The 288,358-nt window shown below is 44.1% G+C and overlaps 1 protein-coding gene and 1 pseudogene across 2 annotated transcripts; both read left to right on the top strand.

Moving 5' to 3' along the window:
• Positions 1 to 13,839: 13,839 nt before the first annotated feature.
• On the top strand, positions 13,840 to 152,135 carry NEK7 (NIMA related kinase 7). 2 transcript variants are annotated; one of them, XM_027565789.1, is made up of 10 exons: positions 13,840 to 14,137; positions 69,845 to 69,929; positions 85,736 to 85,876; positions 92,366 to 92,428; positions 93,866 to 93,976; positions 114,941 to 115,049; positions 115,932 to 116,039; positions 131,532 to 131,626; positions 135,651 to 135,764; positions 149,245 to 151,627. In XM_027565789.1, exons 2-10 carry the CDS (start codon positions 69,873 to 69,875, stop codon positions 149,353 to 149,355), a joined length of 909 nt encoding a protein of 302 aa, XP_027421590.1. In that variant the 5' UTR covers positions 13,840 to 14,137; positions 69,845 to 69,872; the 3' UTR covers positions 149,356 to 151,627. The 2 variants fall into 2 exon arrangements, with proteins under 2 accessions (XP_027421590.1, XP_027421591.1); XM_027565790.1 differs by lacking the exon at positions 85,736 to 85,876 and having other exon boundaries at positions 14,057 to 14,137; positions 149,245 to 152,135.
• A 14,722-nt stretch (positions 152,136 to 166,857) lies between these two features.
• LOC113906255 lies at positions 166,858 to 168,164 on the top strand (annotated as a pseudogene).
• The last annotated feature ends 120,194 nt before the right edge of the window (positions 168,165 to 288,358 follow it).

Below are 288,358 nucleotides of genomic sequence, written 5' to 3' on the forward strand. Positions count from 1 at the left end.
GGAATTGACTGGAAGGGGGCAGGAAGGAACTTTCTGAGGTGATGAAGGGTATACTTTGATTACACACTTCAGTTATATTTGTCAAAAATTATCAGTGTGTACGATGGGCATGAGTTTGAGTAAGCTCCGGGAGTTGGTGATGGACAGGAGGCCTGGCATGCTGTAGTCCATGGGGTCAATAAGAGTTGGACCTGACTGAGCAACTGAACTGAACTGAACTGATCAATTCATATTTTATCTTTTATTCTATATAATCATACCTCAATATTGACTGTTAAAAAGGAAATATTACATAAATTAGTTCATAACTATTTCTTAAAGTAGAAAGTGATAATATCCAATATTTTATTTATTTAATTGACATGTAGTTAATTTACAATATGTTAGTTTCACTATGGCAGCATAGTGATTTGGTTTTATATTTATATATAGTCTTTTAAAGATTCTTTCCTTGGACTTCACTGGCGATCCAGTGGCTAAGACTGTGCTACCAGTGCAGGGGGGTGGGGTTCACTTCCTGGTCAGGGAACCAGATCCCACATGCTGCAGCAAGGAGCTCGAATGCCAGTGAAGTCTGAAGATCCTGTATGCCACAACGAGACCTTGTGCAGCCAAATAAATAAATACAAAAAACAAAAATTCTTTCCTTTACAGGAAATTACAAAACATTGAGTGTAGTTCTCTGTTCTATACATGTAGGTCCTGGGAATCTCCATGATTTTAAAATAGGAGAAAACCAGGCACGTATATTTTCCCTATTAGTATAACAATAATATAAACCGGGCTTTACCTCATTCAGTACACCTAACAGCTAGGAGCTTCCCTGGTAGCTCAGTCATTAAAGAATTTGCCTGCAGTGCAGGAGACCCAGGTTCAATCCCTGGGGTCAGGAAGATCCCCTGGAGAAGGGCATGGCAACCCACTCCAGTATTCTTGCCTGGAGAATCCCATGGACAGGAGACTGGCAGGCTATAGTCCATAGGGTCGCAAAGAGTCAGACACAACTGAAGTGACTGAACACACACACACACACACCCTCCATAAATAGTGATGAGGGGGCTAAGACCTGGAATGTGCTGCATGTGGCTGTGAATTGTTTACAGAGAATGAGACACAGAACCCCTGATTCCCTGGTCCTGGTATTCAGCAGTGGAGGGAAGTCAATGCAGTCAATGCAACCCTTGAGGAAGAATCTGAATGTATGCAAACATCCAGGCTAACTTTCTGCTTGGGTCTGCTGCCCAGGACAGGTGTGAGGTCTCTCTGTAGGGCTGTAGGTTCCTCTATGGTTTCTGGATTTCAGGAGGGCTTCACTATGGTCTTCGACTCCCCAGGTCTTATTACCAAGGGTTTAAGTCTTAGAGCTGATTTCAGCTTATCCGGAGTGCCTGGAGAAGGAGCAGCGGCTCCATTCCTCCTGAACCCACCTGTTCCCATCAGCATGGACCCCTGTGCTCTGAAAGCAGAGGTGGACACGAGGGGCTGCAAAGGGGTGCACGTGGCACAGACTGCTGCCTGCGGCTCCTCTGTCACTTTCCTCTCTTTCAAGCAAGGGGGTTTTCATGACCTAGGCGTCAGTCTTCCAGGGATGGATTGATGACATGATACATCAATACAACCATTGATGGTTCGCTGGTGTTTCAGGGGTAAAGAGTTTGCCTGCCAATACAGGAGGCCTGGGTTTGATCCCTGGGTCGGGAAGATCCCCTGGAGAAGGGAATGGCAACTCCCCTCCAATATTCTTGCCCAGAGAATCCCATGAACAGAGGAGCCTGGTGGGCTACAGTCCATGGGGTTGCAAAGAGTTGGACGTGACTGAGAACGCATGGAATGCAATGCAATACAACCATGATTAGGGCTCCTTAGATTACAGGGATAGGAACTTTATTCAGACCAGCAAAGCTGAAAACCAGTGTACTGACCTGTGAAATGGAGAGACACACTGAAGCTGATGTCGGGCATGGCTGAGTCAAGGTCAGGGACCTGACTTCCTCTGCTTCCCAGCTCTGCTTCCCCACCTATCGCCTTCTAGATCAGGCAGGTTCCCCTGGACCCAGGGCTGAGAGGCACCTGAGAGCTGGGAGTTGGTTTTATTCTTAAGGGTTTGAGCCAAAGTCCAGGGGTCCACATCCATTTAACTTGCTGGAGTCACAAGTATTTTGTACCCTCATCTGTTCTGGGCATTTATTATTATTTTTTTCTTTTTCTAATTTTATTTTATTTTTAAACTCTACATAAATGTATTAGTTTTGCCAAATATCAAAATGAATCCGCCACAGGTATACATGTGTTCTCCATCCCGAACCCTCCTCCCTCCTCCCTCCCCATACCATCCCTCTGGGCCGTCCCAGTGCACCAGCCCCAAGCATCCAGCATCGTGCATCGAACCTGGACTGGCAACTCGTTTCCTACATGATATTTTACATGTTTCAATGCCATTCTCCCAAATCTTCCCACCCTCTCCCTCTCCCACAGAGTCCATAAGATTGTTCTATACATCAGTGTCTCTTTTGCTGTCTCGTACACCGGGTTATTGTTACCATCTTTCTAAATTCCATATATATGCGTTAGTATACTGTATTTATGTTTTTCCTTCTGGCTTACTTCACTCTGTATAATAGGCTCCAGTTTCATCCACCTCATTAGAACTGATTCAAATGTATTCTTTTTAATGGCTGAGTAATACTCCATGGGCATTTATTTTTCTTTCTCAGCTCCTCTTTGGAAATGTGGAGTTGTAATCAGTATTGGTATGTAAGTCTATTTGCTATCATCTAGAAGAATCTCTTTCTTTTTAAACTCCTTCCTGCAATTAAGTTACAAAGCCACTTGGTGGTGATAGATACTTTACTCATAACAGCCAATTACCAAATGAGATTTTTGAGGTCTAGTCAAAAGGGCTTTCCCATGATTTTCAGATTTCTAAAATTAAAAAATGAAAATCACAAACATTAAGTTTAGTAAAGTAAATTTAGTAAAGTAAATAATGCTAAATAGAACTTGAAATGGAATAAGTAGAAAAATTTGGTTTGGTAATTTCTCCCCTAATTCTCGTATATAATTTACTTTTAATTTGCATTCTGTACTCAGATTTTGATGAGACTATTTGTGTTTTTAAAAACAGAGATTTATCATTCGGCACCTTTATATCATAGCTCATTGATTCTTTTTTGGCTGTTGTTCAGTCGCCATGTTCGAACCTTTGCGACCGCATGGACTGCAGCATGCCAGGCTTCCCTCTTCTTGACTTTCTGCATTCAGTGGGGTGTATCTTTCTTTTTCTCCTTTGCCTTTCATTTCTATTCTTTTCTCTACTATTTGTAAGGCCTCCCCAGACAATCACTTTGGCTTCTTGCATTTCCTTTTCTTCAGGATGGTCTTGGTCACCACCTTCTATACAGTGTTATGAACCTCCATCCACAGTTCTTCAGGTACTCTGTCTACCAGATCTAATCCCTTGAATCTATTCATCACCTCCACTGTATAATCATAAGGGGTTTGATTTAGGTCACGCCTAAGTGGTCTAGTGGTTAGACATCACGAAATATGAGAAACATTCCAACTTCACAGACGTTAAATGTTAAAAAAGAAAAAAGAAGTGTCTTAGGAGCAATGAAATGCTGTATTTGCTGATTGCAAAAGAGTCTTAGTTCATGGGAGGCACTCAGTAAATATGTCTGTGGAAGAAAAGAAGGAGGGAATAAGAAAGAAAGAAGGGAAGGAGGAAAGAAGATTGAGGGGAAGGGAGACAAGGAGAGGAAGAAAAGCAAGAAAAAGGGCAGAAAAGAAAATGACATAGTTTTCCCAAAGGATGGACATGATTCTGAGGCTTTCTTGATGAGAAATATTTCCAGTTTTCCTTTTCATGGCTGGAAATTTGATGCATTACATCAACAGTGATTGGACATTTCTGAGTTAGTAAAAATGAAGCCACTGGGTTGTGATCCCAGGCCCACGAGCTTCTGCATTCCTTTCTTCCACGTGGAAGGAGGGAAACCAGATGTGGCTGCCTCTGGACCTTGGTGCAGGGGCTGTGCCTTGCTGCCTCCTCCTGTCCAGATCTCACTTTACGTCACTTCCTCCGAGAAGCACTCCTGGGCTGACCGCCCACAGTAACGTGATTCCTTCTCAGAGTTTCTTATCTTTGGTTCCCTCCAGACTGTCTTTTCGTCCCCACAGGGGGCTCATTAACTAAGCTTCATGTATAACTCACATCCAGAAGCATGGATACTTTGACAGTGATATCAAAGATCAAAAACCATCTAGAAATCAAAGGCATGCAAGCCTACATATTAATTACAAGTTTCAGATTGAAAAAAAAAACACAGTGGCATGCAGTAACATGGAATAATCTTAAACCTATGAAACTCAACAATTTATAGTTAATCCATGAAGATAAAGACTTCCCAGGTGGCTCAGTGGGTAAAGAATCCGCCTGCAATGCAGGAGACTCAGGAGATGGAGACACGGGTTCAACCCCTGGTTTGGGAAGATCCCTAGAGGAGGAAATGGCAACCCACTCCAGTATTCTTGCCTGGAGAATCCCATGGACAGAGGAGCCTGGCAGGCTACAGTCCATGGGGTTGCAAACAATTGGACACGACTGAAGTGAATGAAGCACACACACACACACACACACACACACGATGATAAACAGGACCAAGCTCTGTCCTAAGGCCAATGAGAATGAAGGAAGGATAAACTTGACTTACTCCCACATTTTCCTGGAGCTGGCCTGCTAATGGGCTTGTGTGCAAGCTTTCTGTGGCTTATGTGAGCTAATAGGTAAGCTTTTGTGATCCTAGCCCATCTTTCTGCTTTTGGACAAGCCAGAAAGGAGAGATTAGTTCCATTTTTAAATTTCACTGCTGCTGCTGCTAAGTCACTTCAGTCGTGTCCGACTCTGTGTGACCCCATAGACGGCAGCCACCTAGAGAAGGATATTTGTGAGTCGACTTTGTAAGTTTATGAACTCTTTTCCTGCAGTGAGTTTTAGGCCATATCTTTCGCAAATTTCTCATGTTTTACTTTAAGACACCGTTACGACTCAGCTTTACTGGTGAAGGAGAACAGTGAGCCTGTTAGTGCATGATGGTCCGCCTCCTTTTGCGACCCTGGGATATGATGACTGGGAAACCTCCACGTGCTTTGTTACAGGTGACACCTCTGTTCTCCACCCCAGCCCCACCATCTACTCCTTCACCTTACATCACACTCCATCAACCCGGGTAGAAACATCTCAGGGACAAAACATGGATGAAATTCTATCCCAAAGCTGCACTGGTCTCAGGACTGGTCCATGAGCTGATGCTCCATCACAAGTGTGACGATCTCTTAGTACCACAGCCGATTATTCTCAGTATAGTCAAGAAACAGGAGGGCATTGGTTTTGATTTTTGTATAGTTTTGTACACATAGCTTCAAAGGATCATGAAACAGGAAAATACATAGGTTATCCATAAAAAAATTAAAATATGAGATTCTGAAAGTAATAAAAGTAGATTCTAGCCTTCAAGGGCTAGAAAATCAGAAAGAAAGGTTTGGAAAATAGATTTTAGTGACTTAATATAATCTCTCTGCCTATTTAGATTTCAAGATGGTATAATTGTCCATAATCTCACTAGCTAGGTATTAGTAATAAAAGTTTGGTAATGTAGTAACCACAGGAATGTCTATTTAAAATTTTATATAGGGAATTAACACCAATCACTGACATGACATGATTAATTTTCATATTTTGTTCCAGTCATGTCTGGTTTATATTCTGACAGCTCTACAAACTTCCTATTGTAAAACAGTAAAACATACCTAACTATTTAGATGGGAGTTACATGACACAGGCTTGATGGAAGTATTAACTTCACATATTTTAGAACATGAATAAGTAACATTTTTATTATTTCTTTACCTTGAGAAAAAAGTGATTGCTTTTACCTTTCAACCTGATTGAGGGAAAGACAAATAAAAACAAAACAGAATTTTAAAAACTTGCATATTTTGGTTGTCCAAACTACAAATTGTGTGTATATGTATATATTCTTAAATAACTTTTAAGTTACTAATATGTAAGTAACTTGAAAAGTAATTTATATTTTAAAAAATAATAATATAAAATAAGTAGATATTTATACAAACAATTTAAAGTTCTGCCAATTAAATAAATTTATCAGTTATATACGATAAATAACGCTCATGGGCAAATGTAACAAAATTGTCCAATTAGGACTGTTTGAGGTTTCCATGGGCGATAGTCTGCCATTTGTCTTCTACTCTTTCAAAGATCGAATTATCCCATAAGCTTATGGATAGATAGTGGCTTGCCTCCCCCAGTCCCTGAATGCTTATGCATTTAAAGTTTCTAGCCTTGAATTTTGGAGAAGGCAATGGCACCCCACTCCAGTACTCTTGCCTGGAAAATCCCATGGACGGAGGAGCCTGGAAGGCTGCAGTCCATGGGGTCGAGAAGAGTCGGACACGACTGAGCGACTTCACTTTCACTTTTCACCTTCCTGCATTGGAGAAGGAAATGGCAACCCACTCCAGTGTTCTTGCCTGGAGAATCCCAGGGACGGGGGAGCCTGGTGGGCTGCCGTCTCTGGGGTCGCACAGAGTCGGACACGACTGAAGCGACTTAGCAGCAGCAGCAGCAGCCTTGAATTTTAAGGACCAGAACTTCAGCAAGTTTCTAAACATTACTTTTGATTTTTGCACCCAACACTCAAGCTTTGGAAATAATTGTTTTGTTCTGGGAAGTGGTATCCCAGGTGCCTCTTACCCAACAAAATGCTAACTTTTACACAGAAAACCTGATTTCACAGTGTGATTAAAGAAATAAATTGCATTATTTGAATTTTTCACGACAGGTGATTTTTAATGGCAGAATTATGGAGGGTGTTGAGGGTGTTTATGATTAACTGATCTCATTGTCATAAAGACAAGCAGAGCCTGCTTTCAATGTATCTTTGAGTTTGATGTGGCATGATTCCAAATCTGGCTTTACTCACATCCTGTATTTCCAAATAGATGGAACACTAACCATGCAGTTGAACTGCTGCAGAAGTCATCACCGAGGTATTTTTAAATGTACTTCCGCTCTTAAGTAGAACAGCTGAAAAGAGATGTATATTTTAAGCAAAGGCTTGAGTGTAAGCAGAGATTAGAAAGAGGAGAACAACACTGGATGTGGCTTTTCACCTTTCCTATTGACTTTGTTAGGAATGCACTTGAAGACTCCTAGTCCAACGGCAGCCACTCCATTTATCTATGTGAAATACTAAAAGTAAGACAAAAGACGTCATTTCCCATTTCTTTCCTGCGTAAGGAAGAGACAACTGCTTCAACTGTTCAGACCTGAAAGAATCTGGTGCATCGCAAGGCAGAAGCGAGAGCACAGGCAGGTTCAAGGTGACAGAAATTAGAGAGGACTCTTCGAGATCTTCCCGTCCAGCTCTGTGAGGTCACAGGGTACTTGTAGCATCCCCCTTGCAGGGTAGATACACACACACAGAATAGTCCAGAGAAACCGACATGCTTCAAATTCATCTTTGGGATTTGATTACTGTATCGCCAGGGCTCCCGGTCAGCATAGGTCTGCGGAACTGCCACCAGTGTGGAGGAAAGTGTATCCTGGGAAGTGGCCTCAGCTTGGCCCCACACCAAGAGTGGAGTGTACAAGTGTGAAAAGGGAAATCACGCCTGAGTGTATTTCCTTCATTGCTTTGACTCACTGCCCACTGCATATTGGCCGTCGGGCTTTTGTGCTGTGCTGTGCTTAGCTGCTAAGTCATTTGAAACTTCACGATCCCATGGACTGTAGCCCAAGAGGCTCCTCTGTCCATGGGGTGTTTTTTGGCAAGAATACTGGAGTGATTTGCTAATTCCTTCTCCAGGGGATCTTCCTGATCCAGGGATCAAACCCACATCTCCTGTGTCTCCTGCACTTTAGGCAGATTCTTTACCAGCCAACCAGGAAAGAGTAAAAAAAGCAGAGATTCAGTTAAATTCTGTTGGCCAGAGGCAATCACGATATAAACTGCTAGTTGTGCTGCTCCTTTCCTGTTTTGCAACCAATATAAAATATTACATTTCCCTACATTCAGTTCAGTTCACTTCAGTTGCTCAGTTGTGTCCGACTCTTTGCAACCCCATGAACCGCAGCACGCCAGGCCTCCCTATCCATCACCAACTCCTGGAGCCCACCCAAACCCATGTCCATTGAGTCAGTGATGCCATCCAACCATCTCATCCTCTGTCGTCCCCTTCTCCTCCTGCCCTCAATGTTTCCCAGCATCAGAGTCTTTTGCAATGAGTCAGTTCTTCACATCAGGTGGCCAAAGTATTGGAGTTTCAGCTTCATGATCAGTCCTTCCAATGAACACTCAGGACTGATTTCCTTTAGAATGGACTGATTGGATCTCCTTACAGTCCAAGGGACTCTCAAGAGTCTTCTCCAACACCACAGTTCAAAAGCATCAATTCTTTGGCACTCAGCTTTCTTTGTAGTTCAACTCTCACATCTACACATGACCACTGGAAAAACCATAGTCTTGACTAGCCGGACGTTTGTTGACAAAGTGATGTCTCTGCTTTTTAATATGCTGTCTAAGTTGGTCACAGCTTTTCTTCCAGGGAGCAAGTGTCTTTTTAATTTCATTGCTGCAGTCACCACCTGCAGTGATTTTGGAGCCCAAAAAATAGTCTCTCACTGTCTTCACTGTTTCCCCATCTATTTGCCATGAAGTGATGGGACCGGATGCCATGATCTTCATTTTCTGAATGTTGAGCTTTAAGCCAACTTTTTCAGTCTCCTCTTTCACTTTCATCAAGAGGCTCTTTAGTTCTTCTTCACTTTCTGTCATAAGGGTGGTATCATCTGCCTATCTGAGGTTATTGATATTTCTCCTGGCAATCTTGATTCCAGCTTGTGCTTCATCTTTACATTAAATATATATACATACATTTAAATGGAGTTTCCCCTGTGGCTCAGATGGTAAAGAATCTGCCTGCAATGAGGGAGACCCAGGTTCAATTCCTGGCTCAGGAAGCTCCCCTGGAGAAGGGAATAGCAACCCACTCCAGTATTCCTGCCTGGGGAATTCCATGGGACAGAGAAGCCTGGCGGGTTTCAGTCCGTGGAAACACACAGAGTAAGATACAACTGAGCCACTTTCACTTCACTTCACATATATGTATATATGTGTACACACACACACACACACACAAGATGTTGAAATGCTTCCTCAGTCTTAAAACTACTACAAAAATAGCCAGGAAAAGGCCACCGTCAGTATGCTGCTATTTTTAACCAGGAACTGTATTCTCCAAATACAGAACTGGATAACTGGGGCAGAGCAGAGTTGTCTTTCCATGACTTTGAATTCCAGGGGTTTGATGAGAGGATGAAATGAAGGCAGACTTTACTGTTTGAAAGGGTAGTTCATCTGCATGATCTGTTAATAATTCAATGCAAGAGGTCCTGAGAGTGGAAAAGCAGCTTTCAGACGTTTTTTCTGAGCATTCTCACAGTTTGGGAGAGAGAGGTTTTGTGTTACTGTACCGTGACCGCGGCCAGGCTCAGGGGAAAGGGATCTCCCTGGGGTTGTCTGCAGGCTGCACTTTGACCTCCTCCTCTTGGCCCAGGTTAGTCCAGACATTTCATCAGCTTGACTAAGCCTTGTCACCATTCCGCTGCCAGATTCAGTGGCTGCCAGGATCACTGGCAGCTTTGTACGCACACCTGTTGCCAGGGCTATGTATGAGTCAGGAAGGCTAAACCTTTCTGGTCTATCCCAGTGGCTAGGATCTCTTTCAAAGGAGAATTCTTTTTAATATGACTTCATCATCCTTCATCAGGAAAACATTTTTTTCTAGCAAGCTTCTCTCCTTACAGAGATGTTACATGGACTCTGAACCCGATATGGGACTGCAGATCTGGGTTAACCTACAGGTTAAAAAGAAAATGGTTCTGATAATCAATACGGTCTCTACTTTTTTATTCTTAATTGTGTTGGGCCAGCAGAACTATGGGTTTCCCAGCTGGCTCAGTGGTGAAGAATCCACCTGTCAGTGCAGGAGGCACAGGAGACACTCGTGGTTCTGTTCCTGGGTCAGGAAGATGCCCTGGAGGAGGAAATGGCAACCCACTGCAGTATTTCTTGCTTAGAAAAACCCACGGACAGAGCAGCCTGGTGGTCCACAGTCCATGGGGTCGCAAAGAGTCAGACACGATTGAGCATGCGTGCGTGGCAGAGCTACATTAACAACAAAACATACAGACTGGGTGTTAACTGAAAGGTTTTAAGTGTCATAATCAAATATCATTTACAGAAAAGTCAATCTGCTAGTTAATGGTATGTATTGCCTGGTAGTTAGGACTAAACACTAAGTAACACATATATAAAGGACAGTAATTACTGCATTTCATGGAGTCAGGCAAGCATTTTTGAACCAAGCTTGGTGGGAAACTTGGTGGGAGCCTGGGGGGAGGGGACAAGCAGTTAAAGCTGGACTCTGCTCTGATGATTCCTGGGACCAGAGGAGCCTCTTTGGCCAGAACTCTGCCTGCAATGCAGGAGACCCCAGTTCAATTCCTGGGTCGGGAAGATCCCCTGGAGAAGGGAAAGGCTACCCACTCCAGTATCCTGGCCTGAAGAATTCCATAGACTGTACAGTCCATGGGGTCGCAAAGAGTCAGATACGACTGAGCGACTTGTACTTTCACTATTTTTCTCTGCTTTTCCATGAGCATCTGCTCCAGGCCAGGGGCCTAGGGCAGGGGCACAGACCTCTCTACCAGCAAAGAGGTGATGAAAAGTCATGAAGAGAAAGTGCATTGTATCTAGACAGTCTTCACAACTTCTGAAGCACTGTACACTATTTAGCTGTAGCTTTGTATCACTGCAGATGGTGACTGCAGCCATGAAATTAAAAGACGCTTACTCCTTGGAAGGAAAGTTATGACCAACCTAGATAGCATATTGAAAAGCAGAGACATTACTTTGCCAACAAAGGTCTGTCTAGTGAAGGCTATGGTTTTTCCAGTGGTCATGTATGTTGGACTGTCAAGAAAGCTGAGTGCCTAAGAATTGATGCTTTTGAACTGTGGTGTTGGAGAAGACTCTTGAGAGTCCCTTGGACTGCAAGGAGATCCAACCAGTCCATTCTGAAGGAGATCAGTCTGGGTGTTCATTAGAAGGACTGATGCTAAAGCTGAAACTCCAATATTTTGGCCACCTCAGGTGAAGAGTTGACTCATTGGAAAAGACTCTGATGCTGGGAGGGATTGGGGGCAGGAGGAGAAGGGGACGACAGAGGATGAGATGGCTGGATGGCATCACCAACTCGATGGACATGAGTTTGGGTGAACTCCAGGAGTTGGTGATGGACAGGGAGGCCTGGTGTGCTGCAATTCATGGGATTGCAAAGAGTCGGACACAACTGAGCGACTGAAGTGAACTCAAGGTGAAGATGATGATGTCAACATTCTGGGCACCAGTAGAGCCATGATAGGAATCTTCCAGGGCTTCATGGGCTCATTTTGATCCATTTCCCTGTTAGTGTTCATAAGAAATACGTATTTTCCTTATATCAATGAAGTATCTAGTCTGTACACCAGAATGTGTACTTTAATTAGGGCTGTTTTATTATCTATCTATGGACATTTCTAAAAGGTGTTACAAAAGACAGTTTTTGAAAACCTTAACCAGGGTGAAATATCTTCACCCTGGGAATACCCCATTATTTTTCCCGCCAGGTGTGTATAACTGTGTATAACTCAAGTGACACTGTTCTTATTTGACCGAGTTTGGTTTGGTGTGACTTGACAGAGCAATCTGGTTCAAATGCTGACTTCACTGGCTTCATTCTTGTGTACTTAGTTTTTTTTAAAAAGTATTTATTTGGCTACACCAGGTCTCAGTTGTGGAACACGGGACCGTCTATCTCTGTTGTGGCATGTGGATCCTTTTAGTTGAAGCAAGCGGGATCCAGTTCCCTGTCCAGGGACAGAAGCCGGGCCCTTTGCATTGGAAGCATGGAGTCTTAGCCACTGGACAACCAGGGAAGCCCAACCAGGGAAGTCCCCTGCCTACCTTCTTACCCCACGTTCAATTCATCTGTAAATCTTGTTGGCTGCACCATAACAACATATCTGGACCTGACCATTCTTAACACCTCCACTGTAGCACAATGCTCTAAGTCATCGATATCTTCTACCTGATCCTTATAATAATCTTTTAACCATTTTAGTATTTCCAGCCCTGAAGTCTGTTCTCCATAGCAGAGCTATTTTCTGCAAACCCAAATGGATTTGGTCACCCCTCCAATGACTCTTCACATCCTGCTTTATTTTTGAATGAATCACCATTTGACACTGCATGCATTTATTGGCTTATTGTATTATTATTGTCTTTTTTCTACAATGTAAAGGCCATGATATCAGGGACTTTGTGTCTTGGTAACTGCTTTACTTCTTAGAACAGTGCTTAGCAGATTTAGCCATACTTTATTAGCCATTGAAATAAAAGTCTTCTACTGAGATCTTGAATTATTTTCTCTCTAAAAATAAACTTTCTAAATGTTAATTCCATAGGTTTAACATTTCAAGCATTTGAGCTATAATCTACTCATTCTTGGCTCAAATCCATTGGTTGGGGAGCCAAACTAGTGAACAGGCCCTAGGAGTAATAGCAGCTACTCAATGAACACTTCTTCTATGCCAGGCTCTTGTGCTTAAGCATTTTGCTGTATGTCATTGAATTCTAGTGTAGCCCTAGTGCTGTGTTTAGTGGCTCAGTCTTGTCTGACTCTTTGTGACCCCAAGGACTGTAGCTCGCCAGGGTCCTCTGTCCTGGATTCTCCAGGGAAGAATACTGGAGTGGGTTGCCATGCCCTCCTCCAGGGGATCTTCCCCATCAAGGCATCAAACCGGGGTCTCCTGCATTGCAGGAGGATTCTTTACCAGCTGAGTTATCAGGGAAGCCCTAGAGATAGGTATTATTACCACTGTCCTCTTACAGAGTGTGACTCCAGGAGAGGTGAAATAACTTGTCCTGCCAGGTCAGAGTTAACCTCCCAGGTGGCTCTAGTGGTAAAGAACTCGCCTTTCAATGTAGGTGACGTTAAGCGGTGCAGGTTCGATCCCTGGGTGGGGAAGATCTGGTGGAAGGCATGATTGGCAACCCATTTCAATATTTTTGCCTGGAGAATCCCATGGAGAGAGGGGCATGGCAGGATACAGTCCAGAGGGTTGCAAAGAGTCGGACACGACTGAAGAGACTAAGCAAGCTCACGCACCACCTGAGATTCAAATCAAGGTGAGGTTGACCCTTTCTAGCCGTGTCCGCCGGTTACCGAAGTAGGGAAGCGGCTGGATTCACAGCATTCCTTTTGCAGTTCCATGTTCTAGGGTTCTGGGATGTAATACATACCCCTCCACCCACCACCAAATACTCCTAGGACCAAGCCAGGTACTTCACTTCTTAGAAATGTCCTAAAGGCCACTGTCCTCTAGGCTGGGATAAAAAACTCGATGATCCAGAAGAAAGCGACGTACCAATTCGGCTGACCGCTTGAACATTGGGTATTTAAAGTTCTCAAAAGGCAGCTGACCCCCGATTTGGAGGGAAGGAGGCCGGAAAGAGGGGACTAGGGCTGGGCCTGACCACAGGAAGGTTCCCCAAGACCTGCCTGGGCGCCAGCGGGGGACGTTGGGGCTCTGACGCTGAGGTCTGAGGGTATCAGCCAAGCATCTCGATCCTAGCCCGGCTTGGGGGCGGGGCCTGCGGCGCGGGGCGGGGCCGGCGCCCTCGTGGGCGGGGCCGGCCCCAGCCCCCGCCCCCTCCTCGGGGATGCCGGGATGTTTACACTCCTGACAGCCGCAGCCGGGGGAGGAGGCGCGGGAGTCGTGGGAGGATGGGCCGCAGCTAGGCTCTGGCTCCGGACGCGCCTCGCCGTGCGCAGGGTGGGTGCCCGCGCCTGCAGCGTCCGCCGGAGCGGCGCGGCGGGAGGTGGCCAGCGCTCCGGGCCTCGCTGCCACAGCCCCGGGCCCAGCGGGCCTGTCCGCGGCGCCGCCTGGCTGAGCCGCCCGCCCGCGCCGGGTCCTGCGCGGGCCGGAGGACGCAAACCTCTCCGCTTCCTGGTGAGTCGCTGCCGCTGGGGTCTTGGGCACGCGGGCCGGGGGCCCGCCGGGTGGGGCTGCCCGCGGAGCCAGGCGGGGAGGGGAGGTCGGGCCCGCGCGCGGCGGCCTGGGGATCACGCCGTGGGTGGGTCGAGGAAGGGAGGCCGGTGCGGGGACGCGCGCGGCCGGGGGACTTCGGGCCACTCGTGGGCCGTGGGGAGAGCCTCGTGCCCCGCGCGGCTCGGGCGCCCGAGCCCGCCGCCGTAACTAAGAAACTCCGGCGGCCACGGCGGCGGCGCAACAGGTCTGGGTTTGGGGACCCGAGGAACTTGGCGAAGTCCCGCCTTCCGGCGCACGCTCATTGGCTGCGCCTCTTATTTATTCCTCGCAGATTGGCTGGGTCCGGCTGTCAATCGGCCACCGCGGGACTGGGCTGAACGAACTTCCAGGGAGAAGTGGGTGGTGGGAGCTTTGCAGACTGGCTTGCTGGAGTGCGGGGAGGATGACCGACCTTTTGGAGAATGTGCTTTACTGGGGCTCTGTCAGGACTAGGAGACGTCAGAGAGAATGATTGCAAGGCAAATAGCGAATGGTGGTAGTGCTAGTGGCAAAAGAAGAGAAATAAAGTCATTGAACATTGAGGCCAAAAATCAGAGACGAAAGGGAGCTCAAAGGGGAAAAGGAGAAAAAGTGATAAGACTACACTGTCCCGTGTCAGGAAGGGAACACAACCTAGGGAAGGATGCTGCCGTGAGATTTAAGAGCTCCTGTCACCTCTTCCCTGTAAACTAGGCCTTGGGAGATGATGTTTCAAACAGATGAGTCTTGTTCTCGCCCAGCTGTACTTAGGGACGGATACTAAAAATAGTTATTTACAGTAAGATATGTTTCCATCCTTGAGCGTTGTTGGTGACAATTGAAAGAAACATTGCAGAAACGAAATGATTTTTCCTCTGCTTTGAGGCTACTGATCATAAGGATGCAGTTGAAACAAATACCCATAGTTTGTAGAGCACTGAGTGCCCGCCATAATTAGAACCACTGTTGGTAATTCCTCCTCCAAGGAATTTGCAGTTTATAGAAGTATGCATATTCCCTTCAGGCTACAGCTGCGCGTCTCGCCAGGTTGCGTTACAGAATAAAGTGAAGAATGTGTGCGTGATCATTCTGTAAGGGAGCGTGAGCTCTTGAGGGTGTGGTCGGAGAAGGGCTTAGCACTTTCCCTCAAAAATTTATAGTACCTTTGGGACATTCTGACTGAAAAGGGTGAATAGTTAAACGAGATACAGTTAACTCTGTAATGCTTGCGGTGACTCCTGGTAAATGGACGCCGAGTATTCTTGGCCGGAACCCTTGATGAAGGCCCGTGCAGCCAAAACAGGTTAACAGAAGACGTAAGGAATTTCATTTCCAGAGATCCAGTCCACAGCTTGCTTCACTCCTAAAACCGCAGCATCCTCAACTTGGCCCTGGACTGGGTGAGAGCTTTGAAAAAGTTTTAAACTGCATGGGGCCGACGGGAGGAGGGCGGCGAAATTAAAAGGCGAAGGTACCCCTAGTGGAAGCTGGTCGCTCTCTCTCTGGGGGGGTCGGGGGCTGCCCCGGACCTTTCTTGGAGGCGCGGGCGGCCCCGCCCCCTTCAGACGGACGGCCTCCGCAGCCAATGGGCGGCGAGGACGGCGCGGCTCCGGCTGTGGGGGGCGGGCACTTCCTCCGGCGCTCGGGGCCAGTGGGAGGGGGGCGGAGGTTTTCATTGGGGGGCGGGGCTTGCGGAGTAAACACTCAAGATTAGGGAGAGGAGGGGACAGTTGTGAGATAAATCCGAAAATGAGGATGGGGGGAGCTGGTCAGTTAAACACATAAAGTGGGGGGGACGGCGGCAGGTCCCTGGGATTCCCGTCCCCCCCCCCCGTCCCCCCCCCCCGGTGCTCGTCGCCTTTCAAGGTTCAGCTGTACCTTGGGCTCCCCAGTTGGTGTGACTGATGTTTGTGGGGGTGCGGGGGGGGGGGGTTGTTCTTTGAAATCGTGTGAAAATGCAAACCGAGAACTCTTAAGACTCCAAATCCTTCAGCGTTTTTACAGTTAATTTGGAGCGCTTTCCATAAACAAAAAGTGGTTTGCAGTCTCCAAAGTGAAGACGACCCCCCGGGTGCAGACTCATTTGCTAATCCGCACTGCTGTTCTGCTGGGGTCCACTGATCCTGATCGCACCTGCTGCCCTCCACGCCTCTCCACCACTCACAGCTTCTGGCTGGACCATCTCGAGAGCCCTTTTCCAGCCCAGTAAAGCAGCACTTACTGCAAGAATGAGGAAGGCACGCCTGGTATGATGGCTGCGTTCTAGTGGAGGAGGGGAGACTGGGGTCCTCGGTGTTAACGTCCCCGAATAATAGAACTCAGTTTTGCAGTTTCACACGACCAGGATGTGGGCTTGAGTATCTCACCTCTTACTCCCCTCCCTCTGTGTTTCTGGTGGTTGCAGGTGGCAGTTTGAGGCACTGATTTTTTCGGAATATTCACGTGTTTTCTTCTTGACCATTGTGTATGTACTGAAATGTAGATTTCTCTTTTTCATTTAAATAAGTGGTCTGAGATGCTAGTCACTACAGTGAGACTTCTGCAGGCTTTTACATTTACAGTGAGCTTGTTCCTGGAACCAAAGCTGTTTTTTCTAGAAACTGTCTGATGTTTTAAAATGTATCTCTCTAGTATTACAAACGAAGCCACCCTTTAAGGGCATCTAGAGGGGACAGAAATGTTTACTTACTGCAGTTTTGGAAAAGAAGTTGCTTAATTAGATAGTAAGTCCCCAGAAATTCCTTTTAGGTTTTGTTTCATTTGATTTTTTTTTTCTTTTTAAATAGGCTTTGGTATTTAAAAAAATGTGAAGTGTAGATGCACAAAGTGATACTCTGTCTGCATAACTAGTTTCACTCAAATTAAAATATTTGTTCCTTCAAATATTTGCTCAAGAGTTGTGTGGGTAGGTATTCTAGTACATCATATATAAAATATGGCAACAAAGTTAGTAATATACTGTTTTGGAAATGGCAATTATAATATTGTTTGCTTTGGCTTGCCTTATCAGCAGTTATTTTTCAGCATTTTTATAAATATATAGTAAGACGTTTTAAGTGTTTTTTCATGCTTTTGAAAGTTTCAACTTAATTCCTTCTCCCTTCAGTTTTAAAGGGAATTTATATAATAGTAATCAAATTTATTGGCAGGATACAACAGTTGATAATTTTTAAACTTATACATAGAACTAACGTAGGACCGTTCATTCTTAGAGTTCTAAAACCTGTAGACTGCTCATTTTCTTTTGGTGATTAAATAGTTTGACTATCTCTGTGTATTATATATCTTCCGTTTTAAGGAAAACAGAATATATTTCATTGTTTTCAGTGAGCAGTGGGAATGAGGAGAACAGATAGGTGGCCTTGAAGCATTTATTCATGTTTTCAAGCAGGATAGCTTCTTTTTTTAACCTTTGTTAAAATACTAGCTCTGGCACAGTATTTATATAATGAACTGATACAACCAGCTGTTTGGCAATAGCTGTCCAGAGTGTGTTCATCAGAATAGTGTGCAAATGAACGGAACACAAAATTGGTATTTAATTGGTCTATCGAGTTTTAGAAATGTACGTGTTTTCTATTATTTAGTGGAAACAGCCCTTTCTGTGAATCTTGCTGGTGGCCTTCTATTGATAATCACTGTGAGTCATTGAAGGAACTTTTTCATTCCAGGTTGCTTTCATATAGAACAGGGGCTTGTAGACTTTGTCTCAGAAGGGTGAGAGAGTAAATATTTTTGGCTTTGTGAACCTTGTGGTCTCTGCAGCTACTGCCACCGCACCCACTGGCATACCTGAACAGGTGGGTGTGGCTCTTCCGGTAAAACTTGAGAGTCAGGCTGGAGGCCCCCTCCTGCCCTGGAAGGTAACACACAGATCTAAACCTGAGTCTAGGATTGGTGTTTGGGCTGGTAGGGATTTTCCAGGGCGGCATTTTAGTCTTTCCTGGTCCTTTGATCCCTGTGACAATCTCTTGATCTTCCCCAATCCTCTTAGAATAATGCTCAGTTATTCATTGCCAGATCTTGTGTATAATCTCAGAGACCTCATAACATTTCAACCTCTGTTAGACTTTTAGGGATTTCTGCTGTTCTTGCCTCGGGGGACCCCCTCACCCATCCTGCGATGTGCCAGCTCTCAGCTTCTTTCTTGATGCTAAGCCAAGATGGACCCTGATGTCAGACATTTATCTTTGCTTAACCGACAGATAAGACTGGAAGGAATGTCTTTTGGTGTGTTTCTTTAGCAGTTTTTGTTCTAAGTCTTCTGGAATGGCTGCCTTTGCTGCCTTTAGAAAGAATTTCTGGCATGAGTAAGAGTATGCACAGATTTTTGTCTTTTTAGAAAAACTGACTTAGTATTTTTTTATAAAAGACTTTTTTCCAGTTTTTAAAAAAAAAACCAAACTTCTAAAAAGGGCCTGCATTGTAAGGAGAGGCTGCCATCTCGGTGTTTGGGACCTGGGGTGTGCTTGGGGGTTGCCTAACTCTTTCCTTGGCATTCAGTAGAGTTAGCTGCCACTGACCTGGGTGTAGATAATGGAAAGAGCTTGAATGCAATGGAAAAGGCAAGAGCTGTGAGCTTACACACGCTTTCCCAGCCCAGCCCCAGTAAGTTCAGGGTGGGCAGAAATAGTGACCCCTCAGGGTGGGGCCTGGGGCTTCAGGGCTTACTGCCACCAGCTGCCACAAGCCTCCTCTCTTTGTGTGACCTCGCTGCACAAATACAATTTTCTGTGTTTACCCGATGTGAAAAAGACGGAGGCCCAGGTTTCTCTTCTCTGCTGTGACCTTGGCTGAGCTACTCGATTTGTTCAGACCATAGTCTTCCCAGCTCGGGTCCCATCATTGCTTGGAGGAGTAAGTGACCGCATATTTTTAGAAGTAGGGTAGGAGGCTCCGTAGTGTTAATTTCGTTTCACCTTTTTCTCTAAGGACGTTTGGTGGTGGAAACCCGCTTCTTCTCTGTTTCTTCTGCCAGGAGACCTCACTGCCTACCCTCTCCTGGCCCAGCTGTATTGGAACAGGTTCCTTCTGGCTCTGCTGCCATTTCTGTCTTCTCTGCCTTAATTGTTCTTCCCTTTTGCCCTGTGTTGTTCATATTTATAATTTAATTGTTCCCAATAGGAGTTAATTTTTTACTATATTTTCGGGGGATGGGGCAGTAAACCTTAGTTCCTCAGGAAAAAACCACAAGAGGCTTGGGGGTTATATTTTGGACCAAAAAAAAAAAGATGAGAGCTGCAAAAAGATACTTAAATACTAATTGAAAAATGGAAAAAGTTAGAATATTCTTTCTAGTATATTTCTATTATGCTTCCAATTCTTTTTTTTTTTATTTGTTGTTTTTCTCATATTCCCATGTTTACCTGGAAAATTACTCTAATTTCTTTCTGATCATAACCATAACAAAGCCACATATCATATATTATATTATTATTGGGAAAACAAAACATGTAGACATGTTTATGAAAAACTGTCATACCTCTGAAATGTAAGGAGTTGCGACTCTTCCATTGCCTTGTCTGTCTAACTGCTGGGCCCTATAATAAAATAATGTGATACGTTTGCATACTGTCGTAAAGATACCCAGAACCAGACAGTAGGTAATTTATTTCAGGCAAATAGCACGTCCTTATTTTAAATAGTCATGTTTAGGCATGTTTTGCTACTTAACAAATACAAGTAAATTGAAAAACATTGTACAAAGAGAATGCTTCCTGGTGGATTGTTTTATAGCAGTAAATTGATGTTTCATTCTCAATGTCACATGGTAACCTATAGATTCACTTCTTTTTTTTTTAACAGTCTTTGACATTAAGACACGTTTAGAAGAGCATGGTAATGGGAAGTATTCAGTGAAAACGGCATTTTTTAAAAACATTTTTTGTCTACATCTGAAAGTTTTAGTAAAGTTTCTCCAGTTGATAAGTATTTTGATGGTTGAATGGCATACTCTTTTCAGCTTCACTTTGTCATCTTGAGCCCCAGAGTGTTCAGGGCATCAGCCATGGATGATGAGTTGCATTGTATCAGGTGGTTCTCCCCCTAGTCTTCTCGTCATTCTGATCTCTCTGTCTCTCTCTCTTGTCGGAAGGCATGTATTACACCGTGCTCAGTGGTATTGGGTGGGTAGGTGGGAGGGAGTCTGAGCTTCTGGCAGTTTCCCAGCACCCAGCCCCCAGGGAGTGGCTGCTGCCTCTTCCATGAGCAGCAAGCCCAGGGCTGGGACTGCCGGTGCTGCCCTCCCGGGGATCCAGGACCAGACCTGGCTGCTGGGGTCAGGCCCCAGCAGCTCCAGGTCCTGGGCTCCAGCACGTAGCACCTCCTGTGTTAGTTTCCTAGGGTGGCCCCAGCGAGTTAACTGGATGGCTGCAGACAGCAGAGGTTTACACGCGCTGTTCTGAAGGTCAGAAGTCGGGTTGTCCACCGGGCCGTGCTCCTCGTAAGGGCTCCCGGGAGCGTGTGCCCTTGGCTCTCAGCCCACATGTTGGTGGCCCTTCTGGGCCCTGCGTGATGGGTGGCCATCCCCGTCTCTGACCTGCCTCATGGCCACCTTCCTGTGTCTCCTCCTATCCTCAAAAGGACTCCAGTCTTACTGGATTAGGGTCGTCTGATGACCTCATCTTTGCTTCTGATCACTTACGCTTAAAATTTAACAAGCATGATCTAAATACTTTTTGTTTTTTTCTTCCAGTTTCTTTACCACACCAAAGATTTTTAGATTTCTGGTCTTTGTGTTCTGAGCAGAGTATTTAAGGTTGTATAGGGATTGTATTGTATCAGCACTAGAGGGACGCGGGCACCCAGGCCGTCCTGTACGTACGTCATCTGCAGCTTGTATCTTACTGCTCCCCCAGAACAGCTGTTCCAGAATCAAGTTTCCACTCACCCTTATTTTGTGGTTTCCCTTAGGAGACCTTAAGTGCGTAATTCACTGAATCAGATACTTTCAGAGCTGGAAGGAAACCTAAAAAGTCGTCTAAACTGACCTTTTCGTTTAATGTGAGAATAAACTGAAGCCCAAGGATGTGAATTTGCTAGTGCACATTCCTCCACATTCCACTGCATTCCCTAATAGTCCACACTGCCTCGTGTACCTCTCTGTCAGGCTCTTGGTGGTAGGCATGGTGTTTTGTTTTTTTACTTCTGTTGGGTTAGCAGTCCTGCGTTCTTCAGGCAACAAGAAGAAATGCCACATGGTCTTTTTAGAAAAGAGTTGCTAATTTAAAGCTTTATTTATTTATGATGGGAGTCCAGCCCTGCTGCTCCCATCATTCCGCTCCGGGGGTGGGCAGCTCTTGGGGCAGTTTATGCTTAAGAATCAGCCCCTCCTAGCAAGCACAGACAGCCTCTCAGCTCAGCTGCTGGCCAGGTACTATCGACGTCACTGTTTATCATCAGTGAAAATAAATGAGGTAAGTACATATAAGTCTAGAGATTTCCCTGTAGCTCAAACAGTAAAGAATCTGCCTGCGAGGCAGGAAGCCAGGGTTCGATCCCTGGATTGGGAAATTCCTCTGGAGGAGGGAATGGCAATCCACTCCAGTATTCTTGCCTGGAGAATCCCATGGACAGAGGAGCCCGGCGGGCTATAGTCCATGGAGTCGCAAAGAGTCAGACATGACTGAGAAACTAACACACACACAACTCTGCATAAGAATTGAGTAAAAACCGAAGAGGAAATTCGGCTTCAGACCAGTGGAAGAGGATAGTATCCCTAAGTGTTAGTGTTAGTTCTGTCCCAACCCAGTGGTCCCTGTGAGTGTGCTGCTTTGTTGGTCTCACATTTGGGGCATGTTCAGGGTGTTCTTCTTAGTGTGAAAACTCACTGCTGCCCCCGCCCTGCCACAGTTTGCTCTGCTTCAGGCCACAGCCCGGGGCCCCCGCAGAGACTTCGCTCTGCCCGCCCCTCCTGCAGCCCACGCTCACCCCGGGGCTTGCCACACCAGGCTTTCCTGTCTCTTGGATCTGGCCAAGCTGGCCCGCATTCAGGAAAAGTGCCATGACTCATCTGTTCCTCTTTCCATGACCCTCCTATTTCCATTGATAACACGGGCTGACTCCCTCCTTGTCCCTCAGAGCAGCCTTTGCGTGTGAGTGATGTTCTTAACCTGAGAGAGTGTGCATGGCCGTTTTAAAACTACTGTATCAGTAATTTTTTTTAAAAAAGGCTCTTATTTATTTGGGCCACACCACATGGCGTGTGGGATCCTGGTTCCCTGACCAGGGATTGAACCCATGCCCCCTGCCCTGGAGGCACGGAGTCCCAACCACTGAACCACCAGGGAAGTCCTTCTCTCAGTGGTTTTTTTGTTTATCTTTTTCTTTAATTTGGAGCTTACCAATAAATCCAGGTCCCTTTTCCCACCATGTCTACTCCCCCCACCTTAAAAATATATATATACATATATACGTGTGTGTATCATAAATAGTACCAGAAGAGGCAGCTTGACAAAGTGAGTTTTGAAGTCCTGGACTGAGTCTGGGTTCATTTTTGTATGCTTTGAGATGGCAAGCGCAGGGTCTCAGGGTGAACTGGGTTAAAATGCACAGGACGTGGCCTAGGAGTCAAGTGTCTGGCTGCGGAGGGAGAGCTGGGCGTGTGATTAGTGGTTCAGTTAATGGGAAGGCACCTGGGCCGCAGAGATGCACTCAGGGTGCAGGGCGCCCTGACCCCCTGGGCGTGGTGCTGGGTGGGCACGCTGCCGTCCGAGGCCCCTTCTGTTCACAAGGTGGGCTGTCAACCTCGGAATGTCAGTGTTTCCAGACTCAGCCCTGGACACCAGTTTTTCTTCATTGTGAAGTCTGGGGGGATATTTGCATATGCATTGCGAGATAGTTGGAAAGAGGATCCAATTGGCTGCCCAGCCCTTGACATTAAGCTTTCTCTGGACTGGGAAGGCACAGCCGCCTGCAGGCCTCGCCTCGGCCGTTGGCTCTCCAGGGATCTGCAGCAGCTGAAGGGTGATCCGGGGCTTCTGTCCACGCTGGGACCCTCCTTTCTCCAGTGTTCCCCTTCACTGTTCGCCCCACTTCCCCCCTGGGTCCCACCACTTCACAGGTTGAAGACAGAGATTTGAGGGTATCGGTAAGTAGCTCAAAGTGAGTAGACGGATCGTCTAAACACAGGTCTATCTTTGTGCCTGAAAACTCTCTCGGTTTTGATGAATTGCAGAAGATGGGAGACAGGCGTGAGCTGTAGTTTGTATCATCTCGCCTGGCTCACCTGTGCCTCCAGTCAGGACCCTGACTCACCTTTCCAGATTCGCTTCTTTACTCTCCCCTAAATGTTAGTTTCATCTGACAGCTCAACTCTTCATTTTTTGGTAAATTCTGTATCCTTTCCCTGTATCCTTTGCTCTCTGCTTTGTGATTTTCTCACTATTTTTATGCCTGTTTTTTTTTTTTTTTTAATCAGTTGTTAAATCTCTGTGGTTAAAGATCATCTTTATCCTTTAAGGCTCTGCTCACATGTTGTACAAAAAACACAAAGACCTCTTCCTTCTTTAGGCCTTCGGTGCTTATCCACTGGCCCCGTGGTTGTGCTTGTCTCAGCGTCCTTCCTGGAATGTGTGCTTCTGGAAGGTGTGAATCACGCCCCGTGCACGTCTGTGTTTCCTGCAGGGCCTGGGACCTTTCTTGTCCGGACCAGCAGTTCAGGGAAGGCAGGTGATGGCGCCCAAGCGCCTGTGTGAGTCCGAAGGCCCCGGGGCAGATCCCTGCGTCGGGCGGAGGTCCTGGAGGGCTGAGTGGTGGACTGCAGGCCCCGAGGGGGCAGGGCAGATCCAGGGCCTCGGGTGAGGGGGGTTTACTCTGCGAAAGGGCGAAGGTCTGACCTCCAGGTGCTCACTGTCAGCCGGGGGTCTGGGCCTGGTGTCTGAACTCTGCATTGTAAAATTTGAAAGATTTCAGAGTGGGATGAGGTGAGAGCCAGGACTGGGAGAAACTGGAGCACGCCAGGCAGGAAGTTGGTGGCAACCGGAGGGCTGTGGAGTCAAGACGGAGACCAGTTGGGCGGTTAGGTACGAATTAGAGGCTGGGCAGCCAGAACAAAGAAACAACTGAATTCCTCTAATTAGGAAGGACAGTAAACCAGGAAGAGGAGTCAGATGAAATTGATTTGAATCTGATTTGCTAAGCTGTTCACTCGGTATCCTTATGTTTGCCTTCCTTAGAGGCTGGCCTATTCCTAGTTCAAGGGAAGCAATTTGGCTTTCTGTAAAGGGAAAGGAACCTCTCTCTATCCATGAAAGGTGCTTTTATGTATATATTTGCTAAATTAATTCCATTATGATGTTCTGACAATCCCCCTCCTGGGAAAATGTTGAACTAAGTTAATAAAGAAATTACTAGCTTAATACTTGAAATTATTCCCTTCTTAGGAATAATTCGTGTTGTGCTTAGTCTGACTCTTTGCAACCTTTTGCAACTCTTTGGACTGTAACCAACCAGGCTCCTCTGTTTATGGGGTTCTCCAGGGGATCTTCCTGATCCAGGGATCAAACCTGGATTCTTTACCTGCTGCTGAGCCATCAGGGAATCCCCTTCAAATTGATGGAAAATTATCATTTGATTAGTGGTCATCAGATGCTGACATAGTAAAAACTTGTTCCACTTCCACACAGATACGTTTTATTTAGTTATCTTCATATTTTTCATTGCTGAAAGTTTGAGAGGATACTCAAAATGTCAGTAAGTATTTAAAAAAAACATTTAAGGTATTTATAAAACACCAGGCCACGTGGACCAGCGGTACATTTGTATATTCATGAATATATTCAGGAAGAAGCACATAGGAAATTAACCTGGGAAAACACCCAGAGATGATGGTGTATGAAAGGCCTTGAACATTGCTCGGAAGGTTGGCCCTTCCCTCTCCTGTGATGTGATGGTAGAGTGTTACTTGTACCTTGATGTTTTCAAGTTATGTTTTTAATAGCAGTGAAAGCTGTAGTGCTTTGGTACCTCTTTATTTGGTTCTTAGTTAATGGCAGGTCAGGAACTAGCATCAGAATAGAAGCAAGATTGTTGTAGAGGGAATTTGTTAAAAAAAATTTGTTAAAAAAATGTCTTAAGCTTAGTTTGGCTTATGAGATGTGTGAAGAAGTTTAGTTTATATTTGAAAATCCAGACTTCAGTGATACTATAGTATACTTTAAAGTTACCAAGAAAAAGTAAAATTACCAAGAAGAGGGGCTGTTTTTTCTTTTTTTAAACAAATTCCCCTTTAGTATCCTCTGACTTTCTCCCCTTTTAAAATTTAGGATTGCATTAGATTTATTTATCTGTCTACCTGTTGATTCATTCAAGACCTTCTCCCCATTTGTAGGTAGGGTTTTCCCCTCGTTTCAAGTCCTCCAACTACTGTCTGTAGAATACCTTCTGATCCCTTAGTCTCCTGCGTGTGTGTGTTAGTTGCTTAGTCCTGTACGACTCTCTGCAACCTCATAGACTGTAGCCCGCCAGGCCCTTCGTGGGGTTCTCCAGGCGAGAGCACTGGAGTGGGTTGCCATTTCCTTCTCCAAAAGGAACTATAGAAAGAAGGAAAGTGAAGTCGCCCAGTCGTGTCCGACCCTTCGTGACCCCCTGCAGCCCGCCAGGCCCCTCGTCTGTGGGGTTCTCCAGGTGAGAGCTGGAGTGGCTGCCATCGCCTTCTCCACTTAGTCTCCTACCCGCGGTTCGGGCGTCGGTGCCTGCTCCGCCGCAGCTGGCTCGCGCCCTCCTGCCCCGCGGCGGTGGCCTCGCTGTCCCCACCCGTCCTCTGCTCTGGGTCGGCTCTCCCACTGCCCTTCGAGTCGACTCGGTGAGGCCGGCCGCCGCCTGCGTGGACCCCCTGTCAGCTCTGCTCCCGTCAGTCCCTGCCCGGCGTCTGGTGGAATCCTGGTTTCCTGATGTTGTGAAGTCTGTGTCTCCCCTGCGAATAACCTGAGAGGTCGCGATTGCCTCCCTTTTTGTGCATTTCGCGTTCTCAGCAGCAGTCGTAGACACAGTGACTGTGCCCACAGCGGCAGGACGAGCTGCGGAGGACCAGAAAGTAGGAGAACCGGGTGTCCAGGGAGGCCCTGCGTCTGCGCTGCAGGTCCGGCACTTTGTTCTCGGCCTCCCTGCCCCCATCTCTGAGTAGCTGTGGCTCTTCCTTGAAATGGGGTGAAATAAAGCACTGAGAGACTTCACTTTCTTGCAGACTCTTAGGACGGTTTATGTGTCCTGGTGTATGCTTCCTTGTTGAAGGCAGGGGAGTGCATGTCTTTGATTGTAAAGGGGTTTATTCACCTCTGCATTTATTGGAGCATCTAGTTTTTTTGCGGCTGTGGCTTTGTCCTCCTTCATAAACATGGGGGTGATCATGGGGTTACAGGAGGAACAGACTTTGTCCCGCATGGTGTCGGAGGCATCTCACAGCTCTGTGCAGTCCCCTTGCCACTGGTCTTTTCGTGCCATCATGGTGCTGAGGTGTTCACCCACGCTGAGCACCATCAAATCAAAATGAGTGTCAGAGTGGTGTGAAATCCTCCAGTTGGCTGGGGAAAGGAGAGTTGAAATGCTCTGTTTCAAGGCAGAGGAGACAGTCTGGGGTAAAGTTCTCATAGTGCCTGACAGTGGGGAACCAGGGAGAAGGAATACTAGCCATATCAGCGTCGAGTACAAGCCTGCTGTCTGCACAGAGCGCAGGGCGGCGTCCTGTGTTCTCATGGAGTCTCCTTTCATCACAGCGACCCGAGTTCAGGACAAACCCGCCTCTGTCCCGGGCGGGGAGTGACACCCCGCTCAAGTCCTAGTTTGGTTGCCTGGGGGACTCCTGGTGTCACTCTCCGGGGGCAGCTGGTCACCTGTGGCTCAAACACCGCAGCGGGGTCTGGCGAGGGGGCAGCTCCGGGGTCACTGGTGTGGAAAGGGGAGCGGGGTAGCCTCTCTGGGAGGGCACGTCCACGGCTCCTCACCTTTGCTCGTGTACAAGGGCTGCTGGTGCTGCTGCTAAGTCGCTTCAGTCATGTCTGACTCTGTGCGACCCCACAGACGGCAGCCCACCAGGCTCCCCCGTCCCTGAGATTCTCTAGGCAAGAACGCTGGAGTGGGTTGCCATTTCCTTCTCCAATGCATGAAAGTGAAAAGTGAAAGTGAAGTTGCTCAGCCGTGTCCGACTCTTGGCGACCCCACGTACTGTATGCGACCCCATGGACTGTAACCTTCCAGGCTCCTCCGTCCATGGGATTTTCCAGGCAAGAACACTGGAGTGAGCTGCCATTGCCTTCTCCAGTGTACAAGGGCAGTTTCACTAAAAGGTAGGTCAGTACTCCATGAATCGTGGGAGAAACTAAAGGTTAACTTGTGTGTTGCTATCTGACTTGAGCTGTAAGTATAGCATGTAAGGTATTTTCTTGTGAAGACCTGAATAATGCAGTTTCCATCCTTTATATACCTGTGCTTTTTTTCAAAATCAATTTATTTTAATTGGAGGATAATTACTTTACAGTGTTGTGGTGGTTTTTTGCCATGCATTGACATGAATCAGTCATGAGTGCACGTGTCCCCTAGCCTGAACAACCCCCGCCCACCTCCCTCCCCACCCCATCCCTCTGGGTTGTCCCAGAGTACCGGCTTTGGGTGTCCTGCTTCATGCATCGAACTTGCACTGGTCATCTATTTTACATATAGTAATAACCTGTGCTTTCAAAGTCTCTTACTGTCTGCCAGCTTGCTAAAATTTTTATCATTTCTTTAGTCAGAGGAGTGGATTTCTGCAGAGTCAGAAGGTTTCTGAAAACAAAACTTAAGTAGCTGTCAATCATATAGTTCCATTTTGAGTGTGCATCTGGCATCACTGTTAATCAGATCTTCAAACTTTTGTGAGTCCTTTATGTTTAAAGTCTCGGTAGCTTCCTCAGCATCACGTGCTTGTCATTCCTGCTGTTGATTTAAAATAGTCATCTTTACTCTTTGGATAGTATCTTCCTAAAGTCATAGTGTCACACGACACGTGTGCCAGAGAAAGTAGATTTGTTTCAACTGAATGTAGAAGTTTGGTGTGATTGTGGTCTGGGTGCAGAAGAGCAGGAGGGGCTTCTGGGTGCAGGGCAGGGCTTCAGGGCAGGAGGCTGCAGCATGGGAGGGGGTGGGGGGCACAGGGCAGGGCTGCAGGGCGGGGCAGCAGGAGCCACAGGGTTTGGCAGAGTTTCCTGAGGATGTCTGCCCAGCAACTGCCTCACGGAATTGCTTCAAAGCCTGGTTGGGTTCTGTGACATCGAGGAGAATGTGACTGTAGTATCCCACTGCGCACACGGACCACGCCTCCTTTACTGCCCGTCTGCCCGTGGGCGTCTGGGCCGTTTCCATGCCCTGGCTCTTGTGAATACTGCTGCAGTGAACACTGGGGTGCAGTGTCTTTTTGAATTGTAGTTTTGTCTGGATATAACCAGAATATGCCCTTTGCCCATTCCACTCTTTAGGTTGTCCTTTTCTTACAAATTTGTAGGAGTTTTATTTTTATGTATTCTGGGTAGTAATTGTTTGCCTACTCTATAGTAACTGTTTTCTCCTTTGCTCACGGTGCCCTTTCCAGTGATCAGATTTAGTTTCTCAGTAGGTAAACCTTAAAATACACAATTTAACCATGACTTACTTGATAAGTAAGCGCATCGAGAAGCCTTAGTAGAAGCTGGGGCAGCTCCGTGTAACTGTGGACCCACTGGCCTTTCCTACCTGCTTTGCTCCCTCTTTTCTTAATTTTCTGTTAATTTTAATTTGCTGTCAAAGTGCGCACGGTAAAAAGGAGGTCAGGTGACCCAGAGGTCTGATTATTCTGCCTCTTTTTCTGAGGGGCGAGGGTGGGCAGGAAGGGGGCAAGGCAGCAGTTCTCATGGACATCGAGGGACACATTTGATCTGTTTTACTGGACACTAACTGTGTCCGTCTCACCTGATTTTCCATTGGGAATATCTGTTGTTATGACTGACGCAGGTCTCGGGAGAGTGGTGGGGCCTGGGTGCGGGTCAGTGGAGAAGTTTCTTGGCGGGGATGCGGGGAGACCTGGTGGGCGACCTGGCTTCCCCCCTGGGCTCCAGGGCTCCTCTCCTTGCCTGGTGTTGCAGAGTGTCAGAGGGAGGGGGTGAGAAGAAGGCTTTTAAAGCCACTTTGTAGTTTACCGCAAACTAGTCTGGGCAGATGGAGAAGGCAGTGGCACCCCACTCCAGCACTCTTGCCTGGAAAATCCCATGGATGGAGGAGCCTGGTGGGCCACAGTCCATGGGGTCACTAAGAGTCAGACACGACTGAGCGACTTCACTTTCACTTTTTCACTTTCATGCATTGGAGAAGGAAATGGCAACCCACTCCAGTGTTCTTGCCTGGAGAATCCCAGGGACGGGGGAGCCTGGTGGGCTGCCGTCTATGGGGTCGCACAGAGTCGGACACGACTCAAGTGACTTAGCAGCAGCAGTCTGGGCAGAAAGGAGGACCTTAGAGGTTCAGGAATAGTATGTAGAACCGTGTGTCGCAGCGGACATGTGCCAAACAGATGAATAAGCAGCAGTTAATAAGTATTTTTTTTTTAATAATAAGGATAAAATATAAAATCATGAGTTAATTCAGGAAGATCTATTGAATTTTTCCTTTATTTAAATGAGCAGTGTTTTTCATTTTTTTTGTGATGATTGTTTGGTTAGGGAGTGCTTGTTACAGACAAAAGACTGTTAGAACAGATGACCTTACAATACATAATTCATACTCATTAAAGTGTTTCCAAGTCCTCGCTTGTATTCCATGGGGCCTTATCAGCTTTGTTATGATAGAATTCACTACTATGAATTATTTAGTATTCTATTATAGTATACTGTTCAAAAGCAGATGATCATGTGAATTTGAACTTGTTAGGTCCTGATTGTTTGACCTGTGTTCCATGTAACTTCTTGTTTTATAAATCTGGTTATTTAACAAGTGTGTTTATAGGACTTTCCTGTGTATTGGAGGTGAAAAAAAAATGAAGCGATCGAGTCTGCTCTTAAATAGGAGTTGCTGAAGGCAATGACACCCCACTCCAGTACTCTTGCCTGGAAAATCCCATGGATGGAGGAGCCTGGTGGGCTGCAGTCCATGGGGTCGCTAAGAGTCGTACTCGACTGAGTGACTTCACTTTCACTTTTCACTTTCATGCATTGGAGAGGGAAATGGCAACCCGCTCCAGTGTTCTTGCCTGGGGAATCCCAGGGACGGGGGAGCCTGGCGGGCTGCCGTCTGTGGGGTCGCACAGAGTCGGACACGACTGAAGCGACTCAGCAGCAGCAATATTGTCTTTGGACCTGGAGGTATTGGACCCCAGATGCTTAGAGGACTGCTTCATTAAAATGCCCAGGGACAGGTTACTTAGAGGGGTGTTTCATAAAGGGTCACCTGAGTGTGAAGCAGGGTCGCCAGGCAGGTTAGCTGGGAAGCGAGTTTCAGCCAGGACGGCTCTGTGTCCGAGGCACACAGGCGTGGAGGAGCCTGGCATTTGGGAGACGTGACGATGGTTCATTAAGGCCAGAGGGGAGGACGTGTATGCGAGCCAGTAAGGAGCACGGCTGAGAAGAGAGCTTCATTCCTCAAAGGGTTTTAGGCGGGATTGTGACACATCATGTTTTTGTTTTAGATTGATCATGACAGTGGGTGTGTAGAGTAGGAAGTACGTTACCCAAGAACATTTCATAGATTGTAATAGTCGCAAGGGCTTGGGAGAAGCCGAGGGGGGTCTGGGAGGTAGACTGAATGGGCGGTGGGGACTCGTGGAGGTGAGGGGGTCGAAGGTCTGGTGTGGCCAGGGAACTGTATGCCCGGGCGACAGGCAGTGCCATTCCCTGAGAAGGGAATCCGATTCAGAGTAGGCTGGATTTGAGGGGGTTGGGATCATAGGCATTTCTGCTTTGGCTCATCAGGCAGAGGTAGGGTGGGAAATGAGATTCCAGAGCTACTAGCTCATAAATCATCAGTATGTAGGAGGCAGGTTCTGTGCCAGCTGAAAATGCATCCTTATTGATTTAAATAATCAAGGGACTTGCCATTAAAGGAAACCTGAGCAAGCAAATCAGCAGAATTGCTCATTGATCATAGAGCAAAAGATGTATTTTGCGTGGAAATGAAATAATTTCCTTATCACGCCCTTATGGTGGTGACTCAGGTTGCTAGCTTGATTTATTTCAGGCAGATGCTAGATTAAGTAGTAGAAAATAGAGTAGCCAATAATTGATAAAAGTAAGTCCCTGGAACTTGGGTCCTCATCCAAGAAATTGGAAGAAATCAATGTTCTCTTTAGTGTCACAGAATACTGGAGGTAATGGCCAACTACTGCAGAGAACAAAACCCAGTGTTGTGGCCAAAACAGTGTGTACACAGCAAATTACTGTTCACGTGTGAAAAGGGAGTGATGGTTTAGGTTTCAGTGATTAGAGAAAATGTGTTGCATGTGTGTCCTTTAGAAAAAAAAATACTTAGAGATGTACTATAGGAGTAAAATAAAATTAAAAAAAAAACCTAAGTTTGGGAGGGGGCCATCTTTGTACAAAAGCGCTGGGAATGATCATGGGAGCAAATTATATGTAAAAGCAAGACTAAACAGGAGTTATTCAGGATTCGAAATAGTAAGAATGCCAGGAATAACTTAGGTGGGCTATGGCTATAGAACCTGTAATCTAAGAGTTTGGGGATGGGGTGAGCATTAGAGGGGAAAGTAATGGCATTGTCAGTCCTTGGCTGCCCTGGATTGGATTGTATGTCACAAGGTGGATTTCATTTCTCCTTTGATGCTCAACCAGAAACTGGTCAATGGAGAACTTAGAAAACCTTGAAAGTCACCGTTAGCAGAATTTAAAACAGAGTGGGATATATGTTTGTTTTCTTGGGGTTCCCTGGTGGCTTAGATTTGAAAGAATCTGCCTGCAGTGCAGGAGACCTGGGTTGGATCCTTGGTTGGGAAGATCCTCTGGAGGAGGGCATGGCAACTCACTACAGTATTCTTGCTTGGAGAATCCCATGGACAGAGAAGCCTGGTGGGCTATAGTCTATGGGGTTGCAAATAGTTGTACGTGACTGAGCAACACACATACACACACACACATGTTTATTTTCTGAGTAGTTGGATAGGATTAAGGGCATGGTCCCGCATGGCAAGAGATGAAAAAAAATAAACATAAAGGAAACAATAAGACTATAAAAGACAAATATTAGTAAACCAATTTACATTAAATGTATTTAATATATTAAACATGTTAAATTTCTGTTTTAAAAGATGGACTCAACCTAAAAAATAATCCTTAACTACATCCTGTTTTCAGAAGATACCTTAGAGCAAAGAAACCCAGAAAGGTTAAAAAGGGAGGTCAAGATTTATAAGGAATACACAACAGAAAAGACAGAAGGTTAACAGTAAGAATTTCAAAGTAGAATTGAGTGAAGAAGCACCAGGTACAGCGAAGGGCAGGCTTCCACAGTTGACTCACTGCAATCAGCAGAGCCGTAACTGCAGAACGGGAGGTGCACGAGTTGCCTTCACAGCAGACTTTTCGGCCCAGTTTTTATATGTTTCATAAGATTAAATGAATGGGAATCTTTCTATTCATGCCCTTGAGTTAATATATTTTTAACACGAAAAATGGGACCAGAAGAGAACATTTAAATACAATATCAACCAAACTGTGTTCTACAGATTACCAGAGTCCTCCAAGATATTCATAGAAGTTCTGTGGAAGGAATTAGTGCCTAGACAATTCTAGAAAAATCTGTAGGGTGCCACCTTGGAGAGCCACAGTGCGCTCTTTAGCATATTAGGGTCTCCAGGAAGCTGAGCCCAGCATTAGTTTAGCCCAGTATTTGGTAGACACCTTTATGATCCGTCTCCTCTTTCTCTCAACTTAAGGGGATCTGGTGTTTTAAGGAACAGTTGGGAAAACACTGGTGAATACTGGTGTACACTCTGTAATCAAATGAAGACTTAAGGAGCAGTTGAAGAGCCTTTGATTAATCACAGAAGGTTTATCTGACCAAGAAAGGTTTATCTGAGCATATGAAGATGGCCTGATAGGAGAGATCTAGTTATGCAATTCATTACCTTGTTTGGTTCAGTGAGAAAACTTGATAAGCTTGCTAGAGCAGAAAAGCATTTAATGTCATTTGGTACCTCCCCCCCTTTTTTTTTTACATTAAAAAAAAGCCTCTTAGAAAATTGGGAATATTGTTTGATATGGAATATAGTCATTATCATAATCTGTTGCAATTTCATAGAAGTTCGTCTTTATTGTTTCTTATCTGCTATATTTTAGGCTCTTTGAGAGAAGGAAAGTTAATTTTTACATTTTATTGTCACCCATTCTAATATAGGACCTTGTATTTTATGTATTGTATAGCAATTTGTCAAATAAGAACATTATTTGAAAGTGTATCCTTATGTAAATTTTAGATTAAAAATGGATTATAGTAAAAATGATTTTCCTTTATATAAAATCTTTTTAAAGTGTGAAATATACGACTTCTCAAAACTGTTACAGACACTCTTCAGGATGGGCCCCCATGCTTACTTTATTCATTGTCCAGCAAACCTTGACACTCTGGGATTTAAATCTTGTCTAACTGTCAAGTAACAGGGGCATTTATAGACATTCTTGAGCAGTAAAGGGGTATTTACAAGTACTGTTTTTAAAAAGGATTATCCTGGCCAGAAGGATTCTTCTTGGTAAAGCAGGATGCCTGAGAGGAAGACTCTTGTAATGGTGCAAGGTTCATTTAGGAAATCAGGGGATTTGGGGACCCAAGGCTGGCTCAGAACTCCCCAGGATGTGGTTGGCTTTTGAGATAATTTCTCTATGGTCTTGAGGACTGCATTCCAGCCCATGAAACCCTAGCTCCGAACTGTGGCTTTACAGAGCTAGAGAAAATGTTCACATGCAGATTTCTGCAGTCTTTAGGAAGAAGCTGCAGTTACTGAGGCTATGTGTGCGGGTGTGTGTGTGTGTGTGTGTGTGTGGGACCAGGCACAGACAGGATGAGCTTTATATTGATTTATAGGAGTCAGGAAACCTGGAGTTCCATTCTTTTCTTCTGTGGCAATCTTGGATAAGTCATGTAACTTCTGTCTTTGGAGTTTTCTCACCTGTAACCTGGAAGTTATTCCTCCCTGCACTGTGATGTTTTGAGAAGTCGCCTGTGATAACATTTTAAAATTCCCAGACTCTGGGTATAAGAGGTCACTGAAGCATGTTGGTACTTATTTTACTGGAAGAGGACATATGAACATAGAATTTGGAAACCCTAAAAATCATGGGATTAAGAAAACATGAAGATCTTTTTTCCTTTTTCTTTTGGGTTTTCAGGTAAAAATTAAGCATGTAGTTTTAACTTAAAAATTTAAAGTTTTAAATTTAAAAGACTTTGTATTACAGAGAAAATTAATAGTAAAGTTGTGTCATGATTCAGAATCAGTATTTACATTGCTAACATTTTGTTAGTTATTCTATTCAGTATTTACACAAAAATCTGCTGTTTTAACTGTGTAGTAAAGAGTAAAGTGTCCATGAGATCCTGCAGGCAAGAATACTGGAGTGGGTTGCCAGGCTCTTGTCTGGGGGATTTCCCCAGCCCAGGGCTCGAGCCCAGGTCTCCGGCACTGCAGGCAGACTGTACCCATCTGAGCCACCAGGACTGTGTAGCTCGGTGCAAACGTGACAGAAGAGGTTTGGACCAGGTTTCTTCTCTCTGTAGCAATTTTCTGGAAGAATGGGGAGGTTTTTCCTCACCTGACAGATGGTAAAGGAAAGACATTGAGAAGGCAGCTGGACTTCCAGGCTTGTTTTTGCTGGATGGTGACAGAGTCTTAGCTGGAATTCATAATTTTTGTTGTTACCACATTTCCCATTTGAGCACAGCATCTTTTGCTGATGATTATGACTTTGTAATATTTCATAGTTGTAATAGTCTTTTAGGAAGATAGTCAAATGGTGTTTGGCTTTTTTTTATTGGTTTGAAGAATCACAATACAAAGCCACAAGGATTATTTTCTGTAAGAGGACATATGTTTTTTTCCTTTGAGAAAACAAATTCTCAGGCTTATTAAATAAATATGTTCATATAGTCATTTACTAGAAATAGAAGTGTGAATAAGTAATGGGCTTATAGCTCACACATTTTTCCATGTTGATTTATAATAGGAAAAACTGTATATAAAGTGTTTCATGAAATGATCCTCTAAATATGCATTCATAAAGTGATTGACCTCTCTTTTAATATAGGAGAAATATCTATATGGAAAAGGTTAAAAGGGAATAAGTTATGAAACTGAGGATGTCACCCATTTTATATGGTTTGCCGCATTAACTTTATACATGTGTTCCCATGTTACCTTGATGAGATAATTATAAATCAGAATCTTAGAGCATCACATCATCTTTAAATAGTTCAGTAGAGAATAGCAAACCCAGTAGTATTAACTTGATTTTTTTTTGGGGGGGGGTGGTGAGGTCAAGCCTGTAGTTGAAATGTCTTAAGAGCAAAGCAAAAACTATTCCTTCTTAGTATTTCAGATTTCAGATTAATCGGTCAGGGTTTGTTTTTCAGTAGGGTTTTCCTCCATGAAGACTCTGATGGAGGGCCTTTAGGAATGGCTTCCTCGGGCTTCCTCTCAAGGCTGGGACTGAACTACAGCAGCCCAGGCTCCCAGCTTGGAGCTGCTCCGCTTGAATCAGAATGTCAGGAAGCTCTGCGTTTGTGCAGCGCGACTTAACTTATTTCAGAGGAAATCAGAATTTGGCGGATGTTTGAGACTGGAAGGGACTTTGGAATTCAGGCCATCCAATACTTCATTCGATACTTGAGGTGACTGAGGCTCAGAGCCTTCAGTCGGACATTACACACAAGGTTGCTGGTAAAAGTGGGTTGAGTTGTATTCTCTGTGTCGTATTCAAATGCTCTTCTCCCATGGTTGTTACTTATGTTTGTGAGCGTCTCCTTAATAACATCACCCAAGAAGTAAACAGGAGCAGTAAAGTTCTGAAGAGGTAGGTTATAGGACTCTTAGATTTCATTCAGGGCTGTAACAGAGGAAATGATTATTTGAGAAATTTCTCCTCGGTGGTAGGCTAATCCACAAATTGTATTTAAAATATGATTTGTTAACGTTTAACAAAATGCTGTAAAGCAAATCAATTTCTGCATGAAAGGGGCTGTGCTTGAAGACCTCATTAAGCTTTGACAATGAATGAAGTAACTACATTTGTTAGTACATTGGGTTTTATGTTAATACACTTACCTTTGACACATTAAACAGAAGCGTCAAGTTCCACATAGTCAACTGTAATGGACATTTTTGATATCAAAACTAAAAGTCCGGGGTGTCCCTGCTGGTCCACGGGCTCCGTGCTCCCAGTCAGGGGCCTGGGTTTGATCCCTGGTCAGGGCGCTAGATCCTGCGTGCTGCAGCTCGGTGTTCACAGGCCACAACCAGAGATCCCGCATGTCCCAGCAGTGCTTGCGTGCCGCAGATAGGACCTGGTGCAGCCAAGTGAGGAAAACAGTCTTTAAGAAAGACTGTAAATCCCTTAAGACGTAGAGATGTGCGTAATCTGACAGCCAGCTTTCAGTTCGGAGGCTGTTCTTGGACATGATAGTGGTTTTGCCACTCTTGAGTTTTCTCTTTTGTTTAAGTCATGTATTAAATAATAAGTAGGTCTGTTTGGCCTCTGTTTCCAAGTGGGCAAGGCTGCTTTAATCTCTGCAGCTTTGAGCTGGAGAGAGGACAGTGGTGAGTAAGGGGGAGTGTGGGAGAGAGAAAGGCTGCCTGGTGTCAGCCCGCCTCCTCCTCACAGCCCACGGTTCTGGTCCTGGGCTATGACTTGCTCGGTTTTCTGGTTGGTGTGGCCTGCGATTTTGGTTTCTGTAGGTGTTACACATAGTTAAGTCATATGAAAAAGTCCTGCAGGGATTTTAGGTTTATTTTTTTGGAAATATTACTTCTGGTTTTAGATTTTAGAAACTGTTACTTTTCAGCCCTCTATCCTTTGTTCCATGATATCTACTCGGGGGCTTAACCACACTTGACTGTTTCAGGGAAGCGTAATCCAGCTAATCAGCAGCCGTCAGGCCCTGCAGCTCGTGAAGGCACCTCGTGCAGGGAGACTGAGAGCCGTCTGTGATCACGGATTTGGTAGCCCTGAGCGATGGTGTCACTGACAGCATGGTGAGGCCCTCGGCGCCTGGGAGGGACCGTAGAGGGGGCGCATCCTCCTGGCTCCAGGGGATGCGGCGGGGCAGGGGGCCCCGGCTGCTGGGCTTTGCCTGGAAGCCCTGGCGATAGGTGAAGTTAGGACTTCTGCAGCTCAAAAACGGGCCAGTTTGGCAAAAAGCGTGGGGCAGGAGGCTCTGATTCATTGTCTGTGTGGCTGCCAAAGTGGAATTTGTGAAATGGAAAACTAGGTCTGACGCCCCGTCTGAGAACCAGCCAGTCTTCCGAGGCTGCGTGCAGTAGCAGGAAACCCGAGCCTGCCCTTGACTTTCCATGGGCTGCGTCTCCTCTGAAGCCTCTTCTGGGCTCGGAGCTCTTCCAGGGAAGGCTCCCTTTGTTGTTCGTCTTTTATCCTTGGTACCCGCCAGCTCCACAGAAGGGAGTCAGTACCTTTCTTTAGGATAAATGGAACTGTAATTCCAGCCTAAGGAATTTGTACTTAATTTTAAAAATGGTGGAGAACAATTAGACATTTTTAAGCACAAGAATGATATGGTGAAGGTATTCTAGGATCTTTACCAACAATAGATTATTATGATGCAAGCCTTCTAAATATTATGCTCTGAAACGCCTCAGACTTAGAGTAAATACACATTTGTAGTCTCAGATATTTGGGTAAGTTAACTGATGGAGCCGCTCCTTGCTGCTCTTGTTCAGTCACTAAGTCTCATCCTCTGTCGTCCCCTTCTCCTGCTCTCAATCTTCCCAGCATCAGGGTCTTTTCCAATGACTCGGCTCTTTGCAAAAGGTAGCCAAAGTATTGGAGTTCAGCTTCAGCATCAGTCCTTCCAATGAATACTCAGGGTTGATTTCCTTTAGGATAGACTGGTTGGATCTCCTTGCTGTCCAAGAGACTCTCAAGGGTCTTTTCCAGCTGCTCTTCTTAATTTTACCTGAAGTAGCATCTAGAGTCAGTTTTAACCACTGCTTTTTAAGTTCACCGAGACGGAGCAGGATTAGGTAGCCTTTATTTTTTCATTCCTTTGGTGGATATTTGAATGTCTCCTCTGTGCCTGCCACATTCGAAGCTTTGGCAGACACGGCGGTAATGGGACACAGAGCGTGTGACTGCAAGAAGCATTTTTAATGCTTGAATGACTGAGAACCCTAGAGGGGCTCAAAAATCATGTGAAGAGAACATGTCAATAAAGAAACATTTTCCTTTGCGCTCTTCATATGTTTCTGAGGGACATCGCTAGTGGAAGTCTGGGAGAGTAGGGGCCTCCTCTGGCGGTCCTCAGACACTGTGAGCATTGGTGGTACCCGGACCGTTTAACAGTTTGGTATTTAATTAGCGTTAACTTTCAAGTGATTTAGTAGCAAGATACGCCCTCGCCAGATTTCAGTTCTTAGGAGCGCGTGTCAGTGTTATGGGTGCTTCGTGCTCCCGGCTATTCACAATATACTGGGTACCCCAGCAGAGCGCAGGGCTGGGACTTTGTTCATTGGGCGGTTTTCACAAATGGTGAATACGTTATAAATAAGTGTGCGTAGTACTTCACTTCCTTAGACACTGGAGTTCTTCATAGTAATAAATCTATGGTTTTGCCTCAGCGCCATTTTCTGAAGGAGCCTATTAATAAGCACCATGGAGCTTGGAGCTTTGTTTCTTCAGTTGACAGGCTTGACTGACTTCTTGTCAACCTATTTGAGAGTTTTTAAATGGCTTTATTGGAAAATTTGGAATATATTTTCAATTTTAAATAGTCAAACTGCTTATATATTCAGAGGACTTTCATTATCTCTCTAGATCATTCAAAAATGTGTAATATTTGTGACTAACGGTTGACCCGAGGATTCTTAAACGAAATGGGTTTGTGTTTGCAGTGGCTTTACCAATTCCGGAACACACCCACACACAGCAGACACGATGGTGGCAGTGCCAGCAAGACTGCCCTTAGGCTCAGGACGTCACGACACAGTGCTCTAAGCCAGAGGAGAGCGCTGCTGGTCCTTCTGGGAAAGGCTGGTGACAGTGCCCTTTGGAAAGCTACTAGGGAAATCCGTATTAAAAACAGTGCCTTCACTCTGCTCTTTTCAAAACACAAACAAGCTCGCCTGTGAAGAGTGAGGGCACGAGTGTGGCCGCCTGCCTCTCCTGCTCAGCACGTACTGTACCATCCTGTATTTTTGCTTTTCTCAGAAGAGAACCATTTTGCTTAGTGATTCTGTTTTTGACCTAAACCCTGTATCCCCCGGTGGCTCAATGGTAAAGAATTCTCCTTCCAATGCAGGAGACCTGGGCTCGATCCCTGGGTCGGAAAGACCCCCTGGGGGAGGGCATTGCAACCCAGTCCAGTATTCCTGCCTGGAGAATCCCATGGACAAAGGAGCCTGGCGGGCTGCAGTCCATGGGGTCGCAGAGAGTGGGACACGACTGAGCACCGCGCTGGACTCATCTGTGTTTGAACTTGGTTCTGTCATGAACGGGAACTGTGTCCTCAGCTGAGATCAGCAAGGTTTTCTGGTGGGTGTTTTGCTTTACAGAAGTGTCTTCAGTGGCTGCCCCCTGTTATGTGTGGGTCAGCCTCGTGAAACTACCTGAGATGTAGAACTTCCACTTTGCACTCCTCTGGGAGGGAGGAAATGAGTTCCCCCAATTTAGAATGCGCCCCAGCAAAGCTTTCTTGATAGCTCTTTTAAAGTCTTGTTCTACTTGCAGAACTCAGAATCTCATTTCTTGAACTATAGTGCTCTGATGTAAGAACAGTTGAAGTTCCAGAAATACCATGTCTTGACGTAGAAGGACACAGCCTCCCCTGGCCATCCGTGAAGTGGATCCTCTCTGTGTGTGAGAACAGCCCCAACACCCCATCTGGTGGCGGGGGCCGCTGCTGAGAGGAGTCCCGCCTGCCCTGTTTCTTCCTCTTGTCTGCCTCCTCCCCAAGTGAACCCCCCTCCCCTGACCCTTGAGACTTCAGTGGGAGGATTCCTGGGCACCCCACCCCTTCCCCCAGACTGTTACATGCCCCTTATCACTTGGCCTTTTTCACGTGTCAGGTGGACCATGTTTACTGGCCCCCACGGGGAGCTTTGCCGACCAGGTTGCAGACGCCCCGAGGGGGCGGCCCTGTCACTTTTGTGCAGGCTGGATGCCCTGTGCCTAGGACGTGTCTGCTTATCATAGGCCCTGATAAATAGTGTCTGTGTGCTGACCAAGGAGACAGGAAAGCCATCAGAAACACTTAATCTGTGTCCGTGAGCATCAGTGTTCATGAAATTGGGTGAAACACAAGTCAATCTGAGAATGAAGAAGAGAAAGTTGGTATGATACGGGAATTGCCGAAAATCCTGAAAGTCACATTATGCCAGAAGATTAGATTTATAATCATGCTGACTGGCTTCCCATTGTGGATTTGAACGAACCTGAAAATAAATTCCCCAGGGCCTTCCTCCCAATCAGCTGCTTGGCTTTTATTTCTGTCCTGACTGTGCAGCTGTCCATGCATCAGCTGTGCGCACTGACAGCACCGCCATCTCCCCTGCAGCCCGCCGTGCGTCTGCCCAGCCTTACTGATCAGGTTCTCCTCAGAAGTTCACCGTGGTATCTGATTTCGGTGTTTCCTTTCTTGGAAAACGTGGCTCTCCTTCTCCCTGCCCAGGGTCTCATGGATTTGGAAACTATTTTTGTGATTGTTTACTGCCTGGCGTGGTGACCTTCTGATAGCTGCTGAGTTGTGGAAATAGGTTTGATGGTGGAGATATAAGAGGACAGGCTCTCAAAGAGGTTTTTTTCCTCTGTTTTTAAAATGTTCTTAATCATGCCCAAACTGATTTAAACATTAAAAACAGTTATTCTGAACTTTTCTCACACTAATGAGAGTTCTGGATGGAGCACAGAACATACGTGTGAGCAACACACTGAAAGTGAAAGTCACTCAGTCGTGTCTGACTCTTTGCAACCCCATGGACTACACAGTCCATGGAATTCTCCAGGCCAGAATACTGGAGGGGGTAGCTGTTCCCATCTCTAGGGGATCTTCCCAACCCAGGTCTCCCACATTGCAGGCGGACTCTTTACCAGCTGAGCCACATGGAAGCCCAAGAAGACTGGAGCGGGTAGCCTGTCCCTTCTCCAGCGGATCTTCCTGACCCGGAATTGAGCCGGCGTCTCCTGCACTGCAGGCGCTTCTTTACCAGCTGAGCTATCAGTAGAAGTTAATTTACATGTACATTTGCTGTTGTAATCTTAAGCTTTCTTGTTAGCTGTGAGGTGTCACCCAGGGAACTGGCTTCAGAAAGCTGCAAATTATTGAATTTGCTAAAGAAACAGATCTTTTTCACGTCGTCTGCATGTGGCGGTGGTTCTGTGCATCGTATTAATATGATGGTTGCTTAAGGCTTACCTACAAATTGGTGCAGGAACAACAGCTGATGAAAGGGACCAGAGTGGGGAGAGAGGTAGTGTTGTTACTTGTTTCACTGGAAACAATGTTGGTATAAAAAGTTATGTATAAATATACAGAGCTGGGTTTTATTAAAAAAAAGGATTTGTTCAGTTTGATTGATGATTGGTTGCTGGTCGTCTTCCAGGTAACCTGTCATTTCTATTTCAATTTCCTGAGGCCATACCGTTGGGTGCATGCAGAAATACTGAGTGTGAAAATGAAAATCTGTAAATCATTTTCTCTGTTAAAACATGAACCCAGAATCTTGGCCCTCGAAGATACCTTATCTCAAAGGAGTTATGCGTTGCAGAGAAGAGAGAACTTACGCTGCGCTTCTTCAACGAGCCAGAAGAGTTATGTCACCAGATCACCTTTCTAATGGTCGTTTTATTTAAACTTACGGTCAGTAAGTTTAGAACAGTAAACTGACTCATGGAAATTATTTTTACCTACGAAAGGATGTATTTGAGATTATTTTCATAGCTATTGAAATGCTATCTTACTTCTTAGTTTCGGTTTAGTAATGAACTCAGCTATGAAGGAGTCTTGGTTGTGTGTTTGATGAAACAGAACACTAAATTCATTGAAGTAAATATTCTGATTTGTTGAACTTCCTCTTGCCTTTACAGTTGCCTTTAAAGGTTTGAAATGCCAGGGTACTGTGTGAAGAACAGGTGGTTGTCGTTTTATCTTGTTTTTTCAGTTCAGTTCAGTCGCTCAGTCGTGTCAGACTCTTTGCAGCCCCATGGACTGCAGCATGCCAGGCCTCCCTGTCCATCACCAACTCCCAGAGTTTATTCAGACTCATGCCCCTTGAGTCGGTGATGCCATCCAACATCTCATCCTCTGTTGTCCCCTTCTCCTCCCGCCTTCAATATTTCCCAGCATCAGGGTCTTTTCCAGTGACTCAGTTCTCCACATCAGATGGCCAAAGGATTGGAGTTTCAGCTTCAGCATCAGTTCTTCCAGTGAACATTCAGGACTGATTTCCTTTAGGATGGACTGGTTGGATCTCCTTGCAGTCCAAGGGACTTTCAAGAGTCTTCTCCAACACCACAGTTCAAAAGCATCAATTCTTAGGCACTCAGCTTTCTTTAGAGTCCAACTCTCACACCCATACATGACCACTGGAAAAACCATAGCCTTGACTAGATGGACCTTTGTTGGCAAAGTAATGTCTCTCTTTTTTTAATATGCTGTCTAGGTTGGTCATAACTTTTCTTCCAAGGAGTAAGCGTCTTTTAATTTCATGGCTGCAGTCACCATCTGCAGTGATTTTGGAGCCCCCCAAAATAAAGTCTGACACTGTTTCCACTGTTTCCCCATCTATTTGCCGTGAAGTGATGGGACCGGATGCCATGATCTTAGTTTTCTGAATGTTGAGCTTTAAGCCAACTTTTTCACTCTCCTCTTTCACTTTCATCAAGAGGCTCTTTAGTTCCTCTTCACTTTCTGCCATAAGGGTGGTGTCTTCTGCATATCTGAGGTTACTGATATTTCTCCCGGCAATCTTGATTCCAGCTTGTGCTTCCTCGAGCCCAGCGTTTCTCATGATGTACTTTGCATATAAGTTAAATAAGTGGGGTGACAATATACAGCCTTGATGTACTCCTTTTCCTATTTGGAACCAGTCTGTTGTTCCATGTCCAGTTCTAACTGTTGCTTCCTGACTTGCATATAGGTTTCTCAGGAGGAGGGCAGGTGGTCTGGTATTCCCATCTCTTTCAGAATTTTCCACAGTTTGTTGTTATCCACACAGTCAAAGGCTTTGGCATAGTCAATAAAGCAGAAATAGATGTTTTTCTGGAACTCTCTGGCTTTTTCCATGACCCAGCAGATGTTGGCAATTTGATCTCTGGTTCCTCTGCCTTTTCTAAAACCAGCTTGAACATCTGGAAGTTCACAGTTCACGTATTGCTGAAGCCTGGCTTGGAGAATTTTGAGCATTACTTTACTAGCATGTGAAATGAGTGCAATTGTGTGGTAGTTTGAGCATTCTTTGGCATTGCTTTTGTTTGGTATTAGAATGAAAACTGACCTTTTCCAGTCCTGTGGCCACTTGCTGACTTTTCCAAATTTGCTGGCATATTGAGTGAAGCACTTTCACAGCATCATCTTTCAGGATTTGAAATAGCTCAACTGGAATTCCATCACCTCCACTAGCTTTGTTCATAGTGATGCTTCCTAAGGCCCACTTGACTTCACATTCCAGGATGTCTGGCTCTAGGTCAGTGATCACACCATCATGGTTATGTGGGTCATTAAGATCTTTTTTGTACAGTTCTTCTGTATATTCTTGCCACCTCTTCTTAATATCTTCTGCTTCTGTTAGGTCCATACCATTTCTGTTCTTTATTGAGCTCATCCTTGCATGAAATGTTCCCTTGGTATCTCTGATTTTCTTGAATAGATCTCTAGTCTTCCCCATTTCTGTTGTTTTCCTCTATTTCTTTGCATTGATCACTGAGGAAGGCTTTCTTATCTCTCCTTGCTATTCTTTGGAATCTGCATTCACATGGGTATATCCTTCCTTTTCTCCTCTGCTTTTTTCTTCTCTTCTTTTCACAACTATTTGTAAGGCCTCCGAAGACAGCCATTTTGCTTTTTTGCCTTTCTTTTCCATGGGGATGGTCTTGCTCCCTGTCTCCTGTACAATGTCACGTGCCTCCGTCCATAGTTCATCAGGCACTCTTTCTATCAGATCTAATCCCTTAAATCTATTTCTCACTTCCAGTGTATAATTGTAATGGATTTGATTTAGGTCATACCTGAATGGTGGTGTGGTTTTCCTTAACTTTCTTCAATTTAAGTCTGAATTTGGCAATAAGGAGTTCATGATCTGAGCCACAGTCAGCTCCTGGTCTTGTTTTTACTGACTGTATAGAGCTTCCTCATTTTTGGCTGCAAAGAATATAATCAGTCTGATTGATTGATACATCTATCTGATATCTGATATAATCAATCACCACTGCAACACCGCGCAGCTGCCGCTCTGTCTTATTTTTAGTGTTGTTATTTGGTGGCTGTCTTGCAGGCTGGAAAGGAATCAACACTGAGATTCGAAAGTTAAGCGGCAGAGCGACCCCCTGGACTGTGCAGTCCATGGAAAGTGATCAGGTTGGCCTGAGCTGCGCCAAGGGTGCTGAAGGCGGGCGGGGAGACTCAGAGATGGAGGCAGCGCTGAGGAGGCAGCAGCCCAGCAGCATCTGTCCTCCTGTCGCGGTCCTGCCCCAGAGCGGCGTGGGACCTGGATGGCCCCTGTGCTTGCTTTGAGTTGGGTCGGAGCTCCTGAACCCAGGGCTGTCATTGGAAACAGGCATTTGAGAATCTTGCTGCCTTCGGTTAATCATAACGTAATTGGTCGTTGATGTATAAACCAGTGTCTTATTCTTTGATTAGTTATGTTGCAAGCACAACTGAGGGAAAAAGAAGACACTTGCATATTTGCAGTGAGATGGACTAAGCGTCCCTCTGAACCCGGAGTGAGCAGGCCCAGGACACCGCTGCTTAGAGCGTCGCAGGGTCAGCTGACGTTAGGTCGGACTTTCCATTGTTAATCCTGCTTTTGGTTTTTATAACCTCTGGTTAAACATTCTTTCCAGGGAACAATTTGTATACAGATCTTCAGTGTGGGAACACATATCCTATGACCCACTTACAGTCCTCTTTAAACAGTCAGATGAACGTTAAGGGCTTTTAAGATGAAGTCAGATTTTATGTTTTAAGATATTTCACAATATTTATTCTCTGGGGATCAGCAACTGAAAATTATTTTATTCATTCCTGGAGGGGCTGCATCATTTTTAGTACTATGCTCAGAATAGCTACTAAGCTCTGAGATACACTTTAAAAAAATAGAAAATGTAATGACTCGGTTAAACGGCTTTGAATATGTTTTAAGAAGTTGTTAGAATGAATAAAGAATTTGTATCATTTAAAAGTTAAACTTTAGATTCCACTGATTTAAGAAAAAGAAGGGGTGGGTGTTGTCGTTTTGTGTTTACTTAAATTACTTGATCCATATTGCCGTTGCAGTACAAACAGACGTCTTAATTTGTTAATTTAAGAGCACAGTGCTGTATTAGTCCGGGTTCTCCAGAGAAACCGAACCAAGAGGATATGTATATAAACACGCACTCAAGTTACACCTCTCTCTGTACATGTGGTTGGTTACCTTAATATGTAGCCTGCCATGTATCTAGCTCTGTACACACTCACACACACACACACACACACACACACAGATGCACATGTGTAGAGAGATCTGTCATGAGGAATCGGCTCACGTGGTCACGGAGGCTTGGGTGCCCCAGGTCTGCCATCTGCAAGCTAGAGACCCGGAGGAGCTGGTGGTGGTGTCGTGTCCGAGGCCGGAAGCTCCTGAACCAGCAGCTTGGGTGCTGTGAGTGGGCGGGCGAGTCTGCAGCCCTGAGGACCCGCGTGCGGCGGGGCGGTGCCGGCCGGGGCAGGGCGGAGGCTCTGCAGCTCCGGGAGGCTCTCCTCTACCCGCCCGTCTGTCCTCGGTGAGCCTTGAAGGGTGGGCCGATGCTCCCCCGCACTGGGGGCCGGTGTGCGTGTTGGGGGGCAGGTGGCTTAACTCCGCGCTCCGATTCCAGCCTCCGCTGGAAACTCTCTCCCAGATGTTCAGAAATCACGTTCAACCCAAGACCTGGCAGCCGTGACCCAGTCAACCTGACACAAAATGCACCATTCCCAGCACCACCAGTGATTCTTTCCTACGGGCTCAGTCATGCTATTTCCGAAAGTGCTTGTCCCCTGCCTGACTCAGATGAATCCAGAAGACAGTGTTCTGATGAGAATATTACTGTAGCACCAAGTTTTCTTCTCCTGGAGATGCATACAAGATACTCAGCGACGCCCTCGCCCACCCCCAGTGCTGAGGACTGCCGTCCAAATCCACGTGCGACCAGGAAAGGAGCGGGTGCCAGGCGGTCTCTGGAGGTTTCCGTCCACTGGCGCAGACGTGGCAGATTCACAAGACCCATCCGAGTTTCAGCGTGCCTCCATCTTCCTAAGTCCACTCACTGATACTTTCTCACAAGGCAAGCAAGCCCACTTCAACTATCAGAGATGAGGAGTTTTTATGCAATTAGTTTTCTTTAAGGCTTTTTGAATGACTTAGGCTTTAATAAAACTTGTGTTTATTGAATATGCTGTTTTCTGGAACGCTAGAATTAAACTAACAGTTTTTCTAAATGAATAATTATCACTATAATTATACTTTTAGAGATTAAGCATTTTTTTTTTCCTGGAAATGTTTTGTTTTCCTTCTTCCTACCATTTATTAGAAGATTGGCCCAAGAAGAGAAGAATTTTTTTTTTTTTTAACTTTGTTTTCTTTCCAGCAAGTGGGAGTTGTCAGAATATTGACTTTTCTAAATCAGTAGAAAGTTTTTGCTGTGTTTTCTGTTTAGGTAAACAGTAAAGGGATAGTCATGAATTTTTTTTTTTTTAAACTATATTTACTTGGTTGCCCTGGCTCAGTTTCGGCAGACAGGATCTTTGCTCTTCATTGTGGCATGCGGAATCTTTAGTTGTGGCCTGTGAAGTCTTAGTTGCGGCATGTGGGATCTTGTTCCTCAACCAGGGGTTGAACCTGGGCCCTTCATTTGGGAGCGGGAAGTCTTAGCCCTGGATCACCAGGGAAGTCCCAGTCATAAATTTTATGTAGTATTTTGTTTTGGGCTTCCCTGGTGGCTCAGATGGGAAAGAATCTGCCTGCACTGCAGGAGACTCGGGTTCAATCCCTGGGTTGGGAAGATCCCCTGGAGGAGGACATGGCTGTCCACTCCAGTATTCTTGCCTGGAGAATCCCATGGACAGAGGAGCCTGGCAGGCTACAGTCCCTGGGGTTGCAGAGTCAGATATGACTGAGCGACTGACATGCATGCATACAGTGCTTTTTGGACTTTGAAGGGTGTGGTGCCTTTGATATTATTTTATTTGGTGTGTCCCTTAGTATCTTTTATATTTTTAAGGTGTTTAGAAACAAGTTCTAACAGACATCAAGTTTAACAGAGATCACTTCTGTTTTAACTCGGTGGATTAGGACCCCTCAAACTGGGAAACTGGCACATGGAGGGGGCGTAGGCTGTCATTCCCCTGGGAGGGGGCATTTGGCAGAAGTGGAATTCCCTGCAGTGTGTAGCCCTGAGAGAGACACACCCCTTCTCGTGTGTGTCTTTTGTCTTGTATTGCACATAGGGAGGTGCATTGGGAGCCTTAGGGGCACTGGCCTCCCAATATTCCACCTACTATATGTGAGAATTCCAGTTGCTCCATATCTCAGTTTTATTTTGCCAGAATTCAAAACTTTTAGCCTGTCTGATGCATATGAAAGTGTCCTTTTAGTTTAATTTGCCTATCCCTGATTTTAAAGAGCTGATACTGAATATTTTTTCAGATACTTTTCTGGAAATTACTTGTTCATATCTTTTGCCAGTAGCAAAAATCGGCTTGACTTGTTTATCAAGCTCTGCACAAATCCTGGATGTTAGTTCTGGGTTGGTACATGTGTTACGAGTATTTTTCACGGTCTGTGACTTTTCTGCATTTTTCAGTTGTGCCCCTTGATGAACAGAGATCACTGAACTTTCTCAGTATTTCCTGGTTCTTCTTTTTATCCTGAAGTACATCTCCTTCTACTTTGAGATCATAAAGATACGGGTCTGTTTTTCCCATTTAGCCCTCTGGCCCGCCGTGTGTCGTGGAGGGCGGTGGTCCCCTCCTCACGTATGTGCACGTGTGAGCGTGTGCGATGTTGCAGCGCCCGGGACCGGCCACCTCGGCACCGCTCAGCCACGCACCTGCGCACCTTCCGCTCGCCCCTCGTGCCTCTTCCGTCGCCGCGGGCACTTTTCGTGCAGGAGAAGTTCCGTTTCCGGCCTCTGTTTCTGCTCCCCTGGTCTTCGCTTTTTCCTGCCACAGTTACCTTTTCAGTATATCTTCAACTCTGTCTGCGCTTTGCCTTGTTGGTGTTTTTCGAAACTTTCTTGGCTATTTTTGACTCCCTTTTCTTGCATATTTTAGAATTAGTTTCATAGACATACAAACACACACTTTTTTTCAGAAGTTTGTCCATCTCATCTAAGGTTTTAGATTTACTGATGAAAAATGTTCCTTTTTGTATTCTCTCTCTTCTCTCCCCCGCCCCCCCCCCCCCCCACATTTCTTGCTCTGCTGAATTTGTAGTTATCCTTATTATTTTTCTCTGCAGTCTGCTTTTTTCCTCAATCAGTCTTGCCATGCGTTTGTCAGTTTTTATTATTTTTTTTTAAAGGAGCCAGCTTTTGGTTTTGTGGAATTTTACTGTCTTTACTTTCCATGTCATTTATTCTCACTCTTTTCTTTTTAATGTATTGGTATGACTTGGAAATTGAGTGGATGTGGGGAAACAGGGCTGAATTTCTCTGCCAAGGTTTCCATTGCGAGGGTCAGGTGGATGGTGGTGTTTAACAGCTGAAGTGCAAATAGTTGGAAGCAGTTTGGGGGAAGTTGTTAAGTTCACTTTTGGAGAGCAAGCTGGACCTGAGGTCTTGGTTTTGGTATTTGCTGTTGATAGAGATAGTAGAGGGCGGTGGGGAGAGGGAAAGCCAGAACGCCTGTAGGTCAGGGAGAGCCGTCCTGACCCAGCAATACCGCCACCATCCCTGTTTCCATTTAATTAAAAAAACCTCTGTACTTCCCAGCCAGCCCAAATGATCAAAGAATCCACCTGCCAGTGCTGGATACGCAAGAAATACAGGTTTGATCTCTGGGTTGGAAGATCCTCTGGAGGAGGAAATGGCAGCCCATTCCAGTATTCTTGCCTGAAAGGTCCGTGGAGCGAGGAGCCTGGTGGGCTGCAGTGTGTGTGGTCGCCGAGAACTGGACACGACCGAGTGCACGAGCACCTCCACACGGTGCTCCCAGGCGGTTGTGCGTCTGTTTGTAGTAACGGACACATTTGTATGTTCCAGTCGAGAAACAGGACAAGGAATCGTCTCCTCCTCCGAGGCCCCAGGGAGTCAAAGCATTCGATACCCGTTTGTGGACTCGGTCCCACTGACTGCCTCTGAGTTTTCTGAGGCACACATGATGTAAGAGAAAAGCTCATCCTAGAGTCTGATTCTCGAAAATTACCTGTTTCAGCCAGTAAACATATTCCCCTGTTGCACTGAATTTTCTATTTTAATGTAAAGAGAGGGCAAAGATTGACTTTTTAAAACTTGATTTTAGTTTATGTTTAACATTTAAGCTGAGTATGAGCTGGTGTTTTTCCCTTGAAGCAGACATTTATTGATCTGTCATATTTAAGGAAGAAAAGTAACTGTCTTAAAACTGTCTGAGGTGCTTGCTTTAATGTCACCCCTGCTATAGCTTCTGTTTCCAGAGGCATTTATCTTTACATTTTTCTTACTGTGAAGATTAAAAGGTAATAATTTGCTAATTAAAAGTAATTCAGACCTTTAGGGACCCCTGTATACTAGGAAAATGGTAAAGAGTTTAATGTTACTAGTTCTGAAGCTGAATTCTTCTGAGCCACTCAAAGGACATTCTTGTTTACAGATTAGTGTGTAAAAGCGGTGTTTAAGGTAAGGAGAAGGTCAGACGGGATCATTGCAAGCTTATTTAGTGTAGCCATCAAGTGGAAAGCGGCAGGAGAACAGAATTCTTGAACAACTTCTTGATTTTGTCCAAATTTTAGCTGCCTAGCTTTGAAATAATAAGCGTATGTGGGAAATGATAAATTCACAGTTTGGAGTAAACGTCCCAAGAATAGCTGTGCAGTTTGATTTCGGAGGTGGACCTTACTGACCCTGGGTTCCCTCACTCACTGGCCGTGACAGATCTGTTAGGGACGCAGGTAGTGTCAAAGGACAGCGGTGGCACAAACATACAGGGCTTTGTTTTTCTCCCGTGATAGCGAAGCTGGACGCAGAAAGCTGCTGGCTGTGGTGTCCTGCCCAGTGGCTTCGGGCCGGGGTTTCCCAAGGAGAAACATGGCCGCTCCCGTTGGCGATGCGGCATCCCCTTTGTGGGCGGGAGGCACGCGGTCGGGGGTGGGGGGTGGGAAGCAGCTTTCCCTGGGGCAAGAGATTCTTGCTGGTGTTTGCACACCCAGGTCCCGTGGTCGGTCGGTCGGTCGGTCGTCCTCGCCGAAAGGCGGGCTGGGAGATGAATCATTGGTGAAAATCTGGTCTGATCAGTTCCGTCTTACAGTTGGAGCTAATAATTCATTCATTTACTTTTAGTGCCATTACTGAAATATTTGGATTTGAGCCTGTCATCTTAGTATTTATTTTCCTCTATTCCAGCTGGTCTTTGCTGCTGTTTGCCTCCTCTCTTGTGCCTTTGTCAGTCATTCCATTGTTGGTGTTGCTGTTTCAGCCCTGCCCCCGTCACCTTGCTAATTATACACTCTTTCCGTGTTCTTTTGAGAGAGTGCCTGCCTGCCTGGGAGATTTCCGTGCTTCCCTGGCCTGTTAGAGCCAGCGTCAGGTTAGGACTCTATCACTTCATGGGCAGTGCATTGTCTCTTTTATAGATCTCAGTTTTCTGTGGAATTTCTCTGTTTTCAACTAATTTATAGAAATAGTAATCCTTATTTTAAGGTTTTGTTTTTGATGATTCTAAGATCCGGTTCACTTTTGAGACCGTCTCTGTTGTCCACTCCCCCGTCCCCCAGTGGTTCCCCCAGCTCCTGAGCTTGCCTGTCTGGTCTCTTGGCCAGCCTGGTGACTGTTCCTGCACAGCAGACACTGTGTATGAACACTCACAGAGGCCCTGAGTGATGTCACCTTCTCCAGGGAGGGTCAGTTTTCGGGAAGACGCGTCCCCTTTCACCTGGACCGGTGGAAGCTGGTCATCCTGGGTCTCGACTGCCGCGTGGGTGTTCGCCCAGACCTCCGCCCCCAGGCGGTCTCTGAACTCCTGCTGTCCGCCCAGCACCGGGATTCTGCTGGGACCTCTGTGTTACTTCTTGTCCTGTCTGCAGTGACTTTCTCTCTGGTTTTAGGTTGTCATCCTGGATTTACTCTTACTGGCTGCCTTCCCTCAATTTTGTCCTTGTTCATGTTGAGTTGTTGCGATTCCTAGTGTTTAGATAGTAACTCCTGTGGTCTGTGATGTACAGACTATGGTTTATTGTATGATTTTATTAATCTGTGGGCTTTTAGCGGCAGAGGGTTGTGTCTGCATGCGTTGCGGTAGAGAGGGAGTAGTGGAAGTGAGTCCTGCCAGAATGAACCCTGTAGGGCAGCCACACAATAGTTCAGTCTCTGGTGGTGGTGTTCAGTTGCTTACTTGTATCCGACTCTTTGTGACCCCATGGACTGTAGCCTGCCAGGCTCCTCTGTCCATGGGATTCTCCAGGCAAGGATACTGGAATGGGTTGCCATTTCCTTCTCCAGGGGATCTTCCCAACCCAGAGATTGAACCCATGTCTCCTGCATTGGCAGGTGGGTTCTTTATCACTGAGCCACCAGGGAAGTTCAGTTTTAACTTTAGTATAAATGTAATAGGTCTGTATCTTGCTTTATCTCATTGATTCACTTTATTCCTTTGATAAACCCAGAGTATGTAGCGGAGTACTTAGTGGAGTGGGCAGGCTCCAAGGTTAGCAGAGAGGGTTTCAGATTAAAAGGGCAAATGTAGTATTTCCCAAGTACTGGATGTTCACTGGGCCAAAGTGTGACAGACATGTGCTTTAGCTCAGGGGTGGGCAGACTATGGCCTGTGGCCACATGTGGCCCCAGCTGGTTGTCCTGAATGAGGTTACACGAGAACACAGCCCCCTCTTTCTTGGTGGATGGTCCATGGCGGCTTTGCCATCAGGGTTCAGTGACTGATACCAGCTTGTGACCCTGGAAATGTTTGCTCTCTGGCCCTTCACTGAACAAGGGTGCCAGTCCCTGCTTTAGATCATCAGACTTAAGTAACTGAATTCCTTCATAGAACCCTTCATTAATATGCTATGAAATGCTTTAGATCATTAGACTTAAGTAACTGAATTCCTTCATAGAACCCTTCATTAATACGCTATGAAACTGGCCGCCACTGAAAAACAAAAGCCTCTATCTTTCTTGTTCAGTTCAGGTCGTCACTCAGTCGTGCCCGACTCTTTGTGACCCCATGGACTGCAGCACGCCAGGCCTCCCCGTCCATCACCAACTCCAGGAGTTAACTCAAACTCATGTCCATCCGTCCTCTGTCGTCCCCTTCTCCCGCCTTCGGTTTTTGGGTGCTGCTTTTTTGTGCTTCTGTCTCTCCTGTGTCTGAATCTCACCCTGCTGATACTCTGCTGGGAGAGGGCGAGTGGCCCTGGTAGGCAGGGTGTCTGCCTGGGGCTGTGTGAGCCTTGAGGAAGTAGCAGGACTAGGCGGTGTGCCTGCCCTCCCGGGCCACAGACAGGAACCGTGGGAAGGTCGCCCTGAAGCTTCGTTTCAGAGTGCAGCAGAGACTAGACTGGTGTGAGGCCCTGCCGGTTGGGAGCCGTCAGCCTGGGGGAGCCTTTTGTTCGGCAGGGCTTTTAATAACGCGCGTGGCAGTGCAGAGAACAGCGTGGTTTAGATTCAGCCCCGAGCTGAAATGGCACGTCTGAGGACACCTGATTACAGTCATCCGTCTCGGGCCTCCGGGCTGCTGACTCTCCCTGGCTGTGCATGGAAAGTCAGAGGTACTTGCGCCAGGTGTCTTTCCAGACCAGAAAGAGCTCAGGCGTGGCCTCAGCAGCGCTGAGGTCCGCGTTGGCTGCCCCGGCGCACGCAGGAGCTGGTGTTCACACGCATCAGGCTCAGGCGTGGCCTCAGCAGCGCTGAGGTCCGCGTTGGCCACCCCGGTGCACGCAGGAGCCGGTGTTCACACGATCAGTTGTCCTGTTCAGGTTCAGGTGTCCTCGGGAGCACAAACCAACACGGCCTCCACCTCTGTTCACTCGAAGGGCTGCCTGGGCACCCCGGGAGCCCGGCGTTCCCCTGCCAGTCTTGGGGAAGGTGCCGAAATCCATGTGGAGGCTCCATGCTCGGCAAGGTGTGATCTTGGGCTGGAAGCCGATGATGGTCGCAGCTCTGGAGTGCGGTGTGCACTCCTTTGCCCCCCCCCGCCCCGGCTTCCCTGGCACCCGCTCACTGGGGGTCTCACCGGAACAGCCTCCCAGGTAGTCTCCGCTGGGATGGTCTTGCGGGAATGGCCCCACCGGGCTGGTCTGGCCGGGAGTCTTGGCCTGGCTGGTGGAGGGGAGCAGCGTCCTCCCCAGTCTCCCTCTTAGCTAATGTCACTCTCACGTGGGGAAGGAAGAGGGTGAAGGAAAATACCAGAAACAAAAATTTGTTGTGAAAAAAATCTTGCGGCTGCTTCTGGTTTTGAGCTAGACTCGGCACATTTGAACCATAAGTGCTTTTAGAATAAAATAATATGAAGTTTGCATGCATTCACACATTGCGTTTATAATCATTCTCTCCCCGCCATTGATTTCCAAAGTTCATTTAGGCTCTCAGAGATGGTAATCCTTGTGTGAAATTGAAGGGGGCTGCAATAGATGGCGTGGTGCGCGCCCACATCCACGCTGGGGCGCACCCGCGGAGCCGGGGCCTCAGGTTATTGTGGTTCACGTTCGTCCGGGGCCCCGCCTCGCGAGCCTGGTTTCTGGAGCCATCATCCTGGGGCGTCCGTTGCTCTCATGGGTTATTTTGGGGGGCACATGTGTTGAGTGATACAAAAGAGAGTAAAAGCTTGGCACCTTCTAACAGAAACTGTTGACTGGGAGCGAAGGTCTCCCCGACGTGACCCGAGTCCAGCTCCTCCCGTGTTGGAGGAGGTTGGAGAAGCCTCATAGGACACCCCAGCACTCGGGGACCTCGCTGCCCGGGGGCAGCAGGAGTGTGTGCCATGGGGCCTTCCATCTCCGCTGAGAACGGGGTTCCTGTTCGCTCGGCCACTCTTGCTGCCGTTCTGAGCCTGAGAGCCCTGTCCGGGGAGTGGGGACCGCCGTGAGGGGCGCTGAGGACTGCGGCCCCCGTTCCCGGAACACTTCCCCACCAGGACAGGCCTGCGGCTGAGAGGTTGGGAGGACCGCCCGTGCCCCGCCCCTGTGTCCGGAGCAGGCTGCCAGTGATGAGAGCTCGGGAAAAGCAGCATTGGTGCCACCCAGACCCGGCCTTGCTGCCTCACCGGCTCCCGTCGGCCTCCCTCCTTCCCGCGCCTCCCTCCTCCTTGCTTTTCCCTCTCTCCTGGTTTCCTTCCTCAAGCCTTTCTTTCTCAGAGGTCGTCTCCGGGAGCGCAGTGGTGGGTGCACCCTGGTGACCCATCGAGGGCTCAGAGAAGAGCGCACGTCTTAGCCCTGATCGGTCGCCGTGCTAAACTGGCAGAAAGGAAGATGCTTGATGGCTCTTAGGCTCAACAGCTTAGACCTACCTACTTGTTACTTTAAAAATCAAACTCAGATGTTTCATTTGTAAGTATGGTCTGACATGACTCTTCCAAACATTGTAATTTAGGGAATTAGATCATACATGTTTTTGAAACCAATGGATGATCCTCTTAGACCTGTTTTAAACAAGGAGGGGGGAGACATTCAAAAGAGACTTCTGTGTGTGCTGAGAGGTCTTTATGTTCCTTCTAATTTTACTTAAAAAAAAAAACCTTCAACAATAACATGTTAACAACAGAAATCCACCCTAGAGTCTGGAGCTCCTACTGGGGTCGCTCCCGCTGCGCCTCCCCAGATCACTGCTCAGTGTCCTGGAATAACTGCACCCCAGCCCCCCGCCCCCGCCCGCGCACCCAGCCCGGTTTCTTTTTGTTTGAGTCCAATTTAGACTCACACAGAGGAGCGTCTGAAGCAGGCCGGGTGGTGGGCCCGGCCTGTGGGGCAGGTTTGGTGGCCAGAGTGCTGGTCACCCCCGCTGCAGTGATGCCCTGGACACCAGGGCAAAGCGGGACACAGCCTGTTAAGTTCCAACGCCGTGTAGTTTGCAAACCAAGTCGTGCACCGTCCTCCTCTGTGTACCTCTTATGTATATGTTCTTCAGCGGAGAGATGCAGGTCCCACTCCAGACTGATCAGCTGGAATCAGGGCCCGGGAATCAGGGCATCGGGCCAGACAGCTAAACAGCAGCAACAGCACAGGGGACCTGGTAGCCAACCGTAGCTGAGAACTGCTGATTCACAGGCTACATTCAGGACTGATTTTGTTCAGAATGGTCTGTTAGAAAGTAAGTCTCATTTAGGTTTAGGCAACTCTTTGCTGCATGCGAATCAATGCATAATTAAGAAGTGAAGGAAATGTGTTTACTCACAACCTACACTGCACATTTTCTGACCTCTTATGTATCCTTGAGCACTGTCTTGGGTTTGAATTAATCCGGCCTCTACTGAGTGGTGGTGTGTGGAGCCTGTTGCTTATTAGATTTGCTGAACTGGGAAAAAGTAGCAAGTAAAAAGATGACTTACTGGAGTATTTCTTTTTCTTTAGAGACATTACATTTTTTTTTTTTAATGTTAGCAGTATGAAACAGCAAAGATCCTAGGAAGAAGAAAGTTTATTTTTTTCAGGTTTGATATATTTATTCAGAGGGTGAGTCAACTGGAATGAAGCATTTTTTAGCATTATGAAATTCAGTGTTAGAAAATCTTTTTCCTTGCAGTTCTGTTACAGTTGTATAATCCTAATGAGTTTCTTTCATCTGGAGTTGTTCACGCACTCAGGCATTTTGAATGATCTCTGATGTAATCGGCAGTAAAGACTGCGGTGCAGTGGTAGCTGTGATCAGAAACCTCTGACATCACATTTTATAATGGATTTAGGAGAGAGGAGGAGGAACGGAAGAGGGTAAAAAGTGAGGACTTACTTAGTAAGGGATGTGTGTTATTTTATTTGACAAAGACACAGTTTTGGATTTGCTGAAAACAAACCAGAAAATTATCCTGGATAATATATTTGAAGACATTTACTTTTTGGCATTTTTGAATTCTAATAGCATGCTCTATTGTCTTTTGCAGTTGACGGTTAAAAATGTAACTTTAGTATCAGAATTAAATAATAAGGTAGAATCAAAGTATTAGGTCACAGACAGCTTGTGTTCATTAAATTCATTGGGAAGTGACTTCTAGTAAACCCAATAACACTGATTTCAGTAACTCAGTGGCTGTGAGAAGTGATTAGTTGGCCCACGTGTGCTCATTATGTTTTTGGTTCATAGGTCCCTTGATTAATCTCAGGATTCTGTTTCATGTGCTACAGAGTTTTGTATATAAAATGCTTCTGTCTCACACATGAGTGTATATTAGGGACGAAGATAAGATCAAACCGGCAGGTGTCACAAGAACCATAGTGAAAACATTGGCCCTGATTGTCTCAACCTTTATTTTGTTACTTTTCAGTGATTCTTTAACATAAAACGTGTTAAAATGATTTTTCAGTGGATACTTCTCTGCTTTCTCGTGTCAAACCCTTCTTTTCAGATGTTTTAGGGAGCATGTTTGAAGTGTAGCAGTGGCTCTAAAAAGATTTAGTTCAGAGAAGGACATGTTTACTGAGTGTACTGAACTTTCCTTCTTTTCACTTTCTTGGAAAAAAGTTTACTGTGAATTACTCCATATCCAGAAAGTTTATATTTAACTACTTAAACGTATCTCTGGCTGGCTGTGTTCTACTTTTTTCCATATTTCACTCCTGTTGACTAGTCAGCAAGCATATGCATTTTATAGGAGTAAGGAATAGGAATTCATAAACAAACTGTCCTCATACTGGGCTTAATTGTTCAGTTTTAAAATTCAGCACTTGCATTCTTATTATCTATTTTATGTTAGGCCATTTCTGAGTCACTGAATAATCACGGGACGGTAATGTCTGCCTTTCCAGAAAAGCAAAAGGTTCAACACATTTCTGTTTGCCATAATTTTTATTAGAAATTCTCTCTCTTATTTCCTTGTTTCTCACATGATGACTTGACAGAAATACAAATGCTGTAGGCAAATCCAATCCCCTGTCTTTTATGATGATCTTACTAGAGTAACAAAGAAAGAACGAGGAAGGAGCAGCTTCTTGAGACCACAGGGAGCTGTATGGAAGGCAGACTGACAGCAGGTACTGTTCGTTTTCTTCTCAGCATACCAAATAAAGACCTGTTTTGCAAGCAGCTTTATTAAAATCTTAACGTTACCCAGGTAATTTCTTTGCTAGATATTTACCTGTGTGAAGTGAAAACTTAAATGTGAACCAGTACGCAGATGTTTACAATGGCTTTATTTGTAACTGCCCAGAACTGGAAAACAAGACAAGTGTCCTTTAGTTAGAGAATGGATAAGCAAACAGTAAGAATGAGCAGACTGTGTGCAGCAACACAGATGCGTCTCAGGTACACTGGGCTGAGCGAAGGAGGCCCAGCTCAGAGGACTGTGTTCCGTGTGGCTCCATCTACACGCTCTCCTGGTAAAGGGAGGATGAAGGGACGGAAGACAGAGGAGCGGTTGCCAGGAATTGGGGCGCATTTGACTGTAAAGGGACACAGAGAATTGCATGGGCCAACAGACCTTCTCATTTTGATTCTGGTGGCAGTTACAAGGCTAACTTTGTCAAAACCTATGAAAATCACACAGGAAAATGGAAATTTTCCTGTATATAAATTATACTATAATAAAAAAGCGCTAAAATAAGTTTTAGACAAGATATATAGACTGGCAAGGTAAAGATAGTGTTAATTTGTCCCTTTGGCTTTCCCAGACATCATAAGAGGAACCTTAGAGCGCTCTATCTCCACGCAGCCTCTGTCTCTGTAGTGGTCTCCACGTGCTCGGCCCTGCTGCCACTCTTATCTGTTGGTTCATGCCGATAACACTTACTTAAATGTCTGCCAGATGTCTGCCGTCGCATTTATGATTCCTTCCTGCGTCTTCTGCCTTCCCTCCGAGAGCGTTTTCATCCTGTCTGTCCCGTGCTGGTTTTTGTTTGTGTAGTCTTGTTTGCTAGAGTGCCTGATTATTTTTGGTTACCTGTCTGAAATTATATGTTTAGGATTGATAGTAGAAGTGATGTGAAGCCTGAGATAATCTCTTTCTCCAGGGTATGTTTCCATGTGTTTCTGCCAGGTGCCTGGGGGTTTAGCTCTGTGTGTATGCCTGCGTGCTCTTTGCAACCCCATGGACTGTGGCCCACCAGGCTCCTCTGTCCATGGGATTCTCCAGGCAAGAATACTGGAGTGGGTGGCCATTCCCTCCTCCAGGGGATCTTCCCAACCCTGGGATTGAACCCCTATCTCCCAAATTACAGGCGGATTCTTTACCCCTGAGCCACCTGGGAAGCCCATTAGCTCTCAGAAATGACCTCAGTCCAATTTCGGGGGATGTAATGCCCTGAAGGTTGTCCCAGCCCAACTGGCGGGGTTGTCGCCAAGCCCTGGTGGTGAGCTGTGGACTGCACTGTTTCTCTAGTCTGCAGGGGTGGGGAGTGCCCTGCAGCCCCCCACAGCCAGTCTGTGCTCAGTGGGGAGTGCCCAGATAGTAGACCCCCGTCTCTGGGTTTTCCTCTACCCCTCAGGTACTGGTCCCTTAACTCTTCCCTGTTTCCAAACTGTGATGCTTTAAAGCAGATTAAAAAACATTTGTATAACTAACTGTCCTCCTGGGGGTAGGGGGTTGTCTGAATTGTCCTTTTGCCATTATGGAAGTGGAGTTTGCCTGTATTATTTTTTATACCCATACATGTAATTCAAATGTGCTTTAAAAAAGAGAACAACAACTGTAACTTGCTATTTTTGATTTAATATATTATGAATTAATATTAGAATTATAGATGACTATATATTTACTGTATGTTTAATTCCGTGCCAGGTGTCGAGGGGGTGCAGTGATGTATAGAACAGACAATTTCCTACCCTTATCTGGCTGATATTTTGGCAAGATAGGTAGCTTAAACAAGGGCGTAATTATCTAATTGTTAGTTATAAAAACAGTGTACTTTGAGTACATCTAACTTGGAAATTGTCTCTGAATCTTGCTTTTTCGTTTCACGTTGTACTGGGTACATCTTTAACTACCATTGCAATTTTTATAAGCGTTTGGTCAGCCTAGGGTTCCATTTTCTGTATTTACTATAATTTCTTGAGACATTTTCATATGGTTGGACCATTATGTTGTTCATAGTTTTCCTTTCTGATAAATGTCTTTTAATATACATTCTTGTATGTAATCCAGAATTCAGTCACTGATTTATTTCTTTAGGATTGAGTTGTGGGATTAAGAGTACTGAGTAAGAGGGGATGAATGATTATTAATGTTTGTTTCTGTATTGCTTTCTAGAAAGGTTATTACATATATATAAGGATTACATGTAATTTAAAAATATGTGTCATTTTGAAAGGTTATCAATTGCATACTTTGTCATTGTTTAAATTTGTATTTCTTTATCAGTGATATTCAACATGTTTTATATTTATTTCTAATGTACATTTCTTTGTGCCTATAAACTATACACAGTGTTAAGACAGGACATTCTGCTTTATGAATGAAACTGTGGTATTAGATTTAAAACTAGAATTAGACCTTCTACTTTTTTCCCTAGTGCTATAATTTTTTTATTTATACTTGGATTGCCATTTTAACTTGCCTTTGTTGAGAGTACTTTTGTAAAAGTTCTGTAATGAGTAGCAGGAAGTAACTTCTGAAGTCTTTAATAAAATGAAAAGTATATGTTAGTTAGAGAAGGAACCATATAATTGATCATTGTTTATCTTAAATCTCTCTTCAGATTGCTGCTACATAGTTTAATATTTAGGATTTTGTACTAGGTCCACACTAGTTGCAGAGAACCTGGGTAGTATGATGAAACTGTCAAAATATATGTGTGGAAACAGAAGGAGAAAGATTTTTAATAAACAGAACCTATACATATCCATTATTATGATTTGTATTTACTAAAGCTTTAAGTTAGAAATTGAAAGATTGCAAGATTGACTGGCCTTTATGTCTTCATTGTTAGGTAATTTTTGTTGCAGAATGAAGGAAATATTTTTCTTTAGCTCAGCATTTTTTACCTATAATTACCTTTTTAAAATTTAATGGCTAGTTATGTTTTTTGACCAACATCATGATCACAAATAAAATTCAATAATTATTTTCTTACAAATATGTATTTAAGTCTCTTCTTTTTATATTCTATTACATACGTTTCAGTACCATATTTTACAGTTGGCAAAAAGTCAGGTTTGTGTTTTGAAATGTATGATTTTTAAGTCAGTTTCTGTAAAAATTAAAAAATTTTAAAGGTGAAATTCATTGAGGATGTCTGCAGACACAATAAAGATTCTCATTTTGTTGAAGATTTTGTCTAAGGTGAATATATTAACTGAAGTTATTCATTTTAAGTATTATGCGGAAAAAAGTATATAGTTAGCATGATTTAATTTCCTTTTAACTGTCTCAGGGCTTTGTATTTTATACTTTTATTAAAATATGGGAACTAAGAAAGATATTGTTTTCACTTAGGGAATGGTGCCATATTTCAGCGTTTAAATTAAGATGGCCATATCATACTGTGTCCCTGAGGGCTGTATTATTTATTATATATATAGTATTTTGACTTTTAATAATTTTCTTACCAGGGTCATGTGAATTATGAAATTTCAGTTCACTGGCAGACACAACTGTGTAAAAATAGTTTGTTACTCAGCTTTTATATCTTGATATTCAGATTCCTAATTTTTGTAGTTTTCTTTTCTACAAAATATGTGACTACACACAAGATTTTGGGAAGATTGTTTTACTTTAATGTGTACTGAGGTTGTGAATCTACATGAAAATATTTGTAGTATTTAAACATCTATTTATGATAGAAACTCTCAACAAAGTTGGTACAGAGGAAATACACCTCAACATAATAAAAGCCATAATGACAACCCGAAGCTTACTTCACACTCAGTGATGAAAAGCTGAAAGCTTTTCCTCTAAGATCAGGGATAAGATAATGCCCACTCTTCCCACTTCTATTTAGCATAATATTGGAAATCCTAGGCACTGCCATCAGACCAGGAAAAGAAATACAAGCACCCAGACTGGAAGGGAAGAAGCAGTACTGCCCCTGTGTATAGGTTACATGATATTGTATATAAAAACCCCAAAGTTCTCCACCCCAAAATTATTAGAACTAATAAATTCAATAAAGTTGCAGGATACAAGATTAATATACAAAAGTCTATTGCATTTCTATACACTAATAAGGAAACTATCTTTAGAAAGAGAAATCTTGAAAATCCGTGTACAACTGCATCAAAAAGAATAAAATACTTAGGAATAAATTTAAGCAGGTGAGAGACCTATACTTTGAAAAGTATAAAATATTGATGAAAAAAATGGAAGATGATACAAATAGATGGGAAGATATACCATATTCATGAGTTGGAAGAATTAATATTGTTAAAATGTCCATACTACCCAAAGCAATATAGAGATCTAATTCAATTCCTATTCAGAATACCCATGACACTTCTCACAGAATTAGAACAAATAATTTTAAAATTAGTGTGGAACCACAAAAAAATGGGATAAATAAAACAGACATTAATGCTGTTAAAACAAGATTTGGTATTGCTATACTACCTAAAGTTGGCTTCCCTGGTTAATCAGACTGCAGAGCATCTGCCTGCCAATGCAGGAGACCCAGGTTTGATCCTTGGGTCTGGAAGATCCCCCTGGAGAAGGGAATGGCAACCCACTCCAGTGTACTTGCCTGGAGAATCCCATGGGCAGAGAAGCCTGGCAGGCTACAGTCCATGGGGTCACAAAGAGTTGGACATGACTGAGTGACTAACACTTTCACACAAAAGACCCCCAAATAGCCAAAGCATTCTTGAGAAAAAAGCACAAAGCTGGAAGTATCATGCTGTCTGATTTCAGACTATGCTGTAAAGTTACAGTAATCAAAACAGTATGGAACTGGGACAGAAATATACACATAAATCAGTGGGCTAGAATACGGAGCCCAGAAATAAACCTGAGTCCCTTGGACTGCAAGGAGGTCCAACCAGTCCATTCTGAAGGAGATCAGCCCTGGGATGTCTTGGAAGGAATGATGCTGAAGCTGAAACTCCAATACTTTGGCTACCTCATGCGAAGAGTTGACTCATTGGAAAAGACTCTGATGCTGGGAGGGATTGGGGGCAGGAGGAGAAGGGGACGACAGAGGATGAGATGGCTGGATGGCATCACTGAGTCGATGGATGTGAGTCTGGGTGAACTCCGGGAGTCGGTGATGGACAGGGAGGCCTGGCGTGCTGCGATTCATGGGGTCGCAAAGAGTTGGACACGACTGAGCGACTGAACTGAACTGAACTATATGGTCAGTTAATCTATAACAAAGGAGACGAGAATGTACAGTGAGGGAGGGACAGTCTCTTTTAGTATATGGTGTTGCAAACACTGGTAAGCTATATGTAAATGAATGATATTAGAAAATTTTTTTATACAATATACAAAAATAAAGACCTCAATGTAAGGCCTGAAACCATAAAACTCTTAGAAGGAAGCAGAGGCAGTGTGTTCTTTGACACTGATCTTAGCAATATAGTTTTTGATCTATCTCCTCCAGTGAGAGAAACAAAAGCAAAAATAAATAAATGGGCCCTAAACAAATTTAAAAGCTTTTGCACAGAGAATGAAATCAAAATGAAAAGAGCCTACTGAATGGGAGAAAATATTTGCAAATGACATGTCTGATAAGGGGTTAATCTCCAAAAATATATAAGGAACTCATACAACTCAGTATAAATTTTAAAAATGAGCAAAAGACCTGAATAGAGTGATGATGTGAAAGGTAAGTGGGCTGGGGGAGGTCTGGTCCTACTTTGGAGAGGATTTTTAGCATGGATACAGGGAGCACAGAGGCCCTGAAGCCAGGGAGGACGCCAGTGGTTTCAGGGACAGAAGAGGGGTTCGTGTTGATGGAAGGGAGTCAGCGAGAGAGACTGGGATGACCTGCTGTGGGAGAGGTGGCTGGAGATGACTTACAGGGAGGGCCCTGCAGTATTTGGCAAGCACTTGGGATTTTAACCCAAGAGCAATGGGAGCATCATGAGTTGATTTGTGTTTTTCAAATATCAGTGCGAAGAGAATAGTGGAGAAAGAGAGGCCACTTCATAGGATATGAGAGTAATCCCTGGCAGAGATACAGAGATACCTTGTAGGGTTGTATTAGTGGCGCTAGAAGAGCATGGAAAATTTTCAGAAATGGTATTTCCTGATGTGTTGGAGTGGGGAGCAGAGAGATGATGGAAGGGGACAGTCAGGATGAACTCTAGGTTTTGACTAGACCAGAGCTTCTGAAAGTGTGGTCTGTCCGCTTTGATGGACCATGGGGGTTAGGAGTTGGGTGGGGTCCTTGAGGTTCATTCTTGTGGTCTGCACAAAGGATTTTGTAATACTAAGACGTTTTTGATACAAAGAGCCGACTCATTGGAAAAGACTGGGAAAGGTTGAGGGCAGGTAGAGAAGGGGGTGACAAAGGATGGGATGTTGGATGGCATCAGTGAGTCAATGGACATGAGTTGAGGAAACTCTGGGAGATAGTGAAGGACAGGGAAGCCTGGCGTGCTGCAGTCCATGGGGTTGCAAAGAGTTGGACATGACTTAGTGCCTGAACAGCAAGTTTGTAAAAGCACGGATGCCTTAGCTTAAATTGGTGCAGTGGTACCAAACTAGTAGTCTTTGTCTTATCTACGTGTATAAAAAAGACGAGTTTCCTTTTAACTTGTATTTGATGAAGCAGTTAAAGAGTATTATTTTTGATCGCATTTTGACCTTTGAGCACAAGTCCTTGAATCTGCGTGATGCAGCGGGAGGTCGACATGAAGCCCCATGGCAGCAGATGGGCTTGTGTCGAGGAGGCACGTCTCTGCAGTTGTTGGAGGAGCCGCCTGGCCGGCTCATGTTTTCACCGGACACTGTTTTTACTTGAAACAAAAACCGACACTCAAACTTGGGACTTCTGTAGACGTTTGCCTGTCATTTAAGGGAAAACAAGTGCCATTATTTGTTCCTCATGGTGAAATTTGAACTTCTAAAGTGAAGGTTGGAGTTTTGGAAAAATTATATTCATCACTCTGACCTTGACATCTTCCTGGTACTTGAAGATTTCTGATGAGATGAGTGGTGACACTATTGAGTGTGTTTATGAATGTTGTATAATGAAATGGTCAACATTCAGTGGATCTGTGTAACTCACGGAGCTAAAGTTTTCCAGGTGACATGCACAGGTGTTATAAGATCGTGCATGAATAGAGGATCTATTTAGAGGGCAAGAGAGCCCATTAGACTTTCACATCAGAGTACAAAAGTTCATTGATAAGTTTTGAGAGTCCATGTTGCAGTTAACCTTTACAAATCTACCACTTGTAAAGCTTGCTGTAGTGCTAAAGAAGAATATCCACAGTGGGTATTCCAGCTGTGTATCTGTAAGACCACATTTTTAAAAATACACCTCAGCCAAGACAACATATCTCAACAACTTGAATGTAGAAGCTGCTGCTTTTCTGAAGATAGACATTAAAGAAATTAACAAAATGCAAAACAGTGCTTCTCTTCTAGCTAGTATTTGCAAAGTTAGCTATTTTTCATAAAAATATGTTATAGTCATTAATTTATTGCTCTTATTTGTAAAAGAATTAGTATGTATTTTAAGCATTGCTCTATTTTGATTTCTAATATGAGAAATAGGGATATTTATGACCCGTGTGAGCAAAAAAAAGGGGTCTTTGGGATTCTCAGATAAAGAGGTCCTGAGATGCAGAAATTTGAGAGGTTTGGGCTGGATCAGCTGAGTAGGTGGTGATAATGTAAGGAGAGAAAGATGATTAAAGAACTTAGCAACTTTTTTTTTTTTTTTTAGAAATGGCAGATGGAATCTTCTGTTCAAAAACTGTGACGATTCTAGGTGGTCATTTGGATATTTGTGTTTGTGGTTCAGAACTCAGAACAGATGAGATAAATTTCAGAGTAATCGTAGATGGATAGTAATCAAGTCATGGGAGTGGAAAGGATGACCTGAAAGAATGTAGGTTTAAAAAGCAAAAAGAAGATTCATACCGTACAGCACTTGGACATAAATGTTAGATTGAAAAAGGAACTCAGAAAAAGGAGTTATTATATGAGAGTACATGGGGCACAGAACATTTCCAGAAAGGGAGAGAGTTGTGTTGGCTGCTGGCTGAGGTCAAATCGGAGGACCTTGGTGAGGGCCCTTACCACCTCTTGTCTGGATTGTTACTGTCGCCTCTTGACAGGTCTGTCTTGCGGTTGTGAGCCCCTGTCCTCTGTCATACGGCAGGAAAGATTGTATTTCTGAAAGGGCACTTCCGTCCCTCGGCTGCTTGAAACACGGCACTAGCTCTCTGATAGCAGTTGAATAAAGGGGATATCATAAAAGTTAGCCTGACTCCCCCCAGCTATCTCTCACCACTTGCCAATTTTAATTTTACTTACATGATGTTGTGCTCTGCTTTTGGATATTTTGATGTGTTCTTTCCTTTCCCCAGATTTCCTGTTTTCCTTGCCTTATCTAACCTGTGAGAGTATCTCCTTCTCATTTAAAACCCGGCTCAGGTAGCACCTTCTTTGGGCAGCCTTTTTTGATGGAAGACTGGTTGCCAAATTTGTTGAATTTGATCATAATTTTACTCACCATTGATTTTAGACTTATTAAACTGTAGCAGTTATTACTTGATGTTTTGATAGAGATACATTCATTCATTTATTCCGTAAATATTCGCTCAGCACTCATGCTGTGCCAAGCATTGGCCTAAGCTGGGAGCAGAGCTGTGGACAGCAAACACAGGTCCCTGCAGCCTGGGACTCACGATCCAGAAGACCGAATGTATGTCTAACACTTATGCATTAAACGTCTTTATTTACGAGGGGCTTACCTGAAAGATAATATATAAGCATATATGGCCTTTGAAAATATGATAATATCAGATCAGCATGTAAACACTGATATTTTCTTTTTCAACAGAAGCAGTTAGAATCAAGTGACACCTGGAGCCATGTTAGATATTATGCAAAGCACATTTTTTGCTCCTTGTTCATTGTGTTACCAAGCCCATGTGCAGTGTGAGAGGCCCACTCAGGCTCCTTTACTGAGCGGGGCTGTTTGGGATGCTGTAGCAGTGACGCAGACTGCTAGTCACTTCTGAGATGTCTTTGAATTTTATGTTTCTTTTTTTTTTCATTTTGCCTTCTTTTCTTTATAATTTTATTTGCTTAGGCATTGCACACATCAAGAGGTATGATGAAACCCACTTTGTTATAATCTAGCTCATTTCTCGTAGCGTCTTCTTACAGTTAGCTGAGCTGTGGGCTATTAGAATATGCTGCACAAAGAAAGCGTTCTGTGACTAAGTAAGTTGAATGTGAGTGAAGTTTTTTGTTTGCTTTTGTAGCTGCAGGCCCGCCTGGACCCTTTGGTGTGCTAGTACTCACTGTGGCCCTCTAAGACCGCTTCTTACAGCAAGGAGTGTTTCATAGAGGTTTCGGACCAGGAGGCCTTTTCTTTTTCCTGTGTTGTCTCATGTAAACTGTATGGGGCACTAGATGTCAAATACTGGTTTTAATGATATCAATTTATTTTTTTTTAAGTCTTTATTGTGATGTCACCTTGCTTTGAAAAATGACAGTTTCTTGATGTCCTGAAGTGTGCAGTTTTGAGCAGTAATCTGTCCTGCATTAGAATTATAGCAGCAAGTTGTAAGACACCATCTTGGATGTGTTGTTGGCTTGTAACAGTTTTTCTTTTCCTAAGCTGGAGATACTGTTTAATTTATAGTACCTTTTGCAAAAGTGTCCTTGTTGCTTATACACATTTTAAATAATCAGTGTAGCCTTAAGTCATTGTTTCTTGATTGTTTAATGATTCAGATTTCACACTAAAAGGTATTCTAATTCATTACCGGGATTCTCATTCTCCTTCCTTCTTCTCTCTCCCTGAATCCAACACTATATAAAGTTGAATTGAACAATACATAAACATGATTATATATCATGACTAAATGGGAGTTCATTCCAGAAATACTGGCTAAACATTTGCCAAAATAAATGTTCAAAATTCAAAATAAAAGAGCCACCAAAATTCATCATTTTAAGAAAGTGTTTAATCAGCTCAGACACAGAAGAATTTGATGAAAACCTAACATCTATTCTTTATAAAATCTTCCAGCAAAGTGAAAATAGAAGGGCACTATCTCATCCTGATAAATTAGGGCATTTATGAAAAATGTCCATCTTACATCATACTTAATGGTGAATGACTGAATGCCTTCGTCCTCAGATAGGAAAAAGAAAAGGATGTCTTTGATTCTGTTCATTGTACTGGAGGTTCTAGCCTTTGCAATAAGACAAGAACCTACAAAAAAAATCTACTTGAACCATTAAGTGAGCTTAGCAGGTTTGTAAGATAAAGGGTCAATATACAGAAATTATTTGTATTTCTGTACACTATCAGAAAATTGAGATAAAAATACTTAATAGTATCGAGATATATTTAGGAAATAACCTGAAAAAAAGATGTGAAAGACCAGTTTGGAAAGTGAAAGCCATTCTTGAAAGAAATTAAACCTATTAATAAGATACCCTATGTTTATGGGTTTGAAGACCCAATATTATTAAAATGAAAGGTCTCTCTGCAGATTGATCTATAGAGTTCTTGTAATCCTAATCAAAATCCCAGTAGTTCTTTTTTTTTTTTTTTTAAAGTAGAAACAAACAGGCTGGTTCTAAACTTTATATTAAAATCAGAGATATGATTAGGCATATATCTAGACTTTATAATAAAGCTACACCAGACATTAGTATAGTATATATATGTGCAGTCATTTGATAATATGTTGAGGCTGGTATAGTAGCACTGTAGTGAGATATGGGAGGATAAAGGATAATCTTTGCAGTAAATGATTTGAAGTCAGTTGGATAGCCATGTGGAAAAACTAGCTGAATATTGACTTCACCTTACATTGTACAAAACTTTAATTCCAGGCCAATTGCAGATAGGAATATGAAAGGTAGAGCAATAAAGCTTATGTTGGAAGATAATGTGTGCGAATTTACAACAGGAAAATAATTCCTAAATATTTAAGGATTTTGTATACGAAAGCATTAACCGTAAAGGAAAAGATTGGTTAATTAGAACTTGTTAAATTTCAAAAGTTAACAAGTTAATTAAAAGATGCCATTGGGAAGGTTTTTAAAAGACAAGTCACAGGATGGGAAAAATATTTGCAATACAAATGACCCATGTCTAGGACCTTTTTACAGGTTTTTAAAGGGCATAATGAAGTGGAAGTGTGTTTTAGTTTCTCTATCTCTTGGTCCTAACGGACCCTAGTTTTTTAACCCACAGATTTTAGTTATGAAATTACACTTAGGAAGAGCCTAGAGACACTTGGTGGTGTGTAGAGTCAGGAGTGGACACGGGTGTTTGCTGTGCTGGGTTCATAGCCCAGCTCTTAAGCTTGTGCAGGACTTGGCGTATGGTCTTCAGCTTGTGTTTACTGAATTAACGGATGGACACCTTATAATTGCAAGGAACGTCTGCATAAGTCCTCATAGGAGGACTGGCCTTTTAAACATAGGCCTGGAAATCACAGGAAGCAGTTCAGTTGGACCTGAAGAGTACAAGTGCTCACGTGTGTGGAGTGTGAGATGAGGTCGATTGGGGAATCTGAAGCACTGCTCATGACTGCAGGAAGCTTTCCATGGTGCTTGTCTTCTCATGCTGGGGAGGGAGTGGGGGAGCCTCTGTGATCTATGGAGAAGAGAGGATTTCATCGCACAAAACAGGATTTTCTAAGCAGGAAATGCTGCTTTTGAGAAAATGAGTTGAGACAATGACTGTTTGTGTTAGCCAAACAGAGCTTGGATTTACCAAATGGAAGGTGAGAGCAGGGAATGTCTTAATGGCCATTTTTGAAGCATTGGGCTCATCTCAAGTGTGGACCCTGCCGTGGTAATGATTGCATTATTTAAATTTTGGCTTGACCTTTTTTGCAGAGTTCAGAAGTTCCTGTTGCTTCAGACAATGGATGAGCAATCACAAGGAATGCAAGGGCCACCTGTTCCTCAGTTCCAGCCACAGGTAACTTGTTCTAATAAACGCTGCCTTGAGACTGTGTGTGTGTGTGTGTGTGTGTGCATGTGCACGCGCGCTCACAAGCGGATACAGGTACAGTGAGGAAGGAAGCCGAACCTGTACATTCCTTAGAAATAAGGTGCTGAACGTACTGATTATGAGCTTCCAAGCTTAAATCAGAATTGTTTCCAATATAAAATACTGTTTTAGAATATTAGTTCTCATGGACATATATTAAAAAAAAAAATGGAGGCAGCTTTGCTTTTGACTTGAATGACCTGCAGGTTTGGGAGCTCCTGCTGGGCTCAGGGAGGAACGGAGGCGAGGTGGTGCCTGTGTTCAGTCTGCCTCCGCTTCAGCCTGGGGTTCCGCATTGCCCACAGCGCCGTCCGTTACCGTGGCTTCTCTCGTCCTCTCTGACCAGCAGTGTGTTTCTCCTGTTATGTATTAGCTCGTTCTTTTGTACCATAGGGTGAAGCTAAAGGAAGGTTTCAGCAGAAGGTGTACACACACTATTGAATTACTTACTGTGCTGATTCCCTGTGGACGCTCACCCTGAAGCCCCAGCGTACGATGACGTGTCTGAAATCACGTTCACCCCTGCACAGCTGTCATTCATAAATTCTGTTTCTCAGTTCGGTGTTGGAGGCATTGTACAGTGTCCCAGGTTTACTCCGCTAGGCTTTTCCAGTTCTGCTTGATAGTCATTCTGGAAATGAAGAATCCATAGGTGTTCTTTCGTCGTCTCTTGGTATTGGTATGAGGGTGAAGGTGGCCTCATAGAGTTTGGAAGTGTTCCTCCCTCTACAGATTTTTGGAATAGTTTCAGGTGTTAACTCTTCTCCAAATATTTGGTAGAATTTGCTTGCAAGGTCACCTGGTCCTGGACTTTTGATCGCTGGGAGTTTTAAAATCACAGATTCAGTTTCAGTACTTGTGATTGGTCTTTTACAGATGTGCTTTGCAGTGAGTGAGATGCGTTTAGGAGGCTTGGGTTTGCACAGCTGCTTCCTCAGAGAGGTGCGCACTGTGAATTTCCAGGCAGGGTTAGTGTTTTCCAAACTTATTTGACTGTGCACTGTTTTGTAAGCACATCTATTGGCTTCTCTCAGAATCCGTGTCTGTGAGGCACAGCCCAGGAAATACTGCCATCTTTTCTGTGAAGAATGGATGCTTTTGAACTGTGGTGTTGGAGAAGACTCTTGAGAGTCCCTTGGACTGCAAGGAGATCCAACTAATCCATCCTAAAAGAGGTCAGTCCTGGGTGTTCATTGGAAGGACTGATGCTGAAGCTGAAACTCCAATACTTTGGCCACCTGATGCGAAGAGCTGACTCATTGGAAAAGACCCTGATGCTGGGAAAGATTGAGGGCAGGAGGAGAAGGGGACAACAAAGGATGAGATGGCTGGATGGCATCACCGACTCAATGGACATGGGTTTGGGTGGACTCCGGGAGTTGGTGATGGACAGGGAGGCCTGGCGTGCTGTGGTCCATGGGGTCGCAGAGAGTCCAACACGCCTGAGCGCCTGAGCTGAACTCTCTGCCTGTGTGACTACTTACCTTGCCTGACCCCTCTTCTCCCTCTCCAGAGTTTGAAATCTACCCACCCTTCAAGGACCGTCTAAAATGCTGTCTCCACTGTGAAGCTTTTTCTGATTTTGTGAATGTCATACTTTTTCTTGGAGCCCTGACGGTGCACCCTTGGTAACATCTTTTCTGGTGTTTCTGAGCCCTGTGTCACTTCACATGGACATAAAACTTCATCTTTCCCATCGGGTTAGGATAGGAAACCTCTCTCCAAACCTTGAGGGTTTGTGCTCTGTCTTGCTCTTTCTCGGTGCATTGTGACGCTGCAGGTCCCTCATCGCAGCAGGGGCTCGGGAAGGATCCCCGACTGAGCCCACCAGGGTGCCTGTGGCGAGCGTGTGTCTGCATAGCTGAATTTTACGTTGTCTCCTCTGTCACACTTGTCTGAATTATCTGGACTGTCTTCACAAAAGAGACCCTTAAGAGCTTAAGTAAGGCCAGTATTTTAATTTCAAGAGGATTGTTTTTTCAAATCTACCATCTGTATTTTATATTATGGTCATAAAATACCCAAGATTATGGTATGCAGTTTCTCCTAGATGCAGACATGTCTACGTGCCAGTTGCACACACACACACACGGATATTAGTGTTTTGTATATTGTTTCTGTGCAGACGGTAAAAGCAGCACTACTAAAATTAGGTAGTTATGTCATGATTTTGAAATTCTGTTTTGAGCAGCTCCAAATTCCAAAGGAAAGGAAAAGCAGCACTTTGATTTTTGCTGCTGCTGACTCACCAGCCAGGAGGCACAGTTTCCTGGGACCCACGGCTGCCACGCAGCACGAGTCTAAAGCTGCGTCCGTGGCTCTGTGTCTCTTTGACACGGTTGCCTTCGTGCGGCCTCTGCCCCGCAGTGGGCAGAGGTACCCCACTGTCCTGGGAAATAGGCCGGTGTCGCCCATGCAGGCGGGGGGCGGCGGGAGGACCCCTGTCTCTGCATCCAGACTGATGGTGGGAGATTACCTGACAAGAGTTCACAAGCGTTACTGCTGATTAAGTCTTTGAAAAATGTTACCGCTCTCAGGAGCAGGATTTTAAAAAGCTGGCAAAGGACAGCTTCCACTCCAGGTTGACAACCTTCTTTTGTTTTGTTCCACACCATTGGCCCGAACAACGGGGTGATGAGGCAGCATACGGTTAGCTGAGCGACTCCTTCCGCTGCTGTGATGCTGATACGTGTCTGCACACAAACAGGAAACCGAGGAAGTCAGGCTTCTCAGTGTCAGATCCCCACTCTCTGTGTAATGACACGTGGTGTCTGTTCTCAGTGTGTCTGTCTTTTTCTTGTTCTGAGGTGAATACTCTAACCCTGCCATGCGTCCTGTGTGGTCTCATTTTTAGTGCCGTATGAGTTTCTCTATTAATTTTTGTTGTTGTTGTCATTCATTGAACTTAGGGAATTTTTTTTTTTTCTATCACCTTCCATTTCCTTCCTGTTTTCCTTCTTTGACTCCTTCCACTAAAGTCTCAAAAGTACTGACGGGATATTTTGACTAGATTTGCACGCTGTTATGTTCACGTTGCTTTTGGACTCTCGTTTTTGGAACAACGAATTTATTATAGCTTAATTTTAAAAAATGCAGACTGTATCATTGATGGTGACACAGAAATGGTAAGATATTTACATTTTAGTATGAGGCTAATTTTAAATGATGGAAGTCTGCAGCTAACATTTTATGACTATTTTGATTTCTGATCATTAAAGAGCACTCTGCTGCCTTCACTTTTTATCATAAAGTTAAATATGAAACAGTTATAATCAGAGCACAATTTTAAGAATTCCTGGGTGTGTCTAGAGGGTGGATTTATTTTAATTATGATCATCACCAGGACTTAGGTCATACCTACTGTTTGTAAACTTGAAGCTGTTACTGTTTGTAACCCTTTGGCTCCCTGTGAAGGCGGGAAAGCATCCCAGGGGTACAGGCAGGAAGAGGGGCCTTCCTCGTTCTGGTTGCTGGGAAGGTACGAGCGTCTTGTCAGGGAGTAGCCAGTAAGCGGTGAGGTTGGTTAAAGCGGCCATCCCTTTAAGCTTCCCAGCTGGAACAGACCTCTTTGCCCCAAGGCTGTTGTTTCCCGGCATCCTTTCCCGTGGAGGCTGCTGGTTCTCTGGTGATTTTAATAATAAGCTGCGCACATGAGAGTTGGGGGTCAGGGCGCCACCTCTCCATCCACAGAGCCTCTTCCAGCCCGTTAATCCTCCTTGTTTTTGGGGTGACGGGGGTAAGACCTGCTTCCTCGAGGCTCTGCCTCCTGAAGGAAGGGCGCTCACCTTCCTTGTCGCTGTTGTCTCCCCGCCTCCTCGTGAGCCCTCACACTAGCTGGATGCTTGACCCCCAGCCCCCACCTTCCTTCTCAGCATCCTCTGGCTTTTGTCCAGGGCAGAAGCCCTGCTGCTGAGGGAGTTCTTCCAAGAGCACCCACCCTGCGCTGAACACCGTGAACATGTGTTTCAGCTACAGTAAGTCCCCGACACACAAACGAGTTCTGTTCCAAGGGTGTGTTCGTAAGTCCAACAAAGTTAGCCTGGGTACCCAACTAACAGTCACCCATATAGTACTGCACTCTACTGGGTTTATAATGCTTTTCAGGCAAATAATGCATAAAAGCCAAACACAGAAAGTAAGGGAAACAATTTTAACTTGACAGTATAGAAGTGCAGCACAGCAGCCGGCCCAGCAGCTGGCATCCAGTGGACAGGCAGGGAGAAGTCACTGATGGAGGAGGGAGGGGGTGGGAGGCGGGAGAGCCGGAGGGCCATCATCGACGGGCGACCGTGGGCAGGCTGCGATGCCGCTCACGCCTGGCGTCCACGGCACAGGTTCTGCTTCCTCGCTGGAACTAGAGGCAGGTTCTCATCTTGGAAAGTTTGCAACTTGAAGTTCATGTGTAGGGGCCTTGCTGTATTCCTGACACAGGCTGCTGACTTTACTCCTTAAGTAGCTCTGGAATCTGCTAGTTCTCTGCATCCCGACTGTGCCTCCTGTTAGATTTCTGCCACCTTTTGCCTGGATTATTGTGGAACCTTCTGAACCAGTCTCTTTTCCTCTCATTTTCCTATTTCTAGTTCAGTCTTCACACTATAGCAAGAGTCATCTTTCCAAAGTGTATATTTTATCATTATTTGTTGTTGTTGCTTAGTCACTGAGTCATGTCTGACTCTTTGCAGCCCCTTGGACTGTAGCCCGCCAGGCTTCCTCTGTCCATGGGATTTCCCAGGCAAGAATACTGGAGTGGGTTGCCATTTCCTTCTCCAGGAGATCTTCTCGACCCAGAGACTGAACCCGCCTCTCCTGTGTTGCAGGTGGGTTCTTTACCGCTGAGCCACACTTCTGAGAGACGTTGATTTCTGGGCGTGAGGATGGGTTCTGCATGTTCTTGTGCGATGCAGAGGGTCTTACGTCACAGGGCTCCTTTTTCTTCTCCAGCCGCATGTTGTGTCTTTCCCTATTTTGGATGCAGATTCAGTCATATCTTGCTTATACTGAGCTCTCTTTCAACTCCATATTTCAGTTACTTTGATCACAGTCTCAGGAGCTGCTCAAGGAGATTTAGTCCCTAATGGACTGTAATCAGCATAAAGGCTCATCATAATGTATGTGAGCTACATGGCAAACGTCATAAGAAAAGTGTTATCCTAGAGGAAGCATGTAATTTGGAAGACAGCAGAAAGATTACTCTCAGAAAAATAATGACTACTGGGTAGTTTCACGCTGATATGCTTCTAATAAATAAGAATATACTATACCACAGTGCAGTGTTCACGTCTGTAGACTGTACTTTATATGAATGAGTACTAGGTCATGGGTATCCAGGTATTTGTTGGATGAATGAATTAATCTCTAAATGAAAGCTTAATTTTGATTGCCTAATTATCTTAATATTGTATGGATTTTAGTTATTGAAAGTTACTTTAGGAAAAGGCTTGGTAATGTAGACTAAAAAGAACTCTGAAATGAGAAGTGACATCAGAATATTTAAAGCTTGATTGAGTTTTGAATTTAGATTGGTTGTTCGTACTTAACGTATTTAGGGCTAGATGTTTCTCAGCTTTGAAAGGAAATCCTTGAGAAATTTAGATGATTTTTAAAAGAATGGGAATACAGTAAGGGTTCTCTCATCTGCTGTCTTGGACATTTCTGTTTGAATAGTCTGATGTGTTCAAAGATGGTGTTGTTGTTGTTTGGTTGCTAAGTCGTGTCTGACTCTTTGTGACTCCATGGACTGCAGCACACCAGGCTCCTCTATCTTCCACTATCTCCCAGAGTTTACTTAAATTCATGGCTATTGAATCAGTGGTGCTGTCTAGCTATCTCATCCTTTGCTGCCCTCTTCTCCTCCTGCCCTCAGTCTTCCCCAGCATCAGGGTCTTTTCCAGTGAATCAGCTCTTTGCATCAGGTGTCCAAAGTATTGGAGCTTCAGCATCAGTCCTTCTAATAAATGTTCAGGATTGATTTCCTTCAGTATTGACTGGTTCAAAGATGAGGTTTCAGTTCAGTTCAGTTCAGTCCAGTTGCTCAGTCATGTCTGACTCTTTGTGACCCCATGAATCACAGCATGCCAGGCCTCCCTGTCCATCACCAACTCCCAGAGTTCACTCAAACTTATGTCCATCGAGTCGGTGATGCCATCTAGCCATCTCATCCTTGTCCCCTTCTCTTCCTGCCCCCAATCCCTCCCAGCATCAGAGTCTTTTCCAGTGAGTCAACTCTTCGCATGAGGTGGCCAAAGTATTGGAGTTTCAGCTTCAGCATCAGTCCTTCCAATGAACACCCAGGACTGATTTCCTTTAGAATGGACTGGTTCGATCTCCTTACAGTCCAAGGGACTCTCAAGAGTCTTATCCAACACCACAGTTCAAAAGCATCAATTCTTCGGTGCTCAGCTTTCTTTACAGTCCAACTCTTATATCCATACATGGCCACTGGAAAAACCATAGCCTTGACTAGATGGACCTTTGTTAGCAAAGTAATATCTCTGCTCTTGAATATGCTATCTAGGTTGGTCATAACTTTCCTTCCAAGGAGTAAGCGTCTTTTAATTTCATGGCTGCAATCACCATCTGCAATGATTTTGGAGCCCAAAAAAATAAAGTCTGACACTGTTTCCACTGTTTCCCCATCTATTTCCCATGAAGTGGTGGGACCAGATGAGGTATACATTAATCAAAATAGCTTGCCAGTTCTATTTGGAACTGCATTCAGAGCCTGAAATGTAGTTTTAATAAATTCAGTGATGAAAATGATTCCATTTTTGAGGATGAATTTGATATTTGGAATATTTAGAAATCCTTTGGAGCCAAGTTTGTACTTGGCGGAAAAAGTAAATTGTCTTGGTATTCTTCTTTCGATCAAAAGATGATCTCTTCTTAGGTGAGACTAGTGGTTTTTATGATTCACAAACTGATTACAATCCAAGGAGGGATTTCAAATGGATTTTCAGTATCAGAAGCCTTTCTGGAAATAAGTCCACATGCTCCCATTGTGCCTGTTTGAAGGGCAACGTTGAATGTGTAGAATCTAGTATGTTTGTTAGGAATCAGTTGTATCATTTTACAATTAGGATTCCTTTACACTTTGTCTCCCTTTATACCGTTATTATGGAATGTTGTGACTTTCTCGCGTACCTGTGGGTATGCTTCACACAGCTCTTTCATGAAGTGTTCATGAAACAGATGTTCAACCTGATTTTGAAGTTTTGCTGAATACTTCTTTTTCCAGGAATGCTTGTATGCACTGCATTTAATTATGCCTTCTTTTCCTCCCTTGACCGGATCTCGTTCAGTGCAGAAGAGGGAGGTGGAAGGGGAGGACTTCCTAGGAGAGTTCTGATGGGGCACCCAGTAGGGGGTCGGGGGGCACACGGGGTCAGTGAAAGCCCACCCCAGCTCCCAGCGCCGGCCGAGGGGGAGCAGGACGCAGGGCTGCATGGGCCTGTGATGAGCGCAGCGAGCAAAGAGGGCTGAGCTTGGCTGCCGCGCGGGCCCCAGCGTTTACGGGGATCCCGTCTGAGGGACCAGGAGGACACAGGAGAGCTGGACGTTTAGTGGGGTGGCTTAGGGCCTGAGCCCTGACTTTGCACTGCCCCGTGTAAGTGCTTGGATTCCCCCACTTGCTGGCTGCGTGCTGGAGGGAAGGTACTGAACACCTACCTGTGCCTTGCTCTTCCGCCCTGTAGGTTAAGGGAGCACTAGTTTGGAGAAGGCAATGGCACCCCACTCCAGTACTCTTGCCTGGAAAATCCCATGAACGGAGGAGCCTGGTAGGCTGCAGTCCATGGGGTCGCTAAGAGTCGGACACTACTGAGCGACTTCTCTTTCACTTTTTACTTTCCTGCATTGGGGAAGGAAATAGCAACCCACTCCAGTGTTCTTGCCTGGAGAATCCCAGGGACAGGGGAGCCTCATGGGCTGCCATCTCTGGGGTCGCACAGAGTCAGACACGACTGAAGCGACTTGGCAGCAGCAGCAGCAGTTTTTATGGAGCCCCGGCTGTGGAGCCTGCAGGTGCTGTGCCCGGCACGTGGACGGCGCTCAGAGGCCGGGACGAGATGCTGGCTCTCAGTGGTGAGGACGCGTGCAGCAGAGACGACGCAGCGCTCTCGGTGCACAGGTCTCTCTGCCGTGCCTGTTTCTGTGTCGTGTTCCATCCTTTGTCACACCTCTGTTACCAACACACCCCCGTCAGCGGCTTCCCTCTCCCGTCGATGTGCTCAAGCCCCGAGCCCACGAGCCGTCCTTGGCGTCCCTCTCCCCTCGCCCTCGTTCAGTTCCCGCAGTCCGAGTCCTCGGGGTCCACCTGAGGGTCGCGTCCCGGCCGCACACTGCGCGCGCCTCGCTGTCGCCGTCAGGTCCGGCCAGGCCAGGCCTTCCGTGCTCTCCCCGCTCTCCCCATCTCTGGCTCTCCTCCTCTCCCTGCCTTTCTCCGCGCAGGGTTAGGGTCATGAGTTCAGAGCCTCTCTGTTGGAGACCCACAGCCCACACCCATGCTCTCAGCGTGCTCACCTCTGACCCCGGCCCTTACCCGAAGTGTTCTCCACCCTCCAGCCAGTGTTCTTCAGACACACCTAGCTCCTTCCTCCCTGAAGACCTTTCCCCCAGGGCTGCTTTCCGGCACTTTCTTTTCCTTCTGGTCTTTTAATCTTTTAACCAAAATGTCACCCCCTCCGCGGGGTCATCCCAGTAACACCCAATCCAAAATAACCATCGTTCATTTCCTATTATATCACTCTATTTTATTTCTCTGCATAGTACCTAAATATTAGATATTAATCTTGCTGCTGCTGCTGCTAAGTCGGTTCGGTCGTGTCTCACCCTTTGTGGGGCATAGACGGCAGCCCACCAGGCTCCTCTGTCCCTGGGATTCTCCAGGCAAGAATACTGGAGTGGGTTGTCATTTCCTTCTCCCAGATACTAATATTGCTTATTGCCTTTTTACTGTTTTTGGATTACATGTTTGTTTAAGCCTGTCGTCTATTAATAACTGTGGAATAAATGAATAAATTGAAGAAAACGTCTTCCACTTGTCTCTGTCGCAGTGAAAGGCTTCTGCTCGCGGTGTGAATTTGACCAGCTCCAGCTGCTGGAGCTCACGGGGCTGGTGGCAGGGTCTCTGTCATTACCCTGGTCCTGAAATGCCAGGACAGGTAACCGGTATTTTTGCTTACATAATTTGTATATAGTAATTATCATGCTAGGTAGTATAACTAATGATGGTTAAATGATACAAATACCAAGATCTTATAAATGTTTAAATAATTGGTTGAATTTGATCACTCATTTTTCTTATGCTGTAGTGAATTCTCTCCATTGTTTGATAAAAAGCCAGTTATAGTGATTAATGGTATATCATTCCAGCTGACTTAAATCTGACTTTTAGTGTCTTTAGGAATAGGGTACTTTTCAAATAGCTTAAGAAATTTTAGGGAGATGATTTTTCAAATGGGAAGAAGAATGACTAATTAGATTGCTGGCACATGTGATGTTTTTGTTTTAACATGTTTTTTAAATTTCTGGTGAGGTTTATATAGAAAGTAGTGTGTAAGAGCTCTGTGTGAGATATTGTCAAAAGGGCATTCCAGTTTGTGTAGTTGGGAGCTGAGTAATGTCTCTTTAAAGATCATCCATAGAATGAGCTTCATTGCCAAATAAAATTGAAGGGCATTTTTAAGTTTCGTTACTTTCAGATTTTGGAGAAATTTAATACTATTAACTTAAAGTATAGTATTTGTTAGATTACAGAGTTGGTAAGATGAAAATCACCAGCAAGAGACGAGTTTGCAGTAACAGTGAAAACCTTATTAATGGTGTTAAGTATTGTTAATCCTGGCTTGTACATTAGATCGCTGATAACAGTACCTCCAGGAATTGTCAGGACAGGATTTTCTCCCTGGAGAGTCTGTTGAGTCCATGGCGGGGCCCCTCTAATTTCCCCAGAGAGAACTATTATCATCATGTTACCCTGAATTATCTTACTGCTCATTAAACGTTCTTGCCTTCAAATTTAAAAGAAATTAGAGAAATTAATTTAGTCCTGGGAAATTGTTGTTTAACAAGTTTGCACCTGTGAGAGTATGAGTCGGGGGACAACAGACTGCGTTTTACTTTGAAATGAAAAGTATTTATGTGCAGGAGGGGACTGACACGTAGAAGTTAATCCCAATTAGTTAGCATGATCTGGTGGTTGGTAATTACAGCGCATTCAGATCAACAGGAGTTTCCTTAATGAGAATGCCGGACATTTAAGGGGTTACATTAAGCCTCCTTCACTCTCAGGTTTGATTTTTTAGTCGTCATATGTGATTTTGAGTATTTATTTTGCTTTTCTGAGATTTTAGGATTCTTTTAACTTGTGGATTCACACATCTCAGGAGATTAAGTACAACTCACCACAAAAATGTACCGCACATGCTTCCAGCCCCTGGATAGGAAGATCCCCTGGAGAAGGGAATGGCAACTCATTCCAGTATTCTTGCCTGGAAAGCCCCATGGACAGAGGAGCCTGGTGGGCTACAGTGTGTGGGGTCGCAAACAGGTCTTACATGACTTAGTGACTAAAGCACCATCACTGGGTCAGGCCTCAGACGGCAGCGTTCAGGGCCTCGCATGTCACCCCAGCGGGGACAGCGGCTTAGCACTCAGGGCTCCTGACTGGCGGGGTGCAAGGCAAGTCTCGTCTCACCCGGTGGAAGCTGTTAAGGGCAGAGGGACTTCTTTCAGCTGTGTTCACCTATAAGTAGATACTTCCTGTCTGTTTCACGTCACGCCACCTTCGTGGCATCTGGGCACAAGCTTGGTTTCTGCCTTTGAGAAGCTGTGCTTGGAGGGAGAAATAGACACATGTAAACAAATAATTAAAAGCCAGTGAGATCCGGAACCCAGCCCTGTGCCTGAGCTTGCACAGCTGTCTGCAGAGTTGACTGCTGCTGAAGACTGCGGGCCCAGGGCAGGGGCCCCTGAGAAGGGCCATCAGATGGGTCTCCACGGTGAGCAGAGGTGGGCCACATGTGCAGAGCGCAGGTCCCCAGAAGGCCGGGTCACTTGGACGCTGTGTGTGAGGGGTGAGCTGCTGCTGGACTTGGAGGCAGACGGGAAGGATGGTGGGGAGGCCGGGGCAGGTGTGGGGTGTCTGTGAGACCCCCCACCTCCGGTGTAGGTGGGTTCAGTGTGTGATGGAAGAGACAGAGTGGTGTGTAACTTTCATAAAAGCTGAAAATCCTTTAAATGACTCACATTATTCCAGAAGTCATTTCGTGGGGCTCAAGACACATAGCCTGGTGGTGAAGGGGCTGCAGGGCCTGAGACCCATTTGTGCACTGCATGGAGAGCAGGGCAAGGCGGTCGCAGTGATCTCACTGGCTTTATTTTGTATCCAATTTGCATCTCAGTATTTTGCTGAGTTATTTTATTCTCCAGCATAACTCAGGTGCTAAGTTAAAAAATATGGGGAATTGGACCACATCAAAAAAAAAAAAAGAAAATACAGCTCTTCCCTAAAAATAGTTCTTTACTTGCATGGGCACTGGCCTGATGATGTCATCTCTTTTATTTTAAGCACCTCATACAGTGCTGTTTACCTGGGACATAACTCATCCACGTGCAGCAGGGCACCGGCCACAGCGTCCGAGAATCACCGGCCAGGTGTGTGTCACCTGCCTGGCCAGGTCTTAAAGGAGACCACCTTGCACCCAGGCTGATCTTTCTGCAGATCGCCACAGTGTGCCCGAGCCTCGGGGTGGGGGTGCCGGGATGTGCAGCCCCGCTCCGTCTCACGTCTGCTCCTCGCGTCTAGGCCTGGCAACAGGACACGGGAGTAGATAAGACAGGCTGTCAGTCAGCTGCGCTGCCCTTTGAAGAAAGGCCACGGGGGAAAGGGTGCCGCAAATGGGCTGTGAAGCTTACATACACTGCCCACTGCTAAACAGATTACGTCTAATGAAGTGTCTAATGCCCAGGCCGCATCAGCCTAATCCTGGGTGGCAGCTCATCCCTCCGCTGCCAAAAAAACGCCGCCCTCTGGCCCTCACTCGCCACTCCGGTGGCCACGCGCAGGGAGGCGCACGGCCTTAATAAACCCAGACAGTGTGTGATCTGACATGCAAATGTAGGTCATTGCATATGTAAATGTGTGATTAAGCGCCTGCATGCCAAAACACATTAGCCGTCCTCCGCGCTCAGCATGCGGTCGTCACAGCGCCTCAGCAGCCCCCGCGCACGTTTGTCAGTTACCGCGCGGACAGGGGACGGGGGTCCCTGGCAGGCCTGAAGTGCGTGCAGGGGTTGCGTGGTAGCGTTCCCAATGAGGAAGCCGAGTGTCACCCTGGAGACCGACACCTTTTCATCTGGAGAAGGAGCGCTCTAGGTGTTTGGAAGAGAGGAAGGAAACCCACCTCTTCCATGTTGCAGTCTGTCCTAGTGTGTAAATTAAACAAAAACAAAAACATTTGGTAGAAAAACTTGGACAATTGAAAGTCTCTCATTAAGTGAAATGAAGTTACGAAAGCTAGAAGTTGCTAACATCCACTGACTATATCTAAAAAGTGAGACTTCGTAAGTTTCCTTTGTTAAGTAGGTGACAGTTCCTAGATGGATCAGTTGGTAAAGAATCCGCCTGCAATGCAGAAAACGCAGGTTCAATTCCTGGGTCAGGAAGATCCCCTGGAGAAGGGATAGGCTACCTGCTCCAGTGTTCTTGGGCTTCCCCGGTGGCTTAGCTGGTAAAGAATCTGCCTGCAATGAGGGAGACCTGGGTTTGATCACTGGGTTGGGATGATCCCCTGGAGAAGGGAAAGGCCACTCACTCCAGTATTTTGGCCTGGAGAATTCCATGGACTCTATAGTCCATGGGGTCACAAAGAGTCGGAGAGGACTGAGTAACTTTCACCTCACTTTACAGTGACAGTTGTAAATTCATCTCAGTGACCACAAAAAGAAATCTTATACTTGAACAGCGTGGCACGTAGTCTCCCTTTATTTTATGATTTCATTCCTACTTTTTATTTTCATTTTTGGTATGTGTGTTTCTAGTCCCATTTCTGTTTTATTCATCAAAAGGCCTAAAATTGAAAATGCTGTGGATTATCGCATAGGGTACCATAATATTTATTACACTGTAGGTGGCTGTTTAGTAACCCCAGAGGATGGCTAACCCTGTGTTGGGAACTGGGGCTTGGGCATCAGCTAGCTATAGATCCTGGTGTGATAACATCTACCTGATAGGATCATCACGAGAATTGAATTAAATAGCATAAAAGTACTAATTTATAGGACCAGTTACATTATAGGTGCCAAAATGGGACCTTTTTTATTGTAGTCGTGTTATTATTCTATTCTGGCAGTTATTTATGGTTTATATTCACATAACGAATTTGTGAAATTTGTATTCTGATTGTTTTGCATGTCTTAAAGGAAGAGTGGTATTTTTCTTATTTTGGACTTTTCAGAAGAAAGAGAAGCTATGCACAGTAACAAGTTATTGTTACTTTTCCCCTCTTTTTTGATAAACGTTGCATTTGAATGGCAGTGAAAGTCCAGCAGAATTTTACAGTTTTTTTTTGCTAGCGTGATAGATACAGTGACATGAACAAGGTTGTATGTATTAGGGGTTAATGTAATGCCCATATATATGTCAAAACAGCCCTTTGCATACGTCATGGGGTCATCAGCCCTAACTACGGTTTATTTGAGGACCGTTGATTTGAGTTCAAGCTGCCTTGGCACGTTTAGGAACCCGTGCGCCCTTTGTTTGCACCAATAGGTGTTTAATGTTCGGCCTTAATCAGGCCCCACAAGAATGTCATGTTTACTTTGAGTCGGCCCAGAGTAGAGAAGGTCCATTTGGATATGAGCAGAGTGGTACCAGGCCAAGAAGGGTCTACTTATCAGGAATCCTGGGATCTGGAAGAGGCCCACGAGTGTTTGGCCAAAAAAAGGGAGGATGGAAAAGCGCATATGATGGCTGAGCCGCTTCGTTATGTTTCAGTAGACTGAGATGCTGCATGTAGAGCGGGAGTGGCTTGAGGCACTGCAGAGGCAGCCTTCCCGGGGCGTGTGTAGTGGCCTCCGCGCTGGACAGCGATCGACCCCGTGGGTGTGCAGCTCATGTCTGTCCTGTGGCCGGGTGATGGATGATTGAGTCCGTAAGCAAGGAACAGAAGAATTACAACAGTGGATAGAACACATCCACCCCCAGAGGGGCCCACAGTGATGCCTCCTCCCAGCCCCGTGATCCGCTCAGCACAATTGAGGCCCCTTTTTGTGTCCACATGGGCTCTTTCCGAGCAGAAACACTTCTTAGGATACATCTGCTTCCCTGGGGGCTAGTCCAGTGCCTGCCATCTGATGAGTACTAAAAAGTGTGAGTTTCAAAAAGAAATGTCTTTTCCCATGAACAGCAAAAAATATATTGTTTAAAAGGTATTTATGTTTTAAGTGACAGAAAGAAAGAAAGACCGTGAAGTTGCTCAGTTTTGTCTGACTCTTTGCGACCCTATGGACTGTAGCCTACCAGGCTCCTTCATCCATGGGATTTTTCCAGGCAAGAATACTGGAGTGGGTTGCCATTCCTTCTCCACGTGACAGAGGCCGATCTGAAAGGCTACACGCTGTATGACTCTAACTATGTAATATTCTGGAAAAAGCAGAACTATGGGTCCAGTGAAAAGATCGGTGGCTGCTAGGTGTTGGTGGGGAGCGAGGGGTGAACAGGCAGAGAACAGACGGTTTTTTGGGCAGGGAAAATATACTATGATGCTAAAATTCTGGGGAGCTTCCCAGGTGGCTCAGGGGTAGAAGAATCCACCTGCCAATGCAGGAGATGCGGGTTCAGTCCCGGGGTTGAGAAAACCCCCGGGAGAAGGGAATGACACCCCACTCCAAGCCTATGGGCAGAGGAGCCTGGCAGACTCTAGTCCACGGGGCCTCAAAGAGCTGGACACGACTAAGCGACTGAGCGTGCGCACGGACATGACTAAGCGACTGAGCGTGCGCACAGGCACTCTGATTATGGATATAGGTCGTTATCCCTTTGTCCACGCCCATAGAATGTTCTGGGAAAGACTGAAGGGGGAGGAGAAGGGGAGGACAGATGAGATGGTTGGATGCTATCACCGACTCAGTGGACGTGGGTTTGAGTAGGCTCTGGGAGTTGGTGATGGACAGGGAAGCCTGGTGTGCTGCAGTCCATGGGTCGCGAAGAGTCAGACACAACTGAGCGACTGAACTGAACGGAGAATGTCCAGCAGTAAGGGTGAACCCCAGTGTTAACCGTAGGCTTTGGGTGGTAGTGACTTGTCAGTGTAGGTTCCTCAGTGGTGACCAGGGTCCGGCTCTGACGGGGTGTTGATAACAAGAAAAGCAGTGCCCGGGTCGGGGCGGGGGTGTGTACCAGGAACCTCTCTACTTTCCTCTTAATATTCTGCTTTTAAAAACTTAGGTCTTAAAAAAAATGTAATGATAAGGTGGTGCACTTGCTGCCCCTGGAACTGTTCTTTGCAGAAGTTAAATATCATCAGGAAGTTTAGAAGGTTTTCATGTGCTAGTTGGCAGGGTGACTGTGTGTGTGTGTGTGTGTGTGTTTATATAATATGAATAGTTTGATAAATACCTGTCAAACAAATGACTGTCTGCAGGTTTACCATAGAAATCACCTACTTAAGTGAAGACAATTGACAATTGTGTGCATACTGTGTGATTGAAAACTTTCCTGACTTTTTTAATTACAGAAGGCCTTACGACCGGATATGGGCTATAATACATTAGCCAACTTTCGAATAGAGAAGAAAATTGGTCGCGGGCAATTTAGCGAAGTTTATAGGGCAGCCTGTCTCTTGGATGGAGTACCAGTAGCTTTAAAAAAAGTGCAGGTAAGATGACTTTAATTCTATAAATCCATGTAAAATTATATTCTGTGAATAGTAAATAGAGAAAAGTATGTCCTGAACGATTAGGTCATGACAGTCTCGAGTTGAGAATGATGGGAAAGAATAAAAATTGTCCTGTAAACACTTGCATTAAGTGCTGTGTATGGTGGAAATCACTTTTTAGTTGTAATGCTACTTTTAAAATCGAGCTGGCTCTGTTCACCCGGATTCAGTCATGACTAGAATGATCTTAGAAAAGCTTTCACAGCTCTCGGTTTTAAGAGGCAGATTGGAGTTGTCACCATGGCTCCTAGCTGGGCATGTGGCTACACGTCGTAGCCTCAGCTACAGGCCTCGAGCACGGAAACCCGGCTCGCGGAATGCACTTCCTGAAGCCAGGACTTGGCGGGCATGCTCCGGGGCAGGTCTCCGTGCTCAGGGAGAACCAGCCTGGCAGTAAAAGACAGAAAACCAAGGTGAACTTTATTTACCGGAGAAGAAAAAGTGAGACAGGTGAACGCAGGGGATCGCTGTCCTGCTTACCATGCCCACGCTGCGTTGGCATCGGCCCTGGCCTCCTGCCCTGGCTGTGCGGGGCTCCTCAGGCATCTGGGTCTGCCCAGCTCCCCTGGCCCGGCCCTGCCCTTCTGCCCTGCCTGTGCGGGCTCCTCAGGTGCCCGGGTCTGCCCAGCTCCCCTGGCCTGGCCCGGCCCTGCCGTCCTGCCCTGCCTGTGTGCGGGCTCCTCAGGCGCCCGGGTCTGCCCAGCTCCCCTGGCCCGGCCCTGTGCTCCTGCCCTGCCTGTGTGCGGGCTCCTCAGGTGCCCAGGTCTGCCCAGCTCCCCTGGCCCGGCCCTTCTGTCCTGCCTGTGCGGGCTCCTCAGGCGCCCGGGTCTGCCCAGCTCCCCTGGCCGGCCCTGCCCCGACGGGCCCACTGCCTCCCCTCTGGAACGCTCTCGCCTTTCTGCCTCAGAGTGTTCGACGTCCTGCAGTACAACTTCTCTTTTTAGAGAGAAGGTCGCTTTTGTCGACACTCGCCTGTAGACTTCCTGTTTTATCCTGCTACCTGGTGTCGTTTTCTCTGTCGAGTCCTGTGAAACCTCGGTGTGCTCCTCCTCTTACTATTTAATTTCATGAAGGATCAGTGTCCTTGCAGCAGCCTTCACCAGCAGAGGGGAACAGTTTTCCCTTGTACAGTAAATGTTTATGAAAGCGTTTACAGGACACACGTGTCAGAGGTCAAGACTGGAACAGGTGCCCTCATACCCACCACGTGGCTCAGATACAGCCGTCACTCCCTTGCCTCGCAGGTCACCACGTCCTGAGTTTTGTGTGTATCATTCCTTTTCTTTTCTCTAGACTTTTCTCCATATCAGTATAAATTCTGAATGAATCTGTTTGCTTCTGCATTTTTGAATTTACATAAATATTGTCACGTGTTGGTGTGTGGCTACGCTTTAATCTTTATACGTACAGTATTCGGTGTGTGGACATGCATGTATGTGTGTGGTATTGCCTGTCGTGTGTGTGGTATCCGTTCTTGCGTGCTGCTAGTTTCGGGTGTGTGCAGTTGTGTGCTGTTGCAGTATTTCTGTCGTGTTCATGTCAGATGCTGTGTGTCTCCTGGCGCACACATGTGGGACTCTGCCTTTTGTATGTGCCTGAGATGGAAGTAGTGAGCCTTCCTCTCTGCTTTGTTGTGTTGCAGTTGGGACCTCTTCTAGTTTAAGCACAACTCCCTCTACACATAAGAGAGGAATGATGCTGCGAAGATATTCTTAGCTTATGTAATTAGGGAACAGTTATCTTAAACCTTTACAAGAAGATATTTGCATTTCAGACATGTTGATTTTTGTGATATATTGCACTTGTGCTGAAAAAGAGAGACCAGGGTTCTTCCTTTTTAATAAGCCACCTCTGCAGCTTAGTATGAAAATGTTTTAAAATACCATTGACCAGACTCCTTTCCTGTCTGAAGAATCCTAGCCTCTCTTCAGAAACTTCACCAGGAAGCAGACACTGGATTTCCTTCTGCAGTTTGTTATTTTAAGGCTTCTTACTGGTCTGAAGGGCTGCGCCACTGTTTCCAGCTAGCCCAGGACCCTTCCTGGAGGAGGCCCTCTGTTGAAAGTTGCATCTATAATTCGTTGCTCTGCTCACAGATATTTCATGAGACCCTGCAGGAGCAGTGTCCAGACTCCTCCACGTGGTTCTCTGGGCGCTTCTGTGCTTTGTCCGCGTGTCAGGTTTCAGTTTGCCGTGACCGGCTTGCTGGAAGCCCCGGTGACTTTCCTGGATGTCTGCCTGGTACCTGCGTGTGCAAGGGAGGGAGTGTGTGCTGAGTGCCCTTTCCTTCTCGAGATCATACAGGGATCGGGAGCCTGCAGTGGTGACAGGACTATCGGTCTTTTGGAGAATTCACCCCATCCCGTCATGGTTTGTTCTCCACCGTTATGGTGCTCCTTAACTGGGGGGCACGGGCAGGCCTTGCTGCCCTATCCCAGCCTCCCTTCCTGCTGCTCCTCCAGTGGGAGCGGGCGTATGGTGTTCAGTGGTTAGTGCCGAAGGCTTTGAGAACCAAGATGAACAAAATAACAGGACTCAGGGATCCCAGTGCAAGTGCAGCCAAGACACGTCTGAAACAGTGAGAGAGGAACCACACGGGAGCAGCCTTGAGGAGCCCAGAGTGAGAGGGAGGTTGAAAAAGTCTTCCCAGGGCACTTGGCTTGGGTCTCAGAACTGCAGTTGTATCGGAAGACTAGCAGCCAGCTGTTTTGATCTGGTCCATGCAATGTCTAGTTATACTCAGCTCTTCCATCGTTTGGTCGTTAATTCTTGTCTGCCTCTTTGCAACCCTGTGGACTATAGCCCACCAGGTTCCTCTTGTCCATGGGATTCTCTAGGCAAGAATACTGGAGTGACTTTCCATGCCCTTCTCCAGGGGATCTTCCCAACCCAGGCATCAACCTGGGTCTCCTGCATTGCAGGCAGATTCTTTACCATCTGAACCACCAGGGATGCCCCATATTTGCTTATATTTAATAGCTATTTTAAAGCATTCATCAAGAAAATCAGTTGCAAGTCAAATTTTCCATAATTCAAGCTTTTAAAAAACTATCCCCCTTTAAAGCACATTAATGCTTTTTTACCTGTGTTAATTTTCGATTCTACATTCTGCGTATTTTGCATGCAGTCCTGATTGCAATTAGGATTTTTATGCATTTAAAAATTTATGGATAGTAGTTTCTTTTGTAATGGATGCAGTGATTTTAATATATGTCTAACCCTTTATGGCCATATATGCAGTCTCTTTTTCAGAGTTCACTGTGATTATGGAATTCATCCCAGTTAAATATTTGGCTCCATCTTTGTCCCTAGTCTTCCAGTCTGCAGGGCCTTTTTTCTTTTTTCTTTTTACAGTGTGTTCTCGGCGCCTTGCTCTTATTTTCCTGTGCTGCTCCCAGCACCGCGTTGTCTCTGCCGAGACCAGGAATCCTGGTTTCTCCCCAGGCCAGCCAGCGGCACCTGGTGGGTCTGCTCTCAGTGGCGTCCGGGCCCTCACTGCGCTCCGGGGCTTCTGTCTCCGCCGGCCACATCCCCTCTCCTGTCTCCCTCATGCTGTCTTCCCACCGGACCTTGTCTCACTTCATCCTGACCACGGCACACTGGCCCACATCCCCTAGACCTCTTACTTCAGGTCTGACCTCAGTTGTCTGGTTATGTTACTTGGACCTTGGTCAGCTATGAGAGCAACGTGGATGCTTCCGTTTCAGAATCGCCCCGTCTTGCTCAGCCCTGGGCAGGGTTTCTCTTCGCCAGTGTTTCTTCATTTCTGCTTTCACCGGGAGTCCCTGTTCCACGCCCACAGCCCCGAGGGGCACTGCTCGCCTCTCTCTGGAGATGCACTCTCCTGCACGTCCTACTTGGATGTGTTTTAGCCACAGGATAAGCAGAACCCAAACCAGCAGGCCTGCCTGACTACAGTGCTGGCGGTGGAAGTGCGTTGGCCGGCCCTGTGCTCAGGCGCAGCGGAAAGTGCCCAGGAAAGTGCCCACCCTGCTACGTGCTTTCCATCTTGGCCGCCCTCACTCCCCTTCCCCCGCCTGTGCTCCAGGGGGGCCCTTTCTCCTCTGTCGCCCGGTTCCCTCCTCCCTGCAGTCTCACGCCTTGCTGTCCTCACGATGTCCCCGTGGCCACTGCTGCTCCAGCACCCACCGAGTCTCCCTGCACAGGCTCGGGTCCCGCTCTGCCTGGGGTCCCCTTCTCCTTCCTTCCATGGCGCCTCCTCCCCCGTGCCTTTCGGGGCAGGTCTCACCCTCAGGGTTTGGCTCAGTTGTTGCCTTTCCCTGACATGAAGCCCTGACTAAACTTGGCTGAGCGTCAAGCTCTCGGGAAGTCAGAACAAAGCATGGATTTCCGGTGGTACCTCTCCCAGGCTTTCTGGTTTTAAGGACGTGGGGCTTCTGGTGCCCCAGGAGGCAGATCACTGTAGGTAGGCTGAGCAAGTTAGAAGGCGTCCCCGTGGAAACAGGGGTTTCTTTTTTTTAATAAATGACGCAGTCAGGTATCCAGTTCCTTGCCGTCCTTTGCCGGGACCTTGGAAGCCCACGAGGAAGCATTGAGGCCTGTCTCTGATGTGCCCTTGGGACGTGCAGGCGCCTGCAGAGAGGGGCCGAGGGCCCTGGGGAGCCCCTGCGCCCGCCGGCCCGCCAGCCCCGCAGCCCTGGGGCCTGTGTGTGGAGCGCGGATTCTCCTTTCTGTCCAAGCGGCCGCAGCCCTTCCCCGAGGGTTTCCTCCTCCCGCGCTGTCTTCCGCCCTTCAGACAAGGGGTCGGTCTCCCTGCCCTCGGCGAGCGCGGGCCCGCAGTTGGCGGCCGACGGCCGAGGTTCTCCCCGCGGCAGAGGAGAGGCCGCCCCCTCGGTCAGCCAGGCCGGGACGGGCGGAGGAGAGGGGCCTGGACCCTACTGCCGGCCGGGGCTGCGAGGACGAACCCGGGCGGGAGGGGGACCATGCGGGCGAGGGCGGCTGGCGGGTGGGGGACCCCAGAACAGGACTCGCCGCGAGCCATTCATCCAGGCTCCAGTGGGCTCGGACTCCTGACTAGGATTCCATTTATGCAAGATAACTTAGAGTAAGATAGGACACTTTGTCAGACTCCCTTAGTGTTATTTTTAAGTACTTTCTTTACTACATTCTAAGTGTTTTTTCTTTTGCTAGATGCCCTTTCAAGGACATTTGTGTTAAGTCACTTGAAGGCCTTTTTCTTCCTGAAGATATAGGTGTTACCATTTCTGTTTCATCAGTTGTGAATGATTCTGGCTAAACTTAAAGATGACAAAAGAAAACTTTTAAAATGATCCAGAGATTACCAAGAGCTTATCAGCCAGTCACTTACCCTAAACACTGCTTTGCCCTTCTCAAATGTAAATTAAAAAACCCGCAGAAATTTGGATAGAGCCGTGAAGATGCTTTCTAGAGACAACCCTGTAAATAGTTTATGAAAATCCAGATTTTGTTTTTCCCCATATCTGTTGTCTTTTCCTGCTCATGGAATCAGGTTTGAATCTATGTCTGGAAATGATTTAAGCTAAAGATACAGGTTTTATTTTTGTCTTGAAATGCTGCCTAAGAGAAAAAGGAAGATAAAATTCTTTTGAATTTCCAGTGAAATGTATCTATGGCTCGGAGTTTAGTTTTGCCTTAAATGTGCCAGCAGTACTTCATTCCTCACTGTTTGGAAATCACTTTTGGTACTGAGAATTCAGTTAAAGATAGTTTAATTTGTAGTTCTAAATTAGTTTAATTATAAGTATTTTTAAAAATATGTAACCATGTAAAGCTTTTTTATTGCAGTGTGGTTGTTTTATAATGTTGTGTTAGTCTCTGCTGTACAGCACAGAGGCTCGGCCTCATGCATGTCGCTCCCCGTGGATTCCCTTCCCGTCTAGGCCCCTGCGGAGCACTGGGTAGAGCTCCCGTGTGCAGTGGGTCCTCGTTGTCTGTTGTACACGTGGTGGTGTGTACGTGTCAGTTCCAGTTCATCCCACCCTCCCTCTTTCCGGCTTGGTGTCCGTGCGTTTGTTCTCTACATCTCTGTCTCTATTTCTGGTATAAGATCGTCTATACCAGTTTTTTCAGATTCCACGTAGATGTGTTAACATACGATGCTTGTTTTTGCAGTTAATTTTCCACATGCTTGGAACATTGAAAGATTTCTTTGATTGTATATTTTAAAGCACTTTGTATTATTTATGAAATATATAGCTGTTCTCTTTTCCCATTTTTAATACTGACTGCCTCTGGAGGGAAAAACGTATACTCTCTAGTAGTAACGTGAGATAAATTACCTGTCGATCTCCATAGCTCCTAAATGCTAATTGGAAAGTGCACTTCTAAATGTGTGTGTAATTATGTGTAGAGCATTACAATGGACTTACATGGTAGTTTGAACCATGGATTACTGTTTTATTGAGTAATACTGAATTTTATTTTTAGATATTTGATTTAATGGATGCCAAAGCACGTGCTGATTGTATCAAAGAAATAGATCTCCTTAAGGTAAATAACAAATGAACTGTTGACTGTTTTGAACATAACTGAGTGGGTTGATAAAAGTGATTTATTAAGATTTCACACTTACAAGGAAAACAGTTCTTGAGATGTAGCTATGCCACACTGAATTCAGATAATGTATAAATTGGAAATCAGTATATTGCCTTTTGGATTCATTGTACACTAATTAATTGGAATGTTTGGTAGGATTAACTCCCTCCCCCATTTCAAACTAGAAATAGACATAAACATAAAACGTGGAAGAAATTTTTTTCTTGATCATCCCAATTAGACATATTCTAAATGTTAGATAATGCAAATGCATATTTGGTGTGATATATTGAGAATGTGAGCTGATCCAAGGGGTTCACATTATAAAAATAGTATTTCCATATCTTTTTTCCAGATTTAGAAAGGGTGGTGTAAAGAGTATGTCAGCTTCTCGCCCACTCAGAGAACAGGTCTGAGGTTTGAGTGCCTTCGCACTGCATTTGTTACAGTGAAGTTTCTGTTGAGGAATGCTGTGGCTTATGATGTGTTTTTAACTTTTGGATAAAGCTTGGATGATATTTATGCTGTCCATTTTTGTTTGTGCCCAAAATGAATCAGATTTATTAAAAAAGATAAAAAGTAAGCTCAAAATAAGCCATGCTTCCCACTGTCGACTTATTGTAGTTATTTCCTGGGACGAGAAGAAATAATGTATCATCACAGAGAATGTGGGAGGAAACCTATCTTCTATAAGTAGGAAGAAGAGAAGAAAAACCTGTGTATACTCAGGGATAATTCATGAATAATTTTCTTTGAGAAATGATTTGTCTTACGTTACCTTGGTTAAAGATTGAATGAAAAGATTGTTAGAAAAGATTGTAAATATGTGTAGACTAATGCGTATATTTCTACAAGGTGATTTTTTTAAAGATAATTTAATAATCAGCCCCACAGATAGGTTCAGAGTATTCGTAGTATTTGATATAAAGGCAATATTTAGATATAGTAGATGTCAGAGTTTTATCACTGGCTGAAGTTATACTAGGATCAGCCTTCAAAATAGTAAAAAGGGAAAGTGCACTTACCATTGAGTGCCTTTAAGTGATAGTTACCATTTAGAAGGATATAGTTTTTAACAATCGGCTATTTAATTTGGTCATTCATTTATATGCACAGTTTATATATTTGTTGGGCACAGCGGTACTTTTAAAAATTTTAGGTGTATAATGTACTCTATGATTTCTAAGAATATTACTAAAAAATAATTGTTGTATAGTTTAAATGATTATAAAACTTATTTCAAAATTTACTAGATGAAAGAAGAATACAGTCATGTTACGATTTCTGTAACTTAAAAATGAAATGCAGTCACTAATTTTATTCTTGTTACAAAACTGTAAGTGACTCGGGAATTTACAGTAAGAAGACTTTTTGATGCCTTTTTTTCCTCAGCAACTCAACCATCCAAATGTAATTAAATATTATGCATCATTCATTGAAGATAATGAACTGAACATAGTTTTGGAATTAGCCGATGCTGGTGATCTATCCAGAATGATAAAGGTAAGGTTTTTTGTTTGTTTGTTTTTTAAAAAAAAAACTAAAGATTTACTTTTTTTTGAGAGTTGTATGTTGCACGTACAGGCACATCGGATGCTTTAAAGACCTCACCACGATGCTTGACATTTGGTAGCCATGTAATCAACGGTAGGCCATGGTGGTGGTTGTGATTATGAAGCTAGGTACCTGGGGAAGTGGTCCCCTTGGATGCATGAACACTCCAGACCCAACTTGGAAATAGACCGAGGGTGTGTTGTGTATCAGCTGAAGGTACAGCTCTGCAGCTCAGCTTCTCCACGCTGGTCACCCTCCGTCCCACATGTCTGGGCGTCGGGCCGAGGGGCTGGCAGGGCCTGTGGAGCAGCCTGGCCGGGCCGCCCCTGCTCGTGGGAGGGACGCGCCGAGAGGAGAACGGGCCTCGCGCGCAGTCTTGGGTGTCACACCCTGATTTGACGCCTTAGAAGTCATTTAACTTTCTTTTCTGGAAGTTTAAGTGTTGGTCGCTCAGTCGTGCCTGACTCTTGCGACCCTGTGGGCTACAGCCCACCAGGCTCCTCTGTCCATGGAATTCTCCTGGCAAAGATACTGGAGTGGGTTGCCATTTCCTTCTCCAGGGTATTTTCCCGACCCAGGGGTCGAACCTGGGTTTCCTGCATTGCAGGTGGATTCTTTACTGTTTGAGCCCCTGGGTTGAATTTCACTGACAAGTTACAGAAACTGCCTAATGACAGTAGCCTAAGAACTGGTTATCCTTGGCCTTGGCCTAACTTAACGTCTTCTATGTGCCACCTTTCCCCCAAAACAGACTGACGCTAGAACCGACTTCATGGGGTCATTTTAAATGATCAGTTAATTTATACACACACACACACACATATATTTATATGTATGTATGTATGCACATATACACTCACAGCAGAACTCCGAAGAGTGCCCCCCATAGGAACACGATGTCAGAGGGCCATTGCTGTGTTATGTGTTGTTACGTGTATTTCTCCGTTGTATAAAATCCTGGGACTGACGTGGCAGCTGTGACTTCAGGTTCTCAGGCCTGAGACGTGAGGGGAGACAGGCACTCGGTGGCTGTGTTTGTGGGCACGTCACTGGATGCCCGCTGCCACCCCGTGTCTTCCGCTTCACGCCGTGGTCGGAGTGGCGTCTTAGGAACACGTGCAGGTGTGGGGAGGCTGGCCTGCGTGCTCTTCATTTGGCCGTCCCTGTGCGAGCTAACCTCCTCTTACTCTGCAAGCGGAGCCAAACAGTGCAGAAATGAGCCAAGACCAGCGGAATGAGAAAGCCAGTGCTGTGAGCTCTGAGCCTGCCCCAGCAGAGGACCCCCTCCCTCACCAGCATGTGGCAAGGTTCCTGGGCAAGGGGAGGGGGAGAATTCCTCACAGTGGACAAGCAGTGGAGCTCGGGTGTGCCCCGATGGGTGGCCGTGGCATGCTGAAGCCGCCACTGAGCCCACTGCAGTCGGGCATCTTTGGTGACTGGCTCACGTGTGTATTTGGCTTCCTCTGGTTGGTCCCAAGTTGGAGGCAGGGACAGAAAGTGGGGAAGCTGTCAGTTACTGAGTCCTGGCCGTCTGGGGCTAATTGTTAACAGGAGTTATTGTTTAGCTTCCTGGATTGTCACGAGAGAGAGCAGGGTGACCTCCTGCAAGTCGAACGGAGCAGGCTGGCTTCTCGGGCTGCTTGCTAGAGTGGAAGGGTTGGCTTCCTGACCAGGTTGCTGCGGATTGTGGTTCGAAGGTCTGTTTTTACATGTGCTCTGCCCGTTGTCTGTCTGTATATCCAGTCTCTCAGCAGATACTTGAGCACAACCGGTAGTCTGCCACGTGGCATTCTCGTAAGGGGGTTTTAGAAACAGTGTTAGGTGCTTTGCATGCATTATCTGTTTACTCTTTACAGTGGTTTCGGGAGGTAATTTTGACACCTAGAGAAGAGAAGTATCATTACTAGTAAATAGAAGAACTCTGAAATTAGGTTTGTCTGATGCAAAAATCCATGTGTTTTCCTTGAGAGGCCCTTAAGAATTTTTGTATCACAAAACTCCTTTGAAAAAATCAGATGAAAACCTTTGACCGTCTCTACCTGGAAAATGCTGATGCATACGCAGTTTGCATTCCATTCCAAGCCTCCGCAGATGTTCTGATCAAGGTGTTTGTGGATTTGCTAGCAGCGACCCTGCTTCCCAGTGTGAATTTAGCATCGGCCACTTAAACACTGTCCTATCAGTAAACTTCTTTTAGGCCCAGTTTCTTCATCTGTAAGATGGAGAGAGTTTTACAATTTCTAAATATAAAAAGTCTACATAAAAGGAAGGTAGTGTTCTCATTATCACAGAACACTATCAAGCTGACTGTCCCATGGTAGGATGACTCACTGCTCGTCAGCTTTCTGTTTTAGGGACTTCCCACCACTACCACAGAGAGCTAACCACCAACAAAAATGTGTCTTTGCAATTTAATTAACAAAGAAAGAAATGCAAATACACAAAAGAAAAATCTTAGAAAAACAGCAGTCTATCAAGATGAGACATATAAAAGCAGCTGTAAATGATCCCTCCCAGAGGACAGGGACCACAGGGAGGGCCCTGTGTGGACGTGGGGTGTCGCAGGCCCCCAGGACTCAGACAGAGACCCACGCTGAAGATAAGAAACTGGACCAACAGGAGTCCAGAGATAACGGGTCCACAGGCATGAACCAGATCAACCGGGAACGGAGGGCAGAATTCTTTGCTTGACCCTTTAGGAGTAAGAGTTACTTAATTACTTACAGGGAAGGAAAGTGGGCAAGTCCCTATTGGGCAAATGCCTGCTGAAGCAGATAAAAGAGACCATTTCAGTTGTAGAGTCTCACCCTAGACTGAGTGCTTGATGACTGAGGGGTTTGATGTTAGAGTTTGCTTTCTTGTTTAGTCTGCTTTTCTTCTTTCACACTTAAAGGCTGCCGTTCCTGGCCTGGGGCCAAGGCGTGCCTGCGCCTATAGCATTTACCTTGGGAGAATACTCCTGTCCTGCGACCACTGCAGAAAAGCAACTCTAGACCAGAGCACCTTACAGAAGCCCTGTTAACCTCTGTTGTCAGCAGACTCAGGTTTCTCTGGCCAGGTGAAGAAGGAAAAATTTGTCAGTGTGAACTTACATTTTTTGTGGTGATGAACTCAGCTCCGTGTTTAAACAAATTTGTCATAAGTTGACATTACCAAGGAAAGTTTTAAGCAACTGACTCAGTGGATCTAGTAAGACAGATTGAGAACAGAATTCTGTTTGTTAATGAGTAGTAAGTTAACCATTTATAGAATTGACAGCTGTACCCTTAAAGCTTCCATCCTGTGCATCCATGCATCGTGTAGAAGATGTGCATGTGCATCGTGTAGAAGATGATATGGGAAACTTTTTTAAAAGAAAAAAAAACTTAAAAAAAAACCTTGTTAGAAAGCATCAACTGATTCCTAGTGAGACGCTTGCAGAGCCACTCAGCGTGCTTTGGTGGAAGACGGAAGCGGCTCTTCAGAGGGTTAGCAGCGTCGTCCCTGAGGCCCCCCCACGGGCTCTTCTGTCAGCCTGTCCTGGTCTTGTCCTTCACCAGAGCGGCCACCAGTTCGCCTCTCAAGATAGACGACACTCTGGTTCTGGTTTTCCAGGTCCTTGGAGCGCTTCTCAAGGCTGAAAGTCGGATTATCAAATCTGTAGAGCTGATGGTACTCTCAGCACAGTGACTATAACAGAAAGCTTGCGCAGTGTGCAGAACGGAAAGTTTGACTCTGCAGTTTCACATGAGTGGAATGTCTTCACATCCTGATTATAGTCCTGGGAGTCTTTTGCAGGATGATATTTCAGACCTGATCAAATGCCTAGTTGTATTGGGAAGGAGTAATTTATTCACTTGGGAGAATCTGACCTGTGGAATCTCCCCAGGTCCTTCAGCAAATAAAACCACTCTGACTGTGGATTGCTGCATTTCAGTTGAACACCGAGTTGTGACTTTTCTTTTCATTTGACTTAGTAAGCCTGCTGCTGCTGCTAAGTCACTTCAGTCGTGTCCGACTCCGTGTGATCCCATAGACGGCAGCCCACCAGGCTCCCCTGTCCCTGGGATTCTCCAGGCAAGAACACGAGTGGGTTGCCATTTCCTTCTCCAATGCGTAAAAGTGCAGTTGCTCAGTTGTGTCTGACTTAGCGACCCCATGGACTACAGCCTACCAGGCTCCTCCATCCATGGGATTTTCCAGGCAAGAGTACTGGAGTGGGGTGCCACTGCCTTCTCCGCTTAGTAAGCCTAGAGTTTACTTATTATTTTTTTTAATATATAATGTCTCTCATTAGTTTTCTCAAGTGGTGAATATCCTTAACTTTCCTCTCTATGTTCTTATCTCCCAGATTAAGCACTGACTTTTACGTGCATAAAGCCTTTCCAACTTTACAGTCTGTCTTTACAGTTCAGTTCCGTTGCTCAGTCGTGTCTGACTCTCTGCGACCCCATGGACTGCAGCGCGCCAGGCTTCCCTATCCATCACCAACTCCTGAAGCTTGCTCAAACTTATGTCCATCGAGTCGGTGATGCCATCCAACCAACTCATCCTCTGTCTTCCCCTTTTCCTTCTCCCTTCAATCTTTCCCAGGACCAGGATCTTTTCCAATGAGTCATTCTTTGCATCAGATGGCCAAAGTATTGGAGTTTCCGCTTCAACATCAGTCCTTCCAATGAACATTTAGGACTGATTTCTTTTAGGATGGGCTAGTTGGATCTCTTTGCAGTCCAAGGGACTCTCAAGAGTCTTCTCCAACACCACGGTTCAAAAGCATCAATTCTTCAGCGCTTAGCTTTCTTTATAGTCCAACTCTCACATCCATACATGACTACTGGAAAAATCATAGCTTTGACTAGACAACCTTTGTTAGCAAAGTAATGTCTCTGCTTTTTAATATGCTGTCTAGGTTGGTCATAACTTTTCTTCCAAGGAGCAAGCATCTTTTAATTTCATGGCTGTAGTCACCATCTGCAGTGATTTTGGAGCCCTCCAAAAAATAAAGTCTCTCACTGTTTCCACTGTTTCCCCATCTATTTCCCATGAAGTGATGGGACCGGATGCCATGATCTTAGTTTTTTGAATGAGCTTTAAGGCAACTTTTTCACTCTCCTCTTTCACTTTCATCAAGAGACTCTTCAGTTGTTCTTCACTTTCTGCCATAAGGGTGGTGTCATCTGCATATCTGAAGTTATTGACATTTCTCCCAGCAATCTTGATTTCAGCTTGTGCTTCATCCAGCCCAGCATTTCGCATGATGTACTCTGCATATAAGTTAAATAAGCAGGGTGACAATATACAGCCTTGACGTACTCCTTTCCTGATTTGGAACCAGTCTGTTGTTCCATGTCCAGCTCTAACTGTTGCTTCCTGACCTGCATACAGATTTCTCAGAAGGCAGGTCAGGTGGTCTAGTATTCCTATCTCTTTCAGAATTTTCCACAGTTTGTTGTGATCCACACAGTCAAAGGCTTTGGCATAGTCAATGAAGCAGAAGTAGATGTTTTTCTGGAACTCTCTTGCTTTTTTGATATCTGACAGTATATATAGAAAAATACATACTGATACATGTATTCTTTTTCAGAAACATATCACAGTGCATTTTATTATTGCTTCATTGATAAACAGTTGGACTATTTCCATTGTTTAATTTGTTCAAGGAAAGCTCTACTACAAAACCTTGTGTATTTTAATACAACAGTCTCATACACAATTTAACAGACAATTACAGATGCTTCTATAAAATAGCTGAGTAATAACATATGTATTTTAAATCATAACAAATACTGCCAAATTGTTTTCTCAAATAGTTATACCAATTTGTAACCTTTAAAAATATGCTCTTTAATTCTGTATTTACCGGACATTGACTGTGTGCTGTCTTCCTGTTATATGCCTTCTTGGAATTCATTGTCTAGGAGAGAGAGGCATTTGTCTGATGCTCAGAGAACTGTACAACCAAAGTTGTAAGTTTTATAAGGTTGTAGGATAAATTAGAGTGGTAGTTTACAACAGAGAGCCTAATCTAGACAGGGAGCTTCTGAGGGCGAGAGGAGAACTTGAAGCACTGGTGTTACATGACTGTGATGTAGGTGCTTAGTCTTAGTGAGCTCCAGTCTCCTTATCTGTGAAATTGGGTTAATAATTATCTGCCTTACTGTGTCCTTATAAGGGCTTAATTGTATACATATGTATATATAACTGTGCCATTGGAGGAGACTCTTGAGAGTCCTTTGGACTGCTAGGAAATCAAACCAGTCAGTCCTGAAGGAAATCAACCCTGATATTCAATGGAAGGACTGATGCTGAAGCTCCAATACTTTGGCCACCTGATGCGAAGAACTGACTCACTGGAAAAGACCCTGATGCTGGGAAGGATTGAGGGCAGGAGGAGACATGGGTGGCAGAAGATGAGATGATTTGATAGCATCACTGACTCAGTGGACATGAATTTGAGGAAACTGTGGGAGATAGTGGAGGACGGAAGAGCCTGGTGTGCCACAGTCCGTGGGGTCACAAAGAGTGCACACGACTTAGAGACTGAGGAACAATGGTGTATACATGTATTTGTTTTTGTAGGTATATGTACAAGTATGGCACCCCACTCCAGTACTCTTGCCTGGAAAATCCCATGGACGGAGGAGCCTGGTGGGCTGCAGTCCATGGGGTCGCTAAGAGTCAGACACGACTGAGCGACTTCACTTTCACTTTTCACTCTCATGCGTTGGAGGAGGAAATGGCAACCCACTCCAGTGTTCTTGCCTGGAGAATCCCAGGGATGGGGGAGCCTGGTAGGCTGCCGTCTATGGGGTCGCACAGAGTCGGACACGACTGAAGCAACTTAGCAGCAGCAGCATGTACGAGTATATGCACATACTTATAGTTACCTGTGCTGTCTGAATATGTGACAGCTATTCGATAGGTATTACTGGAATGTGCGTTACTCTGTTTAAATGCTCTGGGTATCACTTCTCCCCTTTCTTTTCATCACTCTTCACAGATGACAGCCTGCCTCCTCTTCACAGGGAATGGGCATCCTCAGTCAGGGATGCCTTGCCCTTCCCAAGGCCTCACTGCCGGACCACCCTGGCCCTGTTGCCGCTTTCCCTGCTGGGCAGGAGGCGCTCCTGTGTATCCCCCCACGTGGGTTCTTTGTCCTGTCTCTGCCACGGGTATCAGAAACCTCAATCGTGTATTCTCGGACCTGAGTGCATCTTCCTGTGCTGGCATTGAGCACACTCATGTCCACATGCACACATGTCCCTCTTCACGCATTCACTGATGCATCTGAGAACCCTGTTTCTAGCGGGAAGACAGAAGGACAGGCGAGCTGATGTGCAGGATGTCCAACGTCAGTCAGCACCGCGAGGAGGACGAGGTCGGGTTCAGAGAGGGCGCTGCTGTCCAGACAGGTGACTAGGGCGGCCCTGCGCCTTCAGTCCTGGCGTTCCTGCTGCCACCAGGCTTCTGCTTCCAGCCGCCCATGTCCTGTGTCTCCCCACCATTGGCCGCTCCCTGCTGACCCGGTCTCAGACACCCCCGGGGCCCGCATGTATGGGCTCTGCTCCTCTGCCTGAGCCCTGGCCCCATCCTTCCTCCTGGCCCCCCCACTGCCCAGAGTCCCCCAGCGCCTCAGTTTTCTCCCCGCCTCTCTGGACACTCCTGATTCTTCTTGACTGTCGTTCTCTTCCTCCCGGTCTTTTCTGGCTGAGCTTTCAGAGCTTCAGTCCAGGGCTTTCGCGGTTTGCTTTTCCCTCCTTTCTGGGCTGGCCTTGCTCGTTCCTGTGCATCACTGACTCCCTAGGCTCCCGGGAATCCGGTTCTTGTCTCTAGCGTGGAGCTCTGTCTGCACCCTGAGCGCATCATCGGAGCCCCCGCGTCCGCCCAGACTGCGGTGCTCCCCAGGGAGACCCTCTGGAGCTGGCCCACACTCAGAGTTGTTTCCCTCCTTCCGAATGCTGCTCCGCTTTCTCCATCAGCTCCATGTCCACCCTCTCCCCGAGGGAAGGACCGGCACCTGTCCCCTGGAACGCGACATCCGCTTCTCCGTCAGTCTCTAAGAGAGGTGAAGAGAAACAGAGAAGAAAGGCCTCTGCCCCAGACCGCCCTGGCGCCCCCGGTGAGCCCGGGAGCCGCGGGGTCCAGAAGAGACCCTGGGGAAGGCGGCCTGTGGCCTCCGCACAGTCGGCGCTCCGCGGACACCTACTGCGCTCGGCCCCGCCCCGGGCGCTCTGTCCCCGGGCTGGGCGTGTGTCCGTCAGTCCTGCCGCTCCCCGCTCATTCACCACTTCCTCAGGAATGGTCTCTTAGACCAGGACCAGGGATGGTGTCTCAGGACTCCTTACACCGTCGTGCACTTGCTTGTGGGGCGGTTTTCCTGTCTGGATTTCCCGTGTCACCTTGTTGAGTGTGGGGACTGCCTGCTTTGCTCCCTGGGCTGCTTTCATTTTCTAGGGAGCGCCTGGCTGATGGCAGCAACTCAGGAAATGTCTGGGGACGGTGTGTGTGAGACCCGAAGCCCTCTCCTCTGTCCGCCCCTCTGTTCCAGGGGCCCGTCGGGAAACGTGGCTGGTGGCTCCTGCCGTTTCACACTTCAGTCCCACGAGGACTTGCTCACATCCAAGTGGAATGTGGCAGGGGAGGAGACAGCGTTCTGATACAGGAAGGGGCTTTTTGGCCCTAAGAAATGCTAATGTTGTTTCCTCAATCCTCTAATTTGTGCTCTATGCCATTCTTTATATAAGACTACATTACCAAAAAATAAAAAATGATAGGGACTTCGTTTATGAAGGAGTGTGGCAGTGACTTGAGCTTTGCAAAGGATAGCAATAGATCCGATCCGAGGAGCGTGTTCATTTCTTGATGGTACGTGATACGTAAATCACTGTGCATCACAGTACCCCACTGTATCAACGCTCCCGCTTAATTGGGGTGGAAGTGGAAAGATCGCTCCTGGTCTGTATTCCAGGAAGGAACCTCTGGATAGCATTGCATCAAAGATTTTTACAAGTAAATAATTAATTGGTTTAGAGCAGGCTGACAAATATAATTAAGCAATTTACAGCTGAAATATTCAGTATTTCTCTAATTAGTGACAGAGGAGTACCTGAGGCTGTGGTCAGATGAAATACTTCCCAGATGAGTTGTAAGATGAAAGGAAATCCAAAATTTTTCATCATGTATTTCTTTATCATCAGTAATCAGAATTTTAAAGGAAAAGATTCTTACAGAGTGGCGATTGGGTTACAGTTTATCCAGTTGTGATATATATGCTGTACATTTTCTTTACTGTATCCTAAATTTAACCAGTACATGTTCCACTTTGTAGTATGCCTTATTAATACTATATATTTCACTTTTCTGTTGCTTAGAAACATATTTGGTGATGGAGACTTAGTATAGAGGAGATGAGAGACTAATCTCAGAACTATATAAACACGAGCTTTGTTCATTTCACTTTGTCAGTAGAAATAGTCTTAAAATGTATTTAAAATTTTTGTAGTCCATTTTTCCAAAATATATTATTTGAACTATTTATAAGTTCCTATATTTATAATTGCTTTTTAGAAAGTCAGATTGAGTCAGAAGAGAATATAAGTTTATATAGTTCACATATTTTTTTAAAGCTATATTTTACTAAAATATCAGTAAAACAAAATATAACCCAGTATAATAAATCCCTTGAAGGGAAACTCAGAAGTTTTTTAATCTGCCAAAAAATTGTCATACCGCACCTCACTGGCTAAGAGGAAAGTGAATATTATTGTTACAGATGTTTTTTAGTGACACACGCAATACAGATAATTTAAATTGAACTCTGTTCTGTGCCAAGAGTTTGGCACAATTTAAGATAATTACTTAAGGTTATCTCTTCCCCCCACCCAATTTTGTTGAGCTGTAATTGAAATACGTGACAGGGTAGGTTTAAGGTGTGCAGCATAATGGTTTGACTTACCTGTATGATACTGTGACATGAATATTGCAGTAAGTTTAGTGAACATTCACCATCTCATCGAGGTACACTGAAAAGCTAGAATGTTTCACTCTCAAACCCACCTGAGAAAACACTTTGGGTGCTGATTTTCTCTTCATTACAGTCAGTTCGTGGTGCAAGCAAGTGACTTTTCTGAAGGAAACACTGCTTGGATCTCCTTCCCAGCTGCTTATCTAATAGAACACCCAGGTTCATAATGTGCTGTGTGGGTATGCCTCTCACAACACACAGAACGGCCAGTTCACACAGCTGCCTTTTTTGGAAGATTCAGTTAGCCCGAGTGCATTTTCAGTGCTGGGACACTGCAGGGAGATGTGCTGGGTGTGAACCAGCCAGTTGTATCTGCCTGCAAAAACACTTCTCACCCAGGAAGAGCTAGAATGTTTCACTCTCAAACCCTCCTAAGAAAACACTTTGGGTGCTGATTCTCTATTTGCTGGTCAGTTCTTGGCGCAAGCAAGTCACTTTTCTGAAGGAAACACTGTGCTTGAGTCTCTTACTCTGAGCTCGTCTAATAAAGTCCCTAGGTTGATAATGCATTGTATGGGTATGCCACTCACCACCCAGAGAACCACCAGTTCACACAACTTCCTTTATGGAAAGGTTCCGTTTTTCTCAAGTGTGTATTCAGTGCTAGACAATGCTGGGTGTGAACGTGCTAATTTGGGTCCACTGGCCAAAACAGTATTCTCACCCTCTAAATGCCGAAGTGTTTCACTCTCAAATTCACCCAAGAAAACAGTGTGGGTGCTGATTCTCTCTTTACTAGAGTCAGTTCTTGGGAAACAAGTGACCTCTGCAGGAAAATACTTGATCCCCTTACTAGGAACTCATCTAATAGAACACCTAGGCTCATAATGAGTGACTTCTCTGCAGGAAAATACTTGATCCCCTTACTAGGAACTCATCTAATAGAACACCTAGGCTAATAATGAGTTGTACAGTTGTGCCACTCACCCCCAGAAAACAACCAATTCATACAGCTTCTTTCTTGAAAAGGTTTAGTTTGTCCAGATTGTGTATTTTCAGTCTGGGACATTGCAGGGTAATATGCTGGGTGGGCGGAGCAGGCAGTGGCATCCCACTCCAGTACTCTTGCCTGGAAAATCCCATGGACGGAGGAGCCTGGTGGGCTGCAGTCCTTGGGGTTGCTAAGAGTCGGACACAACTGAGCAACTTCACTTTCACGCATTGGAGAAGGAAATGGCAACCCACTCCAGTGTTCTTGCCTGGAGAGTTCCAGAGATGGGGGAGCCTGGTGGGCTGCCGTCTATGGGGTCGCACAGAGTCGGACACGACTGAAGCGACTTAGCAGCAGCAGCAGCATGCTGGGTGGGAATCTATCAGTCGGGGTCTATTGGGACATACAGTGTGCTCACCCTGGGAAAGCTAGAATGTTCACCCTCAGAGTCACCAAGGAAATCACTTTGGGTGCTGATTGTTCAGTGCAGTCAATTCTTGGTGCAAACTAACAACTTTTCTGAAGGAAACACTTTTCTTGGATCTCCTTACTAGCAGCTCATCTAATAGAACACCTAGCGTCCTAGTTCCTAGCAAAAAAGGAAAACTTTTGTTTTTCTTTTGATGAGAACCCTTAGGCTTTACTCTCCCAGCAGCTGTGCTGTATCAGACAGCAGTGTTGTCTGGAGCATCATGCTGTGCATCGCACCCCTGGTACATACTTACCTTAGAGCTGGAAGTTTGTACCTCCTGACCCCCTTCATCCAGTTCCCCCGTCACTTAACCCCTTGCCTCAGGCGACCACAAATCTGATCTTTTTTTTTTATGAGATTGTGTGTGTGTTTGCGCATTTAGGTTTCATGTGTACGTGACATCATGCAGTATTTATCTTTCTCTGTCTGACTTATTTCACTTAGCACAGTGCCTTCAGGGTTTGTCTGTGATTTTGCACATGACAGGATATCCTCGTTTTTTATGACTTTATAATACTCCATTGTATACATACGGCAACTGCTTTATTGGCCAATCAGTTCAGTTCAGTTGCTCATTTGTGTCTGACTCTTTGCAACTCCATGGACTGCAGCACGCCAGGCTTCCCTGTCCATCTCCAACTCCCAGAGCTTGCTCAAACTCAAGTCTGTTGAGTCAGTGATTCCATCCAACCACCTCATCCTCTGTTGTCCGCTTCTGCTCCTGCCTTCAATCTTTCCCAGCCTCAGGGTCTTTTCCAGTGCTGCGCACTTAGTTTGTTACCATGTCTTGGCTGCTGTAAATGATGCAGCAATAAACGTGGGGGTGCAGGTATCTTTTCACGATAGTGTTTTCGTTTCCTTTGGATATGTTCCCAGAAGTGGAACTGCTGGATCATATGGTAGTCTTACTTTTAACTTTTCAAGGATCCTCCATACTGTTTTCCATGGTGGCCGCACCAGTTTGCCAGCCCAACAACTGTGCACAAGGGTCTCTTCCCCACATTCTCACCGTGTTTGTTGCCTGTTGTCTTTTTTTGGTGGCCATTTTAACATGCATGAAATGGTATCTCATTGCAATTTTGATTTGCATTTCTATAATGACGAGTGATGTTGAGCATCTTTTCATGTTCTTACTGGCCATTGTTTTATCTTCTTTGGAAAAACGTCTACTCAGGTCTTTTGCTTGTTTGTTAACTGACTTATTATTTTTAGTTTGGTTATTTTTTGCTATTGAGTTGTGTGGGTTCTTTCTATATTTTGGATAGTAACCCCTCATCAGATACATTTGCAAATATGTTTTCCCATTCTGTAGGTTGCCTTTTTGCTTTTTGATTGTTTCTTTGCTGTGCAGAAGCCCTTTAGTTTGATGTCACCGTACTTGCTTGTTATTTTGCTGCTTATGCTCTAGGTTGTCATATCGAAAAAATCATCGTCAAGGAGCTCTTCTGTGTTTTCTTCTAGGAGTTTCAGTTTCAGGTCTCACATGTAAGTCTTTAATTTGTTTAGAGTTAATTTTTGTGAGTGGTGAAAATTAAGGTTTCAGTTTTATTCTTTTACATGTAGATGTCCAATTTTCCCAGCACTGTTTATTGAAGAGACTGTCATTTTTATATTGAGTATTTTTGGCTCCCTTGTCAAATATTAGTTACCTGTAAATGCTTAGGCTTATTTTTGGGCTCTCAGTTCTTTTCCATTGGTCTGTGTGTTTGTTTTAAGCCAGCACCATCCTGTTTTGATTTCTGTAAGTTCATAATGTGGGTCTGTCAGGAATTGTGACACCTCCCACTTTGCTCATCTTTCTCTGTATTGCTTTGGCTTTGGGGGTGTTTTGTGGCTCCACATAAATTTTTGAATTGTTTTGTCTACTTCTGTGATAAACTCCATTGGAATCTTAATGTGGATTCTGTTGAATCTATAGATGGCTTTTGGTAGTATTGACATTTTGATAATATTAATTATTCTGTTTATGAACATGGGATTCTTTTCCATTTATTTGTGTCTTTGATTTGTTTCTTCATCTTGTAGTTTTATGAGTAGAGGCTGTTTACCTCCTTAGTTTTAAGCTTACTCCTAAATATCTTATTGTAAATGGAATACATTTAATTTTTTCAGATAATTCACTACCACTGTATAGAAACACTACTGCTTTTTGTATGTTAATTTGTTTATCCTGTGACTTCACTGAATTTGTTGATTAGAACTGCTTTTTTGATAGAGTCTTTAGAATTTTGTTTACCTATAAAATGATGTCATCTTCAAACAGAGACAGTTTTACTTCTTCCTGCTCAGTTCTGATGCATGTTATGTGTTTGTTTTCTTGTCTGATTGCTCTGACCGGTTCTTCCAGGGCTGTGCTGAATACAGGTAGAGAGAGTGAGATCCCGCATCCTGTTCCTGAGTTAGGCCCTCTCTTCTTAGTCATAACATATTTAGATACAGATTTATTCTTAAATCGTCAACTTTATATTTTCTATGGTTACCACTTGTGTGGCATTTCCTTTAACTTTGGTAGGAGCGTTAAGACTCTTTTCCTTTATAAAACATAAACTTAAAAAAAATAAAATAAAATAAAACATAAACTTAATTTTTTGTATTGATTTTTTTTTTGCTGTCTGTAGAAATGCACTTTTTATTTGTTTTTAATTGCTAATTATCACAAACTAGCCGCTTAAAAGACAAACATGTTATCTCACAATTTGGGGGGTTAGTGAGTTCACATCCTGCTTTATGGATTCTCTGCCCAGGACGCTAGAAACTGAAATCAAGGCGCCAGCTGGGGCCACGATCTCACCTGAGGTTTAGGGTTCTCCTCCTCGTTGACTGGATTGTTGGGAGAATTCAGTTCCTTGTGGCTGTGTGACTGATGTCCCTGCTCGCCTCGAGTGTCAGCTGGGAGCCATCCGCGAGGCCGCCTGTCCATCTCTGCAGCTAGCAGTTTGCTCCCTTATGGCCAGCAGGAGAGTCTCTGGCTTTGAATTTCTCTGAGTTCTTTGAAGAGCTTACCCAATCAGATCAAGTTCACCCAGGATAATCTCCCCAATGATTAACTCAAAAACTGCTGATTAGAGCCGTCATTACATCTGCAGAATCCTTTCTGTCACATAAGATAACCTAATACGGAGGGGACAGTTCATCACGCTCATAACCCAGCTCACACTCGAGGGGAGAGGTGGGTACACCACAGACTTTGATAAATTACTGAAAACATCAACAAATCTTGGAGATAATTATTATCTTTAATTGTTACAACTTGTAAATCTTGTTCACCTTCTTAGTGTGGTTGTTTGTTTTACATCTGCAGACATATTCTTATCTGTTCTTATCCAAATTTAAATGCTGTACTGGAAAGAAAAGCACTTAGAAATGTCTTCTACACTCTTGACCTTTGGATCCTTAAAGCAGTAAAGTCTCCCCAGCAGTGCCATCTATCTTTGTTGATGGTGATTTATGGCTTGGAGGGTACAGACATGTCCATTTCAGCATCTGGCCTAAAGTGTGCCGCCCGAGCCAGACCACAGGGAGAATGGCCAGTTCTCCCAAGCACAGCCTGTTTCCTGCGGGGTCTCTTACATAAGGTTGCCACCTATCTTATGTTATCTTATGTCTTCAAAATTATTCAGATGTCTTAAGGTTGCAAATTAGTGGCACTGTCTGGAAAAAGCTATGCAGAACTGAATATTCTATACATAGGTACCTACACATCATGCATGTACACCTGTGTGTGTGTGTGTAACCAAAAAGGCTTATGTCTGTGTGGTATGCATGTGTAGGTATGTTTTACAGCAGTATTTTCATAGAAGCAGTATTGCTGATAAAATTGCCCTTGGGTTTTCTTTGAAACCTAAGACACTTGGTGATGAAATAATATTGAACTTTCAATGTATTAAAATTGAAAATTACGTGCCATAATGTAAGCACAGTGAAAAGGGGGGTAAGTTTTAGAACTGTGTGTAAGTTTTGAACTGTGTTTACGTAGGAAAAAATTAGAAGGGAACTCTTTGCTCCTACTTGAAGGTAATGCTGGTGGAAAGTTGCCTTTGTGAATTTTATGCACACAGACAGCGGTGCTGGTAGGTGAAGACGAGTAAGGGAGAAGGGGCTCAGACTTCTGGTTCATTTTCTTTCGTTCATATTTCTACTGAGAGACTTTTACTGGCTCCTTATTGTCCCACTGTTTTCCTTGTCCATTAAGAATATATTTCCGTATTCTCTCTTCACTGTTGTCTGGTTTAATATAACCAGAAAGACGTCATCAGAGAGACAGGCGCTCTCGTTTGCCTTTGTAGCCTTCCACGTCACCCTAAAGATGGACTTGCCGCTTTTTCGTCTCACCGTCCGTCTCTAGTCTTCTAATGCAATAGAGGCAACGTGTTAAGCATTTTCAGATATTTATTTCCCCATCAGCTTTAGGCGCTTGGAAGCTTCCATGTTATCCACACGGCAGCAATGCAGTATGATTCCTCCTAGTAATTCTGATATATTCCTACCTTTTTTCATTGATTTTTAAGAACTATTCCAAGCTTCCTTGATACTGATACACCAACATTTAGAAGGAAACTTTTTGGGGTTAGGGGAAGAACATTGTGACTTTATAGGAGCTCATTTTTCTTGTTTGGTAAATAAGGTTTTCTCTTTTTTTACCCCCAAGGCTCAATTACTCAGGAAAAAAAAATCTTATATGTTTCACATTTTCTACCATAAGATAAAATATGTTTTCCACTTCTATTGTTAACCTGTATGATTTTGACTTTGGGGAATGGATGGATTACATTGATAGTCTATTAAATTATAATTAGAAGTAGCTGAGTACACTTAGCTTTCTGACATTTATAGGAAAGGAAAAAGAGAATAGAGCTTGGGTGGGAAGTATTTTATCAACGAGGATAAAATTAGATGCAGGTGTTGTTTTTTTGTTTTTTGTTTTGTTTTGTTTTGTTTTTTAGTGCTCCCCGATTGCCAGGCCCATTCTACTAGCATCTTCTAAAGCAACTTAGGATACCTGAATTCTATTCAGAGTGCCAAGGGAGAAAATGTTCACACATTGTAGATTAGTATCACATACCAAAATTCTACATAACTATTTTACCCGTTTATACCCAATGGCAAGTACATGTACACTTCATGAGACCTTCTTATGCCCTTGGAAGAAAAATGTTTCCGTAGAAAGATTGATATATAATAGAAATCACACTTAGAACTGCCAGTTAATACTTTCAGAAGCATCCTGCCTTTTCCATCATCTAGTCTCTCTGCATTTAAATCTTTGAAAGAAGCACTGTGAAATATGTAGTCTTATAAAAATGCAATATAATTACAGAGATGTTTGGGAACATAATATTGCTTCTGTTGGTAAAGGTTTGATCTAATTACCTTGTAATTACCTTATTATAAAAATCTGACCTGTCATCTCATGTGAAGACCATTCAGAGGATTAACTGGACCTCTGGGGATCTCAGAGGTCGTATGATTGTTATTTTTGCTTTGTTGTTATTAGCTGAAGATTTTAAGGACCGGACATACTAAAATTTGTTATTTTTCAGTGTGAAAATGTGCCAATCAGGCATTTGTTTTTTGTGTTTTATTCGTAACTGAGATATTTTAGAGGCAGCAGGAGCAACTTAACTCTGTTCATTTCCAAAACGGTTTAATATAGTGAGGAAACCAAGCCCCAGCAAGGTTAAGTGGCTTCTTCAAGGTCACACAACCATTACTGCCAAGCCTCATCATCAGGTCTGTTATGAAAGGTGCATATGGATTATGTGAGTGGCACATTAGACGTTTGACGACACTCTCGAGCAGGAAGTAGTTCCTAATATTGAACATAAATCCCCTACTTCCTCGTGTTAGATACTTGGAAGAGATGGAAACCGGCTGGTGCCTGCAACGCCAGTTCTCATATAGCTTCATTATTTCTTACTATTTAATTACCGTTTCTCCTAATCCTCTTCAAGAACGACTTGCCTCCCAGGATTGTGTGTGTTGTTCTTTGGTTTTGTTTTTTAACTACAGCAGTACGTTGTTTCCCAAGGGTGTTGGTTATGTGCTTCCTGGGACCAGCTGACACCGTCCCGCGTCCCCGTGGAACAAGTGACCAGGAATCTCTAGCTGGTGAAATAGCGCTACACTCAGGGCAGGGCCTGTGTGACCGTGCGGGCCGCACACTCACGAAGCAGACCCTGCGGATCTGGGTGTTTTGTCTGAAACGTCCTTCTTTATACATGAACATACCAAACTGTAGGGTTAGATGTTTTGATACACTACAGAAATCAGCTTGTTTTTTTGATCCAACAAGATAATTTTCTGTTCTTTCTCTGTTGATGAGTTTATACTGTGTAATAGTGATAAAAATTTTTCCCAAGATTTCCCAAGGAGGAATGCTGGAATTGCAGAACGTAGAAATAAGAAATGTATGTTCTGCTTGGAGTGGGAGTGTCCAGACTGAGGAGTGATTCCTCCCCAAAACTGGTACTTGATAAGCAGTGTCTGCTGTATAATTTGGTTTTGGGGCCTTTAGTTTGTAAGAGAATGTTTGACAGTGAAAAAAAAAAGCTGTGCCGATTTTCCAAAACACCTTTGCGTGGAGGCAGGCTGCATCAGCTAGCCTCACCTTAGTGACATTGCGTGTTTTACCAAGGATGCTGAATTCCACCTAGGTGAGATGTTGGTCATCTTGTTACACATAAGTGAGAGAACAGTATAATCTGATGTTTGCATATGCGTTTACAAATACACTGGTTAGCTTTTTGTTACATCTGGTTTTCTTTTTCTGATATGAATACTGTTCAGTGTTTGTTTGAATGTTGAAGGAGGTAGAAAATATGCTCTTAAAATAAACAGTATTTTAAGCTTTGCATAAAAAAAGATGAACCCACTTTAAAAATAAAAAAAAGACAATAAAAATTCTGTCCAAATGATCAGGTATATCTGAGTGCTCATTTCTGTCTTTCATGACTTTTTAGATATTTTATTTTCAGATATAAGAGGTTAAAATTCTGTTTTATAACATAGTAAAAGTGACTTATCTTTTAAATTTTTTTCATAGAAATCTTTGTTAATAGTAACCCTTTAAAATGATTTAGCTTTATTAAAAACATACCACATGACAAATAAATGTACGTTTTTATTCCTATATATTGGTATTACATTTACTTCCCCCAAATCTGAAGCTGAATTGTCTTTTTTCAGAGAAAGATAGGATTTTTGAACAATAATGCTATTTGACTAGATAATTACTTTAAAAAGATATGTATATTTTAGAATAAGTAAAGAAAAGGTTGTTTTTTAAAAATATATTGGCATTATGTGAGTTCTTGTTTTATAGTGCTAATATAAATTTTACCAGAATTCAAATTTTTATTGCCTTTTTTCTATTCATCCTCTTAAGAGATAGCCAACAGTGCCACCATCAGAACAGACAGGCTCTTCTCATCATAGGTATTGGTTTTTCTGGGGAGGAAAAAAAAAAAATTTTTTTTTTTTTTTTACTCAAGGCTGGTTGAAAAACTGTATGTTTAAATAGACATGGAAAAAATATTGGGAGATAACCAATGACATGTTAAAACTGCTTTTATTTTATGATTGATTGAATCAAATTCATAAAATTACCCTTCAAAAACATTTTACTAGTTTGGATACTTACATTTGGCCAAGTCATTCTGTCTAGCTAGCATTATATTGATGCCAGTTCATTGTTAAAATCTTTTAACTTGTTGAAAGAAACAGTCCTTGGCCTGATCACATCTTCCATTTTGAGGGCAGTTTTCTCATTGTGCCCTGTTTTTAATATACAATTTATTTTTTAATAACAGAACTTTAAAGGTAAACTGTCAGGTTAATTATAATTATGATGATTTCAGAATCTATATTGAAGCATAAAATTATTCTTTCATGGTCTGATACTTACATGATATGGTATATTTATTTTTGAATGAAAAGAAGCCTGTTCCCCATCTTCCTGTTGACATCAAACGGTCTTCTGATATGCTAATCCAGCGTCAGGGAGAGCACATAGACAGGCTTTATTTGGACTCATTCCAAGTCGGAAAGAAAATTATGTGTCTAAAACTGATTTTGCAGTGTTGCCCTCATAGACTGAAAACCGATGCTGATGCAGGCTGCCGTTAATAAGATTTAACACTGAAACATGATCTGGGAGGTTTTTTCCATTTTAGTAATAACCCTGATCTGCTTTTTACCTGGTCATTTGATTGTTACTTATTTTTTGTTTTTTTGCTACTGAGGTAGTAGTCATTGAAGTTGCTAATAAGTTCGTTTCTGTAGTACGAGTTACGATAAAGATTACCCTGAAGTGATTTGCTTTTCCTTGAAGAGCTCTCCTTTGGTGCGCTGAGTGCACGTGAGTCAGTAGACCTGATCCTGTGCTGAGCGCGAGGTAGGCACGCTGGCAGCTCTCTTTCCCTGTCTTGTTTTTCCTTTCAACCCGCCCTCACCTGCTCACAGGGGCAGGGACTGACAGAGTGTGTTGTGTTGGGATCATCTGAAATACCATTTCTCCATATTCAGTTACAAAAAAAATCAAAACAGTTGAACTTTCTAAAATGTCACGTCATCAGATAAAGTGCATTAAAGCACATGTTTAAATGTTGATGTCTATGTAAACATTAAAAAGTTAAAATTGTCTGAAAATTTGTTTAAATGCAATACTTTTTCATGTTGGTCATTTACAAATTTTGCTAAGAAACCAGTTGCATTTTTGGTTTTGAAAAATAATTTTTATGTAAAGAATCCTTACAAATCCTATGAAATGAAACTAAGGACTTTGTTCTTGAATTAGCATATTATTAGTATATTCTTCCAGCACATATAATGCAGAAAAATGGGCACACATATGTCCCTTGGGTTTTGCAGTTACTCCGTTACGGCCCCTCTACGCATGATGGTGCGGTCTTTCCGGACTAGGCTGCTCACGCTCAGCTTGCTGCCCTGGTCTTCCTCTCATGTTTTGCTCCCATGTTTAGTTTTATTTGTTCAAAGCAAAGTGCAGGTTTGACTTGGAATATGCAGTGGAAATATTCATGAAAGTTTTCATGCAATTCCCTCTTATTTATTTAATTTTTAATAAATTAAGTGATATTTCAAATCACCAAGGGTGGTTCAGTATTTAAAAGGAATTCTACTTCACTACCTTCTGTCAAGAGAAGCCCTGTCTTGTAATGAACATAATTACCTCCAGGTCTCTAGACTTTCTTACTCTGGCTATTCTTAAATTTGACATCCTTCTTTTTGATAAGAAATCACCTTATATGGATGTTAAAATTTTGAAACAGGTGGACATCACAGAGATGTAGCCTGATACGGCCTATGCTGACTTTAGATACAGTCGGGAGAAATTTAAGGTAGGATATCAGGTACAAATCCTGGTATCATTTCACTATGAAAAATCATTTGTTTTTTAGCTTCTAATAGATGAGAATAGGTGTTTTTCTGACTTAAGTCAGAATCTAGTTTGAAATTTTTTTTTAATCTTCTTTTTAATTTTTTAAACAGCATTTTAAGAAACAAAAGAGGCTAATTCCTGAAAGGACCGTTTGGAAATACTTTGTGCAGCTGTGCAGTGCGTTGGAGCACATGCATTCTCGACGAGTCATGCACCGGGGTGAGTCCAGGCTTGTGAAGCTTTTCATGTTGTTGTAAAGGTCACAGGGCACTGGGCAGTTTACGAATAAATTCCTTCCAGCCATTGTGTTATCATGCTTTCCTAGGTGATTTATTTCCAAATTATAATCTTATTAATACTAGAATGATAAGCCTTTAAGTAAAGCCGTACTTGGTTTTAAATAAGAATGAGAATTAGTTATTTTTCTATTTAACTTTTTTTTACTGATTATGTTGGTAAAAGTTAAAAAATAAAATAGATGCAGGAAAGCAGTTGAATATGCATAAGTAAGAGTTGTTTTTTCCTTTTTAGTGAACAGTATACCTTATAGCTACTTAGATTTTTAATGTTCAGCATTCTCTGGTAATGTATTCATGATTCTCAGTCAAATGGTCAGACCAAATGTATGAAGGTTACATCACTGAGGCATGAATCCCTTCATTTTGGGATGTAAAAAATTTCAGTACAGTTGACATAAGCAATTAAAATAACATCATCTAAGTAATTATCTGCATCTGTTTTGATTTTATATTTTATGTAAACATGTCAATAAATTACTATTTAGTAGGATGTTTAAAACTGATAGAAGGGCACGCATTTATTTTGTGCTTTGAATTTCACAGAAATTCATTTGAAAATGAAAAAAATGCATTTTAAATGAAAATTAATAGTGCTTATCATCCTGTATTGATGATTGTCTATCAAAGGACCGAGAACTCAGAAATACTAGGATATGTGAACGTTACTCAAAATAAATAACTGGTTCAGAATTCAAACTGACTTTTTAACTGATATTTAAAGTTCTACAATGAGAAGTATTTTTAATCCCTTGAATATACTTCCACTGACATCATTTTTCACCCAGTGCCTTTTAATCCACAGATATAAAACCAGCTAATGTGTTCATTACGGCCACTGGGGTGGTCAAGCTTGGAGACCTTGGGCTTGGCCGTTTTTTCAGCTCCAAAACCACAGCTGCACATTCTTTAGGTAAGAGACACAATATAATTTCAGTTATCTATCTGCTTCCCTCCACCCCACCCACGTGATTAAAATATAAGGGACATACGAATTATATGCCAGCTCTTACCATCTAAATACTAATCAACATTTTAAAAATCCTCAGGTCCTGAGCTGAAACCTATCAGGTAAAATGCGTCCATTCATGTGACACTTGGACACTTCTCTTTGACCATCAGGCAGTCACTTAGTAAAAGAAAATGCCAGTGAACAAATCTAGTTTTAACTGTTGGCATGGACCCTCCCTTTTATTTTATGTTTGATAATATTAAGACAGTATGAAGAATAAACCATATCTTAAAGACCTCACCTGACCATTTAAAAATGTTAGAGTAGTTTGCAGATTTATTAAAGTAGCGTTCATGGTTGTGATTACTCGGGGGAGACCTACAGATGATTTGTGGCTCAGGAGGAAATACTCCCCTAAAGTGTAAAAGTACAAGTAGAAGACACTTGTAATTTACTGATTCTAGAGCGGATAACATACCAGTGTCCTTTGTACCTAAAACAGAACTGAAGGTAGCTAGTCCAACTTTACCTTGATGTAAACTGGTTTTCCATTAACATAGCAATTACTGGGAAGAAATAATTTTTAGATTGAATAACTTAAAGGGAATGATAGAGTTTCTCCTAAAAGTTTTCAAATCATAGTTTCCTTGTAACATAAGACAAAATGGTAACCATCAAATAAGAATTAAGATAAAAATAATTTGGCTTTAATTTAATGATACCTCATCTTTGGTGTCATAATTTCATTGAAAACAATTGATTTTTTAAAATTAAGTTACTGGTTTTAAGTGAGAAATAAAAATTAAATGGTCTAATGAGGAATGAGTTTCACTAAATGACAAAATAATAAAACGAGCCAAATTAAGTGACTGGACATTTTTAAAGCTTTCTGACTTTTGTCGCTGAGGCTCTTTGAGGCCTTGAACCTGTCGCTTGATTCTCCTGCGTCCAGGATGGCCCTTAGGAAAGATAACCCACGTTGACTTTGTCACTCACCTGAACGGAATGTTCTAACAGCACTCTGTCAGTAATCTCTTATACTTAAAAACGCTGGGTCATCATTACACACACACACGCACGCACGCATGCACAACTGCACGTGCCCTTAGCTCCTGCACAGGCATGTGTACTGTGTACATGCTGCTCTGCAGGCTGTCGCTCTGCACACACGTGTGTGTGTTCCTGCACACGCGTGTGTACTGTACATGCTGTTTTGCGGCTGTCACTCTGCACGTGCTGTAGTTGCCTGACCCTGAAGATCCAGCATTATTACGTGAAACCAGTTTTGGTTTCACAGACCTTACAGTTTTGGAAGTGTACTCCTTTAGCTTGCCCGCCACTGCTGCTTACAGGTGTTCTCAATGGGTTTACAAATGCATATGCATCTCTAGGTTTAGGTGACGTATTATTCCAAAGTATGTCATTATAGGGAGCAAAATTTTAATAGAAGAATTAAGAATTGCTAATGTCAGTTTTTATCTAAACCAGTTAACTTAGGGTCATGTAGTTGTATGTAGTTCATACGTGTGTGCATGTGCACACACACACGCACATGAATTGGGGATGCCCATCATCATAAAACACTCTGAGGCACACCTGAGGCACAGCCAGTGAGGAAGTAGCAATGAGACTGATTACTTTGACAAATGAATCAATAGGAAAATAATTTCTTTCCCAAGTATTTTTGTTTTCCATGTTATTTTGAGAAAAGTATTCTTAACATAAGAAAACATCTTGTGTTTCTGCCTGTCTTTTCTGTGAAGTAGAAATTTTGATGGTTTGAAACTGAAGTTCACTAAGCAAAGTATGTTGAATATCAAGAATTAAAGTTTGAACTCTAGCCCAACAAGGTGTTTGGACCCAATAAAAATCTTATGTAGAAGGATCAGGAAAAATTCTTCGCTAACAAAGAATATGTATAAAATAACAAGGATAGAAATTATGACACAGACTTAGACAAGTTGACCTTAATTTTTGCTTTTAAAAAATTATTGTCCTCCTGTGTTACTGACTTATACTTTTGTTTTTAAGAGCAAATTTGAAAGATTGTTTTAAAAATAAATACTAAGGATATATGATACAGCACAGGAAAATTTAGCCATTATTTTGTAATAACTTTAGGTAGAGTATAATCTATAAAAATACTGAATCACTATGTTGTACACCCGTTATAAATCAACTGTACTTCCGTTTAAAAAACTAAAAATAAAAGATTGCTTTTAAGAATTGGTTCCAAAAAGTACTTGAAAATGTGGTCACCTATATAAATTTATTTTGCTCACAGAAAATTTGATAAACTCTATACTTTATGTTGATTTTTTTTTTCTGCTTTTGCTGAGGATTAAATCTGTAGGGCATGATTTATTCACAGTTCAGGTCTAAATATTATGAAACTACAAATAAAAGAGATCTGTATGTTCATAAAAGAAAATTCCAGTAAGTTTAGTTTGAATGAATTCTATTCTGGAGCTAAATTTCATTTAATTTTGTAAAGGAGATTTTTTCCAGGAATTTAAGTCCATAGGACAGAAATACCAAGGATTTCTAGAAACATCTTATAATTATGCATTTATATTTTGTTTATTCCAAAATGTCTTTTTTTCCAAAAATCAAATTATTTTCACTTATTTTGACTTAATCATTATAAGGAACACTTACAAAGTTTTTTGTATTTAACAATCCTTAAGAGATTATCAAGTCTTTGAATTTTTTAGTTGTCTCTCCAGTTTCTATCTCTAATATGTATCATTTAATTCCATAACATGTCAACCTGCAGTATAATCTCTGGTTCTGTCACATTTTCTGTAGCAGATAAGGTTGTATAGACAGTCATGTTTCCAGCCAGTTTTCAGAACCAAGTTTTTAACTTAAAAGTACGTCAACATGGAGCAATAATAATTCCTTAAATTTGGGATTAAAAATTACATATCAAAGATAATGTTGCTGGATGTTCAGATCATGTCCAGATCTTCAAAACTGGAGGGAAAAAAAAAATCTCAGAAGCCTTTAGTTTTATTTCTGCCCCCACCATACACACTGTCTCCCAGCCTCTCCACTTTCTTTTCTGTCCTCCTCAAACTGTAAGCACTTCCTCTTTGGACTAGGAAAGGATCCTTCTGTGTTTGTAATATTCCTTTTTAATCCATTATGGTTACCATATTCCCAGCAGAGAAAAATCCTTCTTTAAACACATTATCTGATTATCTTACTTCCTGCAAATCTTCACCTGTTCTCTGTGGCCTAAGGACTGTCATGAAAAGTCCTTGGCTCGGCATTTGGGGTCGTCTTGGGGGGTGTCCTCTGGCCCGCTCCCTCCTTGGCTGCACGCCTTTGTCCATGGTGTCCGCCATACTTTTCTTCTTGCCTTGTTGTGAGTGTGGGACAGAAGGACGTTTGTAGAGGATGGTGGATTTCTGGATTGACCTGCCCGCTGTGCTGTAGGACCTTGGTCAGGCCATTTATTCACTTTTCTCTGGTTCAGTTTCCAGGTTTCTACGAGTAGAAATGTGGGTAGTAACCGTGCTGTGTTCACCAGCCCCTAGCCTAGTCATGAAATGAAGGTAAACGTGTTTTCTGAGCACTGTGGTGTGCTGCATAAATGCCGAGTTGCCTTTGTGACCGTGATGGTGGTGTGGAGGAGACAGAAAAAGAAAGGGGAAGCAGAGAGGGAGGCTATGAGCAATTTATTTCTGCTCTTGAAACAGCTGCACCGATTCATTCAGAAAAAAAAGGTGCCATTCCAGGGTCTGGGTACGTAGGCAAGTCCTCCTCTTGATGGTTCTCACCTTGTGGTGGAAGGAAATAGATGAATAACACGAAGAACTAACAGGGTTTGTTAGCCTGCACATGGAGTGACCAGCAGGGGGAGTATTTTAGAAATGGCACAGCCCCTGCCAGGAGGTGGCATCTGAACGGGGGTGAGAGGGTACAGAGAGGCCCAGGGAGCGACATCCCAGGCTGACCGGGGCGGGCCAGACGAGGGGCTGAAGCAGGGTGGGCGCTTCTGCAGGAGGTTTGCGGGACAGGGGCCTCAGCCACACGTGGGGGTGGCTCGCCCCTTCCCCAAAGCTCAGGGGCCAACCCTTCAGCACTGGCGTGAGGACCCAGCCGTGACCTTCCCCTGTCCTCGGGGTCAGCACGCCCAGTGTGGTCTACTCTCCTCGGGGGCTCCCCTGTGCTGGCCGCTTCTTCTGTGGCTCTTCGACGGCCCCTTAGCATGTGCTTCACAGAGCTGAGCAAAATCTTAACGTCTTTGTGCTTGCCAGCCGAGCACGTGCCACGTTTATCCCTGTGGGTGGTCTGAGCTCTCGTCCCCTTTCCTTTTCTCCGTGGACTCAGTTAAGTCAGATCGTCATTTAGTGCTTGTGTATGCAATTGGACAGAGGGTGTGGCTGGGAGACTCCGAGTTGGAATATACATGTCCCGATGTATAAACTTCACTCTATTCTTTCCTGTTGTTTACCAACCGCACAGATGTAAGACTTGTTGGAAAATGAGTTGTGTGTGTGTGTGTGTGTATCTCTGATTTTATGAGGAGGGCACGTCTCCCCCTTGAGTCAAGCTCTCTCGATAAGGGGCTCCCAGACTTCCCGATAGTGCGCCCCTGCCCCCACGCCCCAGCTGTACCATGACCCCATGGGAATCTCACTGCACAAAACTGAAGTGGAAAGTCCCTGTTACAACCATGGTTCCTCCTGATACTGTCTCTTCTATTTTGTGTTACTAAAAATAACGCTATTTGCAATGCAGTAAATTGATTTCACAACTCATTAATGGCTTATAACCCGCAATTTGGAAAACATTAGTCTGTGTTTACAGTACTTCCGTGCTGTTCCATTTACTTAAGGACTGAGCCCTGTTTTTCTGCCTCCTGTTAGGCAGTCTGCTGGCCGGGCCAGTTCGGGTGGTCAGACAGGACTCAGTCATTCACGGAGCTGCCGGTGCTTATGAGGGCGGGACTCACATATGTGACTGTCCTGCTCACTTCGCAGTCTTTGGGCTCCCTGAGGCCTGGGGGTGGGTGCGAGCTGTGGCTGCAGATTCTTCGCCTTCCAGAGTCCAGGAGCCCGAGGCCCAGGGGTGGGCGGGCTTGCATGCGGGAGGCAGTGAGGTGCTCCTCCGCCCGGCCTGTGGGCACGCTGCATTGGGGCCTGGTGGCATGGTCCCAACGCCACCAGGTCCCCGATTTGCCCCTCACCTCCACCTGGGGTCACCATGTCCCACTCCGCACGCAGCTGAGGAACCTGGGGGGAAGCGCCATTTGTGCCTGCCCTGCACTTGCCTGTTCTCCGTGCCCAAGCCTCAGAAGTGAGCAGGATCCGGAGGTCTTTCTTCATAACCCTCCTGTCGACCCGCAGCTGGGGCTGACATTTCCGGGGAAACGCCCCTTCGAAACTGGAAACTAAAACCTGTGAAGTAGGAACATGGCCGTCAAGGTGTGCGTTTCCTGTTGTCACCTTGGATTATTTTAAAATAATCCAAGTGTATGATTTTTAAAACAAATATATGATTGTTATTCAAGCCATATCAAACTGCCCGTCTTTCCTGTGATACTGACCCAGAGGAATCCTCTCTTGCTCCTCAGTACCAGCAGCCATTGTGGCAGTGAAGATGGGCACAGCAGTTTGATATTTGCAAGCAGTTTGAAGGCACCTTTTCTCCTCTGTCCCGTCACGTTGTGTGGGGGTCGGGTGGTGATCCCTGAGCTCACTCTATTTAATAATGAATCTGCTGCCCCTGACACACCTCCCCTAGAATTCCTGATCCTTATCGTGTTTTTGTTTTTTCCTGTTTTTCTTCGACTTCTTACCTTGGAACACGCTGTGTGACTCACTTACTATGCCTAGTCCTTTGCTTCTCCCTCCCTCACCACATGTATCTTCACAAGGACCGGGGTCTCCGTGGTTTGGGTTCGTACCTCCTGTATCCCCAGTGTATAGTAGAGGACATAGAGTAGATGCTCAGTACCTCCTGAGTGAATGAATTAGAGGCAGGCTGGGCATCAGAGTGTGGATTTAACTAAATCCGTCACAAAACACAGGTTAGAGCACGCTGCAGGAAGCAACAGCAGTCAGCACCGAAGCATATTATTTCTGTGGTTATCCAGAGTCCACTGTGGGCCCAGGTGGCCACCCTGCCTCCACATGGTCACTTGGCATTTCAGGGGCTTCCGTCTCGTGTGATCTTCACAAGGGGAAAAGATCATGGAGAATTCACTTACTGGCTCTCAGTTAAATCTTTCTGCTTGAATGTAACACAGGTTGATTCCCATTCATGTTTTATTGGCTAAAACAAGTCTCGTGTCCATGCCCATCTTAAAGGAGTGGACATAGTAATTCCCCCGTGCGTCCAGGAAGAGGAGAACCAGAAGCAGCGAGGACCATGAGCTGGAGGGAAACGCCTGGGTTTTTTTTTTTTTTGTATGATTTGTCCTCTTTCTCTCCTTGTTTATTTTTGTGACATATTTTGTAGCTATTGCACCTGAAGAGTACTTAGCTCTCTTGATGGGATTGTATGGTGGTAGGGGAGGAGGAGGGAACCATACATGGCTTTGGGGCGTGTCCATCATTCTGAATTCGGTGATTCTGAGCAGAGGGATTATTTTTAAATCCAGAATAATTCATGAGGGATGCTAGAGTCTTGATCCCTGGTGAGTTTTCTCTTTATCAATAAATCTATGATTTTCCCTCCTGGACATACACATGATCAGTTCAGTCGCTCAGTCGTGTCCGACTGTTTGCAACCCCATGGACTGCAGGCCTCCCTGTCCATCACCAACTCCTGGAGTTTACTCAAACTCATGTCCACTGAGTTGGTGATGCCATCCAACCATCTCATTCTCTGTCATCCCCTTCTCCTCCCACCTTCAATCTTTCCCAGCATCAGAGTCTTTTCCAGTGAGTCAGTTCTTTGCATCAGGTGGCCAAAGTATTGAAGTTTCAGCTTTAGCATCAGTCCTTCCAATGAATATTCAGGACTGATTTCCTTTAGGATGGACTGGTTGGATCTCCTTGTTATCCAAAGGACTCTCAAAGAGTCTTCTCCCACACACCAGTTCAAAAGCATCAATTCTTTGGCGCTCAGCTTTCTTTGCCCAACTCACATCCATACATGACTACTGGAAAAACCATAGCTTTGACTAGATGGACCTTTATTGGCAAAGTAATATGCTGTCTAGGTTGGTCATAACTTTTATTCCAAAGAACAAGCATCTTTTCATTTCATGGCTGCAGGCACCATCTGCAGTGATTTTGGAGCCCAAAGAAATAAAGTCTGTCACTGTTTCTACTGTTTCCCCATCTATTTGCCATGAAGTGATGGGACCAGATGCCATGATCTTCATTTTCTGAATTTTGAGTTTTAAGCCAGCGTTTTCACTCTCCTCTTTGATCAAGAGACTCTTTAGTCCTTCTTCACTTTCTGCCATAAGGGTGGCGTCATCTGCATATCTGAGGGTATTGATATTTCTCCCAGCAATCTTGATTCCAGCTTGTGCTTCATACACATGATGAGAACCTTATTTTGGCAAATTTAAAACATTTATAAGAAAAATTTTTACCAAGCTTCAAACATCAACTGTGAACTGAGTGCCATGTAGCATGTGACCTGCTTTCTCTTCTCTGTCCCTAATTTGAGTCTTTAAAGCGGTTGTGATTACCTGGTTTAGGGTCCTTAGCAGTCAGTGAACAACCAGTGTGCTTTTAAATTATACAAGATCATCATTTTATCCTTTCATTTGTCTTACTGTAAATATACTGGCTTCTCCCTCCACCCCGCCCCCCCCCAAAAAAAAAACCCTCAAAGACTGAACTGATCCCATCCCCAGACTGTCCAGTGAACTTGCAGAGGTCATGGATGCTTCAGGTCACAAGCTTTTCCGTCTCTTGGCCTGCAGCTGACTCAGCACGTGGACTTGGCCCAGGCGGTGTGTGAATCGTTAGCGCATTCATGTCAGATTCCTATTGCTGCCCTAACAAATTCCCACAAATGTAGTGGCTTAACACAACAGAGATGTACGGCTTTTACAGCTCTGTGGGTCAGGATTCCAGCATTGCTCTCCCTAGACTGCCATCAAGGCGTCTTTGGAATTGCTCTTTTCTGGAGTTTCAAGAGGAGACTTCTCCAGGTTGTAGCGAAGCCAGGTCTTTGGTCTTGCAGGACCAAGGACCCTGTCCCTTTGCCGTGTCACCTGAGTATGCGTGTCAGCTCCTAGAAGCAGCTCCTTGTGGGCATGACCTCCACCTCCTTGCTCCGTCTTCACAGCCAGCGTGGCAGGTGTAGACCCTTGCACATGGCATAGACAGTCCTGGGTGGTCTCCCTGTTTTCAGGTCCATCACCTTCCACCTGCAAAGTTCTTTTGCCATGTAACATGACGCACATGGGTGTAACCCCAGGGATGAAGATCTGCCTGCTCCCTGGTTTAGTCCACTTGACAGTCTTAGCCCTAAAACCGGATGAGGTGATATGGTTTTGGTCAGAGGTTTCGATTGATATTTATATTACTGAAATTCAGTGCTTTCTTTTTTAGGCACATGTTTTAGCATTAAAATTTCACCTTTTTTTAAATTATACACCTTTATTGGTGATCAGATCAGATCAGATCAGTCGCTCAGTCGTGTCCGACTCTTTGCGACCCCCATGAATTGCAGCACGCCAGGCCTCCCTGTCCATCACCAACTCCCAGAGTTCACTCAGACTCATGTCCATCGAGTCAGTGATGCCATCCAGCCATCTCATCCTCTGTTGTCCCCTTCTCCTCCTGCCCCCAGTCCCTCCCAGCATCAGAGTCTTTTCCAATGAGTCAACTCTTCGCATGAGGTGGCCAAAGGACTGGAGTTTCAGCTTTAGCATCATTCCTTCCAAAGAAATCCCAGGGCTGATCTCCTTCAGAATGGACTGGTTGGATCTCCTTGCAGCCCAAGGGACTCTCAAGAGTCTTCTCCAACACCACAGTTCAAAAGCATCAATTCTTCGGCGCTCAGCCTTCTTCACAGTCCAACTCTCACATCCATACATGACCACAGGAAAAACCGTAGCCTTGATTAGACGAACCTTTGTTGGCAAAGTAATGTCTCTGCTTTTGAATATACTATCTAGGTTGGTCCTAACTTTCCTTCCAAGGAGTAAGCGTCTTTTAATTTCATGGCTGCAGTCACCATCTGTAGTGATTTTGGAGCCCAGAAAAATAAAGTCTGACACTGTTTCCACTGTTTCCCCATCTATTTCCCATGAAGTGATGGGACCAGATGCCATGATCTTTGTTTTCTGAATGTTGAGCTTTAAGCCAACTTTTTCACTCTCCACTTTCACTTTCATCAAGAGGCTTTTTAGTTCCTCTTCACTGTCTGCCATAAGGGTGGTGTCATCTGCATATCTGAGGTTATTGATATTTCTCCCGGCAATCTTGATTCCAGCTTGTGTTTCTTCCAGTCCAGCGTTTCTTATGATGTACTCTGCATATAAGTTAAATAAACAGGGTGACAATATACAGCCTTGACGAACTCCTTTTCCTATTTGGAACCAGTCTGTTGTTCCATGTCCAGTTCTAACTGTTGCTTCCTGACCTGCATACAAATTTCTCAAGAGGCAGATCAGGTGGTCTGGTATTCCCATCTCTTGAAGAATTTTCCACAGTTTATTGTGATCCACACAGTCAAAAGCTTTGGCATAGTCAATAAAGCAGAAATAGATGTTTTTCTGGAACTCTCTTGCTTTTTCCATGATCCAGCAGATGTTGGCAATTTGATCTCTGGTTCCTCTTACCTTTTCTAAAACCAGCTTGAACATCAGGAAGTTCACGGTTCACGTATTGCTGAAGCCTGGCTTGGAGAATTTGGAGCATTACTTTACTAGCATGTGAGATGAGTGCAATTGTGCAGTAGTTTGAGCATTCTTTGGCATTGCCTTTCTTTGGGATTGGAATGAAAACTGACCTTTTCCAGTCCTGTAGCTACTGCTGAGTTTTCCCAATTTGCTGGCATGTTGAGTGATACATGTTTACTTTTCAAGGGAGAAAATATCACACTTGTCATAATCAAAGTTTCTAGCAAGAAAGTTGTTTTCTAGCATTACTATTAATTTATTAGCAGTTCTGTTTTTCTAAATTATTTACAAATGCTTATTTAATTCTCAGGGGGTGTCTCTCTTTTGTGCTTTTGAGTACATCATGGACAGGAATATAAGAGATAGTAATTTTAACAAAACTTAGAGAAACCACCATGAAATATAACATTATGTACTCCAAAGGTGTATATAATTAAGAGTAGTTATCTGTTATTCAGGCAAATCCATTTGCACCAAAGTTGCATTTATTGTATACAGTGAAGTGTTTCCTGTCTCACTGCTTGTTCTAGTGAAAAGAAAGGGAAAAAAAAAAAACGCTTCATCATGTTCTAATGCGGCATTTTACTTGCTTTCTTAATGTCTCCCAGAAGAGCAAAGATGGAGAATTTTCTTTTTGCGTGTACATGTGTGATTTAGTTATTACATATGCTTGCTGCACTGCCTGAGGATGGAAGGGGTTTTTACAAAGCACTGGCTACAGTGCTCTGAGACTGGTCCTCCTGCTGGACAAATATTTGAAACCCCTTGGGGGCAATTGTGATGTCGTTGTTGTTTGTGTTACAGGATTATTTGAACTCCTCTTTGCTATTCAGAATGAGACAATGGTTCTCTGATTTTGTGATGCTGCCAGCAGGGTAAACGCATGGCCGCCGTTCAGCCAGCCTCAGAATTTTCACACTGGGGTCTCTTGAGTGTACAATTCATGTTCCCCACACTATTTCCGAGTGTGATACATCCTCTGATTGCAACTTAGAAAATTAGTGTTCTTGAACCAGGCATGAAAGCAGTTTGATTTCTGGTGCCAAGTGCCACCTGTGGTCACTCGCCTGTTGTTCCCGCACCTTCCCTAGCACCTCTCTGTGGGCTCTCCTTGGCTGGTCTCCCTTCAGTTCAGTGTGGATGGAGCCGTAAAGACAGCATATGCTTGGTCAGTATTGAAGGCTACTTGCACTGGTTTATTTTTAACTTTCAGTCCTTTCTTGACTTAAATCATCACGCTGGGAGGAAGCTGTTATCTAATTGTAAACTGTGCATGGTTAACCTCTCAACTACCATCACAAGTATTTATTTGAAGCAGAGGAGCTGCAGAGAAGCACTGATCTCTGACCCTCACCCGTGGCCTTTCGTGTGTACATGCTGAGACTTGTAGAAGAGTTCTCTGCTTCTTAATTTGGAAAGATTCAGATTTTTTTTTCCCAGTCATGTTTCACAGTGGTCACTTTTAACAAAATAACTGTTAAAGTGCAATGGACAGGATGACTTGGCTGGATTCTAGGTCCATACCTTACTGGCTTTGTCACCTTTGGCAGATGACCTGACTTCCTTATGCATCCTCTCTACAACAAGATAATAGTGGGAATATCTCATGAAATGGCCCCCATTTCTCTAGCCAGTGAGCCCCATGAGGGGCTTAGCCTTTTCTGTCTCGCCAGCACTTTGAACAGTGCAGGGGGACCTGATAAACATTGTTGAAAGCTCAGCAAGATAATACACGTGCTCCATTTAACACAATGCCTGGACAGAGAAACAGTAACTGTAAAATTATCTGGGTTTTAAATGTTATCAGTTACACTGGAAAGAAGAAAAATTTATTTAATAAATGTCTCTCATAGAAGAAATATTAATCTACTTCTGAGACATTCTGTACTGACCTGAGATAATACTCCTTACAATTAAGTAAATTTGGCCTCTCTCCATGAAGTCTGCCAACATAATTTCTGGGTTGACATACGAGTATGAAGGAAAAAATGAAAGTTAATTCCTATTCCCTGAAGTTGTGTGGGGGGTGGTGCGCACACATGTTTAAATCAAATTGATGTTTAAGATGAGTTGTGTCCTTTCAGTTTTCCCAACAAGGAATGTTCCAAGCTTTCTTTTCTGCAGTTTATTCTAAGAAGCAACATTTCTAAACTGACTTGTTTGTACCCTAGTCAGCTGTCCTAGGTGATAGTTTAAAATAGGAATATATTACTTTTCTCCACTTCACTTTTCCTATGGGCATTTGTACAATTTTTAAGAGGGCTACCAAATTTAGAGCAAAGGGATCTCAGAAATGAGCTCATCTTCCTCATCACTGCATCTTACAGATGAGGTGAGTGAGTAGAAAGAGAACTTTAGAGGTCCTGGCTAGCTCATGGCAAAGGTAAGATGTGAAACATATTTCCTGACCTCTGACTGGTTTTTCCTTCCCTCCCTTAAACCAAACAGAAAAATTAGCAGCCCAGATCTAACCATATAAAAAGACATTTCAGTGGTTCCATCATTTTTTCTCGTTCAAGTCTTTGCAGCAATGGCAGTGCTAAATGTTTAGCTTAGCTAAACTATTGGGAAAATTCTGTATGTAACTTATTCTGATGAAATGTAAGTTATTAACTATTTTAGTCACATATTCTGTAATAGCAGTTTAGCAGAATTCTTTGGCTCTCTTAACATATTGTAGAACTTGTGAACATCAGTCTTCATTTGTACAGGGGTACATTTTCGAACGTATTTATTGTTAATAGAGTGCTTTCCGTGTAAAACTCTTCTATATAGCTAGAATAAGTCAATTAACGTAATGAAAAGTTTTAAAAAATATATATTTGAATGACTGTCTTACTATGTTTTAAAAAAAGGTCAGATAGCATTTTCATTTCTTTAACCATTTTTGTCTGGTCTCGGCCTTTCTGCTTTTTGTGGCGTTTTCATCCATTCCTCGCTTCTCCTGTCGGGAGGTTGAAATGACCCAAGTTCTTGCTGTGGTGAATTCCGTTCCCGTCGTGCGGGCCCGCGGTGGAAGGGCGAGCGCGCCGCGCGTCCCGCCCTCTGAGGCTCCTCGCGCTCAGGGTGTCGCGTGGTCCCTGTAAGGTCTCCTCACGTCCCTGCGCACCTCCGCCTTGTACCGCTGTTAGGGAGTCTCCACATGCTGGAGGCAGCACAGCTGTCAGGATTTTGTTTTTTAAGAAGCGTTTTTAGGAAATAATCATATATTCATTAAGTTTGAAACATGGAGATGCAACGCATCTCACCTTCTCCTAGTGCTTGAAATTCTGCGGGCTGCCTGTCAGGTGGAGGGGGCGAGGGTGGGTCCTTGCTGGGCAGGGACCCCGCCTGTGCTCAGGTCGGTGTCCAGGACAGGGCGCCCGGTGGAGAGCAGCGCCCCACTCGGCGCTGGGCGCGGCCCCGTGGCACCTTCCTCCTCACTGCCGACGACGCAGTGTCGTTACCTGAGGTGTCACCCAGCAAGGCGAGTCGCCCGCTCAGATTTCCACTCTGAGATGGGAGCAGGACACACAGAACGGAAGGAGGAGGCATTCTGGGCTAAGTGCGGTTCTACTGGTCGCTTATAGGCCGAGTTGGCTCCAGAGAACCAGCGTCGAGTGGAAGCCGCGGCTCGGGCTGCAGGTGCAACGGTTGCCCGTGACCCCCCGCAGCGCCCCGGAAGCGACTCCTCTGTGCCTTGAGCGCTTTCCCCGTCTCAGATGCAGTGTCCTGTAGCCCCTACCGTCATCCGGCCTCCCTGCCCCTGGGCTTGAGAGCCGGCGGCAGCGGCGGCGGTGGGCGGCACGTGGGCCCTGTGCAGCGGCCCAGGTGTGATGCCAGGGCAAACGCGAGCGTTTCTTCATCCATCTTGCACATTCACCTCAGAGCCCTGAGGTATAAGCAGGTTTCCCTGAGCTAATCACCTTCGCTTCTGGTAAACCCTGAACCTTCACGCCTCAGTGTTTTCCGTCGCCTCCCCCCGTGGATTCCGGGGAGCCCCTCTCTGCGGGTCACGGCTCTCCGCCCCGGGCCCTGGACCGGGAGCTGAGGCACAGCCGCTTGTCACCCGAGCCGCACCCGCCGCCTCCGTCAACCGCGTGCGTCCAGTCAGCCCACCGTCGGTGTCGCCGCTGAAGACGGGCGAGAGGGCAGCCGCGGAGCGAGTGTGTGTCCGACTCTGGGATAGTGCACGTTCTTCACACCTAGCCGTTTCCACAGGTTGTCTGGCTTTTCTCCTCCCGACGGGAATCGGCAAATTTACTCGTCTTCGCGGGAAATGCTGCAGTTAAATCATTGATGTCTCGTCTGCCTCTGATAGCATCCGAACGTGTCATACTTTATTTCATTGCCTTTTATCCTCCTGTTTGCACACTCCTTTTTTCATTTCCTCATTTTTATGAATACCTCCCCTTCCATCCATTCTGATTAGGGCCATCCATTAGTAGGAAGAAGGGGTTCCAGTGTCTCTAGGATTTCCTGCGCAGGGATGGTTCCGTGGAGTTTTCCCCTTTTAGCCCAGTGTCGGCTCGGCTCACAGCGTGTGTAACGCCGTCCTTGGGGAGGAGGATGTGCTTGCGCACGGCGCCATGACTTTGTCGGGTCCACCCTTGTTCCCTCTGCCCGAACACCCCTGTTGAGCATCCTGAGTTACACTCTCACGAGACCTACTGTGAACTCCTAGGGAGTTCTTGGGAGAAGAGGGAGAAAGAGCTTTTCTCTGTGAGTAGCAGCACAGTTTGGTAGCTGTTGCCTCAAGCAAGTAAGCTTTCTAAATTTTGTCTCAAACTTCGATTTTCTATTTGGCAAAAAGCCTTAGGCAAAATGAGGGTGAAATAATAGCCATCTAAGTTTGAGATTTAAGATTCTCCCTTCAAAAGTTACTTAAAAGTTTCTGCCCTTGAAAATATAATGTGAATGTCTTATTTAAGACATTTAATAAATATTAAATATATTAAAAAGAAAGCGTATTCAAAACAAGCTAACATCGAAACAAACCCCAAATTATCCAGGGCACCTTGTGTCTATAAAGGTCTCAGTAGTAACAGCCTGAGACGTTCTTCCAGAGATGTCATTGGCCTTTCACATATGTTATTATATAGCCCTTTGATATACAAAATTCTGTTTTATTCTTTCTAAAGTGGGAGTTAAGTAAGGTACTGACGGTTGGTGATTATATTTGTAATTTTAAGAATCACAATAGTATTCTAAGGTATGTTTCTGTAAAAGTTGATAGGTATGCTTTATACACACTCCACCAATTGTTATGTGTTACTATGTATTTTAAAATCACTATATTGTCATGCTTATTTGGGACATACAAGCCATGTTAAAAATTAAGAATGAAACAAGTGTGAGCCACTTAGTAGATTTTGTTAGAATTCTTTCTGTACTCCTTAGACTCTACCTGAATTAAAGAAAGCAAGTGGCACTCACCACCTCCGTTTTAATGTGGGACAGATGTAAGTGTGCTATTCAGGATCAAGGAGAAAAGAGGACATTTAAAGGTTCTGGAGTATGCCCAGAACAGTGTTCTAATCTTAATCAATTTTTTTGATGCCATTTTAATCTAAAATTTTGGATGTAATTTCTTATCACAGCTGCATCTTCATTTTTGTCCTCCTCTTGTTCCGTCTGCTTTCTTTCTGCAGTGGGTACACCTTATTACATGTCTCCAGAGAGAATACACGAAAACGGGTACAACTTCAAGTCTGACATCTGGTCCCTTGGCTGTCTACTGTATGAGGTAGGCAATGCTGGTAAATTCCGTACACTGACGTGCTTTTACTTACTGGAGTGTGTTTCCCCTGTCCTTTTAGTATATAGTTATTTTTTTTCCTAGGTGGTGTTTAAGAATTAGCTTTTTAATTATGAGGAAGTTAATTCATTGACTTAGTAACTGGTTTTATAATGTAGTTTAGTAACTACACATTTATTTTCTCCAATATAATTTTAAATTGTTTCCTTTTGATCAGAGTTTAATTTCTTAAATGTTTTTTATGTTAATATAATGTTGCTTCATAATCTTACTATAAAAATATACATTTGAACATCTATTAAAAACCAACTTGCCCATGCATGGCTGGAGAGATAACAATGGAATGGATTTAAAATATGAAAGCATGGTAAATATCTTTATCAATTTTTTTAAAACTTTTATGTAGAGTAATTCAGCTTTCAGGATAGTTTATAGAGAGATAATTCTTCTAGGTTATTCTTCTAGTTTAGTTTCTGTGAGTAACACTTTGTATTGGTAAAGCTCGGTGAAATTCTCTCAACTGTTCTGCTGGTGATAATTTATCAAAGAAAGATGGAATTATGTAGACAGGTCCTCTAGCAAGTATTGCAGTGTGACAGTTTGGGTGAATAGAAGAAAGCATGCTCTGAGCACGTTTGATACTCGTTATAGAGTAATGGTGTAAGAGAAGGCTCAAGCCAGGGACTTCTTTAATTGAATGGTAATTTTCTTCGGAATGTGGGCTTCTAGTCAGTGCTGTTCACTAAACATTAGCCTACATCTACTCTTTTAATAAAATAAAATGAAGGAAAATAATACATGGAATCCTTTTCATATTTTAAGACATAGAAAGGAAGTCTAAAGTGGATAGATAGAAACCAGTGTATTTGTTACTATTTTCTGTCTCCTGTCTTTCGGCTTAAATAAAATATGATGAGATCATGTATTTTAATTGTTCCACCTTTACTTGGAAGTAGAGCATCAGAAGGTTTTTTAAAATGTGTGTCATAATCTTTAATTATTGTTTACAGATTGAAGGTCAGACTTCCTTAATGTAAGGAACCTGAGATTATTGTGTTCTTCCTACTAAAATAACAACCACTTAGGAGCTTTTAAATGTTCTTAAAGAACATCCCTGGGATAATTTTTTTAAGAAAAGTTATGAATTAGTGATAGAATAAAATACATGTTTGTTTGTATTCACTGTTCACATGAGATTAAAAGAGGTTTATGCTCAGTAATATTATATTCTGTTAATAATTTGGTACAGTGTTGCACTGATTTGACTATGTTGTTATTACAAAGTTTAAAAGGCACTTTGTACATTTTAAAATATTTTATACCTACTTAGGCAACCTTAGATTCTTTCAGGCCATAGTCTAATAAATTATCAAAGCAACATTTTCCCTTTATATACCTCAAAGTAAACTGCAAATTGGTTTCCACTAAGGACAGTAAATTTAGCAATGAAAAAGAAAAAGTTCTGTTGTTATTTGAGAAGTCTGCATAATTCTTTTAGAACCAGGAGATTCCCATATCAAAACTGAAATAATCCTTCACATTATGAATTTGCCTTTGAGAGGCAGCATCCCATTTTTATGTATACTTTAAATGATAACCAAAATAAAAATTATTTCTTTGGATGCTCCTACATTCATGCGTATTATGTGTTGGGAATGATTTTGAGTGAAAGCATTTAATGTGTTAACATTAGTTTTCAGCTCAGAGCATCTTCCCAATTGTTCCATGCAAGTCATTGGGAAGAACTAGAATTTTTTCTAAGGATTTAATTTACTTTGATATTGTATCTCTTTCTAATATAATGTTAATAAAAATGCCCAGAAGTTTATCTTTAAGAAAACTGGTCATAGCATTTCCTAGACATTTTCTATTGTATCCCACTAAGAATTTACCATTCACAACGAAGGAGTGGGAATCCTTTTTTGAAAATGTAATTTAAACTCAGCAAATTAGACTTTCAAATATTTCTGAAACCTCACACACACACACAAAACTGGCAGTACAGTTTTAATTGATATGCAACAAAGTAGACTTTACTAATTAAAATCAAGATGCTGTGCTTTGGCTACACGGACCTTTACATGGAAAAGTAGGTTTTACACATTTCCTTTATTGTTCAGTGCAGCAATCGCATCCTTCCAGGGTTGTAGGTTGGTGGCTTACAGTTCAAAAAAAAGAGAGAGCTGCCACCAGCCCCGAAGACAGACAGTGGGCTCTCGTCCCTCCGACACCCCTAGAATACTAATCAGGGAAGTCGGACCCTGGAGGTCAGGGAGCAAGTCAATCATTCTAGCGATCGTCTCAGTGTGGAGGATCAAATTAGCCTGAAAAATTCAGCTGCTGGGAGGAGAGGGCGAGCAGCTGTCAGGGGCAGCATCGAGATGCACTAATGAACCAGATGAATAGTGCAAAAGCTTGAAAATAAAAACAGGACAGTTGACATTTTTCATCTGTCAAAGCAGGAGATGCATGAAAATATACTATTCCTGTTTAACTCCTTAGGGGACGTTCAGATTTTTTTTTTTTTTAACACTGCAGTATTGAGACAAAAGTACCGTAATGAGCTCCTGGCACATGATAACGAACACACGTACGTTTACTTAGGGTTTTTGCAAACACAAGGAGACAACAGTTTACACACAGTGTTTTTTTTTTAAGGGGGCATCTTAAAAGATTCTGTTTTATCACAGAGTGTCCTCGTATCTTAACAGAAGACGTAATTATTATCGTAACCGCTCTTCTGGAAATGTCCTCTCGGATGGAGCATTTTACACGTTTAGGGACACACACCTGGTTTGGGGATCTCTCGTCATGGGGAACACCTCTTCTGAAGGTGGTTTGGCAGGAGTTGCAGTGAAGAGCTGGTGGGCAGCTCTGCAGGCCCATATCCCCCAGCCCCGCGGTCCAGGCCGGGAAGGAGTTAAGCTCTGCCGCAGCCCCGACAGATGAGAGCCATTTTCAGCTCATCCCATCCCTGCTGACGCCCACCGAGGAGCCCTGCTCGGCCCAGCATGTTGCACGCACGCCTGGCCTGTCTGGGGAATGTACACATTGTCCTTCCAAAATCAAACTTATTAGCACATGTAGAAAAGGGTGACTGACTTGGGGGCAGCCTTGCACTCCGTGTTGTAGTCGCGCTGCTGCGGTTCAGAGATTTAGGAGGTTTGAACAGGAGGCGAACATCCTCAATTGAATCTTGAGTTTGTAACCCCGCTTACTGCAGTCCTTGCTCGCACTTGAAATGTCAGGTTAGAACCTGGTCTTAAAGTTAAATTTGATAATGTCTTTTTTAAAGTCCTTCATTCTTCGAGTGTTCCCCCCCGACCCCGCATAAAAATCCATTTGGATGCCTTGAATTAGTGGCCATGACTCCTAGGGCTTTTAAGCACGTTTAGTGTTTCTGAGACATTGTCACAAAAGGAAAGGAGTTCTGATTCACTGTGAACTAGTTTGAGTATCAGAACATTCAGATTGAGAAGACATTTTTTTATTTCAGAATAGCCTTTTCCTGCAGAGACTGTCGTGAGAGATAAAATGCTGTGTGTACCGGTCCCTAAACCATTCCTGGATTATACTGCAGTTTTGCCTCGTTTCATGTTTGTTGTATTTTAACCACTGAATGGTTGATGTTACACCATTCACGTCTGTTTGGTCATGAGATACACTAGTTGTTCCTATTGCACTGTATTTACAAAGAGTCCTAAGTTATATTATTTTTGTAATACTGTTAATGCTGCATAAGTGTGTGCGGGTGTATATGTAATTCTATGCTAACCATTTCTCCCTTCTAGGAAAGTTTAAATGTTAAAAATAATAACCAAAAATTGAAGTAAGACATTTTAGGACTTATGAACTAATTCTCTGAAAAGGATGTTCATGAAACGCCAAATGCCTGGAGAACTTTATTTAAAATGTTTGTAATTATCCCCTCCCCTCCAGTGTCATATGCTCGATGAAACCTCCTTTAAAGTTAACGTGTAAGTGTATCAGTTTCATTGGGAGCGTTTTGCAGATGGCAGCGTTACAGAGTCCTTTCTATGGTGACAAGATGAACCTGTACTCGCTGTGTAAGAAGATAGAGCAGTGTGACTACCCGCCTCTCCCGTCAGACCACTATTCAGAGGAAGTAAGTCATCTTTCAGTTCGTGTGTCCACGTTGTTCGTTTTGGTAATGCTTGCATTTTATTTGGGGCCCTTCTCTATCCCATGATGCACATGCTGAGTGTAGGTGGCAGAGAGAACACCTTCATTCCACTTTCGTTCTCTCGGAGGCTTGGCTGTTAAAGAGCTGCCCACAGTTCATCCATCACATGGAGAGGAACCCCACACCTCATGCAGTGTCACAGTGGGTGTAATGGGAACAGTGGCTGACTTCACCGCCTCCTGGACACGGCGCCCAGGCTCTGGGTGACCAGCACGTCCAGTGTCCCTCCCCATGCCCACGGTCTCAGAGCAGCTATGACCTCCTCTTCTGGCATAACCTCCCTCCTGCCTTTGTTTTCCCAGAATGGAAGCAAACATCTCTCAGCCGCATCTCTCTCAGCCCTGTTCCTTCAGCTTTATCCGTGCTCTTTTCATTCTCACCAGGCCAGTCCCATCACCACCTCCCCACTGCAGTCAGATTTCTATGGGAAACGTTTGAGGTCATCACTGTAGACGTGGTAGCAAAGTGCCTTGGTAGGAACTGAAAGTGTTAGCAGACGTTGCCCAGTGAATATCGGAGTGTGGGTCCCTGCTTGCTTTGGGAACCCATTGAAATGAGTTGTTTGGCCTCCACCTGACATCCGGTGTTCTCCTGAACAAAACATCTCCCATTTTTGCCTAATGCATCATGATTTTTACCAGTATTTGAGGAGATACTGCAGAATAGCAGTGTCTCAGGTTAACTAATGTGTTCACATAACTCTTTGGACAGCTCACTGGGGACCCACCCAGAGAAACTACGGTGTCAGGGACCTGCTCATGGGCAGCAGGAGTTCTGCCCAAGGAAAATGGAAAGGGGCAAAGGGAAAAAAAGGAAGCAATTACAATGTTCACCTTTCAGTTGGTCTTATCACTCTATTTCAAAATGAATGCGGTTGGTTCTAGTTTTATATAAGGAAGATTGAGTCCATGTAACTTGAATAATGAAATCTCTATAAAGAATTTTTAGCATATGGAAAAAGCGCTCATGGTCCTAGTATGTTGAAAGTACTTTTTTCCCCCGATCGTTTGACACTGATAATCAGTGACGCTTGGATGTTTTTGTTTCGCAGCGCTTGTGTTCAGGCGCTTAGAGTAAACTCTTACAAGACAGTGCTGGTCATTTCAGAAGCGTTATCTTTATTTGATGTTAATGCTATTATTATGTTGGCCATTTTTAATTACTATTTTGGGTGTGGAATATAAATACGGCATTTCACAAAACCGGCTCCAGCACTCTGCCCACAATCGAGGGAGGGTGTGAACAGTTGTGCAGGATGATGGCGAGGGTGTCAGGGGCCGCTCTTTGTTGTGTCATTCACGCTGTCTCCTCTCTTCCACGAAGCGCATGAATATTTCACGTATCTGCATCCTCATCCGCTATTCCTCTTGACTAATTTTCAGACCGTCTGCATTTGCATTTCACATGGTAGCTGATGAGGAGATGCCCGCGCAGCAGCGGAGCCTCAGCAGGCGGTTACCATGGCGACCTCCAGCCGGATTTTAATGATGATGCCGCTGGTGGTGGTTGAAGTCGGCCTGCCTGCAGGGCTACTTCACTGCAGCTAAGTGTGAAGTTGGATTCGCGGGTTCTCAGCCAAGGGGCACGTATCAAAGTCTGGCCCAGACAGAAGAAGGTCTCACAGTTGGGAAAGGAAAAGAGAGTCCACTTTTTACTTCCCTCCATATAGTTTACCAGTCTTGAAACGAGGTATAAAGCAAAACGCATTATATGATGTACTTACCAAAAGAAGCTAGTATGGTCCTTCAGATTGGTAAATTCTGTGGCTGCACAGCAATAAAATAGAAAGCTCAAGTACATAGGTAAACAGGGAAACTAATTCTTATGGAAGAAATGAGCTACAAAAAATATAGACTAATGATCTTACTTTAATCTGTTCCATCATGTAGAGAAGTTCCCAGAACAAGAGCTTTGAAATGCAGATGTGCTGATAAATATTTTCTCTCCATAAGCAGGAACTCGGTTTGTTTGGATGATTATTATTCAGACTTTATGGTAGCAACAAACCTGAACAGATGCCATACTGCCGTACTTCACCCGAGTCTTCAGTACTCCTTTATATGGTGTGCCTTTTAGATCTTCTAAAAGTCCAATTTTCTTTCTTTTTTAGTATGGCAAAAATTTAGGAAACAGTGAAAAGTGAAATATAGTTTCTAAACAGTAAACTTTTAATTAAAAGACCAGTCCATTAGGTGCCAATTTTATAACTCAGATGGCAGCTGATGCTGTATCTGTTGAAAACTGAAACTTTTAAGCAAAATTAATTTCCTACCAGATACCTGTTTGAAAGCTTACCAGTTTGATTTAGCTACTGCTAAATTTTTAAGGCCCCTGCCTGAAGAGGAGACATACAGGGAACATTTTTGTTCATGAGAATAAAAGCTGTGCCTCCAACCAGCCTCGACTGGTAGGAGTCCTGAGGAGCTCTATGAGGTCTATTTCCAGATACAGGCGTTCCGTGGGGAAGAGCTCAGAGCTTAAGAGCTTGGGATTTTTACATTTCTTATAATCTAAGACATAGATTCACGTGAGCGTTAGAAACCAAAACTGAGAAGTATTGCTAGTATTCTTTGGAAAAATGATGTTGTCTGTCAGATCTTTCCTGTTGAACTGTGCTATTGTAATTATGTGCAAATGATTAGGGTTCTCGATTGAAACATCTCAGCTGCACATGACTGGTATTTAGAATGTGTATTTTAGAGCTCCCTAAAATAATAGCTTTATGATTTTTGGTGATCAGTATTCTTTTCTAGTAGTGATCTCATCCATGTATAATAGGGAATTACTGTACTTAATAATAGAAATACTGGGTTGAAAAGGTGGATATTTTCCCTGAACTCTCAGTTTTAATTAAGTTTAGTATTGTTGGTAATTCAGGAAGATCCCCTGGAGAAGGAACTGGCAGCCCACTCCAGTATTCTTGCCTGGAGAATCCCATGGACAGAAGAGCCTGGCGGGTTAGTCAGTCCACGGGGCCTCAGAGTCAGGCACGACTTAGCAACTAAACAACAGCAACAAAAATTGTTGGTGATGAAGAAATTAACATCAGTGCAGCAAACAATTTTTGAATATTTACTGTGTCCAGGGAGTCCTGATTCCCCTGGGCCCTCATAGTCTGAACTGGGTTGAGCTGCCCAGACGTTCTGGTCACAGCACCCTCTCTTCTTTCCTGAACTCCACCATGCAGGTTCTATCAGAAGGCCCAGGAATTCCCATCTTTCTGTGGGTGCTGTTTCCTCTTGTTGACATGCCCCACCCCCTGTGCCTTATCAGGTGAACTCATTCTCTTTAGAACAAAGCCTGGCCGTTGCCTCCCCCTTAAAGTCATCCTGCTCCCCTTTCTCCACTTCTCAGGCCCTCTTCCCTTAGCAGTCACACTGCTTTATAATTCCTTTTTTTTTTCCTTTGAGGTATAGTTGATTTACAGTATTATGTAAGTTTCAGGTGTACAGCATAGTAAGTCACAATTTTTAAAGGGTATTTGTCTTTCTCTTCCTGACTTACTCTCGTACCATAATACCCTCCAAGTTTATCTATCTTGTTGCAAATGGCAAATTTTTTACGGCTGAGTCGTACTCCATCGAGTCTGTGTATCTAGTCTACATGGCCCGGTGGCTCCACCTCCAGACCTGTCTAGCTCCTGTGCCTGAACGGCAGTGACTCTTTTCATCTGTGTGTCTCTAGGGCCCAGCACACTAAAAAGGTTCAGTGATTGATCAGTTGACGGAGAAAGTGAGTTAAAGGCATAAAAGAGAAAAAGAGTGAATGAGCCAATTAATGTCAGTGGAATGAGTGAGGGAATGTTCTTACAGAACCCTCTAGGTAGTGAGGAAGAAACTACTCAAAAGGCAGGTCAGGACTGTGATGTTTCTTTTATTGATACTACCTGCAAGTGGTTTTTTTCAATCTTGTAAACAAGCTATACCATGTCTAGAATGCCCACGTCCATTTACTAGGAAACAAGACGGGTTTGTTCCCCTTCAGCTCCAGTGTTTAGTTTCTCTGGGAGACACTGGCGTAATCATCAGAATTATACATTTTTCACTCTTGTTTACTAAATTATCTCAGGAAAATCTAAGATTAAAAAAATAGTGAATAGTCATATTGAAAATCATTTAGAAAGTGCACACCATGGTTCTCTATTGAGCTGGTTCTTTTTAATCAATATCTGAAAGTCTGAGCATTAACACCACACAAAATATATATTTGTCTTTGCTTTTTTTTTTTAATTAAAAAATCCTAGCTAGCCTAAATAGAAAAGACACAGGAAAAGTTGGAGAGAGTTGTGCCTCAGAGGTTTGGAAGGAAGTTCTGAAAAGTTGAGTAAAGAGTTTGCAGATGAAAGTTAAAAATGGAATTGAGTAGAGAGAATAAGAGTGATCTTGCTCTGTGAAAACAGAGTAGGAAGAAACTGAAGATTTGAAAAAGTACTTGGTGAAAAAGAAATTTAAGCACCAATTAAAACATGGTGAGGTGGTTCAACCTTTTTAATGAGGTGGATGGTGACCTGAACTGTTAGGCAGATGCTTATCTGTTTACTAGTAACTTTAAATCTATTAATGTAAGTGACAAAGACCTTTGCAGAACACAGTATTTGTGGTTATCTTGTAATTGTATTTTTGAAAGCTTGCTAATTTAGTAGCTCTTATTACTTTTATAAGTAAAAAAAAAAGAAGCAAAATATAATTTTGGAATTAGAATTATTAGAACAGTAGTCATTTTTCACATTATTTAATGCCTATCTTGTACATTAAGTGTTTGTTTTGTGGCTTTATATCTCCATCCCACAGATAGAAAAATTTCTGTTTCTATTAAAACTCAGTTAATGAGACTACTTCTCAAATAATGCAATTAATCCTTTAAAATATCAACCTAAAAGGTCTAGTAGAGAATGGATGGAGTCTCATAAATGTTCACCTCAAAAATCATCTTTTTTTCCTTTCTTTTTTATTACTTCTTCCATTATGGTTTTCTTCCTTCTTAGACACTGTCCCTTTCTCTCCCCCTCCCCGCCCCCCTTTAAGTTAGAGAAATGGAAGGCAGGAGAGGAGAGTTTTTTCCCAGGACAGCTCAGCAGTACACACTGGACATGTTCTTCCCCACCACTTCACTCAGATGAGTAAGAATTTCCAGCATCATTTTCACGATTCCTTTTTTTAAAAAAAACTGAAGCAGCATTGTGATTGACACGTTGCGTTGCAGCTGTGCAGCAGAGTGATTCAGTTATATGCATGTATATTTTCCAGATTGTTTTCCATTATAACCTGTGACAAGATATTACGTGTAGTTCCCTGTGCTATACAGTAAATCCTTGTTGCTTATCTGTTTTATATACAACAGTTTATATTTGTTAATCCCAAACTCCTAACTGACCCCTCGTCCTCTCCCTTTTCCCTCTGATACCTGGACGTTTTTTGTTTTTTGAGGAACCTCCATACTGTTTTGCAGAGTGGCTGCTCCAATTTACATCCCCACCCACAGTGCAGGAGGGTTTCCTTCTCTCCACACTCTCTCCGGCATTTATCTGTGGACTTTTTGATGATGGCTATTCTAACCAGTGTAAAGTGATACCTCATCATGGCATTTTTCATTATTCTTGAGATTACATAAGTATTGATTTTTTTCCCTCAGAGTATTTACAATATAAGGATTAAAAAGCTTGGTCCTTGCTCTGCTTTATTATATATGAATAACAAAATAATATATTTTGAGTTGAACTAAACTGACCTCAGATAGTTATAGGTTATTGCAGAGTATAAATATATGGCTTTAAATAAAATTGGAATACTGAGGTTTTTTTTTTTTTTCCAGTGTGTGAAATCACCATTTTCTTTCACCCACATAAGAACTTTGTTGCTAAAGAAAGAAGGTCTGCGGCAGTATTTCTGTTTCACACCTGAGCCGACAGGGACCCAGCAGTATCAGAGGGAACCCTGAACTCCAGGGCGCCCTCTCAGCACCCATTGCTTGTGCCAGGGCAAAGGAAGCACCCGAAGGGGGCTCTCGGGTCACATGTGGTCCCTTCCCCGCGCTCTGCTTCCCTGGGGGCGCTGCAGTTCGCTCAGAACACCCTTCCGCCTGGTAGTGGCTCAGCCACGTCACACTGAAGGGAAGGAGGGAGGGAGCTTTGCAGAAGGGCAGGAATGATTTTTACATATCGGAATATGTGGAAACAAGTACATGTTTCAAATAAGGTATCAGAAATATCGATCCATAGCTGTGCTGAACAAAAAACAAAACCTTTTACAGTGTGTTGTAATTTTACCGATGCTTCATTTCCCAAATGGTTACCCTTAAGGAAAGTACCGAATGAAAGCTTTAAAAACCATAACTGGTTTTTTGTTTCAAATAATTTATTTTCGGCTGTGCTGGGTCTTCGTTGCTGCGCAGGCTGTTCTCTAGTTGCAATGGAGGCAACTCTCCAGGTGCAGTGCGTGGGCTTCTCCTCGCTGCGGCTTCGCCTGTTGCAGAGCTCGGGGGCTCCAGAGCGCAGGCTCGGCAGCTGTGGTGCACGGGCCTAGTTGCTGCGCGGCTCGTGGATCTTGCCTGGGCCGGGGATCAAACCCACGTCTCCTGCATTGGCAGGCGGATTCTTTACCACTGAACCACCAGGGAAGCCCCATAACTGGTGTTTTAAGCTGGCACTTACAAATAATTTCTCTTTATATATAAAATTCAGAATATGCTTAAAGAGGCTTTTTAAGAAAGTTGCCTCATTAACAAAAAACATGACCTTTGTTTTAGCTTGGAAAAGAGCTACTTTACGTAAATTTTTTAAAAAAGTGTCAGGTACAGATTATTTTTGCATACTTTGAAATTTAAATCTTTTTATTCATTTGATCAGTCTAATCATTCTATAAGAATATTTAAATGAGACACTATAGGGCACAAGTAATATTTGGAAGTACATCTGTTTTCACAAATATTTCTCTAGTTCTGATAATTATGTAATTCATGCTAAGTTATATGAGAATGTTTTACTTTATTTCTTAAAAAAGTTTTGACTACTCCAGGTCTTGGTTGTGGCGTGCAGGATCTAGTCCCCTGACCAGGGATCAAACCTGGGCCTCCTGCCTGGGGATTGAGGCGGCAGTAGACCACCAGGGAAGTCCCAAGAACCTTTTCCTTTAAAATGTAGGAGGATATCGAACAATAATAAATATAATCTCTAACCGTGCCATTATTTATTGAAGTTAATACTAATCGCCTCAGACACTATTAGGAACATTTGATTTTCCTTCCTGAAAACGGTTTTAGGAAGTTTGATACACCCACCATTTATAATATCAGTTGACCACCTTCCTTCACTCAAAGTTGCCATGTAAGAGTAGATCTTTAAACTTTGAATGTTTCATTTTTGTTTAAAAAAATATATAAGCAGGTCCTTTGTTCACTTATGCTTCTGAAGCGACACTGGGGACTCGCTCCTCTAAGACGAATCCAAAGCGGTGCCCTACATTTCACGCATCCTCTGGGATCCTGTGAAACCATTAGCTTTCTGTAAGACACTTCCGTAAGTTTTCAGAAGACACTGAGTGATCAGCTGCGGGCTGAAGCCATCGCGTCACCTCGTAAGGATTCTGTGTAGGAAGGCTTTCTCCCCTCCCGCCACCTCCCAAGTCAGTCACTGGTGACACTTTGGCCTACGCACCGAATCCACCTCCTCATTTTGTATAAACATCTAAAGCTTGGACAGCCAGTGTGTGTTGATGCATTAGACCCACTTTGGGGGGCTGCAGTGTGTCCTGGGCTCAATGGAAACGGGGTGTGTCTGGGAGGCGGATGCATCGTAATTGGTCTCAGAGGGACGGGGGTGGGGTCAGAGAGCAGCAGTGCCCAGAGCCCAGCCTGCGTGCCTGTCGGGAGTCGCCTGTCGGGAGTCGTGTCCCGACCCAGGGCCGGGCTGCACACAGCACGCTCGTCTTCATCTGGACATGGCTGATCTCCCGACATCGGGGACCGTCAGCACTCCCCTTTTAATATCTCTGGTACCAACCTATATGCTTTGGTATTTCTTTACAAACATATCGATCAGTCTGTATTAGCATTTTCTTTTTTTTATTGAAAATATTCATTTATTTCCATATGACTTATGACTTCATAATCCTTTAGAAATGTCAGAGCATTCACTTTATTTTTACTTTATATGACTTTTCTCATTTAAATTTTGTGTTGCTTTTTAAATTTCCCTTAATCATCTGAATTAAAGTTTTTTCTTCTGATTTTGTAAAGACTCCTACAAATTCAGACCTTTACTTTTTACCTTATTTTTAGCTTGTTCTATAAAACAGTTTAAAAACAACACATGTTGTTTTAACATGTACATGTTTTTATAAACGTGTAAAGTAATGCAAATTCAAGTTTTCTTAAGATAATGTAAACTATGAAATGTCTTTACTTACATGAAATGTTTTACTTATTCCTGTTTATTTTTATGAACCTAATATCCACTGATGTGGGAATTACTTCTACAAAGTAATAAATGGGAAGCTAATTCCCTCCATTCAAACACAAAATTTCTTTGAGCAAGTGATTACCTGACAGTATTATGAGAAATTAAAGCCTGACATGTAGGAATATATATAAAAATTTTTAAACTGATTATATGAACAGATGTCTTCATTAACCATACTTAATAATGTAGTACTTAGAATCATGTCAAAAGGTTGGATAGTCGTTCAGGATTTTTAAAGTAATTTTTTGCAGAGGTTTTCAGGAAGATAAAGGGTTTTTTTTTGTTTTTTTTTTTTAATGTAAGACTAACACTGAGAGCTCACTAAGATGATTATTCCTTTTTGATTATGTAATGTCTGTCTGATAGAACACGTAGAGGCTTTTTTTTTTTTTGGATGCGTCATGTCACGTGTAAATTCCTAACCTGGTATAAAAAAATGGTTCCATGTGAAAACTCAAGTACATTTTCTCTGGAGGCAGTCACTGTCACTTTAATGAGTGAGGTCACTCTAGTCAGAATATGAATCTGAACAGTTTTGTGTCACGTAAGGCCCTTGTCTTGATGTTGGGCAGAGCCCTAGAGAAGATTTTTTGGTCAGTTTTTAGATGGGAGCTGGCTGTGAACTGTGAGGGCGACCCATTCACTTTAGGAACCAGACGAACCAGCGTCAGAGCTGGCATCTTCTGAGAGTCAGACCGCCTGTTGTCGTTGTTGCTCAGTCTCCCATTCGCGTCCGACTCTTGGCGACCCCGTGGACTGCAGCATGCCAGGCTTCCTGGTCCTTCACAGTTTCCCGGAGCTTGCTCAAGCTCATGTCCACTGAGTCCGTGATGCCATCCTACCTGCCTGCCTTTGCCTGTTAGAAGGTCACCCACCTTTGTGCACAGGTGGCTGTGTGGGAGCCTGCAGACCAGGTGGGGTTTCCCTGGGGTAGGAGAGCAGTAGTTTTAAAAGTCAGGTGTCTGAAGCCAGGCCGCTTCGGTTCCCGTCCGGCCGGGCCCCTTAATGCCTCTGTGACCTTGGGATGTCGCTCCCTGCACTCCATCCTGCAGAGAGCTTCTGAGTTGGATCCAGTTGTGAGAAAGGGCAGAACTAAATCAGCAACAGCTTTCAGGAAATGGTCCTCTCTCTGCTCTGGCACCGGAAGCAACTTCAAAGCCCCAGAGTTACCTTGTGACACATGGAGATGCCTTTTATCTGAACATGTTCAGGAGATGGGGTTCCAGTTGTCCCCTGGAAACTTAGAAATAACTGCCAATTCCTAGGAGCACCTCCATCTCGGCAGTGTGGCCTCCAAACTGCATAAAGTGCGCCCAGAGCACTGAGTGAGACAGCCGGCCACGTTTAGCTGTTTAACAATTAAAGGCTGGGGGCTGTCAAGCAAAGGGAAGAGTTTTTCCTCATTCTCCAATTAATGACTGCTTAACCCCAACTGCCATCTCTCAATGCCATTCCTATATTCTGCTATGTGGGCGACTGTTTTATCCTTGTCTCCATCATGTCAGAAGCACATGTAACTCTACCATGTCCCAGAGATACTGTCCTTTCGTATACATTAAAGAAGGGTGAGAAGTGACCTTACTTGCAGAACTTAAAATTGTTACTTGGTATGACAATTTTGCATTTTTAAAAATCAAAATTATTAAAGGCATAAAACTTGGCCCATGGCCATTTGAAACATAAAAGTAGTTATTTGTTGTGTTTTTTCCCCCCATTTCCTTTGCCAAAAGACTATTGAAACTGGCTCCCCCTTCCCCCAGCCCCTGCTGGGTTAATATGTCTACTGAAATGTATCTTTAGAATAACCAATAGTTATCAAGTATCAGAGAAACGTCCCTCAAACTAAGAATACGGGTCTGGGTAAATCTCCCATAACATGCTTACAGTCCACCTTTTTTCATAAAGGATTTAAGCTGACTTACAGTAGAAGACACAGGTTAGTGGTTATTAATACAGAAACAGAAGTCAAGTTCAGAACCAAGGGCAGAAGGGCATGTAAACACACCTTCCCTCTCAGCCAGCAGAGTGGCTGCAGCACATCTGCCTGGTTTCGAAGGAAACAGCAGATCATGTTTTTAAGGACGAAAGTGTACCTTCTCTGTCCCTCAGAGAAGATGGAGTTTTCTCCTGCTGAATTATGATGGGAAACAAGCAGATCATGTTTTTAAGGATGAAAGTGTACCTTCTCTGTCCCTCAGAGAAGATGGAGTTTTCTCCTGCTGAATTATGATGGGAATATCACCTGTAAGGGTCTGTGAGTAATATATCCGGCGTTGGCTTATCCCAAGTTACTAGGATGAGTGGGGCTTCCCTGGTGGCTCAGCAGTTAAGAACCTGCCTGCCAGTGCAAGAGACGCAGGTTTGATTCCTGGGTTGGGAAGATCCCCTGGAGGAGGAAATGGCAACCCGCTCCAGTATTCTTGCCTGGGAAATCCCATGGACGGAGGAGCCTGGCGGGCTACAGTCCATGGGGTCACAGAGTCAGACACCACTGAGTTGACTAAACGGCAGCATAAGGATGAACTATATTTCTTACTGAGTCTTCCCTAAATTCCCGTGCTGTTAGCGCGTTTGACAGGAGCTATGTATCATACCTCTCAATACTCTTCAGAATCACATTTTTGAATATTCAAACCTTTGAATATTCGCTCCACCATTGTGTATCCCTTGACAAGGACTGTGGTTATGGGTTCTGTTCTGCTGATTCAAACAGCAAGGCAGGCTGACACCTTTGATCGAAGCTGAAGCGTCTCACCACTCTGCTCACCTGCTGGAAGTCAGACCAGCCTCCAAGTACCTGCATGAAGTCCCTGAGATGTTAGTGTCTCTCCTCTGGGTAACCACTTCTCATCCCCCAGTATCCACCGTTTTCTCTCAGAACCCAGAAACTCATCTCTTCAGTGGAACTCAGACACACCTTAACCCAGTAGCATCCCTTTCCAGTGGTCGTGATTTGAAACTAAACAGTGATCGTCTGTAATCTTGGCTGCTTTCTCCTCGTGGCAGAAACAAGTGAGGGCCGAGCATCCGCTACAGTCGCTTGGAAAGTGAACCGTATTCTAAATTATTAGGCAGGAAAAGTAAGGTTTCTTGACCAGCCTGAAGGGTGTGGCACTTTTGTTCAGTCAAAAACCGGCTATTGCATCTGCTTGGATCCTGGTTACATAGAATGAGTGTAGGACAGTTACCCTTTCTGCTCCTTTTATCATTTTTATCTCTGAACAAGATTTCTGACCGCTAGGTAACCTGTTGGAAAACAGTGTCTTTTTATATATAAGTTTCAGTATAGATACTTTTCCTCCTGTCTTCTATTGTGTGTACAACTGAATGTATTTGTTTTTATTTTAATGGGTAAAATGCCAACAACCTCTTTCTGATTCAGATCACTGTAACACAAAGGCTTGTGTACGCCATACCCCTCAGGATGTTGAATGCTTCCCCTGTGCCACTGCAGACAACAGACCATGACACCCTTGGACCCTCCCAGTAGGTCTGCTGTTATCATCGGCATCTTTGAACTCCCAGAAGTGAAGCTGACTGTGAAGCTTCATTCTGATAGAATCACATCACTTGAGGGTTAGCACTGGAAGAATCCTTACAGGTCGTGTGCTCCAGCCTCTGTCCTGAATTGATGTAGAAACAAACCTCTCCAGACAGTGCCTTGAGCCTGCGGGCGTCCATGGGCTCCTCCCTTTCCATCCCCTGGGGGCCTCCTTACACATACCTTCTTTCCAGCTGACTCTTCTCACTGGCGGTGGGCTTCTGTGCTGTTAACACACTCAGCCCACAGATTTTAGCATTAGTTTCTTTTTCCTCCAGATGAAAAAAATCTTGGTGGAAGTTGAAAACTCTGTAATTTGATAATTTAAATTGTCAAACAATAATTTGATAATTTAACTATATGCCACTATGTCGAGAAAGAGTAATGCAAGTTTTCGGAGTTATGAGTAATTTACAAAGACATACTTAAATGCTAGGGCTTCCCTGGTGGCTCAGATGGTAAAGAATCCACCTGCCAATGCAGGAGACCAGGGTTCAATCCCTGGGTCGGGAAGATCTCCTGGAGGAGGGCATGGCAACGCGTATTCTTGCCTAGAGAATCCCCATGGACAGAGGAGCCTGGTGGGCTACAGTCCATGGAGTCTCAAAGATTTGGACAGGACTGAGCGACTAAGCACAGCGCAGCACTTGAAGGCTAAGGAGTCTGGTCCTTCCTCTTGATTTGGCTTGTCGTGAAAGACCATATTGTGAAGACACGTGGTTCCATGAATCACAGCAATTAGAATTAAGAATCAAGTGCCCTATTCTTCAGTCATTGGCTCTAGGGTCAGATGGAAGGATATTTTCTTAACGAAATATACTTTTTTCTGTGATGTAAATAAGTAAACCTCAGTCCTCTCATCTATAACATGAGGACATAAGTGCAACTTCATACAGTTGAGAGAGCACTATTTGTTACTTACCTTGCTTATAATTTATTATTCTTAGTTTGAAGGAGTGCTTTTACTATAATAAAAAACATTTGTATAAATTCCGATGTACAACAAGCTGGTTATTAAAATTTAAACTTAAAATGAACGTTGTTGTAGTAAATTCTAGATCAATGTGTAGAGATCTATAGTCATTAATAACTTGGAGACATGGAGTGTAAAACTTACTGTCTCCCGTGACTGCCATCCTCCAATCAGACTTTGCTGAAAGATAATCAGGTCACCAGAAAGCCACTAGATGGTGGAGAACACTCTTCTCTTGACCTGAACACTCACCAGTAAATATGCTTCTTAGAGCCTTCAACTAACTAAAGTCACTGATGGCGGTCACATATTTCCAGCCAAATATTTAGCAGCACACGTGCATTCCTGGTAAACCCAGAGCTGTGCAAAGCGTGTTCCTGTACCTCACCACCCGGAGTGGTTCCTGAAGCAGGTTGTGTTTTCTTCTCCGCAGCTGCGACAGCTGGTGAACATGTGCATCAACCCAGACCCTGAGAAGCGGCCGGACATCACCTATGTGTACGACGTGGCGAAGCGCATGCACGCCTGCACCGCCAGCGCCTGAGCGCGGCCGGCGGAGTGCGCAGCTCGAGTGTTCTTGAGCAAAGCGCACCTCCTCCTCCTGGGTGTTAAAAGAGTCCTACTTCAGAGCTAACGTGCTTTGAATCCTTAACCAGTTTTCATCTAAGCTTCATTTTGTACCAATTTAAGTCACCTTCCCGCAAACCCCAGTGACTTTGGAGTAGTCAGATTGCATGTTAGGAGAGCAGACGCAACACAGTGGTTCTTAATGGCGAAAGAATTTGTAGAATGATTGCTCGTTTTTGTGCTGATCAGTCGTGTCCAGGTAAACTCTCAGTGCCAAACACCGGCGATCTGGCTTGGCCCCATCGGGATGAAGCCCGAGGATGGTATCTGAGCGCGCGCCTATGTGCTGTCCGGTCACACGTGGACATGTGAGATGAACACAGTTTTAAACTTCTGTGACTATCTTATTTTTAGAGGTTTGAAGTATGTGTTTTAGTTCTTAGCATTGTAACTTTCAAATACAATTCTTAAAGCTAAATATACACATGAACTGTATTTTTGTTCATGAACTATTTGAGAAATTTAAAATCCTTAGCTTATACATTCAAAATGCGACTATTAAATGTGAAGAGATTTGGGGACAAAAATGTGAGTCAGACACTGAAGAGTTTTTTGCTTTGTTTTAGTATCTTTGATATTCTCCTTGCATTAAAATGGTATAAATGAATCCATTTAAAAAGTGGTTAAGGATTTGTTTGGCTGGTGTGATAGTAATTTTCAAAGTTGCACACTGCCCAAGGCTTTTTTGTGTGTTCTTGCTCTTTGTACATTTGAAGACTATTATTTGAATAATCCTGCATTACTATACTTCAGTTCCTTTATGAATTTAAATGCTCTACTCATGATTGTGCACTATAGTATATAGCATATGTTTTTATTCATAGAGTTTATTGAAATTCTGATTGGTCCCCTTCTGAAAGTTTTTTATATTCAAGTTACTTTCCTATTTATATTGTACATGAGTTTTATCCACTAATGTTTCAGATGTTCTGACAACATTATAGCCTTAAAAGAATATTTGGTATGCCAACACTTTTCCTGGAAGGAAAACATTTTTTTAACTTTTTAAAATTTGGGCTACCCTGTGTGTGTGTGCCCTGTCTTGTTAGAAAGGAAGAGGGGTTTGTGTTGTCCTGCGCCTGTGAACGCTGATGCCGTTTCAGTTCATCCGACAAGGTTGCAGATTTAGGATATGTTTAAAGAAGTGAAAACTAGCCACTACCGCAGCCGGAAGTTTTATGAGCTAAACATCTCTGTTGAGAAGCTTCTAGCTAAGTACTGTGTTTGTGCCCGAAGCTGCCCAAGGCGGTGTAGTTTACTGGAGCGGGCAGAGTTCAGTACCCGCCGTCCTGGAGACGTTTGCCCTGGACGCCTGCGCGTTAGCGGTGATCCACTCCCACACGGCCGCGTGGCCGTCACCACCTAAGGACCTCCTGCCGCCACGGAACCCGCCCAGTGACCCTGCCGACGGGAACCCCTCGTGCTCAGAGAGCACCTGCCCTCAGCCCATATAGCTGCTGGTTTTGTTTTTTCCATAGAAGTATTTTTCTTACAATCATTTGAATACTTTTATTTGTAAACATTTAAAATGTACAAAGTGTAGACGTCTTGTTTTTCTAAATTTAATCAGCTACAGTATCAGTTGTGAATTAGGGTGATTTATCCCAGTGCAGGCGGGGGAGAGCTGGCGGCTCTGCACCCCAGGCTGCAGGGACACCCAGGGCCCCCGGCGTCCCCACGCGCGTCTCCAGAGAATTGTCTCTGTTGACCTTAGTGTCCTGTTCATTTTAATGTAATATGACTGATGGAGATGAGATGTCCTCTACTTGGAACAAATGTGCTCCTTTTTCTTGCAATCTTTAAAAATACATCCATCTAAAAGCCATTAGCTGGACCCCTCACAGGACTTCTAAGCAGAGATTTAAACTTTTAAGTGAACCTATCTGCTAGAAGGAAATTGGGAAGAATTTAATGATCAGGGTAATCTATTATTGTTTTCTACATGTGGAAACTTTCTGTCTTGGATATTTTATCTTTTTTTTTTTTTTTTAATCTCAGTGTTCACATTTTTCTGGAAGAAACCACTGTGCACAAAACAAATTTTAATTCTGAATATTTCAAAGAATTGTGAAGATGAGAAGTTTTAATGTTTTATAATCACCTATGAAATGTTCTCTTTGTATTTCTGTTTATAAGTAAATTTTGTATTGATTAAATAAAACATTTGACTTGAAATGAGGAACAGTAAATGAAAGGTACATCTGATTTCTAACTCTTATTCAGACTTTGGTACCAGTTCCCCAGGGCACACAGTGGGGTGACCTTGGCCCGCGTGCTGAGGCCTAGGAATGGGGGACGAAGGGTATCCCTGTATACATAAAGTGCTCAGCGGTGTGCACTGATGGTGAGTTCAGTGAGCTGTGATGGCCACTCCGTGACTGCTTACCATCCTGCATAGTCTCCATTACAAAACACCGTGCTTGTATGCGTATACACTGCAGGTGTTGCTGTTAACATTTGCATATTTATTTTAACCAAAATGTTATTCATATTAAATGTTTTTTCTTTAAAATGAATGTATTATGTTTATATCCCACCAATGAATAATCTTATGCCTCATATTTCAATAGTACTGTAATATGAACTTTTGTGAAATACTTTTATTTTGTTATGCTTCAAATACACATACTACGAAGACTCTGTTGTTAGCTTTGAAAATTGTATAATATCCTAATAAAAATATAAAACTAAAAATAACCATAAGTTTTTCACGTATCTGTGATTCCCTGCACCCGACCCCCACTAAATTCTACTGCTGTTTATTTCTGTCGACAGTCAACCTACAGAAACAGTTCTTAATTCGTTTCCATGAATTATTTCTTTATCCTTTTGGAGATGGCTAAATATTGCAACAGTCGGGGGGTGACCATGGAGGGCTGACAGACCCTAAGAGGGAGGTCTTTCAATATGCATTAAACTAAGGCACAGCTTCACAGGTCCCTCTTCTCTTTGATACATCATTTGCTGTCTTTGAATAAGAAAAATTTCTCAAAACTTGAAAGTGTCTAAACTTGAGGCAACAGATTCTCTTCCTGTCACTGTAATATACCCCTACTGATGGTGCAGATGGTTTGAATGTTCTTTTCACATAATAAGTAACAGTTGCTGCCATGCCTGGAAACTCTGAGGCTGAAAGATCTTAATGGGATACAGTCTGCTGGGCTGGTGGTAGAGTGATCCGTACACGTCAGGATCACATTCCAAACGGTGAAGAAGAGCCGGCTTTATAACCTAGGACCTTTATGAGGAACTTGTAGGCCCGCTGTATGTGTATGCACGATCATGCTGCTAAGTCACTTCAGTCGTGTCCAACTCTGTGCGACCCCATAGACGGCAGCCCACCAGGCTCCCCCGTTCCTGGGATTCTCCAGGCAGGAACACTGGAAGGGGTTGCCATTTCCTTCTCCAATGCATGAAAGTGAAAAGTGAAAGGGAAGTCTCTCAGTCGTGTCTGACTCTTCTCGACCCCCTGGACTGCAGCCTACCAGGCTCCTCTGTCCATGGGATTTTCCAGGCAAGAGTACTGGAGTGGGTGCCATTGCCTTCTCCGATGCACGATCATAAGTCACAGGAAATTTTAGGTTCAAGATAGTGTGGGACTAGTTGAGGTTTTATTTCAAAGTACATTAACTAGAAAAGCCAGTACCAGCCATAGATGTTTAAATGTGTCATTAGTTGGTATAGCTATCTTTACCAAACTGATACAGTAACTTTCAAGTCAAAATGATGACATAGAGACAAAGATTGCCATCACAAAATACCCTCGGGGTGGACTTCCCTGGTGGTCCAATGATTAGGCACCCGCCGGCCAATGCAGGGGACACAGGTTCTTTCTGTGGCCGGGAAGACTCCACCCCTCAGGACAGCTGAGCCCGCGTACCACCACTAAGGAACCCAAGTGCTGCAGCTGCTGAAGTCTGTGCGCCCAGAGCCTGTGGTCCCCGACGAGAGAAGCACCATGGAGAAGCTCACGGGCAACCCCCGTTGCTACGAGAGAAACCTGTGCAGCAGCACTGACCCAGCACAGCCAAAAACGAATCAATAGTTACGTAAGGAAAAGTCCACGGGGCCTTGCCTGGTGGTCCAGTGGTTAAGACTCCATGCTCCCGGAGCAGGGAGCCCAGGGTCGATCCCTGGTCAGAGAATCCGATCCCACATGACACGGCTGAAGACCCCACATGTGGCAACAAAGATGTGGCGCAGCGAGACTTTCAAAAATATCCGCAGAGTTGTTGCATTATCTGTTTCTAATTACATGTGAATTCCTGGTACAATTAATGGTGAATTAAACGAATGATTTTTCAGAAAAAGATGTGAACGTCTGTAAAGTTTATTTTTAATTGAGAGGTTTATCTGAGCTTCTTTTCGGTCTTCTTACACACCCATCTCACTCTTCACCTGAGTCTAAATCTACTTTTAATCCTTAAGAGAAAAATGAAAAAGAATGTAAAAGTGCACATTTGTAACCAGGGGTTTTTAAGTAAATTATTTTCACTGCAAGTATTACAATGGCTAGAAAGTAATTTCTTTTTTATTCCTTCCAGAAGCATAATCCTATTCATACATTATTTCTCTAATCCTTACTTTCTCAAGTATAAAGTAGGGATATGAATTCCTGGTTCTACAAGAGTTAAATTGCAGTGCATTTAACGAGGGGCTGAGCGCAGTGCCTGGTACTTAGTGATCCCTGCTAAAAGGAGCTGTTGTTACGCCATATACATCTTTTCTGGCTCCAGTCTTCACCTACTTTTGCCAGTTCTCTCTCTCCTAGGCCTGTGGGACTGGTGTTCCAAGGGTCTCAAATTCTCTCCCAACTTCAGGCCAGTGCAGCTTAAAAGCTCTTCCCTCTTACCAGAAGGAAACCCAGTAATCGGCCATGGTAGTCACTCAGTCCGGTCTGGTGACTGACTCTGCTACCCCACAGACTGTAGCCCACGAGGCTCCTCTGTCCATGGAATTCTCCAGACAAGAATACTAAAGTGGGTTGCCATTCCCTTCTCCAGGGAATCTTTGTGACCCAGGGATCAAACCCGAGTCTCCTGCTTTAGAGGTGGGTTCTATCATCTGAGCCCCGGGGAAGCCCACACTTCCTGTTTCCACCTGGAGATACTCACGTGGCATCCTACACTCTCCTTTGGTGCTGACCCCACTGCCGCCAAATGGTTACTTGTGTGACTTGCAGCCTCCTGCTGGACCCCGAGCTCGAGGAGGACAAATATTCCTGTGTTGTTCAGGGTGGTGCTGTGCCCCCCAGGAGAGCCCCCCTGCCATGGTGTATAGTGAAGTGAAAGTCGCTCAGTTGTGTCCGACTCTTTGCGACCTGTGGACTTGTATAGTCCATGGAATTCTCCAGGCCAGAACACTGGAGTGGGTAGCCTTTCCCTTCTCCAGGGGCCCTTCCCAACCCAGGGATTGAAACCAGGTCTCCCTTATTGCAGGTGGATTCTTTACTGTCTGAGTCACCAGGGAAGCCCAAGAATACTGGGGTGGGTAGCCTACCCCTTCTCCAGGGGATCTTCCTGACCCAGGAACCAAACCAGGGTCTCCTGCATTGCAGGTGGACTCTTTACCAGCTGAGGAAGCAGGGAAGCCTTATGAATTAATCAGATCAGATCAGTCACTCAGTCGTGTCCGACTCTTTGCGACCCCATGAATCGCAGCACGCCAGGCCTCCCTGTCCATCACCAACTCCCAGAGTTCACTCAGACTCATGTCCATCAAGTCAGTGATGCCATCCAGCCATCTCATCCTCTGTCGTCCCCTTCTCCTCCTGCCCCCAATCCCTCCCAGCATCAGAGTCTTTTCCAATGAGTCAACTCTTCGCATGAGGTGGCCAAAGTACTGGAGTTTCAGCTTCAGCATCATTCCTTCCAAAGAAATCCCAGGGATGAGCTCCTTCAGAATGGACTGATTGGATCTCCTTGCAGTCCAAGGGACTCTCAAGAGTCTTCTCCAACACCACAGTTCAAACACATCAATTCTTCGGCGCTCAGCCTTCTTCACAGTCCAACTCTCACATCCATACATGACCACAGGAAAAACCATAGCCTTGACTAGACGAACCTTTGTTGGCAAAGTAATGTCTCTGCTTTTGAATATGCTATCTAGATTGGTCCTAACTTTTCTTCCAAGGAATAAGTGTCTTTTAATTTCATGGCTGCAGTCACCATCTGTAGTGATTTTGGAGCCCAGAAAAATAAAGTCTGACACTGTTTCCACTATTTCCCCATCTATTTCCCATGAAGTGATGGGACCGGATGCCATGATCTTCGTTTTCTGAATGTTGAGCTTTAAGCCAACTTTTTCACTCTCCACTTTCACTTTCAACAAAAGGCTTTTTAGTTCCTCTCTCTTCACTTTCTGCCATAAGGGTGGTGTCATCTCCATATCTGAGGTTATTGATGTTTCTCCCGGCAATCTTGATTCCAGCTTGTGTTTCTTCCAGTCCAGCATTTCTCATGATGTACTCTGCATATAAGTTAAATAAACAGGGTGACAATATATAGCCTTGACATACTCCTTTTCCTGTTTGGAACCAGTCTGTTGTTCCATGTCCAGTTCTAACTGTTGCTTCCTGACCTGCATACAGATTTCTCAAGAGGCAGATCAGGTGGTCTGGTATTCCCATCTCTTTCAGAATTTTCCACAGTTTATTGTGATCCACATAGTCAAAGGCTATGAGTTCTGGAACTCTCTTGCTTTTTCCATGATCCAGCGGATGTTGGCAATTTGGTCTCTGGTTCCTCTGCTTTTTCTAAAACCAGCTTGAACATCAGGAAGTTCACGGTTCACATATTGCTGAACATGGCTTGGAGAATTTTAAACATTACTAGCGTGTGAGATGAGTGCAATTGTGCAGTAGTTTGAGCATTCTTTGGCATTGCCTTTCTTTGGGATTGGAATGAAAACTGACCTTTTCCAGTCCTGTGGCCACTGCTGAGTTTTCCAAATTTGCTGGCATATTGAGTGCAGCACTTTCACAGCATCATCTTTCAGGATTTGGAATAGCTCACCTGGAATTCCATCACCTCCACTAGCTTTGCTCGTAGTGATGCTTTCTAAGGCCCATTTGACTTCACATTCCAGGATATCTGGCTCTAGGTCAGTGATCACACCATCGTGATTATCTGGATCGTGAAGGTCTTTTTTGTATAGTTCTTCTGTGTTTTCTTGCCACCTCTTCTTAATATCTTCTGCTTCTGTTAGGTCCATACCATTTCTGTCCTTTATCGAGCCCATCTTTCCATGAAATGTTCCCTTGGTGTCTCTAATTTTCTTGAAGAGATCTCTAGTCTTTCCCATTCTGTTGTTTTCCTCTATTTCTTTGCATTGATCGCTGAGGAAGGCTTTCTTATCTCTTCTTGCTATTCTTTGGAACTCTGCATTCAGATGCTTATATCTTTCCTTTTCTCCTTTGCTTTCCGCTTCTCTTCTTTTCACAGCTTATTTGTAAGGCCTCCCCAGACAGCCATTTTGCTTTTTTGCATTTCTTTTCCATGGGGATGGTCTTGATCCCTGTCTCCTGTACCATGTCATGAACCTCAGTCCATAGTTCATCAGGCAGTCTATCTATCAGATCTAGCCCCTTAAATCTATTACTCACTTCCACTGTATAATCATAAGAGATTTGATTTAGGTCATACCTGAATGGTCTAGTGGTTTTCTCTACTCTCTTCAATAAGTCTGAATTTGGCAATAAGGAGTTCATGATCTGAGCCACAGTCAGCTCCTGGTCTTGTTTTTGCTGACTGTATAGAGCTTCTCCATCTTTGGCTGCAAAGAATATAATCAATCTGATTTTGGTGTTGACTATCTGGTAATGTCCATGTATAGAGTCTTCTCTTGTGTTGTTGGAAGAAGGTGTTTGTTATGACCAGTGCATTTTCTTGGCAAAACTCTATTAGTCTTTGCCCTGCTTCATTCCGTATTCCCAGGCCAAATTTGCCTGTTATTCCAGGTGTTTCTTGACTTCCTACTTTTGCATTCCAGTCCCCTATAATGAAAAGGACATCTTTTTTGGGTGTTAGTTCTAAAAGGTCCTGTAGGTCTTCATAGAACCGTTCAGCTTCTTGAGCGTTACTGGTTGGGGCATAGACTTGGATTACTCTGATATTGAATGGTTTGCCTTGGAAACGAACAGAGATCATTCTGTCATTTTTGAGATTGCATCCAAGTACTGCATTTCGGACTCTTTTGTTGACCATGATGGCTACTCCATTTCTTCTGAGGGATTCCTGCCCACAGTAGTAGATATAATGGTCATCTGAGTTAAATTCACCCATTCCAGTCCATTTCAGTTCGCTGATTCCTAGAATGTCAACATTCACTCTTGCCATCTCTTGTTTGACCACTTCCAATTTGCCTTGATTCATGGACCTGACATTCCAGGTTCCTATGCAATATTGCTCTTTACAGCATCGGATATTGCTTCTGTCACCAGTCACATCCACAGCTGGGTATTCTTTTTGCTTTGGCTCCATCCCTTCATTCTTTCTGGAGTTATTTCTCCACTGATCTCCAGTAGCATATTGGGCACCTACTGACCTGGGGAGTTTCTCTTTTAATATCCTATCATTTTGCCTTTTCATAGTGTTCATGGGGTTCTCAAGGCAAGAATACTGAAGTGGTTTGCCATTCCCTTCTCCAGCAGACCACATTCTGTCAGATCTCTCCACCATGACCCACCCATCTTGGGTTGCCCCACGGGCATGCTTAGTTTCATTGAGTTAGACAAGGCTGTGGTCCTAGTGTAATTCGATTGACTAGTTTTCTGTGAGTATGGTTTCAGTGTGTCTGCCCTCTGATGCCCTCTTGCAACACCTACCATCTTACTTGGGTTTCTCTCACCTTGGGTGTGGGGTATCTCTTCATGGCTGCTCCAGCAAAGCGCAGCCAACTGTCCTTACCTTGGACAGCTGCAACGGGCGCAGCCGCCTATGAATTAATAGCCCATGGCAAAAGAGATCAGTCAATACACATGAAAAATGATGACATAAGGTGCCAGAGAAGATGCAGAAAATGCACCCTTCTGCTTGTTGGCAGTGTGAATTGTGATCATTTTTAAAAGTTGGACTGCAAGGAGATCCAACCAGTCCATCCTAAAGGAGATCACTCCTCGGTGTTCATTGGAAGGACTGATGCTGAAGCTGAAACTCCAATACTTTGGCCACCTGATGTGAAGAGCTGACTCATTTGAAAAGACCCTGATGCTGGGAAAGATTGAGTGCAGGAGGAGAAGGGGATGACAGAGGATGAAATGGTTGGATGGCATTAGCGACTCAATGGACATGGGTTTGGGTGGACCCCAGGAGTTGGTGATGGACAGGGAGGCCTAGCGTGCTGTGGTTCATGGGGTTGCAAAGAGTCAGACACGACTGAGCAACTGTACTGAACTGAATCTGGATAGATGGCAGAATAGAAGGACCTTGAGCTCACTTCCTCATTCCAAGATCACACCTAACTGCTGAACAAACATGGATTAAAAAGATCTGAACCTAACAAAAAAGATATTCTATAACCAAAGACATAATGAAGGAACTGCAAGCCTTCCCACTGGCTTGACTGCAGGAGCTTCACAGGACAGGGGAAACAGACTCCACTCTTAAAAGGGGTACTGGGACCCAGGGCAAAGCAGTGATTTCATAGGCGTCTGCTCCAGACACATCTTCTGGTGTCAGAGGGTCTCCTAGGGACGCAGGGGGAAGCTGTGGTTCTCCCTGGAGTCCCAAAAGCTGGGCGGACATATAAGGGAGGGTTTATCTACTCAGACTCATACTGGAGGCAGACATTTTGCCTTAGTCCAGAGCAACAAGATCTGGTCCCACCCAACAGCCAGGGACCAGGCTCTGAAACCACCTCACCCGTGAGGGGCAGACACCAGAAACAAGAAACCTTGTTGAGTTTGGGGTTAGCAGATGCAAACTCTTAACAGAATGGGAAGAAGAAGGTCGAGCTATAAAGCACAGGGAAATGTATTCAATGCTCTGTGATAAACCATAATGGAAAAGAAAATGAGAAGAATGGATAGACAGACGTGTACCTGAATCACTTTGCTACACAGCCAAAGTCACAACATTGCAAATGAGCTGCATGTCAATTACATCAATAAATAAATCCCTAGAGACAAACGAAAACGAAGACACAGCGACCCAAACCCATGGGATCCCGCAGAAGCTGTTCTGAGAAGTTTTCAGTGATACAAGCCAAGGAGAAAAATCTCAAACAACCTAAGCTTACACCTAGTGTAACTAAAGAAAAATTTATAAACAAAACCCAAAGTTAGAAGAAGGGAAGAAATCATAATGATCAGAATAGAAATACATAGAGTCTTAACAAAGAAAAGATCAGTGAAACGAAGACCAGGTTCTTTGAAAAGATAAACAATATTTGTAATCCTTGGCCAGGCTTACAGGGAGAAAAGGGAGAGGGCCCAAATCAAAGGTTAAAATTAGACACAACTGATAGCATGAAAACACGAAGGAGCCTGAGAGACCACTGCGAGCAACTGTTTGCCAATAAAGAGGATAATCTTGAGAAAACGAATGCATTTTTACAATGGTACAATCTCCTAAAACTGAACCAGGAAGAAGTGGAATATATGAACTGGCCAACTACAATTTCTGGAATTGAATCAGTAATTTAAAAAGTTTCAACAAACGAAAATCCAGGACTAGATGGCTTCACAGGGAATTTCTACCGTATATTTAGAGAACACCTAACACCTATCCTTCTGCAAATCTTTCAAAAAATTGCAGAGGAAGGAGCACTTCCATTCTGTGAGGCCACCAGTAAGTACCCTGATACCAAAACCGAAAGGGATCACATAAAAAGAAGAAAATTACAGACCCATATCACTGATGAATATAGATGCCAAAATCATTAACACAGTATTAGCAATAGACTCCAACAACACATTAGATCATCATACACCATGATCAAGTGGGATTTACTAAGTAGGATTTATCTCAGGGATGCCAGGAGTTTTCAATATGCACAAATCTGTGTGATACACACATTAACAAACTGAAGAATAAAAACCATATGATCTGCTCAATAGATGAAAGTTTTTGACAAAAGTCAACACCTATATATAATGAAACTTTTTTCACTCTCTTTCACCCTTATCAAGAGGTTCTTAAACTTGACATTGGCTTAAAACTCAGCATTCAAAAAATGAAGATCATGGCATCCGGTCCTATCACTTCATGGTAAATAGATGGGGAAAAAAGTGGAAACGGTGACAGATTTTACTTTATTGGGCCCCCAGATCACTGCAGATGGTGACTGCAGCCGTGAAGTTAAAAGACACTTGCTCCTTGGAAGAAAAGCTGTGACAAATACTCTGGCCACCTGATGTGAAGAGCTGACTGCAAGAGGATCCAACCAGTCCATCCTAAAGGAGATCAGTCCTGAATAGTCATTGAAAGGACTGATGCTGAAGCTGAAACTCCAATACTTTGGCCACCTGATCAGAGAGCTGACTCACTGGAAAAGACCCTGATGCTGGGAGGGATTGGGGGCAGGAAGAGAAGGGGACAGCAGAGGATGAGATGGTTGGATGGATCGCCGACTCAATGGACATGAGTTTGAGCAAACTCAGCAAGATGGTGAAGGACAGGGAAGCCTGGCATGTTGCAGTCCATGGGGTCACAAAGAGTCAGACATGACTTAGGGACGAAAAACAACAACATAATAGACACTCCCCAGAAACATATGAAAAACCTATCACTACCTGATATGTAATGGTGAAAAGCTGAAGCGTTTCCTCTAGGATCAGGAACAAGACAAGGATGTCAACTCGTGTCACTTTTATCTAACACAGTCCTAGCCATGGAAATCAGAGAAAAAAACAAAATGAATTGAAACTGGAAAAGGAGTAGAACTGTGCAGGTTTGCAAAGGATATGATTCTACACATAAAAGTCCTCAGGATGCTACCAGGAAACTGCAAAAGTGCGTCAGGGAATCCGGCAGATCTGCAGGATACAAAACCAACACAGAGATCTCGCACTTTTGTACACAAACAGTGCAAGAGGAAAAAGAGAAGTCAAAACAATCCCATTTACCATCACAACTACAAGGAAAGAAAAGCCATGTACAGGTCCACAGTTACCATCATCCTCTGGTGAAAAGCTGGAAGAATGTTCTCTAGGAGGCTGAACAACAGGATCACGAATGTGCCCCTTCTCACCCTTGTATATCATGTAGATCTGGAAGTCCTCGCCACAGTAACAGAAAAGAAAAAAATCCACATTGCACAGGAAGAAGCAACCTTGCCATTGCTTGCAGACGACATGATGCCCTGAATCTCTAAAGAGGCGAACAATAAGCTGTTAGAACTCATCCCTGAATTCAGTGGGGGCTTCCCTGGTGCCCCAGGGTAAAGACTCTGTTTGCCTACACAGGAGATGTGGGTTCGATCCTTGGGTCAGAAGATCCCCTGGAGAAGGAAATGACTACCCACCCCAGTATTCTTACCTGGAAAACCCCATGGACAGAGGAGCCTGGCGGTCTACAGTCCACAGGGTCGCAAAGAGTTGGACTAAAGACTTAGTGACTGAACAGCAACATGAATTGAGTAAACTAGGAGGACACAAAATTACTACTGAGAAGTCTGCGGCATTTCCACACACTAATAACGAGAGAGCCGAAGGAGAAACTCAGGAAATGATCCCATTTACCACTGCATCAAACGGAAGAAAATATTTTAGGAAGAAACCTCCTTGAGGAGGCACAAGTCCTCTACTCTGAAAACTATAAGATGCTGATGAAAGAAATCAAAGCCCACACACAGATGGAAAGAATGACTTGTTCTTGGAGGTAAAGAATCAACATTTAAAAAAAAAAAAAAACCAACATTGTTGAAATGCCCACAATACGCAGAGCACTCTACAGGTTCAATGCAATCCCTATCAAATGACCAGTGGCATTTTTCACAGAACTAGAATATAAAAAATTTAAATTTGTATGGAAACATAAAAGACCCTGAATAACCAAAACAATCTTTGGAAAGAAGAATGGAGCTGGAGAAATCACGGTCCCTGTCTTCAGACTAGACTACCAGCATAGAGTATTCAAAACCACGATGGTGTGATCACTCACTTTTAGCCAGACAGCCTAGAGTGTGAAGTCAAGTGGGCCTTAGGAAGCATCATTATGAACAAAGCTAGTGGAGGTGATGGAATTACAGCTGAACTATTTCAAATCCTAATCGATGATGCTGTTAAAGTGCTGGATTCAATATGCCAGCAAATTTGCAAAACTCAGCAGTGGCCACAGGACTGGAAAAGATCAGTTTTCATTCCAATCCCAAAGAAAGGCAATGCCAAAGAATGCTCGAACTACCACACAATTGTGCTCATTTCGCTTGGTAGAAACACAGTGCTCAGAATCCTTCAAGCTCAAACTACTGCACAATTGCACTCATCTCACACGCTAGTGAAGTGATGCTCAAAATTCTGCAAGCCAGGCTTCAACAGTACGTGAACCGAGAACTTCCAGATGTTCAAGCTGGTTGTAGAAAAGGTAGAAGAACCAGAGATCAAACTGCCAACATCCACTGGATCACAGAAAAAGCAGGGGAATTCCAGAAAAACTTCTGCTTCATTGACTACATAAAAGCTTTTGTGTGGATCACAACAAACTGTGGAATATTCTTAAAGAGACAGGAATACCAGACCACCTGACCTGCCTCCTGAAAAACCTGTATTTAGGCCAAGAAGCAACAGTTAGAACTGGACATGGAACCATGGACTGGTTCAAAATTGGAAAAGGAGTACGACAATCCTCTATATTTTCACCCTGCTTATTTAACTTATACGCAGAGTGAATCATGAGAAATGCCGGGCTAGATGAAGCACAAGCTGGAATCAAGATTGCTGAGAAAAATAGCAGTAACCTCAGATATGCAGATGACACCACCCTAATGGCAGAAAGTGAAGAGGAACCAAAGAGCCTCTTGATGAAAGTGAAAGAGGAGAGTGAAAGAAAGTGAAAGTCACTGAGTCGTGTCCAGCTGTTTGCAACCTCATGGAATAGTCCATGGGATTCTCCAGGCCAGAATACCGGAATGGGTAGTCACTGGCTTCTCCAGGGGTCTTCCCAACCCAGAGATCAAATCTAGGTCTCCTGCATTGCAGGCAGATTCTTCACCAGCTAAACCACCAGGGAAGCATCTAGAGAAGAGATTGGTGGTTGGCAGGGAGAAGGGAAGCAGAGGAGAGTTAGACTGGGAGTTTGGGGTTGGCAGATTCAAAGTATCAATACACAATGTGGATTAAAACACAAGGTCCTGGAGAAAAGGGAACCCTCCTACACTGTTGCTGGAAGTGTAAATTGGTATAGCTACTATGAGATGTTACTGCTCAGCTGTAGCCCCCCAGGTTCCTCTGTCCATGGGATTCTCCAGGCAAGAATACTGGAGTGGGTTGCCAGTCCCTTCTCCGGGGGATCTTTCTGGCCCAAGGATTGTACCCGTGTCTCCCACATTGAGGGCAGACGCTTCACCATCTGAGCCACCAGGGAAGCCCTAGCATATGATTTATCTAGCATGTGACTCAGCAATTCCACTTCCAGGCCTATATCCAGAGAAATACATGGTTTGAAACGATACACACACCCCAATGTTCACTGCCGAACTCAATAGCCAGGACATGGAAGCAATCTAAATGCCATCAAGAGAAATGGACAAAAATACAGTACATGTTATTACTAGGCCATAAAAAAGAATAAAGTGATGCCATTTGCAGCAGCACAGATTGACCTAGAGATGGTCACACTGAGGGAAATAATTCAGGCAGAGAAGAGTATCATTTGACATTGCTTATTTGTGGAATCGAAAACAGTGGTGAACTTATTTACAAAAACTTATTTGAATGAACTTATTTACAAAATAGCATAGTCTCAAACGTGGTTACCAGGGACAGTGGGTGGCAAAGAGGAATAGATGGGGAGTTTGGGACAGACACATACACACTGCTATATTTACAATAAAGAAGGACCTACTGTATCACACAGGGACCTCTGCTCAATATTTGGTAATAACCTAAATGGGAAAGAACTTGAAAAAAATAGATACATGTATATATATAATTGACTCACTCTGCTGTATACCTGCACTAACATATTGTTACTCAATTATACTCAAAACTTAAAGATTTTAAGATTTAAATTAAAAATTAACTTTTAGAAAGGAACAAGGTCTTATTGTATGCCAGATGGAACTATATTCAATATTCTGTAATTAAAAGACTCTGATGCTGGGAGGGATTGGGGGCAGGAGGAGAAGGGGACGACAGAGGATGAGATGGCTGGATGGCCTCACCAACTTGATGGACGTGAGTCTGAGTGAACTCCGGGAGTTGGTGATGGACAGGGAGGCCTGGCATGCTGCGATTCATGGGGTCGCAAAGAGTCGGACACGACTGAGCGACTGAACTATAATGAAAAAAAATTAAAATGAATGCATAGATAATAGATCATAATGGACAGAGCTGAAATAAATTGAGCCTTTAAAAAACACACAAAGAATATATCAGTGAAACTGAAAGCTCATTCTTTGGAAAGATAAATATTGATAAACCTTAGCCAGACTCCTCACAAAACAAAAAGGAGAGGCCCCAAATCAACAAAGGTAGAAATGTAAAGACGAACTTACAGCTGACATCGCAGATATGCCAAGGACCCGAAGAGAACACTGAGAGCAGTTATTTGCCAATAAAATGGACAATCTAGGGGAACGGACAGATTTTCACAAAACACAACCTCCCAAGACTGAATCAGGAAGACCTAGAAAATATGAGCTGACCAATTACTGTTCCTGAAACTGAATCAGGAATTTAAAAGCACCCCACGAACACAAGTCCAGGACCAGATGACCTCACAGGGGAATTCTACCAAATATTCAGAGAAGAGTTAACGCCTGTCCTTCTGCAACTTTTCCAAAAAACTGAAGAGGATGGAACACTTCTGAACTCGTTCTGTGAGGCCACCATCACTCTGGTACCAAAAATCAGACAAAGAAACCACACACGAAAAACAAAATTTTAGGCCCATATCACTGGTGAACACAGTTGCCAAACCCCTCAACACAACACTAGCAAACCAAATCAACAATGCATTAAAAGGATTATATACCACAATCAAGTAGGCTTCATTCCAGGGATGCAAGGATTTTTCAATATCGGTAAATCAGTGTGATACCCCATATTGGCCAATTGAATAAAAACCATATAATCCTTTCACCAGAGGCAGGAAAAGCTTTAGATACAATTTGACATCCATGTATAAAAAAAAAAAAAATGTCTCCAGAAAGTGCTGGGACTTCCCTTGCTGGTCCAGTGGTTGAGTGGTTTCCCAGGTAGTGCTAGTGGTAAAGAACCTGCCTGACAATGCAGAATATGCAAGAGACGTGGATTCGATCCCTGGGTTGGAAAGATTCCCCTGGACGAGGGCATGACAACCCACTCCAGTATTGTTGCGGGGACACACATCAGGGGATTCACTGAAAATGCATTTGGTTGAGAATCTGCCAGCTAATGCAGGGGACATGGGTTTCCAGATCCCTGGTCTAGAAAGATCCCATATACCGTAGAGCAACTAAGCCCGAGCATCACAACTGCTGAGCCTGCACTCTAGAGCCTGTGAGCCCCAACCGCTGAGTCTGCGTGCACCAAGAGCTGAAGCCCACACACCACACCACTGAGCCCACAGGCCTGGAGCCGGAGCTCTGACATGAGGGAAGCCTCTGAAATGAGAAGCCTGCACGCTGCAACCAAGAGTAGCCCCCACTCATGGCAATTAGAGGAAGCCTGCATAGCAACGAATATCCAGCGCAGCCAGAATACAGTATTTTAAAAAAATCTCCAGAGAGTGGGGACATAGAAGGAACATACCTTAGAGTAATAAAGGCCGTATATGACAAACCCACAGCTAACATCACACGCAGCAGTGAAAGGCTGAAGGCGTTTCCTGTAAGATTGTGAACAAAATGAGGGAACCCACATTGCCACCTTGAGGCAACGTATTTTGGAAATCTTAGCAGTAGCAATCAGAGCAGCAATCAGGAAAGAAAATCAAATCTGGAAAAGAAGTAAAACCATCACTGTTTGCAGATAACATGGTTCTACACGTAGGAATTTCTAACGATGCTACCAGAAAGCTGCGAGCACTCCTCAATGAACTTGGTAATGTTGCAGGACACCAAATTGATGCAGAGCCATCTGCTGTATGGCTATACACTAACAACAAAAGAGCGGGAAGAAAAAACTTAGCGAGCAATCCCATTTACCACTGCGTTAAAAAGACGAAAACTTCCTAGGACTAAACCCACCTGAGGAAGCCACGGGGGAGGCTCCGCCCACGCCAGCCTGGCGGTGGGCCAGGGGGTTAAGACGCTGGCCAGGCTGCGCGGATGTCAAGCCATGAATGGCCCGGGCTTGGGTCCTCGCCCATGGGCACAAGCGTCCCGCCTCGTCTCTTTGGCACGACCCATCACCCCCACAGCAAGTCTCTGAGTGATGAGGAAGACTTGAAACTGTTCGGGAAGTGCCACAACACCCACACTTTCAAGTAAGTGAGGTGAAGTGGAAGTCGCTCAGTGTGTCCGACTCTGTGTGACCCCGTGCACGAGTCCGTGGAATTCTCCAGGCCAAAATACTGGAGTGAATAGCCGTTCCCTTCTCCAAGGGGTCTTCCCAACCCAGGGATTGAACCCAGGTCTCCTGCTTTCGTGTATTCCTGCAAAGGTGTATTCTTTACCAGCTGAGCTACCAGGAAGACCTTTCAAGTAAAGGTGGAACAATCAAATGATCTCATCATATATTTCCTGTAAGCCAGAAAGACATGAGACAGAAAATAGTAACAAATACACTGGTTTCTATCTATCCACTTTAGACTTCCTTTGTATGTCTTAAAATATGAAAATGATTCTGTGTATTATTTTCCTTCATTTTACTTTATTAAAAGAGTTACCAAGATATAGGCTAATGTTTAGCAAATATTGACTGAAAGCCCACATTCCTAAGAAAATTATCCTTCAATTAAAGATGACAGAAGTCCCTGGCTTGAGCCTTCTCTGACGCCGTTACTCTGTGAGTGTAAAACCTGCTCATAGGGTGTTTTCTTCTGTTCACCCAAACTGTCACACTGCAATACTTGCTAGAGGACCTGTCTACATAATTCCATCTTTCTTTGATAAATTGTCACCAGCAGAACGGGTGAGGGGGAGAATTTCACCGAGCTTTACCAGTACAAAGTGTTACTCGTGGAAGCTAAGCTCAGTGATAACCTTCTGCTTCATTACCTATAAAGTTGTGCTGAGAGTACCTGGAGAAATTGGTCCTGTTACAGGAATGGTCCTGAATTTGACTGACCTCCAAGAGTATACGGAAGAGGCAATTATGAAGTATCTGGGTCTGGACGTGCCGTATTTTGCAGACATTGTAAGCACAACAGAAAATGTAGACATTTATACCTGGGAAAACCTCCAGAAATTTCTTCCTGTGGGAGTTCTTGATAAAATAAAAGTGTATGAAACCAACAATAATATTGTAGTCTACAAAGGAAAATAGCTCTTAGAGGATAATCCTATAGAAGGATTTCATTTCTACCCATACTTGAGGAAGACCTTTATGCCCTGGAGTAATTAAGAAGCCCTAACATGACCACTCACCTCTACATTGTGTTCTGAAATCACTGAGTGAGACCGGTTCTAAAATCGGTAACGTATTCTGAGTACCATTTAAAGAGTCCTTCATCTATTGATTAAAATCATTTAGGCAAAATGTTTTGGTGTAGAGTCATTTGAAAGCAAAAGAAATCTGCTTTTGTTTTTCCATTATCTCATTTCTAGTATTCATTTTTTTTCTTGGTATAATGTAAATGGAAAAAATGTTTATAAGACTTACAGTAGGTGAACCTTATAAAAAATAAAATACTGGTGACCATGAAGTCTGGGAACACAGACAATGCAGTGTCTCTTAGTAGACTGGGCTCCCTTGATCACCTCTTGGATATGCTAAAGTTGCAAATCATTCAGGGAAAATTAGACACACAAATCATACGAGACAATGCACTGTAAATGGAGGCACAAGGACCAGTGGGAGGGCGGTTTTAGTGTGCAGTGTTCATTGCACATTTGCTGATTGAGTTATGAACTGCTAGTGAGGCATGCTGAATACATCATGGAAGATCAGTAAACTGCTTATGTATATTTGTCTATATTTTCATACTTTATGGCTACCTGAATCATTTAAACTCAGAAGACTGAAGAATAATCACCTGTATTAAACCCGGTCAAAATAATCAGCATGAAAAGGATATATTATCCTGTAAAGCATCTCTTTACAAGGTAAGAGAAACCCAAGTAAGACAGTAGGTGTTGCAAGAGGGCATCAGAGGGCAGACACACTGAAACCATACTCACAGAAAACTAGTCAATCGAATCACACTAGGACCACAGCCTTGTCTAACTCAATGAAACTAAGCCATGCCTGTGGGGCTGTCCAAGACGGGCGAGTCATGGTGGAGAGGTCTGACAGAATGTGGTCCACTGGAGAAGGGAATGGCAAAACACTTCAGTATTCTTGCCTTGAGAACCCCATGAACAGTATGAAAAGGCAAAATGATAGGATACTGAAAGAAAAACTCCCCAGGTCAGTAGGTGCCCAATATGCTACTGGAGATCAGTGGAGAAATAACTCCAGAAAGAATGAAGGGATGGAGCCAAAGCAAAAAGAATACCCAGCTGTGGGTGTGACTGGTGACAGAAGCAAGATCCGATGCTGTAAAGAGCAATATTGCATAGGAACCTGGAATGTCAGGTCCATGAATCAAGGTAAACTGGAAGTGATCAAACAAGAGATGGCAAGAGTGAACATCGACATTCTAGGAATCAGTGAACTGAAATGGACTGGAATGGGTGAATTTAACTCAGATGACCATTATATATACTACTGTGGGCAGGAATCCCTCAGAAGAAATGGAGTAGCCATCATGGTCAACAAAAGAGTTCAAAATGCAGCACTTGGATGCAATCTCAAAAACGACAGAATGATCTCTGTTCGTTTCCAAGGCAACCAATTCACTATCACAGTAATCCAAGTCTACTTGGATTACTTGGTGATTACTTGCCCCAACCAGTAACGCTGAAGAAGCTGAAGTTGAACAGTTCTATGAAGACCTACAAGACCTTTTAGAACTAACACCCATAAAAGATGTCCTTTTCATTATCGGGGACTGGAATGCAAAAGTAGGAAGTCAAGAAACACCTGGAGTAACAGGCACATTTGGCCTTGGAATATGGAATGAAGCAGGGCAAAGACTAATAGACTTATGCCAAGAAAATGCACTCGTTATAGCAAACACCCTCTTCCAACAACACAAGAGAAGATTCTACACATGGACATCACCAGATGGTCAACACCGAAATCAGATTGATTATATTCTTTGCAGCCAAAGATGGAGAAGCTCTATAGAGTCAATAAAAACAAGACCAGGAGCTGACTATGGCTCAGATCATGAACTCCTTATTGCCAAATTCAGACTTAAATTGAAGAGAGTAGGGAAAACCACTAGACCATTCAGGTATGACCTAAATCAAATCTCTTATGATTATACAGTGGGAGTGAGAAATAGATTTAAGGGCCTAGATCTGATAGACTGCCTGATGAACTATGGACTGAGGTTCGTGACATTGTACAGGAGACAGGGATCAAGACCATCCCCATGGAAAAGAAATGCAAAAAAGCAAAATGGCTGTCTGGGGAGGCCTTACAAATAAGCTGTGAAAAGAAGAGAAGCGAAAAGCAAAGGAGAAAAGGAAAGATATAAGCATCTGAATGCAGAGTTCCAAAGAATAGCAAGAAGAAATAAGAAAGCCTTCTTCAGTGATCAATGCAAAGAAATAGAGGAAAACAACAGAATGGGAAAGACTAGAGATCTCTTCAAGAAAATTAGAGACACCAAGGGAACATTTCATGGAAAGATGGGCTCGATAAAGGACAGAAATGGTATGGACCTAACAGAAGCAGAAGATATTAAGAAGAGATGGCAAGAATACACAGAAGAACTGTACAAAAAAGACCTTCACGATCCAGATAATCATGATGGTGTGATCACTGACCTAGAGCCAGATATCCTGGAATGTGAAGTCAAATGGGCCTTAGAAAGCATCACTACGAGCAAAGCTAGTGGAGGTGATGGAATTCCAGGTGAGCTATTCCAAATCCTGAAAGATGATGCTGTGAAAGTGCTGCACTCAATATGCCAGCAAATTTGGAAAACTCAGCAGTGGCCACAGGACTGGAAAAGCTCAGTTTTCATTCCAATCCCAAAGAAAGGCAATGCCAAAGAATGTTCAAACTACCGCTCAATTGCACTCTTCTCACACGCTAGTAAAGTAATGCTCAAAATTCTCCAAGCCAGACTTCAACAATACATGAACCATGAACTTCCAGTTGTTCAAGCTGGTTTTAGAAAAGGCAGAGGAACCAGAGATCAAGTTGCCAACATCCGCTGGATCATTGAAAAAGCAAGAGAGTTCCAGAAAAACCTCTATTTCTGCTTTATTGACTATGCCAAAGCCTTTGACTGTGTGGATCACAATAAACTGTGGAAAATTCTGAAAGAGATGGGAATACCAGACCAACTGACCTGCCTCTTGAGAAATTTGTATGCAGGTCAGGAAGCAACAGTCAGAACTGGACATGGAACAACAGACTGGTTCCAAATAGGAAAAGGAGTATGTCAAGGCTGTATATTGTCACCCTGCTTATTTAACTTCTATGCAGAGTACATCATTAGAAATGCTGGGCTGGAAGAAGCACAAGCTGGAATCAAGATTGCTAGGAGAAATATCAATAACCTCAGATATGTAGATGACACCACCCTATGGCAGAAAGTGAAGAGGAACTTTTTAAAAAGCCTCTTGATGAAAGTGAAAGAGGAGAGTGAAAAAGTTGGCTTAAAACTCAACATTCAGAAAACGAAGATCATGGCACCTGGTCCCATCACTTCATGGGAAATAGATGGGGAAACAGTGGAAACAGTGTCAGACTTTATTTTGGGGGGCTCCAAAATCACTGCAGATGGTGACTGCAGCCATGAAATTAAAAGACACTTATTCCTTGGAAGAAAAGTTATGACCAACCTAGATAGCATATTGAAAAGTAGAGACATTACTTTGCCAACAAAGGTCCGTCTAGTCAAGGCTATGGTTTTTCCTGTGGTCATGTATGGATGTGAGAGTTGGACTGTGAAGAAAGCTGAGTGCCGAAGAATTGATGCTTTTGAACTGTGGTGTTGGAGAAGACTCTTGAGAGTCCCTTGGACTGCAAGGAGATCCAACCAGTCCATTCTGAAGGAGATCAGCCCTGGGATTTCTTTGGAAGGAATGATGCTAAAGCTGAAACTCCAGTACTTTGGCCACCTCATGCGAAGAGTTGACTCATTGGAAAAAACTCTGATGCTGGGAGGGATTGGGGGCAGGAGGAGAAGGGGATGACAGAGGATGAGATGGCTGGATGGCATCACTGACTCGATGGACTTGAGTCTGAGTGAACTCCAGGAGTTGGTGATGGACAGGGAGGCCTGGTGTGCTGTGACTCATGGGGTCGCGAAGAGTCAGACACAACTGAGTGACTGAACTGAACTGAAAGCATCTCTTATGTTCAGTTTTTCCTAGTTAATCCCATTTTGTTCTGATCACTAATTTTACCCACTTTAAGTTGACAAAACAAGAAAAAAAAGAAAGCTACCAAGGAGATAAAAGACCTCTCCTCTGAAAACCAGAAGATGCTAATGATGGAGACTGAAGCTGACACACAGCTGAAAAGACAGACCATGTGCCTGGCTGGGGAGAAGCACAGATGTGAAATGCCTGCACTGCCAGACCAGCCAAGGCAATCCTTATCTAATGACCAATGTCAGTGTTCATTCCACAAAACATTTACATTTGTGTGGAAACACAAAAGACACCAACTAGGCAAAACAGTCTTGGGAAAGAAAAACGGAGAGGAGGAATTGCACTCCCTGACTTCAGACTATACCACAAAGCTGCAGTAATAGAACAGCTTGGTAATGGCACAAAAGCAGAGCTATAGATCAGTGGAACCGGATAAAAGTCCAGTAACAAACCCACACACCTAAGGTCAATGAATCTACAACAAAGGAAGCAAGAACATACACAGCGGAGAAAAGACAGTCTTTTCCTTGAGTGGCGCTGGGGAAAGTAGAACGCTACCTGTGAAAGAATGAATCTGGAACAGTCTCTAGCACCACATCCCCAAATAAACTCAAAATTGGTTAAAGACCTAAAATTAAGACCAGGTAGTAAAAAAAGTCTTACAGGAAAACCCAGGCAGAATACTCTTTGATATAAATCACAGCAATATCTTTCTAGATCCTGCTCCTAGTGTAATGGAAATAAAAACAAAAATAAACCGGTGGGGCCTAAACAAACTTAAATGTGTTGGCACAGCAAAGGAAACCATAAACAGAAAGGAAAAACAATCTATAGGCTGGAAGAAAATATTTTTAAATGAGGCAATGGACAAAACCATAATTCCCAAAATATACAAATGGCCCATGCAACTCAATGACAGAAAGACAAAATCACCCAGTCAAAAAATGGGCAGAAGACCTTTGTAGGTATTTCTCTAAAGAAGATATATAGATGGCCAACGGGTACATAAAGAAATGCTCAACATTACTAATATTAGAGAAATGCAAATAAAAACTACAGTGAGGTACTAAGCCTCGCACCAGTCAGAATGGCCATCATTGAAAAGTCTACAAATAAATTCTGGCAGGGGTGTGGAGAGAAGGAAACCCTCCCACACTGTCGGTGGGGGTGCAGATTGGGTCAGCCACTGTGGAAAACAGTATGGAGGTTTCTCAAAACCTACAAACAGAACCGCCACATCATGCAGCAATCACACGCCTGGGCATATATCCAGACAAAACTATAACTCAAAGAGATACAAGGACACCTCTGTTCACTGCCGCTCTATTTACAATAGCCAAGACACGGGGAAAACATGCGTTTTCATCCACCAACTGATGAATCAATAAAGCAGATGGGGTCATATATACTATGGAACACTACTCAGCCATAACAAAGGATGAAACAATGCCATTGGTAGCAACATGGATAGGCCTAGAAATTACCATACATAGTGAAGTAAGCCACACAGACAAATATCATACAATTTTACTTACATGGGGAATCTAAAAAACATTGTAGAAATGAATTCATTTCTAAAACAGAAATCAACTCACAGAGCAGAAACAAACTCAAGGTTACCAAAGGGGTAGAGGATACAGCAGATAAACTAGGAGTTTACAGTTAGTGTATACACTCTACCATCTATACAACAGTTAACTGAAAAGGACCTACTGCTGAACCATATGGGGAACTATGGTCAATATTTTGCAATAACCTGTAAGGGAATGGAATCTAATATATAGAGAGAGACTGCTGAATCCTAACCACTCGACCACCAGGGGTTGGAATCTGATTAAGAATATATATACTTAAAAATATATGTAGAACTGTCTCACTGTGCTGTATACCTGAAACATGCATTGAAAATCACCTATACTTCAATTAAAGCATAAACTCATACAATCTACCATGTGTAGTGTAAACTCTAAAAAAGAAGAAAAGAAATTTTAAAGCAACCTTTAAATTCAAATATAACAGAAATTATTAACCAACAATCAATCCGTATATATATATAAGTTAACCAAAATCAGGCAGCAGGATGAATCATTTAAATTGGAAAATTTTCCCATAATAGTTTCTGTAAATGTGTTCTCTCCATAATATTTCTAATATGTATGCAGATGTCCTGCCATCAAATATTTCCCCTCAATAATCTATTCATTTAGTGCAACAATATCCCAAGAAAGTTGTTTCCACTTCTTAGAATATTAGTTACTCTTGTTTGTTAGTGTTCTGTTATTTTCTGTAAAGTTAACATTTCACCTCTGTGCTAATATTTATTCATCTAAGAATGTGCATCAGCCAGATCATGAAACTCCTGTTGTGATTTTCTCGAGCAGACATCCTTCTTTATTTCTCCCACAGGTCAGGGTATGGATCTTTCTTCTTCTGCTGTCTGCAAAATTCCCTCCCCGTAGGCACTTCACACCAGCACTGTAGGAAGATTGGCACATGATGCAAATCGACTTTTCTGAAGTTATTCTGATATATATATATTAAAAAAAAAAGAATACACTGCTTATAGTGATACACTTTCACAAGCAATATATCCTAAATTAAGAAGCTGTAGTCTTTCAGGGACTTCCCTGGTGGTGCAATGGTTAAGACTCCATACTTCCAATGCAGGGGGCCTAGGTCTGATCCTTGGTCAGGGAGCTAGAGCCTGCATGCACACAGCACAGTTTGAAGAAAAATAAAACAAAAAAAGCAGCCATGGTCTTTTACAAGTGAAATTCCTGTAGTGTAGGGAACCCCAGAGCAGGGAAAGGCCTCTGACCCTCACTAGCCAGAAACATACATACCAACACATCCAAGCAGCAGGGCATCAAATTAAAGTTGTTTAAACCCAAACATTGCCTGGAAGGGGAAGCTAGACTTTCTCTCCCGCCTCCGCCACCATCCAAGTCTGGACCGCATCGCCATCACCCGAGTTCCCTACTGGTCACCCGGCCTGCAGTTTTCCACGCAACAGTCAGCACGAACTGTTTATCACAGAACTCACAGCACTTCACTTTCTCAGCTCAAAATCCTTCAGTATCGTCCAGTTGCCCACAAAATACATTCCAAATTGCTCCGTGGCCTGGGAAGGCCTCTGAGTCTCTCCCCCACCCACTCTGCCACGGCCGCACTGAGATTCTTCTATCTGTAGAAGGCGCCTGTCCAGGCCCCTTCAGGAGCTCACAGTCTCTGCTTTGACAGAAGGTAACTTCTTCCCTCCCAGGCTTTTCTGTAGTCAGCTCCTTCCCATCATTTAGGCATCAGTTCAAGGTCTCTCTTGAAGACGCTGTCACAGACCACCCTGGAGTATGTCACACCCCCTCACACGGGCATCCTGGCCTTAATAACAGTCACTTCCATTTTATCCTCTTTACGTCTTTAAAGCTTGTATCACATTCTGGGGACGTCTATGGTGGTCCTGTGGTTAAGAATCCACCTTGCAATGCAGGGGACAAAGGTTTGATCCCTGGCTGGGGAACAAAGATCCCACGTGTCTCGGAGCAACTAGAGCATATGCGAGTGGTGAGCCCCAACTAGAAAGTCCACCTGCTACAGCTGAAATATCCCACATAACACAGCGAAGATCCCACGTGCCGCAACTAAGGCCTGGCACAGCCAAATTTAACATTAACAAACAATGTAACACATTCTGGAATCATCTCACAATCTTCCTTGCTTGTGATGCAAGTGAGTACACGCCTTAGCCTGGGCGTGCCCCAGGAGCTGTTAGAGATAGCCCCCCTCAGACACAGGAGGCTTGTTCTGGGAGGTGATCAGATGGAACCAGACCGAGAGACTGGAAAGGCTGCAGGAAGAAAGGAGGAGCACACAACACACAGTGTTCCCTCCAGCTCATCCCCACCGAGACGTTCTGGGCCACAGAACACATCCCTGGGGTCGCCCTCCTGGGTAGCGGCAGAGGGTTTGGGCCCTGGCCTGCAACGTCAGCTCCCTCACTTTCCAGCTATGCACGCTTGGGGACCAGGCAGATTCTCCCAGGCCTCCTTCACTCTCACCGGAGAGGCGTGCAGGGCAGGCAGTGAGAATCAAACGTGGATGCTGAGACCGCACGCTGGAGAAACTGGCCGGCCAGCGGCGGCTGAGGAGCCGGTAGCCGGGACATAAGAGTGTCCAGCGTAGAGGGCTCACTAGAGGACTTTTCTCCTTGCTAAAGCTTCACGGTCCAGACAGAATCTGAACACTTGATTACCGTGGGATGAGGGGTTTTCATTTTACTAATAAAAAGGATTTGGCTAAGTGGAATTCTTCACTGAAGAATACAGCGTGAGGGCTGAGGAAGGGTGGTGACCCAGCCACATAAGGCACGATGGAGCAGAAGGGGTCAGGGGAAAGTACGAAGAAAAATGCCTCTTTGCAGTTTTGCCAAAGCTGGGGTTGTTGTTCAGTCACTGAGTCATGTCTGACTGTGTGGTCCCATGGACTGTAGCCCGCCAGGCTCCTCTGTCCATGGGATTTCCCAACAGGAACACTGGAGTGGCTGCCATTCCCTTCTCCAGGGGATCTTCCCAACCCAGGGATCGAACCTGGGTCTCCCGTATCACAGGCGGATTCTTTACCGACTGAGCCGCCAGGGGAGCCAAAGCATAAGTAAGTCCTTTGTTGTATTCTGTGTTGTTCCTTGCGGTTTGCTGATGGGGATTCTCAGCAGAAACAACTTGAGGAAAGTCTGTTAGCGTGCATGTTGGATGCAGCCCTTGGTGAATGAATGAATGACCCGGAAATGGAGAAAAGGGGGCCTTAGCAGCACCACGAGGGTGAGGGAGAGGTTGACAAAAAAGCTCACAAAGCCCTCCTTCAGCATCCGGGAAGATGTCTGTTCATTGTGGTCAAGGAGATAGGAGATGGAGGTACTTACATTTAATTTGTATTCAATAGAGGACATTCTAAGTTCCAGACATGATGCTTAGATATATTCCCTATATTTGTTTCTTTATTTTTGCAAGTTGCCATCAGTACTTCATTAAGTGGCTGTTAATATTATCTCCTGCTAGCTTAGATGGTAAAGAATCCACCTGCCATGTAGGAGACCCAGGTTTGATCCCTGGGTCGGGAAGATCCCCTGGAAAAGGATATGATAACCCCCTCCAGTATTGCTGCCTGGGAAATTCCATGGGCAGAGGAGCCCGGCGGGCTACAGTCCATGGAGTTGGAAAGAGTTGGACATGACTTAGTGATTAACACACTTGTGCTTTTCAATATATCTCCATTTTAAACAAGATTAGACAAATTAATCTCAAATGTTGACTTGTTCAAGGTCACACAGCCCAGAAGTAGGTGGAAGAAAATAACCTCCTGTCTGCAATATACTCAAATATTTGTGTGAAAAATCAGTAAATGAGAAAAATGCTGGACAAGAAAAAAAAAAAAAGGGATTTGGGAAAGAATATTGAGATGTTGACAAAACTCAAGGGAAGTGGTTCATTTAAAAGAATCATGGCTGGAAAGTATTGATTGTGCCTGAAAGCTGACTTACAAATTGGATGATCATCAGTTTCAATTCACATCCTACTCCAGTAAGATCGTGAAAACAAGTGCAATTCTCTACTTTCCTACCTATTACAGCAGTGTCGTTTCAAAGTTTGTTGGGTTTTGTGAGTTGTCAAGTATCTAGGGAAGGACTGATTTATCCTAATGCTTAAAAACAAGCATAATGTATTTTAAAAAATCAAATACAAATGGGCTATGGTGTAGAAATCTAGAAGTATCTATGAATGCTATTTGACATAATCACCTGAATGCCGCAATTTCAGGCTGCACTGTGTTCATGTTTCTGGAGAAGGAAATGGCAACCCACTCCAGTAGCCTTGCCTGGAGAATCCCATGGATGGAGGAGCCTGGAAGGCTGCAGTCCATGATGGGGTCGCAGAGAGTCAGACAGGACTGAGCACGCATGCACGTGTTCACGTTTCAGAGTAATCGGGCCTTAATCTTAACCTTAGCAGCATTTAGAAACACATCTTGAAAAGGACACAACCGCCTCATAATTTCACTCGCCAACACAAAGGCAGTTCAAGGAAATTCAGGGAAGTAGGAGGTATGACAGGAATATTCTGGGTTCGGGCTGTCAGATTCATTTCCCTCCTAACCCTCAGTCGTGCGCCAGATACCGCATTTGGGACAGGCGTCCTGCTGCGCACGCCCCATCATAACGAGGCAGTAACGAGACAAATTAGGTGCAAATCTCATCAGTGGGGTTTTCCCTGCTTCTCTTGATTTGTCAGAACACTGTCTCGTGGAAAGGCACCAACGGAAACAACCATTTTCCCCTCTGTGACCGAGACAGCACGCTTTGGGCTGGGTGCTGGCCCACAGAGCCCAAGAATCCCTTGACTATAAAGCCCTTGGCAATTCTCCTGTAGTTCTGAGAGCCAATCTCTTTCTACCCCGTTTCACTCTGTGCTCCGCGCCAGGCTCTCTTCCAGTTAAGGATTGAAAGTGCACTCTTATGTACACAAAAATCAGGTTTATATCTTTGTACCAGAAAATGAAGCAATTATTTCGCCTTCCAATAGATCCCGCGTCCTCCGCGTTGGCACTGGGGCTACCCACTGTTGTCAGCAAGGCGGGGACGCCGGTGGAAGGTTCATTAAACAGAGCCCCGCTGACACTGACCATTGATCCAGCAGCCAGCGCAGGCGCTTCCGGCCTCAGCGCTTCCCCCTGCCCCTCACCCCGCTCCAGGGACAACCAATCAGAGGGAACGGCCCTCATGCCAGCGCTTTGAGAGGCAAAGAGCAGTTTGATTTCAATTGCCAACCTGTCCACCAGCTTGGGAAATCATATTTCAATCTCCTGAGGGCAAAAAGGACGTGTCACCTGCGTGCGTGCGTGTGTGGTGCCTTCTCATAGGCTAAGCCACAGGAATTCACCTGGTAACTTAGAAATGAGGAATTCAGAAAGTACTCACTCTGAAGAGGCTTTAGTCTTCTTTAGACATACCTTTATACCCTGGGACCTAGGATTACACATCAATGCCAGGGTTGTAAAATGAGCGTGCTTAAATTTGCTCCGAGTCCTTACAGAAAACCGTGTTCCCTTTTTTGTGTGTGCCTTTGGTGACAAAGTTTGATTTTTTAAAAACCTCTTTCTGCTAAATCATTGACCTAGGATGCTTATTGCTTTCCATAAGATTTTTGATGAATGCCATTTTCTCCAACTTGATGCCGTGAGACTCCGGAAGTGATTAGAAATCTAGAAACCAATCTTACTGTGGTATATCCAGGACACCCTTTCTCCATCTGCCTTCTCCACTGTATGGTTTTCTCCTAAATGCATCTTCTGCCAATTAGCTAACGATGTGCCTTTTGGTTCCACAGGTGTGACCACTTTAAAAGCAGCGACATGCCAGCTCCCCAGCTTAAGCAGGTGGACCCTCTGCTCTGTGTCTGTAGAGAATTGAACTGATCGTATGATGAGACTTTCCATGTTCAGGGTATATTATTCCACAGTTAAAGGACAGATTCTTTTAATTCACCCCACCATCTCCTTCCCACTGTGTCCACAATACATTCTCTACGTCTCCCTCTCTGTTCCTGCCTGCAAATAGGCTCATCTGTACTATTTATTTTTCCTTTGTCCATGGAATTCTCCAGGCAAGAATGCTGGAATGGGTTGCTATTCCTTTCTCCAGGGGATCGTCTCAACCAAGAAATCGTCAAGCTCGGGTCTCCCGCACTGCAGGCAAATCCTTCACTGTGAGCTACCAGGGAAGCCGGCTAGATCCCATATATACAAGTTAATACATGATGCTTGTTTTTCCCTTTCTGACTTACGTCACTTTGTATGATAGACTCTAGGTTCATCCACATCATTACAAATGGCCCAATTTCCTTCCTTTTCATGGTGGGATGAACTGAGAGGCAGAACCACATACTCTGCTGTGTGTAAAACAGATGACTAGTGGGAAGCTGTTGTACAGCACCGGGAGCTCAGCTCAGTGCCTGTGATGACCTGGGCGGTGGGCTGCGGGGCTGTGAGGGAGGCTGAAAGGGGAGGGTGTGTGTGTGGGGGGCGGGGGTTGTGTGTGTAGCTGATTCACATTGGTTTACAGAAGAAACTAATGCAACATTGTAAAGCAATTATATTAAAAAAGAAAACAAAGAATCTAGCAATTCTTTAACACTATTCATTTTAAAACACCAAGCATGCATTACTGTTCAAAACCCTTGTCTCTCTGTGTGGTAAATAAACCCAAAGTCACTCTGATTATAGAAGGAATAGCAATGATATATAGCACAGGGAACTATACTCAATATTTTGTAAAAATCTATAAAGGAAAAGACCCAAAAAAGAATATATGTGTGTAACTGAATCACTTTGCTGTACACTTGAAACACACCACTGCAAATTAACTATACTTCAATTTATAAAAGAAATGATACATAATTCAGCAGTTCTTTGAGGAATTCTTTTCCTTCCCCACCACCACCCCACCTCCGCCGCCACATAATGGTTCCTCCGTGGGCACTAAGCATTTTTTAAATCCAAACTAATGAAAACGTGGAATTGTATGTATCTAACCTTTTATGCAGAGAAGACGATGGCACCCTACTCCAGTACTCTTGCCTGGAAAATCCCATGGACAGAGGAGCCTGGTAGGCTACAGTCCATGGGGTCGCTAAGAGTCAGACACGACTGAGTGACTTCACTTTCACTTTTCACTTTCGTGCATTGGAGAAGGAAATGGCAACCCACTCCAGTGTTCTTGCCTGGAGAATCCCAGGGACGGGGGAGCCTGGTGGGCTGCCGTCTGTGGGGTCGCACAGAGCCAGACATGATGGAAGCAACGTAGCAGCAGCAGCAGCAGCCTTTTATGTGACGTTGTACATCCTATCTCCCACGCAATTTGAGTCATTCACCTATTTCATGAGAAGAGATTAAATCCTGTCATTTCTGTAACTCTGCACTTACTTTTCAGTGATTTTTAAAGTCCTCACTCTTGATAATATACACACTATTTAAATAATTCTTGGCCTTCTATGAAGATTTTTATATTTTAAGTCATAAATGACCTTTGATTAAACTAGAACAGGGTCTATAAGATGACTTGGGAGAGTGGCCAACAGAATATTGTGGTTTTTCTAGAAGTTCCCAGTGTCTATAAAGTTTTATTTTAGTGCTGGCTATGAAGATGAAAGACCTTGATCGCTGCAATGAAAGAGGGGCCCGTGCTGTATCAATAGTCCATGCATTACACGGCTCACCCTGAGAAAATCCCCTGTGTCCTGCTAACAGAAGACCAGATTAATCATAGGAAGCACAACCAAGAATTCCAGGGGGACTTCCTGCCTCCAAGGCTAGTCTTTTCTGTGACTTTACTTTACATTAATCACTTAGGCTGGTGACTCTCAACCAAGAAGATTTTGTCCCCTCCCCACGGGACACTGTCAATAACTGGACACATTGCCTAGGAGTAATGATGAGCGGGGGGAGGGTGCTGCAGACACCCAGTGGGTGGCATCCAGAGACTCTGTTAAGGTTACAAGGCACAGGTCAGCTCCAGATGTCAGTAACATAGAGGTCAAGAGATCTCAGAACACTGGAGAGATACCATGAAACAGGGGAAACTGCGAACTAAGATGACTTCCTACATGAAGACCGTGGCCATGAAAATTATCAGACTGAGAGCTGTTAGTTATATGACATAGAATAATTGTCCTTAAAAGTTTTCTTTTACTAAAGTCAAATAGAAGGCTCATTCTCTAAGTCTACATGTATAAGGACTCCTCAGTTCAGTTCAGTCGCTCAGTTGTGTCTGACTCTTTGCGACCCCATGAGTCGCAGCACGCCAGGCCTCCCTGTCCATCACCAACTCCTGGAGTTCACCCAGACTCATGTCCATCAAGTCAGTGATGCCATCCAGCCATCTCATCCTCTGTCATCCCCTTCTCCTCCTGCCCACAATCCGTCCCAGTATCAGAGTCTTTTCCAATGTGTCAACTCTTTGCATGAGGTGGCCAAAGTACTGGAGTTTCAGCTTTAGCATCATTCCTTCCAAAGAAATCCCAGGGCTGATCTCCCTTAGAATAAGGACCCCTACTCCCTTCCTAATTCATCATGTAGATTAGGATGCATTTCTACAATGAGACATGGTGTAGTTGAGAATGCAAAAGGAAAAATAATATATGATATAGCTGAGAATGCAAAAAAATATTTTTTTTTGGTCTTCCAAGCTAAGTCAACAGCATAAGCAATGATAGCTTTGCCCGCCTTGTAACTTGCCTTTCATTCCTGTGAGATATTGCTGACAACCAAAGATAAGCTTATCTCATTTCTTCGGAAATGGCACCCCTCTAATAACTTATACATGTTAAGTTCAAATACAAAATAGGATTTTGAAGTCAAATAATAAAAAATGTGCTTCGTTTCTTGAGAAGTTTGTGACCTGCAAATCCATTAGTCAACATATTATAAGTTTCTATGCAGTTACATTTCTGTGTAGTGCTGACACTGAGCAGGGCTCTGTGGTCTTTGCCCCTCATGCCCTTTGTCTCTGGAAAAGCCTGTGCGCTCGTGCTCAGGTGCATCTGACGCTTGGCAACCCCATGGACTGTAGCCTGCCAGGCTCCTCTGTCCATGGGATTTCCCAAGCACGAATACTGGAGTGGGTTGCCATTTCCTCCTCCAGGGAATCTTCCTGACCCAGGCATTGAACCCACGTCTCCCGCATCTCCTGCATTGACAGGAGGATTCTTTATTACTGACCCACCTGGGAAGCCCCAGAAAAACTTTAGCCAAAGGATAAGTTTAATCAGAGAGGTGAGAAAATGCAGAAATAAAGGTAAACAGTCAAAGGAGACCAAGTAATAATATAGTCATTAAGCAAAGTCAAGGACCTTTACTTCCTTCTCAAGGGCTACAGATAATCTTCTGAGCCATATCCTGTGAGCTGGCTTATAAACACTAAAACTCCCCCAGGTGGAAGAAGTTAACTGCATCATGACAGACTGGAGCCATGACCTTAGCTGCCACAATTCTGAGAAAAGGCCTCAAGAAATGAAAAAAAAAAAAAAAAAAACCCAAAAACCCTGCAACTGAAGACTAACTGTACCTGAAACAATCAAGATGACGCTGGTCAGACCTTCTATGACCAATATGAACACGACTGTCGGGGCTGACTGTGCTGTTTCTGCATGTCACCTCCTCCTCCTGTCTATAAAAGCTGTTGCCCTCTGGGCCGGGTGGGTGGGAGGAGGGGGTCATCAGCCTTTGGCATCCGCCCTCCCCTACCCCCCTGCCAGTTGCCAACATCCTAAATAAAGCAAATTTTCCACCAACCTGGCCTCTTTAGTGGCTTCTGAGCAGACAGCAGCCAGACCCCACTTCCGGTTACACTAGTTCATGAATAACCCATTTTATGAAACGAGACAAAAGTTGTCAGCCTTCTGTATTTACTTCCACAGTCACTTGTTCTTATTACCTTCTCCACGTTACTTGTTAGATATTCATCCCCTCTGTCGGTTTTTGCTAATACTGTAGAGCTGCTTGCCCCTTGTAAAAAGTAGTTTCTGAGTGCTACTCCATCTCAGTAGTCAGAAGTTACTTATACATATACATTATATTTCTATCGAGCACATGTTTTCATTAGAAAAACTGATTTACAAACTGCTTCTTCTGATTCAGAGTATAGTTTGCAGAGTTAATATAGTAGAAGGTGAATGGCTGTAACAAGACCTCTTATTATCTTATACTTGTTCTATAGATTTCAGGTGGTTGAAGATTCTAAATCCTAGTTTGTAAGTAAGCCTCATTAGGGCAGAAATTAGGTTTACTTTGTATACTGTTGTAGCTTTAATATTTAGCTCAGTGCTGGCCCAAGATGGGACTCTATAAATATTTATATTCATGTATTGTTCCTCCTGGGTTTCCCCGGTGGCTCGGTGGTAAGGAGTCCGCCTGCCCAGCCGGAGATGCGGGTTTGATCCCTGGGTCAGGAAGATCCCCTGGAGAAGAAAATGGAAATCCACTGCTGTATCCTTGCTTGGAGAATCCTATGGACAGAGGGGCCTGGCAGGCTACAGTCCGTGGGGTCACGGAGGGAGAGACACGGCTGAACAACTGAGCACGCGTACAGGCATTGTTGCTGCTAGAACAAATCATCTCAAATTTGATGACTTAAATACAAACGCATTACCTTACAGTCTTGTAGGTTGGAAGCCAGTCGTGCATGAGTCTAGTTGGTCGAACATCAAGTCTGGGCAGGGCTGTGTTCCTTCTGGAGGCTCTGGGGGAAACCCTTCTGGACTTTCCTGCTTCTAGGACCCCAACAAGCCCCCTTTTCTCCAGCGTCAATCCAGCCAGGCTCACGACGTCTATCTCATACCACCCTCACTCTGCAACCCAGAAGGGCTCTCTGCTTTTAAAGTCTCATGTGATTAGATTGTGTCCACCTGGATAAGCCAGACAACTCCCTCATCCCAAGATCTTGGATCTTAATCCACCCGCAGTCTCTTTTGCGGACTCTTTACCACTGAGGCACCTGGGAAGTCCCCTCTTTTGCCAAATAAAGTAACATATTCACAGGCTCCTAGGATGAGGGTATGGACATCGTTGGAAACGTACCACAATATCTGTTAAATAAAAAGGACTTCTAGGACCATCTCATTACTTTTCTGTTCCAAATCCGCTCATCTGCTTCTAATCCTGTGTCGAGCCCCACCGGCACCTCACTAGGCACAGCCCCTTCCAGCGGGCACTGAGGCCATTCTGCCAAGAGTCCCTCGCTTTGGCTGACCTGGCTCCTTCTCCCCCTGGGTGCCCCTGCTCTCTGTTCTTATCTCGTCACCGGGTCTCAGGGCTACCAGCTGTCATCATCCCCAGTGGACGGGAACGAAGGAGCATCTTCCCAGGCGACCCGTGGAGAAGTGGAGGGAAAGACACCAAGGGAGAGCAAAGCCTCTCTGCCCTGAGCTGTGCCCGGCGCGGGCACACCACAGCCGGCCCGCTGGCATCCACCGCACGCTGCTGTCAACATTGATTCATGGCCCAGTGGAGCCCTGGCAAGACCCAGTGCTGCATCAGGGTCAGAATCAAGTTACAAACACAGAAAGGTGCTTCAAGCTTAATAAAGAGATCCTCTTGGGTTTGATTCATCCTTTCCTGACAGTATATCTGGTTTTCCTGAACCAAGCAGATCACAAGCAACAGATTTTGCTGTTTGGTGCTGGAAGCAAGCACAATGGCAAAAGCAAGGAACGATAGTTTATCTGGCCTTTCTAAAACGGTGAATGGACACGCGTGTGTTTTAATGATAGTTTATCTGGCCTTCCTAAAACGGTGAATGGACACACGTGTGTTTTAATGATAGTTTATCTGGCCTTCCTAAAACGGTGAATGGACACACGTGTGTTTTAATGATAGTTTATCTGGCCTTCCTAAAACGGTGAATGGATACACGTGTGTTTTAATGATAGTTTATCTGGCCTTTCTAAAACGGTGAATGGACACACGTGTGTTTTAAGTTCTGCTTCAGGTGCTGAGGATATGGAAGTAAGAAGAAACCCGGAGACACTTGCTAAGATTTCTTTTTAATATGGAGCATTTTAAAAGCCTTTATGGAATCTGTTACAATATTGCTTCTGTTTTATGGTTTGTTTGTTTGTTTGTTTTTGCCACTGCACATAATGGGATCTTAACTCCCTCGCCAGGGATCAAACCCACAGCCCCTGCACTGGAAGGCAAAGTCCTAACCACTGGACTGCCAGGAAAGTCCTCCCAAAGACACGGGGACTAACGGTCTGGCTTATTAGAAAGAAGTAAAGTCTGCAGAAAGCAGGTAGCAAAATGCCAAGAGCATAGCCACGAGACAAGGTTGGCAAGCTGGCGGCTGGAGGTGGCTCTGTGTCCATTACATCACTGTGTATTGTCGTCAAGGAAAAGTAATCATTATTCCACGTACTGTTTCTCAGTAATAGAGAAGCACATATTACTGAGCAGTGCGTTAGCCACCTGGAACTGTCCTCGGCACTTGAATTTCTCACAGCGACACCACAAGGTTCTTACTATTATTATCATTTTACACGTGGGAAAATTGAGAAGGGTTTACAGAAAGGTTAAGTGTCACGCCTCCCAGGAACAGATGGGGAGTGGCAGAGACAGGGTTTAGAACCCAGACATTCTGGGGCTACAGTCTACACCCTACACTTCAGGCAACACTGTAAGGAAATGTGTACTATGTTCCAAAAATGTCACATAATGTGGTTAGAATAAAAAAGGGACATCATTACTTCCTGATAATTCATAGAGCTATACATCCCTAGGGTGAGTGTGCTTTTCTGTAGATATTAACCGTGTGCTTCAATTTTTAAAAGATGAATATCATGGTGTCTCAAAGACCACCTCTAACTTCTCTGTAAATGTTATAGAAAAATGTATTTTCCTGCTGCTGCTATTGGGCTGTATTTATAGATAAATGGAGCAGAACCAGGGAGAGCATGGAGAGAGGCTGTTGGTGTCTGTGAGGAAGAGGTGGGAGCTTCCGGGAGGAAAGAGACTCCATAGGAATTATGCTCCTTTATTTATTTTCCATGTTTCTGATACTTTGACATCTGGGGTCTTGGTGACCCTGGAGAGACGGCCGCTCCCAGGTTCAGACAGTTCCTAGAGACACCACATGACTCCCCTGCCGGCAACACTTTCATGGGCAAAGTAACCGACCCAGCGGCCACCCCCAGCTGCTGCTTTACCAGGCTCTTCCAGAATGCGTGCTCAATCCTGTCTGACTCTTTATGACCCCATGGACCACAGCCGGACAGGCTCCTCTGTCCGTGGGCTTTCCCAGGCAGGAATACTGGAGTGGGATGCCATCCCCTCCTCCAGGGACCTTCCCGACCAGGGAGTGAACTTGTGTCTATTGCGTCTTCTGCACTGGCAGCAGATTCTTTACCCCCGAGCCACCAGGGATTGCTGGAGCCCTACACCCCAGAGTTCACTGACCTTATTCTGATTTAATCCTGCTTAGGCTTCCCAGGTGGCACTAGTGGTAAAGAATCTGCCTGCCAATGCAGGAGACACATCCCCCGGAGTAGGAGATGGTAACCCACTCCAGTATTCTTGTCTGGAAAATCCCATGGACAGAGACTGGCGGGCTACAGTCCATGGAGTTGCAAAGAGGTGGACACGACTGACTGAGCATGCGTGTGCACACACACACACACACACACACACACACACACACACTCACAATCCTGCTCAACAGCTCACTTTACCTCCTTTCTTTCCTGAAAGTGAAAGTCGCTCAGTTGTGTGTGACTCTTTGCGACCCCATCAACTATAAAGTCCATGGAATTCTCCAGGCCAGAATACTGGAGCGGGCAGCCTTTCCCTTCTCCAGGGGATCTTCCCATCCCAGGGATCGAATGCAGGTCTCCCAAATTGCAGGCAGATTCTTTACCAGCTGAGCCACCAGGGAAGCCCAAGAATACTGGAGGGGGTACCTATCCCTTCTCCAGAGGATCTTCCCGACCCAGGGATCGAACTGGGGTCTCCTGCATTGCAGGCGGATTCTTTACCAACACAGTTCCTGAAAGAGCTGCAATAAATGTTCTTGCCCAGGAGCCCCCCTGGTTGACTCCAGGGATCTCCTTGTGGTCCTGTGTGGCGTGATGTGACCCCTTCCCATGGGAACTGTGAGCAACAAACCATCCCTCCAATGACAGCTGTGTCCTGATCTGTCCGTCTCACCCTACTTGAATAAGGATAGAACTCACATTTTAAAACATGCCCTCTGCTGAAGAGGAAAAAAAGGGGGCTGGGAGGAAACTTACCCTCTGTTCACTATTTCCACCACATATTTTGCTAGCAACTTGTGATACACTAGAGTGAGTAAGTTTCCTCTAAAACTACATTTAACATCTTTTGAAGACCCATTATGGACAAGTCAGTTCTAGACACTATGGACATTCCAAAAATGGATAAGTCACGGCTTTTGTTGGTAAAGACTCTTCTTCAACCATGGGTGATAACATCATACACTGATAATATACCCTGGGCTTCCCTCATAGCTCAGTTGGTGAAGAATCTGCCTGCAATGCAGGAGACCCCGGATCAATTCCTGGGTCAGGAAGATCCGCTGGAGAAGAGATAGGCTACCCACTCCAGTAGTCTTGGGATTCCCTTGTGGCTCAGCTGGTAAATACACTACAAGGAAGAAAATGTGTGCTATTAAAGGGGATCAAACGAAAGACTCTGGAAGCTTAGAAGGAAGTAAATGACAACTGAAACTTGTTAGGAAGGTCAAGAAAGATGTTGTGAAAGAGAGAGCTTCATGGGTTATGGGCTAAATTCTCCTGAACTGAGGAATGAAATGAAAGGCGAATAAGGACACATGTAATATATATTCAATATTGAATATAAGGGCAGGTGTTTTTTGCAGGAAGTGTCCTGTCTTTACACCCAAGAAGCACGCTCGCCTCTGCCTACAGTTTACTGGTACAGAACTGTGGTCCCCCTCACCCCAATCTTAGTAGACAATTAACTTAAGGGTAAAGTCAAGTATTGGGTTGGCCAAAACATTCATTTGGGTTTTCCATAACATCTTACAGAAAAACCGAAACAAACATTTTGGGCAACTGTGTGGATCACAACAAACTGGGAAATTCTGAAAGAGGTGGGAATACCAGACCACCTGACCTGCCTCTTGAGAAACCTGTATGCAGGTCAGGAAGCAACAGGTAGAACTGGACATGGAACAATAGACTGGTTCCAAATAGGAAAAGGAGTACGTCAAGGCTGTATATTGTCACCCTGCTTATTTAACTTATATGCAGAGTACATCATGTGAAATGCTGGGCTAGATAAAGTACAAGCTGGAATCAAGATTGCTGGGAGAAATATCAATAACCTCAGATATGCAGATGACACCACTCTTATGGCAGAAAGTGAAGAAGAACTAAAGAGCCTCTTGATGAAAGTGAAAGAGGAGAGTGAAAAAGTTGGCTTAAAGCTCAACATTCAGAAAACTAAGATCATGGCATCTGGTCCCATCACTTCATGGCAAATAGATGGGGAAACAGTGGAAATGGTGGCTGACTTTATTTTTGGGGGCTCCAAAATCACTGCAGATAGTGACTGCAGCCATGAAATTAAAAGACGCTTGCTCCTTGGAAGAAAAGTTATGACCAACCTAGACAGAATATATTTAAAAGCAGAGACATTACTTTGGCAACAGAGGTTTATCTAGTCAAAGCTATGGTTTTTCCAGTAATCATGTATGGATGTGAGAGTTGGACTATAAAGAAAGCTGAGTGCCAAAGAATTTGTGCTTTTGAACTGTGGTGTTGGAGAAGACTCTTCAGAGTCCCTTGGACAGCATGAAGACCTAACCAGTCCATCCTAAAGGAGATCAGTCCTGAATATCCATTGGAAGGGCTGATACGGAAGCTGAAACTCCAATACTTCAGCCACCTGATGCGAATAACTGACTCACTGGAAAAGACCCTGATACTGGGAGGGATTGGGGGCAGGAGGAGAAGGGGACGACAGAGGATGAGATGGTTGGACGGCATTACCGACTCTATGGACATGAGTTTGAGTAAACTCCAGGAGCTGGTGACGGACAGGGAGGCCTGGCGTGCTGCAGTCCATGGGGTCGCAAAGAGTCAGACATGACTGAGCGACTGAACTGAACTGAAAATATATTTATTTATGTATTTTCAAAGAAAGGACCTTCAGAAGATCAGATTTGATGTTTTGTTTTAAATAACTGGGAGGGGGATTTTGACTTACAGCAGAATTGTACAGAAGAGAAAGCTTAGTTTTTAAGCAGTAGCCATTTGCCTGGCTCTATTCAGAAGCTCCCAGTGGCCGCAGGCTGGCAGAGTACACAGCAGCCATCAAAAATGATTGCTTATGTGGTCCAAGAGCCTGATAACACAGAGAAATAGAAATTCCTGCTAGAAAACGCTATCTTCCCAAACCCAGAAGAGCCACAGATTTGCTGGTGAGCGAGGGCTGCTGTTGTGGGCTCTCTTCTGCAATCGGCCGTCACAGGGCTCCGGATTCGCCTTCCTCCCAGGCCGGGGTGTCACAGCCCATGATGACACCCCCTCGCTGCGCGGCGAGCCGAGCCATCGCGTCGTCAGCCGCAGGGAACAGGGGCAGAGATCACGAAGCGTGGGAAGAAAGACACGCTTTTCTACCCACCTGCCTCCCCACCCGCCTCCCCTCTGCCGTTACAGCCAGCACGGAAAGGGGGTTTTGAAGTGACGGTATACCAAATTGCAATCAACAAACAGAAGAAAACTTTATTGATTTCTTTGTTCTTTGAAGACCTAAGAAGCAGGTACAGGAAACTGTGAACAGCATTATCACAGGGCTCAGTGAGGCAGCTCTCGGAGCAGAACTGAGCGGATGAGGGAATTTACAGATCACCGGCTGCCCAGAGACGACGGGGCTTTGTGTACGTATCTCTGAATATGGAGAAGTGAGCAAAGAGGCATTCACCCTTTGTTTTGCAGGGTGGGGGCCTAGGAGGTGCCTGAGTTCTTCTTTGATTCTCTCACCATTTGTGTCTGAGTTGCCACGCTGGCCACTGGCATCCCCTCCCTGCCCCCCTTTAACATGTAGGTACTTTATTTATTTTGTCTGGCCACTGGCATCCTCTCCCTGACCCCCTTTATCATGTAGGTACTTTATTTATTTCATCTGACCACTGGCATCCTCTCCCCCCCTGCCCCCGCTTTAACATGTAGGCACTTTATTTATTTCGTCTGGCCACTGGCATCCCCTCCCCCCCTTTATCATGTAGGTACTTTATTTATTTCGTCTGGCCACTGGCATCCCCTCCCCCCCTTTATCATGTAGGTACTTTATTTATTTCATCTGGCCACTGGCATCCTCTCCCCACCCTTTAACATGTAGGTAGTTTATTTATTTTGTCTGGCCACTGGCATCCCCTCCCCCCCCCCTTTATCATGTAGGTACTTTATTTATTTCGTCTCATTTTGGCCGCGCTGGCCTTTGTTGTGGCCTGCATTTTCTCTAGTTGCAGCGCGGGGGGTGGGGGGCTTCTCTAGTTGCGGCTGGGCGCTTGGATGCCCTGCAGCACGTGGGGTCTTAGTTCCCTGACCAGGGAACAAACACATGTCCTCTGCATCGGAAGGCATATTCTCTATCCACATTCCCTGGACCCCCAGGGAAGTCCTGGGACTGGCATTCTGAACAACAGCCCTCAAGCCAAGGTCAACCTCCCCTGATGATTAATTGCACTGTTTTTTTGCATCTGTGTCTCCAATGAATCCGTACACTTAGACGAGATCAAGGGGTTTGGCAAATCCTCCACTACAGATTATATACATTTTTCTAAAGCATGGAGAATTTTGTGATGACGAATCTCACTAATGTAAATCCTTCAGATTCACAAATGTAATCCATAAATAAGTTAATTTGTATCATTTTTAAGATTCCACCTGTAAGTGATAGGAGATTTGTCCTTCTCACAGATGTCACGATTGCGTGGGAAGGCATCATTAGGGGACAGGATCCGAGCAGAGGCGGCCCTAGGAGGTCAGTCCTGCATTTTATTCAGCTAAGAATGGCTGACCTCTGGGATTCCAGCTTCATAAATTGCACTTTACAGGACTCTCAACAATTGTCTTCAAACCTACTCCAAAAGGCCTCTAAAGTTGAAATGCTATATTTCATTTCTGACACTTAATCTATGAGGATGTCCGTGGAGAGCTATTATGCCTTTAAAATAATTTACGTACGTTCTAATGATGGGGTCCGTACCGAGGGTGCTATCAGAAAGCTTTGGGCTTTACAAATAGGTTCAATAGGTAGGTTAGACGCAAACTTTGTTAGGAGTTACTGGAGAACTAGAGTTTATCAGACAAAAGCAAGCAGTTTATTCCAGTAGTTAATACGCTCCGAGTGTCACTCATACATGAATGCCACCCTTTTTACCATCAGCTGAACATTTCTCATGGGCTCCCCAGGGGGGAACCTCCCTGCTAGTGCATGAGTCGTAAGAGACACGGGTTCGATCCCTGGGTCGGAAAGATCCCTGGAGAAGGAAATGGCAACCCCTTCCAGTATTCTTGCCTGCAAAATCCCATGGACAGAGGAGCTTGGAGGGCTACAGTCCATGGAGTCGCAAAGAGTCAAGCATGACTGAGCTCACACACATACACAAGGTTGACTTTTTTTCCTTTCTCTGCCACCTAGAACTCTGTGACTCCCTGAGTCTCAAGTTTCTTCATTGCAAAAGTAGAGATTTAAAAAATAAAGCTATTTCAGGTTTGATTGCAAGGGGAAGATAAGCCCTTTCACCTAGTACCTTTTGTACCGATAGCAAAGCTAGAAATTTACTTGCCTTCAAGATAAGTCGGGCAGGAATAGAGATGCGGACATTAAGAGAGTGGACGTATGGACACAGGTGGGGAGGGAGGGGAGGACGGGTTGGGAGGCTGGGACTGACGAGTGTGCACTGTCGGGCGTGAAATGGATAGCTCGTGGGGAGCTGCTGTAGCACAGGGAGCCCATCTCAGTGCTGTGTGATAACCTGGAGGGTGGGGTAGGGTAGGAGACAGAGGGAGGCTCCCAAGGGAGGGGATATATGAACACAGCTCATTCGCTTTACCCGACAGCAGAAACGAATGTAACATTGTAAAGCAACTATATTCTAGTTAAAAATAAAATAACTGACAAGGAGCTACTGCATAGCACAGGGAGCTCTGCTTAATTATTCTGTAACAACCCAAATAGGAAAAGAATGGACAAACGTATATGTATAACCGAATCACTTGGCTGTATCACAGCACTGTTAATTTAAACTGTGCGTGCGTGCTCAGTCATCTCAGTCGTGTCCAACTCTTTATGACCCCACGGACTGTAGCCCGCCAGGCTCCTCTGTCCATGGGATTCTCTAGACAAGAATACTGGAGTGGGTTGCCATTTCCTTTTCCAGGGGATCTCCCTGACCCAGGGATTGAACCTGTGTCTCCTGCATCGCAGGCGGATTCTTGACCTCTGAGCCACTGCTGAAGCCCTAATATAAAATAATAAGTTAGAGAAAGAATGTAACAAGTGCTCTGAGTGTACAAAACAAGCAGCTCCCTAGGACTTGGCAGGTGGCTCACAACACCGGGAGCATCAAGAGGGCTACTCCCAGCTCGCTCCACCCTCTGTTTCCTGACCGTCTCCACGCTCTGCCGCCTGAGCTGGAGTCAGAAGGAGGAGGAGTGTTGTGTCCTGGTGAGCACACACACATCTCACCTGAAAGCCTCTCGTAGACTCTTAGGTACCTGTTTTCCTCCAGCACGTGCCCCTCCCCCCCAACCCTAATATGGTGCCAATAACTTTCTGATCACACTTCCAAGAGTTGGAATATTATTTTATTTGTCCACGCTTTTGGACAATTTAGTTTTTAGTGATATCAAGTACATTTGAGGGTAGTTATCTAATTATTTTTCTCTAATTATGAGCTATACTATTTGGTAGAAATACTCTGCATGTAGCTTCTGGTTGGGCTTCCCTGGTGAGCCCCAGGGAAGCTGACCCCAGCTCAGTTGGTGAAGAATCCACCTACAATGCAGGAGACCCCTGTTCGGTCCTTGAGTTGGGAAGATTCCCTGGAGGAGGGCATGGCAACACACTCCAGCATATGTGCCTGGAGAATCCACGTAGACAGAGGAGCCTGGCAGGCTGTAGTCCATGAGGTCACAAAGAGTTGGACATGACTGAGTGACTAACCACAGCACAGCTTCTGGTTAAAATCAGAATGAAGATTTTGTTTCTCTTTCGCTACTTATATACTTTCTGTGAGGGGCATTTAGGATGTATTTGAATCACAAGACAACCTGTGGTTCTGTGTTTTCACAGCATACGTGAGTCTAGGAGTATTTCTGGGCATCATTTCTATGCCAGCATGGCCAGCGGTAACCTGACTGTGAATGGGAGTGACCGAGACCCATGCAGACACAGCCACTGAGCCCAAACTCTATTCCCAGCTGCACTTCCTCTCAGCTGCATCCCAACACCACCCCACCTGAGAAGATGTGACCAAAGGGACGCTGGCTGGAGAGAGACGGTGGTCTCGAGACACTTCAGTTACAATGTTCTACTCTTGTGAGTTAGAAAAAACCCAGACCCAGGGATGATGTCTCTAGATTATTTAGCCCCCTTCTCAAGCTTTGGAGACGTCAGCCTTATCCAGTCCCGACTGTCAGGGGCCTGCAGCAGCAACCCCACGCCTCACGTGAGAGCCCTGGAGAGCTGATTCCAGGTCACCGCCCCGCTCCCCACGTCCCCACCCCCTCCCTGCCTGGTGCCTGCCTCCTGCCCTGTGGCTCACCGTCCCTGCTGATGGACCGTCTTCTCAGGGGGGTTCCTGCAGGACTAGGAAAGCATCCTTCCATCCACCTGACTGTGGGAGACTCCCCCCGAGACTCTGGGGGTGTCAGCTGCTCTGTGGCTCCCCCGCCCCCCTTTCCCTTTACTCATCACTCTGCTTCCTATCTCGCTTCCCTCACTCAAAGGGGTGCAGGGGACAGAGGGATGAACCCATGACAAAGAAAACAGCCAACCTGCATGAAGGTGCTGCTCTTCTCTCGTGGACTTCCTGATCTCTACCCGACAGGTGTTCTGTTCTTGAGCTTTGGATGCGCGGGGAGGAGACGCTCCTGCTGAACTCATGACTCTCCTCCAGACTGAAACCCACAAGTCGGCTTTTTCTCTCTGTCTTCCCCAACCATCCGCTCAGGAACTGAGGGGCTCGGAGTGGAGTGGGGAACAGCACCGGCGTCGGATGCGTTGTTGGCAAGGATGTCTGAGCACATCCTTGAAGTGGTGTCTGTGCCCAGTTGCTGCTTGTATTCTCGGAAGCCGTCCTTCTTTTGGGAACCTTCATTTCCGATTTCAGGGTGACCGAGGAAGAGAATCTCCAAGTCAGAGCCTTGTTTTGAACCTGGTTTAGCACCTTCACCAGGAGCTCATGGGCCGTCCGTCGCCATCACTTGCTCCACTTGCAGTCCATGCTGCAGGCCTCCGCTCTGCTCGCGTCTCCTCTGTGTCCACCGTCTCCTCTTCTCTCTTCTTCTCTCCCTCTGAGTCCCCTTCGTTTAAGGAAGATCACGTTACATGCCAAGGAACTCCTCGATTCAAAGGAGCCTTAGGTGGCAAATGGTCCAGGTGTCTCATACCACGAGGAACAGACGGCTCTCCCTCCCAGACGGCTCTCCCTCCCAGACAAGTATCTTTATATTTATTTATTACAATATTTCTCAAATTGTGGTAAAAGTCCCATAGTAGAAAGCACACTATTTTAACCGTATTTAACGGTACAGTTCAGCAGCACTAAGAATGTTCATATTGTTGTATAACTCTCACCATCATCTGTCTCCTAAAATGTGCACCTTCCTCAGCTGAAGTGAGTGAGTGAAGTGAGTCAAAGTCATGCCCGACTCTTTGTGACCCCCCTGGACTCTAGCCTGCCAGGCTCCTCTGTCCATGGCATTCTCCAGGCCAGAATACTGGAGTGGGTAGCCTTTCCCTTCTCCAGGGGATCTTCCCAACCCAGGAATGGAACAAGGGTCTCGCAGGCGGATTCTTTACCAGCTGAGCCGCCAGGGCAGCCCTAACCCTGTCCCAAATAAATATGAATGCTCCATCTGCCCCTTCCACCCTCCCCTCCCCTGGCCCCGGCATCCACCAATGTATTTGCTGACTCTATGAAGGTGACTCTTCTGGTACCACGTATAAATGGTATCAAGCAGTATTCAGACAAGTTATCTTTAAAAGGACCCTTTTTATTCTTTTTTTAAAAAAATTATTTTTTTAACTTAAGGATAATTGCTTTACAGAATGTTGTTGTTTTCTGTCAAACCTCAATGTGAATCAGCCATGCTGCTAAGTCGCTGCAGTTGTGTCTGACTCTGTGCGACCCCATAGACGGCAGCCCACCAAGCTCTGCCGTCCCTGGGATTCTCCAGGCGAGAACACTGGAGTGGGTTGCCATATACATATATCCCCTCCCTCTTGACCTCCCTCCCATCTCCCTCCCCACCCCACCCCTCTAGGCTGATAGGAGCCCCTGTTTGAGTTCCCTGAGCCACACAGCAAATTCCCTTTGGCTATCTATTTTGCATATGGTAATATAAGTTTTAAAAGGACCCTTTCTTGATCTGCAGAACAATTTCTTGCCTTCAGCCCCCTTTTAGCTGCCTGTAACAAGTAGTTAGGCATTGAAGCATCCTCCTTCTAACACAAAGTTTTTCTAAATATCTTCATATTTTGTTTTATCCTTGACTCTACACTTGCTCCTTGGAAGAAAAGCTAAGACCAACCTAGACAGCATATTAAAAAGCAGAGACATTACTTTGCCAACAAAGGTCCATCTAGTCAAAGCTATGGTTTTTCCAGTAGTCATGTATGGATGTGAGAGTTGGATCATAAAAAAAAGTTGAGAGCTGAAGAATTGATGTTTTTGAACTGTGGTGTTGGAGAAGACTCTTCAGAGTCCCTTGGACAGCAAGGAGATCCAACCAGTCCATCCTAAAGGAAATCAGTCCGGAATATTCATTGGAAAGACTGATGCTGAAGCTGAAACTCCAATACTTTGGCCACCTGATGGGAAGAACTGAGTCATTGGAAAAGACCCTGATGCTGGGAAAGATTGAAGGCGGGAAGAGAAGGGGACAACAGAGGATGAGATGGTTGGATGGCATCACTGACTCGAATGACATGAGTTTGAACAAGCTCCAGGAGTTGGTGATGGACAGGGAGGTCTGGCGTGCTGCAGTCCATGGGGTCGCAAAGAGCTGGACACGACTGAGTGACTGAACTGAACTTCCCAGTCCACTGGCACACAAGATTGCGTTTGTATTTCTAACTTCACTGCTTCTTGGGTTGCTGAACATTCAGGAACGAAGCATTCCTAAGGTACTGTCATGTTGGATAACTTTTGATTTGTTGGGAAAGATGAGGCCACTCTTTAATAGGCAGTAGTCTTCGGAGGGAGAAGATGTTTGTTTGCAACCACAAAGGAAGTCTGATTTAGCAAACTCTTAAATGTGGCTAGGGTACTTGCTTCAAATCAAAAAAAACCCCAAACAAATAAAATAACTCTCCCCCAAACCCCTGTGCGCACACATGTACCAAACATAAAAATCAACGATGAAAATTCACACCATGTGTATATAATGAGACTGTAGGAATGGGAAGGGTGGACTATTCAGGAAGAATATGTATTTTTTGATGTTTAAGAATTCTGTGCAGTGTAGAATCACAAAAGAGCAGGGAGAGAAGAGAGAATTCCCAAAAGAAAGTCTATCTTATTGACTGACAGACAAATCAATGGTGAATAGATTCTTTAAACTTTTTGAGTTTTTCAGTCAAAGATGAAAATTAAGTACAAACAGCCTAATTTGTACCATTCTTAGATTTTGAAAACACCAGGAAAAGGACTTAACAAGGAGGTGCTCACCTGTCAAATGTCTTTAATGTGATTATATTAATAATGCCTTTTAGTTTGAAATGAGACTTTTTAAGTCTAATTTGTCAAGAGGCCAGCAAAAGCTGTACCAAATAAGTGGGTATCTTATGCAGCTAAAATAATGGAACAGTTTGTATCAGTCTTCAATTAAAAGAATAACTAATCCAGCATTCCATATAAGTCTTTTAGTTGAGGTTAATGTCTAAGCCTTTATACTATTCAGAACTGTCTCATTCTTGTTTCTGGGAGGTGTTACCCTCAAAGCTCACAGCTGCACAGTGTATCTTAAATTCAACATGTAAGATATTCTTGCTGTTTGTCAGCTTTCGTTTTCAACTCATTTTTTTTTTACTTCATTGCTTACAATAATACCATACAAACACTAATTTTTATAGGACCATCTGTTCCTTTTTAACATATGAAAATTCTGGTTTTCTAAACGATATACCTAATAACTGCATTTCTGCATGAGAACAAATAATCATATACATATATATAATAAGGAATATATATATATATAATAAAGGAATATCAGAGTTATATATATGTGTGTGTGTGTGTAAACAAGGGAGACTATTATAAAATAAGGAAGACTAAGATATATATATACATATATATATATATATGTATATATAAGGAAGACCAGAGCTTTAAATAAAATGAAAAGCAGGTCCAAACTGGTATCACAAGTCACAATATCTTGAATATTTTTTTCACCTTATTCAAGGAATGGTTTTGCTGAGAGTCCCCAACCATCAACATTTAACAGGTTAGAGTTCTTTTCCAAGAGTTGTAGTAACTTGATCCAGAGAAATACCTCCTCGTTAGGGATGCAACAAGGGCCTCCCTGAAGAAACAATATGATGCTACCAATATCTGCCCTCTCTCCTCCAAGGCACGCTAATTCCCAACTCTGGGGAGCTTTTCGAGACATCAGGTTCACAGAAGTGAATGTGCATCTGATTTAGGTTAGAAATAACTGAAACAGCTCAGCAGGGACACCAGCCCACGTGGCACCTTTGTCTAAATCAGAAAAGCAGCATCCCTGCCCTCGGAACATTTTATTTTCATCCGGTCAGAAATTCTAATAGACTAATTGATTTAGAACTAGACTCTTTACTGCCACCTGCTGGGAAAACATTATAATAAATATGAGAATCTAAATGGTACACAGGCTTGTGGGGACTTGAAGTGAGGCTGAGAAAACAATTTTTTTTTTTAGTTTTGATTTGAATAAAGTAAATGTAACACCTTAGTGTGAGGAACTTCACGAGAGCCAAGACCTTGGTTTTTGTTTTAGTCTTGGTGCAGAAGGTAGTCTGATGACGGAGCTCAATGTTTCCATAATAATTAGAAGTCTTAGATTTGCTTTTACTGTTTTAGGATTAAAAAAACCAAAAGCCTCGGATGAGTATCTAAATAATGCTTACTTTTAAACTTGTGTAAGGACGAAATCATCAGATTGGATTTGCCATTACAAGACCCATCTTTGTATGACTCATGTACACAGGGGTAGATCCAAGTTTGGGTGGACCTGAAGCTTATACGCTTTTGGGAAATTTAAAGAGAAATGTACAGAATTATCAATACAGAGTTCAATACAAAAGCATGTCGGTATCCAGAATGAGGGAAGAAAATACAAGAAATAAAAAGTTTTAAATCCTGATGAATGCCATGCAGGCACGTATGTGCATGCTCAGTCACTTTAGAGGGCTCTTTTTCCACCCCAGGGACTGTGGCCCACCAGTCTTCTCTGCCCGGGGGCTCTTCCTGACCCAGGGAATCAAACTCACGTCTCCTCCGTGTCCTGCACCGGCGGGTGGATTCTTCACCGCTGTGTCACCTGAGAAGCCCAGACAAGTCACAGTATTTCTTATCAATTAGCTGCTCGCTTCTCTTGCTCTTGCCAGCAAAGTCAGGCTCTCCATTAGGGAAGCGCCCCCTCACTGCCAGCCCCACACTTGATCTCAGCCCTAGGGCGGTGACTGTCCTTGATTTCTGTCATTCCTATGGCTTTTTTTTTTTTAGAATTGTCTTTCTTGCCAGCCAACCCCTCTTTACTCCCATCTACTTTCCCAGTCAGTAATTCTGTGCATTAAGTTTTTCCACCTAAAATGACCCCGACACTCATCTCCTGCTGCGATCCAGGCTGATATTCCAGATCAAATATACCCCCATCTCAACTGCCCCTCAGCTGTATGTATCCTAGCTTCTCCGCACGCGTTAACAAAAGGGAAAACGAGGGTGAGCCGGAGTAGATGACCAAAATCTTAAGCCTGTTGTATTTAAAATAGTCAAACTTTTCAAATTTTTCAAACTTATATTCCCCCGTAAACACATTTCTGGGTCATCACCCCAGACGTCGGAAGAGCCCAGGCCATGAGGGGGCCACATCTTGAGCTTCACGGTAAATCTGGAGCTGTGTACATACCTGTCGTCTCCAGTGGGTTTTGCGTGTAATTCTAGTTTTCCTAGATCTTCCATCTCTGCCTCGTCCTGCTCCCCCATTCTTCTCGTCTTTGTACGGAATTGGATTGATCGTTCTCCACATTCTGAGCTAAACTGGCAGCCTGATATAAGAATATGCCGACTGGCATCACCCCACTAACTGCAGCTAGCGTGACCTGGATCACAGAACTTGGGGACATTTTACCAAATTCCATAAGAAAGCAAGAATTCCCCTTCCTGCGGTTCACCCACCACCTCCACCACTGTTTATCTGTTTCTCAGTTTTTTTCTGGCTCTCTCCCAGTGAAGAAAACAGGAGTTTTCATCTGAAAATTCTCTAGCCTCAATATTTTTCCCCTAAGAAACGGATCTTACTCTCGAGGTTTGTGTGCTACAGGGAATTTTCTTGATAGCAGAGTATTCTGTCTGCTGCTGCAAGTCAGTTGTCATAATGTCAAATCTCTCTTGGGTTTGAAACATGCCAGTTAATGATTTAAAGCTAGATTGCCATTAATGGCTTACATGTTTTCTTTGTTAAAATGGTTACTATTAATTAATACATGTTTATATTCGGGCATGAATTTATGTAAAATAAAATTTTGCCTCCTAAAAGGCTTATTACTCCTGAGGGTAGAGGAATTTATTAAACATGGAGCATTTAGTGGGAATTAATCCCACCCCGTGTTGAAATCTGTGGCTCCTCTCCTTTCTGCCCCCTCCCACGTACTCTCTTTCTATTCATTCTTGAACGGAAGGACCCAGAGCATGTGTTCCAACCTTCCATCAGACTGTGTCTGAATTTAGCCGCATTCCCCCTCCACCTGCTTCGTCAAGTTCAAACAGTCCCGACTTCACATCTTTTACTCCCTAAACTTGACATTAGCAAATGAGAAAAGAAGTTTCTTTGGGTAATGTTTATTAGCTACCAAAAACACATAGGTGTTGACAGCAGCGTTTATGAGAAGTACCTTCGTAATTGTGTTCAAAGAATGTTTGAACACCATGCAAACATCCAAATACAGTAAAATATAAAGTATTGGGATTTGGGGGGCAAAATTTAAAACCGTTTAAGAATTTACTTTGCAGGGAGTGTAGACTTTCTGCCTTCTCACTTCTTTTGTGTATTATGGAGCCATAGATACTTTTGAGAACAACTCAAAAGCAATTGAGAAAGGGAATTGAAAAAGGAATTTATGTTTAGCTTGGTTGATTACATGCTGTCTCAGCCTTTACTCCCAACCAAATTTCAAGAGGCTTTGCTGTCAAAAATTTCAGAAGCTGAGAACAGATCAGTGGTGAAAAATGAGAAATGCTACCTCCTTATACAGTGAAGCCATGTCAGATGCGTGAACACAAGGGAAAATGATCGATTTTATCACAGTGTTTAGGATCTGGTTCCTGTTACCTTGCAGTTTAGAAAACACTGCGTTGATTTGACCAAAGTAAATTTATCAGTGAAAACTGGAGTGGGAGCTGAAGGAGATGGAGACCTTTGAATTTAGGACTGTGTAGAAGGTTCAGATTCTGAATAATTCCCTTCCCCATCCCCCACCTAGAAATGAAAACCACAACCTGTGCGCATGGACATGACTGTAAGGTTTGCCTGTTCCACTCAAGAAAATGGTCTGTGCAGGGGACCCGGGTTTGACCCCTGGGTCGGCAAGATCCCCTGGAGAAGGAAACAGCGACCCATCCAGTTTTTTTGCCTAGAGAAGCCCATGGGCAGAGGAGCCTGACGTGTTATAGTCCATGGGGTTGCAAGAGTCAGACGTGACTGAGCAGCTGACACTTTCACCTAAGTGTGTTTTCTGTAATAACCACAGAAATCCTGAACTGGAATAGAAGAGATAAATATTAAATACTAAGAAAATGTTTTCACAAGTAAATTTATCCTAATGTACTCAGAGGGGTTAAGAAATTCTTAATCTTTTTCAAGTTTTCTTTTTTTTTTTTTACTGAGGTGGACCATTTTTAAAGTCTTTATTGAATCTTTTGCAACACTGCTTCTGTTTTTCACGTTTTTGGTTCTTTGACTGAGAGGCATGTGGGGTCTCATCCTCTGACCAGGAATCAGACCCACACCCTCTGCACTGGAGAGTAAAGCCTTACCCACGAGACAGCCAGGGAAGTCTCAGAAATTCTTGTTCTTCATGTATCTTGCACGGTTGTTGAGAGCATTAGAAATAATAAGTACAGCATGCAGTAGCAGCTCAATAAAATCCCTGCTGATAAAGTATTAAGTAAGAGGATGAAGGCTGTAGAAAGAAGAAAAGTTTGGGTGATATTAGAGTGAATGAAATAATCCTGCGACTCTTGAATATGTGACAGTCAATTTTTGAGCACGTTAGGAAAAGTCTGGATGTGCCACGGGGCTGCTTTTATTTGTCCTAAAGTGAAGTCGCTCAGTCGTGTCCGACCCTTTGCGACTCCATGAACTGTAGCTTACCAGGCTCCTCCATCCATGGGATTTTCCAGGCAAGAGTACTGGAGTGGGGTGCCACTTGCTTCTCCAGGGTACCTTCCTGACCCAGGGATTGAACCCAGGTCTCCCGCATAGCAGGCAGACGCTTTACCGTCTGAGCCACAAGGGAAGTTCCCAAGGAAAGAAATCCTATATGCACGGGGAGACAGGATTCTTGCAAGAAAGGTAAAAGTCTGATTCTTGAGCTCCTGAATGAGCTTAGACTGCATTCTGTCCCACCCCTGCCTGCCCACCAATAGAAGGTGATGGCTCCGCCAGCCCACAGGCCCTGCATTTTCCCGATGGAAATCTGACCTACACTGGGATGTTTCTGGGTTCCTAGTAGTCTTTGAAAGGGATGTTTGCACTCGTGTTCCAGTGGATCAAAGATCTGTGTTTTCAAAAATTTTCGGTCTTCAGGCTAGATTTCTTAGTGATGGATTAGATGATTTCTTCAGCATGAAAACTTTAAAAATATTTTCATGATGTTTTCTGTTTGATTCTGCAGAACATATCAATTTTAATCACTGGAGCATATTTATTATGTAATGTTTTTGAAATTATGCTTCAGAAATCAAGTTGTTACAACTAAAAAAAAATCCTCAGTGTCAATGTGAGGTATTAACTTTACGGGACGTACTCTACACTAGAGGGTAAGGAGGAGGAGGAGAAAAACCAAATATACAGTCACGGGCTTTCTTTCCTCTCATCCAGGTGTCAGGTTCCTGCTGGCAGTAACCAGAAGGCTGGGAGGGAGGAAACCAGGGAGTGAGCGGGCAGTCTGCTGTTTGAGGGTCTGGCCCGTTTCTTTGTAAGTAGGAAGAGCAAGACCATTTGCAGCAGGTTGACCTGGGTTTGAATCCAGTTGCAACCGCTAATAACTGCAACCTCAGCCAAGGCGGTGCTTCCCTGGTAGCTCGGATGGTAAAGAATCCTCCTGCAATGTGGGAGACCTGGGTTCGACCCGTGGGTCAGGAAGATCCCCTGGAGAAGAGACTGGCCACCCACTCCAGTATTCCTGCCTGGAGAATTCCGTGAACAGAGGAGCTGGTGGGCTGCAGTCCACGGGGTCACAAGTTGGACACGACTGAGCGATTCACACTTGCAGCCAAGTCAGTCGGTGTCCCCAGCTCTAGTGTCAGTCTCATAACAGAGGTAATAATACGGACCTCTGCAAACTGCTGTGTGTAAAAACAGATAATGCAAAAGTGCCAGGGGCCAGAGTGTGCCCTGGAGCTCACCTACCTCCAGGAAATAGAAATCTGTGCTCCAGCAGCTGCAGTCTCTGCGGTCAAATGTGAGACACAGTGCTTTATGGAATCCCCTTGGCGGAGGTTCACAGTGCATGCACTGGCCGATATATGAGTCACTCTTGGTAAATCTGCAGTAAAAAGGGAAATCAGTTCACAGTTAAACATATCAGTTTATTTGTTTGGGACTTTTTTCTTTTCCTTGGATCATTCATTCCTGTGGGATCATACTTCCCATAGGACATTCTTACCTGGACCTGGTTTGGAAAGTGGTGAGCTAGGGCCCCATGTGGGAGAGGACAGATGTCAGTAATGATCGTCATCCCTTTCGGATGTCTAAGAGTGTAACTTGAGGATGATGAAGAAGAGAAGGGCTTGTCTCTAGTCTAATGTAGACCTAATAAATAAGATGGAAAGTTCCAGTAGAGAATTAGGCTAATATACTAATATGCTGCTGCTAAGTCACTTCAGTCGTGTCTGACTCTGTGCGACCCCATAGACGGCAGCCCACCAGGCTCCCCCGTCCCTGGGACTCTCCAGGCAAGAACACTGTGGGTTGCCATTTCCTTCTCCAATGCATGAAAGTGAAAAGTGAAAGTGAAGTCGCTCAGTCGTGTCCGACTCTTAGCGACCCCATGGACTGCATCCCGTCCATGGGATTTTCCAGGCAAGAGTACTGGAGTGGGGTGCCATTGCCTTCTCCGCTAATATACTTAGGTCATCGTTAATCTCTGAGGCTATTTTCTTCTTGTCTGTTTATAGTGACGTCAGTCAATATTGGAAGCATAAGAGTTTAAAGATACATGTGGAATCATATAAACGATCATTGACAAACATGCCCATGTTCCTTTTATGTTAAAGACAATATACAATGCTACCTCTGTTTTAATTTTTAAAATTTAAACCAAAAAATCTGTCAACTGATAAATTAATAAAGAAGATGTGGTACATATATACAATGGAATTTTACGCAGCCATAAAAAGGAATGAAATTGGGTCATTTGTAGAGATGTGGATGGACCTATAGACTGTCATACAGAATGAATTAAGTCAGAAAGAGAAAAATCAAATAGTGTATGTTAATGCATATATATTGAATCTGAAAAAATTGTTATAGACGATCTTATTTACAAAGCAGAAGTAGAGACACAGAGAACAAACATATGGACACTGAGTAGGGGGATGGGGGGGTGGAATGAATTGAGAGATTGGGATTGACACAGATACTTTGTATAAAATAGATAACTAATGAGAACTTCCCCTGATAAAACAGGGAACTCTTCTCAATGCTCTGTGGTGACCTAAATGGGAAGGAAATCCAAAAAAGAAGGGATCTATGCTTACATGCAGCTGATTCACTCTGCTGTACGGCAGAAACTAACACAACATCATAAAGCAACCATACGCCAATAAACATTGTTTTTAATGCTAGCTTTGGAACTCATTTGATGCTTATCATGAACCAATTCTCCCAGTTCTTTAATGATGAGATTTCCTTCCTGTACTTAGGAGAATAATTATCCGTTTTCTAATTAAGAGCAAGGGCTTGAGCCAGATGGCCTGGGTTGGCTCTTAGTTCCAAGGTTTATGAGTCACGTGACCTTGAACAAATTTCTCGAACTTCAATTTGCTCATCTGAGCAGTGCCACCTCCACATGTTGTTTCAAGGATTAAATAAACTCATCCAACTCAGGAATTTATCCCAGCTCTTGGAACACGGAAAGCAGTCAATGTAGTTTCCAGATGTGATCTATAGGTCAAATATTTCTATATAGACACACACCTGAAGGTATTTATTTAACCGAAAACTAACCTACTCTGAGTTGATTATTGTTCTACGTGCTTTACAAATCATTTGATCTTTATCAAAGCCCCATGGAGTAGATACCGTCACTGCTATCCCCAGGTAGAAATGGTTTTCCCCACTTGGTGACTCATGGAACTGACACAAAAAGGTGTAAGCCACTTGCTGAAGGTGCCGCACATGCCGAGCACAGAGGCCCAGCCTCGCCCACCGGGCTTTGTCTCGTCTAGGATGAGGTAGGTCCCTGGGGCGACAGAGGATGAGGTGGCTGGATGGCATCACCGACTCAACGGACATGAGTTTGGGGAAGCTCAGGGCTAGCGAAGGACAGGGAAGCCTGGCGTGCTGCAGTCCGCGGGGTCGCAGAGCCAACACGACTTAGTGACTGAACAGCAACAACAACAAGGTCCCTGTACGGAACGGCGGAGACCCGCGGGCTCCTCAGTTTCCAGCATCCCATGAATTTTGTCGTCTTCATGCTTCTGCTCAAGGCTTAACATGCAGTCTTCCGTCTGGTGTCCTGAAATCAGGGAGGGAAGTTGTACTCCGATGTTAACAGTGAAGGGGTCTATCATTACAGATCCACAGTTTTGATCAAGCTTTGGGTTCAGGCCGTTTTACTGCCTGTCATTTGATGCTCTGAAGGCCAGTTTAACCTTATCCCTCTTCTCCACCTTCATGACATGAATTCTTTTCTACCGTCCATGCAAACTTGACTGTGCGTTTCCAAGTTTTTCCTTCTTCATGGATGTAACGTGCGTCTTTGATTGTAGTCCATAAAATTGCAGGGCTGTACAGGAAGTGTCCTCTCTTTCATGAAAATATACCAGATACTTTTTTCTTTTCTAAAAAGAGGTTTTTGGAGACACCTGAATTATTCTAATCTTACAAATTCTTTTTAAAAAAAGTGTGATTTCAGGGGCACAGTGTAGTGTGAGAAGCTGTCAGCTTTGTCAGCAGAGAGACTGAGGGTAAGAACTGGGCCCCTTATTTCTCTTTGTTGCTGTGAGATTTGGGACAAATTACTAATCTTTTAAAGCTTCCATTTCCTTCTAGAGTTCCTCAATAAGACAGCCCATTAAAATCACTTAGCATGTGCCAAACATATAGTAAATATTCAAAAAATATTTATATATTTAAAGCAATTATATACTTTAATAACAATGAAATCATGTTCTCTGCCCTGGAGACCTGCTCATCTAAGTTTCTTCCTCAGTTCCATGTGAGAACTGCACAGAACACGTGGGTGAGAGTAACATTATTTTTTTCCTTCACCAAGACTTTAAATAATTGTTTTGCTTTTGAAAAGGTGCTAATTCTCTTTTTGACCTCTGCGTTGATTCTATAAGACCACTGACAGATCAGACGGAGGCAGAGCCTTGCAATCAGAGCATTTACAGGGCACGACCCTCCTTGTCCTCAGAGAAGTGATCTGTGCTTCCAAGTCCTTGCTGAATAATTTATTTGTGTTCAGAGGCTTTGGAAAATTGAGCAGACAAATGTTTCACTCACATTATATTGTTGTGGTCAATCAAACTTTTCATGTGTGAGTGTGTGTGCTTCTAGCTTTCTTCTGATCAAAATCATAAGGAGACGGAAACTTTTACTTCCTTTTTTATGGAAGTATAGTTGATTTACAATGTTGTGTTATTTTGTGTGTACACTTGGTGTACAGCCAAGTGAATCTGTTATGCATTTACATATATCCACTCTCTTCGATTCTTTTCCCTCATAGGTTCTTACAGAGTGTTGAGTAGAGCTCCCTGTGCTATGCAATAGGTCCTTGTTGATTACTTTATATCCAGTAGTGTGTATCTGTTGTTTAAAATAATCATTATTGGGACTTCCCTGATGGTCGAACGATTAAGACTCTGAGCTTCCACTGTAGGGGACCCAGGTATGAACCCTGGTTGGGGAACTAAGATCCTGTGCTGCCAAAAAAAAAGGAGTAAGAAAGGAATACGAAATAATGATTGTCAACCGCAGCTTCCCAAGTGCCTATAGGAACAACAAGCATAACCACGACCCATAGCGAGCCCTCCCACTGCCAGGCAGAGTGATCATGACTAATCCTCACTCCTTATTTCCCCAGTTTTGCAGATGAGGAAATGGAAGTCTGAGGGACTTGAGTAAGTCTCTAGAACCGGCAGGTGCCAGAACCAGAATGCAGCATCCCGATTCTCAGCCCACAGCCGATGTCTGTGTGTCAGGCTGCTCCGTGACTGCTTCTTCCATTTCATCCTGCTGCTCACAGCACAGACCGCTCGGCAGACACCCCGAGAAGGCTCCGCTCGGTACCCCAGTGTTTTCATGTTTCCATATAAGAAGTCTGCCGGTCACATTTTCACGTCTGCCTTTGACTGGTGGTGGTGGTGGTTCAGTCTCTGAGTCATTCCCGACTCTTTGCGACCCCGTGGACTGCAGCCCGCCAGGCACCTCTGTCCACGGGATTCTCCAGGCAAGAATATTGGAGTGGGTTGCCATGCCTTCCTCCAGCGGATCTTCCCGATCCAGGGATTGAACCCAGGTCTCCTGCATTGGCAGGTGGATTCTTTACCAGAGAGCCACCAGGGAAGCCTGCCTTTGACTATCCCACGGTACTTAAGGTTATTTTACAGACAAAACTGATGAATGGCCAATGTGGTGCAATGAAGGATAGAGGCAGTCGATAGAAAAAGAAGGAACAGATGGTGGCAGTGACGGTGCGGTGGCGGAACGTCTTTCAGTAACCCAGACGTCCAAACGTCCGTGGGTTCCACTCTACACGTTAACCTACTATAGGAGCTGAGCTGTGGCCCATTAATGGCTTGGCCATTAATTTCTCCCTAAATTAATTCCTGGAGAAATCACAGGCAAATAGCACCCACCCTGCAGCGCTTTTTTTTTTTTTAATGCTGTAAGATAATGATTAAGAAACCCCGTGGCCCAGTAAGAAACCCATTTAGCAGTCTCTTTGTACTGATAAAATTTCTTCTGGCACTGAACTCCCGCTGTCAAAAATACTATAACATTTTACTAGTTTGCAAAAGATGAAAATGTTACCAGATGTTAAATTCAAGGAGCAAGTTAACAGCTTCTGTTTTCAAATAGGTAGGTTTCTATCTTAAAAAAGAAATAATCATAATAAAAAAGGACTTCATTTGCCAGCCACAGCATTAAAAAAGTCGAGTCATTTCTGACTTGATTTTGTAATGACTTAGTCTCACAGGATCGAGCTTTCAAATAATGGGCTATGTGCTAATTATTTTAATTCCCAGCGGGCCTTCTAAAGGTTTCTTTTGAACCCAAAAGGCATGGGTTTTTCAGAACAAAGTAATTAAATAACTTTTACCCAGTGGCATTATGGCCATAGAGAGAACCTGCCTGAATGCAGGAGCTCTCACCATTGTTCGCGTGTTACAGAGCTACATATTTTTGGCTCTGCCATGGCGATATCCCTCCCGCCCTGGCGTGGCTCCTTGGCGTAAAAGGTTTATGGAAATGAAAGCGTTTCCGGGGTCGCTTGCTCACCTGGCTCATTAATCGGGGCTGGGCTTGTTACCTAGTCCTTCTCGACTCCACGTGCGTCAGGCGAGTGGAAAGGCGAGCACAGGAGATGTGAGCGCTCGTGCGCAGTCAGCGTGGGTCTGTGTTTCTATTAGTCTTTGGACGGTTTGCACCGCGTACTTGGGAGACACGTGCATGTGGCATTTTTCATCTGTATCCCGGAAGGATTTTTTTTCCAATGTTTCACCTTAGGGTCTTCAAAGAATAATTCTTCGGTTTAGTAATAGCTATAGAAACCTTCTCCTTTGATACCCAAGGGTGGTGAGGAACTCTCCTTTTGATTAAGGAACACTCAAGCGATTGAAGAACACTATAATAGATGAAATAGGGGCGGATGTCAGTCAAGTCCCATTAAGTCAGGCTTATTAAAGGCAAAATTGAGCCTCTTGTAGAATATCTGACTCCACATTTAAAGACAGGCAGTGTTAGACTCCTGCCTCCTGTAATGTTTCCTTTTCTGTTCCTTCCTGGAATGTGCTAATCATTTCAACCCTTTTTCTGAATACTGTTGGTGATGACAAAGTGGTCTTCCGAGCGGCAACGTGATAGCCGTGGTTTGAGTGCAGTGTGGGGCCTTCGGTTGTCAGGCTTGAACATTTTGGCTTGCCCCTGTGTTAAGTCACGTTAGCTGTGTCCGACTCTTTGCGACCCTGTGGACTGTAGCCCGCCAGGCTCCTCTGTCCTTGGGATTCTCCAGGCAAGAATACTGGAGTGGGTTGCATGCCCTCCTCCAGGGGCTCCCCCGACCCAGGGATGGAACCCGCATCTGGTGTGTCTCGTGCTTGCAGGCAGATTCGTTACCACTAGCGCCACCTGGGAGTTCCCAGACAGTGCCTGTTAGAACGCCTGTGGTTTTCTGGATGTTTACAACTCACCGTTTGAAATGGGACAGGGAAGTGTGTTACTGGAGACATACTAGTCCTCCATACGGCCGTGAAATAAAGGTCAGTAATATCCTACCACACTTTAAGGATGCTTTGAAATTAAGAAGAATCACATTTCAGTCACAAAGACTTCCTTCAGAATTAATCACGTAGTTGCGGCTTCCCTGGAAAGAGACAGAAGCATATGTGAAAAGTGCCCTTTAGCCGGGGAGCAATTTGTCGGTGTTTAAAATCTGTACAGAGGTTGAGCAGGCAAAGCTGCATGTGCACAACATCACTGATGCAATAATGTGCACATTGAATTCGGGTTCTATGTGAACGATTCTATTTGCAGAGCCTCGCACTTCTCTCCTGGACTGTAGGCCCACAAGCAGAACGGCCGCTTCCCTCTTCCACCCTGCCTCCCTCCCCTCTCTTCCCCTCCTTCCCTCCCCCTTCCTTTCTCCCCTAAATTAAACAGAACATTTACTTTGTACCAAGCATCCTTTGCTTAGTCGCTAAGTCCTGTCTGACTCTTTGCGACCCCAGGGACTGTAGCCCTCCAGGCTCCTCTGTCCATGGGATTCTCCAGGCAAGAATCCTGGAGTGGGTTGCTATGCCCTTCTCCAGGGGATCTTCCCTAACCAGGGATCGAACTCCCGTCTCCTGCAATTCCTGCATTGGCATGTGGGTTCTTTACCGCTAGGGCCACCTGGGAAACCATCAAACATCATGCTGTGACCTATATGACCTCCATGAAATGTAAAACCTAAAGGAAGGCATACTGAAGATATAATCTCATGACTATTACCTACATATTACGACAGAGATGATTTTCCCAGAGACCCTGATCCTCCAGTGACCTTTCTTCTCTCATGAGAGGGACCTCCATCCTCTGAATCACACCAGCAGGGCTCTTCCCTCTCTTCTCGACATGGAGCCTCTAAACAAGGACATCCATCGTACCCCACAGTCCCTGCTGACCGCTCCCTCCTGTTCATCCTCCTCTTCCTGACCACGGGGGCCTCGCCTCTCACCTGCATTTCACTCCCCGTAAAACCAGTCACGTCTCCCCTCCAGTATGGTCTTGACATTCGTTTTCCGAGACCATACATGTACCGAGGGCGCCATGTGCCACCGCACTGGTCACTGTGTTAGGTTCATGTTTCAGCACACACGTCTGACCTTGTCTCTCCTCTTGCTCAGGCTTAGACATCTCTGCTGACCTCAACCTCTGAGGCCAATGTCCGGCTCTTCACCGTGGTGCATCTGGTCTTTAGACTGAGCCCCACCTTTTTCCTGTCTCTCTCCACCCTCTTTGCTCCTTCCCTCCTCCTTCCCTCCCTTCTTTCCTTCTTCCTCTATTTCTTTCTTTTTCTTTCTCCCTTTCTTCCTCACACCTTTCCGCGTTTCTCTCCAGCCTCCGCCAATGCTTCCCTTACCAAGCCTATCCGTGCCTCTAGATGTCTTCAAAGGCCGGTCTCTGTGCTTCTCCTTTATTCTCCGACACAGTTCTACTAGCCTTTTAAGGCCCAGTTCTGCTTCTTCCATGTGGGAGTCTCTCCTGACTGCCCACCTGGTATACGCCTCTGTTTTGCACGATTGTGCTGTTTTTACACTTTGCCTCTGGCATTAGGCATCAACCTCTTTGGGCCCGAGACTCTTTCTCGTTTATTTTTGTGTCCTGACACCAATCTGTGGGGAAATAGCAGGTAGCCAAGATGGCATCAGTCAGGCTCTCTCGCCCCACAGCTGGTGAACAATGACTGCCTGGCTATGTAAGAGCTGGGATCACGTACAGCAATGTGCATGCGCATCACGTCATCCCTGCTTTGCCACAGCTTTTGTTCTGTAAAGGTGTACAAGCCCTACCTGAGAAACCCTTTTTGCTGCTGTGCCAGCCTGGAGAGAATAAACATTTCTGCAGTTTCTATGGCTCCTGAGATTTCTTCCAGCTTCCCTGCTAGCGCCTTGCTTACCCTGGATTCAGTGGACAGTGAGACACTGTTTCATTGCTGGCACATAGTAGATGCCAAATAAAACCCGAACATATGGCCCACTGACTTAATGAAGGGACATTTGGTTTGTTTGTTCATTGGAAACACTCATCAATCAGTTGCCAAATGTTTTTCACAGCTTCACTAGGAAGAAGATTATTTTGTGATTGATTTTTGAATATCCTAGGAGAGTGGAAATGTCTAACCAGCATCCCACAAAGACTCTGAGACAATGGAGGTTGATCTGGGGAGGTGTTTCCTGCCCGTCCCCATCCTGCTTGGAGGGCTGAGTGGCTAGTGAGCATGTGATGTGTCTGGGAGCCGGAGGACAAGGTGGACTGAGGGGAAGAAGCTTTGTTTACGGAGATTTCCCAGGTGGCTCAGTGGTAAAGAATCCGCTGGTCAATGCAGGAGACTCAGGAGATGAGGTTCATTCCCAGAGTCTAGAAGATCCCTTGGAGGAGGAAATGGCAACCCATTCCAGTATTCTTGCCTGGGAAATCCCATAGATGGAGGAGCCTGGTGGGCTACAGTCCATGGGGACACAAAAGAGTCGGACATGACTAAGTGAGCACGCATGCAGCTTTATTTGCGGGGCTAAGTGAGGACAAGATGGTCTGCTGCTGCTGCTGCTAAGTCACTTCAGTCAAGTCCGACTCTGTGCGACCCCATAGACGGCAGCCCACTAGGCTCCCCCATCCCTGGGATTCTCCAGGCAAGACTGCTGGAGTGGGTTGCCATTTCCCTCTCCAATGCATGAAAGTGGAAAGTGAAAGTGAAGTCGCTCAGTCGTGTCCGACTCTTAGCGACCGAATGGACTGTAGCCAACCAGGCTCCTCCATTCATGGGATTTTCCAGGCAAGAGGACTGGAGTGGGGGGCCATTGCCTTTTCTGGCACCTGGAGGTTAGGTGAGCTTAACTCACTTCCTGAGATGTGACGGGCACGAACACCTGAGCGCCTGCCTCTGCTTCTGGGTCAGGAGGCATGACGGCCCCACTCTCCTCCTTGAGCCACGTGGCACAGACTTGGTGCCTGCGGGAGAGAAAAGCCCCTTCCCACCCGCCAAGCTTAGCCTCCCACACGGTGATGCGTTTTCATTGGTCTATGTGAGCACTTTCTGCCTTCTGTCCCGCCCCCCAAGCTTAGCCTCCCACACGGTGATGCGTTTTCATTGGTCTATGTGAGCAGTTTCCGTCTTCTGTTGTCTTCTCACTTGACAGTTGAAAATTCCGGTTAATTTGTCTTTTAGAACAAGAGGTTCAATTAGATTCATTAAACGATAAACGTAGGAAAGGTTGGGTACTGTTATGACTGCTCAGATCCACCTGTTCCACCCCCCACCCCCACCCCTGCCCTGAACAGCCAGGCTGGTGCCCCTTGGCATCTGGTTCTCCCAAAGCGAGATGATTGGTGAGGATTAGGATAAATCTGTGGCCGAAGCACAGACACTCAGGCCAGGAACACTTTCTCTGTCCTGCAGGATGGCCCTGTAAGGTCAATATTGCATGTGAAGGCAGCTTCCCTTTGAATAGGGCTTCCCTGGTGACTCAGATGGTAAAGAATCTGCCTGCAATGCGAGGATACCTGGGTTCAATCCCTGGGTCAGGAAGATCCCCTCAAGGAGGGCATGGCAACCCACTCAAGTATTCTTGCCTGGAGAATCCCATGGACAGAAGAGCCTGGTGGGCTATAGTCCATGGGGTTGCAAAGATTTGGACGTGACTGAGTGACTAACACTTTCACACTTTGCTTCGAATATGACAAATAGTTATGCAGAAGACCTCAGGGAACCCATGGGTTCCTGGAATAAGTACTAAGAACTGAAGCAGTCATCTTTCCCTCAACTGCAAATTTGACAACTGAATTGTGTCTGACTAATACCAAGCACACATACTGACCTGCAGAGGTCAATAGCTGGGCTTCGTTAAGCTCTGTACTGACCGCTTACATTTTCTAGATGAGGAAGAAATGGCCAGATGGGAAAATTCAACTGCACCTGGACTAAATTGTTTTATTTTTTAAAGGATAATTTAATTGCATGTGGTCAATGAAGACTCTCTTTTGAAAATTTGGTTTTACGTTAATTTCATTCACTAGAATTACTCCTATGGAGATCAATGTTTTTTTAGGGGAATTAGGGTGACATAGACGTTTTCATTCATCTGTAAATCTTGGGCTAAGTTGTTTTTAGAAAGTAGAGATAGTGCAGACAAATGGGAGAGTCTATAGACCATAACCCGCCAGGCTCCTCTGTTGATGGGATTCTTCAGGTAAGAATACTGGAGTGGGTTGCCTTGCCCTCCTCCAGGGGATCTTCCCAACCCAGGGATCGAACCCAATCTCTTTCATCTCCTGCATTGGCAGGTGGGTTCTTTACCACTAGAGCCACCTGGGAAGCTTTACCTGTCACGCCTATAATGTAGTCCACGGGGTCGCAAAGAGTCGGACACGACTGAGTGACTGAAGTGAACTGATAATGTATTATCTAGAATTCCAGTTTTCACTTGTGTAAAGTGGGGATAATAAGGAGTGTCATGGAAGAAACTCAATAAAGTGCCGCTTGATATATTTTATAGTTTCTCTCCATTTGTTGACATTTGTCACATCTACACTTAATAGTAACTTATTTTAGCAACTCGCCATTTTCTAGTCTTTCTTAGAAATAACAGGCCTCTTCTTTTGCTTATATTTTCATATTTAATCAGGTTGCATCTTGACGGTAACAAGTACAACAGGCAATGAGCATATGTGTGGTGGAACACGGCTGCTTCTTGTCAAGCACACGCCCTGTGGGAGCAGAAGGGCCCCCTCTAGAACAGGGCTGCTGCCCAGCTGCACACGTGAGCTCCTTATGTAATTTAAAATTGTCTAGAGACCGAATTAGAAAGGGAAGAGAAAGGGGTGAAATGAATTTTAATACTGTAGTATGTTTAACTCAGTACATCGCCTCATTGGCTACATTGATTAGATAGTCACAAAAATGAGATAATTTTTTCTTCTTTTTTACTTTTATCTTGCTTTTAAAAAAAATTTATCAGAGCATAGTTGCTTTACAATGTTGTGTTAGTTTCTACTGTACAACAAAGTGAATCAGCCATAGCATATATATATATATATCCCCTTTCTGGGATTTCCTTCCCATTCAGGTCAGCACAGAGCGCTGAGGAGCGTTCCCTGTGCTGTACAGTAGGTTCTCATTAGTTATCTATTTTATACGTGGTACCAGTGGTGCATATATGAATAGTATCAGTGGTGTATACGGTTTACCGTCTTCTTCCTTTTCTCCATTTACTTACGTTTTACTTCAGTATCCAGTGCAGGGCTGCCCTCGAATTGGGAGGAATTCTCAGAATCCACTTCTAAATGCAAAGCACAACAAATAAATAAATAAATACGACAAAGACGGTGGGCTCGGGCTGGTTTTGATCTGTTCTTTGGCACTGCAGTAGCTGATTTTGTTGGGCTCTCAGGGGACGCAGGATGGGGGGCACATGAAAGCTGGCTTTTAAAATTTTTCCTTAAAGGAGCCTCTGCAACGAGATGAAATTGCTTCAGAAGAGAAGGGCTCTCTTCCGAAAGCATGAAAAAGGTAAAAGGCGACGAAATCAAAGTAAGGAAGAGGGGAAAACATTAGAATAAAAGGCTCACGTGTAAGGGAATGTCACTTGGGCTGAGGGAATAGACGGTGAGTGAAGTGGAGAAATACTGGAGACCACAGAAAACAAAAGGCCTTTGAAGAAGGGACTGGCATCATGAAAAGAAGGAGGCTGTTTGCTTAACAAGAAGAATTTGCGTTCGATCTAAATTAGACGAGACGAAGCAGGAAAATAAGAATGAGCTTCCACTCTGTTTCGTGTCCATGGACTGTAACGTCACCTCTAAATCTCTCTGTATGTCGGCTGTGCAGAAGAGGCTCAGCCTTGAACGTGGGTTGAAAAGACCTCATGTGAACAAGCAGCACTGGATTCAAATTCTAGAACTGCCTTTCCGAGACACCTTAGGTGAATCACAGTGATTTTCTCCCATTTCAAATTCGTCCCCTCCTGTGGCAACAGGGACCTGCATGGAGGTGTGAATTTAAAACTGAGTTGGGGAAAAACAGGGGAACATCTGTAAACACCATCAGTGGGAAATGGAATATGCTTCTGGCTTTAGTTCTACCGAGACCATGTGGCCCTGTGGAAATGTTGAAGGCGGTGACAAAGAGAATTCAAATTGTGCATATGCTATGGCTACGGCCACGAGAAAAAGAAGAAATAATTGATATGGTAGAGACAATGACTATTTTTCTTTTTGTCATTTTAACATCATTTATACAATCTTTTGAGTGTTAGAGAAAAAGATACGTCAACACACAGCTGCTCGGATGTAGAAGTGGTGTTTTCTTCCTTCAGTTTGTCGAGTCCTCACTCCACACACAGTTAGAAAATATTTTAGTGACCGATACCTGGCACTCACCTTATGTCAGAGGGAACCTTGCCCTGACACAGGAGAGATGAGATTCTTTGAGGAGAAACTGGTGGCAAAGGCATGTATTACCATGATTTGTCCCTCTTGTTTATAACACTTGTATCTGTTAACAGACCCTCCCCAACCCCAATTTCTGTGCATAATCAAAGCCCAGATCCTGTGCAGGGGATCCCTTTAGGAGGGTTTCTTGAGTAGCTCCAGGAAGGTGCATTCCTAAATTATCTCCTCTCTTGAGGAGCTATTCCTTTGTCTTAAGAATTCCCTTTCTTGGGACTTTCCTGGTGGACCAGTGGCTAAGACTCTGCTCTCCCAATGTGGGGACAAGGGTTCAAGCCCTGCTTGGTGAACTAGATCCCACATGTGACAACTAAAAATTCACATGCCACAACTAAAGATTCTGGTGCTGCAGCTAAGACCCCGTGCAGCCTTCCCTTTCTTCAAGATTTTCTTTGAAAATGTGAATAATCCTGAAAACGGTAATGTAGAAAATCACCAACTCTGATCTTAACATTCTGCATCTTGCTATTTTAACTCTAAGCCCTTTGCCCAGACCACTTTACTGCCTGATTCTATCTTTCCACTTTCCAAACTCTCTTCTCCTATGGTGCCAGTTCTCTTTCTAAAACTCAGATTAAATGTATCCTTCACATTCTAACACCCACTGCCTGTAGCAGATTTTCTTTCAAATTGAGGTTACGGTCCATTTGGTGGGTTATAACACACCTTCACAAAATGAAAGAAGGTTAAATAGGATTGAAATATCAGTATTTTCACAAACTGAAGGGTTACATTCTGTTATGCAAAACTTTTATTCATTACATGTACATTTTGCACCTCCATGCTTATAGAAAGCATTTCCTGCTACACTGTGGTTGGAAATTGAAACCCACTGGCCTAGGGGCGTCCCTTGCGGTCCAGGGGATAAGACTCCAGGCTCCCGTCACAGGGGGCCTGGGATCGATCCCTGGACAGGGAACTAGACCCCACCGTCCGCAACTAAAGATCCTGCATGCCGCATCTAAGACAAGCGCAGCCAAATAAATACATTTTTAAAAGGAGAGAATATATCTCAAAAAAAAAAAAAAGAAAGAAAGAAAAAGAAAAAACAGAAACACCCTATTATAATTTAAAAAAAAGAGAGAGACAGAAAGAAAGCCACTGGCCTGTAGGATGCAGTGGACACTCGGGGCCTTTGGGCTCTTTCCAAGGCTTGATGAACCTGGAAAGGCTGGTTCACGTATCCGCTCCTCCGTGTTCCTCGCCGGCAGCATCGGGCACTTCCGGTTGCCTTTTGGCATGCGCGCGCGCTCTCTCTCTCAGCGCACATATCACATCCGGTTCTATTTTGCACGTCCTCTCTTTGCCATGAGAGACTCCTCGGAGAACAGCCCTCTGTAAGAACCTTCCACTGTCGATGTCCACGAGGAAGCGAGGCATCATCAGTTCAGTTCAGTCGCTCAGTCGTGTCCGACTCTTTGTGACCCCATGAATCGTAGCATGCCAGGCCTCCCTGTCCTCCCTGAACTCCCTGAACCCCCGGAGTTCACCCAAACTCATGTCCATTGAGTCAGTGATGCCATTCAGCCATCTCGTCCTCTGTCGTCCCCTTCTCCTCCTGCCCCCAATCCCTCCCAGCGTCAGAGTCTTTTCCAATGAGTCACCTCTTCCCATGAGGTGGCCAAAGGACTGGAGTTTCAGCTTCAGCATCATTCCTTCCCAAGAACACCCAGGACTGATCTCCTTTAGAATGGACTGGTTGGATCTCCTTGCAGTCCAAGGGACTCTCAAGAGTCTTCTCCAACACCACAGTTCAAAACCATCCATTCTTCGGCACTCAGCTTTCTTCACAGTCCAACTCTCACATCCATACATGACCACTGGAAAAACCATATCCTTGACTAGATGGACCTTTGTTGGCAAAGTAATGTCTCTGCTCTTGAATATGCTCTCTAGGTCGGTCATAACTTTTCTTCCAAGGAGTAAGTGTCTTTTAATTTCATGGCTGCAGTCACCATCTTCAGTGATTTTGGAGCCCCCCAAAATAAAGTCTGACACTGTTTCCACTCTTTCCCCATCTATTTGCCATGAGGTGATGGGACCAGATGCCATGATCTTCGTTTTCTGAATGTTGAGCTTTAGGGAAATCGTAACTTGTATAAAATATAGAAAAGATGCTTTGGTTTCATAATTATGGGATTTTGAGGAAACCTTGAGGAAAGCAACGGGATTAAGGCCGTGGATGGGGAGGACATTTCTACCCAACTGACAGTGGTTGAGAATTCCATAAGGAAGATGTGAGGAAGGTAAATCACAGAAGGTCAGCTTTAAAAAAAAAAAATTAGGTATTTACCTTGTTTATTTTATATTTGTTTGTTTGGCCGTGTGGGGACTTGGTTGTGGCATGCAGGATCTTTCATTGCAGTGCATAGACTCTCTAGTTGTGGCCCGAGGGCTCAGTAGTTACTCATCGGCTTGTGAGGTCATAGTTCCCCAGCCAGGGGCTGAACCTGCATCTCCTGCAAAGCGGACGCTTAACCACTGGACCACAAGGGAAGTCCCCAGAGAGTTAGCTGTGTGTGTGAAAAATTTTTACATAAACTTCTCATTCTTTATATTCCAAGTCGAGGATATTTGTTATTTTCAATATTTTCACTGAGCATATTTAATGAAATGTCTGTGGCATAAAGTACCGGGTAATGATTTCTGATAGACTAGAGATTACTCCATGAGTTGAGAAGGTCCCCTGGAGAAGGAAATGACAACCCACTCCAGTATTCTTGCCTGGAGAATCCTGTGGACGGAGGAACCTGGTGGGCTGCATTCTATGGGGTCTCGAAGAATCGGACATGACTGAGCGCACACACACACAAATTACCCAATGTATCTTGATAGCTCCAGTATTTTGTCCTTTTCCTTAAGTTACAAATGTTATTTTTGTTTACCTTCTTTCCAACTTGCATTGTTATGGGTATAAAATTAATTGTATTTAAACAATGTAAAGAATTTGTAAATTATTTCTAAATTTCACAGTTAATTTCTCGCGAGAAGAAAAACGAACACAGAGTTAAGCAGTAACCATTTCTGCACGTGACAGACTTAGCCCAGATCAGAGCTGCAGTTTCCTAACGTCCGCGCTGAGGCTCCTTAGCACAGTTCACTAGAGACTTGCCTGTTTGGGTGTTTTCACTTCTGTCATGAAATGTGTTCCTCTTTTCAGTCCTTACTTATCAGTAATCATCAAGCCTATGGCTTATCTAATTTGAGATGAATGAAGCAGAACTAGATTAATTCCAGAGGGGATTAGAAGAAATAAGGACAAAAACCTTGTGTTCAAATTTCATATTTAATAAAAGCCCGATACAAATTAAAATATAGATATTGTATATTGCTCCATTCAAATCATTTTAAGGAGAAAAACAACCTCAGATCTTTGGTAGTGAAATATCTCTTTCCCTGTCTTGACATTGTAAAATGTTTACAAAATATGGTGGTACTTTTGTTCTTAATTTTCTCCTGCATTTTTCATTCACTGTGGATCCCTACCCCCCCACCACACACACACACACCACCTTTTGCTGTGGTGGCTTTTCAGTTTTCCTTATTTCTGTCTCCTCCTTTTTGTTTATCTCCAATTTCCCCCTGTTCCTCCCCTCCTCCGTGTTCTCTCTTCCCACCTTGCGGTGTTGTTTAAGCATGCTGTAAACTTATTCATTCCCCAAAGGCAAGCCAGCTATCTGAGCAACACTTTGTCAGCATAATACATTTACAGAATGCATATTTATGAACCTTTGAGCTTTTATTGTTCCACAGGGCAAATAAAAAACATGAAAAGTAGCAATATAGTGTTTCAAAGGTCCCTCAAGGAAAACAAAAGTAGCTGGAAATAAATTTGGAAAGAGATTCTTCTGTACAAACAGATCCTTGAATTGGTTCTTACAAAAGGCTGAAGAGTAGGGCCGTTTTTGTTTTTCCCCCTACTAAGACTTAGGAAATTTTAAACTTTTTAATAGGTCTAGCCGCTTACAATTTGGAAAAGAAAATAATTTTAAAAGAGGATTGGACATAAATGTTTACAATCTAGAGAATCTTAAAACAGCATGTTGCATTTGGTGATAATAAAAAACCGAAGAGGAAGATGGGGGCCGAAATTGAAAAGCCCATCTTACCTCCAAATTGCCTTCCAGCATGGAGTCAAACTAAATGAGCCAGATTAAAGAGCTAGGGAGTAGAAATGAAAATCTTATAAAATGTCTTTTGAGAGTCTTATTTTCATTGATCTTAGAAGAGTAATCGAATTCTCATCATGTTCCCCAACTCCCTAAAATGAACAGATTATTAATATTTAATGCTTGGTGGGGAAGTGGCCACAGGACCCACCCACTGTGTTCAGACAGAGTGAGATAAACCTAGAGAAGGTGAGAAGCCTGGAGGTGAGAATTCTGAAGAATTCTAATGGGGACTCCACGCCCAAGTTCTGATTTAGATATCAAGGTGGGGGTGTATGCTCTTTTCGGGATCATCTCTGTCCTTCAGTACCCTCCATTTATAGATGCCATATACTTCAAGCTCTCAACAGACTGAATGGCATATATCCAGAAGTTGTGTCTAAGAAGCATCTAAGTGGAGCCTTCAGTTTTGAACCTGCAATTCTGAGGCTCTTGCAGTTTGAACAGTTAGTAACGCCAGACTCTACAACAATGAGCCCAAAGCCAGTCTATAATCACTAGGCAAATAGGTCTTGGCAATGGGCTGCACCGAAATAAGGGACCGAATTCCAGAGGACAGAGTGGAACTAGGTTCTAAGCTGGGCTTCCCAGGTAGCTCAGTGGGTGAAGAATCTGCCTACAATGCTGGAGCCTCAGTAGACACAGGTTCAATCCCTGTGTTGGAGAGATACCGTGGAGAAGGAAATGGCAACATACTCCAGTATTCTTGCCTGGGAAATCTCACAGACAAAGGAGCCTGGTGGGCTACAGTCCGTGGGGTCTCAAAGAGTTGAACATGAGTGGGCACAACAACAGGTTCTAAGTTCCACATGAAGTGGGAAGAATCGTAGACTCCTTGGATTCAGAACATTCCAGGATTTCATTTCCGTTGGAGAATGAGTGCCAGGGAAGAACACAACCCTGAGGACCACGTTCATCTCCCCCTCGTGTCTCATATGTTTAAGCCCCCAAAAGCACTCAGAGAGAGACATTTCCTAAGGAGAACAGAGGAGGAGCCCTGGCCCCAGCCTGACTCCACAGTCTTCACTAACAGTTGTCTTGGCTCCACCTCCTTCTTTTCAAATGGTTCCCTTCCTGACTCTAGACAGGGGCTTCCCTGGTGGCTCAGAGGGTATAGCGTCTGCCCGCACTGTGGGAGATCCGGGTTCGATCCTTGGGTTGGGAAGATCCCCTGGAGAAGAAAATGGCAACCCACTCCGATACTCTTGCCTGGAAAATCCCATGGATGGAGAAGCCTGGTGGGCTACAGCCCACGCGGTCACAAAGAGGAGAAGGCTCGTGGGCTACAGCCCATGCGGTCTCAAAGAGTGGGACACAACTGAGCGACTTCACTGACTCTAGACGAAGAAGACCCCCAGGTAGTGACCACAGTGAGTCCTAACAACATCCCTGCCAAGCCAAGATGAGGGAGACCTGGTGTTCATACTTAGGTTCCCTGGGGAAAGTCCCATCCCTTAACGCTTACTTTATTAGTAAGTAAACGAGGTCCAGGTGATGATTACAAGTTTCTCATTGTCCCGGAGAAGGCTGGTGAGCACCACGGGAGCAGACCAAGTGAATTCTCTGCATCGCCGCATAGCCCGTGTCCAAGCTGCCTGGGACACAGTCAGTAGACAACGGATGTGGACGGGCTTGTGTTAGTCAACCTGAGTTAAGTTTCGCCTCTGTGCCTTGCTCTCCTGATTATCACTCAACAATTCTGATTGCGCATATCATGTTTATTCTGCAGAGAGGTTAAACGGCTGTCTCTGTATTTCACTGCACAGAACAAAGGAATTGGTTTTTATGCCTTTGGCATGAAGACATGTCACATTTCCTTCTTCTCTCTAGTTTATCTGCTTCTTCCCCTTTCTCTACCTCTGTGGCACAGTTCTATGTGGGACATTAATAATCCTAACAACTGCCTCCAGGAAAACCCACACACAAGGCCACGGGGCATAAATAACCACAGTGTCCCCATCACCTAAAACTCAGGTTTAGAAAAAAAAAATGTAAGCAGTAATTAAATAATAACTGTTAGCATTCAGAACCATTTAACACGCTGCCTGTAGTATTATTCATTGAAGGAGATGCTAAGACTGATGGCGCTCAGGAAAAAGAAAGAAAGAAGCCACAGTCCTTAAGGAAAGCCTCCTCATGACCAGGAGGCACCTCTCCTGCTGGCGCATCTGCCTGTGCTTAGTTGCTCAGTCGTGTCCGACTCTTTGTGACCCCGTGGGCTGTAGCCTGCCAGGCCCCTCTGTCCATGGGGTTTCTCCAGGTAAAAATACTGCATTGGGTAGCCTATCCCTTCTCCAGCAGATCTTCCTGACCCAGGAATCAAAGCAGGGTCTCCTGCATTGCAGGCAGATTCTTTACCAGCTGAGCTACCAGGGAAGCCCGGGGCATCTGCTTACCTACAATTTTAAAATGTAAAGTCTTGGGACTTCCCTGGTGATCCAATGGTTAAGACTTCACCTTCCGATGCAGGGGCTGTGGTTCAGTCCCTGGTCAAGGAGCTAAGATCACACATACCTCATGGCCAGAAACCCAGAATGTAAACAACAGGAGCAATATTGTAACAAGCTGAATAAAAACTTTAAAAGTGGTCCGCTTCAAAAAATAAAATAAAAAAATGCAATGTCCTAAAAGCTGTATGAAGTCCTGCTTTGTCCTGCCTTGGCATCTGTTGATTTCCTGAAAAGCAAAACTGTCAGTTGTCTAGTCGTGTCCGATTCTTTGGGACCCCGTGGACTGTAGCCTGCCAGGCTCCTCCGTCCATGGGATTCTCTACGCAAGAATACTGGGTAACCATTCCCTTCTCCATGGGATCTTCCCAACCCAGGGACTGAACCCAGGTCTCCTGCATTGCAGGCGGATTCTTTACCTTCTGAGCCACCAGGAAAGCCCTCATTTATTTCCTAGACATCCTCTGTTCTTTGTCCATGCTGAACTACTTTCAACTTTCCAAGCATTCAAGTTTGAAATTCCTCTTTCCCCGCGATGTTGTGTGAGTTCCATGTACCCAGAAAACTCCTGCTCATCCCTCAAAAGACTGGCTCATGTCCTCCCTCAGAATTTGATCCGACACCAAGGCCCTGCAGAGGTGGAGGAGGCAGCAGCTGCTGGTCTCTGTTACATCACCCCTGAACTCGTGTTGTAACTATAGAACCATGAGTCTCTGGAAAGAAAGGACCATGTGTTGCTCGTTTTTACATCACTTGGGTGGGGCACAGCCTGGGGCACATAAAAGGTACTTAGAATGTGTGTTGAATTCATGGCCGGCTGGATGGATGGAAGATTAAAGTTGTAGTGGGAGATTTGCACTAGGGTGAGCGAGCTCAGAGAAGTCGATGATGATGACCATGATTTATAGAAGAAGCAGAGATTGGGGTGACAGGGGAGCACCGTCCCCTCCTCCAGCATCAGCTGCTCCCCATGAGGTATTTCCAGGCTTCCAGGTGGTGCTAGTGGTAAAGAACTAGCCCACCAGGCTCCTTTATCCGTGAGATCTCCTAGGCAAGAATACTGGAGTGTGTTGCCATTTCCTTCTCCATGGGATCTTCCCAACCCAGGGATCGAACCTGCATCTCTCGAGGCTCCTGCATTATAGGCAAATTCTTCATGTACTGGGCTCCCTGGGAGTCATAAGAGACACAGATTTGAGCCTTGGGTGGGGAAGATCCCATGGAGGAGGAAATGGCAACCCACTCCAGTATTCTTGCCTGGAGAATTTCATCGACAGAGGAGCCTGGGGGCGCTACAGTCCATGGGGTGGCAAAGAGTTGAACACAACTTAGTGACTGAGCAACGACAACAAACGGTTGTGGTTTGAACCACCGAATTTGAAGGTGGTTTGTTACTGATCATGGGAACTTGCAAGAGCCCATTTGTGATTCATTAAATCAACCTTAAAATGATGCCCCAAATGACATATTCTTCAGCAACGAGTCCGCTAGGGCGTGATACATGTAAAGCATTGATTACAATTTTCAGAAACCTTTGCTTAGACACATTCATCTCTCTTCAAACCACTCTCTTGAGCTTCCCTGGTGGCTCAGCTGATAAAGAATCTGCCTGTGATGCAGGAGACCCTCTTTCGATTCCTGGGTTGGGAAGATCCCCTGGAGAAGGGATGGCTACCTAGATAGCTACCCTCTCCAGTGTTCTTGCCTGGAGAATCCCCATGGACAGAGGAGCCTGGCGGGCTGCTGCCCATGGGGTCACAGAGTTGGACACGACCGAGCAACCAAGCACATTCATAGCTCACTCTCGCCTGACTGTGGATGCGTTCTTTATTCTTCCAGCACTCTGCACACTGGCTCCCTTTTAAGCTACATCTGTGCTTCAAGAGGAATATTTTTTTCTGGAATTTACAGCAATGACACTTTGACCTTGGCTGATCCCTGGTATCTAAGGTGTCAGAAAGGGGCTTTTTTATATTTATCTTGTAATTGGCTCCAAAAAGCAGGCACAGCCTTATGTCGTTTTCAGTGTATAGGTTCTGAGAAGAGCAGCGTCTGACAGCTCGTGGGAACAACAGGGTTTCATAGAGACACGTGTCCACATGCTACTCGATTTTTCCACGATGTTTCAGGCATGTTAAGTTGGAAATTTTGGTGAAGGAGAAGTTGAAATTGATAAGATTCTCCAAAGGAAGAATACAGCATCCTTCTAAAGAACCGGGTTTAAACACTGGCTTCACAGAAACAAATATCGTGTATTAAGGCGTATGTGTGGAGTCTAGAGAAACGATACAGATTAACTGCAAGAACAGAGACACAGACAGAGAGAAGGGACTTGTGGACACAGCGAGGAGGAGAGGTGGGATGAGCTGAGTGGGTAGCTCCGTATGTACACGACGTGCGTAGAATGGGTAACTAGAGGGAAACTGCTGCACAGCCCAGGGAGCTCAGCGGGTGCTCTGTGATGACCCAGAGCGTGGGATGCGGGGCGGAAGAAAGGCCAAGAGGCCTGTATGTTTGCATATAGCTGGTTCCCGTCACTGCCCAGCAGAAACTAGCACAGCATTGTAAAGCATTTGTACTCCAACTAAAAAAACAAAATTAAAAAAAGTTAACTAAGAAAAAAAAAACTTGGCCCATATCCTTGCCAGAGGGATAAAAAGGCCCCGGGGGATGAAAATATTTTATAAAGGGAACTTGTTCGAAGGGAACCGAGCTGTGAGGTCTCAGGTGAAGGAGACGGTGGGACGAGCAAGAAACACTCTCCTTGTCCACCAAGCTTCACAAGGGGCCTGGTGGACCCCTTGGAGCACGTGTGCCCTGAGCGCACGGGGCACGGGGCACGGGGCACGTGAGTGCTGGCAAGGACCTGTGACCACGGGCTGAGGGCTGCACGGGCCAGCACAGCATGGAAGCTAAAGGCGGTGGAATATCAAGGGCTAGACGAGGACCTCTCTTCTGTTTGTGTTTTTATATATAAATTTAAACAAAAAAAAATGTTTTTAATTTTGTTTTATTTTTAAACTTTACAATATTATATTAGTTTTGCCAAATATCGAAATGAATCCGCCACAGGTATACCTGTGTTCCCCATTCTGAATCGGAATATAGGGATTTGTTTTTTGCCTTTATACAAAGTTTTTTATTTTAGAAGTAAAACATTTTGTTTTAAAAAAATACTTGGTGTGAAAAAATAACTATAAAATGCAATTTGTTATTGCTGTTTAGTTGCTAAGTCCTATCCAACTCTTTGTGACCCCATGGACTGTGACCTGCCAGGCTCCTCTGTCCACGGGATTTCCTAGGCAAGAATACGGGAGTGGGTTGCCATTTCCTTCTCTAGGGTAGCAGAGTATAGTTGCTTTATAAAGTGTTAATTTCTACTGTACAGCAAAGTATATCAGATATATGCATAGACATATACTCCTCTTTCTCTTTGGATATCCTTTCCATTTAAGTCACCATTTGCAGAGATGTGGATGCACCTAAAGATGGTCATGCAGAGTGAAGGGAGTCAGAAAGAGAAAAACATATATCATATATTAACATATATATGTGTTATCTAGAAAAATGGCACAGATGAACCTATTTGCAAAGCGGAAATAGAGACACAGATGTAGAGGACAAATATACAGATGGGTAACCCTTAACCTGGCCATCGGTCCTGGTGGAAGGGGTCCTGCCTCCGAAAGGATGTCCTGGTGCCAGCAGGTCCGGGGTGGAGCAGACCAGATGGCAGGAGCAGCCAATCAAAGGAGCCCCTGCGCTCTCTCTGCCCCAGGGCTGGTGCCCCGAGGAAGGAGGGGCCTCGAGAGAGTCACCTCCTGTCACCCCAGGAGGACCAGGGGTGGTTTCTGACAGCCCCAGTCAGGTCAGAGCTTCCTACGTCCCCTCTTCTCCTCCCCTCTTCTCTGCCCCCGGCTGGGTCAGAAACATCTTTGAGCAGGAATGATCCTGGAAGAAAGAGGGCCCTGCCTTACCCACAGTCATGGCAAGCCCACAGCAGGACCCAGCTGGAGAGGGAAATTTCCCTTTAAATCAGGTGTGAAGTTTTGATTATGACCTGAGCCTGGACACTTTGGCCTGATTTCAGACTGTGCTTTTGACTTACAGTCACGATACGATGCTGTCTTATCCAAGTATGAACCAGTCAAGTCATGAGAATAAGTCAGACTAGATGATTTGCACAGAATACAGTTTAAAGGGGACCAGGGAAATGACACGGAGAAGGCAATGGCCCCCCACTCCAGTACTCTTGCCTGGAAAATCCCATGGATGGAGGAGCCTGGTAGGCTGCAGTCCATGGGGTCGCTAAGAGTCGGACACGACTGATCGACTTCACTTTCACTTTTCACTTTCATGCATTGGAGAAGGAAATGGCAACCCACTCCAGTGTTCTTGCCTGGAGAATCCCAGGGACGGGAGCGCCTGGTAGGCTGCCGTCTGTGGGGTCACACAGAGTCAGACATGACTGAAGTGACTTAGCAGCAGCAGCAGGGAAATGACAGAGGAGCCCAGTAGGCTACAGTCCGTAGGGTCCCAGAGAGTCGGACATGACTGAGCGACTAAGCACACACACGAGGAAACAAAGTTGCACCGTGATTCAGTTCAGGTCAGTCGCTCAGTCGTGTCGACTGTCTGGGACCCCATGGACTGCAGCACGCCAGGCTTCCCTGTCCATCTCCATCTCCTGGAGTTTGCTCAAACTCATGTCCATTGAGTCGGTGATGCCATCCAATCATCTCATCCTCTGTTGTCCCTTTCTCCTCCCGCCTTCAATCTTTCCCAGCATCAGGGTCTTTTCCAATGAGTCAGTTCTTTGCATCAGGTGGCCAAAGTATTGGAGTTTCAGCTTCAGCATCAGTCCTTCCAATGAATATTCAGAACTGACTTCCTTTAGGATGGACTGGTTGGATCTCCTTGCAGTCCAAGAGACTCTCAAAGAATCTCCTCTAACACCACAATTTAAAAGCATCAATTCTTCGGCGCTCAGCTTTCTTTATGGTCTAACTCTCACATCCTTACATGACTACTGGAAAAATCATAATTTGACTAGACAGACCTTTGTCAGTAGAGTAATGTCTCTGTTTTTAATGTGCTGTCTCCGTTGGTCATAGCTTTTCAACCAAGGAGCAAGAGTCTTTTAATTTCATGGCTATAGTCACCATCTGCAGTGATTTTGGAGCCGAAGAAAATAAAGTCTCACTGTTTCCATTGTTTCCCCATCTATTTGCCATGAAGTGATGGGACTGGACACCGTGATCTTCGTTTTCTGAATGTTGAGTTTTAAGCCAGCTTTCTCACCCTCCTCCTTCACTTTCATCAAGAGGCTTTTTAATTAATCTCCTTTTCTGCCATAAGGGTGGTGTCATCTGCGTATCTGGGTTTGTCCATGTCTTTCTCGCCGGTCTTGGTTCCAGCTTCTATACTGTGATTCCACAGAATCAGAGAGACTGTCACTCAATGCATTGTTTGTATCAACAGTGGGGTCTTTTTTTAAAAAGAATTGCTAGTTCAAAGCATTTGAGATCTAATTAAAATCTATTCTTACATTCTTTCACAACATTAAGATTTCATTTATTCCCCATATCTTTGATTTTCAAAAAAATGAGTGATAAATTAAATACAGGGAATAGGACACTTTGGAATTGTTTGAACAATAAGGATCTTTCAAAACCAACTATTGCTTATTGATACTAAAATGATACACTGACTTTTTTTTTTTCCTGAGCTAAGCTTGGTCAAAAATCTGTCATGATCACACATCTTACAAATTGATGTACTTACTCTATTGATATATTATCGCTGGTGATATGGCATGCTTTTATGCATTTTGTGTCATAATGTGGTAAATAGGATTCACTGCACACAGGCAAAAGAAATTTGTTGCCTTTTCAAAAAATGTAGTCGGAGTTGTTGATGTTGAATATGACTATCACCACGAGGGGCTTCCCTGGTGGCTCAGCTGGTAAAGAACCTGCCAATGCAGGAGACCTAAGAGATGTGGGTTTGATTCCTGGCTTGGAAAGATCCCCTGGAGGAGGAAATGACAGCCCACTCTGGTATTCTTGCCTGGGAACTCTCATGGACAGAGGAGCCTGGCGGGCTCCAGTCCTTGGTTTCCCAAAGAGACGGCCTTCATTGACAGCACACACACACTCAGGTCACCCTGAGAGTAAGTCTTCACGAACACACATTTTCTCAACAAACATGGCATCGTATAATCAACGGTGTGACTGTCGGATAAAATGCTCTTCAATAATAACATCTCCCAGGATTTCTAAGTTCTCTTACAAGGTATATTATTTTTACTCATGTGAAGGAGAAAAGAATTTCAGCAAGGTTAGCCTTAATTCAGCAAAGTTAAAGTGACTCGCCCAAGGTTATATACCAAGCTATGAAAGGAGACACAGAGTGTCTACCTGGAAAGGACTTCCCTGGTGGTCCGGTGGCTAAGACTCTGCACTCTCAATGCAGGGAACCCAGGTTCAGTCCCTGCTCAGGGAACTAGATCTCACACGTCACAGCTAAGACCCAGCACAGCCAAATAAATGAAAAAAATTGCTTAGAAAAAGAAGTCCCTACCTGGAAGCCTCAAACCACCAGACTAAGTAGAAGGTCTGGATAAAACGTGGGAACAGCACAGCCCCTATGGAAAATGGGGAGGCAGGCGGGTACCCCGTGGACGAGACTCTTCCTTCTTGTATTTCAGCTTGTTTGAGTCTTTGTGGAGTTCTAAGAACAGACGCATCTGCTCTGTACTTAACAGAACAGTCCCTGGAACACACTGTGACCTACCGTGCTGACTTACGCTGTCTGTCAGCGAGCACACGGGCCTGTCCTGGACTCTGCCAACAGAAGCAAAGAGGAGGGGGAAGCTCTTGCTGGTAAAACACAGACTTACTTCATGAAGAGGCAGTTTTAAACTAAACGCAGAAAAATGGAAGTTGTGAGGAAAGGAGTTCTTGAAAGATAGTCGTAAAAACACCACCAGCAGACAGAGTTGTGTGTGTTGAAGCAGAAAAACACTGGGGTCCAGCCCTAGTCCTGATGTGTTCTCCATTTACTCTGAGACCTAGGGACTTAGAGCTTGTTTATGGCCTTATCATTTCCTCCAGTTAGGAGTCCTCACGTATATTAGCTGAGGTCTGGTTTCCAAGGTCTTTCCCAAAGCTGCGATTGAGTAGATGTGGCCTGTGCCCTTATCTGAAATGAGCTGTGCATTCACTTATGAGTTCATCTGAGTTCTCACTCAGAATTTTCAGAAAGCAACCTTTAAGTCAAGATACAACCCTGACTTAGGAGAGCTTGCAAATTTATCCTGTAGTTTCTATTACCTGCCTCATCAACTCCCTTTTGCTTTCCTATTTATTCCTGTAACTTCTGTTACCTGCCTCATCAACTCCCTTTTGCTTTCCTATTTATTCCTGTAATTTCTGTTACCTGCCCCATCAACTCCCTTCTGCTTTCCTACAAGGCAGGGGACTCGCCCAGGCTTTCAATCTGATGCGCAAGAATCACCTGAACTGAACTGATGCTGCTTTTTTCCTCTCTGCTTGTTACTGCTGTGGCTTAAACTTTTCCTAGTTTAGCAGAGAGAATATTTTGGCTTTGAGTAACTGATGAACTGCAAAGTACTTGCAGAAATCAAAGTTAAAAATGAAAAGTATTAGCAATAGAGAAGTTACTTAATTACACCAGTAAGAACTTGGAAGTATCAAATTCACATTTAAAATCACATAAGCAGAAAATGTATTTTTCCAACGTGATTCTATTGTATTTGACATGTGTGTATGTGTGTGTTCTTACATATATTTAGGATGGTTTCTGCCCATGTCATCCAAGCATTTTTAGAAATTAAAATTGGATCAGAATATTATGTCCATGGCTGTGTGACTGATAAATTGTATACACAGCATGTTTTCCAGCTGTTTTCCAATTGCTTTAATTTATTTACCCCTCTTCACCCAGAAAGTTCATATATTATAAATCACAAGGGCGTTTCAGGGCATGACAGACCCTCATTCCTGAACAGAATGGTCTCTCATGCATAACTTTCTTTGATCAACAACTCAAGCCAAATGAGTTTAGGGTGAAAAGAACATGGAACATATTTAAGCCGGGAAGAAAAGAGCACACAGACTGTCGTTTAGTGTAAGAAATATCTGTTGTTAGCTTGGTGTTTTGTTTCAACTCTTCATGAAAACAACAGACAGATTTCTCAACAGGACACATCTAATAGATTTTAAATATTGAGAGATTCAGTCATTCTTTTTGCAGCTAGTAAAAATAATCTTTCAAACTGATTTTTTAAAAGATAGATTTAAAGGCTCTGAATTCTTTTTTGATGTAGTTCTTGCAAAAGTAATCAAACTAGTATCCATCTGTAATTCTGAGTTAAAAGGTGAAGGTTTTTGGAAGGGACCACCTATGGTAGGATAAGAGAATTAGTTATCCACAGATACATTCTTGGCTGGAGATACTATAAAATATACTTTTATAAAAATATTATGGATAATTTAATCCTTGGATGCTTAGAAGAAATTCTATACTTGTACACAGAGATAAAGAGAGCGATTGACTACTATAATGTTGATTATAATATAATTCCAGAAACTAGATGCAGCTCTATAATAAATTTAAGTGTTTTAGGTTGATCTGATTTTTTAATGCTTTTGAGAAGAGGTTGATTTTTATTTCATCCCCACGTATATAATCCTTATGATTTATACAATATTAGGGGAGTCTTTTTTGCTAGTGAAATTAGTTGATGTAATGTTTACAAAATTCTCATTAGCCTAAAACCTAAATGGCATCTTCTGTATGTTTAATATGAGTTTTGGCCAGAATTTTATTGAAATGTCTACAGTTTGATAATATAGTGACATGATAAAACAGATATATTTAATTTGAGTACATGTTCTTCATTTAAAGAAATCACCTAATTATATAATTACATGGAGAGTTTTGAGTCATTGCAAACTCTCAGACAAGTAATATAGTACATATGTTTAAGAAAGATGGAAGGGCTAATTACACATTCCTCAGAGAAGCATTATTTGATTTCTACAAATATGTTTGAGCATTTTGGATAGAATGATTTTTGCAAATTGATGATAATCTTAACTTGAATCATTATTAAATTTTATTTAATACTTTATTTGATTAAAAGTTTCAAATAAAGACTGCATCATTCCAGAATAGTTAAAATTAATTCTCTTATAAATAGAAGACCATGATTTAATCCATTGTTGCTCTAATACATTACAACTCCAAAAATATTTTCAATTCTTCATTGTTATGAAACTAATTCTTCAGTTTTGGTCATGAATTCCATTGAAGAACAAAATCTCTTTGGCTATAGTTTTCATGTTTTATTAAATATGTTTATATTTAAGTGTATTTATACTTTTTGATCAACACATGTCTGAATTATGACATAGTTGGTTTTAAAATATTTTATGTGTCTACACAAGCAGAATTTTATTACCAGGCAGATTTGTTTATCTCATGGCGATTTCTGAATGTTCTTATGCATAAATTTTCACCAAACTACTGCAAGACAATATGTAGAAACTGATTTTTCGGGATGGGGATTAGTCAGCTTTCTTTGGCACAACTCCTCATCTCTCTCTTTAAAATAATTTACTCGTTTGTTTCATTCTTTAAGTTGTGCTAGGTCTTCACTGCCGCGTGCGGGCTTTCTCCAGCTGCGGTGAGTGGAGGCTCCAGTTCCTTGCGGGGCTCGGGCTTCTCGCTGTGGTGGCTTCTGTTGCCGCAGAGCACCAGCTCTAGGCGCTCGGGCTTCAGTAGCCGCAGTGCTTGGGCTCAGTAGTTGCGGCCCTTGGGTTCTAGAGCGTGGGCTCAGTACTTGTGGTGCACGGGTCTAGTTGCTCCATGGCGCACGGAATCTTCCCTGGACCAGGGACCGAGCCCATGTCCCCTGCACTAGCAGGTGGTGTGTTATCCACTGCACCGCCGGGGAGGCCTCCTCATCTCTCCCGGGGACGGCTTGCAGCTCTGTGTTCATCCATCGATCCATCTGTCCCTTCGTTCGGTCGCTCATTCTGCAATATTTGCCTTGCACCTCCTAGGCACGTGCCACGCTGTTAGTACCCTGGTGCCCTGGGCAGACACTACCTCTGTTACAGTTCTTTCTTCTAGATGTAGACGAAAGTAGTCACCAAATAGCTATTTAATCTGCATTGGGGTAGAAGGGGCAGGGCTCTGACAGCATTTGGTGGGAGGAACTGTCTAGCCTGGTGACAGTGTACGGGTGCAGTCAGGAGAGCAGCCCAGGAGCCTGGCCTGGATGGTCAGACCTGAGGGGTGAGAGTCACTGGCCCCAGGAGGCGGACAATGGGCTTGTGGACGAGCATTCCTGGCCGAGGGAACGGTGTGTGCAAAGGGACAGAAATGGGAAGGGGACTGGCCCTCCCGGTGCAGGAAACACGGGTGAGAGCGTGGCTGGGCGGACGGAGGACGCAGCGTGGCTTCAAGGTTGGTGGTGTTTCTCACAGAGGCTCTTTCAGAAGGTTTAGTGGAGAGAGAGGAAGGGAAGGAAGCCTCATTAGGTCAGTCTTCTGCTAAGAGCTTCCATCAAGGCGGAGACAACTATTCTGGAACTTTCTCCTCCTGTGGCAATGAATTTCTAACCCCTCCAGTCTAACTCTCTTCCTGCCCACTTCACTATCTTGTGAGAATGTCTCTATTAAACGGAAGAAAAGGCAAGGAAGATGGCTTTGGGCAGTTAGCTCTACGAAATACATAGAACATATACAAGACCTTTTTGGCGGCACTGAAATCACAGCTGCCTGGACAAACAGACCCCACGCTGTGGCCTTGTCCTGGCCTGCCTTGGTAGAGAGAAGATAGCTGTTATCCCTGAAATGGGGGTTGGCAACGTATGAAGCTCACTAATCTAGTTAACCTCATGAAATGCGGTCAGTGGCCCTGGGAAAAGGGTTTGCAGAGTCAGCTTGGTATTTGAGACGGGTTTACTGTTGGAGAAGGGAAAGGCTACCCACTCCAAAATTCTGGCCTGGAGAATTCCATGGACTGTATAGTCCATGGAGTCGCAAAGAGTTGGACAGGACTGAGCGACTTTCATTTACTTAACTTACTTACTGCTAGGTAGATGACCTTAGCCTTCATATGTCCTTGAAAAAGAAGACTTTTAAAAAATTAAAACAAACATTTGGTTTTATTGGTTTTAAATGGGCTTCCCTGGTGGCTCTGATGGTAAAGAATCCACTTACAACACAGGAGACCTGTGTTCAATTCCTGGGTCGGGAAGATCCCCTGGAGAAGGAAATGGCAACCCACTGCAGTATTCTTGCCTGAAGAATCCCACGGACTGAGGAGCCTGGTGGGCTAAATCCATGGGGTCGCAAAAAGTCAAACACAGACTGAGAAGCTAACACTTTCACTTCCATGTAAATTCTTTTCAGAAGAAGCCCCAGGAGACTGGGGCCCTTAGTACTGCTCACACGTCTGCTCCTCACGTCACAGTGTCCTAAAGGGAGAAATGGCCCTGCTGTCCTCTCTGCCCCTGCTCCTGAGCCTAACACACACAGCCTGCAATAACACCCACTGGACTTGTGGACACCATCACCCTCAGTCTAGAGCAGATCTGGCTGAGGTGGGAAAGTTGCAAACACATTTGGCTGGCCTTCAGACTTGGATTCAGAGCCCACCTGCAACACCTCCTAGGCTTATGTCCCCATTCAAACTCGCAGAGACTTGGTTCTTTCTGACACAAGGTGGGGAATGTTGATGTCAAGTCACAGGGTTGAGATAACTATCAGAGACCATATGGATTAATATAAAGGACCTGGGACCTCAAAGAGGCTCAATCAGTAGAAAATTTCCCAGGGCCACGAGGTGTGAGACAGAGAAATATCCTGTTACTGTGTAATTATTAAAAACGCACCTCGGGTCCCCGCTCAGCCCGGATTCCTCTGCCCGCTTCTCCCTCGCCATGTCCCATGGAGGGCTACTTTGTTTAAATCAGTCATTATGGCCTCCTCTTAAAACGCTGGTTTGCGGTGGGATATATGCATACGTAAGTCAGAAGGGAGGTGCAGGCTTGGAGTGGCAAAGCGATGATTAAACCCTCGGAGATGACAGAACCCTGAGGGGCCCTTTCTGTCCGAGGCGTGATCCTCATCACAGCCACCCCCCTGCCTGCCCTGGCTTTGGATCTCCAAGGGACCCCAGACTCATGTCAATTTTATGAACAGCTGAATCGAGAGTGACCTTTTACTGCAGCAGAAACATTAAAAGGAGATTACAGGACCAAACCCGCAGAGCAGCCACGCTCTAAAATCCCCCTTCTTGAAAATGGCAAAGCTGCTGGAATTTTGCCAGGAGAACCCCACTGAAGCAAGGGGAATGAATAAATAATCATTCGGGGCATCTTGTCTTCCTTTGTTTGAGCTCTTAAGGCCAAGACAGCAACCACTGATTAGAAAAGATTTTGTGCTTCTTTTCACTGTTCAAAATAATGCTGTTCTCTGCTGTTTAGCCCTTTCCAGCCTCCTTCCTTTCACAGGGGGCCCCGTCCTCGATCTTTTCCTGGCTCTGCTGCTTTTCATCTTGCCGTTTTCATCATTGCCGCTCATTTTCTCCCCTTCAAACCTTTCCCTTTTGGTCCGGAGTAGATGTTCATTCCGAGTAGCAAGGTGTCCCCCGGTTTACCTTAGACATCATCCCCTTCTGTGTTTGTTGCCACAGACTTCCTTCCGATGCCTGCTTTTCTCCACCCCACCTACACTTTCCTCTCCTCACCCACCGCTTTCCTCTTATTTTCCATCTGACGTTGCTTTGGAGACGACCTCTTCAGTGTACACCCCTCCTTCTGTATGTCAGGTCCTGCTCAGGAAAGTGAAAGTGAAGTCGCTCAGTTGTGTCCGACTCTTAGCGACCCCATGGACTGCGGCCCACCAGGGTCCTCCGTCCATGGGATTTTCCAGGCAAGAGTACTGGAGTGGGGTGCCATTGCCTTCTCCATGAATCGCCCCCCTAATGCAGTGGGAAGCATTGATTCAGCTGCCAGGAGAGTCACATAAGTTTGCATATTAAGAGTGAAACTAGCCTCAGGTACACAGAGACCCCATAAATATCCAAATATGACATGATTCCGGGTGGCCTGACATGCCTGTGTGTGGCTCTGTGACCAGACGTGTTCCTCGTGCTTGGAACTCAGGGGATGTATCATCTAACTCCTTATGGTCTTTCCAACGTTTTAAAAGTAAAAGAGTGTGCGATTTTCCTAAAATCCTGTTACGCTTGTCTCACTGCTTTTCTTTACCATTCACAGGGCAGATAGAAGTTCTGTCCACTAATGATGAGACAGACCTTGTCCTCAGATGAAGCTTCCAAGTTCCAAGGGTGCCCTGGGAGAGGCTGGTGCTTACTGCCTTGTTCCCAATTAACCTTGGATTCTGTGACATTCTTCATGCCTGCCAAACAGATTATGGCTTAGTGGTGGTGAGAAACTCGGCCAGTGCCAATGTTTTGCATAACAGACTTGTGTTGGCTTAGTGAGGGGAGCCCCCTCCCCAGCAGACCACATATTTTAGCAGAGCATGTGTGCCTGAGTGCATGGACTTGGGTGCACACACACACACACACACATGGCTTCTCCTCTGCACAATTTGCTCACGATGATCAGAAAACTCTGTTCACTTAGGGCTAATTCGGTCTGATGTTGAGGCTTGAGTGAGTGAATAAGAGGATCTTTTGCTTAGCTGAGCATTTACAAATACCCACCGAGTTGGGCAGGCATTCACGGAGACCTCAGCATGAAAAGCACTGGCCAGGACAGCAGAGCGCACTTCGAGCCTGGAATCCCAGGATGGCAGAGAGGCTGAGGGGTTGCCCTCGTTAACGCCAGCCTGATGCCCGCAGCCCCTCTCCCTGCCAGGCCCCCACGAAGCCCTCACGATGCTGTGGACGCTGCCAGCCGCTGGGCGCTCACGGCACTGTGGTGTGAGCAGGATTTGAATCCACTGGCTGGTTCCGGTTCTTTTCATGGTAACAGCTCTTATTCTGACCAGACTCTTTCAGGAAAGAGCAAAGAGGTCTCTAGAACACTGGACTGTTTCTCCTGCTCCTCCTCCATGTCCCTCAGGACACCGAGAACATGGTGACGAGGGCAAGAAGAGAATCAGTTCTCTGGTGCAGCCTTTGAGGACCACAGTATGGAGGAGGTTCAAAAAGTTAAAATCGGAAGTAACATACAATCATTCAATCCGATTGTGGGTATTTATCCAAAGGAAGCAAAAACACACAAAAACCCATCTGCATCCCTTGCTCCTTGCTGCATCGTTCACAACAGCCAAGACATGGAAACAGCCTAGTGCTCGTTGATGGATGAACGCATTAAAAAGATGCACATGCATGTATATACCAGCGGAAGGTGATTAAGCTGTAGAAAACAACGAAATCCTACCATTTTTAAGCACCTAATGAATGAAACAGTAGAGTAGGTGGAGACAGAGACCCCTTGGGAGTGACTAGACTGTCAGGATGACTTTCAGAGAAAGGACATTGCAGGAAATCGAACCTGACCGACTCAAAATGCCGCTCCAGTGCTGAAAAGTCTTTCATTCTAGACCACAAAACTAGGAATAGAAGAGGGAAGGAGGAGCACTACCTAGGGGGAAAGAGAAGCAGTAAAATCATTGAAAAGCACAGCTGTCAAGTTGATGCTGGGTGACTGCACTGGATAACTTCTATTTTCCTGAAGGACCAGGAACAGATCCACACCTATTCCCGCAGAGCCGCGTGGCAGTGCTTCCTAGCTGAGCTCTTCACTCTGGGTCACCAGTGGTGCATCAGGACAAGGACTCCCTTCCCATGTGTTATTCTTGAGTATCAACTCATTTAGGGAGAGGTACTTTTTTCTTTTTAATTTCCCACTGTCATGAAAGTTTTAAAGGCTCAGAGAATGTTTGCTGAATGAAATTGGGTTGAGTGGGATCTGGCCAGCAAGTCTCTCACAGAAGACGAATCAACATGTTCATCCTTGGCCTTTGAAATGTGGAAGGAGGTTTTAGGTGGAAAATCAGAAGAACACAGATTGTTCTTCACCTTGTTCCACTGAACAATGTTTTACTGAGAAGGATATTCAGCTGACCTTGTTGTTTCAGTAACCCTTAGGAACCCTGGAAGAAGGTGGCGGGCATGTCCGGAGATGTTCTGGAGGAGGGGGCAGCTGTTCTCTGCAGTAGCCCTCCCGCGATCTGAGAAAATGATTTCCACCCAGATGGGTCGGAGACAGCTGTTCTCCACCTGATCTGGGCCCCTCTCCTCTCTGTTTCCTAAGCCTTCTTTCCCTTTGGGTCATGTAAAATTTCTGAGACTCACCCAGGACCAGCCATGCTTAGAAAAGTGGTAAAAACTCATATTTAATATCCTGTGATAAACCACGATGGAAAAGAATATATATACATATACATATGGAAAGAAAAAATATATATATGAATCACTTTGCTATACAGCAGAAATTAATACAACATCGTAAATCAACTATACTTCAATAAAATAAAATTAAAAGTGGCAAAACTTACTCTATTCAATATCCTGTGATAAACCATAGTGGAAAAGAATAGGGAAAAACCTTTTTGGTTGGCCAAGAATTTCATTCCATAGCATCTCTCTCTCTCTCTCTCTCTCTGTATATATATATATATATATATATATATATATATATAGATATATATATATATAGATATATATAGATATAGATATGCATGAGTTCATGCTAAGCTGCTTCAGTCCTATTCGACTCTGCAACCCTATGAACTGTAGCCCACAGGGTCCTCTGTCCAGGAAGGAAAAGAAGAAAAAAGAAAGGCAAAACTCCCCTCTCCAAACACCAAATATCTGAGTCATGAAAACCCCTTGCATTTGTATCCTAGAAGTTTCTTACAAGGCTTCTGTACCCTGGACTCTGGCACTGGAGTGATAGTAAACGAGATGATTGGCATTACACCTTCAGATCTTTATTTATAAGGGACTCTGGAACTCGCTGCATCTGCCCGAGCAGGGTGGACACACAGCGTGCTCCCAGTCTTTTATTGCCACCCACGGGCTGGACCGCAGACGCCGAGTCGGGCTCTGTCAGTGCCGGGACCAGAGCCCTCTCCCAGACCCCCAGATCCGGCAGGGCCACCGGCTGGGGGGCCGCCCACCCGGGGGGCCGGAGTGTTTGCGGTGCCCGGAATGTCTCCCAGTCACCCCCATCTTATTAATGCTTCAGTGTAGCATAAAGCCTCATTCATTATTCATAATAATCCAGTCAGAGGGCACCCGGAGACCTGATAAATTCTCACCTAAGTGACAACGGCTGACAAGGCCCGGGGTTTTATAGCCCTCCTCCTGCCTTGGCAAGGTGCGCTGGGCAAAGGTCCACCGCCATCCGCCGCTAATGACCAGGCTGATATACGAGCCGCTGCTGATTTCCTGACATCAAGGCCCGTCGGCTGAGGCCCCCACCTGCAAGCCAGGGGCAGAGATGAGTATCTGTCAGGCTGGAAAAGGCAGAAACAGGCCAGGGCGCGGGCAGGAATGGGTTAACTCAGAGCGGGGAGCAGGAGCCTACGGCTGGGAAGAAACCGCTGGCAGAGAAGCCGCCAGCCCAGACCCCACCATGGAACTGGGGTAGATTTGGGATTGGGTCCACAGGGCTCGAAGGAGCGGGGTCCTCAGTTCTGCAGACTCTATCCTTGACGGCACCCCCAAGGGCTGAGTGATGATGATTTTTAAGATCTGGTGAACTGGCTTATAAACATCAATAATAAGATTTTGAAGAACATGCATTGCAGTCTTCATAAAGGGCAGACACTTTGGAATATTGGGTTAGTTTTCAAAGTCTTTGCTGTCACAGGATGTGAAGGGAAAGCTATTTGCTTTTGTCCAAACTGAACCTACTTTTCTTAAATAATTTTTTTAGTGTTTAATGAAGGCAGAGTTTCAGTTTAGAAAGGTGAAAAATTCAGGAGATGGATAATGGTGAGAGTTGTACCATGTGAAGGTACTTAATGCCACTGAACTGTACACTTATATATGGTTAAAATAGTATGTTTCATATTATGTGACTTTTATCACAATAAAAAATTAAAAAATTTTAAGTTGAAGTATACTTAGTTTACAATATCATGTTAGTTTCAGGTATACAACACAGTGATTCAGCTCTATCTCTATATATACATGTATATAATTTTTCTTTTTCAAATTTTTTACCTTATAAGTTATTACAAAACATTGACTAGAGTTCCCCATGGGACCTACTTTCTTAAAAGCACATTTATCTTCCTCTTAACTGTTGCAATTCCAATCACGTGTAGGTACAGTTGTTAGCGTTTTCTCTTGGCTCTTTATGTCAAGAGTGCTGACCACTATGAAGATTTTCTTGATTCACAGTTTTTCTTATTTTCACATGATGTGTGTGTGTGTGTGTGTGTGTGTGCGTTTAGCTGTCTTGATTTTCAACCTTCTGGAGGTTTTTCTGGACTTAGAAACTGGATGCAAGAACGTGAGATATAGCAAACAGGGTAGAGTTAGAAACTATTCACTTCCGGCTGGTCAGGAGGCAACTACACTATATTTCTAATAATAACAGGGGCTTCCCTCATGGCTCAGTCAGTAAAGAATCGGCCTGCAATGTAGGAAGTTACCTGCAATAGAGGAGACCCGGGTTTAACCCCTGGGTCGGGAAGACCCCCTGGAGTAGGAAATGGCAACCCACTCCAGTATTATTGTCTGGGAAATCCCATGGACAGAGGAGCCTGGTGGGCAGCAGTCCATGGGGTCAGGAGTCGGACACAACTTAGCGACTAAAGCAACCAATACTAATATATTTTATCTTAATATTTAATTAAGTATGTATATTTAAAAGGAGCTGTTCATGGAGACAATTCATCTCCACTCATCAGATTTCCTTAAGACGGGAATTTTTCTAAAAACCCTTGACTTTTTGCCCTACCCTGTCCTTCCCTTCTCCCTGGAGAAGGCAAAGTGAATTGACTGTTAATTTAGGAGGAGGCAGGCATGTAAGGCAGGCATGTGAGGCAGGCAGTGACCCTCAGTCCTGTTTTCTTCTCTCCTCCCAGGAGCCTGCCTTTCTCAGCAAGCTGCAGTCTGGTCAGGTCTTCCATGCAGAAGAGCTTGCAGGGGGCAAGTCAAGCACCTAAGAGAGGTCTGATCCTGGGCATAAGTATGTTCTGTACTGAAGCCCTTGATGGCAGAACTAAGCAACACCTTCCAACTCAAATTTCCATCTATAATAAAGCTGATATTTTAATTTCTTTGTGCATTACTTTTTGTTTACTATTGGGCTTAGAATTCAAACGGTGAAAACAGTAGTATTATTTATTGGTTGTTCTCAAAATCCCAACAGCATCTGTATTATGAATGGCCATTTACAGGAAATAGGGCAGCACCCCAGGGATATAATTCTGTCCATTTAGTTGATGAGTTACCACTGAAGACGTGTCTTTCTGATAACTAGTAGACATGTGCATTTGGACTTAAATGTTACTTAAATTGGGGTAATGAACTCACCAGGAAAGCAACTGAAGAGCAAAAAGTTCTCAACTGAAGACTAAAGTCTCTCTGTAATCCTCCAGGTAGCATTCTGCAGGCCATTGTTTTTTCTACTTGCTTATAATCCTCATGTGTCAGACATGATTTCTGTTATATTCTTGATTCTACTTGAAGAGTAAAGGCTTATTTTTGATCATTTTTATACTGTATCTTATTTGGACGTAAGAATCTATGTGAAAAATACTCCAGGACCACAAAACCCAACAAAATGGTTGAAAGCTCCGAACCCTGGCACCAAGCAATAGATTTCTTTTTCCCCCCTGTGGTTAGTATACTACTGAGCACATAGAAAACCTCTTACAAGTAAAAGTTGGTTTTTATATTCACAGGTCAATATACAAGGAAGGATCTATAATCTATCTCCTTTTTCAGATTAGGATGATCTTTAAAAAAAAAAAAAAGCCACTATCTCCTCCTTTGCTCTGCTCTGCTAAGGAAGATGTGGAATCTATTTCCTCTCTCTTTGAGTCTGGAAGGGCCTTGTGACTTTCTTTGACCATCAGATGTGGTCAGTGTAAGGTTTGTGCCAGCCAGCTCTGGGACTGGCCTTCAAGAAGCTTTGTTGGATATTATTACCTACAAAGGCAGGTTACTTTTCTATGTGTTCGAGTTTTAAACCGCCAACTAGATTACACACTTGTCAAGGTGAGGACTATTCCTCTTTGTGCATCCTCAAAGCCCAGTTAGGAGCTTGTGAATTGCTGGGACGTCCCTGGCGGTGCAGTGGTTAAGAATCTGCCTTGCGATGCAGGGGACATGAGTTCCACCCCTGGTCAGGGAACTAAGAACCCATATGCGCCAAAACTGCTGAGCCCACGTGTGCTGGAGCCCAAGGACGGCAACTAGAGTCCCGTGCAGCTCGGCAAAAGATCCCATGTGATGCAATGAAGCTACAGCTAAGACTGGATGCAGCCAAGGAAGTAAATAAATAAATACTTTAAAAAGAGTTTGTGAATTGTAAGCATTCAGTAAATCTGACTGTTAGTCATCGGTTACTGAAAGTATTTTATATTTTTTTCATCTTAAAAGTGTATCATCAATTGCTTATCAAAATCATTGATAAGAAATTTGAGAATAAGCAATCTAGCTCATATCTTCTCCCAGTATCCCAATCGGCTGAGATATTAATGCATTCAGTTAAAAATATTTTTAAGCATATTCAAATCTCAGTCTTAATTCTCACGAGTCCTTAACCATTTTCAAAGATCTTCGTCTAGAACTTTTATTTCTGCTTGTTGTTTTATTTTTATAACAACAACAACAAAAGACAAAACCTCGAGCGCTCTGGAGAGAAGAGATACTATTGAAAGCGTGAGGGAGTATTCTTTGCTTTTAAAGTTTTTATTTGTTTTTAAACTTTTAAAATTTATTTATTTTTATCAAAGTGTAGTTGCTTTGCAATGTTGTGTTAGTTTCTGCTGTACAACAAAGTGAATCAGCTGTATGTATACAATGTCTTCCCTCTTTTCTGAAATTTCCTTCCAATTTAGGATACCACACTGAGTAGAGCTCCCTGTGCTGTACAGAAGGTTCTCTTTAGTTACCTATTTTATACATAGTGTGTATATAAGGGAGTCTTCTTGACAAGGTTATTTTACTGCTAAAAACAAGTTAGGTAACCGATCAGACACACCAATGGAGGAATCACTGATTGCTTCTGATAGATGCTCTGTAGGTAAATGTTTTGTACAGAATTCTGGAGGCTTCTGGCCCTTCGGTGGAGAAAGGAGACGACACATTGCTGGCACACATGTGTTTTAATTCCCTTCAGAATTTTTATAGCCCCTCTGTCCCCTCAGGGCCTGAATAAACACATTAAACAAGGATAATTCTCTTTCTCATTCCACCCTCTCCCTCATTTACTAGGCTAATTAATTTATTTTAATCAGGAAAACTGCATTCTCTTTCAGTTGGGGCCCCAGGCCCTCTGGAAATTCTTTTATTTATTTATTTATTTATTTTTGAATTCTTGTTTTCAACTGTTTCCTTGAGATTTTCTGGCCTCACAGCATCTTCTTTGGCCTTTTTTTGAGTGCGGGGGAAGTATGTCATATGTGGGGAAATTCTATCCCTTCAGAATGTCAGTAGGGGAAAAAAAAAATTCTCCTGTTGTGGAAGTAATGGCTGAAAGCGTTTGAGGAAAAGTTTTTACTGGGAATTTCCTAGAGAGAAACGCGTGGTCTTTCTGCCTGGGGGTTGTCCCTGTGCTGAGGACATTGCTGCAGTCTGGAAAGAAAACCGTTGAGCTGAAGCTAAAAATGTGAAGCAGCGTTGGTTGGGCTTCGGCAGAACTCAGGCTTTAATAATCACACAGGGGGATCCCAACCAGACAGACTGACACGCTGGAGTGGCCGGGGGGCGGCTTTCTGGACATCTGCCCCAGACAGACGGTGCGTCGGGAGGGCCTCACCCTGGAGAAAGGGCTGGAATGTGCCGGTCCTCACAAGGCACGCTTGCTCTCTGTGCTTCCTCTTCTTGTTTATTACACCCGCCTCTCCCAGCTCATCCCTGATGGCAGAAGTTCGTCTTCTGTGGGTACTGAGTGGACCCAGACTTTCATTTCAAATCCCGCAACACAGAGAGATACAACGAATAAAAATATTTCTTTTTCAAAGTCCCCGGCCCTGCCCGCAGGTGTAGAGGGGACTGGTTTCACTTTCCTTCATCAAATCAACGGCAACGTCTAAGCATAAATCCACACCCAGGTTCCTTTCCTGGCAGGTCCTAACTACAGTTGTTCACATTCTGTGTTCGGGGGTGGGGGTCACTTTCTCAGAAAAGTCTCATTTTCCCAGTCCTTGCCTTGGGCTAATAGTTAGTTACAAAGCTCAATCTCCAAGATGTCAAACCTAATGAAAAGAAAGAGAAATCATAAAAGAGAAAGATGGCCGCAGTTACCATTCTGGGTCCCTTTCGCCCAGGCTCTGCAGATCCATCAACCAGTTAGGAGGCCAGGTGACCGCCTCTGCAGCTCTGGGTGCCATCAGCTGCTTGCATCACTGGGGTGCCATCCGTCAAAGAGCACTTCTGGATGCGCAGTATCGCAGGGCCTGGCTGCCGATGGCAGAGGAAATCGACCCGTGTTTCCACATTCCTCGTCTATTCACTGCAGCATTTATGTCAATCAGGAACGTTAAAGGCTATGAAGTTTTAATTTATGGAGCAGAGGGCCTTTTTCTCCATCTTTGCCTGGAATCCCAGGCTGGGATACTTGGATATAAAGGAAGTCGGATGTGATAGGATGTGGAGAAAGGTTGTAGGAGCCTGCTGGAGTTTTAGGCAAATACACAACTGTTCTAAGCCAGATTCTGCCATGGGAAGGAGGCTGATACCAGAGAAAGAATCCACTAGAGCAGATCTCTGGGATTTAAAAAAAATCAGCGATAGTTGTCCAGACCAGAAGCAATGAGGGCAAGATTCTTCTTGCCCTCCCTGCTTTTCTCCCTCTCTCCTGACCCCTCCCTCCCTTCCTCCTTCTCACCTTCCTTCCCTCCCTCTGTTCCTGCTGATATATATTTCCTGAACATCTGCTATATAAGCAGCACAGTGCTATGCTCCTGGTTTACACAGACAGCAAAATAAGGACAGAGCCCTCACAGAGCTTACATTTTAGTTCAGTTCAGTTCAGCCGCTCAGTCGTGTCTGACTCTTTGCGACCCCTTCGACCGCAGCACACCAGGCTTCCCTGTCCATCACCAACTCCCGGAACTTGCTCAAACTCATGTCCACTGAGTCGGTGATGCCGTCCAACCATCTCATCCTCTGTCATCCCCTTCTCCCCCTGCCTTCAATCTTTCCCAGCATCAGGGTCTTTTCCAATGAGTCAGTTCTTTGCATCAGGTGGCCAAAGTATTGGAGCTTCAGCTTCAGCGTCAGTCCTTCCAATGAATACTCAGGACTGATGTCCTTTAGGATGGACTGGTTGGATCTCCTTGCAGTCCAAGGGACTCTCAAGAGTCTTCTCCAACACCACAGTTCAAAAGCATCAATTCTTTGGCGCTCAGCCTTCTCTATAGTCCAGCTCTCACACTAGCTGCTGGACCACCGGGGGAGCCCCAGCCTCACCGAATCTTGACTTGCTTCCTGCCTCACATTGTATCCCTAATCACAGTCTGTTTTGAAACAAATGGCGTTAAAAAAAAATTTTATCCCTGGAGGCCATGCTCTCTGAGACAATATGACTGGAAGATAATAATTATCTGGTAAGTGTAACCAAGCAGTAAAGAATGGACATCAGTGGCAGAGGTTAAACATAACTTTAAGTGACAACAAATAGGGGCTTGGAAGACCTTGATGTATTCAGCTAATCTCAGTTTTCTTTTATATTTCTGGCTAAATAGACACAACCCCAAAAGGCTCTTGGTGACTTAGGAAGTCTATTAGTCATTCTTTAAAATTCAGGTTCAGAGAGGAAAGATAGAAAAGCGTCCTCCTATGACCACCGTGGTGAAGCCTCTCCGTGTGGCTTCCTTACCCAAATCTGCTCTGGCTGCTGGCGGTCACCATGCTGTCCCTAGAGGCCCAGTGTGGACGGGACAGGCCCAGGGCATCTGCCACGCTCCCAGGCGTTGATAAGCAGCCCTTTGCAAGGTTTTATTCCTTCATTTAGCAAATTACTGAGCACCTTGTGTATGCCAAGCTCATTTCCAGAGTCTGAAAACAGAGCCATGAACAAAGCAGATGGATGCCCTGCGCTCGGGCAGTTATCTTCTAGTTAGACAGCAAACAGGATCAATAATAAAATCTATACTCCATTAAATGTTGATTCTTGGGAATCAATGCTTTGTGAGAGTTTTCCATTTCTGCATATCAAGGCTCTTTTAGCAGAAATTCCTGGCAACCTGGCTTAACGAACAATGGGGTAGAAAACAACAGAACCTCGTAAAGCAGCTATACTCCAATAAAAATTAATTAAAAGTGGTGGGTATTTGGAAATTCAATATACTGTGATCTCCAATTTTGTGTGTTTTAAATTTGCCATAATAAAAGTCTGAAAATACATAGTGGATGGCGTCTATCTATGTATGTTTCTACTTATCTGTCTGTTTAACAATTATAAGTTAAAGAACAATAACATCCTTGAGGAGTTTAAACTGGCAAGAGTTAATAAAGCAATGATACCCAAGGTTGGTGAGTATGTTGCAAAGCAAGCCTATTCTCTTTCGCTGCTGGTATGAGCTTAAATCTAATCGTGACAAGCAAACATTTCTGGAAAGCGATTGGGAAGTACAAGTCTTAAAAAGCTTCATGCTTTCCCACTGTCTGACTAAACGCTAATACAAACTTTTACCGTTTTTACTTCATTAGCTCCGTTTGGTTCTGCACAGGGATGGAGCAGCACTTCACTGAATCAAATCCCATCCACGTAAAATCTGCAATGTCTCAAACACACCAGGCTCAACTGTACTTCTCCTCTACCTGCGTAGGTTTAATAAATTAACCTGTGGTTTAAATAAGATGACAGAGCTTATTTAATTTTAAAGACAAATCAGCTTAAACAAGCTGTTTCCTTTTTTAAAAAGTTAAAATGTTCACATCAAATGAGCCTCTCCTGTTTATGCACTCAGAATTTAATACTATATTGTGAACCATTCTTTTTCTCTCTTGGAATAAATGCATTTGTTGCCAGGGGGATTTTATTTTTCCTTTTGTTTATATCTTTTCAAACATTCTGTAATGCACGATTACAAGAAATGTCATTTTTTTTTTTTAAAGAAAATTTGCTTATCTTAAGAGGGGATTATTCATTACATGTGTCCAGTATTCTGTATTTTTTTTTATCTGGCATTCTGGTCCTCAGATTCGATTATTCTCTTACTAGAGTTTTATTTTAGAAATGAAGCAGAGAGGAGAAAGCTATATTGCATTTATTTCCCAAATTGCAATAAGAAGCAACGACGCTGCTCGGTGGCATCGTTAAGAGAATTCTCACCGCCCTCAGCCTACAGTGGCATAAACAGGGAGCTTTATTTTTTCTGCATTGTGATTTGAATTTTATGTTGTGGCCATGTTAAAGTCTCTTTATTACAGCTGGATTTTGAATCTCTTTCTCCACTCTGTTTTTTCTTCTTTTACTTCCTTACCTTACACTTTTCTCTGTGGCATCAGGAGACAAGTTAGTCCGTTCATTAGGCAACTTTAACAAGGCAAAGAGAAAAAGTTTTCTTTATGTTTCAGACAAGAGAATTTCATTCTGCCTTGGGTAAATAAAAAATTGAATCCCATCATCTTGTTTTGTGTTTGACATTTAAAGCTTTGAGTAGATTTCAAAAAAGGACTCCTTTTCCTAATTTTTGAGGGCTATAGAATTAGAAATAAGTATTTCTTGCACCCACAATATTCTTAAGAAACATTTCCCCTCCGGGGCGGGGGGGCAGTCAGAAAGTTCTCATGGGTTGAGTGCATCACCCTCCTACTTACAGTATTTTTGAAAAGGTTTATGAAGAGACAACACATAATTCATACATCTTCTCCAGAAAGAGATTTCTGTAGAGAGAAAATTGTTGCTTTTCCTTAAGGCCTAGAAACAACATTAAACTTGGATTACGCTCTGGCCGAGGCCTGCAGAATGAAAAGGAAGCGAGCAGGCCCTCTTGGTGGTGGCAGCTGCTAGCAAGGTCGCCGCGTTTTGTTGAGACACGGCAAAGCCGCTGGGTCCGCATGCCCCATTCGCTGCCTCCTGCAGGCACTCTGAGCTTCCCGGGACTTTTTTGCCTGTATTTTCACAAACATTTTCCCTTCAGCATCCTTTTTGGAAACTAAGCCTGAAGGAAGCAGGTTTCCGAGATTGACTGTGTGAATGTCTCGAGGGCCAGGAGAGAAGCAAACCGGCTCTGAAATCTCAGCCACGAGACGGTGAGGTGAGACTCACGAATCTGAAGGGTCAGACTGGGGATCTCTTGTCTTTGGGTCTTCAGACAAATTTAGAAACCCAAGGACCCGGAGTAACACTGATCCAGGGTCTGTCTCCCAACTCCAAATTTCGAAAAGGAAAAAAGACTTAGTATCAATAAATGTGATCTCCAGTGTTTGCAAAGAAATTAAGCAGGTAAAGTTTTGACTTGGTGACTGCTCCCTCCCGCAGGAAGCCCCCACCCATGGAGACCGCCCTCCCCGCTCCTGGCCTAGTATCCTCGACTTCCTGCCCTCTCCACCCCCTCACCCACTGCCTGAATTCTTTTTTTTTTTTTTTTTTGCAAACAGTACTTACCAGGCTTCTTGGAATTTTTCCAGGGTGCAGGTTAACTTAAAAATAAGTCAGTGAGAACAAATCCTGCTTCAGAAACCTTCCTTTTTTTGAGAGAATTATCATACTTAAGAAAAGGAAAAATGCTTTAGATGCTCTGTTTCCATGTTTAGATAAATATGATTAGATATTTGGGTAGATAAATTGGAGAAATATAGACTAAATGATTATGGAGTCACTTAAATTCACTATTTGTTGAACTCTGTACTAAAAAGATTGCTGACGAACAGATTTCTATTCCCTTGAGAGAGTTTTCCTGACAGTATTGAAATTCCACACGCATTTAGTCGTTCTTTTCATCAATAACTTGAATGAGGATAGAATTAGCACCTGCCAGATGTGGGCTCTGCTCTGAAGCTTGATATCTTTTTTTTGGTCTAGATATTTCATTTTATTTTGTTTTTAAATTCATTTTTATTGGAGTCTAGTTGCTCTACAATGGTGTGTTAGTTTCTACTGTACAGCAAAATGAATCAGCCGTACGCATACATATGTCCCTCTTCTCTGGATTTCCTTCCCGTGTAGGTCACCTGTGCTGCACAGTAGGTCCTCGTTAGTCATCCGCTTTATGCATAGCATCAATAGCGTGTACATGTCAATCCCAGCCTCCCAATTCCTCCCGCCCCCACCCCCTGTTCCCCACTGGTATCCATACGCTCGTTCTCTACGCCTGTGTCTCTGTTTCTGCTTTGCCAATAAGACCATCTATACCATGTTTCTGGGTCCCACCTGGATACATTAATACTCGATATTTGTTTTTCTCTTTCTGTCGTCCTTCACTCTATTTGACTGTCTCCAGTTGATATCTTTTAACTCATTTAATCCTCATTTGGCCCTGAAGGTTGGATATTATTTTTAGAGGTTATTATTCTGTCCAGTTACAGATAAATTCTACCTATCTGTAGATGCTGTTAACCACTAATGAATGAGGCGTCCTGTGGAACTAGGATTCTCCACTGTAAGAAAGAATAACCAGGAGGAGGTGCTGCTGCTCCGTGGGCGTCAGGACTCAGCAGATTCGGTGGGGGCTTTCCTCCCTGAGGGCTTAGACACCAAAGAATCTGCCTGCAACGCAGGAGACCTGGATCAGACCCCTGGAAGGTCCCCTGGAGAAAGGCATGGCAACCCACGCCAGTGTTCTTCCTGGAGAATTCCATGGACAGAGGAGCCTGGCAGGCTATGGTCCACGAGGTCGCAAAGAGTAGGACACGACTGAGTGACTGACACTCACTTCCTCCCTGACTCTAAGAGACAGCTCACCTGGCCATCTACCCACTGAATGGTTTTTCTCTCTCCTGATTCCACATGTATCTCTAGAAACCACATGCATGATCTAAGTGTGGAATCCTAGTTCTACAAAATAGCACCAAAGCAGTCTGCAGGCAGGCCACAGTCCTTGGGGTCGCAAGAGTCAGACACGACTTAGCGACTAAACCACCACCAATCTGCAATAAGGCTCAGCAGGGTTTGCTTTTACCATAGGAAAAGAGAACGCTACCAGGCAGACAGCTTCAGTGCTGCGTCAGACAGCAGCGGGGGAACTGGACCTTTATCCAGTGCTGAAGTCTGGTTTGAGGTCAGTCTTTCTATGTAGAGGCTGAACTAGGACTATGTAGGGTCCGTAACAATAGCTTATGACTAGTGGTCGTAGCTAGAGTAGGACTTTGAGGCAAGGGTTTAAAGAGTTTGGGGACAGGCATAGAAAGCAATCATATGCTTACCAAAGGGGAATGGAATGGGGGAACGGGTAAATTAGGAGGTGGGGATTAACATATACACACTACTATATATAAAATAGATAAGAAACCCACTGTACAGCACAGGGAGATATACTCAGTATTTTGTAATAACCTATAAGGGAAAATAATCTGAAGAATAATATATATATGCATAATAATATATATATGCATATATATATATACGCATAACTGAATCCCTTTGCTGAACACCTGAAACGCAACATTGTCAACCAACTATTCTCCAATGAAAAAGGTAAAGTCATTACAGAATTAAAAAGAGAGTTTGGGGATATAAACTGTCATTTGATCTTTTCTACGGAAAAGTTGATGAATCCCTAGGAAGCTTGTGGAATGGGCAGTGAAGTTATTTGCAACCTACCTTTCTGAGTAAGAGTTCCCTGGAGATTTAAAGTTAGGACGATGCAGGACACCTTAGGTCTTGCCCCCATCAACGGTAATTTGTGTAGATAGTCTTCATTCTCTGGTTCAACTTCCCAAGACATAGCAAATGAAGGGATGGAGATATTTTAAAACACTCTTAGTCTTCAAAGTGAAATTTAACCAGTCAAACGTAAAGCGAAATAAGCCACACAAGTACAAGATGAAATTGACTGAATGCTAAGCTTACTCGTCAAGGTTGCAGAGGGGGAGCCCATGTCAACATCTTGATGCTTCATTCGACTTGCATCAGAAAGGCAGCTCAGTGTGGTGGCTCCAGAGAGACCTGATGCATTTTGGGTGGGGCTAATGAGCTATATTTTAGAGCAAGCAAATTAACAGCCCAGCTCTTGACACTGAGTCTAGCTCACATTAATTCATGCATCCACCCACTGATCCATCCATCGATTATCCATCCAATAATTAACTAATTTGATTAATAATTTGAGCAAACTGTGTTTCTTAGGGACTTTGTTTCTCTGGAACGAGACATGAACAAAGGGAGAAGCCAAGCTAATTCAGGCCCTCAGCTCCTCAAACAAGCCATCTCACCCTGTCATTTGCCAAAAGCTTATGCAGCTAAACTCAGTTATAGATAACTGCTTGGAGCTTATATTTCTGTTCAACTTTAGCCAAAAGGATGACTTTCTCACCTGGGGAAACAATTTCAAATGATTACTTAGTGTAGGCCAGAAAGATCACGTGATGATAATGGGAAATTAAAAAGAAAAAAATACTAAGTCAGGCACGTTTTTATGTTTGATAGTCATTGATAATCATTTCACTAAAAATGCAAGATTTGGGTCTTGCCTTCAATTAAACTGTGAGTTCCTTGGGGACAAAGGCTGTGTCTCGTTCATTGCGGTCTGATCATATCCTGTGCAGGCCAACCCACTTCTCAGGTGTCCAATAAATAGTCCTCGGTTGACTGAAAGTGTGCCATACGCTGCGGTTATCATGGTAAGCTGAGCATAATCCTTCTGAATCGAAGTATTTTGTGGAGACATTTGTAAAGGGCGATGTCATATTGTGATGTGGTTATAGGGTAATACGAGAAGGCTGAATGCACGGTGCAGGTAATAGGAAGCGGATGGGTCTGCTTCGAGATGGGAAGGGCTTGACATGGCAAAAGGTGTGGCTGGGGTTCAGCACAGGATCCCCCAAGATCTGGCACCCTGGCATTTCGGACATCCTAAGGTGAAGGCATGTAGGAAGCAGGAGGAGCAGGAAGGGCGCTCTGACTGGCCTTGCCCTCCCCTTCTTCCCTGAGAAGGGTCACGAAACTCCCACGTGGAAGATGCCGTCCCTGCACCAGGAGGGGACACAGTCTCACCTGCAGAGCCGGGGAGTTTGGGGGCTGAGAAATCGGTGTCAATAAACCTCGTTAGACTCACCCTCGTCTCCCCTGTTACTCCTCCACCATTCACTCCCCTTTGCCCAATCCCCTTACCTACTTAACAGTTCTTCACAAATTTCTTGTCTGTCTGTCTTCCTGCTCAGGCCATTTCTTGGGGTCTTTATGCTGTGGTGAAAGCTACACCACAGTAAAAATGCGTTCAAATTTGTTCACTTTTCTCCTCTCAACCTGTCTTTGTCAGTTTAATTTTCAGGCTTAGCCAGGGACCGTAGGAGAATCAGGGAAGATGTTTTCTTCTCCTATAGGATCTTTCAGACCAAGAATCAGAGAAACACCAGAGGGAAAGGCATAGCATTAAAAAAGCATCGCTTTGCAGGGCGGAAATAGAGATGCAGACATAGAGAATGGACTTACAGACACAGGTAGGGAAGGGAGGGGAGCGATGAGCTGAGACAGCAGCACTGATGTATATACATGACTACAGGGAAAACAGACAGCTAGTGGGAAGCTGCTGTGTGGCACAGGGAGCTCAGCTCGGTGCTCTGTGATGACCTGGGGGGCGGGTTGGGGGAGGTAGGTGGGGGCTCGAGAGAGAGGCAATACGTGTGTACACACAGCTGATGCGTGTTGGTGTACAGCAGAAACTAACAGCATTGTAAAGCAAGTATGCTCCAGTTAAAAAGAAAAACAGCATCCTCTGTGCAAATCGCAGCCGACAGTTCAGCTGGAGCCTAGGCTGTCTGGAGCCGGGCAGCTGGGAGCACAGGGTTGAGTTAGGAAGCGGCTTGGCAGGGGCCAGGGATATCACAGGAAGGAGTCTGAACCAGATCCACAGGCCCTAGGGACACTGTTTAAGTGGAAGAGTTTAAAGCTAATTCTCCAAAAAGGGTAAAATCATGACTCTGACACAGGTATAAAAGCGAGGACATGTTAAGGATTTATTTAACTCGTGGGGGAATCTGACAGATGTTAGAACTGATTCCTAAAAGAAGGCAAGAAACACAAACTTATCTGCAGTAAAGGAATGTTGAAATGAGTGCGTAACAGAGAGAAAACTGGCATCCCAGAGCTGGAGAAGGCAGGCCGATTGAATCACTATCCGACAGGCCAGAAATGTGCGTATCTGTCGGTAACGCAAAATCACTCTGCTTATAAGTAATTCAGAAAGAATGAAGAACACCTCTTTGGTGGTCCAGTGGTTAGGACTCTGTGGTCTCATAGCCAGGGACCGGGTTCCATGCCTGGTCGTGTAAAAATAAAAGAAGCCATCTCCACCCTGACATGGCAGTCGTTTTTGTTGGCTTGTTTGATGTTGCTCTCTGAAGCGAAAGTGAAAGTCGCTCAGTTGTATCCCACTCTCTGCGACCCCATGAACTATGCAGTCCATGGAATTCTCCAGGCCACAATACTGGAGTGGGTAGCTGGTCCCTTCTCCAAGGAATCTTCCCAACCCAGGGGTCAAGCCCAGGTCTCCCGCATTGCAGGCGGATTCTTTACCAGTTGAGCCACAGGGGAAGCCCCGATGCTGGTCTCTACTGGAATGTAATCCCATGAGATCGGGTTTTTAGTTTTATTTACAGCTATGTCCTGGCACACCGGGGCTTCGATAACTATTTGTTAAATTAAATAATGTGGCAGATTTCAGTAATGCCAAGGACACTGTCTGACCTGCTTTTCTGGAGGTAGTGTCAATGTGCAAGTCGGGGGCCCCCACCTGCCCTAGCGCCACGGATCACTGGAGTTTTATCAGGGTAGGTGTGAAATTACAGAGGGCGACCCTCTTTAATGGGGCGAAAATACTTTCAGAAGTGTTTGCTATTTAACATGAAAAACTAAAATGAAAAAAAGTAGAATAGGATCATATCTTTAACCGTGAAACTTCAAAAACTGCAACCTGTTATTACAGGATAAAATATTTTTATTCTATGTCTACCAAGGGAAAGAAAGTATCACTTGTTTCTTTCTGCTGTTGTTTAGTCCCTAAGTCGTGTCTGACCCTTGCGACCCCGTCAACTGTAGCCCCACACTCCTCTGTTCATGGGATTCTCCAGACAAGAATACTGGAGTGGGTTGCCATTTCCTCTTCCAGGGGAATCCCCAACTCAGGGATCGAACCTGGGTCTCCTGCTTGACTGGCAGATTCTTAACCACTGAACAACATTTGTTTAACTTAGTATTAATAGTCCTAAGTATTAATACTTAATACTAAGTCTTAATTTACTTAGTATTAATAGTATTAATTTGTTTGCCTTAGTATTAATAGTATTACCTTAGTGTAAATAAGTGTCTTCTTGAACATTCAGAATAAAGGGCCACCAGAAAATAATGAATGTATCATGAAATAATTACTGGATATAATCTATCACATTCATATTCAGTTCCATTTTTCTCAGGAAACTTCTGTAACTACTCCAGCACAGTACAAGGCATTTTTTTCTAAATCTATATTTCTAAAGCTCAATTTCATGGAGATAACATGACACTAAATTAAATTCATTAATTTAAAAATAATCTAAAGTCTCATCTTCCTAGATAAACCTAATGGTATACATATTTTCAGTGCTGTTTATTTGTTTAGTTTTTTTTAAAGTGAAGGACCATGTCTCATATTATTCTGGTTCTTAAACCTTAAATCTGGCTACAGCATAATTGATGCTTAATACAGAATACTAGTAAAAACAAGCACCATTACTGACACTGTTTAAAAGGCTATACATTAACTTTTCATGACTATCTTATACATAAGTTCTACTGTTACTGAAATACATGCGTAGGGGGTCTGGCTGCTCACCGCTCAAAAGCCGTAAACAGGCCCGGTTTGTGGAAAGGGAAGTTTGCTTTATTTCAGATGCTGGTAACTTGCGGGGAGGGCAGTGGACATCTGTCCAAAGGCCGACGCCTCCCCCCAAACACACACGCGAAAAAACCAAGCAGGGAGTGAGAGCTTTTATGGACAGAGTGTGGGGCGGTTACATGCAGAAAGGGCATAGCCATCCTAACAGTCATCTTCAATGGCCACCAGTGGTCTGACCGGCATCATCCTGGTTGTCTTAGGTACAGTTAGTCTTCGCTTCCAGGGTGCACTTATTCCCATTTCTTTGCAGTAAGTCTTTGAATCGTGGCAGCTCATGTCCTGGGTACAGTCTGGTCATCATGTAGTTAGTTAACTTCTCCACCTGGCGCTTTAGTATCGATAAGGCAGCTCACAGGATATGGCTCAGAATATTATCTACAGCCCTTGAGAAAGAGCTAACGGTCCTTGACTATGCTTAATGCCTACATTACTATTATTTAGTCTCCTTAGACTGTTTTCCTCTGTTTCAGCATTTCTCACTGCTCTGATTAAACTTATTCTTTGACTAAAGCTTCCCACAGGCAAAAGGCAGGCAAAGGGCATGGTGGGGGGGCAAGGACCATAGGGTCCTGCTCTGTTTTGATATTATTACTCTTCATTTTAAAAATAAGGAAACTGGGCTGGAGAATTTAGGTAAGACAAGCTAAGGCTGGGCATTGAATTCTCATCTAACTTGTTGATTCATTTCAGGATATTTGATGTAAGTCAAATGACACTGATTTGTTCAGAGAGAATGTGTCTGTTCCCTCTCTCCTAACATTTCCACTCCAGCATTCTTGCCTGGGAAATCCCATGGCAGAGGAGCCGTGGACTCACGAGTTGGACATGACCGAGCAGCAGAACAGCAGCAGTAACAGAGGGTCACACGGTATTCACAGCCGCTTTGAAGCCAACCTCTTTTCAGTCATGACACTGAGGATGATGCGGCTCTTCCCCAACTACTGTCTTCACTTTATTTCGATAGGTGCAATTGCTTTTGATGTTTCTCTAAAATACACATGCATTTTGGAATACCTCCTGGTTATGTTGGAGAGAAGAAATATTCTTTTCTGAGTTTAAGCCCCATTTGCTGAGCATGTTATAATAATTCATTCTTGAGTAACATTTTTCTTCTCCAAGTAATTACTACTGTAGCTACCTCGTCTCCTTTCAAAATGGATTAAAGTGGCTTATTGATTAGTTCACAGCTCATGATGAATGTTCTTACTAAAAAATAAGACAGTTCAGAGAGAAAGCACATGCCTAGAGGCTTTTAAGAACCATTGTGGACAGTTTCCCTCTAAGATTCTTAGAAACTGAAGTGGAAAATCCACGGTCATTTGATTTTCATATTTGACCAACAGAACAGAAGTGCAAGGAAAAGTTTGTAAAAATGGTTATTTTCCCCCCTTGGCTTAAATGTCCGTCCTGTGAAACACAAACAGTGGGCTAGGTAATCACTTAGATTCCTTCTTGCTCTATTACTTCACAACCTTCAACTACAATATGGTAAAAGCAAAATGAAAAGGCATTTCTTAACCTAATCGTCTGTAAAGGCACAGAACAGGGGGGATGAGGTTCTTTCTCTGACAGAATAATGTAAGTCAATCCACATGCTTTGCTTTTATTATTATTATAATTGTTACTGGTATCTTTTGCTGTGCTGGGTCTTTGTTGCGGTACGTGGGCTTCTCCAGCTGTGGTGCACAGGCTCAGTTTTCCCGCAGCGTGTGGGGTCTAGTTTCCTGATTGGCCACGTCCTTTGCACTGAAAGGTGAATTCTTAACTCCTGGACCACCAGGGAAGTCCCTTCCACATGCTTTGAGTTTTAAATGTCTCTCAATTAATACAGGGTTGAATATTGTAAACAGTGGTTTCAATAAGTTCAACTCTTGAGAAACCTATATGCAGGTCAGGAAGCGACAGTTAGAACTGGACATGGAACAACAGACTGGTTCCAAATAGGAAAAGAAGTACGTCAAGGCTGTATATTGTCACCCTGCTTATTTAACTTATGTGCAGAGTACATCATGAGAAATGCTGGGCTGGAAGAAGCACAAGCTAGAATCAAGATTGCTGGGAGAAATACCAATAACCTCAGATATGCAGATGACACCACCCTTATGGCAGAAAGTGAAGAGGAACTCAAAAGCCTCTTGATGAAAGTGAAAGAGGAGAGTGAAAAGTTGGCTTAAAGCTCAACATTCAGAAAACGAAGATCATGGCATCCGGTCCCATCACTTCATGGGAAATAGATGGAGAAACAGTGGAAACAGTGTCAGACTTTATTTTTTGGGGCTCCAAAATCACTGCAGATGGTGATTGCAGCCATGAAATTAAAAGATGCTTACTCCTTGGAAGGAAAGTTATGACCAACCTATATAGCATATTGAAAAGCAGAGACATTACTTTGCCAACAAAGTCCATCTAGTCAAGGCCATGGTTTTTCCTGTGGTCATGTATGGATGTGAGAGTTGGACTGTGAAGAAAGCTGAGCACCGAAGAATTGATGCTTTTAAATTGTGGTGTTGGAGAAGACTCTTGAGAGTCCCTTGGACTGCAAGGAGATCCAACCAGTCCATTCTGAAGGAGATCAGCCCTGGGATTTCTTTGGAAGGAATGATGCTGAAGCTGAAAGTCCAGTACTTTGGCCACCTCATGCGAAGAGTTGACTCATTGGAAAAGACTCTGATGCTGGGAGGGATTGGGGGCAGGAGGAGAAGGGGACGACAGAGGATGAGATGGCTGGATGGCATCACCAACTCGATGGACGTGAGTCTGAGTGAACTCCGGGAGTTGGTGATGGACAGAGAGGCTTGGCGTGCTGCAATTCATGGAGTTGCAAAGAGTCGGACACGACTGAGCGACTGAACTGAACTGAACTGAATAGTCCATTGTGTATATGCACCACACCTTCTTTATCCGTTCATCTGTTGATGGACATCTACGTCGCTTCCATGTTCTAGCTGTTGTAAACAGTGCTTCAGTGAACACTGAGGTATGTGTGTCTTCTTCAGTTTTTGTTTCCTCAGGGTATATGCCTAGGAGTGGGATTGCTGGGTCATACGCTGGTTTTTTCCGCAGCTTTTTAAGGAGTCTCCATACCTTCTTCCATAGGGGCTGTATCAGTTTACATTCCCAGCAATAGTGCAAGAGCGTTCCCTTTTCCCCTCACCCGCTCCAGCATTTATTGTTGGTAGACTTTTTGATGATGGCCATTCTGACTGGGTGAGGTGGTATCTTATTGTAGTTTTGATTTGCATTTCTCTAATAATGAGTGATGTTGATCTCCTTTTCATGTGTTTGTTAGCCATCTGTATGTGTTCTTTGGAGAAATGTCTCTTCAGGTCCCTTTCCCACTTTTTGAAGGGGTTGTTTGCTTTTCTGGTATTCAGCTATATGAGCTGCTTGTATATTTTACAAATTAATTCTCTATCAGTTGTTTCCTTTGCTATTATTTTCTCCCATTCTGAGGGTTGTCTTTTCACCTTGCTTAAAGTTTCCTTTGCTATGCAAAAGCTTTTAAGTTTAATCAGGTCCCACTTGCTTATTTTTGGTTTTATTTCCACTACTCGAGGATGTGGGTCATAGAGGGTCTTGCTTTGATTTATGTCATTGAGTGTTCTGACTATGTTTTCCTCTAAGAGTTTTATAGCTTCTGGTCTTACATTTATGTCTTTAAGCCATTTTGAGTTTATCTTTATGTGTGGCATTAGGTAGTGATCTAATTTCATTCTTTTGCACATAGCTGTCCAGTTTTCCCAGCATCACTTATTGAGGAGGCTGTCTTTGTCCCATTAAATATTCTTGCCTCCTTTGTCCAAAGTAAGCTACCCACAGGTGCGTGGGTTTATCTCGGGGTCTCTATCTTGTTCCATTGATCTATATTTCCGTTTTTGTGCCCGCACCATACTGTCTTGATGAGTGTAGCTTTGTAGTATAGTCTGAAGTCAGGAAGGTTGATTCCTCCAGCTCCATTATTCTTTCTCAAGACTGCTTTGGCTACACAAGGTCTTTTGTGTCTCCATATTCCATTTAATTTTTCTGTCTTTTTATGAGTCTGGACTTCTGTTTATTTTTTAAGAGTAACTAAAGAAAATGTGTCAGTGAAGAATATATTTTCCTTCCCTTGCTCCCCTGATCCTTAGCTCAAGAACTTCTGCCCTCAGCAACCTCTCAACAATTGCTTGCTTACCGTCTGCTCTGAGTCGGGTCCTGAGCCAGGAGAAGGGGCGATTCTCACGTCTGTATCTGAGACACCAGCTCTGACCTGGACCGGCTCTGGTTCCAGACGCATCTTACGGCAGTTCGCCAAGGGCTGCACTTGGCTCTGGTGCTTTCATCTCAAACTCGACATCTCCCTACCCGCTGCCCGTGCCAACTGAGCTCTTCCTAATTCTTCCTCTGAAATGAGCCCCCGGATCCTAGTTTCCTATCATGGGCAATCCAGTAAGTCATCAACACGTATTGGTTTAGCTCCTTCTACATGATAGGCAGTTGGCCTGGTGCTGAGGACTGGGAGGAGAACAGGAGTGGCAGAGTTCCTGCTGGTGTGTAGTCTTCAGACAAGGACTAAGCAAGTCATTGTATAAAATACATAAAGATTTTACACTGCGGTCTGTTCTCAGAGGAAACCCCTTTTGCCATTGGAGGATGCCTCTCTGAGACCTGAAAAGGGATGACGACCCTCACTCTCTGACCTGTGAACTCATCCTTACACTGCTGTTCATATATTTGTTCATTAATTCACCCATCCACATGTGTTTCATAAGCATTTGTTAAATGCCCACTGACTAAAGACCCAAGCACCGTGAAGATGCAGAGGTGAATACAACATACCCCGTGCCCTCCCTCGGGCTTTTCTGGTGGCTCAGATGGTAAAGAATCTGCTTGTAATGCAGGACAGCTGGGTTCAATCCCTGGGTAGGGAAGATCCCCTGGAGAGGGGCATGGTAACCCACTCTAGTATACTTGCCTGGAGAATGCCATGGACAGAGGAGCCTGGTGGGCTACAGTCCACGGGGTCACAACTGAATGACTAACACTTTCACTTTCTGCTCTCCATGGATGTTGCAGGCTAAAGTGAAGAGGCAGATCAATAAGCAAATACAGTCAACAAAGTGTGTCGTTATTTTGATAGATAACAACAGGGGTAGGTAGGTCTTGGTAGGGGTGGGCATGAGGAAGGAGCTTTCTAGAGTATGAGCTTAAGAACATAAATTATATTTTATTCCTCTCAATATCGCCAGCATGGGGCCTGGAAATAGGCACTCGGAGGAATACAATGCGTGGATATATGAGCAACATCACACGGACATCACACTGCCACTGATGTCGGAGCTTAGATGCAGGACTGTCCTACCAGTTTGCTTTCTTCATCCACAATTCTCTCATCCCAGATGTGGTGGGTTTCTCTCAATATCCATCTACAAGGATTTCATGATTCACAATTCCACACCTGGAATTTTTGAACTCTCTTTCTTCTCTGGAGGTTCATCTGCACACAAGTTCCTTCATGTAAAGGGTTTATAGCGACACCTCTGAATCAATTCCTAAACACCCTCCCCACCCCAGATACTATACCAGCCAGTGTCCAACCTAGGGAACCCCAGTTTCCTGACGCTGGTTCTGATGTTTGCTCCAGAACTCCGCAAAGGCGTGCCGCCTCTGGAGAAGGTTTTACAGTTTTCATCCAGGATGAATGATGGGTTCTGTGATACAGAAGTGAAGAAGAGAGAATATTATATGGTATCTCAAAACAACAACAGCAACAAAAAAAACCCCCACAAAAACCAGTCTTGCTCCTCCCCAAACCCTAATGAAACGTTAACTGTTTCATGGCTATGTCATGGACCCTGGCACATGTGTTGTCTGATTTATTACTCACAGCAACCTATGGAAATAGGTAGTCCCATTTCTCAGATGGAGAAACTGAGCCTCGAAGAAATCAAGCGGCTTCCTCGAATCACAAGACTCACAAATGACGCAGGGGTGAAGGACGCACCAGGCCTTGATGTAGACTGACAGGCGATGCCCTCCTGTCCACGCCTGATGTTCTGAAGAAGAGGAAGAGCCTGGTTGAAACCTTCTTTCAACCTTGTAAAATCTAATACTGTTTATCAGTCACAAGTTCATGATTGCTTTTAATTTCGCTCCTTGTTGCTAAGTGTAACCGGAAGAGGTTTCATCTCCCCCTGGCTTTGCTCTCTTGAAAGAAAAACAGATGAGCTTTCATTTCTAAGAGCTTTTCGCAGGTGGAAGATGAATTTGTCCTCCAAATGTCTCTTCATCCAGGTAAGAATCCTTTCTTGATATTTTGGTTTATGTATTCTTTTTTTTTAGCTGTGTCTTTTGTTTTGAAGAAAGTTAATTATTTCTTGTTGAGACAAAGGATCTCTCTCTTAAATCCTGTGCTGGCAACATGGTTTCAAACAGAAACCATGGCGGTTGAGAATTGTCCTCAACGTGTTCTGATTTGGTGGAAATTACTTATACTGTTCCCTGGAAAATTATGACTGATGACATTTATATTTTTATTTAAAACTTGATTTTTATAAAGACCTGAAAATTCAATTGATTTAGAGTGTGTAACCATATGAACATTGAAGGCACTGCTTTTTTTTAACTTTAAAAATTCTTCTTTTTAATTGCACAGGTTCCTATATTCACCATTTTTATTCAAATGGCGACACTGGAGTATGTTTTTACCTCTTTGAAAGTTACAAGGCCGTGCATTATGTGATCCGTCCAAGTGTGTCCTATAACTACTCAGTTTTTGTTTTTTTTCGGAATGTACTATATTTCCCTGATATATTTTATCTTCTAGGACAGTCATCTAATACGGAATTGATAGTCTTTAAAAAAAATCTATTTAAAAAAAATTCAGACATCCGTTTATTATTTTAATTCTAGACTGAGTAAATTTGATGGTTAGGGGAACCAAGTACCTTGCCAGAAATCTCAACACTTCCATAGACAAGGATATTTTTTAATGGGGCTTGTGAACAAGAAAATTTGCTTGATGGCCTGAAGTTCATAATGGTGACTGGAAATCTTGATATTCTAAATACAGCCTGTCACAGTTGGCAACTGAGAACTCAGGTGCCTGTTAAACGTGCCTCTTGAGGGGCAGAAAGACACTCGTGCCGAACTGAACCCGAGAAAACAGTGCAGGATCCGTTCTTTGTGTGTGTGTCTCTTTTTTAAACTCTGAGATAACAGGGTCTGAGAGCAAGTCAGCATCCTAATGATACCCGTTATGAGACAGTGTCGCTGGAAGCAGGAGGGAGATAGCAAATTGGAACTAATGACGGAGGAGAAGTTCCAGTCTGAGCGGTCCGGGAGAGGAGGGTGCCGACCTCAGCATCAGCCCTGCCACCGCAAGCAGGCGCAGACGGTGCCCGAGCTCCCGGGGCCTCTGGAATAAATCCTTGGTGATAATAACACAGCCCGCAACAGGGCCACTTTTATATTTATAGTTTATTTTCCACTATTGCCAGAGGCCTCAAATCCCACATAGTCAAAAACCTCCATTCACTGTTGCCTGCTGGGCATTTAACAAGGGCTCTTGTAACAGGACCCAGAACAAGTCTGTGCGTGAATAGGAAGTGCAAGGGCCAGGCAGGCACCGCAGGCTGCCAGGCGCCCAAAAGGAGGCATCGAGAGAGACGCAGAGAAAGCAGACAGTGACCCCGAGTGCCTCAAGGCACGGCTTCAAAAGGTGTCAACACCAATTAAATTGTAAAAGCTCTGTCAGCCTCTGAAAAGTCCTCCAGACGGGGACAAGACAGTACATAATCAAAGGGCCGGGACGGGATTCTGTAGGGTCCACGCTATACCCGGGACACGCGTGCACGCCTGGCAATTCGTGATCCGTCCGGAGCCTTCACGCTCCAGCTGTGCCCCAAGGTGTAAACACCCTTCTGCCGGAAGCTCCCCGGGTGTACCGCTGGGGAACCTGGAAAGCCTTTATTAGCGGGTAGAGACTGGTGGCTCCTACAGGTAAACTGCCCCGAATGCAGCTCTAACTAAAACGTGTACCACTGCTGATGCCCTCAGATGATGAGCTGAAGGATAATTGCCCAGTGTCTCAGTCTGAGCTAAAGAGTGTCACGTGGGTTTCTGTAACAAATAACACTGCAGAGAGCCGTTCTTTGTCAGCCAAAGGCCCGGTGGAATCTACCCTTTCTGGCAACAGGACATTCTGATGGTAATGAATTTGCAGGGGGCTTGTTTGAAATATTTCTACCCATAAGAAGATGACTATGTGTTTTCTATTTGGCCTTGGAGAGTGTTAATGTGTATCTTTAAAGAATTTATTAGATCTGGGCAAAGGTACCCTAATCTCAATTCATGAACCGATGTCTCTCTCTCTTTCTGTGTCTCTCTGTTTTTCTCTCTTTTTTGCCTACGGGTAACTGTGATAGGTATGACCAATTTATTGGATGGTTTTCAAAGTGACAGCGGACTTGGGGAGGAGAAGAAATGCGCTTCATAGCCAGGGGAAAAAGACTGGGAGAACTGTCAAAGTATTTCTCACATACTTTATTGCTAAGGCATTTTCTTGGTCTACAGAACTTTTTCCCTCACCAGATCAAGCGAAATGCCTGGGGTTTGAGGTAGGTGAATTCATGCTGAAGAGTAGGCTATGATGACATTGAAGTTCCAAGCATGGTCATTCTTTTTAGAACAGAATAACTCAAAAAGATTACTCTTATCTACTGTCTTTATTTTTGAGAAAGAACCTTATACTTAATATAAAGATTTAGAATGTAATTGTTTTTCTTTTTGAGTCAAACTATTGGTATTTGACTGCTCTTAAAAACCGAAATTTGAATAAAGTTGAAATTACTCCTTTATTTCTAAGGAAAGATTAATCAGACATAAAATAATGCAGCAGATTATTGAGAATCGGCTTGCAGCTATCATCTGTTGGATTATCTATTGGATAACTTCCTCAAAATGAGTTCAATCATCACAAGGAGATAGAAACATTGATGAACATACTTATTATTCAGATTTTAGTATTGATCCTGCGTTAGTCAAGTTGGTCTAAGTCACGCTATAGTAACAAAGAGAGAAATCTAAGTGGCCTAAGACGGAATTGGTTTCTCATGTACAAGGGCTGAGAAGACAACAGAGCAGTGTTCCTCCACTTGATTTGTGTATGGCACCTCTTTATGGCACCTCTTTACCAACATGAGCTTCCAAAATGATCATGAACTGCCTGCCATGAAATGCATCTACCCAGAAGTGACATCATTTCTGTTCACATCCAAACAGCCAAAGCAGGTCACGGGGCTGCCTGCGAGCTCCCAGGAGGGTGAACACCATTGTCTGTGAGTCTGAAAGGAGAAGGAATTGATACCAGTTAACAGTCATGGATCTGGCCGTAGACCACTCTTCCCATAACCAAATATCCCTTCCTCTCGTTCTCAATCCACAGTCAAGGAAAACAACCCCCCAAACTCCCATCCAGCACAAAGTCCAGGATCTCAGATAAGAATAAGGCTCCTCTTGGTACAGATATAACCGAAAGTGGGGTCTGGCTGTTAGCTGCTCAGAAGCCAACGGAGGCCAGGTTGGTGGGAAGCAAAGTTTGCTTTATTTTGGATGCCAGCAGTGGAGCAGGAGGGTGGACATCTGTCCAAAGGCCAACTCCCTCCCACCCCCAGATGATCGGGGGCCAGACGTTTTATAGGCTGAGGGAGAGGGCTACATGCAGAAACAGAACAGTCAGCTCTAACTGTCATCTTGAAGCTGGTCATCGGTGGTCTGACCAGCATCATCTTGATTGTTTTAAGTACAGTCAGTCTGCAGTTCCGTGGTTGGTTTGTTCCCGTTTCTCTGAGGCCAATGCTTGGAATTGTGGCAGCTTATGTCATGGCTACAGTCTGCTCATCATGTACTTAACTTCTCCACCTGGTGGGGGTTTCAGTATCTGTAAGACAGCTCACAGGATATGGCTCAGAGTATCATCCACAGCCCTTGAGGAGGGACTAAGTATCCTTGACTATGCTTAATGACTGAACTGTTATGATTTGGTCTCCTTTGACCATTTTCCTTTGTTTTTGCGCTTTCTCCCTTCTCTGATTAAACTTATTCATTGGTTAAAGTTTTTCTCCCAACAAAAGGCAGGCTGGGACATGGCCATGTGGGGTAAGGACCATAGGGTTCTACTCCATTTCACAGAGAAAGACGAACTTAAAAGAAAGGTTATTTTCTCCCCACCCACCATGATCCATAGACTATAAAGAAATGAAGCCAGTTCTGAAACTCGCAGTCCCTGTGAGGACTACCCAGAATGTTCTGGATGAAACCCCACTTCTGTTCCCCAGGAAGAGATGCCCCGGCTGCTGCTGTTCTCTGTGACTCCTGGCTCCCCACTCTGGAAGGTGAATTATTCTTCTATATTCCTTTGTCACATCTGGAATGCGCGCTAGGGAAATCTTCTCCCTGAGGAGTAAGCAAATTTCTTAGTCTGTTCCTTGCCTGAGAAGGGTTATGTTCCCAGGGTGATTTTAAGTCACAAAAGCCAGTCTTTTTGAGTGCAGGCTCAAGCTTCCTTTGGGATGAAATCCTCTCCAAAGTTTCATAGGTTTCTTATCTGCGTGGTTCTGTACAGCTCTATGGACCAATTCCATACCCATAAGGTTCGCTTAAATTTGGTTCCTGAAATATTTACTTTCTTATTTTCTCCTCTCTCTTCCTCCCTTTTCCTCCTTCTCTTCATCTCCTTCTCTAATATACTAAAGATCCAAGAATGGACATCCTTAAAAAGAAACAAACTCAAAAAGATTACTCTTGTATACTGTTTTTTTTTTTAAAGAGACCCTCCCTTCAATATTTGCAGTTGCTTTTCCCTTAAATCTATTGAGATGTGTGTGAGAGTCACACGCTGTCTCTTTGCTATCTTTGTCCAGCTGAAAGGATGAATGAGGTGCCTCACTTTTAGTTACATCTTTATCCGGAGACACCTTACTCCGTTGCCAGATCTCAGTGTGCTGTGGTAGCAGCACCTTTGAGTCAATGCCTGCTTTAATGCTTAGATTTCACTTTCCTGACTTGCACAAAGTTGTCTCTCAGAACTGAAAAGTCACGTCTAACTTTTTGTGACCCCGTGGACTGTAGTCCGCCAGGCTCCTCTGCCTATGGGATTCTCCAGGCAAGAATACTGGAGTAGGCTGCCATTTCCTCCTCCAGGGGATCTTCCCCCACCCAGGGATCGAACTTGCATCTCCTGCGTTGGCAGGCGAATTCTTTTACCGCTGAGCCTTCTGGTCTCCAAATGTCTGTATTCTTTTGTTTCGGTTTATTCCTGATTGCAAACCATTCTGTCCTTCCTGAGTTCACCTCTTTTTCTTTTCCACGCTGCCTTTCCGAACACGGCTGACATCAACCTGCAGACGCTCTGATTTTCTAGTTAGTCTTTCTTCTAGAGTAACAAGTTTATTTCTATCTCATAAATTATCATAGGTGGTAATACTGCCAAATGATTTGCCCCTGCCTTGACTGATTACCACATTCCCGCCTCCATGGGAGGTAGCCATGCATAGCCGCCACCCCCAATCAGATCGACATTAAGTCTTGCCACATATTTTGGAGTTTTTGTCATGGCAACCTGTAATCCTAGCATCAATATAAATAGCTGTCGTAGTCAGTGTGGATTAGGTTAGGCTGGACTAACAAACAACCCCGGTTTTAAGTAGCTTGCAGCACAAAGATTTATTTCTGTCTCAAGCAAAGTCCACCAGAAGCCCAAAGAACTCTCAGGACAGCTGAGCTGTCTCTACATGATAGCTCAGCACTGTCCTTCCTCAGAAATGTGGCTTTCCAGTAGCCATGCCTGAGGAAAAGTGGGGTACAGAGTTGAGCGCCAGTAATCAGAATGCTTCTTCGTGAAAGTGATATGTATAATTTCTACCACTCTTACCTCCTCAGAGACCAGGATGTATATTTCTCTCTGCTTCCAGAAGACCAGGAGAACTGCGTGCCAGGGGCCAGAGGGCACCTCGACCAAACCTGCCGAGTCTGTGACGATGAATGAGACCTTGAGTTTAAGCAGTGGGTCCTGAGATCCTAGGACTGTACGCACTTCATTAGTACAATTTTAGAATCACTGGTATAACCCGAAGTGGCAAACTTTGTATACTTATTATCAATAACTTTTAAAAATATTTAAGAGGTTTTAATACAACTTTTGTCAAAGGCTTATAACTTCTGCTTATTCAGATTCCAACTTACTTTCCAAATGACCGCTGTAAAATGCTACTTACTCATAGTTTTCCAGTTGTAACAGTCAGGTATGGTGTAGGAGCACTCAGGTCCTGTCTTCATTGACAAATATTCAGGCATCAGCATCTGCAGTGGCTTGAAGGGTGGTTCTCCCCAAAATAAGTCCCTGTCCTGAAAACTGTGAATATGACCTCATTTGGAGCAACTCTCTTTGCAGAGGTAATTAAGTTCAAGCTCTTGAGCTGAGGAGGCCATGATGGGTCCAAATCCCATAGCGACGTCCTTATAAAAGAGAGGGGAGCAGACACACAGAGCAGGGCTGTGTGAAGACAAGCCAGATGGGAAGGCAGGTGCCCCAGGAGCGGGCAGGGGTGAGAGGGGCTGTACTCGGTGACTTCAGGGGGTGTGGCTCGACTCTGGGCTCCAGAGGAGGGAGAGAATGAACTGGTGCAGTTTTAAGCCACCAAGTTTGAGGTCATGTGTTACCACCACCCCAAGAAATGAATATAGTATCCATCTAAGTTCTAGGCTTTTAAGAATAATGGATACAATGAGTACATATTTTTAAATACTATGTTTACTGAGCTAAAAGAGCAATGGAGAGTGAATTAGACACTATCATGATAAAATCCATGATTTAGTACAAACAGTCCTAGGTTTGAATTCAGATAACTTGAATTTCAAGTTTAACATTTTGAAGAGGTTATGTCTATTATGAATTAAAAACAAATAATTTCCTCACCCATAAAAAACAAAATTATAATAAACCCCACCCTGCCAACCAGGGAGGCTGCTTCATGAATTACAGGAGGATATTGATGTGGAGAATAAATAATAATCTGATAAAAAAGAATTTTGTTATGATTGTGAACACCAAGCCAATGATAAGTACCTAGATCAGGTATTATAATTTCTAAACACTGTCCACTGAAACTGGACTTTATGTACTGAGTTTCTTAGATTTGCAGCAAAAGAACAAAATGGCCAAAAGATGAGACAAACAAAAGCCTTGACCCCTTGTGAAAAAAGCCCTTTAACTTCAAACCTTTAATTTCTATTCATTATTGTAAACCTTATCTGAAGAATGAAAAGGAATTAGAAAAAATCCACATTTTGGTCAGGACTCAAGTAATGTTTAAATAAAGTTCTATGAAAAAAGTCTTAAAGGTTGATTGAAAATATCTTTTTACATTTCAACTCATACAAGTTATTCCTAGACAATGACCATCACACTACAATAACTATATTCTAGAAAAAATAAGACTTTATTTCTAGGACTTACCTTCTGTAGCTAATTTTTAATATACGAATGAATATGAACTCATAGATTCTCATCTTCACTCACAGACATGGTTTCCATCTTGTAGATGACTCGGGAAAGCTGCAAATTACACAGCTGCTGCTGCTAAGTCGCTTCAGTCGTGTCCGACTCTTGCGACCCCATAGACGGCAGCCCACCAGGCTCCCCCGTCCCTGGGATTCTCCAGGCAAGAACACTGGAGTGGGCTGCCATTTCCTTCTCCAATGCATGAAAGTGAAAAGTGAAAGTGAAGTTGCTCAGTCTTGTCTGACTCTTAGCGACCCCATGGACTGCAGCCTACCAGGCTCCTCCGTCCATGGGATTTTCCAGGCAAGAGCACTGGAGTGGGTGCCGTTGCCTTCTCCAATTACAGAGCTAGTTGAAAATAAAACTCGTGACACAACTTTGAAGTAATGGCGGCATTGTATGTGGGTGTCTTGGAAGGTATTGCTTTTTGTTCCTATGAATGGAAGCAAAAAAAAGTTAAAAAGAGTGGAATGTGGATCTTGAAGGCAGAATTTCCCCCTTGTTCAGTTGCTTCTCCGTTTCCTGTGGCTGAAAGGCTATGGTGGGTACTTGATGTTAGTCTTTGTCCCTGATGAGCTTGGATGGCTGGGTCATACATTGCCTTTTGAGCAAAGATTTTTGCTTGCCTCACCACCTGGGGGCTCGTGCCAACACTGGAAATCTAATTTCGCTCTTGTTTCTTTAGTCCTGTCACGAAATACCCCTCCATTCCTTTGGTAGAAATCTTATCTCTGTGGCTTTAGTATTAAAACCATGCATTAGCTGTGTCATCAGGCTCTTCTCCCAGAAAAGGGCTAAGGAGGATTTTCATGCTGCTGCTGCTGCTGCTGCAGTCCAGGCTTTCTGGGAGCTCTAGATGCCTTAAAGGAGACAGAGGAAATTGGATGACCGGTGATGCTTTAATATTTCATCTGAAAAACCTTGGGAGAATTTAAAATCAATGCCATCAATTTGAGTCAGAACAAACCAGGACAGAAAGTATATTATGAATTCAGGGAATTTGAGGAAAGTAAAGAAGAAATTGCCATTATAAGATGCCAGAAGCTCATGTCAGCTGCGACCAAGTTATAACGACCTGCTAGATATTGATGCGGTTAGACTTCTTGTTTTCAAGAGCTCATCTGTCTAACATCTCCTGCTCCTGGGTGAGCCTCATGCCTCACTTCTCTGTGCTCAGAAGCTCAACAGTATCTTGCTGTTGTTCAGTCACTAAGTCGTGTCTGACTTTTTTGCAACCCCATGGACTGCAGCACGCCAGGCTCCCCTGTCCTTCACTATCTCCCAGAGTTTGCTCAAACTCATGTCCATTAAATCGGTGATGCCATCCAACCACCTCATCCTCCGTCACCCCCTTCTTCTCCTGCCATCAGTCTTTCCCAGCATCAGGATATTTTCCAATGAGTTAACTCTCTGCATCAGATGACCAAAATAGTGGTCCATTATATTGATCCATTATAACACAAGGTATCAACCCGCCCCTCCCCAATCTAACCAATCCCCTCACTTACCCTTCCTCCTCCCCAAATCTTCTGGAATTCCAGCTCTATGATTAGCAACCCCACCCATCCCATCAACTTCTTCCCGGAATATACCCGCCACTTGCTATCCAAACTTGGCAGCCTTCTGAGCACCCTCTTCCCTGGAACATCTCTCAAGGAGAGGCTGAATTTCCTCTTCTACCTCTTTACTTCAAGGTCAGGCAGTGGGATGACCCTGGCCTTGGTTCCCATTGTTGTTTCCTAGCCACCTCCTTCCTCTCTCAAAGTCCTAGCTGGAGGTCTGGATGCTAATTACCCAAGTAAGATGTCTGCCTCCAGCAAGAGTTCAAGTGCATGGACTCTCGCTGATGTTTCTGCCACCAGCTTTTATGACCCCAGAGGGAGCCACAGCCCCCTCCCCCCCACCCCCGCCTCCCCAAGAGACCCTCCAAGGCCAGCAGATAAAAGTAGAGGATGATGAACTCTGCCTGTTGTTTTAGTATCTTACAGGAAATATCCTGACCAGACTCACCTGTGAGTGGCTGCAGGAAGGAAGAAATGAACACATCTCCTCTAGAGACTGGCCAGAGGCTGGAAATATTTGCAATAACTTATCACCTTTTTGGGGGGCGGGGTGGGGGGGAGCTTCCCTGGGGGCTCAGAAGGTAAAGAATCTGCCTACAGTGCAGGAGACGTGGGTTCAGTCCCTGGGTCAAGAAGATCCCCTGGAGGAGGGCATGGCAACCCACTCCCGTGTTCTTGCCTGGAGAATCCCATGGACGGAGGAACCTGGCGGGCTGCAGTCCACGGAGCCACAAGGAGTCTGGCACGACTGAGCGACTTTACTTTTACTTTCACTACCTTTTTCACTTTACCGCCTCACCTCCCCCTCTTAGTCCCAGACAAGAATTTAGCATTCCAACCTGGGCAGGACGGTTCTTTGGGATACTTGTCCACCATCTTCTCCGTCTGCTGGTTTTCTGAGTAAAGTCGCCATTCCTTGCCCCTCCACTTAAGGAAAAACCCCCAGTCTTCTGAGGGTCACACTGTTCCCCCTTACACCTCTTCTCCTTGTTTCCAGCTGCAAACCATGGCTCATTGTTCCCTCCTCCTAACAAACCCACGCTCTCCCTCATTGCCTTACTCTGCAGTTCTGCTAACGTCATCATCCTCAGAGACGTCAGCCTCTACACAGGTCATCCATTTATTGACGTTTTCAATTCCTTAATTTCACCTTGAACATTCTTGTTCTCATCTCCACTTCAGTTTCCAACTTCCAAGCCCACATTTTGGGCTTTGTCATCAGTAATTGTTCCTCCTCTAAAACTTCTAGTTTTGAGTATCCTGTTCTTTGATTGCCAGCTCCTGGTCCACACTCACAAGACAGCCAAACAGGGTGGGAATTTGGGAACGGAGTCCCTGTGCACCAAGCCAGGACCAAACCTAGAAATGATCTCTGATGCTTGAGCACAGGGAAGCCTCATTCATGTTTCTGGGTGGCTTCCTCAAGTTCTCTGTGCAAGGAGATTTGAAATGGACCATTTCCTGGGAGGAAGGACTTTCTCCTTTTCTGCTTTTTGTCTTTTTTTTTTTTTCTTTCTGCCTCCTGAGTCTACTACCCCACTGGATAGAAAAGCAACCAAAAATGCCTCAGGAAAAATATGACATTTTTAAATAATTCCTTTCCTATCTTATGTATATGTTTTGAAAGACGTGAAAGTGATAGTCTCTCAGTCGTGTCCGACTCTTTACTAACCCATAGGCTGTAGCCCACCAGGCTCCTCTGTCCTTGGGTTTTCCCAGGCAAAAAAACTGCAGTGGGTTGCCATTTCCTTCTCCAGGGGATCTTCCTGACCAAGGGATCGAACCTGTGTCTCCTGCATTGCAGGCAGATGTTTTACTCTTCTCGATTCAAAACCCTGATATAACAGAAATATAATAGCATATGTGAAGTCATCCTTTTGTTGTTATTGTTGTGGGTTCCATTTAAACGTAAACTAGTGCCATGTAACAATACAGTTTTTTGTTTGAAAGCAATGTTTCCTATACTGAGAACTACCAGGGAATTAAATGATGTGTAATGAATGGAACCCCACTGTTCCCATGGTCAAAAAGCACTGACCTCGGAATGTTAAAAAGGTAGCACTTACAAATTCCCTTTAAATTTTACCAAGTGAAAGTCCATACCAATGTCTGTGAAAGAACAGGATAATAAGATTTGAAGTCCTCACAGGAAGAAAATCGCGAGTTACAAAAGATTCACTGCCTATCATTCTACTTCCTTGGGTTCACTTTCTGTTGCTTCCTCTTCCTCTTCTGCTCCTCCTCTTTCTCACTTTCTGTTGCTTCCTCTTCCTCACCCTGTTTTTGATTTTATCTTATCTGTGTTTTTAAATATGCATAGTGCACAGCCAGATGAGGACCAAATTAACATCATGCAAATGTAGAGAAAATGCTCTAACTTGTTTATTATAAAGAAGATATGAGTGTTGATATGCTGTTGCCCAGACGGCCAGATACTTGTAATAAGACTTTTGTGTTTTGCATTGACTGAGTTTATATTTTTAAGAATTTTCTAGCTCAAAACTGACATAAACACATACATACATACATTTAAAATAATGTAAACCAGTTTTGTTAGAGGTAGCACACTGATTGAAACCGCCCACCCTGGCCAGGCACCATAGTAACCATTTGCATGAGTTGTTTTATGACAGGAGATCCTAATAAGGAATACGGAATAAGCCACCACCAATGGGAAGAGTTCGGGAAAGGTTGAAAGGAGACACCTCAGGTCTGTCCACTTGCCAGAATCCTTCTCCCTAGCATCCATCTTGGCTGAGGGATGCGTGTGCTGCCAGGAAAGACCCTGAATTAGAATGATTGGCCAAAGACCACCCGGAAACTATTCCCATCTCCATAAAACCCGAGACTGCAAGCCATGCAGCAGAGCAGTTCTCCTGGGTTCCCTTCCCCTACTGCTCTCCACCCGGGTGCCCTTTCCCAATAAAATCTCTTGCTTTGTCAGCAGATGTGCCTGCTCGGACAATTCATTTCTGAGTGTTAGACAAGAGCCCAGTTTCAGGCCCTGGAAGGGGTCCTCTTTTCTGCAACAGTTTGGCAAGTTATTAAATAAAACCTAAATAACCCACAGTTTTTTTGTATGTCCTCTAAAATTCTTATTGGCTAATATCTTCATAAATCTACCAAATTCTACTCACCTCTATGATTATCCATGCCTTAAGTTCAGAAGATATACGCATGTGTTAGAAAAAGTCTACATTGTTTTTTGACCTAATTATCAAGTTATTTTGTCTTTTCTTCTCTACCCCTCAACTCCCCCGTGTTTTGAATATAAACACCAGCTTGCATTCAAAGACCTGTTTCAGTTGCAAGTGATAGTAAACCAATTCAGGTATTTGTTCGCAGAAATAGTAATTTATCACATCCTGTAATTGCAAAGTACAAGGATAGATTCAGATGTGGTTTGATTCAGGAGCTCAAACAACATAACCATCTCTTTCTCTTTTCTTTTCATCCTCCATCTCTTTCTAGCCTTGCTCTTGCTCTCTTATTAATCCTCTCTTTGGCATTATCCAGGTCTGGTTGCCTGGATATTGCCATTTGAAATGGTCAAAATTTATACTAGTCCCCATTCCAGGAATTTCATTATAACATCAATGGGGCGAAATAGAGTAGATATTTTTTCCAAGTTATATTTCTTTGAACTTTCAACTTAATATATAGCATAGATGGTCTTGCTGTGTTTATTCAGTGACTGTTGGTTTCACTGGACTATTTTTTAAATGTTGGTTCTTTTTCAGTACTCTAAGAAAATTATGTTGGAGCACCATAAAAAAATTAAATGTTGGAAGTGTTTAAGCCAAATATTTATTATGTGATGAAACCTAATCATGAAAAAAATTAATATCCAATAGTACTCTATTCTGTGATTTAAATAATAAGTAATTTTGAGTCAAAAATAAATACCTGTTTCAAGAAAAGAAATGCTCTTTGGCTTCATTCATGGTTCCTTCTGTGTGTGGCAGCAAGGAGTTTCAAAGTTCTAGGCTTATGTCATCTTTTTTTATAAATTTATCTTTCATTGGAGGATAATTGCTTTATAATATGGTGTTGGTTTCTGCCATATATCACCATGAATCAGCCACAGGCACAGTATGACCCCTCCCTCTTGAACCTCCCTCCCACGTCCCACCCCATCCCACCCCTCGAGGTAGTCCCAGAGCGCTGGTCTGAGCTCCCTGCGTAACACAGCAAGTCCCCACTGGCTGTCTGTTTTACACGTGGCAGTGTGTCTGTGTCCATGCTGCTCTCTCCATCTGCCCGTCTCTCCCCCCCGACTGTGCTCACGAGGTGTTCTCTACGTCTGCATCGCCACTGCTGCCCTGCCAATCAGCACATCAGTACCGTTTTTCTAGATACCATATATATGCATTAATATATGATCTTTGTTTTTCTCTTTCTGACTTACTTTACTTTGTATAATAGCCTTTCGTTTCATCCACTTCATTGGAACTGACTCAAAAGCATTCCTGTTTACAATTGAGTAATACTCCATTATATATCTGTACCGTGGCTTTTTTATCCATTCATCTGTCGATGGAGACTTAGGGTGCTTCCATGTCCTAGCTACTGTAAACAGTGCTCAATGAGCATTGGGGTGCATGCATCTTTTTCAGTGATGATTTTCTCAGGGTCTGTACCCACTAGTGGGATTGTTGGGTCACCTTAAGGCTGGTTAGGAACTTTTGTTAAGTTTCAATAATTAACAGAAGTCTTAGGATTGATTTTGATTCGTAAGCTCCGAGTCACATGCTTACCCATGAACCAACCGGTATGGCCAGGACAGAATGCTCTTTTCAACTAAGCCTGGGTTACAGATTCATCTCTGGAGCCAAAGGGTGAAGAGTCTCATGGACCAATATGGAAGATAGGAGTTTGCTGATGGCCAGTCTGTCTGCAGTGATTAAAGAGATGAGGTTAGGGCAGGCAGAGAGCTACGCTGTGTATCAGGGAACTCATTTGCAGCCGATGGCAGAGTTGTCACAGGTGTATAGCTCTGTGCCTTACACATGCTTGATCGGGTCCCACTTTCCTGAGCTTTCAATGTCATGGAAGCTGCACAATTGCTTAGTACAAGTACTGCATTCAGATGGTCATCAGTTTTGTTAACAAAAGTTCAGTTTCCAATCAAGTAGAAAGATCAGAGGTGGAAAAAAAAGGGACAGACTTCAAATTCATTGGGTTTTGTTGGAGAATAGAAATAGACTGGGTCAGAAACAGGATGCTTTTTGAGAAACTCTGACCACCTAAGCATTGGCATTTCCTTCTTCCCCCTACTCCCAAATCCTTGAGAATTTTGTGTAGACAGTGTTAATATAAAGGGGAATTGGAAGGAGAGAGATAGTGATGTCTACATACATTTTTTGAGCTGCTGCGCGGTTTTCTTAAACTGATATTCATTAGTCTGCCTTGATGTCTTTCAGTTCTTGTAAGCATAAGAGAGTGTTTATTTTAATGACCACTGAAGACATGCTTGTTTTTGAAACCAGTAATAGTTTTAAATCATTTAAGCTGAATCTCATGTCTTCTCTGAAACGACTAGACGATTTTCTTAGCTTGGTTTGCCATTTGCTGTTTGTATGAACTTGAGGATTATGAAGACACTTAGAAATAACAAACTAAAGTGAAAAGTTTTTCCATGAGCCAGATCCCTTCCTTCATGCAAAAGAACAATTATTCAGCATAAACAGTACATTTTCAACGCATAATGACTGATTTCACAAACTTTATATTGAATGAGAATTTATGTGACAAACATCCTAGGTATAGCTGGATACTTTCATGAGATAAAAATAATCATTATTATTTTTTCGAAGGCATGCCTAAATGTTTTACAAAGAGATTTAGCCTTGTCTGCTTGCAAAGCCTTTTAGTTTATATGAACACATTGAACACGCAAATCTAGGATTTTAAAAAGAATCCCAGTGCTTACTATTGAGCTGGGACACTGGATATAACCAGAATACATTTGGGTGTTTTTTTTTTCAGTTTCATTTTGTACTGGGGTAGAGCTGACTAACAATGTTGGCATAGTTCTAGGTGAAGAGCAGAAGGTCTGAGCCACACATATACATATACCCATCCTGCCCCGAACTCCCCTCCCATCCAGGCTGCCATGTAACACTGAGCTGAGTTCCCTGCACTATACACTAGGTCCTCGTTGGTGATCCATTTTAAATCTAACAGTGTGCTGTGCCGGAGATGCAGAATCGATCCCCGGTTGGGGAAGATCCCGCCTGCTGAGGAGCCACTAAGCCCTACATGCGGGGACCATCAGCCCGTGTTCTAGAGCCCAGGAACTGCAGCTACTGGGCCAGGTCCCATAGAGCCGTGCTCCGCAAACAGAGGAGTCAGCGCAATGTGCACCACAGCTAGAGAGCAGGCCCTGCTTGCTGCAACTAGAGAGAGCCTGCCCATAGGCATGAAAGCCCAGCACAGCCACACAGATAGATAACATCATACAAACAATAAATTAGTAGAGTGTACAGGTCCGTTCCAAACTCTTTAACGGTCCCCCTTCATCTTTCCAGAATACATTTGTTCAATGAAGATATTTTGAGTAGAGTTCTGCTGAGTGCTATTGTGCGGTTACAGTCAAGATGCAATCCAACCGGCCCAGTGAAAGGAGAGGGTTTGGTTCCAGGCACTTGAGGAATAAACTGGAGGGAGACTGGAGTAGGCACGTGCGTCCACTGGGCACGGACATGGAGGAGAAGGGAAGGCCGGGGCTCTCAGGGAGAAGGAGTATCATAGAGACAAGGAGCTGAATCACAGAGTGCCCTGAGACGCTCTGAGAGCCTCTGAAGTCCCAGCCACAGCACTGGGCAGTGGAAGCAGAAGCCTGGGACCCACTGAAGCTGGAGCTGCGGCAGGCGGGACTCACTCTGCCACGCTGTGACCCGTTTTTTGTTTTTCTTCACAAAGGTTGATAACAAAAGGGCTGTGTTGACTATCCACGTCTGAATTACCTGATGGTATGGCATCACTCCTTTCTAAATGCCTTCATTGGTGCCTCCTTTTTTGGACAGAACGAAGTCTAATCCTTTAGCTGAAAGGGAATAAATACTTCTCGCCTCCACCGTGTCTCCCAGAGAAGGCAATGGCACCCCACTCCAGTACTCTTGCCTGAAAAAGCCCATGGATGGAGGACCCTGGAAGGCTGCAGTCCATGGGGTTGCTTGGGGTTGCTTAGGGTTGGACACGACTGAGCGACTTCACTTTCACTTTTCACTTTCCTGCATTGGAGAAGGAAATGGCAACCCACTCCAGTGTTCTTGCCTGGAGAATCCCAGGGATGGGGGAGCCTGGTGGGCTGCTGTCTATGGGGTCACACAGAGTCGGACACGACTGAAGTGACTTAGCAGCAGTAGCAGCCACCGTGTCTCCCAGGCAGGCAGGACTCCTGGAGCCTCTGTGTCCCAGCGGTGCTGTTTGTCTGTCATGCTGTGTTCTCTGCCTAGAATTCCCTCCTCCCCTTGCAGCCGTCAGAGCCATAACCCCTTTTAATGACAACTCAAATGCCACTGTCTCCATAAACGTTTTGCTCATGCCAACTGCTTCTCTGTCTTGCTCCCAAAGAAAGTGTCTTTCCCCATCATGGTTTTTTATTTTTATTTAAAAATTTTTAAGCCTCAAAGCTTGTGGGATCTTGGGTCCCTGAACGGGGATCAAACCTGAGCCGTCAGCGGTGAAAGCAAGGAGTCCTAACCACTGGACAGCCTGGGAATTCCCAGTCAGTCAGGGTTTTAAACGCTTCCTTTTTCCTGTCTTTCTCATAGCACTTCTCACTGCTCTCTTGAATTTTTTTATTATATGTATATATTCATATATGCCCATAATACGTAATAAATGTATGCAGGCACGTACGTGAGTCTCATTACTAAATTTTAGGATTGCAGACAACAGGGCTTGCCTATTTATATATTTTATGATTTCTTCTAGGACTTGGTGCTCTAGTTGACAGAAAGGAAAAGGGCACTTTATCATCGAGAGAGTGGATAGGCAAATACTATCTGTAGACAGATTTTTTTTCTGGGAGCTCATCAACTTAAAAGAACCATTTTACGCTTTTCAGAAGGACATGTGACATGTGAAATCAATCAATTAATAAGGTGATTTCAAGTTACTGCTGAGTTGTGGTCAGAACAAAACTGTATAACTTCATAAACCACTTTTCAAATCGTCGACCCTTAAAAGTTAACTTGGGTGAGAATTTGGCCAGATGTGGTGGAAAAAGTCTACAATTGACTTAATGACTTTCAGGAACTCTTCCCCAACCTCTGAAAATCTTGATGAATCTAGCATGATGGTTTCTGGATGAATTCATAAAATTCAATCTACTCCAATGTCTATCCATCTCAAATTTTATGACACATTGCCCGTATTGTCTTAGATGACTGAAGTTCATCCTATATTTTATTTTTTGAGCCTATAGGTGTATTTCACTCTCTATCCTGGTGCCAGGAGAGAAGACTCTTTGGCAGTAATGTCCAGTGGAAAATCCATTCTGGGATGTGCGAGGTGGTGGCCGGCACCCAGGGCACATGTGAATTTAACAGACAGATTTAGTGAGTCGTTCAGCGGCAGAGAGCTTAGGAAGCTGAACTCAGTAGTTTCCTAGACGCTGACGTTATTCAACTTCTGGTAAAAAGCATTGCATATGTTAAAAGTCTGGACCGGGTTTAACCATGTGCAGTAATTGAGGCGTTTGCGGTTTCAGCAGTTCTGTATAATCATAACCATATTCTCTGAATCCTTGGAAAACTTCATCAGAAGAAAAACATGATCCAATCTGTGTCGCTGTTTTCACCTTACCAAACAATACTGTAAATTCTGTGGATTGCAATCTGAAAGAGAGCCCAGCATTTGCCATTTTACTTTTTAACAGCTGATTTCACTTTGAGCTGATTTTTGGAAAGGGGTGTTTCCGCACCAGTATTGGAGACAAATGCTCGCAGTGCTATGTCATCTTTGAGTGACCACACTGGTCCCTTGATTGGCAGTTTCCCAGGACACATCATCTCTCCCCTCTGCTTTCTCTGCCTTCTCTCCGTCTTTTGAGGCTAAGCTCCTTTCTCAGTAAACTCATCTTTCTCCTCTGATTTTACAACTCTGGCCTGAATCAATGACATCTGATCATCCTGAATATTACTTCTATCAGAAATATTGAAAAGCAAAGCAGTCGTTTTGACATTTGAATCTTTTCTCCTTTCTTTTATCTTTCCCTTCCTCCATTTCCTTCTCTGTTTCTTTTCTTCCTTCTTTATTTGAGGAAGTCTGTGATATTCTTTAGAGTTTGACCGCTTTAGGCTTTCAGGAAGTGTACTATAGTCAAACATTGGTGGGGTCTTTTTGTAGGTCTTTTTAAGCAAGCAAATTCAACTTATTCTAATTGTTATTGAGTACACAGACGAATTTGTATTGTAATATGATTCATAACTAAGTTTCGAAATTAAATTTTTCTTGGAATGTAGTTGATTTACAATGTTGTGTTCGTTTCAGATGTGTAGCAAAGTGAATCAGTTATACACACACATATGTATACATACATATACATACACATGTATACATACATATACATACACATATCCACTCTTTTTTCCAGAGTGGAACCAAATGGTAAATTTATTTGATGGTGATTGAGCTGTGAACATGTGAGTTGATCTCTGTGCATTGATTCAGATGTTCAGATTAGGTAGCTTTTGGCACACAGCCCCTACCACTAGACAAGAGAGCTATACAATCTTAACAGATGTACGGGAGAAATGATGATAGCTGAGAAAAATGGAACAAAAGATAATTTTAATAGAAAAGCATGTTAAATGACAATATATTGTTTTCTACACAGAATGGAAATGGTAGGATTTCTTCTGAAACTTTATGTGTTTATTTATTGGCCGCACTGGGTCTTGCTTGCTGCTGAGGGGCTGCTCTAGCTCTGGCGAGCAGCAGCTACTCTGTGTTGCGGGCTGCGGGCGTCTCACTGCAGGGGCTCCTCTTGTTGAGGAGCTCAGGCTCTAGGGTGTGCAGCTTCAGGAATTGTGTACACGGGCTTAGTTGATCCATGGTGTGTGGAATCCTCCCGGACCAGGGATCGAACCCATGGCCCCTGCCTTGGCAGGCAGATTCTTAACCACTGTTACCACCAGAGAAGTCCAAAATGATAGGATTTTGATTTTGATGTGGTGGGTTTTCTGACCAAATTTTCCTGACTGAATGGAGAATAAAAATCTAGCAAATAATTCTCCTAACATAGTAGGACAAAAAGAAATAAAACACGCATTTAAAGATATTATTTTTCAAATACACAATTTTTATATTGGCTTGTAATAAAAAACTACCTTTCTTAAGGGCCACTTTGCCTATTTTAGCTTGACTAGTGAAACTTTTTTCTTTTTCAGTGACACTGAGGCGTCTAAAATAGTAGCATCTTAAGAGGGTCCAGAATTGCTCCCCTGCCCCCCACCCCCAAAAGAACAGTGTTCTACTGTGAAATAGTGTCCGATGCACAGTATGTATGAGTAACACGAGACGCTGTGATCTGCACGAAGGTGAAGCATCATCTCACCATAACAGCCCAGGTTAAGAACCCCGCACGTTCTCAGGTGGGTGGTGAGGCAGAGGCCAGGCCTGGTGAGAGGGTGTGGGTGACGGAGCCTGCAAGGCACGGACTTTTCATGCTATTTGTTGACTCGTGAGTCAGCCCTCTGAGTCAGCTCATGACAAGTGTGTGTGGAATCCAGGGAGAAGGGCCAGCGCACCGCTTCAGCCTTGAAGGGGTTTGTTGATGACAGGATGCTGTGCCTGTAGCTCCAGTCCCAGTTCTAGCCCTGAAGCCGAAGAGCGGACGGTCAGTTCACCTCTCTGCATGCTTCTCTCTGTCAAGTGAGAAGAGTAAACTCCCCCAAATGGAGCTCTTATGCTTCTGCCCTTTGTGAGTCTGGGACTCACTGTGGAGAATCTGAAAGGCCACGTGCAGCAGGAAAAGCAAACCAGAACGCCTGTGATGGGACACCAGCAAGCCACTGGGGACTATCAAGTTATCCTAAAAGTGTTAATCACCATTGTTTCTGGCTGATTTCTTCTCTCTCTCATGCAGTAGGGATGCAGTCATGAAGTAGAGGATTGAAGGCAATTACGGGTCAGCTCTGCCAGCCGCTCAGAGCTCAGGACCTGTTCTGTCTCCTTTTCACCATCTTAAATCTGTTACATAAAGTGGTCCATGCTTGCAGAATTTCTCTTCTCTTTCACTTTCTGCAGAAAAAGGTAGACGCAGGCTAAAAAGGATCTGCCTGTGAATATTCATGATGGAAAATGGATGAAAGTCATTTAAAATATCCAATCATTTAATCTGTTTGTTTTTAAAATAGTTCGCATTTTAATACATTTAGACCATGAGATTTTTGCACCTTGTTTTATGTCCCTGGGTATGTTCCAGTATCTCCTGGTTTATAGTCTATGGGAACTTAAATAGAATATTTATCCTACTGTTGTGTAAAAATTCTAAAATCTTAATTATGTTAAATTGGTTCACAGTGCTTTTCAGGTCTACTATAACCTTCTACTTTTCTGTCTATTAATTCTATTAATTTTTGAGAGTTTGATATTGAAACTCCAACTAAAAATCTTAATTTATCTACTTAAAAAATAATTGTAACATTTGGTGGAGCTATGTGTAACCTTATTCTGTATTTTCCAAGTCACCTGTAAATGTGTTATCATACTTTCATAATTTTAAAAAGAAAACAGTTCATAATTTCCATGAACTCAGTCAATATTTCAAATCTGTGCAATTTTTATGGAGCATTGATTCTTAGTGTGCCTATTTTAAAATGTGAAATATTTTTCTGTGCAATTCAGCATCTCTACAGATTTGGTATTGGTATTAGAAATTTGATACATATTATGCTTGGGAAGAATGCATGTAAAAGGAGGTGACTATGGACCAACAGCTAGTTCCCTCCATTATGCATTAAATATCATTGACCGCAAAAATGCAACATTTTAGAACAGAACACTTCTTGCTATTGAATGAGAAAGATTCTTACTCATGCAGCAAACTTCTATTAGGTATAGAAACATTTCAGAGAAAAATGGCTGATTTAAGTTGAGGCTTGACAGAAAACAATAAAATTCTGCAAATTTTGCAAAATTCTGCAAAATTGCAAAAACTCTGCAATTATCCTCAATTAAAAAATAAATAACTTTTAAAAATAAAATTAAGTTTGAGATTCTTAGGACATAATCTTTGCTATAGTTAAACTAAAGTCAATATTAATTAGCAAGTTAAATTTACTGAAGCCAGATTTATGAAACTTGAGAAGGGAATCTGTTTTCTGGAAAATTCTTGTGGAAAATTCTGGATTTGAGGAGTTATTAAGAAAGAATGTTCAAATAAATACAGAATTAAAAGTGGTTTTATGGATGATGACTGGTGCTTGCATATTAAGGGGGACAGTCTTTTGGAATTAAAATGTGTTTCTTCACTCAACTTAAACCTTAGAGGAAAATTCCTAATATTTGGAAGTTGGGCCAAAGGAAAGAGTGACTATAGAATAATACAACTGATTTTATCACTCTGTCTTTTCAGTGAATTCTTCTCATAGTAGAAATCATTCTGAAGTAATAGTTAAAGAATTCACTGTGGCTTGGTTTACATCCTGCTCTGCTCCCATGGTTGAAAGGAGACTGGCTAGCTCATGAGATTAGGAGCTCCCATAAGACTCTGAGAACTTCCTGGCTTTATGCTAGCCAGAAATAACAGCATGGAGTGTTTTTACAATAATCCTGTTTTGGGGTAAAAACAGGAAAGGGAGAGGCATGTTAAAATTAAATATTTTGTAAGATGAAAGGAACCAAAAGAAAACAGAGCTGTTTCAGTTTGGGGGAAAGTTAAAATTGAATCTGATCATCCAAATTATTTACTTGCCTATTTTTGAATAAAAAATGTATTCTGATATGCCCTTAAAAGACTGTAAAGCCTCTGTTCACGTCTTGCTCTGAATCCAGGCTCCCAAACTAAGGTGACAATATTAAATTCCCCACTCTGCCCTACTTAGAACATTCACTCTGTTGGAAAGATATACCAGTGCTTGCTGACACCGATTCCCAAGATCACATCCAATTTATTGTGTACTTGGAGGATTTTTTCCAATATTTCATAGAATTGAAATAGGTTGTTAATACCTTATTATATTGTATTGTATCTCATCATCAGCAATCAACAAATAGGTATTATTTAGTGCTAACTTCATATGTTATTCCAAAGTCCTAACTGTAATATTTTCTAAATGATTTTTTAAAAAGGCCCTATTGTTAATGGACACAGTATTACTTCACAGATTTTGAAGGGGGAAGCATTATTATCTAAATGGACTCTTGGGAAATCTCAGGTGATCTTTTGGCTTCTTTGTGTTTCCCTTTGGGTGTCTGTTCTTGGGCAGACAATAAATATCTCTCCCGTCTCTGACTATCCTGGTATTTTCCTCTGTTCCTTTTGAAATGGCATCAGTTTTTCTTCTGATACGACTGTTATTCTTTCCAGCATAGCAAAGCTTGGGCTCACAGCACACATCAGGAAATGCTATGCTTTTTCTTTAAGGCTTTTCTAATTTTTAATTAAAAAGAAAAGCTTGGCTCTCGCTGATCACCTACAGGAGTGTGACTCTCCATGGTTACCTGTCACTCAAAGAGCTCCCGCTCTGAGGAATGCTAATTAGCCCCACTAAAGCTCCGTAATTGAACTGGAGAGAGGCTGCCAGAGGTGCCTGTCGGCCTTCACTAGGCACAGCCTCGCCATCTGAATGGAGGGGGCAGTCCGTCCACAAGGCGAGGAACAAAGGAAGCTGGGGACCGAACGAGAAACAACAACATTCCATCTGCCATTTCTTATTCCCAGTTGTAAAGTGATTTTCAAGATGTAGCCTGGATACCATGTCGATATTTTTTCTAAAAAAGAAAAAAGTTGTCTTTTGGCAGAAGAGAATGAGCCACAGCATCCTCCAGACGATGATCTCGGGGATGGCTAACACATCCGAGCTGTAGATAATCATAATGGTGCTAACAGGTGTGTGTTTGGGGGAAATAGTCTTTTATGTAGATGAAGGTGGTGTTTGAACCCAGACAAGCCACCTCACAGGAAAGCGTCTTGGTTATTCTCTGGAGAATAAAAGAGAAAGTTCTTGGCACTACGATGCCCTCTCCCCAGATGCAGACAAACACGAACCTTGGCATTTAGACAATTTAAAGGGGAGTAAGAAATTCAGTGGATAAAATCTTAGACCATCATTTATAACAGAGGAAGCATACGAAGGTGACTGTGCTTTAATTGTGTTTCAATGGGGATTCATCTTCTCTTCAACTTGGTTCAAAGTGTTAATGTTGGGAAAAGAAAACACAGCTCATGTAGTAGGCCCCTAAACTCATGTTAAGGAGTGACATAGTTCTTAAATGCAAGCTTTAGAAAAAAAATCCTTTACTGTAAAATTATCCAGTTCAAACCAAGCGTTGCATTTAAAACAATTATTTTGGCTGTATAGCTTGTGGGGTCTTAGTTCCCCAAGCAGGGACTGAACCCACACCCATGGCACTGGAGTTCTGACTCTTAACCCCTGGACTGCCAGGAAAGTCCCAACGGCAGGTCTCTAACCTCAGATTTTTTAATACTGAAGGTAGTGCTTAATCATGGAGTCAGAGTGTTTGGAGCAGCTGGGACCTTGGGTAGAGCACATACACCTTGGAAAGTCTGGGAGAAGCCGTCTCGCTCCAAAACCACACAGTGAAGGACGGGCTAAGCTGGAATAGAGCCTCAGGCCCTGGACCCCAAGGTGCTCATCTAGAATAAAGCCTGCAAAGCAATAGATAAAACGTTGCCTGATTCTAAGGTAGGTGCTGCACAGGTCCGAGGACTCTGTCCTGCCCTTTGCTACCACCGGGGTCTGCAGCACTGGTGACCCCCTGGTGTTTGCTGAATGAAGAAATGATGCATTCTTATATGATCTGAATGTTTCGATTGACTTTCAAGTATTTGAAATGCTGGGCCACCTAAGAAGTTAATTTTGCTCCTTTTTCTTTCTTTCTCATGTTGAGCTTATCTCAGTCCAAAGGTTTCATTGGGTGTGGTGACTGACACATGTTAATAATGGGGAATCTCTGTTGTCCTAACTTACTGTATGACGGAGGAGCTACTTTTTACTTCAGAGAAGAAGAGCTTCCCTGGTGGCTCAGCTGGTAAAGAATCCACCTGCAACGCAGGAAACCTGGGTTTGATCTCTGGGTTGGGAAGATTCCCTGGAGAAGGGAAAGGCTACCCCCTCCAGTGTTCTGGCCTGGAGAATTCCATGGATTATACAGTCTGTGGGGTCACAAAGAGTCGGACACAACTGAGCGACTTTCACCTGTAGAGAAGCAATGGCAACATACTTCTGCAATGTTCAGAGAAAGCCCAACATATGAGAATTTTTTTAAAAACCTGAAAATTAAAAAAAAAAAAAACTAGCCTAAGTAATACTCTAATCTGCATACATAAGTTTATGCAATTTTTACAGCAAATCCATACTTTTGACATTCTATAACATTTTATTGATGAGGAAACTGAGTTTCAGGATGTGTTAATTAATTTCCTCAAAGTTTAAAGCCAGTAAGTGAAAGAGCAAGGATTTAATCCCCGTTTTACTCCAGAATTTGATCTTTCCTCAACATTGTGCATCACAACTTCTAACTGCAATCTCCTAGTCTCTTTAACATGAAAATCCACATGCTTAAAAATCAGTTCTCTTCAGCATTCTGATGGAATTCCAACAATTTGTATCACTGTGTGAACAACTTATACATAAGGGTGAGTCTCTCAATGCTTGGCCCTTCTGCTTTGGTTGAGGTAGTCAAGAAAGACTTCCTGATGGGGATGACCTTATTGCTGAGACCCAAAGAAAGAAAATGGGCCAAGAAGACTGCCAGCTTGGATTAAAGGTAGAAGGAACAGATTCAAAAGCCCCATGAAAAAAACAAGCTTGGTGCATGTGAGAATTTTACGGAGGGTGCAGGTACCTGGAGTGAACTGAATGGGATAAGGTGGGGAGAGAATATGAGGTAGGAAGGCAGGAATCCGTCAGCCCTTGTGGGATCTGGTAGGCAGAGTGAGGCATGAAGGTTTTATTCCAGTGGTAGTGGGCAGCAGCTACAGAGATGTAAGCAGGGATGGGCTATGATACCACTGACGCTTTAAACCACTCAGTCCAGCACAGGGGACTCTACTCCGTCTTCTGTGGCAGCCTTGGCGGGAGGGGAGTTAGAGGAGATACATGTGTATGTACGGCTGAGCCCCTTTGCAGTTCACCTAAACCTATCACAACATTGTTAATCAGCTATACCCCAGTAAGAAGTTTTAAAAAAGGTAATAGCAACAACAAAGGTCACTGAGAGGCGAATAGGTTGTACGGAATTCTGTAAAGCAATTATCCTTCAATAAAACATAAATTAATTTTAAAAAATAGGTTGTAGGGAGGAAGAAGGAGACTGTGGCACACACCTGGTCAGAGCTTGAGCCACGGACGGCGAGGAGTCTGAAGGCTCAGAACATGCGCTGCAGGCTGCGCACAGCTGACGGCGAGTGACCGGAAGTGGGCAACCGGAAGTGGGCGTGGGAGGGTGGGGCACGCCGGAAGTCCGTTCACCCCGAGGGCGAGTGGGTGATATTGACCCGGTGGAAATGAAGTAGGACCAATTTGAGGGACATATTGGTGGTGCTTTTTGCATAGAATATTCTAAATACACTTTTTTTTTTTTTAATAAAAAGAGTAAAGGGTGGTTGGAGACTCAGGTTGCTTGATTTATGGACACTCAGCGAATACCCCCCTGTGTCAGAGCAATGACATGACCTAATGTGAAACAAGGCTACTATTTATTTCATCTCATTTCTTTTTATTCTATTATCTTATTCTGCTCTATTTTATTCTATTCTTTTTATTATATTTTTTGTGGCTACTATTTTAAACTAAAAAAACAAAAACAGCCCAGAGTCATAATGGATGATAAGGTATATATCATTGTACCATTCAAGAAGCAACATATATTTTGAAAAGAAACAAGTTAAATGGCCGTGAAATTCCTTCTTAGGATCATTTGGATAGGCTTCAGGGGAAAAAAATTAAACAAAAGAAAAAGAAAAACCATAATTAAAAACATGTCAAGTGAACCTCTTCTCATACGTTTTCCCACCTGGAAAGTAAGGAGGCACATATTGTCAGACCTGGTAGTTCATGTGCCTGGAATGCTGTAGGGAGACTCCCCGTTCCCCACGCCCTTAACGTTTTCTCCTCCACTCCGGAGTAAAAATGCATAGAAATAAAATTTGACTTTTGGTAAAAAGAAACTGGTCACAGCACAAGACCCTGAAAGATAATCATTATTAAAAATACTCTGATTTTTGAAAATAATACTTTGATGTTTCTGCCTCCTATTTAAAATTCATGTGTGTGTGAGAGAGAGAGTGTTGTGTGTATGTGTGAGGTTTTTTCTTGCCTGCTGGTCACGGCTACCATTATTTTTATTAAACACAGGATTGTTAACCTCTTTATTGAACACAGGCATAACACATATGATGGTTGATTGATAGCCAAAAATACCAGCACTAGAAGTTTGTTCCAGAATTGGTGAAAAGTCCTCTGTTGAGTATACATATTGAGACTATTTTGTTAGCACTGAAGTTTCTCTCTTGATCTCGATTGCAGCCTGTGCTTCATCCACCCGGCATTTCACATGATGTACTCTGCATAGAAGTTAAATACGCAGGGTGACAGTATTCTATCCTTATATTTTGCAGAGAATTGTGTAGCTGTCACCCACATTTATTCCCCTTGACTAACTCATTGTTCTTTCTTTCCTCTTGCCTATAAA

This window comes from Bos indicus x Bos taurus, chromosome 16 (genome assembly GCF_003369695.1).
Source record: "Bos indicus x Bos taurus breed Angus x Brahman F1 hybrid chromosome 16, Bos_hybrid_MaternalHap_v2.0, whole genome shotgun sequence".
Lineage (NCBI taxonomy): Eukaryota > Metazoa > Chordata > Mammalia > Artiodactyla > Bovidae > Bos > Bos indicus x Bos taurus.

Excerpts from the sequence above, each read along its gene's own strand:
- NEK7 (XM_027565789.1), top strand. The coding sequence starts at position 69,873 with ATGGATGAGCAATCACAAGGAATGCAAGGGCCACCTGTTCCTCAGTTC. Across the intron at positions 131,627-135,650 it reads TTGGCTGTCTACTGTATGAG|ATGGCAGCGTTACAGAGTCC; the intron begins GTAGGCAATGCT and ends AGCGTTTTGCAG. Across the intron at positions 135,765-149,244 it reads CAGACCACTATTCAGAGGAA|CTGCGACAGCTGGTGAACAT; the intron begins GTAAGTCATCTT and ends TCTTCTCCGCAG.